At 41.5% G+C, this 288358-nt stretch overlaps 2 protein-coding genes and 1 long non-coding RNA gene across 9 annotated transcripts; 2 read left to right on the top strand and 1 right to left on the bottom strand.

Moving 5' to 3' along the window:
* Positions 1 to 131561: 131561 nt before the first annotated feature.
* Positions 131562 to 197510, top strand: FBXL4 (F-box and leucine rich repeat protein 4). 5 transcript variants are annotated; one of them, XM_054062766.1, is made up of 9 exons: positions 131562 to 131620; positions 137893 to 138118; positions 138869 to 139458; positions 148834 to 149179; positions 156676 to 156920; positions 166039 to 166252; positions 177648 to 177719; positions 178960 to 179272; positions 189444 to 197510. In XM_054062766.1, exons 3-9 carry the CDS (start codon positions 138950 to 138952, stop codon positions 189605 to 189607), a joined length of 1863 nt encoding a protein of 620 aa, XP_053918741.1. In that variant the 5' UTR covers positions 131562 to 131620; positions 137893 to 138118; positions 138869 to 138949; the 3' UTR covers positions 189608 to 197510. The 5 variants fall into 5 exon arrangements, with proteins under 5 accessions (XP_053918741.1, XP_053918742.1, XP_053918743.1 ...); XM_054062767.1 differs by lacking the exon at positions 131562 to 131620 and adding an exon at positions 132629 to 133132; XM_054062768.1 differs by lacking the exon at positions 131562 to 131620 and adding an exon at positions 134352 to 134368.
* Positions 197511 to 212927: 15417 nt separating this feature from the next.
* Positions 212928 to 214373, bottom strand: POU3F2 (POU class 3 homeobox 2). Its single transcript, XM_009564496.2, has one exon. The coding sequence runs from the start codon at positions 214312 to 214314 to the stop codon at positions 213040 to 213042; it is 1275 nt and encodes a 424-aa protein (XP_009562791.2). The 5' UTR covers positions 214315 to 214373; the 3' UTR covers positions 212928 to 213039.
* A 5645-nt stretch (positions 214374 to 220018) lies between these two features.
* LOC128851853 (uncharacterized) lies at positions 220019 to 259295 on the top strand. Of its 3 annotated transcripts, none has more exons than XR_008449382.1 (5): positions 220019 to 220655; positions 221043 to 221072; positions 227090 to 227213; positions 253135 to 253226; positions 255121 to 259295. It is a non-coding gene; the product is annotated as an uncharacterized LOC128851853 (long non-coding RNA). The 3 variants fall into 3 exon arrangements; XR_008449383.1 differs by lacking the exons at positions 253135 to 253226; positions 255121 to 259295 and adding exons at positions 235196 to 235263; positions 245098 to 246881 and having other exon boundaries at positions 220019 to 220410; XR_008449381.1 differs by lacking the exons at positions 253135 to 253226; positions 255121 to 259295 and adding exons at positions 235196 to 235263; positions 245098 to 246881.
* The last annotated feature ends 29063 nt before the right edge of the window (positions 259296 to 288358 follow it).

Raw genomic sequence — 288358 nt, 5'->3', positions numbered from 1 at the left:
AGACTGACCCATGAGAATATTTCTGGAGAGATGAACTTTATCTAATAATAAAAAGTCCGCTGACCTGCTCTCACGTCACAATTCCTATAGCATGAATAATTGCAACCTCTTGTATAATTGGCAACATTAAGAGTGCTAAGTGAAATAATGAGGAAAGAATCAGATTTCACAAGCACACCATGCTCTTACTTTGAGGATTTTATTCGTACCTCTTCCCCTATCCTGGATAGTCACCACTTGGCTGCGCTTCTGCTGGGAGGTGTGGGCAAGCATCTGCCTCAGCAGTTCCTGCCAGCCTGACTTTGGCAAAGTGTCAGCAGAGCCCCCAGGATAACGCATGGCATCTTCAGCGTATCTGGCCTTCGGCGTTCCAGCAAATGTGTAACGAGATGCAAGTCCATGGCACAGTTTTGCACCAGGGGCTTCTGGTGCCTGGGACCGGGGTTTTCCAGGGCTTGAGGTATCAGCGTGCTCCCAGGTGCTGAGGAAACAAATCGTCCAGTAATGGCAAAGTCCCTTTTTCACAAATTAATGAAGATTGATCCGCCATTTGAGAACTCCCAGATCTCTCAGAGAAGTGACAGTAGTACATTTAAGGCAGAGCAGTCGTTTAAGGCTGCTTGAGCATAAGGACAGAGTTTTGTGTTGGGTCACGTAATGTTGGTGGGAGTGTGCCATCTTTGCTGGGTCAGTCTAAAACTGAAAGAGAGAAATCCCTGACCATCTGGCAGGATGCAGCGGGCACCTGGGGTAGTTTAAGATCTTTTTGCCTGGTTGCATGGCAAGGAAGACCTCACCACAGAGCAGTGCACACAGTTCCCAGACAACCCCGGAGAAAAACTCCAGTGATGTGTTCCAACTTTGACTGGGATTGATCCATGCAGATAACATATTTAACAGCCACCGGGTGCCTTAAAAAAAAAAAAAAGAAGAAAAAGAGAAAAGGAGGAGAAAATCCACAGAAAGACAGGACATATGAACTGCTGAGATGTAACTTGGAATTAGGTGAATGTGAAATGTAGTATGACACTTCTTAGGTCACATGTTGGGATGGAAATCCAGCATATTGAATCATACAATGAATGCAGTTATGTGCACTGGATCGTGGAAGAGCTGTATTCCAAAATATGCTGGGTTGCAGGTCAGGGGAGCAAGACCTTGCAGGAGACACACTCCTCGTGTTCCATCATCCTGGCATCAGTGTGTGACTGGCGGTGAAGGGCATCATGCAGACCAGGGGCCAAGACGGGTGGTGGTATGTCACCTGCATGGCTGTCTGGAAGGTGTTGCAGCAAAGCAGGAGTAAGGGAGCATCAGGTTAATAGGTCTTAGGGGAGATACCAGGCATCCCCTCTACTATGAAAAATAATGTGAGAAAATGTTGAAATTAGTACAATTGGGAGACACATGGGGGGCAAATGGAAGAGCTGGGGAATTTCTGTAGAAATACCAGAACTAGTAGTCAAACCAGCCCCTTGTGAAAACAGAAGATGAGGAAATGTGGTGGCCAAAGAACAGGTGACCTCCTCAAGATCCTGCATTGCATGGGTTTGTGATCTTTGCTGCTCTACAACTGACCTCTGACTATCTGATGCAATTTGGGAGAGGCCAGGAAATGAAGGACAGTGGACAGTTGTCCTTGGGTCCTTGGGTGTAACTTGTGTAGCATATGGTCCCCATGACTTCTCTTTTGTGTGGGTCTCCAAGACACGTGTATACCTCTCACATGTAATATCCTTTTCTCCTGCACTTCTTCCCTGGTTCACTTGATAACTGCCACAGTCCCAATGTTATACTGGAGTTTATGTCCCCAACTCATTCAAACTTATGTACACCATTTTTTCTGCTGGTGCTCGCTGTGTCCCAGCATTAATCTGGGGTTTGCTTTCATAGGCCTTGGGGATCAGGTGTGAAGATAGGGTGGACAGTGAGAAAGCACAAACAAATGTGGCAGAACAGGTCTGAAACAGGGACTAACATTGCATTTCTTTGCAGACTGTTAAGCTGCAGCTATCACTAGTTTGTACCCCTGTTCAGAGCATCTGCTGGGAAAATACTGCAAACCAGGTCCCAGCCGCTCTTTGTTATGCCAGCTATTTATTTCAGTGATCCACTCTAAATACAGACGTCTTTTTGCCTTATGATCATGAATTCAAACATAAACATGAAAAATTATAAAGATTAAGGGGAAAAAAAGTTTCTAGTCAGCCAAAATATGAACAGAAAGGGAATTAATATAAAGAGGAGGTTCCAAGGCATGAAGACATCAGGCTACCTACTGGGAATGGGGGAAATAAACATGGCTGCGGATGAAGATTTGTTGGGACATTTCTAAATGTGCTCTGCTGAAGCAGTTTCAGAAAGAGAATGAATCTAGTCTCTTAAGCTAGGCTTTAAGCTGGATTCTCCCAACCTTAACACTCTTTTATTTTGGCAATTATAACATTTGTGTTTATCCGCACTTCTCAAACTTCATGTAATCTGAAGAGTTTGCAGTATCACGTAGTATGGCTGACTCAGATGCTAGAAACAGCTTATGTAGTGAGATTATGTAGAGAGATATTTAGCATTTTTGCTGCATTCTTTCCAAAATGTCACATAATCAAGTAGTTTCTGTGTTATTGTTGTTTCTACCAGCAGGAGTTGATACAATATCCTTGTCCTCTGCATCTTTTTTGATTTTGCCATTCTTATATGGAACAGAGAGACCAGAACGGCAGGAGTCACATGGTGACTTAACACATATTTAAACAAGTCCTCAGCTTTTTACACAGTAGTAATATAGATCAGTTGCTATTTCTAGCAGTAGCAAACAATGCCGATTAATACATATTAAACTGACCATCAATTGATTTTGATCCTCTTTAACTGATGATAAACTCATGAGTAACTCATAATGAAAAATTAGAGGTGTGCTGGACATTCAAAACATCATAATTTTGCCAGTATTTGGAGGGCTGGTGTTACCTTGCCTTAAGATCTAACAGAGGTGCATACCATTTCTACACAGCCTGCTTTGACCGTACAGAGAAATCCACTGTGCCTGGTACTACTAGGTAGGCTGGAGATGTTGAGCTCAATTGTACGTAAAGGACTCATAAAGTAGGACTGCAGCATGAAAAACCTGATGCCTGGTGGAAGAGACTGGTCAAAATCGTTCCTTCCAACCTGTTTTCTTCAATTGGGATATTGGTAATTTGATGGGAAAAAATAACTTCTGTTGAAATTGTTGTTTGTAAAGAGAAAGTGATAAACTGCTTTTCTTTTGGCAAACAATTGGGAAAAAAGTTTTCTAGATTCTTAGCGAAATTTCAAAATTCTGGAACAAAAGCTCCCACTGTCTGATCAGCTCCCCATGTGCCTGTCCCTCCTGACTCCTGGAACATCTCCACAGTAGGTCACGCAGGAGAGCTTAGGAAAGGTGATGTATTGCAGATGCTCTCTTTCATCTGGATGTAAGATGCAAAGTCTGACAAGTTGTGCTGTCTAAAATTCCATATCACCTTTTTTTGCCGTGTCACACTTATGCCTCGGTCAAATGCTGCCTGCTTAAGATATTAGCATTGTAAACTCTTATTATGTTTGCCATGCACTTCATATGTCATTGGCCTCCAGCTGCTGGTGCTAGCATAGAAGAAGATGACTTGACCGTAGGTGGAGAGGAAGAATGTTACGGGACACCCTTGGAATGAGACTGCCTGGGAAGCTGTCCAAGGGCATGCATGTCTAAAGAGCAGCTGTGAAAGGTACGAGTTGCGCACAGAGCTGTGCCCTATCACTCAGATTAGCAATTTCCTTATCGTTTCACACTTTTATAGAATATCAGCTGAGGCCACAGTTGACGTGGTAGTATAAGCTAGTCATTAATGCATTAGCTGCTGTATGATACCAGCATTTTCTGAGCAAAACCAGACAGCGTGACGGGTGAAGAGCTAATAGCCCGCCCAACCAGTGTGCCTCATGTTGATAATTCAAGGGAGGGATGCATTTCACTTTAGAAAAGTAGTAATGAGGACAGGGCATTTTTCTAAAGAGTGAGTTTGGCTGCCTCAGTGGTAGAGAAATGGCCAAGACTTTTCAATGTGGAATAGATGTTCCTTTGACTGAGCTGGAAGTCGTTACAGACTATGGAAAATGAAATTTTGGTGGAGAGAAATCTACAAGGAAATAGCAGGAAAACACAGCTCCAAAGGGTACCTTGACAGACCAAGAAAATGAATGCATCCCTGGAGGCAGAAAGTAATGAAAGAAGGAAGTTGGGAGCAGCAGAAGAGCCAGGAGATACTAAATGGCTTTGGGCAAGGTGGGGTAACAAATTTGTGATGGCAACAGAGGGGAAAAAAGGGTAGGGGAGGGAAATCAGGTAGGGCAATAGTAAGGTTATACAAGACCCTTTACCTTCAAATTTCCTCTCAGCACTGAGCTGGAGAAGCTGTTCTTTTCTGTTGTCATGAGCACATCTGCACAGTTTCCAGGAGCAAAATGACTGCTAGAGGTCTCCCTGGGGCTGGGCCTCTTTGCAGCAGAGATGGTCCTTTGTATGGTATTCAGCTGCTTGGTAAAGTGCTTTAGGGGATTTTCAGGAACACAGAATCTGTAAGGAGTGGAAGAGGGGACAATTTCTATCACTAGTAAGCCACTATGACTTTGCAGCTAGGAGACCTAAGGTAGCTGGGGAGGCAGGTCTTGTGTTCCTCCGAAGACCAAATCAGACCCAGAACTGACATGGTAAGCATACTTTGGGACTAGCTTCTTTTCCATCTCTTCCGGTTCAACAGAATGTAAGTTTCAGAGTATTTTTATAGTTTTAGTAGTAACAGCATAGTCATGACATAGTAACCAATAAGTGGCTATTATAGGGAAACTTTAAGATCATTCCTTTTCAAAGAAAACATTTTCGAAGTGGAAGAACAGAAAGCCAGTGAATATACGCTGTCTGTTACACAAATTTGAGTAAAAGGCTTGCACCTGAAAAACTCAGATAGTGTTTCCTACATTCCACATGTACACATATCCATGTCCAAGTGTTTATATGTATGTGCATATGTGACTTGTATGTACACGCTTAAGCACGTGGAATTTCTTTTTAGTATTATTTCTAGGAAAAAATCTAACCATGCTGGCAGCATCCTATAAAAAAATATATTAAGACCATATATGGATGGTGGTCTGAAATGCTCAAATGCCAGAACAGCTTGGGAATGTCACTGCTGCCTGCAGTCCACACTGGACTTTTCTAGGGGAGAGGCTGTTCCCAGTCTCCAGCAGAGGCTGAAGGAGGAGTGCACTGCTCCCAGGCTCTGGGGAAGCAGGGACAGGGCACGATCTCCCCTTTCATCACTAATTGTGTGAACTGCAGTCAGAGTTTTGAACCCAACTGAGCACCGCTGTGTTTCAGGTTACACAATACAGCAGAATGGGATGCAATTGAAAAGGCTACGGATAAAATCAAATGCGAGGGAAGGATGAGAACACATCCTTTCTTCTAGCCATGACTATTTTGTTGTGTCTGTTATCTAACCCTGTAATTAGGATGGCATTCAGAAAATGCGAACAAAGTTGGTATTCTTTTCATAACCCCCAAATCTTTGCATTGCTGCATGAAACTTTTGGCTTCAGCTTTTCCCTGTTCATTAACCATGCCAAAATTTTTAATCTAACACCACTGTTAAAGAGTGGCAGGCTTCCAGGGAAATATATCAGCCAGGCTTATTAATTTCATGCCAAGTGCTGGAGGCGTGAATGTAGAGAACGCTGTTTGACTTTGGATAATAGGAATCAGGCAGCTTAAAGGAAGGGGATAAAGATCAGGAGCCCCGTGTCTCAAGAGGAGGAGCAGGTGCAGGCTGCAAGCAAGGCCTTCAGGCCCAAAGGGGCAGCCAATGCTTAAAACAATCTGCGGTGCCTTTTTTTCTCTCTCTCTCTTTTTTTTTTTTTTAATTTGGCATGTGCCTCTCACAGCTTAACAGACCGCTGCTCCACAAAGAGTGGTAAACAGAGAAAGGGAAATTAAAAAGGGAAGTCCCATGATAGACAAAAACAAATTAGGGCAAACAAATTACACAGAGTCAACAAATAAACAAGGGAACATCTGTGAATATATTTCTTGGATTTTCTGATTCTGAAAGCGACCTGAGAAACAGTGGAGGGATGTATAAAATTTAATTGGGGAAACCAAGCCTCTCCTCCTCTCCTCTGGCCCCTCCTTCCCTGGGAAGGTTGACTTGTGGCAGGGGACACTTGCGGCATCACTGGGGACCCACCCGGCAGGGCACATGTCATAGCCTCCCTTGTGCCCATCCCAGGCCCAGTCCTACTCCTATTCTCTGTTCCCACCAGCACCTGCCTTGCAGGCTCCTCTGCAGGTACCAGTGGTGACCAAAGCACCCATCACCACCCGTGGGATGGGATGAGGCTGCAGCCACATCAGCACATGAGAGGTTTCCCTTTCCCTGCTGCTTCCTCAGATGTCAAGGCTGGGTCTGCATTGCACAACAACGCCAGTATTTTATTCTACATCTCTTTGATATATCACTTGTTACATTTGTATATATCTGTAGATATGTATATATGAATGTATTTAAATATAAGTATATAGATATAGTACGTACATACATGTTTTCATATACAGATATGTAGAGACATTCATGGATATAGAGATATAGACACGGATCCTAAACATTTTGTTTGGTTTTTTTTTTGAGAGGTTTTCCTGGGATGTCTCAGGATCTGAGATCATATAATTATAAACCTGAACTGGAGTAGAAATTCCGAGATAAGCTCTGCAGAAATGAAGCTGGTGAATTAAAAAAAGACCCCCAAAAAGCTGTATTTATTTTTTATGCATACACTATCAGAAAAAGACATTTACTTACAATTGATTTTGATGCTGTTTGAAAAGCAAAATGGAAGAAACTTGAATTTAGCCAACCAATTTTTCATCTTTAGCAAAGTTCACAGAAAGGGTCTGAAATCAGACAAATCCATGCAAGAAGCACTCATCTGACAGTCCATCCAAAAGCACAAAACAAGTATATAATTTCTCTCTGGACCTTCACGTGGCTCTGAATAATTTTGTTTCCCTCTCTTATACCTGTTACACCAAGAGATGCTTTCAAAGGAGATTATTATTTGGACAAGCACTCAGAAGAGATGTATCAATAGTGTTCAAGTTTTCTATGCAGCCCTTAATTTACCCCCTACATAACAAGCTTTAGTCATAGTGTTGCATAGTATTTTTCCCACGGGGCTGTGGCCTTATTCTGTACATGGAAGGGGCGATACTTACTTAACAGGCAACTATTCAGCACTTTGGGTTTTTTTCACTTATTCTGTGTGTGGTCTCTGCATACTGCTCAAACTCAGTCTTGCAAGCAAAAGTTGTTAATTTTCTTGGGATTTTTCTGTGCTCTCCACCTCTGGGGTTTCACGATGCTTCAGAAATCTCGTTTTGTTTTCATGGCTCCCCAGTGAGGGTGGTGATGGTGACAGTGTTGTTGCTGTCTTGCAGAAGTAGAGTGGAGACAAGCAGGAGATGCAACAGACTTCTTTCAGGTGTAAGTTTGAAATGCATGGAACTTGGCTTTATTTTCCCAAATCTCTTATATTTAAGTAAATCCCTATAATGTAATGCACAGTTATAACTACCATCTTTTCTTGCATCCTTCTCCCCACCACTCTGCTAGTTTCTGATATTAGGCTCCTTGCTCTGTTTGTCCCAGCTTTTGTTTCAGCTTGTTTTCTCACAAAAAAAAAGTCTTGTGTGCACAGTCTTGGCACACTGTGGTGTGTCTCTTGCTCTAGCCTTATTTTCTACCCTAACTCTTTTGTTTCCCTGACACGGTTTACTCTCTCCGTGGTTTTTGACAGTCACAGCTTTTTCTCCTTTGCTCTTGAAGTATTACACAAGGACATCACAGAATGCACAGGAAAAACAAATCTCATCTTGCTATAGACCCGAGTTACAGTACTGAAGGAAGATCCCACGTAGTCCCACATGGCATCATGTCCTACATAGGGAAAATTCATCCAAAAGCAGCAGTAATTTCAGCAGCAGCTTTGGGCAGTGACAGCTGGGTGGGCATCTCCCAATGACCAGTTTCACTTTTGATGTAACTAACTTCAATTAAAGTGGTCCAGCCAAATAAAAAGAAGTAACATTTGTGAAAATTAAGAACTTTCCTATTTCCAGTAATTTTAGGGATGGATCTGCGACAATAATAATTGATTATCAGTCCTCTGGGCATTTGAAAGCATCCCAAACTCTCATGATTAAAGCAGTAAAAACATAAGCACATTCAAGACTAGCCAAAAGCTGAAGCAGAAAGCATAGGGCATAGATAGAGGATAGCTCCTGCCTTGCAGACTGACACCGGAACTTTCCCCATAGATTTGGACGCTTAGCTGCTCAACTTTCAAGAGTAATTTTTAAATGCAAAATCTGGTAGAGAAGTTAAAATTCATCTTGCTCTTAGTATCACGCATTTATCTGAAAGGAAAATCACATTTTTGAAATGCACTTTCTGCCTCACAGCTTTCATGTGGCTCGGTATGCAGATCAAACTGAGTAGGTGCTGGATAAACATGATCAGTAAAGGTTCATATCAGACCGATGCACACCAGACTGGTGGCTTCCAGTTTTATCCAGCCTGGTTATACCATGCAGAGAGAGGAAAGGAGATGAGAGGATGCTGTCACTTTCTTTCTCTGTGATCAGACTGGCTTGGCCAGGTGCTGTAACAGAAATGTTGAGAAAGTTGAAGAAACTTTTCTTGTCTAAGACTTGCTAAGAGCTAAGGAAGGCAGCTGCGGCAGGAGGAGAAGTTATAAGGGAGTATAAGCATACTCCAGGCACTTACATTCCTTCACAGTCCTAAAGACAAGAATAAGAAGTTTCATTAGTAAAAATAAAAGGAATCTAGAAACTTGGTGTAGAATTTCAATTGGAATTTTTAAATGGGGGGGTTTTGTACTAAGAGTGCTAGTTATTAAAAAGCTTGTATAGGTTCCCTTTATTTTTCTTGCCATCCTTCCATCTAATTGCAGATAAACATAGCCTAGAAGCTTAACGGGTTTCTCTGGTTGACCTACCCAAGTCTAAGTGGAGGACAGGAATCCAGGGTGCATTTGCTTCTAAGTTTTGTACCTTGCCTAAATTGTGTTTGCCTTCTTGGCATATTTGCAAAATCCTTCTCTATCTCAGAAGGCCATGGTGAGATATTTGACATCATCATGCAGTTGTAAGGCCCTTTCTGTCACACCCGGACAAGGTGTGTTCTGAGTGCCTGGTGCACAGTTCATAAATTAATGTAAGCTTTGGTATGAAGAGCACATATCCAGTCTCTGCCAAGAAGGATCTTCATCAGAAAATGAAGAGATGTTTTGCAGTTTCCATTTGCTCCCAGTTACTGGAGGCAATGTCCATTTGTATCTGCTTATGTACAACTGCAGAATCATAGAATGGTTTGAGTAGGAAGGAACCTTAAAGATCATCGAGTTCTAATGCCCCTGCCATGGGCAGAGACACCTCCCACCAGATCAGGCTGTCCAAGGCCCCATCCAACCTGGCCTTGAACACTTCCAGTGAGGAGGCATCCACAACTTCTCTGGACAACTTGTTCCAGTGCCTCACCACACTCACCGTGAAGAATTTTTTCCTACTGTCTAATCTAAATCTTCCCCCTTCCAATTTAAATCCATTTCCCCTCATCCTATCACTCCATGCCCTTGTACAAAGTCCCTCCGCAGCTATCTTGTAGGCCCCCTTCAGGTACGGAAAGGCAGGTATAACGTCTCCCTGGATCCTTCTCCAGGCTGAACAACCCCAACTCTCTCAGCATGTCCTCATAGCAGAGGTGCTCCAGCCCTCTGATCATCTTTGTAGCCTCCTCTGGACCCATTCCAACAGCTCCATATCCTTGTTTAGGTATTCCAGAACTGGACACAGTACTTAGGCAGGGTCTCACAAGAGAGGAATACAGGGGGAGAATCACCTACCTTGATCTGCTGGTCACGCTTCTTTTGATGCAGCCCGTCTTTGCGCACTGTTTTAAGACATAAGTGATTAGACAGGAGGTACTCTGTCTTGGTTACAACTACAGGAGCCCAATAGAGTCTGAAAGTACCAGGCACAAATATTTGCCTTATTTCAGGAGATAACTAACAACTATATGTTTTCGGCTTCCAAAGAAATGGGCTAATTGCATTAAGCCGACATTTAGAGCACATTACGTAGCTTCTAAGACTGAGAAATTTGACCATAACCAGCTAACCTGAAGCTTCAAATGTTGAAATGTAAGTGCTTTAGTATTATTTACATTACACTGGTTTCAATATCTTTCTTTTCCCCTCACCCCCATAAGTACTTGAACACATTTTGTCCAAACTTCTTCTCTTTCTCCTAACTTCTTGGCAATTTCAGGAACTTCAAAAGCTAAATATCACCTGTAACAAACAAGTCCTGTATTCCCTAGGGGTGATATTAACTTGAGTCAGCTATGGCTTTAAAAGTCTGCCAAGCACTGTCATACTAGTTGCAGTGAAAGGAGGCTGAAGTATTGCCTACTCACAGGGAGCATAAAACTTCGAGTAGTGCTAAGGAAGATAGCAAAAAGTCACAAATCTTTCCCTCTGGATACTCACGAAAACTCTCCTGTTAGAACATAGAGGTGTGCTGGGAGACAGAAAAATAACTTCACACATCAGACTGCACCAAAATCATAGAATCATAGAATAATTTGGGTTGGAAGGGACCTAGAGGTCATCTAGTTCTAACCGCCCCTGCTATGGGCAGGGACGCCTTCCACTAGATTAGGTTGCTCAAAGCCCCATCCAACCTGGCTTTGGTGTTCATGGAGCTTCCATGGCTTCTCCAGGTAACCTGTTACAGTGCCTTTCCAATGCACAACTGTGGAATAAATGCCACCTGTATCAGTCCATGTCTTCTTATGGTCATACCTGAGCTGTCTACATGGCACTACTTAGCTCCTCAGGTTCTCATCTTTCCTGAGCATCAGTGGCAGAAGGCTGTGGGAGGGAATGGAGGGATAGCAACAAAGGTCCTGGGTGTGAGGCCTTTGAGTGGGATATAAGTTCCATTGTAGAAGAGGGACTCAGCCTTGGGACAGAGCTGAATGGCTGCCCAGTGGAGTGTTTTGTGTTGTAGTTACTGGGTTGTGGTTGACGTGAGGGTTAACTCCCTACATGTAAAGACAGCTGTAGCTCTCAATAGAGTGGTCTTGATGTATTTTAAGAAGACCTCAGAGTGAGGAAGAGAGTAATTTTTGTAGCAGATCATGACTTGTTCTGCCTATTTATTTTCTTGACCTCACTGCTGGTGCTGGATATATTTTGATGGCCAGTTGCAAAAATTCAGCATCCCATCCAATCAGTAGGATTTGTTAAGAGTGTAAGAGCCATATATATATTTTGTGCCACATATATATGTATTACACATAGAGTCTACCTGTATATGTAGGTAGACAGGCTTGTATGTCAGCTCAGGCATGTATACAGTGATTGTGATGGATTTATCACCTTGCTTAGTTATTAGAACCACAGGGGCTCACAAGATTCTATGTTGTTATACAGCCAGTTTTCCCATATTTTCTGACCTTTCTATCAGAAAGGTAACTTAGTGAGTAAGGAGTTGTTTTTGGTGACTAGAGGGATTGCATCTTTCTCTCAGCCACTCAGGTTGACAGCAAACACCACTTCAAAGTTTGATTCCCAGCGTGGGTCATGAAAGGAGACAAGGATTCAGTGTTCTCTGTACAACCTGGTATAATCGTAATCCCTCATTCATCTGCTTTCACTTTTATTTTCAGCGACGCGTGCTCACAAGGAGTAGCTCTTATGAGTTGAGTAGATTCCTCGTAAATGAGTGTTATTCTGATATATGTGCATGCACTTTAAATAACTTTTGTAAAAAGAGATCTTTTTCTGTTTAACAACAGTAGTTCTTGTTTATAGGACTGCAGCACCAATCTGAAGTGCACGAAGGGTGCTGATGGCATCTACCTCTCTGCATTGCAACAAATAACTTAGCTTCTTGCCTGTTCACAATGCAATGCAATTAAAACAGAACACCTGTTTTAGATGTTTTAGATACCTTGAAGAGAGCAGATGAGCTTTTGCTGGCATCCGAAAATCCCATTATTGACAAGTGTTGGTCAACCCAACACCATGCCTGGAAACCTTAAAGGCAGAAGGCCAATGAGAGATAACTGCTACTTCCCAGCTCAATAGTCAACCCACAGGTTGGAATTTCTCCATCTAACACATCTGCTGTTCAATTTCACAGGACGTCAAACCTTCTGCAAGATCCACAAAGAGCAGAAATGTACTTCTTTAAAGAAAACAAAAGCACTTTTTATGAGCTGCTTTCTGAAAGATTAGAAAGCATCTTGACAATTCATTAAAGAAAAAACTGTATCAGAGAGTGGCCTCTGTGGCAGTTCACCAGATTCTAGTGTTTTGAAAAAAATAACTGTGAAAAAAGATTATTCTTAAATTAAATGGGTGAGGAAAACAATTGTATGAGATGAAATGACACATAACTGGGGCTTATAAGACCTGAATCATTCTGGTTTGTTTCATTAAGCCCCTGACGTGAATGACAGTGTGCTTTTATGTATACTCAGTGTTAAATTCTACTGTGAAGTATGATCTTTGCAAGAAAGGTGTTTTACCTGGAAATTAATGTAGAAATCTACACTGTTAGGCAGATGTTTTTTATGAATCAGACCTTGAGTTAAATATCAGACTTTGGTAAAACTTAAGCCATACAGACACAGATATTTTCTTTGATTCATAATTTGATTAGTTTAAGGAGAAAGATTAAAGGATGGATGAATGGCTATGTTAATGAAAGCTGATAGGTCTTGGAATGGGCTCAGTTACAACATTGATCTCTGTGTCCCAAAAAGGTAATGTCACTATCCAAGATTAGAAATTATAAGTGAGAAAAAGTTTCTTCGTGTACCTAAATTTGTTCCGAAACTCTTCTGATTATTAGATTACACTAAAGACTTCAACATCACTATGTATAAATTAGTATGAGACAGACAGATGAAGAAAACAAACAAGCAAACATTTTTTTAATTAATTGTAATTTTTTTTCCCCCTTCCCCTTCCTCTTCCAGCTTATTCTCACCCTATAAATTGTGGGAAAATTTACAAAAAATTATCAGAAGTGATTCTGGGCTGTAAGTAAGGGTACATATTCTCCAGGTAATTTCTCTTTGACTGCAAGCTTCATAACTTGAAACTATTGTCTTGCTGACTCTGGCTGTTTCCACAGGACCACAGGGCCAGAGGAACCTCACTGACTGTCTTGTGTGACTTTCTTCAGGACACAAGACAGGCTCACTTTGATGTTGCTGCACTTAGGCAGCTCCTACATCTTTAGAAACCTATCCAGTCCTGAAATGTAAGCTTTAGGGGATCCACAAAACTTTACCCCATCATTCTTTTAGGCGTTAATAATGCTACTTTTTTAAAAAACCAAACAGTTTCTTTATTTCTCAAGCTTTTTTTCATCTCCTGAATGTCTTCTTCTGCTGAATCAAAAAGCCATACAGCATCAAAGATCAGTTCCTTGTGAAGGAGCCTGCTTGCAATACTCAATCACTTCTTAAGTCTTTCTCTGATTAAAAATGACATAACTAAGGTTCTGGAGTCTTATACTATGAGACCAATTTTCTGAACGTTTACTCAGACTTGAGGTTTTTCCCAGCTTTTCCAACTTCCACTTACTCAGAGCCTCAGCATTCACGCTTTCCCATCTTCCTAGATTTGCCGCTTGTGAGGCAGTGCTTCCAGGGCCTTTGTAGCTTAAGGCAGGTAAATGGCTAAAACCCGCTTGTCTAACTATAATTGATTTTCTTCTGAGAGCAGCTAGGCAACACACTAATGAGACAGAGAGACAAAAATCAGGATGCACTATGTGTCTCATTCACCGCATACGTATTCCAGCTGTTGAAGTGGAAATGGAAAACACTGCCAAACTGGCCATACCTGGTTTGCAACAGGCGTTGTTTAGAAAGCTCAAGCTGAGTTAAATAAAAAATGAGGAGAAACATCTAGAGGTATTTCAAATCTCTCATTAAGTTAGTCCTACGGCAATTTCTTTAGATGCATCACTACTCAAGAGTTTAATACCTGAAGTGGAATGCTGGCACATTTAAGGAAGTTTTATTTTGTATTATATTATCTGTTCCTGCAATGGTTATGCAACATGAGTGCCATTAAAACTTCAAAGACAGAGTCATCTTCCTTTTGAGAATATTCCACTTCTGTTTCTTCTGTTCTTCTTGTTGCTTCAAGGATGGCTCCAGTTAAAAAATAAAAGCCTGGATCTATTTTCATTACAGAAGAGTTTGTAAATTCCAGTTAGGCATTTCCCAATTTGCATTTGTCATCCTTTAAGCTAATTTTTAGTGCTGCAAAACAACTTTAAATATTGTTTGAAGCCCTCCATTGAACTCTTCTTAACATGACTAAAGTAGCCTTCCCATTCTATTTTACTTCAGTCTGACTACTGTTTGTTATCATCATAGAAGGCCAAAAAGGGGGTAAATTGTGACTTTGTTTCTGTTCACAAAAATATCATAAATCTTCTTAAATGATATGACTTGAAAATGTTTTCAAACCTCCAAAATTTTAGATTATTGAAAACAAAAAAAAAGGTGAGCTAAATAAACAGAAGTTGGAAGGACTGAGATGAAAGAGGGTAAATTCCATACTTCCGCAGCAATTAAACAGAAAACCCTTTAGCAACCAAGCTATATTTTCACTTTAAAAAATCTTCAGCAAAATATAACCTTGCAGCTGTAAACATATGTCTGAATAATTATTCTGGCTTTATATCAAAAAACCCACCTCTGCCAGAGCAGACAGATTTTAATTTAGCATTCCCCCCAGAGCTCTAGAGGGCAAGGTGGATGATTGAGAGGGCAAGGTGACTTGGCTTCAAGGGCTATCTTTATTTGCATGAATGAGTAACCGTAAAGCACAGAAAATATCTTTAAGTAAATTCCGCCTGTCACTGACAGTGATCTAAATGGAATTATAGTTGCATGAAAGTCTCTTTTGCTAATATATATGTATTTTTTTTCAAAGAAATATCTCCCCCCCATTTTAAAATAATGCAAAAAAAAAAAGATGTGAGAGCAAAGCAAACATTATCAGAGAACAATCAGGGAACACGATTAAAAACAGTGTCAAATCTTTCAAAGAAATGGCATTTTACCACTTCTAAACTGTGCTGGATGGAAGGCTTTGCACCCACAAGGCTCACATTTAACCTCCCAGTGGCTGCTGCAGGCTGCACGGCAGCGGCAGCCCTGTCCTCTCCATAGCGGTCTGCTGATATTGCTCAAAGGCATCCTGGAGAGGCTCCATCCCAGGTGAGCATCCACTTAAGCCTATTTTTAAGACTGGGATTTTAAGTTGATGAGCTTCCTATGCACAGGAATTACAGTTCGGACTATTCACCCTGAATAAGAAACAGAGTGCAAAGAAGGGAGGGTTTAAAGAAGCCAGGCTCTTTTCATTGGTTTGGACATCGGTTTTCATTGGCAACAGACACAAACTGAAACACATGTTCCCTCTGAACATCAGGAAACTCTTTTTTTTACCACAAGGGTGATAGCACTGGCTGCACAGAGAGGTTGTGGACTCTCTGTCCTAGGAGTAATCCAAAACCCAACTGGACATGACGCTGCCTGAGCAAAGGGATTGGACCAGATGACCTCCAGGGGTCCCTTCCAACCTCAACCAATCTGTGATTCTGTGAATAATCACTCAATCAGGCCATTTCTTTATTTTAATGGAGGTTGTAAGTATTTCTGATAAATGTACCCTACCAGACATGCAAATTAGGCATGGAAATGAATATTTCTGGGAAAAAAAAAGGATTTTATCAACCTTGCCTACTGAAAGACAGAGTGCAGGAGGGTGCTCATTACAGGAAACAAATCCAAATCCTACTGACTCAAGTGCTGTGTTTGGACTACTGAACTACCCCATGTCATACCTCCCATGCTATAAGGCTGGCTAAGATATTTTGAAAAACCCATTGAGCTACACTGTTCAGAAATAGATTGTTATACTGCTCTGAAACTTCTCATGAGCAGTTATCCTACTACAGCTCCAGAATCATTCTTGTAAATTTTCTCTGGGCTAGAAAAATACATGTGTAACAAGTACAGTAGTGCCTTCACACTTATTTATTAGTATTTCTTTATTGCCTACTATTATAGGCTTACAGATTCTGGGGCAGAAACACTGGCACTAGAAAGTTTACCAGGGAGTAGATCTTCAAGATGTGACATCCTTTGGTGGATAATTAATTTACAATTGAAATCTCCCTCTTAATATGCATCATTTGCTGAGTACTTATTGGATAGTGTGTGACAGTTTGGCCATTTTCTCTCTATGAGTTGCAAGAAGAGGTTTTGTTGTAATCCTGAATGTGACCTACATGTGGGAGCTAACACATTCTACCTCACCACAGCTGAGGGGGAACTACTGTAGGACACCTGACGAAAAGACATCTTCACTGTGACTTGATGCCTCCTCAGTGTAGTTTACTGGCTTTCTGCAATTGCTTTTGGAGGAGGAGGAAAGACCTGATCAGAGCCCTTCCCAGAGCCCTTCCCAGCTTCCCTGGCGAAGCTGCCAAGCACAGTTTGACATCCACAGTGCCACTGCTTTTTACAGGAAACACAGAAGCCAGCTAGAAGGATGAGAGGTTAGCAAGAGTGGAGAAACTACCTGGTATTCAGAGCCAGATATGATTATGATAACTATTAAAGGCCATACCCAGAAAAAAAAAAAAGCCTAGTTAGCATTTACCACCACATGGAATAGTAAGACTAGGGTCTACATTCACAAACAGCTGCAAGCTTAAAGATATTTTGCAGTGAGATTTGTTAGTCTGGTGGTCTCACTTTGACTGGGATAATTTTTTTGCATGACAGTTCCTGGCTTCTTTTTGTTTGGTCTGCTGTATTTAATAGCTACTTAATTCCACTAGATTAATACAAGAAAGATGTATTTAAAATCTAAAATAATTCGTATTCAAAGCCTCTGCATTTTCACAATTTTGCCATGCTCCATCACGGTTTAGGGTCATTTCAATGTTATTCTTCTCAGCTCTATGAAATGTCACTCACAATGGGAGAACACTGGGGAATACTGCTAAGGACTTGTCTACATGGGGAAATTTACTGGCAGAATGATGCTGGTATAATATGAAAGTGATATTTCATTGGCATTCACCATGTCACTACTGATCCAGGATATTTAAATGACATGGTAACTTTGAGAAATCTCTATTTGATTATGTTACAGAAAGCAATTGCATTTTTCTTTTGTGTGCATCTCTTAAAATAAGAAGGATTTTTACAGGGTATTTACTGAGTTAAGTGTAAGTGCAGCAAGCAGAGTTAATTCTAAAAGATACAAGATTCTGAAAATATACTGAGAGTAAGAGGAAGACCAGAAAATGCGTCAGTCCGGTGTTCAACAATGGGGAAAATCTAACAAAGAGAAAACTAAGAAGGGTAAAGTTTTCAGTATTTCCTTGTGTTTCATGAAGGATTAAATGAGACAGCCAAAACAACTACCACTAGTAAAAAACGCCTAAGGATTCTGGCTAGAATAGGAGTGAAATGTATATGAAAATTGAGACGTTGTGAATCAGTGGGACAAGTCAGGGCTGAATTTGGGTATCTCAGGAGCTGCCTGAAGGAGCTGGAGAATTATCAGGGCTTTGGTGAGGAGGTGTGCAGATTCAGAAGAACAGATGTTGACAGCTTGTGGGGTCTATCTTCTCTTAAAAAGAGAAGAAGGGGTGGTCTCAGGAATTAGACTCATTTTAACTTAATACTTGGACATATATGCCAGTGGATTGGCAATTTGTAACTATGTGGATAAAATAATAATAAAAAATGCTCAGGAGTCAGTAATGGTTTCATCAAGAATAAAATACACCAAGTCAAGCCAACTGACTTACGTATTATTCTTCTTTCGTCCATTAGGTCTGTTGCTCATAAGTCACTGCCAGACTGCAAGGCTGTACTGAGTGCTCCTCTGTGGTTTGGTCACTCTCAGACAGATCTAAAGAAATACCAAACTGGGAAACACTTCAAGTGCGTCCAGAATTATACTGAAATTTTCAGGAATTTGTCTACAAAACCAGGGTAGATTTTGATAAATGCAACCTGCTACACTTTGGTATCATAATTGACTGCAGAAATGAAAGAAAGGGAATAACTGCCTAGGGAGCAGTTTGGCGGTGGAAGAACTGGAGGTTGTAATGATGAATGTACATCCTCAGTGTTAGATAAGAATAATTAAAGCTACGTATTAGATGTTAGTAAGCAGATATTCAAATGGCATGGTGCTTGGCACTGGGGACCTGTGTTAGGTACCGTATATTTGACAGAGAGGAGCAGCCAGGAAGGGCAGCAGGAATGGTCACCAGCAAACACGCTTTGGAGGAAAAATTTCAGATTCAGCTTTGTTTCGTCTGAAGAAATAAAAAAAATAAGGACACAGGCCAGTTTTAACGCGCAGTAAGCGGGAAAGATATTCAAGTGATCTGGGTGTCCTTTGGAGGTCCGATGAGAAGTCATGAAGATGTAGGTTACATATTGGGAAGAAGAGTTTTCTGCCTCCAATAGCGGCTGAGCACTGGGAGAGGGTTCATGGCAAGGAATCAGAGGAGGGCTCTCAGACCTCCAGTGTCGTCCTTCTGTTCACAATATGATATATCACTATACTGTGAGTATCATATGTATACATGATACTCTCTTTACACTCTATTGCCTTCCTTGGAATCAAGCAAATAATTTCTAATTTGTCTATGAAACAGGAATTACCTCAATTTTCTTTTGCGAATTTTGTGCACGTCCAGTTTGAAAACTAAATTCCTGAATTTTACTTGTATTTTTAAATTTTTTACACACTTTACTTAAATAAGTAGCATACAAAAGTATGAACTGAGTGAAGTTGTGCAATTTTAGTAGATATTATTAGTTTTTGTTACTTAGTTGGTATTAAAATTACTTTTGCTATATAAACTATCTTCTGAGTGTGAGCATTTTAATAAACTGGTTTGTAACAGTTTATTACTCCCCAAACAGTTTAATTAAGTATTTCTAGGCCAACAGAAGAAAATTGAAAGTACCTGTTCGCAGTCATGCATCACGTTTACTGTATGAAGCTAGTGTCCTTAATTTGTGCTTTTATGTGAAATTTTAAAATGTCAATTTTCCATTAAGATAATATAATAATTAAAACTTCCATTCATGTTCTGACCATGTAAGTACGTAATATATGTATGTAAGTATGTGAGTAAATATTTACTTTTAAATGAAATTCAAATAAACACAAAGGAAAATTTTAATATTCCAATTTATATTCTTATATCAAAATGTTGGTTTGGTTTTTTTTTTCCAAGAAATTTCACTGAATTGGTTACTATTTCACCTGCGGTTATTTGCAGTGAAAACAACCTTTTCCCAAGCCATAATTTTTTTCTGACTGCTTCTGCTTCTAGTGGAGGTGAGTCACCTGTATCAAGTTAGCCTTTTGTACCTTTTAATAACAAAACCTGCATGTAAATCATATGCTTTGTATTCTTCCACTGATTAACTGGATATATACTTTACTTAATGAGCATTAAATGATGGTTTCCATTTATTTTTAACTTCCAGGAATTGCTGAAGAACCCATTTATACATACTGACTTTTTTATTTTAATGTTCATACTGTTTAAGAAGCTGATTTTTAAAATACAGACCGGGCACAGTTTCATAAAGGAAGAGCATGTATGCTATATTAAATTGGGCTGTTTGTATATTTTCCCCATCTCTGTGTCTATATATGTGTGTGTTTGTAGAGCCTTGGGAAAATATAGGTCTTTTCAGCAGTTATATCTGAAATAGCAAAAACTTGGAGCAGAAGGTGGACCCTGAATCCTGCAGTTAAATCTTACTCACTGAATAGTATCCCAGGACCTTGTCTGCGGTGGAAAAATCTTCCTCAAATATGGATATTCAGCATTCAGTAAGAATGTATTTTCTTGCTGTACCAGCTCTTGCTGCTTGGGTTTGCCAAGGAAATTAAGAACGGAGGTGATAGTAGGATCTGATGGGAAGAGAGAAGGTCTTCCTAGGTGCTTGCAAAAGTGTTAAGAAAAATACCTTTCATTTCTGCTAGGACAATCTGTTTGTCCCCACATCACCCATCCTGAATGGGAAAAGCAAATCGGAGCCAGAAACTCCATTTCATCGCAGCTCCTTTCTGAACTGATTTACAAGGAAAGTCAATTGCTTGCAAGAAATGTTAGTGCATTTAATACTGATTAATTCCACTAAGGACCTTTTGCTGGCGTCCTTACACAAGCTGCTTCCCTACCGACTTGATCTGCAGCATTGAGACCAGGGTGTGGACTGAGTAACACTGTTTTTCCTGTGGTCTTCTCAGTGAAATGTCAGTGAAGTTTAATAAAACTTTTGCAAGTAAGAAGTTAAATCTGCAGTTACAGTACCCAGAATAAATTGTTTCAAAATCAGAGCTGTCTGAGTAACTTCCAGAGGCCTGGTCTTCTGAAACAGGAAAAAAAATTCCAACATTCTGCTGCTTTTGCAGTTTAGGGCTCTGCTAAAAGGCATGGCAAACAATCCTTACCAGGAGACCTCTCAGGACCTCTGACTTTCTATTCCACTTAAGTCCTTCAGTAGAAACCCTCAGGACACACGTTTTGTGCTCTCTCCACCACCAGCTCCGAGGAACCACATTGTGTAGACGATGCCCTGAACTGTGTTAGCAGCAGTGTGCAAAAGTGATGTGATTCAGCTTGTTTGGGTGAGGAAAGATACTGCAAAGTTACTGAGCAGTGGTGTTATAGGGCGATAACCCAGTGAAATTGAAGCATTTAATCCATGAAGGATAATTAATAGCACCACTGGATACTGATTCTTGTTTTTCTTGTAGTTCCAGATGGATTAGACTGGGGGCAGCAGGCATATAAACAATGTGGATTAGCATTACACATCACTAAAATCTAAGCCTTACATATGATGGACTGGGAAAAACCTCCATAGTTAGCTTAATCACTGTTGTTGCTACTATTAATGCTGGGAGCTAGATCTGTATTTACTATCCCAAACTTTAATATGAATTTTGACTTAAGCCACTTATATTCTTACCTTATAGTCTCTCTCATATTTAACCAACTCAGGGAAATGATATCATGCATATCATATGTGTATCTTCTGGTTTAGCTTTTTTTTTATAAAGAACACTGCTTGTAACTATTTGCAAACTTTTTCTGAAGGTTTAGATAATGAATGAAGAATGAAAATTATTTCCCAGGGATACTTTTCTTGCTTCTAAAAGGGTTTATAAAATAATCCCATCTGGCCAAAATCACAGCTTTTCCTTTACGTGCTACTCCATATACCACAGAGGCAATTGCAGCGTTTCAGTGATAAGAGCTGCTGTCCCGCTGGGAACTCCAAAGTCTTCGAAGGGTGATGAACAGCAAAGCCTTGCAAGGTCTGGAGATGACTTGATTTTCACTTATTTATAAGATATCACTATAGAAACATGGAGTAATTCAGGTTGAAAGGGACCTTGGGAGGTCATTTAATCTGTCCCCCTGACTAAAGCATGGAAAGATCTGAGACAACAACCTATCTTCAAACAAAGTTAAGAGTGAAGCCCTATGCCGGGTACTTCACCACCCATGACACTGGATTTTAATCAGAAAACTAATCGAGGGTTTTGGCAAGTGGGTGATTCACCATCAAGATTTCCAGGCCTACTGTGAATACTAGCAGGGTGCTAAGCAGCCACTGTAACATTTTAATTGCTAGTGCCATGAGTCAGACTAAAGGCCGCTCCTCTGGTAGTAAAAGACTCCTTTAAACTGCACGTATCCTCTGGGCATGGGTGTTGTGGTTTACTCTCCCATCTTTGCCAGTTCAATAGCTAAAATTGGGCAGCTTTAAGTCCCAATTCCTTCCCCCACAGTAAAGGGAAAAGGGAAATAAGAGAGAGACTTGTGGGTTGGAAACAAACACCAAAACAGCTTTAATGCAACAATAATAATTAAAGGAAGATAATAGTATCAGTAAGAAAATCATAAAATATATACAAGGGTACAAAACCAAGTCAAACTTTCCCAATAACCATTCCCCAACAATCAGTTCTCACTGACTCTGCAGCGCAGGCATGGGGAAGGTCTTGGACTGGACTCAGTGGCAGGCAGGAGTTTGGGTCAGGAACTGGATCCAGAAACTGGACTCAGGAGTATGTGGATGGGTTCAGGGGCAGATAGACAGATGAAGTCCTCGCTGAACATTGGCTGTCAAAGAAAAGGCGGTGACCCTCGTGATGTCTAAGCTTTTATACAGAACATGATGCGTATGGCATGGAATATTTCGTTGGCCAGGGTAGGTCATCTGACCTGTTGTCTCCTCCCAGCAGGTGTAACCACACTTCACCATCAACTCTGGGATGGCCTCGATTTATGTAAGAGTAGGTGTGAACAGTGGCCTCTCTACTCTTTAATGACCATGGTGATAACTATCAGGCTGAAGTCAGAGAAATATGTTCTGCTTTAGCCCAGACCAACACAATGGGGCCACCCTTATGCTTCCTTCTCTTTGAAAAGTCTCCTGACATATAATGTACAGACTTGGGGTCCCAGCACTTTGCCTTGCTTCTTGCTCAGCACCTGTGTTTTGCTCACATAGGAGAAATTGAAAAGCTGTTCCCAGCCCTGCCTTGTATTTAGCTTGTGTGTATATAGAAATCTTCGCAGCCTTTTCCAGAGATGGACACTAGAATCTAGGACTGTGGAGACAAAGTAGTCTGTGATTTTGACCAGATAGCTCCCCTTCAGCATCCAAAGACCACACTGCTCTTTTCTCCAACACCACTATGAGCTTCTGTAGAGGCACCTCTGCCTTCAGCATCTCTAAATCCTTTTCTGAGGCTCTGTGGTCCCAGGCAAAACTTGTTTTCCAGTCAGCAATAAATTACCTGAATTAGGCAGCATTCAACTATCTTAAAATGCACGTTGCTGGCTTGTGACCAGCCAGCCAGGCAATTCCTGTCAGCCTGTAACAATAAGCTACTCTCCTTGTTTACCACTCCACCAATGTTTTGTCATTGCTGAATTTCACAAGATTTCATTTTATCATCTAAGTTGCTGATAAAGATTTAAATGGGCTCTTGCCTGCAAGCCCTATCTTGTGGCAGTGACCCTCCTTCATATTTCACTGCGAAGACTAGCGTTTAAGCCCTGTTATTAAGACCTGATACCTGCTCTGCTTGTCACAGATTCTTTGTAAAGAAATTCAAGGTGCAGCTTTAAAGCAAAGGCAAAGCAAAGCTGTTTAGATACTGAACCACAAACAGGAAGTAGCCCAAAGTTACAGAAACAAATATTTTTTAAGCTGCAGAACTGAAATGTCTCTCTCTTGTATTCACCTGTGCTTGCTGTTCTGCTTGGCTCCTTTTATGTCTGATAGTATCCCTAAAGCTGTACAGTAAATTCCTTTTAATGACGGTTTGAAGTGTTTGATATCATCTAATGTTTTATGAGAAATACCCAGACCAGAATACAAGTCTTGACAGGTTAAAAAAAAAAAAGGAAAGAGAAAGACAGAGCTTTTAAGTTCTTTTTTTTTTTTAGATTGCTTTGGAAAAATTTCTTTTAGAGATGTGTGTTGTGGCTTTAAGGTTTTGAAACCATGGCATCTAGCTTCAAGGGACTCTTGATGTTTGCCAGAGCATCTCCATCACTGTTTAAGCTATTTTGTTCTCCCTGTAATACTGAGGAGACAGTGTATTTTTATTGCTGTGGATAGATACATGCTTACTTGGTTTGGTGTCTGTGGTACAAGGGTGCCCTGTAGGGACTGGTTAGACTTCATCCACTGATGTGTATCCCCAGGGAGGCAATGTACACTTCCCAGGCTCTCCTCACTGGTGGGATGGGTGTAATCTGAATTTCAGTTAGGCATCAACTGTTGGATGAGTGAGACACCTCTCTGTTTAGAGATAGTCCAAAATTTGATTAAAATAAAAGCGTATATATTAAAGAGCACGTCCCTTGGGCAAGATGCTGGATCTCCCTACCTATAGCTTTTGTCACCCGAGTCACAGCATATCGGGGTAGGAGTCACACTCAGAGAAGCACCCGTCCTTACGACATCTGCTGCTGCCTTAGTCAGGAATGTCCCAGTCCCCGTGCATTCCTCCTTGCAGTCAGCTGCAGGAGGAGGCAGGGCCCTCCGGTTTTCCTAGCTGTGCCAGCAGGTATGCAGTTCTCCCAGTGTTTGGCATTCACCTGTGTGCCAAAAGGTCTTATCCCAGCTCCTGCCACACTCTGCTGACCAGGAGGCCCCATGTGCTGAAGGGATTCTGGCTTTTGGACATAGTGCTTTGCCCTGTCGCGGGTTAGCACAGCAGTATTACTTAAATTTGGTTGCCCAGGAATGTAGCTTTCCTTAATGATTATTTTCCCTGGGAAAATGTTTCTTTTTGTTCTTACTGTGTTATTTTGCTGCATTTTTGCGACCATTCTTGCCCCTTTTGGAGCACACCAGCTCATGAGGGTGGACTAAGCCTCCTTTTAAGCAACAATTTTTGCCTGACACTTCCAGCTGCCCTCTGCACTCCCTGCACTTGGCATCTGCACCCAAGAGAAAAGCTCAGCTGAAGCCATTTGCTCCTATGCCCCCCAAAATCATGGAGCCATGGCTTTGGCTGAGCAGGATCTGCTTTACTGAGAGAAAAAGACCAAAACCCAGCAAAACCCAACAGCTTTTCCTGTTTTCCTGCTTGTCAGAGGAGGGATGAAGGCACATGGGATGCTGGTGTGCTGACCGGGGTGTGCCTGCACTTCAAAGGAGCTGAGCCTTGTGCTTCTGCCCCGTGCAGAGGGATGTGTGTGCAGTCATCCTGTAAACCAAACAACATGTTCTCTGCTAATGCAGAGCTAACGCGATTTATGGGGTTTCAGCGATGAGCTGCGTTTGGTCTAAAATATAAATTCAGAAAACCAGGAGGGAAGAAATATATACATATATATGTGTGTGTTCATATGTATGCATTTTTTGGCTTGCACTCTTGCTTATCTCAAGCCAGTTAAAAAAAAATCCCCGAGTTTCCATTGGACTTTGGATGAAGCAGAGACAGCATATTTTCCCTGTCTCTCCTGAAGCATCACACCCCACTTTGGGAACTTCATTTATATGCACATCATATGCAATCTGACTGACTCCTACTGTACCTTTGAACAGATCCAATCAGATACCCATATGCATGTAAATGAGGCTCCCAGAGCTGCGCTCTCTGCGCCGAGGAAGAGGAGTTAAAGAGCAGCCTCTTCTTGAAACTTGTTACAGTGACAATCTCATCCTGCAAAACACAATAAAGCCTTCCCCATCCCCCCATCCCCACTCCCCAGCCCTTCGCTTTTCTCTCCACTGCGCACGTCAGGAGAATGCCCAGTAACTCACTTTTCCAGGTTGAGGTAATTTATTTAAACATGGATTATTTGAAAAAAAAAAATGGGAAGGGATACAGGGTTTGATTTTAATCCCTGCTAACACAGAGGAAAGAATGCTCGTGTCACAACTCAGTGAGTGTAAAAATTAAAAAAGGCTGAAACCATTGTTTGAAAACAGGCAAAATAATTAAAATTATTATGGAATAATCACATATCACACAACAACCTCCCACTCTTCTGAGAAACAATCCAAAACAGCTCCTCCAAAGCAGGCCCAGGGGCAGAGGTTCTGTATATCATTCAAAGACCATCTGTCATTCAATTCCTGTAGCCCCTTTCCACTATTCTAAGGGCAGGCTGAAATTTAGTCCTGGCATTTCTTTTTCCATTTGCTAACAAACAGCAGTGATGGCAGATAAATATGGCAAACAATAGGCGTTTGTAATGAACTGGAAAGGGATACGGATTTTTGGAACCAGCACCAAGAAGTTCCTGGTCCCGCGTGATGCTCTGGGGACCCCCAAAGCCTGGTTCTGCCATGTGGCTTCACAGACAGACATCTGCAGGCTGCGTTAGGCTTTCAAGAATTCAGCCAACCTGCTAAGGGGCTGATTTAAATAAGATCAAATTTTTTTTTTTTCTTTTTTTCTTCTTTTTTTTTTTTTAAAAAAAAAAAAAAGAAAAGGATTGAAAGCTAATTCCATTCCAGGGTAGGATAAAAAAGAACACAAAAGGATCATGGATATACAGCACAAGCAACGCAGAAAGCCCCCTGTTCTAACAGTATTTTTTTTTTTTTTAATTCTCTGCTTTTCTTAACTCATTCAACATTTTCTATTGATTTTCATAAGGAAAAGCAGCAATGGATTGGATCCTGCTTTCCTGCGACTCTTTGGGAACTTATGCCTGTTAAATGCTGTTTAAGCCAATGCTTATTTTATCTTTATTTATTGTTTGGACACTAAAAATGAAGTGTGATTGCATGGAGCTGAAGCTGAACGACAGAATTACTGCTGCACACCCCTTGAATCAATACCATTTCTTTTCACAAATTGACTCTCTGGGAAGTACTCAGTTGCCAGGATCAGAATGAATCTTTCCTCTGAAAGGAAGTGGGACATAGAGTGGTGGTGCCCAGTCCATGCCTGCTGGCGCTAGCCTCCCTTTACCTCTGTCCTGCCTCTGAGGAGCCACTTGGGCAACAGGAATGCCTGGGTAGACCCAATTCCTCCTTGTGTGCAACAAAAGAAGATGGAGGGAGAAATAAGGAAAGGGAGAATCTGAGATGTTTAAGGTCTATAAGATGTAAGGACATCCTTCAGCATCCAGCCTAGTAGCGAGGAGCCTTGGTTTTCCTAGGTTGGTTGGTTGGTTGGTTGTGAGGAAGGCTCACAAACCTTTGTAAACTCCTATTTGAGGACAGACTCTGAGATTCAGGTGGGCCACAGTCCAAAGGGGTTTTGGACTTTGCTAGCTGACCAATGCGCTGTTCTCTTCAAAAGGGATTACCAGAAAATCTTGAATACATCTTATCAGGCAGTGACAGGGACATGGTGGTTTCTGTCCCCATCAGCTTGACACATGGCTGTGGCATCATGCCCTGTCTAGGAACAAAATGGCACTTCTGTGGAAACACATCAGGCACAAAGTGCTGTAGCCTGCAGCAGGGTTTCCTGTCCCATGGACAAAGCTGAGCTGTGCTGGGTAGGTGGGTGGAGGAAGACAGGGCAGGGCTCTGCCCAGTTTGGGTTTTTCTTGCACCATTGTCCAGCCATGGAGAAATTAGCCATGGGAGACAAGGAGAGGGGAACCTGACCTGATTCCCTGTAAGCCCCAGTGCTATTTCTGCCCTCTGCACCACAGAAAGGAAAGGCTGAGTGAGGACCTGGTCATCAGCCGCCTCCACCAGCTGCCCTTTCTACCTGTGATCCATACCCATTAACCAATGTACCCACCAGCAGGTGCTCAGACACCTTCACTGGCTGTCTTAACCTCAGGTAGAAATCAAGAGTGAGGCATTTCAGCCGGCCCTAGCAATGGTGAAGAGAAAATGAAGGAGTTTTTGCAGTTATTGCCTTTTTGCAATGATTTTCTTGCATACATTCAGCCCCCCCCAAAGAACCAAGCTTTCTCCTGCATGCAAGGAAGGCACCACACAACTCCTATGTTGTTGCCTCTGTTTTTAGAAGAGGGGAAGTCTTGGATGCAATTTGAAAGGGTAGAGGGAGGACATATATTTACCCAGATAAAATTTGGGTCCTGTACAAAACTGGACTAGAGTTTCCAGTTTTAATAGACTCTAAGCAAGACTCTTAATAGCCCTCTTATTGTGTCTCTAGCTATAAAGTATGGTTAATCCATAACAACAGGTGTGCTATCGGGATTAATTAATGTATGTGATGTAATTAACGAGAACTTGAAAGCAAGGTGACATGAAATGCAAACTAGCACTATAGCAATCAGTCACTTTTTCCAAGTTGATTGTCTTCGCTCAAAATAAAATGCCCATCTAGAAGCACTTGTAGCTGCTTTTTTCGAAGTGGAAAATGATAAGCAGCATGTGTGAAAAAATATGCTCTTAATATTGCACTTCATTAAGAACTGATGATTTTGTTAGATGGTTTGCAGAGGACTAAGAGAAGACTCTGACCTCCAGAGCTTTCTATATTGCTTTTTTAAAGCTTTTACCCAGGCCAAGTAAAAGCCAACATTCATTCTTTCTCAGAGTTGAGACATGAGTGGGATGCAGCTGACTGGAAAATAACTTTTTAAAGCTGATTTTTTACTGAATACACCACTTTTTGTAGATGCCTTAGCCAGGAAAGCTCTTCTATACAAGTTAGACAATCATATTCTGAGAGAATTCCTCTCTCCAAAGCATAAGGCTTTGTATTTCTGTCAGGAAAAACAGCTATATGCTGGGGGAAAAGCTACTGGCACCATGAGAAAAGGTCACGTGAGATGTTTGGATTAGAAATCATGAGTGGAGCCATGGAGGCTATTGAAGGCAAAACTTACATGGTGGGGCTCCAGGTGAACCTAGGCTCAATGTGGAGCAACATGGAGCAATGTGCCAGTGGTGCTGTCAGATGGACTTTCAACCAATCCCCAAATGGCGTAGTTTCTTAACTGTCGTTTCACAAAATGAGGCTTTTCAGCAAAAGGAGGAGAGACTATCTACGAAGAAAGGAGAGGGCTGGTCTGCCTCTGTGGCTACCCACCAGTCAGTCCTGAGACCTGATGGCTTTCACAGGGAAAACCTTGTAGATACTTGGTTGTAGTCAGCAATGTATTTGACTACTGGGCTTGACATGAGCAGACCAATAAGCCAACTTGTTTTTCCTAAGCTCTTACATTACTTTAAGAGAATAACAATGAGTTATTGCTACTTACCTATGCTAAATGAGCCAGAGATGAAACTTCAGGCTTCCTCCCCTGTCCCCTGGGCCATCTAGATACCTCATGATCATTTTCAAAGGGTATAATTTACATGAGATTTTTTTCCTGCCTCGTGAGCCATAAATTTATAGGGAGCCCCTCTGAAAGACTTACTGCTTTTGTGAAGCCTCAGATGAAGTCAATCAAGCCAACTAGTATAAAAGACAAACTCCCAATTAATTCTGTCCCTGAGGACTGTGTTGTTTTCTGTTAGATTGCAAGGCCTATGGGGCAGGGGCTATTTCTTTCCAGGGCGGAGAGGGCCTGTGTTGGAGGGAGGGCATTTTTCAGTCCACGGCTTTAGTAGCATATGTGCCCTCTAAGGAGGTGAACATCACTCTTGGCAGTGTGAGGATACCATGCAAGCCCTTAGCAAAGTATAAATAAATAGCTGAGAGGCTAGATTCCTTTTCTCCTCACTTGCTATCCTTTCTACTTGCTACATTCAATTATTTTGGAAGCTGCATAATAAAGGAAAGTTGTACATTTCAGTGTTCCCAGACCAGATTAGAGAGGATTAAGCATCAAGGGGTGGCAGCTGGTCAGTTTACTGCACATTTTTAATGTGGAAATGTTTCTAAATGAAAAAAATGAAGGATAGGAGATGGTAGCAGGCTCAGACCCTTGCATCTGCTCCTCAGAAAGCTGGCATCTCTGTGGAGAAGGAGTGAAGGGCAGGGAGGAGGGAGGATGAGGAGGACGGGGCAAATTCCCATAGCTGGTGCAGGAAGAAGGTCAGGCTGAGACATTCACTGTAGAACTAAAACTGAGACAGTTTAAGTCAGTGGCCACGGGAGACCCTGGTGAGTGACAGGACTGTCAAAATTCTGGCGCTGAGTCTCATGCTTGCACATGGCAATGCAGTGGTGGCAGTGGCAGGGTGCCCTGCCCCAGCCCCTTGTTGCCAGGATGGGATGCTCAGCCTCCAAGCTCAACCGCTCCCTGACCTCTCTTTGGAGACTGGCCACAGGAGTGTCAATTAGTGCTAATTGTGAGGGGTTTTGTTTGTCATGTGGCCACCTGTCCACGAGGAGCCAGGCTGAGACCCCTGGCAAACCCTAATGAGCAGCTGTCAGCCCCCAGCCATGCTCACGCTCTCATGCCCAGGGCTGTGTTTGAACATGCCTCAAGGTGAAGGCATACGGACCTGGTTCCCAGGAAAAATCTATGTCATCCCTGTCATGTCTTAAGTGTAACCTATATTTTAAGGGGATATAAAGGTGTCATTTTTTTTGACTAATTAAATTACACCCACCTCTGTAATTCCAAGATGTGTATTAAAGAGTGTAATTAAATGAAAGCTCAAGTCACTAATTAGAACAATTCTTGGAGGGATACATTCTCCCAGTGACACCTCTGTAACCTCTATATGTGAATGATATGCATCTTGGCTTTGCAAAATATGCAGCAAACCTTATGCAAGATTTTTTTATAACAAAAGAAAAAAAAGGAAGAAGATTTCTAAGGTCAATTTAATTTCACTGCCATGCTCTTTGCTGAAAGGCTTCATTTGGCAGTGTATCTTCTGAACCATCCCAGCAGGGAGACAGCCATTGATGTGTGGATTGCGGGTTAATGTCAGTATGGGAAACCTTGACATAAAACCTTGTGATGTGCTGAGGAGGACTGAGGGGATGGATTTAGCTCTGCAGCTCCAGGTATAGTAATTCCCAGCCCTCCTTCTGCCTCCCAGTCCCCTGTGAGGCTCTGCTGCTTTGTATCTCCTCCTAGTTGCACGAACATCCTTTAAATTTTTTTTAAAAAACCTGTCCTATAACCAAAATGTCTCTGCATTTGAGTGTGAACATAAGCAAGGTTCCCTGATGCCTGTGTAAAACTCCTGTTTTGGAGAGGACCCACAGCAAAAGTCTGTAGTTGTGGCCCAGCTGAGTGGCTAGCAGTGGCATACTGAGGTTGTCTATACTTGCTACAGTAAAGGCATCCAAAACTCCTACCTAGTGCTCACAAGTCCTTCTTCACAGCTGTGTACGTGAGTGGACATGACCTCTTTTGCCCTGTTTTCATATGCACTGAAGAGCTGAATCATAGAATCATAGAATCACTAGTTTGGAAAGGACATACTGGATCATCGAGTCCAACCATTCCTAACAATCCCTAAATCATGCCCCTCAGGACCTCATCCACCCATCCTTTAAACACCTCCAGAGAAGGTGACTCAACCACCTCCCTGGGCAGCCTGTTCCAGTGCCTGATGACCCTTTCCGTGAAAAATTTTTTCCTGATGTCCAGCCTGAACCTCTCCTGGCAGAGCTTGAGGCCATTCCTTCTTGTCCTGTCCCCTGTCACTTGGGAGAAGAGGCCAGCTCCCTCCTCTCCACAACCTCCTTTCAGGTAGTTGTAGGGAGCAATAAGGTCTCCCCTCAGGGTCCTCTTCTCCAGGCTAAACAACCCCAGCTCTTTCAGCCGCTCCTCATAAGACTTGTTCTCCAGCCCCCTCATCAGCTTCGTTGCCCCTCTCTGAACTTACATGAAAGAGTAGGAAGGAGCTGGTCTGCAGTTCCCTCATGAAATTTCAGGGCATATCTGAAATTCCAGAAATGAGAAAGAAAATTTTGACAGTCAAACAAGGTAGAAATATTTGTGGATGGATATTGACCAAACACCAATCCAACAGTCCCCAACACCAGGAAGTGATCACCTTGGCAGAGGCGGCGATGACATACTGTGAAACTTGGCTTACAGACAGGTGATACTGGCTGCATTCATTATGTGGGGCAGTCATCTCACTGGGACCATGTTTGGATGGAAAAAAACCCTATCTCTCTGCCTTTGCTTTCTTCCAATAGCATGCTGAGAATAGCTCTGCAGGGACTGAGCAGAGGAAGCCGATTACACCTTTTGATTGATGGTACCTTACACATTTAGAGAGATTTTGTACAGAAGCATGATTTACTTGCACATTACTTCTAGAGACAAGCCCAGAGCAAAGCCCTGTCCTCAAACACATCAAGCTTTTAGGAAATTTGGAAGGGGATCTGGATTTTCACCTATAAGTTGCCTTGCATGAATTCTTTCTTTAACCATGGATCAGCTCTCTGCTTCTATTTCTTGCTCCCTAAGGCCCTTTCTTAATAAACCATCTCCAGAGTAATTCAGGATGCTGAAGTCATTGATCACTGTGAAAATCTTATAAGGCTGAGCACACTCCCACCCTGTGCAACCTGCACTGCTTGAGTTGTGACTGTGTTCTCCAGTTGGCAAAGAATTGCCCTAGACAGAGAAGCGAGCTTTGTCCATGGATGGTCTCTCTTACCTGCAACAGTGCACAGTGAAAATTAGTAAGCCCTGGGGCTGCAATTGTTTTCTGGATTTGTTATTTATAAAATTTTCCATGTCCTTGCCTTTTCTTTATAGTAACATGCCAGGTGGTGCCAAACGCTTCAAGGTAGACACAACAGCAGAGAGCTCATGAGAGTCCTTAAAATAGATGGGCAATTACATGCAAACAAAATATTTAATGTAGAATACATAGATTTAAAAAATGATGACAGTTGCATCACTTACATGTGTATTTTATCTCTAATTATTGAAATTAACTCTCTTATATGAAATGATTACTGAAATAGCCTGGCTGAAAATACCTTTTGTGTCCAACATGGGCATGAAACCAAGTATTGAAATGAGCATGGAAAATTATGTCTGAGAAATAATTGTAAAAAATGATTAAAAAAGGGTTAAAGTGGGCAGTGTTTGCAGTCTTCACTATCACAGTTGCTACCTTTGTCCAGCATAATAAATGCAAGTCTTAACAGTATTAAGAGTAACGCTTCTGCATGTGTGTAGCTGGATGCCAATTCTTTTACAAAATACTCCCCACATGAGTACAATGAGTCTAGATTGCAAACTCTTTATCTACAAATGCTGTAAAGGTGGTGAGATATCTACTCTCTGTACATTTTCTGTGCTGGCTTTTTCACTTTCCTTGCCAAACTTGTAAAAACATCAGTCCCCTACTGCCTTCCTTGTTCCAGCTATCTGCACTTTGTGGTGTTTGTTGGTAGCTGCAACTCTAAAATATAGGGGAAGAGACCATCCTTTTAAGTACACCTAGCCTTTTAGAAGCAAAAACTACTCGGAATTTTTAAAGAGAACAGTTATATATCAGTTTTTCAAATGAAATTTATTGAATTTAGTGACCTACTTTTCTATAAAGTTGCTGAGCATCCACATTTGAAGCTGATGGAAACCATGGTTGCTCAGGGACCTCAGATTAGCAGCCAAAACATAGTGTGGGCTGAAATTCTTCTAGTCTTATTATGGAGATGCTAACTTATTCCAAAATTCAAATCTCTGTGAATTAAAGCAAAGTCTGAGAAAGAAACTGTGTTTGATTCAGTTTAGTGAGAACTTGGAAGGCTGGTAGAAAAGCTACCTTCAGTAAAATGAGAGGTAATCGTAGGCTGGGTAGATTTCAATCTTGAAATGCTACTGACAGCCCACTGCTGAAGGAAAAAAAATATGAAAAGGAAAATATGTCCAGAAATCTAAACCCTTCATCTACAGTATGGCTCTGACCCAAGTGGCTGGGAAGTCCAGGCATGGACAGGGATGTGGCTGCTCCAGGGGCTACAAAAGCATGAAGGAACAGTGTTCCTGACCTGGACTGCAACATATAGAGAAACGGACAGAAGACACATAGGTACAGATAGACATAGGACTGCAGGACCAGCAATATTGGTCATCAAGAAAAACTGTGGTGCCAGGAAAGGTGAAGGAAATCAGGTTCTGTCATGCTGTGTTTGAAGTCGAGATGAAAGAATAAAAGTAAAACCATTTGTGCCAGACCATACTGAGCTCTCCCTTCACCTCCTGCATCAGCATCCTCAGAAACCAAGCAGATCTCGGCAGGACTGAGAAAGGATTACAGGTCACTTTTCTACTAACGTCACCTGCGAGGACACTTATGGATAATGCTGCCAAGGAACAAGCAGACAGTTATGGGCAAAGACTTTGGGAAATCTGTCCATTAGGTGGAGTGGTAGGAGGTTGGAGGAGGAAGACAAGCCACCCAACTCAGGGGATACTGACTGTAGCCATGAGAGTAAGGCACAGACTCTCTTAAGGTGTTGGGAGGAAAGAAATGGGGATTGATCAGTTGCATCAAAGGAACGGGATAGATCAAAGAGGATGAGAATAAAGAAGGAATCTTGTAAATGTAGCTGTTGCAAAAATATTTCAGATAAGTGAGGGGAGCAAGGCTTTATCACACTCCTCTACACTGCAAAATGCTCCTTTTCCAAATTTATATGCTTTCACATGACTTACACATCCTTTAGGTTCTCTTTTATGAGCAAAACGTTGCACAGCTTGATAGTTTTTTAAAGCAAGGTGGGCCCAGTTTCTCCTGTGCCCACTTTATGCAGATGTCACTGAAGTCGGTGAGAAGCGAAGGTATTGTCTGAAGGCAAACTGGAGCGTCCAGCTCCAGAATATGGAGGTCCTGGTTGGGCTTCTTTTTTTGAAAGCTGAGCTGAAGCAGCTTCATTTTGTCTCCTATTTTTTCCATTTTCCTTCCTTGGTTTCATGTACTGCTTTTAAAATTGAACTGAGGAAAATCTTTAAACATCTGATATGGCATCAAGGGAAGAATACCTCTGTTGTTGGAAAAAAAAACCAGCGAGAAAAAGAATGTTTTCTTTTTTTCTTTTTCTGGACTGAAAATATAATAAAAGCCCAGCCCTGGTGCGGTGCACTGTTATCCAGCATGTTTTCTGCTGTGAGATGACAAGTGTGGGGTGGGGGTTGAGGATGAAGTTTCAGCTAATTCCATGAAATTATGCTGATTATCTGAGGTGTCAGATGTATATGTGTCAAGGAGCATTTGAGTTTTTGCTTCTTGTCAGATCGTTCTTCAAATCAGGGTGCCTGGGGCCCTTCTCATCAGCAAAAACAGGATACAAGACTTCCCCCCCCTTGAAGATGATTATCAGTTTTAGAAGAAGCACATTTGTATACTTTCAGAAGTCTGCTTGAAATGTAACCAGGCAACTCATTTGGGGAAGGAAACAAATGTCAGCCCAAACTCAAGGCTGAACTGCAATGGAGGCTTTATAGATTCTGCCTTTAGAAGTAAAGACAGTGGGTCAGATTTTGGGGTCAGGAAAGCTGGTAAAAACTAGATTCGCTGCTTACATTTCCAGTTTCCTGGGTTCTGCTTGAGAAACTGGCTACCACTGGCCTGGGCAGGCGTACCCTCTGCTAGGTAAAAAACGTCTGTGTGGCCAGGCCTGAAGAATTGTTGTAGATGGAGTTAAATCCAGCTGGACACCAGTCACAAGTGGTGTTCCCCAGGGCCCAGTGTTTGGTCCAGTTCTGTTCAACATCTTTCTCAATGATCTGGATGAAGGGATTGAATGTACCCTTAGTTCAACATCTTTCTCAATGATCTGGATGAAGGGATTGAATGTACCCTTAGTGAGTTTGTGGTTGACACTAAGATGGGAGGAAGTGCTGAACTGCTTGAGGGTAGGGAGTCTCTATAGAGGGATCTGAACAGGCTGGATTGATGGGATGAGGCCATCGGGATGAGGTTTAAGAAGGCCAAGTGCTGAGTCCTGCACTTGAGACAAAACAACCCAGTGCAGCGCGGCAGGCTTGGCAAACAGCAGCTGGAAAGCTGCCTGGAAGAGAAGAACCTTGGGGCTGACAGTGGCTGAACATGAACCAGCAGTGTGCCCAGGTGGCCAAGGAGGCCAAGATATCCTGGCTTGTATCAGCAAGAGCGTGGCCAGGAGGACCAGGGAATTGATTGTGCCCATGTACTCAGCATTGGTGAGGCTGCATCTTGAATACTGTGTCCAGTTTTTGGCCCCTCACTACAAGAAAGACATTGAGGTCCTGGAGCATGTCCAGAGAAAGGCAACAAAGCTGGTGAAGGGGCTGGAGAACAAATCTTGTGAGGAGCAGCTAAGGGAATTGAGGTTGTTCAGCCTAGAGAAAAGAGGGCTGAGGGGAGACCTTATCACTGTCTGCAGCTACCTTAAGGAGGTTGTAGACAGGTGGGTATTGGTCCCTTCTCCCAAGTGACAGGCTGTAGGATGAGAAGGAATAGCCTCAAGCTGTGCTAGGGGATTGGACATTTGGAAAAATTTCTTCACCAAAAGGCTCATTGGGCATCAAAACAGGCTGCCGAGTGAGGTGGTTGAGTTACCATCCTTGGAGGTATTTAAAAGATGGGTAGATGAAGTGCTTAGGCATATGATTTAGTAGAAGACGGGTACAGTTGGACTTGATGATCTCAAAGGTCTTTTCCACCCTAGCTATTCTATGATTCTATGATACACACAAAGTAGTAGACATGACTCTATTTCCTGGAAAGGGTGGAAGATAAAGTATTAGGTGGTCTACTTTACCCAATATTTCCTTGCAGTTTTCTGTGAGCTGCATTTTGGTCAATTATACTTTTCCATCTCTTGTATGTATGACTTAGAGATTCTCAGAGTTTCAGATGGGCAAGTTATGGAGGGCATAAACTCCATGTGAGTTTAAAGGTCTGATGCTTAACTGCAATGAGGCCATGGAATATCTTTTTGACAGCCACATTAGGCATAGTTACAAGAACACTATTTGTTGTTATGCCTACTTTAAGACTCCTATTGCAGATGGGGTTCTCCATAACTGCCAGCTCAGGTAGGTCTGAGTCTGCTTTCCAAATCCTCAGCCCTGTGCAGAGGACAAAGTGTCCATGCTGAGGTTTGGAAACTTTATGCAGTGATTTCCCACACGCAAATGACAACACACAGGTCCAAGATGTTGCAGGCTACCATTTGGAGGCAGGGACCCATGTCTTGTGCTGTCTGCAAAGAGCATTTTATCCTTGCTTCTGTTCCCCTGTGAATTTGCCCAAAGGATACTCTTAAAAGTTCTTCTTTTCCTTCTTAAAAAAATTTTGCGTGATGAAGAATTTTTTTAGACTTTGTTTCAGCTGCCTGGGCCAATTTCTTCAAGTTAATAAAATCTATTCAGAAACAGGTAATTTTGAAACACCACAGCTGCAGCATCTCACTGCTAATACATTTATAGCAGGTGACATAAACAAGCCTGTGCCTCCCCCACGCATGTGCCCCTTCCCAGTTCAGCCCCCACAGGCCTGGGGGAGAGTGAGGCATTGCTGTGTTACCAATAAACCAAGGCACTGCCTTCAAGCCCTGTCTCAGTGCCGTTCTTAAAAACAGACAGTTGTCATTTTGGTTCTGTCCCTACCTTCCACCCTCAGTCTGGGAGTCCTTGGATGCAGCAGGGCTTCGGTCACAGCTGCCACTGTTCACCGTATCTTCGAGGAGGCCTGACCTTGGAGGAGGAATGTGTGGAGGAATTAGGAGGAATGTGTGAGAAGTCCCAAAGGCAAATTGTTCCCATGCCCTCTTAAGGGCCATCCTGCCCACACGTTGCCTGTGCAGGAAGGAGCAGGAGGTGAAGAATCTTCTCCTGCCATCTGGGTCCTCCCATGCTGCAGATGTTTGTCATAGCTTGTTTTATATGGCAGCTACCTTTCCTCTGACTTGTATTGCGTCGTCAGTATGTCTTTGTACACAAAACTGTCAGCTTGCCTTTCAAATGCTTTTGAGTATTGAAGATTATTCCCTATTTTAAGTTTTTTTGCTTGTTAGAGCAACTACACTTTCTTACTTACACTTTCTGCTCCCTCAAGGTCTCCTATTTACAGACAGCCTGTCTCTGGAATGATTCAGGATGCTGAAGCAGTTGATAGCTGTATAAATCTTCACAGTATATGTAGTAAACATGTATGAGTCTGAAACTGCATTGTCCTGGCACTGCAGATTATTCCTTATTAAAAAATCAGTGTTTAGAAAACATTAGATCTTTTCATTTGGGAAGTGGAGGAAAGCACCAAAACTCCTTATTCAGAATATGAAGTCTGTTGAATTTACTGTTCATGCTGCTTGCCACACTGATAGGTTTGGAGATGGTTATGTTTTGTATCTCCCCAGAACAGGCATTAAACTAGCAATGAAATTTTGTATTCGTCCACAGCAATACAGCCTTCAGATTGCTCCAGGAGGGTTGAACCAGACCAGGATGAAAGGTCACAGCACAAGGGCTGGCAGCAACTGCACCCTGTCCTGAAGTTTCAGAGCCAGGAAGAACAATAGAAGCAATACACATCCCCTCTCATACTCACTGAAATACGCAGCTTGCTTTTCTTTGTCACAAGGTTCAGTCACTACCTGCCTATTCTTCTCCCAGGCAGGAGGAACCAAAACACAGCACACTCTTATTCACTTCTTCATCACTCTCCTTATCTGGTGAGTTAGGCTTAATATTTTGAGCAAATTATAAGGGTACTACAATTACTGAGTAATTTTACAATTTCTGAAATGACACCTAAGCTACCTTTAAATCTGTGATCCAGAGGTAATGATCTCATCACTTCAGGTGATCACACAAAAATAATCTCATTAAATAATTGGTGAAATGGAGAAAACTAAAATCCTTCAGTATGGAAAAAATTGTGGAAATGTTTCACATGGCCACATACCCTCTAGCACTGATTTAACTCTTCCAGAGTCATTCAAAGAAGTGCCCCTATGTGACAACTCCCTTGGGTAATAAGCCCAGAGATGACTCCACAACTCTCCTAGAGAAGTGGAAGTAAAATCTCTGTTCACTAAAGGCAAAATATAGTGACCAGGAGTGGGCAAAAGAAACATGGATGACTTATGCTTTGTGTGCGTGCCCTAAGCATCATTTAAGTGGTGTAAAATAATCTGTGCTAGTTTGTTTGGCAGCAGGAAAGCGGAAGAAAACACTTACGCTCTTAACCATTTACAAGAACTAGCTGAAAATATATTATGCTGATGCTGAGAAATAATATGACTGCTTTAAAAGCAACATTTATCTATTTAGTAAACAGATCTGTTTAGTTGTCAGTTTGGGCTTCTCTAGTGAATTTATTAAAATTCAGACTATGGACTAATTATTAGTAACAAATTTGAATTGGTATTGATCACTTAATATTGTCCATCAAGTGTTAAAAAAGCATAGTTTTCTTCTTGAGACCCCGAATGCTTATGCTATATTAATATAGATGTCTCAGCTTTTATCAATTAAAAAGAAAGATAAAAGAAAAAAGGCCAGCATAAAGGGTTTTCAGATGTTATACCTTTCAGGAAAAGTGGAAAATAGGAATCTTAAAGACTCAAGTGAGATTAAACAAATGGGATCATAAAATCCTTATTTACAAAAATATTCCTGATTTTTTTAATATCCATCATATTGGCATAATTGGCCTTTTAAATACACATAATATTGGTAAAATTTGTGTTAACGTCCATTATATTGGCAACATGTTTTAGTAAGTGGCAATTTCTGACTCTGTTTGAAGGAGGAAATCCTACAGAACACATTGATACGCTGAGGGTGGCACTGTAGCAGCAGCTGCCATTGTTTGAGTCCCCTGTACTGCGCCTTGATGTAGTTGCCAGGCTACGCAGTGGCAAACCTTGGTGTCTTGGGGTGCAGCATGTCCCCCTGACACTCAATGCACTGGGATACCTGTCTGAGAGACCAGGTGGACGGGGCAGTTGATGGAGAGCAAGTGCACATCCTGTGTCCTTGCGTGGCATCCCTGGAAAGTGTTCCTGCGACCAGTGATGTTGACATAGTCATACTGACATAATCTTTCATCCCCATCCTGCATCATTCATTCCAATACAACAGCATCTTTATTTTGGACAAAAGCTTCTCCGTGCTCACTACTGTTACAAGAAAAATGAGGAAAACATCTTACTAAGTGGAAGGTGAAGCAGATAGGCAGAATATGAGTGAACTAGGTAGAAATATTGCAAGAGCTTCCAAGTGACATCCCATCTGAATCGCTGATGTTGGTGTAAAACTCTTAGTGAGGGCACTGAATTGAATTTCCCTTGGTGCTTTTCCTCCACCCAAAGGAGAAACCAGTGTGACAGCAGCACTGTGGGGTGACATGCTACCACAACAAATCGTAGCATGAGCTGATTTTGATATTGCAATACAGTTATAATTTAAATTATAAACTCTGGGGAAAAAGACTTCATACAGCATTCAATGTGTTTAACAGCTACGTTCACAGAAATAAATGCCTCCTTGTTTCAGTTACGCTTTGTCCTCAAGTTAGAGATTCATTATCAATATGATTTTTTCCTCTGTTTTTGAACAGTTTTTGAACTGTTTTTTACAGAGCAATAAAAACGCTACTGTGGAAGTCTTCCCTCCAATGCCTGAGACCTACATGTGTGTTGGGCACATGTCCTTCTGATCCATCTTCTTGGGTCCCTGCCCATCAGCCATTTTTTGTTTTTCTCGTCAGCGTCAGTGAATGTGTTTCTGCTTAGTTATCTCTCAGACATGATGAATACACTTGGATATAGAGGTGAGAAAAATCTCAATAGCAGTAAAGTAATGACAGAGAGACTTAAATTCCAAACTTCAGTCACCCAGATCTACTTAGCCACAGAAAATGTCTCAGGAAATCCTTGATAATCCAATACACAGACAAACTTTGAAAGCCTCCCAGAAAACTCAGATTTTCTGGGAAATTACAACTTCTTTATCTGTCCAGAAAATCAAGGAGTGTACGGAATGGAAAAATGTTCATACAACAGTGTGATGGTTTGAGACAAGCAACACTGCTAACCATAATGAAAAGTCAGTGTTACATTTATACCCATGGAAATTTGTGTGCGTGCATCTGGAGGGGGGTGAGAGGGAAAGAGAGAGTGAAATGCAAAAATACAGTTAGTTTCAGTAACCTCCACAGGTATGTCCCCAGGCGTCTGGTGTCCCAGACAATGAGGAATATGGTACAAATTGGAACACGACATAATTTCCTTTGCTTTTGCTCTGCCTTTGTGTATGCCCCCTGCCTCCTGCACAAGCACATAGAGCCTCAACTTCCCAAGAGCTGAGTCAGGCTCTGTTGCTCTCTCCTCAGTACATGCAGGCTCACAGCAAAGATACACATTTTCCATGTTACTTCATCCCTGGCTCTTGCTCTCTGTTTCCCTGCAAGACATCGTGCTATGCTTCCTTTTCTTGCCAGCTTCTTTCTCTTCTGTCCCTCTTGCAGCCAGTGCTCCGTCTCTAATTTCTCTCTCACTTCTCTATAGCTCTGCTTACATTAGCCAAAACTACCATTCCTCCTCAGTGGTGCAGAGGAACTGATGGCCCTGTGTATCAGGTAACCTAAAGCAGCTTTTCTTCCCACTCCTCCAAAGCATCCTTTATTGGGATACCTCACTGCTGCTAACTTCATCTACTCCTTTTGCACTAACCTACAGGGACACTGGATGAACCAGCTGTCTGTGTGCGAAGTGACGTCCTTGTTCAGCAGGAAAGTCTTCCTTCTCCCCCACCTTTCCACACTAGTGTCCATGGCTGTGTTATTCTCCAGTTTAAATTGCAAGCCCACTAGGGCAGGCAATCTTGCTCTTGCAGGTTTCTCTGGAGTATTGCAGCAGACCTCTGACTACTTAGAAATTATGAAATACAATATTTTTCTCCATCCTTCTAGACATTGCCTTAGCCCTGTAAAAATAGATGCTTACCAAACATATGAAATTAAAGCAGCCTCACAGGAAAGAAAGCCTGGAGCACCCCAGGCAGGGAGCCCCCCAGCTGACGCTCAAATTGTGCATTAGAAGGCGATAAGCGGGGAGATGTGGTGTGGAGCCACGTTGGTCTCCTGGTGGTTTTGTTGTTGTTGTCGCAACACGGTAGTGAATATCCAGACTTGTGAGTAAGTCAAGGAACAATCTCTTCCTATTATGCCAGCTTGAATACTAAACCGGCTTACAGTCACACATCTGCATGATCCTAACCTTCCCTCATTACAAACACAGTGGGGATTTACTTGCACCACACTAGCTTTGCATGGGGCCTGTATTTTTATCCAACAAAATCACATATTGTTACCTCCATATGTACAGTGGAAACAGCATGAGTAATGGAACCTTTAATCCTCATTTTTCAAAATTAGATTATAGTTTTATCTTCACTTTCTCGTAGTTTTAAATCCCTCCCAATGCTGAGTGTTGAAGACACTGCTCTCCTGCTAATCACATTCTGTGGTGACTCCAGTTGTGGCTGGCTAGAAGGGGCTGCCTATGCAGATCCAGACCCCAGGAGGCTGCCTGAATCACCTTCAGTCACCTTCCTTGTGTCCGCTGAAGAATTAGTTTAATCGGAACAGATAAAATAAATGCCATATAACGTAAAATTAAATTAAAATCTATATGCAACAACAAAGATAGCATTAAGATGTATCCATCATGCTTCTCTATCTCTGCACTTGCAGATAAACAGAGAGATTTATAAGGCAGGAATGATTTCACTGCTAAACCAGAGGCTGGCAATATTGAATTAAGCAGCACATATTTGTCAAAGGCTTTTCTGAAAGTTGTAAGGTCCGTATGATGCAGACTCTCTACCTCTTGCCAGACTATGAAGTGAAACAAGTTAAAACACTAAAACACAGCGAATCCTGCATTAAGGTACCAGGCAAAGTTGTCATGTCCTCTACTCAGCCGCCTCACTTATTACACAATTTTAGCTGGAATATGTGCTCAGCAGTACTGCTGTATAGGCTTCCTCAACAACACTTTGTAAATTCCATTTAATTGTAGTAAGGTAATCATTCTGCAAACTGTAGTCTGCAAGGAAAAATTAAATATCCTTGTATAATCATGGCAGCATAGTTAAAGTTGCAATTAATTACCATTATTAGATTCCCTGTAAGGATTGATAAGAGACTCCTTTTGGCCTGAAAATTACCACATTTACGCTGATAGGAATAGACAATATTGCTGAAATCTTCAAATATTCTGTGCCAAACTGGTCTTGAATTAAATGTCAAAAAAAGTCACCTGATTGAAGCACTCTCACTAATAGGAATGTTAAGTTTTCATGCATTAATTATTATTATTTAAACTGCAATATCTAAGCTGCAATATGGATCCACAGCAAAGACCTGTAGATCCCTTTCTGATAATCACTCTACAAATACCTAAGAAGTTGATCATCTTTGCCATGAGTTTCTTTCAGAAATAAATGTACGTATTTATAAGCTGAAACTATTTTCTAGAGGAAGATAAATATTGTATGTGTCAAACAGTCTTTACCTCATATTATTCTTATTGTTACATACATATGTATACAGTAGTACAGTGTGCTTTCTCTGAACTATTTTACCTTTGTCCTGTTCGTCTCCCGGAATCGGCAACAGAATGGTCTGGTGCTGCCTGAAAGGAGGTGGGCATCATGTGTGTCAGCAAGCCCCAGGGTAGAAGTGAGGTCACTGAGCAGTGCACCTTGTGCTTGACATAGATAAGGATCCCTGGCTTTGCTCATCCATTCTCAGCACAAATCAATGAGGACAGTGCCCAGCCTCGCTTGTCAGTGCTGCACTGGGACAACAAGACTACTTCCAGGTCAGAACTGCTTCTCCACCTGTAAAGGGTGACTTGTGCCAGACACTCTTTGTGCCGTACAGTTTCCTGCCTGTTTACGCCCAAATGACAGATGTGTCGCTCACTGCCACATTGATACATCAGGCCTTGCCTAGCAAAAGGTGCCAAAACCTGATGGGTTTGAATTCTGCAAACTGCATTTTGCATTCAAAGTCCAAGTGTGCAGCAGGGAAGCCAAGCACCTGTGCTTCCCACAGCCCTTCTCACCTGCTGGCATGGGACACAGCTGCCCAGGGGACTGCACTGCCGTCCACCGCAGGCACCAGCATCTCTGTGCTGGGGTCCTCCCATCTTTGGTTCCCTCAGGCGTTTTTTAGTGTTCAGCTCTGCCTGGTTTTCGGTGGCTGCCAGTGGGGTGGCTCAGACTACCCTTTTTTCCTTTTTTTCCCTTTTTACTCTTAGCCCCTTGTGCGATTTTCACCCCCTTCTGATATTCCTGCCCTACTTCAACCATGTCCACAGAGCTCATCCTTTCCTGAAACAGGCAGGGCAGTGAAGGCTGCCCTGTGGGCAGCAAGATCATGTTTTCCATTGCCTGTGAGCACAACTGAATGGTCAGGTCACAGTGAAGGCCCAGAGCATGCCTACAGCCCTAGTGTGCTCTGCACCCTCAGCCTCCCGCACAGACGGCTATAAAAAGCCCTTTTCTCCGTGAGTTGATGGGTTTTCACCAAGGATCACCCATGGATTCCATCTATGGGATTTATAAGACAAGCACTACTTAAAAAGTGAATGCAAAAAAAGTGGAAACTTGCAGGGTTTGAACCAGAAGGCCTCATGAAAGCAGATTGCGTATTTAATTTTGCTCTATAAGAAGACAATAAGAAGATCAAATGGCTTAAACAGTAGATGTGTTATGAAAACACATCCTGTCACAGCTGTGAGGGGGATGGAGTCCTAATCACTCATCTCCCCTCAGTGTTGTTCCTCCCTCTCTCTTTGCTGTGACAGCACAGAGTTAGGAGTTTAATGTGCTAGTAATTGAAAGATGCTTCTCTCAGATTTTTCAGAGAAAAGGTCCTGCTGTATTTTCAATAATAAATAAATGAGGTAATGCTACGAATTCCTTGTATTCTAGTTTTGATTTCTATGTTGTCCCCTATATCATCAGTAAATTTTGTTTATAGCTTCCATTTTTCACTCATATACTGCTTTTCTCCCCCTGCCTTTCTCTTTCCTCTCATTCTTTCTGCTTCTCCCCATCTTTTCTTTCTCCTTGGAATCCAGCACCCTGGGAAGTTCAGTAAGCATGTTCTATTTGGTATTATTCATGCAGGTGTCTTACAGGACTCTCTTAAACATGCTGTGAGGAAACGTGTTCACTTTTGGGCAAAGGTTTCTGAGGAAGGTGACTTTATTACACAGATGCATTCTGCAGAATACAGATAAACTTCATTGTTCCCCTCTGAGTCTCTATTCCTCTTCCAGCATTCCCAGCACAGAGAGTTATCCTCATCAACAAGTCCAAATCCCTACATACTTGCAGCATCTGTGGTCAACGAGTGCACATGTTACTCGTTGTGAGATGAGTTAAATGGATAAGTTACTTTCATTGGTCAAAAACATCCTCTTGCCTTGATGGAACAGCTTAATTATTCCTTCCTTCTCCTGGTCCTAGGGGACAAATTACTGAAGACAGATGGGCGCAGAAGTGTGCATACATTAGCGGGTGAGCCCGGATGCAGCTGTTCCATGGCTGGAAGGGCTGGCAGCTGACTGGCTGTGTCCAGATACCTGGGAAATTGTCTGAGCCTATTGATTGTATGCGCAGCACTGGTGACCACATGTCATTCTAAGGCCTTCAGCTGGGGGCCTACAATGTCACACACACATGCACGTGAAGTCCTGCACAGCTTTGTAGACTTGGCTGCATGGATCATACCTGTGCAAGTATGCAATCACACAGGTGTGACTTTTAAAGAAGTCATCTGATTACATAAATAAATGCTGCATTCTCTCTTCCCTACTGTTTTATGACAACCTTTAAAAATTGATGTTATTGTCTCTTTTGCTGCCACTATTTTCCCTTCTTCCTGCAAACTCTCTGAGACCACTTGTCCGGAAGGCAACATTGCCTGCTGGAGGAGAAATGATGTTAGGTTCAGCTTTTGCAGGTAAGTTTGGGGCTGTGCTGAGTGAAGAATTGCACATTTCACGTTTAATAGGAAATTCAGAGCGATGATAGCTATAAACACATCCCGGCCACAACAGGCAGAACCTCTGCCATTCTGGTCCCAACACCAATATGACATCTGTCCTTCAAGTCTGGCAGTTAATTAAGGTGGAGATTTTAAGGCATGCAGATGATTTAGAACAGTAATGACATTAATCCTATGGTTTATGATTCTTTGTCTGCTTGCTACTATTTAAAATTTGTAAAATTTTACAAATCACCTTCTTGGAGGCCTCACTTGAAAAACAGTGATAAACATCACTTGTGTGCAACTTGTACAAGACATGAGTGAGGTACATTACATGAACCACCCCCACGCTGTGTTTTTGACTACAGACACCCACTTCACAGTCTCACATATTCACCTGTCTTGAGGGGGACTCAGCTACCCAGATCTAACAGCTTGGTTATTGATGCTGTGAGATTGCTTCGGTTCAGCTCTATAAAACTGTGATTGTGCAGCATAAGTGTAATTGTTGTGTGTATAACTGGGATACTAAGTGCATAAATTGCATTGCTGAGGGGGTTCCAAAGTGATTTTGCAGGTTGTGTCTCAGCAGCCCACTGTCTCACGGCTGAGCAATTTTACTTAAGAGACATTCTTTGTGTCATCCTGCATGGTGTGACACAATGAATTCTTCAGTGGGAAATTCCTTGGGATGGAGAGGATGTGCTCCTTTTGCATCTCAATGCAGCCTCTAAAACCAGTTTCCCAAGCTATGAGGAGGACTGTGACAAATAACCACCAAAACAGCAGATACTCTTACAGTTTCCACAGTAGCTGTGCTCTTCAGGTAACAGCAAAGATAAATACAGGTTGCTAGCTCTCCTTTTTTTTTTTTTTTTCCTTTTTCTTAGAGAGGACCCTGTGATGAGCAGTTTCCTTAATCTTCCCACAGAGCTAGTTAGAAAACTTTGAAATAAAGTCAGCTGCTGGAAACCCTGTCTGGAGTCTGCATACCCTCATTTGCATTTTGATTTCTGTCATTTAACTGAAGGCACAGGTTGTCCCTGCCAAATACCCCTTGCCTACCGAGGGATATACAAGGTAGAACTGCCCAAAGCAGCCTGACTTATGAGGACTGCCACAGCAACACAACCAATGCATCCCTAAACATTTAGTAATAAAAAATCTGTTGTTCTTTAGTCGCCAGGATTTAACAAGCCTAATCCCTAGGAGAGGTGATAAAAATTCATTAATCTAATTAAATACTTCTTATTGCCAAAGTGACTTTGTAGAGTAGCTTTGCTGAAGGATAAGTGCAAAGTAAAATGGAGTCCCAGCAGAGAAACAAACGTTAGACTTCAGCAAGCTGGTACATGCTTCATTAAACTCATAATTATCCTTTGGTTCTAGGTAGCTGATAATATTTAATGAATATCCAAGATAATTTAAAGAAAATGTTTACTAATGAGGAACAAACAGTGCTACGAAAAACTGATATCTGGGGTACCATAGCCATGTATTATATCTTACCTGTATCTTGAGTACTCGCTTTGGTACAAGTAATTTAAGTGTTCTTTTTAAACTGTTTTACTACAGGCTGGTGTTGCTGGTTTTGCTGAGATCCCCTGTGAAGCACAAGGCATCCTAGAGAGAAAAGGATGTGCTGTGGAGCAGGTAGTGCTGCAAGGGGACCACAGGCCAAATAAACGAGTAGCCCGAGCACAGAGAAGGGAGCAGGACAACCCAGAATTGTGATACCTCAGTGATGCCAGCGGACCCATTTCAGCAAGGCCTTTCCCAAGCATTAACTTCTGACTTCTAAGTTGTGAATGGACCTAGTTTTTGTTTCCTTGTGCACCAGTTTTTGCAGTCAAGGTGAATGCACCACAGTCTGTGCAGTTTTTGTCATTAACTTTAACAGGAAAATAATTTGACTCCTGACAGCCTACGTATCATCTGTTGGCAAGTGAAGCGGGATAGCTGGCAAAGTACTGGCCGATTACTTTCCTCCAATATTCCTTTGCAGAGATTAGTTTCTTCTTCTGTAGGGATATGTGACTTCTAGCTCAGAATACTCTGTATTGGAGATATAACACGCATTTTCTTTGCTTGTGCATCACACTAAGTCAGCTCTACATATTTCTGGCGCAGATAAGTAAAAAGTTGTGATCCTTATTTAAAAGATGACAAGGAAGAAAATGTCACTGAAGCTAAGGTGATGAGATGTAGGGAATGAACAGGTGACAAGAAGGGGATCTGCACTGGAGAGCATGCTGTGCCCTGACCCTCCATCCACTTGTTGTGAGCGATTTACTTCTGCTCTCTGTGACTGCCTGCATCCTCCTTTGCAGAGCCAAGATGCTCAATAAAGCTCCCTCTCACCTGCTGGCCTCCACTCCTGTTTGGAAACATGCTGATTTGTGAGGTCCATTGCGTTTACACCCCTGAAAGCACAGTGCCCAGAATGAGCTACAGTGACTCAAATCAGCATCATCACAATACAGAATTATTTATTTTATGTGTAGCAGCCACATGCAGCATTCAGTGTAAAAAGAAACAACCTGTCTTGCCCATGTCTTGCAGTCTGACATTTGCCTTGTGATGTGAGCCAGCCACCCTTATTTATCACTGGTAGATCCATTTCTGGGAGCTGAGATTACTTTTCCTAACACTGCGTTTCTCTTCGATCATTTTTCTGAGGTTGCCCAGCTGAAGGGACAAACCCCTGCCTTAAGATAGGGATGGTTGTGCCCAGTCTGATCAGGACCAAACTTCTAAGCCTTAAAACTGGGGTTCTCAGATGCATATTGTCCACAGAGTTCTCTAAAATCATAGCATACTTTCCTGCAGTGTGTGGTGAACTCTGATAGAAGCCAACACTTTGAAATCAGATAGCAAACAGCAGAGCAGAAGCACACATAAATATAAAATTAATGTAGCTATTACTCACTTTCATCATAGTAAGAAAACATCCTCTGCTCCAAAATGCTTCCATACAGCCCTGTGTCCTGAAGGCATTCGTATATTATTGCAGATATTCTGGAGCTGGAATGAAAGGAAATGGGGTCTGTGTGGATTAGCAGACTACATGCATGTGCCTATTTTATGGCTATGATTATCTTTGTAAGGTGCTTAAAAGCTGCAAATGGAGCATCCTATAAATGTGTAGGCAGATTAGATTATATCTGTAGTTCTCAGCAAGGGACTTTATACCTGCTTGGCTCACTTGGAGGCTGATTTTCTCTTTAAATGAAGTATTGCTGGCTGTTTCTTATGCCCTTTATCAACTGGGTTTCTAACCGGCAGCCTCAAAGGGCTTGACGCTGTATCTTTGATCTCAGGTAGAATTTTATATATAAAATCGTATTTCATACCAGCTTTGCAAGCTGCTATGTTAATTCATTGTCTATCTACTATCCTGGCTACTATAACAGCTATAAATACAGAATAAGGAATGAGTAACACCTACCCATGCACTCAGTTCTGCCCCTAAAGTAAAATCCCAGGCAAACCTCTCATTTGGGGGAAGGGCAGGATTTTGTTCTAGATCTGTATGTATCAGATTTTCAATGTTTTCATAATGAAAACTTGATTCTGAGGGGTTGAAAAATATCTGGTACTGTAATGGCTGTGCTACTGCTACATCACAGTGCTTAGCTGAAGCTGGGCCTCTCATTCAGATGCATTGACAGACTGCCTGGAGATGGCTTTTTGTTGAGTTTGTTTGGTCTGGAAGCAGGAATGGGGTAAGACTACTCTTTAGCAATATTTGTAAGCCTTGCTGGCTTTAAAGCAGGAAAAGCGTCATTCTAACAGCTACCTTTCCTATATTTGGCAGCAGCATTGAAGATGTTCCCATTCTGCTGCACAAGAGGTGCCAACCTGGTGAGCAGTCATCAGTCTATTGAAAAGAGACCATCTGCTCATATTTGGAGAATTCAGGCAGAGGAAAAGAAGTTTATATACCTCCTCTTGGAGACAGAGGAAGAGTCACAAAACTGTCCTAGCCATTTAAAAGTTGGTTCCTTTCAAAATCCAAAGCACTCTTCCTATTTAGCATCTTACAGCTGAACAGACATGGTGATGTGTTTACAACTACCGTGAAGGGTAGAGTTAAGTATAACAGTGGTCTGAGCTTCAGAGCTCAGTGTAATATAAAGTCACCCTTGTGAAATGCAATTATTCCAGCTCTCGTTTTTAAATAGTTGTTTTCTCAGTGTGAAAGCTAAATCACACGACAGAACAATTTTATTCATAAAGATGCAAGCTTTCGGTTACCAGCAAATTGCCTTTGATCTTAAAGGGGAAATTTTATGTAATCAAAACTTTTCTTAAAATCTAAAAGGGCTGCACAGAGTCCAAAAATCCCCTCCAATGAGCCAGTCCAGACTAAGAGGAACAACTTTCCCCTTGCCTCACATAGACATGTGAGGTGAGCAGGGACATGATTTTAGAGCTTTCTCATACATATATTTTTCTTTTTGCATCAAAGGTGTCATGGGTTTTAGTGAGGGAATATTGTGTATGTATGTTGTAGTTTGAGCTAACTTAGAGTCAGTTTTGTGACTCAAACACAGTTGCTTTGAGTAACTTCATTCTCTGAAAGCTAACTGCATGTTTTCAAGACAGTGTTCCTCTCTAGAAGTGGTAATACCAGGCATTGGTATGCAAAAAGGCCAGTGCTTATACTTATCCCTATAGTAACCAAGGCCATCCTTGAGCTGGAGGAAGAAGGCTGTACCTTCAAAGAGGGGCAGACAGGACAGGTGACCATAAACCGACCAACAGAGTATTCCATTCCATATGCATCGTATTCAGTATAAAATGAGAGACCATAAGGGTCTCGGCCCTCTCCTGTGTTGCCTGACACCCAACCAAGACCTTGTCTGTCTGATTGCTCCTAATCCCAGATCTGCGTGTACACAAATCCAATTCCTGAGCTCAGCTCCCTTCTGGCTGTGAACCCATTCCCTCATGTCTGCTCTACAGTATTTGTGGTGATGTATAGTCATTGAGGTGTGGGGTGGGGACACGATCTCATGTATACTGTATATATTTTATTACCTTCTTCTTATCATTATCATCATCATCATCATTTCATTATCGCTGTAGTTCTAGTTTCCAATCCACAAGTCTTTTCCCTCTCATTTTCCTTTCCCCTTTCCCTGGGTGGTAGCGGGGGAGGGAGATGAGAGCCCAACTGCACGGTTTCTAGCTGCTGAAATTAGCTGGGTCTGGTCTAAACCATGACAACAGAACATTAAAATTAGGCCATGACTATAGACTTGGGGTCTCATCCTGACATAACTCAAGGTGTTTCAGTGAGGTTACTTTTGACCATCACGACTCTTGGCTTTCAGTATCTAAAAAGATGAGATTATTGCCCTGTCCTGTTGAAAGGTGAAGCCTGATGAAAGGCTGCTCCCGAGTTCAAGGGGAGGTGCAGTGCCTTGGCTCCTTGCCTGTCCTGCTGGCAATGGCCAGGCTGGTAGGGTGGGAGGGCTTTGTGAAGGCTCTGATGCCCACCTCTGTTCACATAGGAAAGCAGCAGTAAAGACAACTGAAGAAGGAAGTTTGGTGCAAATGCAAAAGGAGAAACAAAAGGATATGTGATTTTTATCCTACGTTGACGTAAAAAAAAAAAAAAAAACAAGACAGCAGGGTTTAACTCTTTCAGCCCAAAACATTACACCCAAAATACCAGCAAACAGGAATTTGTTTACAGTAATAATAACATAAGGAAAAAATATCAGAATATTAGGAAAAAGTAGAAACTTAACTGAGGAGATCCCTCTTTTTACCTTGTAAATTAATTCTCATGCATTCTTCATAGTTCCATATGTAACATTTGACTCCCACAATTGAGATTTAATTATAAAACTACCAAAGTTTCAAAGGTAACCTCTAAAAGCAGCTGTTCTTTCAGTAGGGCAGGTTGACTTTCTCTTCAATAATTTATCAACAGCACATATTAAGTATCCAATGTACACCAGGTAATTGTACTGAGATATTAGGTTTTCACATTAGGTAAACAAATAACTATAATGGAAACCCAACTGATTAATGGTTAGCTAAGAGCATCCATGAGCGGTGGGCTTTCATTCCAAACCCCAAGTTTTTTTATGGGCAGAAAAGAGCTGTTGTGTCTTATGAGTAGCCAGAAGGTTGCAAATTTTGCTGAGATGTGAACTAGAAGCCTGTAAAAAAGGACACCACGGAAGGGCAGAAGAAAACACAGAGGATGCTGATGCATGAGATGTTATCATGCTATCAAAGGATCAAGAAATAGAGTGGGAAATGGTTTGTGTGTTAAACAGTGCAGGCAGCTTGATTTCAGAGCCCCATCTATGAAAAGTTTGAGCATGAAGAAAAATGCACTGGTTATGGCCATGCCATGGAAAAAGGTAACAGTACAAAACATGCTGTGTTCACCCATTTGGTATAAAGACTGCCTGTGTAAAGTATTTGTGTAGCATAAGAACTAGGTTTACAGGTATGAAATCTATTTGAGTATCTGGTTTTCCCTCCTCTGTTTTCCCCAGCCCTTTAAGCATCTGTTTACATTTGAATGTTTATTCTGCTGGCCATGGGGATGAGGAGAGGGCACTGCACCAAATACTGGACAATGTCCAGGAGCCCAAATGCTCTTCTCAGCCCTGCTAACCAGCTCCCTGAGCAACCCTGGGCACATCAGATGGCAAATCAACCTCCCTACCCACGACCTGGGACCAGGGCTTCTGCACAGCATCTGAGGATCTGCTGGTGAGTGGCACCACATCAGCCCTGGATTTATTCCATCCCTTATTAATGACAACCCTAAAGGACTGAAAGGAAGCTGCCTCTGTTTCTCTTGTGGGTCACTGACACACTGGTGAACTCAGTTTGTTTTCCAGCTTTAGATGTCTGTAGCCAAAGCCCTGCTCAGTGTCCTCTCCTCAGCTGTGTTGCAGGACAGAGCGGGGCTGGAGGGACCAAGGTGGAAGCAGGGAGCCTCTGTGCCTTCGTCATAAGTGCCTGGTGCCTGGTGCATATGGAATGATATACCTGTCTGTAAGCACAGCGGTTACTACAAGAGCAGATCTGAAGGCTCTATAACGCTGCTTGTGTATTTCATATAGAAAGCATGTATGTATGGTTTAAAGAATTGAGTTGAACTAATCTACAGCAGGGATGCATTCATTTTTTGCATGTAAGACTTCACATCCATTATGTCATGGGTACAGCATAGCATTCTCTCAAATTGTTTGTAATTCACCACTTAAAATGATATGGTGCTGTAAGTTAAGCAATTATCAAGACCTCAATTCCAAGACACAGAGGTTCCAGGTTATAGATCTCATGAGTTTTATTTACTTTAATTCATGTCAGCTCATTATCAACCTCATCTGCCAGTGCAGACTTAAAAGTAAGCCCGGATCAGTCATTATTCTAGGTACACACGTGTGGATTAAGGGTCTTTTCATCTATACAGTTTGGGAAAAGGGGGTGGAAATCTATATTGTTTCACTTTCCATTATTCAAATTTGCAAAATAATTTTTAAATGAGTCAGGGAGGCCATGGAGATCACTAATAACATCTCTTGTATCAGAAGTAATTTGGTTTGTAACTCTCTATGATCAAATCAAATAATCCTTTTATACCTGACCAAAATTACTTCCTAGAGTTCATGAGCTATTGCTAATAATTATCATCACAGTGTGTCTTTGAACCATTAGGCATTATGTTATACACATTTTTATGATGAGGGTGTTAGGATAGAGATCTGATGTCTCTTTCTGATGGATTCCCTGAAATACGAGTACTTTTCAGCTGGCTTGCAAGGAAGATGGACACAAGCAGTCACCCACTATTGAAATCTCTTGCAAACTACAAGTCAGTCTTCATGTCCAGAAAGATATCATGGTACCTCTATGACTCTAAACTCTTCCTTTTGCTGCAGACGTTCACTTGGTCTGACTGAATCCTACTGACATCTCTCAATAAGGATAATAACCACCTTTAAAAATCAGATTAATTGGTATTTAGCTGGCCAATATAATTTTAATTTTATGGTTGTGGTCTCAAAGTAAGAATGCAGAGTTTCTTAAAGTGTGAACTCAATATTTAGGCCTTTTTTTTTTTTTTTGGTAAAATTGTGGTCAGACTTCTTAATCTTTACAAAGATATTTCTCTGTCCTTAGGGATTTCTTGCTGCACTAAATCTTGCAGCTGTGTTTCTCATTTCAGGCATCATCCTGCACAGCTAGTGAAATATGATTTTAGGTTCTTCTAGAAAGCTTTACTTTATTCAGATTTCAACATAAAACATAGTAAGTGTTGGTGTGCTAGTCAAAATTTCGTAATTTATTAGCCCTGTGCTAATGAATAACAAGGTGAAGAATCTTCACTTCTTCTTCCATTCACAGGTTGATCCAAATCCTATAAAATACAAACTATTTTGTAATTTTAACCACTGTATTCATTTCAGTGCAAGACTGATATCCCTATATAAGTTTAAGAGATGCATCTTCCACCATTATATTGCACCACACATGTTTTCAATAAGGTCCCTCTTCTGGGGACCCCCAGGATTTTGCAGCCCTCTGACCATGGCTGAGCACACCCTGCAGGCTGAATCCCTGAATTCTAGGTACCAGGTGCCAGCCACAAGGATATTTAAGCCTTATGCATGTTATAACAATGTGGAACAAACAAGAGAAGCCATTATATTATACTTCAAAAGAGGATTCAAACTTCTTCCCAGGAGCAGAGAACTGCAGAGTTTGAGGACCTACCAGAGTCTGGCTCCTGCCAGCTTTACCTTTGAGTTAAACAGGCAAAGTGCCCTGTTTAAAAGCAGATGTAAAAAATGAGGCGGATGGGGAGAGATCATTTCTCAGATAATCTGGAGTTGAGCCATTCAGGTCTTAGTAGATTGTAACTGATATCTTGATTTTCAACTCGAATTAAAATGCCAGCACAAAATAATGAAAGATTTTATTACCATATGATACCTTAGAAAGCTCCTCCATTGTACAGTGACAAAGAAGTAAAAATTGCTTAATCAGATCAGCCTAAAAAGGAGGGGGAAAAAAGCAAATCAAACTTTGCCAGGAGCCTTAAGACGCTAGGAAGAAAAGGCACAGGCTGGGGCATGAGGGGTGGTCCTCTTGCTCCCAGATCCTTTGCCATACAGGGGCTGTGGCTCTGAGGATCCAGCTGAGAGGGTATATCTCTGTTCTATGGCTCTATACTCATCCCAAAGTGCAGTTTTTGTCAGTGTTCTGCTGTATCACTGCTGGGTTTTATCCCATTTGCAGCAGAGCAATAGCAGGGAAGGCAAGCAGGGAATAACAGCTACTGTAAAGACTGCAGAGCCCTGTTACCTGAGAGAGCTTCAGCATCAGCTCCTGGTGCTTGTTTTCCCTCACTTTTGGTGGAAAAGTATGTCAACGGATGTCAAGGTAGATTCTTCTCTTCCTTGCTTTCCTCCCCGCCCCCACATCCCCTCCTTCAAGTCTGTCTTTGTGTCATCTCTTCAAAGTACACTACCTGTAAAATATTGATTCACAGCAGGCTGAGCTGCCAGGTTTAGATTTCTTATTCACTGGCAGCAATAATAAACTACTACAGACAGTGCAGTCTCAGTACCAGCCTCATCACTGCACCACAGGCACATCAGTCTGTCTTATGCGTGACTCGACATAATGAAACAAGGACCCAGAGGTATCTCAAAAGGAAGAGGGAACTGAGAAACAACCATGAGGGACATCAAAGCAGCATGAGGAGGCTGTGAGTTGACGATGTAGCAAGCGCCACCCTAAACAGCAGTAATAGTAGCTCTGTTTATTCAAAATAACTTGTCAGAAAAAAACAATACGATAAAACAACTGGTGCCACCTGAGACTAGAAATCTAGAATAAACAAACTCTTTCCTTTCTCTGTTCAGTTTAAAACCAGGAATACCACCTACTCTCAGCTACCTTCATAGTCTTTGCGGTGTTGAAAAAAGTGTCAGGAATGATTACAGGAAGGTAAAAAGACACTCAATAGCTTATGGCAGTGCTATGAAAATAGTGCCTGCTGGGAACGTACATGGTATATGAAATGTATTCCAGTTTGATCAGAAGCAAGGCTTTCTTGGCTTATGAACTATACAAAGAGTAAGGCAAAGGTCTTGGTGTAAACCAATGTCCCACACTAGCGTGTCCCCCTTTGGTGTGCACTCACAGGAGTGCTCAAAGACTCAAGTAATAAAGACAGACAAAGGATAGATGTAAAATGTTCTCTAAAAACAATGAGGGTTTAGGGATATGATGAGGAAAAAAAAGCCGGAGGAGGATATTGTTTTCCTTAGGCTAGTACACCTGCTGTATGATTACTTTGGAAAAAAAAAAAAAAAAAGTAAAAAAAAATTCCATTTGTTTGTATTTTCCCTCAACTATGACTACTTTTGTTCTAAATGTTTCTCAGATAGAAGCAAATGGGAAAATGTCATATGAACTCTTCTGTTTTTTTTACTGTCACTTGCCTCACATTGAACAGTTTAGAGGAGGGGAAAGGAAACAAGCAATACCAGTAAGTTGAGAGGGAGATGTGATGGCTCCAGCTTTGCATTCTTGCTCTGCTGAAGGTTTCAGAAAATGATGGAATCTGTCTTGGCATCCAGCAAAAATGCTATGAATGGTTATGATCCCCCACAGATTTCACCACTGGGATACTACACCTCTAGTGGGGCCAGGATGTATCTTTGAGTACAGAAATGACAGTCTGCAAGTTGCTATTTGCTCCCCTGAACTTCCCACTATCCTGAGAAGAGGCATTTCCAGGTTGCAATATTTAGCTGCCATCTGAGGGAGGTACCCAAAAGCTGTCACAGCACCGACATTCCTGTAAAAGACTGGTTGGGTATAAAGTACTCAGAAATTACAATTCGTGTGCCCAAAATAATGAAGTTGGCTTAAGAATATTGAATTTTTTAAAAAAGCACATTTAAACGGCTTATTTACTTTCAATTATTTTCCAATTTTGAAGTGGTCTGAGAACATCTTTCCAGCTTCTCTCCATGACCATAAGCTCTGGAAAAGCACTTAACACTAGCAAAGGTATGTTTGCTATTGACATCTTGAATTCCTCTGCCACTGCTGATGCAGTTGTGACTCCCTCACATCCCTCTTCTAGTGTCACTCAGTCATTTACCACCGCTCCTGCTCATGTCCTGCAGCCCCTGGCCCTGCTGCAGGCCCCTCAGTGCAGGTCAGCTGTGGGCCGCTGGGATTAGCGCCTGGCTGCGGTACAACTGGGGCCATGCAACCTCTGACTGCAGAAGCTACACTAAGTGTGGTGGCTATTTGTGTCCCTCTTCTTTATCCAACCATTAATTTTTGCAAAGCTTGTAGGAATACTGCGTCTTTGTGAAATCTCTCTTCTCTGGCCAATGGGATCAGAAGTTACAAAGAAACAATGGGTGTGCAAACATAGTTTTATGGCGTGAAGGCTTATTTCAAAGAAACCCCACTCAGGTCCTGGGGTAAACACTTTTGCCAAGATTTAGGCCCCAGTGATAAAAATAAAGTCAAGAGGTGGAGACACTGCAGTTACAATTTCTGCCTCACTTTGACTGGTACCGCTATGGATTTGGTGTTCAATGCAAATAATTTAGTACCAGATTTTGTCACTGTCATTGCTGCTGAGCAGTGCAATAAAGTCACTGCCCTGCCTGGCTGAATGGGTTTTTCTTGCTGCATCCACAGACCATTATTCACAGATGCAGCTTGTCTTTGGGATTAAGGATTGTTGCTGTGAGAAACAGCCCTCAGAGGGAGCGGAGATGCCTTTGTCAGCAGCAAGGGGAACTGCTCATAATTAGTGGGTGCCAGCATGGGTCCTGCTGTGACCCTGCTCAATGCTGCCGTCTGTGTGGTGGCATAGCAGGGCTCCCCTCTATGACGCCCCCCACTCAGGTCCACAGTGCCAGTAGCCACTGCCCTGTTGGGAGCAGAGGGACAGAAGCAGATCCTGCTGGGTTAGGACGCCCTTCACACAGGGATGCAGCAGCATGAGGAGACCATGGCTCTGTAAGACAACTACACTCATGAAGCCACAGCAGAGACAGTGAGGCTAGAGACCCTGTGTTTGTAGCTGTCTTATTTTGACAGCATTTTGGCTCAAACCTACCCCTGGGCTGGGGGCAGCCCAACACCTGGGTGTCCGTTCCTCTTTCTAACCATGGCCCCAAGTAAATAGTTGTCTTGCATCTACTCTGGGCACAGCTATTTCATCCAGCATGTTCTCAAAGGCACGGGCTAGGCAGAGTGAACACAACACATTCTTCTATCATCCCTCCTAATCTCTTTGTTACATGTTGTGCAGAAGACTAACAGCAGCTCAAGTGACTGCATGCAGATTTATTTGCTGGTATCACTTGAACAGAATATCAGGAAGGCAGTATCTGTCTTCCAAGAGATGCTCCACCTGTTTTCGGTGTACCCTCTTCTGTATCATGGGCTAGAAACTTGGGTCTTCTCTTTGTGTCTTGTTCAGCAGTGAGCATGCTGCTGTCAGACAGAAGGGATGACGACGCTGAGCGGCACACGATGGTGATGCTGACAGTCCTCTGTAAACTGAAGTGGAGAGTTTGATGCAGATGTTTTCCTCTCCTTCTCTCTCAGACACAATGCAATGCTTTGCCACCAGTGGGGTTTTGTAGAGACCTTTCTGGGGGTGATGTTATTCACATCAGCGCTCCCGGCTGTCTTCCTGTGAGGTAAGTGGGAAAGGGCAACACAAGCGCCGCTCCCCTCGCTTGGGCAGACAAGGCGAGGGTCAGGGAAACAGCGTTTAGCTCCTTCCTTGTGCGGTAAGGGAGGCAGTGGAGGAGGCAGGAGAGGTGTCTCTGGCTGGGCTTATAATGCTTGCTTGTGCCTCACCTCTCAAGGCTGCCCCTGAAGCAAGGATTTTTGTTCTGCCTGTGTCTCAGCCACCAGGAAGATCCTTGAGATTCAAGAGAAGTTGGTAAACAACTGAAGATCTGATAGCTTATTTTTAACCCTTTACCTATCACCATTCACTCCTCGTCAGTGTGCCTGGGCCCTACAGAGAGGGAATGAGGATTGGATGGATGGGGCAAATGAGTGGGAGGGCAGCAATGTGTTGCACCCCCTCCAGAGAGGCATAATTGCATGTGTGGCATTGAAGATTTGTTACATTTTTCTTTTGTCTTTATTACAGGATTGCAAGTTGCTCTAAAATGCAAGAAAATAAAAACTTGAAAAGCCTCACAAGATAAAACAGTGCAGAGCTGGACTTATACATTTAAAATGAAGACATTCACTGCCTAATTGCAAGCAACGTCAAAGGCATGGCAGTGTGCCTGTGGAGGATGGCTGCCACTTCCCTGCCTCCTTTTCAGGGAAAAACTTGTCCCCACCCCAGAGCCTACACAGCCTCACTTCTGCCCTTCATCTCTGCTTTTACATCTTCAGTTCCAAAAAACCAAAGCTTAATGGGTTTTGATTTTCTCTCACTAAAAACAAAACTCAAAACAAAAAGAAGAAAAAAACAGGTTGCAGCCTATTTATTCAAGGACGCCTGACCTTCTTCTTACTGCCCAGTCTTCATTGCCTCTGCCTTTCCATCAGACAGAGTAGAATCTTTGAGGGATGCACTTCAGCATGATATTTAGGGATCTCCTCTTACTTCTTTTTTTTGGCTCTGCATAGGGTTATCATCTGCATAGGGTTCTGGTGAGGATGCTGAACCTGATTTAGACATCCCATTTCTTTGATGCAGTGAGTGTGAACAGAAGAAGGAAAGGTAAATGCACACACATAAAGGTCAAATATAAAAGATGATAGGAGAAAAGGTTCAGGAAAACCACTACATACATAGGTTGCTCTCAAAACTGCATCTCTACAGCAGCATAAGATACTAAAAGAAGCTGTGAAGAAACAAACAGAAAATAATTTTGAACAGGTCTGAAATGTTGTTGTGCTGTTGCCATGGAGTCTGGGAGCAGGATTTGGCCCAAAGTACATTTCTGGCAGGAGTTTATCTTGTGTGAAAGGTCAGAACTGCAGAAGGAGGTGATGGGAGCATGAAGAATGTATGTGGTTCCTTTTTTCCTCTGAGTACCTGAGTACTCATACGGTTTCGTATGAAGCACATTTTTTTCAAGGTTTTTCCAGACTAAAAATTACTTACATCCATTTAAATGTGGTCCTTGTAATCCAGGTATCATCAAATATTGGTAGACAGGCGGCACTTTTTTTCTGTATGAGCCTCAAAAATGTTGTGATAAGAAAGTGTAACTCAATAAAATGCCCAAGAACAAGACCCTGTGAGCTGTGGTACTAATGCAAGACATGAGGGAGGCTTAAACTGTATTTTAATGTTGAGGGGGAAAAGGCCTTCTAAAGTGTAAAGTTGAATAATTCATAACACTCTTATCTGTTTCTCTTCATGGGATGTCTGCAGACCTATCAGGACTGTTAATTAAGCCATGAAGCACAGGAGACTGCTCTTCATGTCTTGACAACATGACATGGAACACATCTACAAAATGTTCATACTCCTGACATGTCAGGTGGGCCACTGGGGTCTGTAACCTGTTGCTGTGATTTCTTCCAGTTCCATTGATCGGGACTAGATGATATGTTTTGCCAAATATTCATTTGCACTCCTTTTCATTTATAATATGGGTTGATCAATGCTCACTTGTTTGCTGTTAGGCACAATATTAACGTGGCTCTGCTTCCATCTACCAACAGGACTTTTCATGCAATAAGGGTATCGCTGCAAACTCTTGCTGAAAGCAAATGTTAGAAAAAAAGTGTGTCTGCCTTAAATTATGGTGTTTTTGTCGTTGAGACTGGAATTATTTTCTTGAGAGCATTTAGCTCAGCACAGCTCAATGAATGAAGGAGAGTGGCAGGCCTGTAACCCACAAATTCACTCTGTAATCTGAGGTTTATCCAATTTTTTGTGCAACATTTTCCAGACTGTACTTGCAATGAAGAATAAAGAAAAACACTGCCTTGAGATCTGTGAACCTAGCTCCCAGGAATGCCCAGCCCTCCCTTGCTCCCGTGAGGATGCTGGTGAGCACCAAAGGCTGCAGAGACCCCAAATGCTCCATGCTAACAGCCGGGCCATCTGTTGGTGAGGCTCATGCGTGGGAACAGGAGATCAACTCCTGCAGTGCTGAATACTCTCTGAAGAAGTGAAATTGCTCCAAAGAAATGGAAATAGAGACCTTTGGTTTCCCGGTTGCAGCTAAAAGTCCTCAGTCTAACAACATAAAAACTAGTATCCAGGGCAAGAAGAATGAGATGGACTTAGTTTCACAACCGTGGGGAAAGTCCCAACCTGGCCATGGTAGTAGAAACACAGTAGAAATCTGCTTGACCTGCAATTACTGTTGCAGATAAAAAAATTATCTTTTTTTGTAAACTAGTTTTTGTACCTCGTTTTCTTTCATTAAGAATTCATAGTTTTGTCCTAGAAAGAATAATGTGTATAATCTTTCCCCCTTTATCACCAATTTATTGAAGACACTGAGCCTGTCTGATAAATTTAGACTTGATTCAACTCAATTCAACTTCATATTTTAAAATCTTTTGTGTTTTTCAGCAAGTCTTTTAAGTCCATTCTGAGTTTCATGCTATAGACTTCAAAATTTTACTTGTGATTTAACTCAGTCTCTGTTCCTTTTTCTACTCAGTTAATAAAATCTTAGCCATTCACCAGAGGTTTGTCTTTTGTGGATCTTTTTGGTTGCAGCTCTAAAGGGTCTAAATGAAGAGCTGTGATTTAAGAATTAATGTGTTGGCTCTCTGTAGAAAGCATTCCAGAAAGCTCTTTTGATTTCCTGATTCCATATGAGGGCTTTTAAGGGATTTTTTTGGTAGGAAATCCCCTATTTTTTGTTGAAATAGGATTGCCAACACACTTGGCGGTGCTGTCCTGATTATAGGGAAAAAATGCTAAAACTTAGAAACTGGACATTTTGTCACATGTATTTTTACTGTTATCCATTTCTTGTATGGCAATCATTCCTCATACTCTTTTCTTGCATAGTAACAAGAAAGAAACAGCATCTAAGCAGTTTCTTAAATTCTATACTTCACTTCTTTTTCCCCACTTGTTCACTCAGCTACAGCTGGTCCATAACTCTTTTAGAAACACAAAGGAGTTTGCAGAGGTGCAATAGATTTTTCCATAACTAATAAACATCCTTTTCCAGCCTTTTCCAAAGTGCTTTTCATACCATCGATGTTACAGGTGGAGGAAATCACTTTGCGTTACACCAGGAGCTTTGTATATAACTGTTGTCTTTAGTACTAACACAATGCTAATGGTCAAAGAGAAGTAAGTAAAAGCATGAACAAGTGCTAGGGAGGAGCATATGGGAGGAAGAAAGTTTGAACATCAAAAGCATGAAATGCTATTTTAGGGCAATAACTCTATGCAATAAGAAGTGGAAAGAAGTTACGTGTATTGTTATTTGAGCATATTAACTACCAAAAGCCAACAACTCCTTAGACGTTATTGCTCTCTACAAATACCTGAAAGGAGGCTGTAGAGGGGAGGGTGCTGGCCACTTCTCCCAAGTGACAGGTGATAGGACAAGAGGGAATGGCCTCAAGCTGCACCAGGGGAGGTTCAGTCTGGATATCAGGAAAAATTTTTTTACAGAAAGGGTCATCGGCACTGGCAGAGGCTGCCCAGGGAGGTGGTTGAGTCACCATCCCTGGAGGTATTTAAAAGACAGGTAGACAAGGTGCTCAGGGACACAGTTTAGTGGCAGATAGGAATGGTTGGATTCAATGATTCAAGAGGTCTTTTCCAACCTGGTGATTCTATGATTCTAACTCATAATTCTTGTCTTAACTTTGGCAAAGAAAATAGATGGTCAGTTTTATTTTTTGGTTTGTAGTAATTTCTCTTTTTATTTTCTTGACGGGCTATCTACACAGGAGTTTTTCCCCACAATAAGAAATTTTTATTGTTTTCATTAAGCAGACATAAACTAGACTGGATTAAAAAGGCATTCAAAGAGTGAGCTCTGAGCAAGCATCAGGAAAGTGACACTCATAGCAGTGTAAATCAGTCCTCACTCTGACTTCCCTGTGTGCTCCTACCCTTAGATTTAGACATCAAGTTATGGAGGTGAAATGCCTGTTTTTCAGACGTTGGAAGGGAAAGGGGTTTAGATCCTCTAGTCACTCCACTCAGTGAGATGCTTCATTCAGGAGGCTGGGCACTGGAGGATGATTTGCTGAAGACCAGAACTATCTACGGGGCCTCCTGTCGCCAACACTCAGCTCTGACTGTTGAACTTCCTAATAGTGGATATCCCAGTGGCTCGAATACTTTAAAGCGACACTTTCCATAATTTCATGGAAAATGTACTAAGAATCACTGTTTTAATAATCAGTTATAGAGCAGCCTAAGTCTTCCAAAATAATTCAAGGTAAATAAAACCTTATTGACAGGTATTAAGAATGCTTGGCTGCTGGGCAATTAAACTTCTTTTTGATGAAAATTAAGGAAAATAGGCTGCTTACAAACAGCAGTTGGACCAGAATCAAATCTTAGTGTTACTAAACACTGTTTCCTCAGGGAATTTTATGACTTGAGGTATCAGGAAAAACTGTAATCCACTGTAGTGCTTGCATTAACCTGACATCGTCATAGCTGATGAACACATTCAATGAATGCCAATAACCAGAATTAAGATTACCTCCACTGCCAAATGGAAATTATCTTTACACATATGAAAAATGGCATTGGACCATAAAAATATAGCCCACCTGGTTTGTAAGAGAGCATAAAGCGCGTGCACTTAAGACCTTGGGCCTGACTGGTTCCCACGTGGTGTCAGTGAAGGTTTTGTCAGAAAATGCTCAGAGAAACTAACGGCGGGGAGCTGGGCTGCCCAGCTTGCATTAGCGCAGCTGTCAGGGGAATACAATTCAACTTACTACTGGATCCTGTTTCTGTACATTTGTAACCTGATGGTAGTTTCAAGGGTTTCCAACCTTAAGTTTTTCACTTTGTAGGGAAGTGAGTGCTTATTTTGGTACTGGGAGGTTTCCTTACTCTGGCCTCAGTGATGGCAACTGTTGAGCTGCTCCTGGTCTCAGGGTGAGAGTGGGATAAGGTATTTTCAGTGGTGACACAGAGGGGAAGGGTGCATAGCATGGAAGCGAGATGCCATTGGGCAGCCAAGGCAGTGGCTGCTGCTCTATTTCCCTGCCATCCAGTGTGGGTGAATTTTCTCTCTTGCATGGGGCAAACTCCACTTTTGCCCTGGAGAAAAGAGGTTGAATCCTTGGTGATTTCCGCCTCCCATCTCATGCTGCCCTCACCACAGCCTGGAAGTTAGAATGGAGCTGGATCACCCCCTTCTTCTTCCCAAATTATTCCTGCTTTCATGGGCACAACCTGTCAGCAACATACAGTGCACACACTAAGTGCCTGGAGATCCTGCTGCAGTCAGATGAGGGTGCCCATCTCTGGCCAGTTCTCTCTCTGGAAATAAGCAGCACTCAGATTGTTTTATGGTGCAGAGGATGGTATGATTGGTGGCTCTCGACTGAGATGGCAGGAGCTGGGGACATGCCAGCCCACAGGCTGGAGGAGTTACTGCACTGCAGGAGCAGAGTCAAGAGCTGGCACCATCCCAGACTGATAGAGTGCTTGGAGTCTGTGCACAGTCTGTGCACTCACACCTTCGATCCTGCCTTTCAGAGGGAAGGACACAAATGCACAGGCTGTTCTGAGTGTTTCCAGCATTTAGGAGTTGATTGGCTGTCTTTCAATGGAACTAGTGAATGAGCAAGGGCAGTCAGTCAATGGGTTGTGCTAAAGTTTAGTTGGACTCCTTGCACCCCGTGGGTGCTCACAAGCCAAGGTCAACCGACTATTGGCTCAGATTTTTTTCCTGTTAAATGAAATTTGAGTGGTAACTGGTAACAGTCACAATTTTCTAATTATTAATGTTATTTCATGTGTAAGAAACACTTGGGAGGAGATGCAGGACCTGAATAGGTCCTAACCTCAAACAGAAGCAACAATATCTTTTAGGTTTAGTGTTTCCTTTGCCATTTAATAAATAGTTAGCCATATTCCCAAGAAGGCAGCAAGCCCATGGCTTGGTGTTAACATATTTTCCTGTAACTTGTTAACTCTAGCGTTGACCTGATAAGATTACTTCATAAACCCCATCATAGAAAATAACACAGCAAAACCGCTACTTGCTGGAAACACCGTAGACAAGGCTTTGTTCCCAGGTAGTGGGAATACTCTAGGCTACAACAGTAAGCCAAATTTGGCCACAACAGTAAGCCAAATTTGGCCAAAACATGCATAGGGAAAAGCCTATCTTTTGAACCTCTGCCAAATATTAAACAAAGCAGAAACATAGGTACTGTGCAACTGCAATGCTAAATACTCAACTGTTAAATGTCTTTTTACTCATTATGCAGTTATAAGACAACAGAAAGTGAGCTACTGAAGTCATTCCAAGCTGATGGAGGGTACCTGTCTCTGGGACCTCTCCCTCCCAATATATCTTCATGATAACAAAAGCCACATGTAATAGTTGAAAGAATCAAAATCAATCTCTTTATCATTTGGTGATTATTCAATATGTTCTAGGTATGTTCAGGATGGATGGATGGGTAAATCAGATTATTTTCTAGGACAATTATTTTTGTAACATGTTTCTGAATTTAGTGTAATATAGTGATGATCATTTGTCAGAGACAATGCTGGCCACCAGCATGACCAAGGCAGAGAAAAAGGTTACATTGCTGTGTGACAGGAACTATGCTTATCTATTGTTCTCCTGAAACAGCTGTTGGTGTAATCCCTCTGTAACACACGGACATTGCAACAACTGGAATAACAGACATAGTCAGAAAGTGTGATGCTAGGCCTGTCTCCAGAATGGAGACAAGTGTAGAACGTGTGGAATATGGGGTGGGAGGAATGGAAAATCATTGGTATAGGGCATCATACTAGTTCTTTTCCTAATCTTCCTGCCATGTATCTGTCCTGTCACTGCCTAGGGACAGTACAGAGGGACCAAGGGTCCTTTGGTCTGCAGCAGAAGAGTGGCTTCCACACTCTGTGTATGAAAAGTATGTACTTCAGCTACTGTGACATTTAGAGGCTATAAATTGTGCAGCCAATGAATGCACAGACTTCCACCCTCATCTGGTGCATGCCAGCTTGGTGAAATTATTAATACCTTTCCTTGGCAGGTGGAGTCTCCACTCGTTGTCCCAGAGCATCCTGCCCTCCTTCCTGAAGGCAGTATATACCTTATCACACATCGCACCTTGATAGGATTGTTCACATTCACAGTGTCTTCTGTTCCCAGAGTGTAATGCAAATGATTACCACTCAGACAGAATACCAGGAAAGTTATAACCAGGCAGATGAAATACATTTAAGGCAAGGATATGTCTTATTCCTTAGAGTAAAGGTAGATGGCACAGAAAACCTTTCAGTATTGTTAGTTCAGTTTCTGCTAGTGCTGAATATTGATTGCAAAAATGTATCCATCCACATAACACCTTCATCAAAGCATCCCACCTTCAGAAGTGAAAACGTCCAATAAACACATTGGCTGCATGTCAGCTGACTCCCAAGTAAACTGAGCATTTAAGTTACTATCCCCAACTCTATTTTCCTGTTTATATGTACCTGTTAAGTCAGTGCTGTGCAGGGACTAGTGTTTCATTGCTGTCAGGTTTGTGGATGGCAGGGAACAGCCGAGGTGTGTGTTTGGACATATTTTGACTGTAAAGAATGTGGCTGATTTGGGGGCCAGCTGCGAAACGGCTGCTAACAGGGTCTGGTCCTTGCCTGCTCCTGTGACTCCAGGTCCAACCTCTCACCTTTCAATATGATTGTGTCAACTTTATGGGTTTTCCAGGAGAGTTATAGAGCTGCAGCTGCAAATGTTAGCTACAGACCACAGGGGGCAAAAGGATTGCTCCTGAAGATTGTACTAGTAGCCATCACAGTTTAGGCCTCTGCTGATTTTGAGGATTTTCAGAAATGTCACAGTATAACCCAAGCACTTAACTTTGCTAATTCCTTGAAATTATTCTGTTGTTCCCATTCAAAGATGTTTTTTCTGTACTCTGTCTTCCCAGCAGGTCCTTAGTGGGTGCCTCTGTTTTTCTCTTCCTAAACTTTGCAGCATTTCCTTTGTTTTTAAGACCAGTGCTTTTCTACGCAAGCCTGTAAGCTACGGGCCAGATCCAAAGCTGTCAGCAGTGGCCTTGATCAGCTCCCAGCAGTGAGACTACAGCCCTGTGTCTGCAATGAAGAGCTGAGTACTGTGCATGTCTGTAGAGGTTTTCCAAAGAAGGCTCTTATTTCCATGAGCTACAGAGGCCAAGATGATTGGTTCCAACAGAGTGGTCACTAATACCCAACTGAGTATTCTGGCAATTTTATTAAAACTGTATCCACAGGAAAGTGATAAGTGGGGCTTGGTCCTTCCATTGTCCCAGTGCAGGGTTTTTTTTTTAAGGTGATTTAGCAACAAAGTGTTAAATTTCTAAAGCCCCTAAGCAATTACCTAAAAGGCTTTACCACAAGCTGCCGAACATATAATCCTTTTGTATGGATTATAATTAACTATTGTTTGTCTGGCGCTTTGGAGTTGTAAAATGCAAAATATGATTATAAAGCATTCATTTTCTAGTGGTACTCTGGAAGCCCCTCTCTGAAGGTAGCAGAGCTGCTGCCTGCAGGGCTTGCTGCCTGCTCTCATCCAGCACTGCTGCCACCAGGCTGCTTCAAGGCACTGATGGTGGGAGAGGACAAAAGCCATCTACACCTTCAGCTGATACAGGAGAGCACTTTAGAGTCTTCCACTTTCTTGCTGTTGTTTAAGCATGCCTTAAACATGCCTTCTGCCTCAGCCAAATGCAATGTCTTTACGATATGTTGGTATGACAGCCTGAAATTTTGGAGCTATTGACTGCAGATTTGAGAGAACTCTCAGAAAATGTTATTAATTATTTAAAAGGAAATCTCTAACAATCCTGGCACGCTATCTATGGCTAAAGTGATCAGTGGCAGCATAAGTATTTCTTTTTCAAATGCATTGAAGCAGAATGTCAACTCAGTGGATCTATGAAGACCATGAAAGTTGCCTGATGGAGCAGGTACGTGAAGAGCAGGTACATGAAGTGACTCAGCCGATGCCAAACTCTTCCGTTTGCCCTGTGCTTATTTGGAGGTTTTTTCGGGGTCTAGTGCCGTGGACTGAATGCTCATAGGGCTAGAGAACATGAAGTTTGTTCATCAAGTTTCCTCCCACAGAGCAAACCTGCTCTGGCCAAGTGTTGTGTTGAGAGCCAGAGCTCTGAGTGAGTGCAGAGGGCAGGTTCTCAATGAAACCACCTTCCATATCTGAATGGAGAGACTGATACAAGCTCATTCTTCTTGTGCCAGATATGATGCAAAATGCGCTTCTGTCTGTGATGATTATCTGTACATCCCTTTGTCTCAGTTCCCCCCAGAACCAGGAGTAGAATTTTCACTGGCCCTGCTCCAGGATGCCAACTCAGTGGCAAAAAGGCTATTTAGGGCTTAGTGCCATGTCTTCTGGAAACATAAATGACTAAACCCTTATTAATAAAGAGAAGCAGAATTTAACATCACACCACCAGGGTTATCACTAAGGGATTATTACCAGAAATAACGCAACGAATATGATTGGCAAAGGAGATAGGAGGTTTTTAATTTGAAAGTGTTGTGATTACTTGTCAGTCTTGAAAGAGTCTTTCAGAAGATTGACATACAGTAGCTTGAATTAATACTCCTTCTATTAATGTCTTCATCTTTTGTAACTTCAGATTTCCCCCAATTCACTGTTGCTTGTAAAACTGTAAGCACTACATCAAAAATTATCAGTGTGATTAGATTATTTGATTGAAAATCTGGCAAACAGACACTTGTATTAAACAGCTTAGAACAGCCTAATAATAATTAGCTGTGATTATATACTGCTGTAAGCGGAAGGGAAGTGACAGCCTTTTGCTCAGAGGTTCACAGTACAATATGAGAAAAATTGCCTTTAGACTTTGCATTTCTCAGTAGTGTGCACATTTGAAAACTTGAAGGCAGTGGCCTTGAAGAACCTTTATGCATTGCTTGTGAACATTAAGCCCCCTTTTATAATGTGCTGCTGGTAAGGGCAGCATGGCTTGGTCCCGCCTCAGTCTCTTGGGAATTGATGGCAGTTGTCTTCTAATGAGAAAGGCACTGAAACTCAGCACCAATGTCACAGTGGAGACCCTGCTGAGAAAATGACACCAACGGAGAAAAAAGTTTTGCTTTTGGTAAGGTGCAAGAATATAAAGAGATTTATAATTGGATTTCCTTAAAGACTTGGAGAACTAACACTCTTACAACTCTTCACATTGAAAAGAAGTTCTTTTAAATTCTATTAGTTCTCCGGCCTACATTTTTTAGATAAGTAAGATGTACGGCTTCTGAAGAAAACCAGGAACAATGAGGTGAGCAGTATTTGCATTCACAAGTTATTCTGTGGTGGCACGTTGTCATCTTTTGTTGAAATATCACAACTTTCAAAAAGACTCCTTTGAAGCTAAAGAATTACATTTCATCTTGTTTTCTGAAAAGTTACACTGAACACACACTTTGAAATGACAATGTGAGATATGACTGCCCTTTAGCATTGGTCTGTCACCTAAGGTGCCTGTGTTCAAATCAAGGTCATTGTGGTTTCTTTTATCTGTGGACCATAGTATACATCAGTCCATATCCACACCACTGGCATCCCAACATTTGATACGAAAGACTATGACATACTCCATTTGGAAGATGAACAAGAGTGAACTAATAAGGGCATTAGCTTTAAATACCAGTCTCTGCATTGAATGGTTCTTCAAGATCAAAGTTAAAATTGATACAGGGCTATGTGCCATATAGAATTAGTACTCCACAAGATTGAGAAGAAGATGTTTTAAATGCCTGAGGAATGTAGTGCAGAAAGACTTTTGAGCTCACTGAACAGTAGGAAGGCATAGTCCTAAACATTCAAGACAAAGCAACCACGGTAGAATTATGAACAAAGAGACTTGTCAGGTCTAGAAACAGTTCCTTCCTTTAGACAACAATAGTGTAGAACCAGGCCTAAAAAGAGCATTAAGAGTGTATCTGCATTAGGAGTGTACCCCAGCCACAAATGAGCATTCAGCTCATGAGGTCAGATTAAGGATAGTCTGAATTAAAGAAAAGTCTATGGGATTAACATCAGTCTCTCCAAACTACCTGTTCCTCTCTACTGTCTGTAGGTTTTCACCCTGGTCTGCACTTCTGAATAATGTAGGCACAATAAAAAAACATTGAATCTTTCAGTGAAGAAGCCTAGTAAACTACTTTGTGTGTACTAGATTTTAATGTTCTCAATGATGGCCTTACTGTGGTCTTATCTTTAACACTGTGCTTTTATTCAGACAGATACCATTCTGCAAATGTCTGGAGTCCAACATAAAGCCTGTTGCTGACTTCTCCTCCATGACCCAGGCAGAAAGCTCACCTCCTGTGCTGGTATTTCCCCATTAGCTAAAGGGAGAACGGTACATTTTGGAACACTTGTGAGGCCTGTTTTATTAATCAGGAGAAAATATTTTGTAGCATTCAAAACTGAGGTACATAGGGAAGTTGATTTTGTTTTTTATTACTTTTGGGCCAAATCCTGAATCCCTTACACAAGAAAAATCCCAGTCTGGAGTACTTGTGAAAAGAAATAGTGACTGAGCCAGCATTTCTTGCAATGACTTTGATGGCTCTCTGGTTGTGATGCCCAGTGAGCGCACCACTTTCCAAGAACGTGCCCAAGGTCTGGCAGAAATGTGTTGTTTCAGGACTGACTTGCTCTTAAAGAGGCATCAATTTTGCCCTAAGTGCTATTCCATTAAGAAAAGCTGCAACTGATGCTCTGACTTTATGCTAATCTGGAGTCTGGAAATTGAAAACATAGAATGCTCAGCCATTAGGAAACCACACATCGATCAGGAGATCTAAATCTGGTGCCTTGCCAGCTTTCCAGATTTCATGTATGACCCTGCATAATCAGAAAGACGAATCTGTAAATGGGTGTATTAACCCCAGCTGAAGTTCATCTCACTTTGCTGTGGCCCATCTAAGCGATGGCTTCTGGTCTATGCAAGGCGTTTCTGTCTCACAGAAAGAAAGATCCATCCAACCTGTTCTTCCAGGCAGGGAAAAATAATTCACCTTTTGCAAGTGCTGATCATTTTTGTTCAGGTACTGAGGGTGTCTGGCCTGTTGGGCCAAGGACATTTTCCTCAGCCTCCAGGAACCTTGAGCAAGGTCCCTTCTTTTATGCTACTAGGTCACTCTAGCCCTCCTTTGCACATGCATTGCAGACTTATGTGGTTGGAAAGACCACTGGGGTGCCAACCACTTCATTGCCCAAATCCCAAGGGGATCTGGCCCTTCTTTCCCATCTGGGAACCCTTCATCTCTCTGTCAGTTCCTTATTTGTACAGTGAAGATAATGGTGCTACCCCATCCCTATGGTATTTTGCAAAGAGAAATCTATTAATACAGTCCTTGGGATTAGCAGAAAGACTGTGATGATTGGGCCCATATAAATGCCTAGACGGATCTCTTAGGGAAACAGCTGGTAAAGATATTAATTCCCCTCTGAGCAATTAAAATGAGAAAAGGCCACGTTTCTAACTTACGAAGTAAGTAAGAGAAAGCAAAACTGAACTATATTGGATTTCACTCTGCTTAAAAGAGAAAAGCTGCAGATTTTATGATTAGGTAGTAGAAGTCTCTGATACATTCAGTTGCTTTTACTACTCTATGGTTTACAAAATAGAAGTCATCTCCAAGACCTATAATAATGGATTTAAATAAACTCAGTGCCAATTAATACCAATGGACAATTTGTACCCAAATAATCACAAGCCTGGAAGAGTGAGACCATTAGTGTTGCCATTTATGGAGAAATTGGTGCTGAAATATCTGCAGCAGAACTTGCTCAAAATTGAAGGAGGAATTACATAGCCCACCAGTGTTCCTGTCTCTCAAGGTTAACTGTGGAAACAGATGGCCAGGAGAAACTGGATAGAAATGTTATTGCAGATTGTATTAGAAATAGCGATACCTCTTAAATCAGCAGAGCAGAAGGTGCCAATATCATTGTATGTCATCACAGCCTGTGTTACCCCACTTCCACTCTTCTAAGCTCTTCTAGATGATATCATAAGTATGAGACAAGTGACCAGATGTACTTGTGCTGAGACACACTGAAATCTTGTAGCACCTCTTCTCCTACCATGGGAAAGGGAGAAGGGCAACTTGAGCACCTGGGCTTCCAGCTCAGTCATTGTGCACCTTTTCTCTTGGTAGCAACTTCTCAAGAGAGCAGAGAAGTCTTCGTAATTTTTACTTGTGATTTGTGCCAGGTCTCAGTGCATGCTGACTTTGTGGTAGTGAACTATATTGAGCACAGATGGCACTAGCTGCTGGGGCTCTCTGTGCATTCTACTTATTTGGAGTTCAAAAAGTGTATTTCTTTATGCATCCCTGTTTTTTATTCTTATGTTTCCATACACTTTAATTCTGAAGCCTACTATCTTGCATTTATTAGAATTGGATTTTTGTTTTGCATAATCAATCCTTTCTACAATACCACCAATGTGCTGGTATCAAATGGATCTTAATTCCTTTGCTGTCTATCTTCTTTGACCTATGGAGAATTACAGTGTGTGGCTAGTGCTCATTAAACCCTATCTGCAAGCATTTTAGCTTACTGCTTGTGTCAGTCCTAAGCTCAGTGAGAGCACAAAGGAGTAGAGAGGGCCACTTTCAGACGCTGTGAACAAACAGTGTAGCATATCCCACTGAGGGGTCTGAATCCAGACAGTACGAATGATTAACTAACCTACATGATGCTAGACACTGCACAGATGTACTGTACCTTTCTTTAAGCCCTCACAGCGAATGGCCTCTGTATGATGCCAAATCTTTCACGATATTTCAGTTACAGGTACTTCCAACTCCAGCTCTTTTCAATCAACAACACCCCTCTTGACAAGTGTTATTTAGCACTCATTTTCCTGCTACATATTATTTTACTGGCCTGTTACTGACCATGTTACTCCTCTTTACATACCTCCACTGGTTTCATATACTTTGTCACATCAAATATGACCTCCTCAGCTTGGTATTTAAAGTTTTTCTCACCTCTTCCCTTCTATGCACTAAGTGTACCATTTCCTCCTGTAAGCTCAGTTTCCAGATCTGCCTAAATTAGGTGACTTCATTGTTTAGTTGCTGTGTTTCTAACAAGGGTCTTCATGGTTTTCTTGAGCTGCCTCCACTCCTGGCAGGATCTATGTAAATACTGTGAAATTAAGCATTACCTTCTCTCTAAGCCAACAGAATCCCTACACAGATTTGGAGAGCGGTGAAAGCACCAGTGAGGCTGAGACTGCAGCTAGCGAGGCTGGCCAGCACTGTGTTGGTGCCTCTTCACCTGTGTGCATGAATCCACTGCCCCTTCTTTCTTACTTTAACAATTTGCAATCTCTTGCTGTTTTGCTTAGACAAATTGCTGTCTGGTCCATGCTGATAGCAAGCCCACTACACTCTGGACAGAGTGGTGGCTGGTGCTAGGAGGCAGTAGGATGCAATCTATGTATTTGTTATTTAACACATGTATGTTGTCTGATGGCTTTTATTCCAAGTGGTGGGTAGTTTTCACAGAATCACAGAATTGCTAGGTTGGAAAAGACCTCCAAGATCATCAAGTTCAACCATTCCTATTAACCACTAAACCATGCCCCTGAGCATCTCATCCACCTGTCTTTAAATACCTCCAGGGATGGTGACTCAACCCCCTCCTGGGCAGCCTCTGCCAGTGCCCAATGACCCTTTCTGTGAATTTTTTTTTTCTAATGTCCAGCCTGAACCTCCCTGGCGGAGCTTGAGATCATACCCCCTTTTCTTGTCCCCTGTCACTTGGGAGAAGAGGACAGCTCCCTCCTCTCCACAACCTCCTTTCATGTAGTTGTAGAGAGAAATAAGGTCTTCCCTCAGGCTCCTCTTCTGAAGGCTAAACAATCCCAGATCCCTCAGCCGCTCCTCATAAGACTTTTTCCATTTTACGGAAGAAGCAAATGATTTCAGGGGAATAAGAGGCTGATGGGAGGCTCTGTCTTTACCTACTCTGCCTTCAGAGCATTATTGATGATCTCAGATGTATTGACATCTAGGATTTATCTAACTAATACAGGTATCTGAAACTTTCCTTATCCTGAGGTAACTGTGCAGGTAACGCACCTGCTCTCTGGGGTTTCCACAGAGCCCAAAGGGACCAGCTTAAGCCCAAACCCCAAGATGTCATACCTGAGGGAGAGCCAGAAGCATGCTAACTGTATCCCACATCTTCTCTACAGCATCAGCCCAAAGATGACCAGGCAAATTTTGGACCCTTCCATGTTTCTTTTGCACTGGCACCGTCCCTTGAGTACTGGGACTGTGTGGAAAGGTCTGAGAGGGTTTTGGGCACAGAAAGCAGATGAGATAACTTTTGGAAGTGAAACAACTGGCAGGATTTTTCTCCCCTCTCCCAAGGCCCTTTGATTTCTTCTTTTTTTTTTTTTTTCAGAGTTGAGAAAATTCTATCAAATTAATTTTGTCCAAATTCCCATTAACAAGTTTTCTTAAGTCCTCATTAAATATTAGCTTTTCAATTAACTCACATTTTTAAAACGAAGCACAATGTTTACAAGGATATCTTTGCCTAATATGTTAAACTTACAGATTGCATTTAGTGTCAGCAATCATTTGAAAAACCCAAGTAGCTAGATTCAGCTATTTTTCTGCATATGTTATCTGTATGCATCAGTTTGCACCTCTGATCATTCATTCTGTCAAAGACACCAGAACAAAAAACCCCCGACTTAATTGATAATTTCTTCTCATAATCGTTTTCTTCATGTGTGATTTGTAACAAAAATTAAGGTTGAGTTGCAAATTCACCTCAAATATGATCCTCGTCTAGCTTCTACATGAGTTCCCCCCAGAAAGATTGATAATAAAGTGAACAGAACATGAAGTGGAAAGAGAAGAGTGTTGATACACGTGGCAGGTATCTGCAGAGAATTCAGGGAGAACTACAAACTGAGGCTCAGTGTACAGGTATGACAGCATCCTCAGTTTCCTGTTTGTGGTGGATTTCTTCATAACCCAACAAACTCTCACCACTAAGGATCAAGAGAGGCCCAAGTTCCAGATTCAAGACTACCAGCTCACAGATTGGCATGCATGTTAGTCCTTGAAATTGAAATGACATTTCTATTTTTTGCATTATTACATTATTATTTGAAATAACTTTTTGTTAGCCAGTGCCAGTTTAACAATCAGTCTTAATCTCATTTGGGTAATCAAAGAGTGAAGTCCAAGCTCAATGACTTTGGGGTGCAGGATTTCACCTTCGATATCAGTGTTCGAAGCAGCCTTTGAGTATCTGTTCCAGCTGCACCTACTGAACTACAAAGCTCCATGCCTCAAACCTCCTGTGAGACAGAGTTCTTGTCAATACTTTCACAAACAGAGAAGGCAGCTTGTCCTTTCAATCTTAAAAAAATGGGAAAAAGTATTGGTTTATGTTTTGAGCTAATGGAAAATATTGGGATGAGTATAGGTGGGAATACCATGTCAGAGAGAATAATCAACCTTTACTATAATTACAGTCCTGGCACGGTTGGCTACGTGTTGCATGAGGATCTGGAATGATATTACAATGCTTGATGTGGGAAGTATGTTTAGTAATTTTGACTCTCTCATTGTTGCAAATGACATCTGAGTGCATTTTAAAATGTCCTTTCCTTTGGGAAGAGTTTGCAATTTTTTCCATCAACAAACACAAATTCTCATCAAACCCTTGTATTTAAAAGCAGAACAGGCGTGAAGACTTAGTCACCCATTTCAATGGTGTCATCTCCTACACAAGCCAGAACATATAGTTTTGCAAATAGCAGCTAACATTTCATGTAAATAGCGTGATCAAAGGCAAGGTAAGCTTACTTAGACTCCAGAATTAGGCAAATCATGTTTCCAGAAGCCACCTTGTTCTGCCAGCAAGCAATGCTTGAGAAATAAAGAATTATTCTCTAGGGAAATGATGTGGAAGCAGAGGTCCCAAGAGCAAGGTGTACAATTAAGATCAACATTTTCACACCAGGCTTTGACATCCTGTTTTTACTGTGTATGTGATGACTGTTTATGCTGGAGGAGGTAGGTATTCGAGGAGATTGCTCCTTGAGGGGCAGCAGTGGTCATGAGCTGGTATCGGTCAGGAGTGTAGATGAGGCTAGTCTTTTGGAGAAGAGCTTTAACGTGTAGTGGAGAGGCCGTGCATACTGTGTCCAGAGGAAGGCAGGATGCAGTCCAGAGGAGGGGAGGACAGATGTTCTGGACAATCAGAAACTCCGCCTCCTTCCTCCCGTGGTGGTTCTTTAATGGTCGATTGCTCTGGTAGGGCATGCCTCATGCCTGAGCGACTAGCAGAGCACAGTTGCAGCATGCTATGGTTTCCTAAGGCTTCTAGTGAACTCTCCACGAGTTCATTTTCATCCAGCCCCCTGACATAGCAGCACAACCCAAAATCTGATTTAAAGTTTCTGTTCATTGCCCCAAAGACCGGGGTTCAATCTGACCTTGCATGCCACGCTGATTATTGCATTTGACAGTTCAGACTTGCATCTCTTGGACAAGAAGGGCCATGTCCTGTAGCCACTCTCATTATTTTACTCTAGTTAATAATGTCTGTCTCTGCCTGGGAGGCTTCTTTTTTTTCATAGAAAATTTAGGAAACACTTTGAGTAGCACGATTTTCAAACATATTATAGTCATTATTTTCTCATCACTGTAATAGACAGATTCTCCCATGATACAACAGGAGCGTTAACCAAGATTACATCTGAACAATCTTCTTTTACAAGAACAGACCCTTTATCACTGTCTCCTACCCCCTCCCGTGATATTCTGTAGTTATAACAGAAACTCGATTTCTGAAATGTTAAGAAACTGTATTAAATACCACTGTTGTGATTTCTTTTCAGTGAGCGTTTGTCTTCCTCTTCCTTATTCTGAAAAGAGAAGCTTCGATCCCCAGGGAGGATCTGCATAACATGCAAGAAGAGCAAAGGGAGAAGCAAATCAGGAGAGCCTTTCACAGGTTTTTCTCCTGTATCCTCCCCTCTTCCTCCTATTTTAGATTCTCCACATGTATGTCCACTTGCCATCGAATAAACAGGCCTAATGAATCTTGAAATCTGCTCAAAAAGCAAGGGCCTTTGGGGCAAATTAGTGTTAAATATGCTACTTCAGCCCTTCTTAACTTCACTCAGAGTTTATTGTATAGATCTAAAGATAAAATTTCTTTTCCAACCTATATGTATTTGACACAGCACTGAAATGCATTCTGAAAGGGGAAAAAAGGCTGAGATTTTCATGTTACAAGCAATTTTGGGGAGCATTAGCTGAGAAATTTACCATTTTGCTTTACATATATATACTATTTTATTAAGAAAATATTTTGTCACACATGTAGCATGTCTGGAAGTATGATACAAAAGAGAAGTCAGGCAGGTGCCATCTGTAATTATTTCAGTCATTTTAAATCTTTGGAACTACCTGAGTATATATATTTTTCACCTCTGCTATTTTGTCTTGTAAATAAGTCTGTTTAAAACACAGTAAAAATAGAACTGAAAGCATCCGAAAGAATGAAAAAAATTCCCACTCAACTTCCCTCACTCCCATTTCTCCCAGTTTCCACTTACATTTTAAAATCAAAACCTTCCTCTACTTCAGATTCCAAAGTTGGAGGCGCTAAATTTTGCATACTTTGATGCATTTTTCTTCTGTTTAAGAGGAAGAAGAAGAAAAAAATTCCATGTTCTTGGTAGAGAGGTACAGAGTGGATATTATCTAAACTTCCAGTGAATCACAGCTGACAGTGTTGCTATTTCTAGGCCAGAGAATCGCTCTTTGAACAAAATGCAATCGCTGTGTCTTTTCAACCTGTGCTTCAGCAGAGTGAAACAGCAGGATTCCCGTACTGTATAATAACTGTCAGAAACAATTTCTGCTCTGTAAGTGAGGTGAAGCAAAATGTCAAAATATTTGAATACATTTCATTGAGGATATCTTCTTTTAAATTAGTGGAGGCTAGAGGAAGAGAATCCTATTCTCTCACATAATAAATATGCATGGAACAGTGGGGCCAAGTGAATTCTAATAAAGCTGGCTCCTCACTTGTTAATGTGTTAGAGAACCACAACAATAAAACACAATAATTATTAGTTAAAGAAATGCCAGCATTGGCCTTTTGCCAACACTCCCGAACATATAAATTGCAATAAATTTAGACTGTCTGAAGGCTTTTCGTTAATTACTGTATTTTATAAAATGTCTTGGGTAGAGGGGAGCAATCACAGTGACCGAGAAGGATCCCAGCCTGAGTGTACATATCTCATTACTAGTACTACTGCATTCCTTGGAAATCATTAGCTGACCCATGTTATCTTCACTCATACCCAGAGAAGAATGGTAAGGAAATTTTACCAACAATGGCTTGTAGTTTTACAGGGATTTCCATTCCTGTAGATCAAGAAAATACACCAGATTTTTTCAAATGCCTAAACTCTGGGTTCTTTAAATAATATTGTCTTGAATTCGCAAACAATTCTTTTGTGCTCCCACATGGTGCTTACAAACACAGACTGGAGAAGACTGCTTGGGTGAACAAGTCTTGTGCTCAGTGATAAGCAGCCATGTCATGGATTTATGTCTAAGAGGATGGATGAAGAGAGCACATAATTCTAGTGTGCCAAGAGCTGCCAGTCACGAAACCCTTTCAGTCAATTCAATACCAGATTCAAGAAAGCTGCAAGTGCCACAAGAACAGAGCAGTGACAGTGAAAAGAACAGCCTGTTTCTGAAGTGAGAGAATTACATGGAAGCATCTCCACAACTCTACGATGTAGGTCACTCTTTTATGTCATCGACAAGTCAGCTGTCTGTTTTTCTAGAGTCCTTCCCAATCTGATGTGGTGCACCAAAGCACTAGGATCGTGGATACATCAAGCACAACATTTCATCCATAGCTATAGCCAATCCAAGGTGATTCAGAGTAAAGCACAGAAAAGCCTTCCAGAAGCCAAACTGTACGTTGAGGAAAAGAAAAAATAAACTCAGCCTCAGCAGGTTAGCTGTGGGAACCTAAACATCACATTAATGTTAAACAAGGGAAAGGGCAGTGAAATATGCATTTGTCCAGGTGTAATTTTGCCAAAAGGAATGTGAATGCTCATAAAAAAAGCCCTCTCTTCAGTTTCCTGAATGAGTGTTCTTGGTGACTGTATAGAAATGCTGAAGTGGGTCCATCATTAAGCGGCCAGCAGAAATAATGACCATGTTTTATATTGAGATAGGCACACGCACACACACATGCATATACAAAGGTAGGAATTCTCTGTATCAGTGAAAATAAGACTGGCCCCAAACTGATTCGGGATTCATTAGTTCACAGAGCTCGTTATGTCATATTATGAGATAAGAGTTCAGCCCTATTTGTTGTTTTACTCTTATAACCCACTAAAGTGTTTTGGGTTTTTTTAGCTGATGCTAAACTGTTCTCATCTGATGAAGTCCTTCTAAAATATTTTTTTTTAGCTATTGTTTTAAAAAATGTATAAATTCGGGTATCAAATACTAATGGACTGCTATCTAAAACACTGGTCTTTCCATAAATTCCTACTCTACTTGGTATTTTATCCTTTGCCTGTTTAGGACCCCTGGAAAAACCACCCAGGTGGTGATTAGGCTCTGCTAATGAATGGATTAATTCAAATCACCATAGTGTTTTTAATTAGAAACCACAAATATTTTTGTTAAATGTATACATTGATGGAAACATGAAAAATAACAATGTTGTGTGGTTTTCTGCTGCGACTACCATCAGTTGAAAGCCTTGTTCTGAAATGTTGATCAAATTGGTTGCATTCCCAGACTCTGCTAGTGAAGATTAAGTCTAGATGCCGAGCTTTTGGAACATGTTTCAACAACAGTCCAGTGCGTAATGACAGATTACAGTATAATGCCTGTGTTAAACACACTCCCAGTTACACCAGTTCTACCAAAAACTATCACTGTTAATATGTGGGGGTTGCATTTATCCAATGTGTTTCCTCTGTAGACAGAAACTGAATTGTGATTACAGTCATTGTCTACACCCTCAGCGGGCTGGTGTGATTTTATTTTGAAGGCAAGTGATAGCAAATAAACATTGGTGGTTTCTTCCACATAAAAACTCCTCATTTGTGAGGATTCTGCTTCTTGATGTGATTGCTGGGCTGTATTATTTAAGATAATGTAGCTGGAGATTACAGGTTTCTTTGGTAATACTGGGATGAAATTATGAACCATTTCGTCAGTGTTCAGAGGAAGATAATGGCAACCCTTGGTAATGTACAGCAGTCTGACAAGATTGCTGAAAAGAAAGAGGAAATTTCATCTAATCCACATAAATTGAGTGCAGGGAATATCAGGCATTCTAGAAAATCCTTGTTTTAGTTCTGGTGTGTGGCAGGTAGCTATCAAAGATGAAATATATACCTCAGCTCATCTAACCATTGTGAACGCAGGACTGGCCTCAACTGTATGTTGGCAAGCATTTTGAGTAAATTCAATAATCGTCACCATCTTGTTTTCCTCATAATTTCTTTCTGTTCACCACTCTGTCTAATCTTGCTCCTCTTGTGTTTTCTCACCCTGAGGATGAATGGTCTGTCACTAATATGTTTTAATACCTTCTTCATTGCCCATTTTTCATTCTCTTCTCCATCCCATTAAAACTCTGGCTAATTAAAACCCCTTCAGTATATAATTTCCCTTGCCATGGACTCCTTGGTAATTGTTCCTTTACCTGCTTAGACCACGCACACTCTGTAGCTGTGAACACACCCTGCTTTTAATTTGTAAAGATTTGTATTTATATGCTATTTTATTTGAAGAATACATAGGTGTTACTCGTTCTGTTACTCTCTTTTCTGGTCAATAGCAATTAAAAACTTCTAAAAAAATTGGCTTTTGGGTAAATTTTAAACTGGTTTCAGACATATATACACAAGGGTAACAATTAGCTTTTGGATGAATCAATATGGCATGTATTCAAGCGGCTTAAATTCATTGAATAGTATATTTTAAGTGAATGAAAGAACATGTTTTTTGGTAAGCATTAGGGAGCATACCATTTGTAAATCAGATGTCAGTATTTTTATTGTGTAACCAAAGAATAGGCAGTATTGCCACAAGCCTTCCGAAAGCTTAAAATATTTTGATTTTGGCTTATTTAAAACTGTTGTATGCCTTTTCCAGAAAATGCTCTACCAAGAAGGAAATCAACTGTATAAACATTTGGAAAAGTAAATATTTTGACAACGTCATAACCTTTCTTACAAGAAAAAAAGTATTACAGACTTGAATGTGGGAGTACAATACACAATGGAATAAAGATGATTTTGAACAAATATATAAAGGAGGAGGTACCGTAGGACTGCTGTTGCCTGTCATGTAGGCTCCCAGTACCTCATAAACTCCAAAGTCCCTCTCAGAAACCAAAGCAATTGCTGATGAATATAATGAATCTTATCACAATTTAAATTTCCTGGCCGATGTGATATAGAATGTTTGGATCAATCTATTGAAGCAAGATAGTAGGTTTGGATCAATGGTCTTTCATATTACTGTAACAGTTGAGCATCAAAATTCCTGTAATTATTTCTCATGCAGTTGCCCGTAATTAACCACGGAAAACAAAACGAACAGCTTTAAAAGAATTTAAATCATGAAATCATGTGCCCTCTGTATGTTTCTCACTCATCTTAATCTTTTATCTTTCATTCTTTCTTGCCACTGTCTGTTTCCTTCATCACTTTTTATCTAAACACGTTTGGTTTTGAATGTCAGTCATCCCTCAGGTCTGTGTTCTCTGTAGGGCCTTTCATTTAAGTGACAAATGGAGTGCAATACATGGAAATGGGGCTATAGCTACTGGATCTATAAACTAATTGGAAAACATGGCATGACACTTCTTGGAAGAAGGCTGGGATAAATACCAATAAGTGCTAAAATGAAGTCTTTGTTTTGGGGAAGATAATATTTTGCCAGCCTGAGAGAGCAAAATCTTAAACTGATCGTGCGATAAGGGGCAGCTGAGCTTTCCTTCAAAACTATCTCAGGTTCCTTTTTCAGCACCCATCCACACGGGCTGTGCATGAGAACATATGCACGTGAAGGACTGTGACTGCATGAGCACAAGAATTATAATGTGAGAACTTTCAGAAGGCAGTAAACATATACCAAAATTTGTGTCAGGTCCCCAGTAGACCTTCTGGTTTTGAAACTTACTTCCATGTGGAAGTAGCCTGTGCCTTTGTGCATTTGCTTCGTAGTTCAGCAGAACTAGCCACAATACATTACTTGCTCATTTTCACAAAGAAATATGTGATTTTTCTCTTTTTGCATGTCTTTCAAATAGTCAGAATACTCTAGTGGCCTGCAGAATGCCCAGAAAAACTGCTTTGGAGATAAAGTACTTAAGTGTTTTGGTTAGTGATAGGATTCTACAGCCACTTCTTTCCTATATTCCAGTATTTGCAGGCACCTAAAGACTACCAAAAAGGGCAGAAAGAAACAACCAACTTTCTGAAAAGTCATAAGTTCAAAATCTGGTTTACCATGGGAATGTCATATTTCTGATAATTCATATTTGTTACATATGACTTGTATCCAGCGAGTCAAATGTCATATTTGCAAGGACTGTGTTCTCTTAAAGGAGTCCTGGGGCTTCTTGTGATGCCCCAGAAGCATGAGCAAACCCTTTCCAAAACTTTGGCCCTAAGAGGGGCCCAAGGTTGAGCCAGGTACAAGAGTGATTCTTGTCACTTGTGTAAGTTTTAACTCACCAATATGCAAAAGACAGCAGAGAAGGCATACAAATTCCTCCTTCTAGGTGGAGCATTTTCTCTGTCTGACAGAGATACACAAAGAATTCCAATCCAAAAATCTGTCAACCGCACAAAAATATATTTCCCTGATTGTGATGCACATTCAACTTGTGGGAAAAAAAATTATTAATGAAAAATTATCCATAATACAGATATTCTGAAGAGTTGAAACAGTAGAGATAGGTGGTAACTTAACAGGACTAACAGGAATGGCATATGGCAAATTAGCTATGAAATTGAGAATAAAAATGTCTATAGAATCTGAAATTGAATATAGAGCAGAGCAGCACCTTAAAGAAAAACAAAGTCTCAGACCCTTACAGATGGATTTTGTTACAGACATAATTCAGGGAAGAATTAATTCATTTAAGGCACTTCCTTAATCATAAGGTTCTGTCTTACAGGAGAAACGAGACCTACAAAAATAATTAGGGGCATAGAGTGAATTCATTTACAAGAGGAAAGATAACTAGTTATCTTTGGTAGGTGATGATTAAGAATGGGAGACGGATGCATAATAAGAATTTACAAATATTAGAGGCATAAATATACAAAAAGCAGATTATGAATATGCAGAGAAGTATTTTTAAACCCAAGGACCAATGTTTGGGCTGTAGGTGACTTATTTGCTAAGGAAAAAAGCTCATAATAAAAAGCTTTTTTCTAGGTAGATTACCAGTTCAAATCTGTCCCTGGCAGGATGTGACTTTATAATGTAAAGACTATTTAGAATTCTTGAAATAAATTTACTCCTGCTTCAGGAGAAAGTGTCTTCACTACAAAGGCAGAAGCCTGGACCAACACTGCTGCTCGTTGTCCCAGCAGAGCTGTGCCTGGTGCACCCCGCCCTTCCCAACTCAACGAAAGTGCAGTTTGTTTGCATGGAAAGCAGAGCGAGCCTTGCACCATCCCCTCGTACTCGCATCTTTACCAGGCACAAAGAATTTTGTCCCCCAGGAGTGTCAGGATCTTATTTGTGATATACTGTGCAGGTAACTAGCGAAACAGAACTTGATTTTATGGATCCAGATTTCTGCAAAAATTGCACACATATTAAAGACAAAGGGAAAGGTTTGGCAGGAACAGATTTTCATTTATTGCACTGACATATAGAGTTATGGATATGAAACTTCAGACAGATGAAAAAATTTATTACGTTCCTCTCTAATATAATCCTAAAGTCTAAGAATAACAGGAGTTCTGCATTCCCTGCTGACACCCAAAGCAGCGCTAGGATTTACCAGAAGTGTCTCTGCTTAAAGACTGATCCATCTGCTGCACTGGCCAACACCAGCATGACAAAGCAGCACCACAGGCCAGGGCTCTCCTCGCTTGCCTCACTAGACACAAAACCAAGTCTCCAGACGTAGTAGGCTCTAATCCGTTTTGTTGTGTAATCACAACTGAATTACAGGATGTTTCCAAACACCTACATACTGTATGGTTTATAAAGATGTCCAGAAGAAAGGCTAAGAAAACAATTAAACCACAATAAACAACACTAGCAGGTCATCTAGACCTTTCCAGCAACATTGGTAAGTGAACTAAAATGCTCTCTCACAAAACACCAGTGAATGCTCCCTGTAGCAGAATTAAAAGCTGCTTGCTGAGCCACCTCATCTTTGCCAAAAAAAATCTGCTGTGTACCCCTATACTAATCTAAGTGACGCGAAATATCTTTCTCAGAAATGCTGCACATCAATTTTATTTAGAAGAGGGAGAACAAATAATAAGTAATTATTAATTTGCTAAACTGGAGAAAGGTTTGTAACATTTCCTTCCATTGCACAAGAAAACACATTGCGTTACAACTTGTTCAAATAGGTATTGTTTCACTGTGAAAGGTTATTGAAACTTAGGGTTTCCGAGAAAATGGATTTGATAATAATTAAATACAGTACAAGTAGGAATAAGATTATCTCCTCTAAGAAATATAGTAGCATATTTAATTTCCCAGTTCTCAAATTCCTTTCCAGACCATAAAATGTATGCTCCTTTTAAGAAGAAGTCTCTACTGGTTTGGGTTTTACCATCTTTAATCAAGCAAATCCACCTCTGTATCAATTAAGACCTGAAGAATTAGCACTTAGCATCATAAAACTATGTATTTTAATTTCTTCCACAATGCATAAATTTATTACATAAGGCAATCTGCTCCGCTCATCTTCTGCCCCTCTCTCATTCCCTCCATCCTCCCATCTGAGTAATATGATTCAGAGCAGGAAAGGTTAGGATTTCAATACCTGTGTGAATGAGGTCTTTTTCAGCGTGATTCAAGGTCCCCTTTTTTCGTGCTTTGAAAAATCAGGATAGATTTCATGTTTCGTCCTTCACCATAGTTGGATGTTCTCAGAGTGTGATCTGACCATATTTGAACTATCTTTATTATAGATAACAAAATCTTTTTAAAGGGAAGATGGTAGAATGCCAGAGATTCTTGACGGCTACTGATGCTCTAAGCACAGATTTTCTAGAATTTTCCCTGAAACATGAGATTTCCCCTAAATTCAGGGAATTGGGAGAGATTATCCTCTGTCTTGCCTGTAAATGAATGCCTGTGTCTGCTGGCCACGTGGGTTGAAGTAGAGTTGCTTCATGCTTCTTTTTTCCAATTAGTCATCATGGTTTGGAGATTCTCTTTTGTTGTTAGATGCAACTCTAATATCTATTTTACTAGTTGTTTTTCCTCTGCAAAGGTGGTAGTGAACATGCATAGGTGGTATGAAAGGACATGTCTGCCCTGACTTGAAAAAGAAGTTGCTTTATACCAGCTGAAGATTTACTGAAGAACGGCTCTGCTGGTTTGGGGGATGCTTGATGGCTGGTAACCACCTGAAAAATAAATTGTTGTTACTCATTTTGCTCACCATTTTATCAGCATAATAATACTTGTATTGTTCAAGGCTTCTTTTTTAGTCCTTTGCTGTCAATGCACTTCAAACCCAACATCCAGCAGTACAAGCCAATTAAATCCCAAATTTACTTGTCAGAACATTGCCTCTATGTGTCTGCCATGTTCTGGAGCCAAGTTCTTCAGTTTCTTGGGTTTAGTCCAAGAGGAAACATTAACAATAAATAACTACAAAGATGTGTATGGTGGGAATTAAATAATATCTATTAAAGGCACTCCACAAAAATGATCTTGAAATGCATGATGTGAAAATTAAATAAAACCTATAAAAATATTAAAGCTCCAAAGAAACAAATGGAATGACTGCTGAGAAAAACCGAAAATGAGGTGCTCGGTGTTTTTAAACTGTTGAGATTTTTGGCAACTTCCACAGTAAGTAAATGCTTTAAATCAGAAAAATACAAAACATTTTTCAATTGCCTTTAAGCATATTTTGGACTCCATTTTTGGTGTGGACAAATGTCACAGACAAAAAGAAATCTGGCTCAAAACTATGAAGCATGAGTATCGGGAAAGCTTAAATATGCACAATATGTGACTTTCTATTATATTTTTAACAACATTTCAAGGTTGGATACATAATTCATGGCATTTTGTATATCTTGAGAGAAAGCACAATGTTGTAAAATTTCTGGATCAGCATTTCTTGGCTTGGGAATGGACCCATACCTCTGAAACTTTTTCAATTCCCTTAAAAGTGTTTTGAATGTAAAACCACCAATGCTATGATCCAAAGCCTACTGAGAAAAGTCAAAATTATCCTTATTCCAAAATGAGCTCCTGATGTGCCTGCATTGGGGAAGGGATTGATTCTTTATGTGGAATGGGATATTTAGGACCATAAGGCAACAGAGCAGCATCATCTCAGTAATTTCCTCCTTCAGAAATAAGCAATCATCTCCTTGCAGAAGGGACCACACTCTTCCAGAGGGTTTATGTGTTGCTGTTGTCGGGTTTTTCATTACACCAGTAGTTATAACGATCTGTAGGGTGGCAGGCATCATGCTGGGTGGGCACTTTCAGTTTGGCATGGTGCTGAGACTATTTTTAAGATGAGCTGGGGACAACTGTTGTCTGGATTCTATGCTGAACTCATAGAAGGCTCTTGCACTGCCCTTGCATGTGGCCTGTGCTTGTACCTGCACTTGAGACTCCTTCTCGAAGCATCTAGAAGATAAAACTATGTGCTAGAAAATCCTGGTTTTCTTTCTCCTTGAGTAGTTTGAATCCATCCAGTTTTTGCTGTTGAAAATAAAAACTTAGCTGTATAATCACACACAGCTCACAGTTGCTGTGGTGCTAAGATCAAATCAAGCTAAACCACGAGTTACATCTCCAAGCTCATCCACCCAACAATCATTCTGGAGACAGCTGAAAAGGGAGCCCCTATGCAAACACTTGAGCTGCAGTCCCTTTCATTTGCACTGAAAAGCTTTCGGCACAATGTCAGCTGGCGTCTCCTGGTCCCGCTAGTGCCAGGTGGGTCTGCCATCGCGCTGGGGCTGGATGGCTCACCAGGGCACTTCACCCCTTCTCCCCCTCACCCTCTGGAACTGCAGCAACTCTGAGGCTGGGGCACCCACGGCTGGCCTCCCCCGCAGGGGCCACCAGGGTTGCTTTTCATCACGGGCTGCTCGACAGTTGTCTCTTGACTGGAGATACTCACGGAGGCTCTTCAGCGTGAGACTCAGCCACGGGATAAAAGCCACAATGTAAATAATAGCTGTTATTCTCAATCCTTTACACACAGAGTTTAGGGCAGAAAAGAAAAGAAGAAAGGGAGATTGAGTGCTGTGAAAATAAGTTGTGTGCTGTATGCTTAAGACTTTAAAAAAAAATCCTGCTAGAAATGAAAATAAGGACTAGGTGATGTCCTTAGCCTCAGGAATGAAATATTCCTTTAATAACTATTTTCCTTTTCTACTGTTACAGCAGTTTCAGAGCCTTGTAGTCTTGCTGATATCATATATTACTGGTAGACTAAGATGAAATGGGGCCAGTCGGGTCTACCCAAATCAATGATTTGCAGCTGGGCAGTATTATAAACATTTGCTCTAGAGATTCTGTCATCCAGACCTTGAGGACAACTGAACCCCCTGGACCTACAGCTCCTTGCAATATGCCTTCTTTCTTTCTTGTATCATGATGATGAGTAGCTGCAACATTCTCCAGTGCTCAGTTCTGCATGTTGTCCCTTTGCAAAGGTCACCAAGAGAACAAGCCTGTCTGGGACAAGAAGATCATCCATACCAAGATGGCTTGCATGACTCTCTTCTAAATAACCTTCTACCATAAGCAGTAGTGCCAAATTAAGAGCAATGTGAAATCTTTGCAGATGGTGACTAAATGATGGAGACAATAACAATGTAAATAACTTGGTAATTTAAATAGCTGGTTTATAAATAAACCAGAGTCAATATATATTCCTGCTGGTCTCTAAAGAAATTAGACCAGTAAATTCCTGTGAATCACAATAAGGAACATATTTTGTGCATTTAAAATAAATCTCAAAGCTGCATGATGAAGTACTTTTAATTATTGTAGAGTGGTACAGGCAGCAGCTTTATATATTATATCTCTCCAATCAATAACAAAAGAAGTGCTTTGCATGAACTGATGCTGTACTTTTGCAAGAAAATAAGTTGTACTTTAAAAGAAAGAGTCAAACCCTAACCTTAATTTGTCCTTGCTAGCAATTTTATTTGGCATGTATCATAAAATTCAGTTGGTTACCTCATGAAGGATCACATTGCTTACAAGAATGTAGTGCACCTTAAACTGGGAAAAAGTTTGGTGGGGTTTGCATTCTAGCTGTAGCTAATAAGGGGAAAAAATGCAGAAATACTTTAAACGCAATATGCATGAAAACAGAGATAATTTCTTTAAACATTCTTTTAATTTGTTTTTTTTTTAATAAAAAAAGAAAGGAACTCTGTAAGGTGGGCACTTGAGAACAGTATTTTATTTTAAAAAAAATGAAAAAATGCTCACAGTAGGCAAAATCCCCAAATGCAGCCCTCAGCCCATTGCATTCAGCAGGCAGCCTGGGTTGTTAGCATAATAGTAAAACTCCAACAGTGATACTTGAAGCAAAACTTCATGCATTTCTTAAGACAGCTAAAAAGCCCCTGAATTTTGATTCTTGCATTCATGTTTTCTGACATGCCACTGGAAAAACGATGTTAGGAGCTCTGACTTATCTCTGAACAATTCTGTGCAGCACAAGCACTTTAGAGATATTTGTCCCATCCAACGTTACTGTAGAACACTTTTTTTCAGAAAACCTGTCATGCTTCTAGGTGGCTTCACATTTAGGTAACCACATCTGTCTTTCTGTGGCCTTTTAGGACTATTCTTTAGCTGCGCAGTCATTCCTGAAGCAAGTTTCATACACCTCCTTACCCGAGCAAGTTGTGATTATACTAGAAAGGATTAGTATCTTCTGAAAATGGCTTGCTGGCTGGGATACTCACAGGAGCACATAGTTAATGTTACTGCTGACCATGCTCAGGAGAGCTGGATGTATGCTTGGGTCTGCCAGAAGAGCTGGACTCGGATATGTGACAGGGTAACTTATCTAGAGACCTGGAGCTACAGTGCTTAAACTGTGTTAGCTTTCTCTTAGTGTTACAGGGCTTTTTCTCAGGATAGCCTACAGCTACTTGAGGTCAGTAGCAGAACCCACAGCCACAAGTGGTTGCTTAGTTCCTGATATCGGTGTGCATTTTGTCCTGGAAATGGCCGCTATTATCTGTTCATGGCACCATTTTACATCTCTCAAGCTCCAGCTGCATTGTGGATTACTCCAAACCCATCAGAAATGGGCATCCAGTCAAGATAGCAACAAAGATATTTCCTCCATTTAACTACTGTATTATATTTTGGCACCTGCTTTCTCATTTTTGCCATGTTTAGCACACCTGGCAGAGTCATTGCCCCATAACAGCTGACACGGCAATGGCACCTCTGCACCAATGCATCCAGCAGACTTTGAGGAGACTGCCTGTCGGCTGCCAGGGCAGCAGGTATCAGTGGTTCCTCAATGGCACCAGGTAGCATCCAGTCTGCACTGCAGGCAGACGAGGGACAGGCAGCCTGAAATATGCAACTTTAAATTGACCTCAGGGATAACTTTATACTGGGAGGAAGTTCTTGATAATTTTAGTGACTGTAATTCAGGAAAATGCCTATCTGTTAGATCTCATCCCAGTGTAGCATCTTCTAAACACTATACTGCACTGCATAACAAACGGCTGCGAGCTGGTGTCCTCTGTCCCAGCTCTGTCACTGCTGCTCCTGTCCTCTCTCAGGGCTCTGTGTGCCTTAGCACAGTCCTCCCAGAGATGGAAGAGGGCTCATCCATGGAAAGAGGGTAATAGGTGACCCAAATTTTCTGATGCTTATTCTGAATTTCTCTCTGTTGCCTGCATCTATATTTCCTTGGCTGGGTAGCTCTGCAGTCAGGGGGTATGATTTCTCATTGGAGTGACAGCAGCAAGGCAGCACTTTCCCCAAGAACAATAAGGTTTTGACTGTGGGAGGGAAGGGCATTGATTTCAGAAGATATATGGGGATGTTCACAGGAGCACCTTCCCCACTTGGTGCATCAGTCCTCACTGTCTGATAGAGATGGATGCACTGCTTCCCGGTGAAAGAAAATTATCTCCTGAACAACAGTGCTTGATGTGGTTCTCTTCGTTTGCCTACACAGACTGCCAGCCAAACTCCTCACAGAATAACTCTGTCTGGTTGACAGGAGTCGCTATGATCACAGTCCAAGGAAACGTGTTCACCGTTCACAGGAAGCCATGGGTTAAAGTACAATTGACCTTCAAAAGCCACCAGCACAGGCAGTGCTCCACTGAAGTGAAATGCAAGGCTAATTTATGAATGGGACAACTCATCATCAGCATTTTAATGAATAAACGATGTACTCATTCATTATTTTTCCATTTCCAAGTGTTAATAAACAACCTGGTGATAATTAACTGAAATTCTACCTTTATAGAAAAGTGGCACTTCATAAATATCAAATTGTGCTATTATCGTACATATCTGCTGGGTTTCCATGAATATATAAATTTGGCAATTACCTCTGGAACTGTTTGCTAAAATGTAGAAGCAGGTTAGTGAAGACAAGGAAAGTCATACAGCAATTAAAATCTTAGAAACAAACAGAACGTCCTCCTGATTCAAAAATTCAATGACAGTAAACAGGGCAATGCAATCAGGAAGGAAAGCCCTGCCCTAATCAGCAAAGGTGATTTTTCACAGAACTGGAGATGTGGCTGAGTGAGTGGCAGTGAAACCTGCCTGCAATCAGCTGAGGGAGGATTTGAGGCACTGAGAACGTGAAACTCCTGCCCAAGGAAGGGAGCCTGGAGTTGCACGACTAGATCAGAAGGTCAGCTCTCCTTTAGGGAACAAACAGAAGCACCTAAATTTTCAAGCTTTTCCAGGAAATTACCCTGCACAAACAAAAAATAAAAAGAATTGACCTTTACCAGAGCTGGGCTTTGCACGTTGCTGGGAGAGGTGTGAGCTGCTTCTTTCATCTCAATGAGATGCTAATTCAAGTACTCTGTTTCCCTGCAGAGATGATGGGTCCCACTGGAGAGGGGGGCTGTGGGAGCAGGGTGGAACTGGGGAGCAGGACTTTCCTTTGACATGTGAGGCATCCCTGAGAGACTAGGAAAAAGAGAGGAGATGAATTTTCGTCTCAGTTTTGATGAGTTGCAAGACAGAAGGGAAAGAGTTTAGGTCTCATCATATTACGACTGCCGTCCTTGTCTGTAGTCTGTTGAAAACTAAGCAAGAGTAGATGCTTGAAACAAGATTTCAGAGCAAAATAGGAAATACAGAAAGTGGTGCTGGCTACCAGAGAGACAAGTACAGCTGCCTGTACCATTCAGCCCACACGGAAACAGTGCTGTGTTTGGGCTGGAGTACACCAGCAGTTTTGGAGTCAAAGCCCTCCTGCGGTGGCTTTGGCTACATCAGCGGAGGGTGCAGTGGCAATGACTTCATTCGGCTAACTGGTTGGATGTGACACTGAGGTGCCATGCCCAGGCCCTTTGCTTGGTTGGTTCAGTTTCCCCATCATCAAGTGGGGTGGGGGGGGGGCACATACAAAATGGGCTAGTGACACCGGGGAAGGGGCATGGCACAGACCTGTTAGACCAGAGGGTTAGGGGTGGAATTTAACACATTTGCTCCTTCACATTGCAAAGAGGTGCCATGCCTTCCCTAGGTACAATGCTCCTCTACTGAGGGGAAAATCTGGACTCTCCCACTCCCAGATAAGTGGAGGTGCCCACGAGATGAGGAGTAGTACTGAAACAGGAAAGGGAGGAAGAGGAATTTCTGGGCTTTGAGGTACACTGCGCAGTTCACATTGTTATTTGAGCTACAAACCCAAATTCTGACCATAGGTCGTGGGGCAGTGAGCAGAGGGTCTCCCTCACCCTTCGTACTTAGATGCAGAAACTGAGCAGCACCATGCTACGGTCAGACAGCTACTGCTGAGCCCTTCTGCAGCAGTTTTCCACTAGCCTGGGTGATGAGGAGATTATCTTGCCCACAGCAGGTGACAGTGTTGATTCATGGCTCAGACAGACGCGGTTGCTTAGCTATGCAGCTGCCATCCCCCGGCTTCCCACATCTCCATACAGTTCCTGAAGCCAAGACTACTCTAGCAAGGGAATGCACTGGGCCTAGAAAGGCAACTTCCTTTGATGAGGACCTTTCAAACCTCTTTGACCTGACCTCACTGACAAAAGAGCCCTTCAAAGAAGATGAACTATTTCATGTGGCAGCAATTTCTCATGTCAATCAAAAAGATTTTTTTTCTTACAGCAACAACTCTCCCTTCCCCACAAAATTATTCATTTTAATACAGCTATCCTCCTCTCTACAGTGAACACCCTTGGGTAGCATCTTCCAGTGTCTCACAGACACACTCTTCAATTTGAATTTCCATATTTTATTTTCTTTAAAATGGGGGGAAAGGGAATGAATTGAGCTTTCTTTGATTAAGATTCTTCTTTTGCAATTTTAAAATGCACATCTTCTAAAGAGCGAGTTCTTGCATGAGATCTGGTGGTCTTCTGAATAGCTTTTAAGGAATAGATGCCCAATTTCTTTTCTTTTTTTTAAATGATAGAATGTTTGACCTGTTGGCCTCAAATTTTTAACTCGGTTTTCTGCCTTAAAATATTGCTGCAGCAGTATTTGAACTTCAATGGCAGTGGGAGATACAAGTCAAACAAATATTTCTGATGTTGAAGTAACTATTAAACTTCAATGTGAATCCATAACCTTGAACCACATTTTAGCCAGGAAGGAAATAATACGGATGTACCACTCAGAGGAAGCCATAAAAAATACTTAAAATTGCTTACAATAGATTGTCAGCACATAAAATTGTCCTGCACTGCAAGTCCATTCTCTCACATTCCTCCCAGGCTCAGAGGGAGCCCTGGTCTCCTCTGTGACTCTGGTAACCTCTATATCTTTGGGAAGAGAAGTTAGCCTTCCCAGAGATATAAAGTATCTGTCCTGATCCTTGTGCAGGTAATACAGAAGGATTGCTCTAGTAGGTTAGTTTAGAAGAAAATCTCTAATATGTTTAGAGGTTTCGAACATCTCAAGAGCTTCAGCAGAGATATACGGATGGTCAGAGAGTCAATGAGGTGCTCAAATACACATGCATGATTTAGCTATATTGTCATTGCACCAGGACTTTCCTTGCACTTCCACGCTCCACCATATGGCCATCATTACTGCAAATGTGTGATATGTCTATGTGTTGAACATGTTCATAAACAAAACTAAACGTAATGTCTGCACTTAAGACTATACAGCCATTTCCACCTTTCCACTTGCTTTTAAATTTGTTACTCTTTACCTCCCCGTTTGAAACTGTCAGGGTTTTCTCAATTCTGTACTTAATTATTTATCTCTTTATTTGGAAAATTAGGTGGCTTAGCCATTTTTTTTAAACTTAAAAAAGCCAACACTTTTAAAATGAGACCAAACTTGTCAAAACAAACAGAAACTAGACATTTTTGAGAAAGAGGACATGTAGGAAAGCAAAATGTGCTTCCTGTTAGCTGGTGAAAATTAGCTGTGAATTGAAAGAACGGTAAGTCTTTTTTTAAAAATGTCCTTTTTTTTGTATTCTCTCTGCATTTAATAATGTGTTGTGATCACAGCCTAGCGGTTCTGTGGGAATGCCTAGTGTAGGAGTATGTAAATCATACCCTGCTTTTCTCAATGGTAGTTAGAGTTGCATGGAAAACTTTCCATTTATCTGCTGGAGAAATGCTTGTCACTGCCAATGTCCAAGTTTTATCCTAATAACTCAGGAAATTTATCCATATAACTCAGCAAATTTTACATGAGGCATGAAGTTCATTCTCAGGTTGTGTCTCCTGAACATCCCCACATGTCCTGGTGCTAACAGACTTAGGTATATGGCAAAGTAGGTTTATTCCCGTCATTTTAAAGAAATACAAAAGCTTTCATAATAGAAAACAATTTCATAATAATCTTAGAAGATTATTAACATATCAAAATTAAAGGTTCAAAGCCAGGGGAAAAGAGTAACAGTGGCAACTCAACTTTAATTCTGTTCTCTGAAATAGACTTTCAATTATGCCATCAAGCAGTCCCAGGTCACAGTGACTGCTGAAAGCTGTGGATTATTTATTGTACTGTATCTTCCCCAGCTATCCCCAGACACTGGAAGCCTCCCAACTCTGCAAGTCACAGTTAAAATGAGGAATACAGCCACGAACCAATGCTTGGACTGAGCTGTAAGCACAGCCGCAGTTTTTACAGAAGGCAGTATTCCTTTTTCCATGGCATACCAATGGCTGAGGGAAACCAAAGCTGAGTTTAGCTGTTAGTCTCTATTTATGTGTTCTTTATATAATGCCAGAAAGTAGCTAACCTGAATAGTTCATAGAATCATAGAATCACCAGGTTGGATAGGACCCACTGGATCATCGACTTCAACCATTCCTAACACTCCCTTAAACCATGTCCGTAAGCACTTCATCCACCCGTTCCTTAAACACCTCCAGGGAAGGCGACTCCACCCCCTCCTGGGCAGCCTGTTCCAGTGCCCAATGACTCTTTCCGTGAAGATTTTTTTTTCTGATATCCAACCTGAACCTCCCCTGGCGGAGCTTCAGGCCATTCCCCCTTATCCTGTCCTCAGTCACTTGGGAGAAGAGGCCAGCTCCCTCCTCTCCACAACCTCCTTTCAGGTAGTTGTAGAGAAAGAAAAAATGAATATTTGAAAGAGGCAGTAGCTGAGACCTTTTGTCAGAGCTGTTTGTTGTAGCTCTTCTTTGGAAAAGTAGATACAGGACAGAAATTCTGATCTGGTTTTCCGGTTTTGCAGGGTAAAAAAAAAAAAAGACGTGTTCTACCCGAGATTCCACCCGTTCCATCTCTCATAATTTTTTTAATCCTCTGGTGAATGATGTAAACAAGTTTTGCCTACTGCAGCTCTCAGATACTTGAGTTTATTAGAAACTGAGGAAAGCAGCATCTGAAGGAAGAAGGATCCAAGGAAATGCTGTGCTGGAGATTTCCTCAGGGAGGAGCTCAGGGGCAGGAGCCTGAGCCCAGCAGTTCTCTGCGGGGTTTAGTTGCCAGCTGGCCAAGGGAGGTGCGCACCCTCAGCCCTTGGGACCGGCCAGGGCACAGGCTGCTGCTTGGGCAGGAGAGACAGCAGGGAGATGGGAGGTGGAGGACAAGGAGGCAAAGGAAGGGTGCTGTCAGAGAGTATCAAGGCTGTGGGGAACATGATGCGGATTTGGGATGGTTGGTGGAAGGGAGGAGGGGAATAGGAATATAGGACACAGTTTCATTGTAAACTAGGCTTCGTTAATGATGTGGCTCTCAGAACTGCTTGTTTTCTAACTTGCAAAGAGTCTGTCAAGTGATGCCTTTTTTTCTGTCTTAGACTTTTCTCCTCATTACTGTGTTCTTTTTTCTATTGCCATCCCATGCTGTGACTTTGATTATCTGCTCTGAGTCACAAGATATCCACTCCTGCTTTATATTTTGAAATGCCTTCACATCAGCGTTAATATGAGAATGCATTTTGGCATAATAATTGCATCCAGTTATTGACCACATAATCGATAGTGTGGAGTTGGTAGAACCTTTGCTGACATTTAAGTCGAATCATTAACCAAAGCAATAAAAGCCTAAATGGATAGATCTGTAAATAGCACTAACAGTTTCTTTATATTAAAGAGAGAAAAGGGACTCTAGTTTGGGTTTGTTTTCCTCCCAGTTATATTTATATAGCTGCCAAATAAGGTGATTCCATTCTGTTGTTCATCTCACATGCAACCTCAGGATTAGGCACAAATTACTGCAAGTGTCAGTCTCCACTCCTGGGAAGTCGCGGGCAGCAGCAGAGGGGACTGAAGGCCATGTCACGCCTGGATTGCACTGCCAGAGTGATCCAGGAACTGCAGTCACACATTACACCCCACGGACATTTCTGTGAGCCTTGAGCTCACTCTTGAAGCAAAAATCAAGTTGTCAAAGGCTGTGTCTGTGCTGCTAAATAAAGCAGAGCTAGGGAGCAAGCTTGACTGCTGGCTATGCAGGCTACTTAGATATTAGCTGTTAGCTCACACCTTGGCGTGGTCTTGATACACGCTGGCTTCTCTCCCTCCGGGAGTGCCAGGATGCAGTTGGCCCATGCACTCAGCTGGCACTGTCAGCGAGGGTGCACCACGTTTGGCTCCCTCTGTCCTGTGAGCATCCAGGATGGTCACTCCAATACCCTGCCTGACCCCATGCTTGGAAAACATCATTGTCATGGGCTACAGGCCCTCATGATTCAGTGCCAAATACACCAACAACAAAATGGCCACATTGATATCCATGCCTGTAGGAGCATTCCAGAGGGCACAAGGGACAGCCAGAGCCTAGTGCCGTGCAGCTGGCAAGCTTGTGCCTTTCTAAGCCACAGAGTCAGAGGACTAGACTTTAGGACTGTTTTTTTACCTAGATAGCCTCTCAGTATTAAATTTTTATGTCTTAAGTGAACTTCATTTTCAGTGTCAATGATGAGCATTATGGAAACTAAGACCCTTTTATGCAATGTTATGCCGGCCATCTGGAAACTGAGGATCCTGAGTTCATTGGTTATTTTTCAAACTGCTGGCCTGTATTTCTGGCTAGCTTGCTCCCTTCCCTTCCTATTTGATACATCATTATGATATGTAAGAATTTCTCACTGCTCTTTTTTCTCCAAGAGCCCGACTCAGTTCTTGCTCATTCCAGTTGAAAGGACAATTATTTCCACTAATGGTAAATGAGTTTCATTGATGTAAATTTCAGTACTAACACACATGAAATTAGAAGCTGGCAGCCAGCATTTCAGAGGTGGAGAAGAAATCACACTGCTGTTGGTACTCACCTCTCGGTACTTGCTGTCAAACTGACAGCAAGAGGGTGCAATGCTTTTTTGCACTCTTTATGGGGTGTATTGCCTATGACGGATGTGTGTGCATCCTTAAAACACCTCTGTGCTTCTGAGTCTACTTGTTTGTGTGGAGTGCTTTAGGAATGCTGTGATTTTAAGAGGCTGATTAGAGTTATTTGAGAAAAGAGAAGATTTGTACTTCTTTGGTCCCCTTAAGTCTTTTTTTTTTATGTGACGGAGACAAAACTATTTCTGCTTACCAAAGCCAGACTTGCACTGTGAGCATCGCACCCACAGTTCAGGGTTTGTGGCTTCACCCCCTCAACAGAGATCTCCTCCTGATTACGGGTTCTCTCCCCTCCCCCCCTCCTCTCCCCACCTCTATAGTTAGCTGAGCAAAAGTCACATCACAGCCCAGAAGGAAGGAAAAGATGAGATGGAGTCCTCGAAGATCAGTTGAGTTGGGGCAGTCCACAGCCATATCCCAGGCAGGGCAGCTCCCAAATCCCCCTCTCAGGTGGCTCTCTCACCTCTTGTTTCTTGGCCTCTCACCCTGGGGTTTCATAAGTTTTTCATGAGTCAGCTGGGGCCTTTGTAGTCAAAGGGTCAAATCTATAACTCATATGTTAATTTAATGTACAATGTAATTGTGATCTGCAAGTATAACAGAGAAGCTCAAAGTTTGCATCCTGTTCCAAAACATTTTATATGGGTGATTTTAAAACAATAAGCAGACCATAACTGGTTCTCTCTTATCACAGATCATTTCGAAATCTGACTGCAGAGTCTGCTGGCAACATTGCCTACATATATGTAAGCTTTGTTTTTCATGCATATTCATGTGGTAGGTCATTTATACACAGCATAAACAATAACAGACCAAGGACTATGTCTGATGGGCCCCAACAAGACTAGGCTGAAAAGAAGATTTAGTGCTCCTAGTAACAATATTTTGTTGGCAATTTGACAGCTTTGACCTAAGCCAAGTGACAGCGTTAGGTGATACACAGTATGCTGACAACTTATTACATAAAGTATCATGGTTGGCTGTCAAAAGCTTTCTTGGAATCCAGAAATATAGCTCTGGCCAATTTTTATGGCAGTGAAAATGTGTTCAGTAATTTCTACCAAGGCAGTTGTTGAGTGGGGAAGCTGAAAGACAGGACTGATGGAGAGTTATTTGATAACAACAACAAGTTGTCCACCTGCAATTGAGCAGGTTTATCCACATGGTTTTGTAACCTTCTTGGCAGTGACTCAGACATTATGATACAGTCTGAATAATTCTCTGGAAAAACATAATCCCAGCAAAAATAACATGCTACTTATTTTCTTTTTTAATTTGAAAATTGATTGGGAAGGAGTAGCAATGCACAGGAAAAATAAAGTCACACCAGCTGGATTCTGTTTCCCTGAAATACAAGGCACCTTATTTTATACCTTGAAATTGTGAGGACTTTGAAGGCCAGTGGACATGCTCACCCTTGTGTGGCCCTGAGAAGCTTAAGGGCATTACCAGAGTCAAGGATTTGGCTTCACACATCTCCTGTTTCAGTAATGATTTGGAAATACAACCCCACAGTTCTTCATTTTCTTTATCCAAAGTTTTGCTTGTGATAAAAAAGGGATGATTATTAGACTATGTTGTGCAGTTTTGTGAAAAGGATCAATATGACAGAAATGGTCACTTTTGGGCAGCAAAGGACCTCAGTGGCTTTCCCAAGCATCCTTCCCTTTGCCCCTATTAAAGGAAGGGATCAGCCCACATCCAAGGATCTGGAAGGATAGGCAGTGTTTTGAGAGAAACAGATAGCTGCACTGCAGGAGAGTAAGTCAGCAGGTACATGACTCACATACTCATCAGCTGAGGTATCCTGCAAGGTCTGTTCAGATCTGGGCCGCTTCTTTTTGATGTGGCTTTTGCCACAGTAGTTGCATACTCTGAGTTACAGATGTTCCCATATACTTCTTAAATGTAATTCAAATAGAGCATAATAGGCACATGCTCTTATTTAGAAAACTTAATCTTTTTTCACCAACACAGCAACTGCCTTTGTGGGAATGTTAGCCTGGAGACTTAATTTAAATTAGTTCAGCTTAGGCTGGGGTAAAAAACCAGGAGGTTCCACTACTCAGGGATGCATCAATGGGCAGCTGGTCCTCAGCTTCGGCCCCTTGGGTTTTTTAACTCTGCTTCAGCCTGGCTTGTGGGATGCGGTGAGGAAGCAAAGTGACACGAGCTCTGACTGAAGGGAAGGCATCACAGTTATCAATGACCGCCTTTCCTTTTTGCTGTGTGGCTGACCCATACCAGTATAGCTTTATAAAATGAACTGGTGTGATGCATGAAGCAACCACAGGCAACCATTTTTAACCACCTGCACATGATCAGACACACAGATCCCTTCTTCTGGCATGTCTAGCACAGTCTTAATTAAGAAAGTCAGGAACTGCAGTTGAAAATATGGTATCACATTTCCCATAATGTGCGAATTGATGGTTTCCTACAGTCAGCACTGACAAAAATCTTCCCTTCCTCCAAGTTCAAAGTAACTGTTGAATATACAGATGGGCCATATCTACACCTTTCCCCTTGCAGCAAAAAGTGCTTTAGATGATTAAAAAATTAAACTGTATTGTGAGCAAGAATCTTGGCTGTTTTAAGGAATAAGGGTTTCCTTAGAAACGGAAAAGTAGTTTAGGAGCAGACGTTTATGAGGGCGAATATGTACACCATCAATTAACACCTTGTTTCTTTCACAAGTTCAGTTATATTTACAACACTGCTAGGAAGCAGTGAAGCAGACAGTTTTGTATGTGCATCAGGGCTGTGAAAGATAGACTCTGCGCTACCAGACAAACAGGGATTCACACCATATGGCTGGTTCAGGATTTTTGACCGATTTAGAGCAAATGCATAGTAATTGCCCACCAGGGCCGGGTTAGGATGAATATTAATACAGATCAGAAATGACAAACAGAAATGACAAATGGACAAAGTTTGTCCCCAGATTACACCCCTCTTCCCAAGACGATACTAGTTTTAAGAGCTGTTTTCTTGGCAAAGTCAGTGGTTTGTACATGATTTTATGGTATTTCACTAACATCAGGTCTCCATGAAATCCCATCAAATGTTTCCAACTTTGAGCAGCAGATCATTTGCTGCAATTTGATATCCAGAAGAGTTCATAAGCTGAGTATGTTTAAAAAGCAGCCAAACAAGCCAAGAACTCAACAGCTAACAATGTTGAGGAAGCTGTAGAGACCAAACTTGGCACTGACAAACACTGCTGTCAATCCTACCTTTAGTGCTGGTTTCATTCAGAACTGGTTCAAACATGGTGCTGGAATGCCAGCGCTTTGCACATACATATCTAGAGAGGCTGCCGTACTAATACATTACAAATAACATAGCAGTTCAGTTGAAAAGGAGAGGAGTAAACTATTGTGAACCCTGCTGGCATAAAATTAGCCTTGGTTTTATTACTTTCACTGAAGGAGATTTATTCCCCTTCTTTGCAAGAAGACAATTTAGATGATATTTTATAATTGCCTCCAAGACTCTCCTCAATTCAATTTCTGGTCAGCTTGGGTAGCAGAAATAATGAATAATTAGGTTTGAGTCAAAACTTGAGTTCCGTATTTGGTGCTGAAAATGGACTTGATGATCTTACAGTTTGAGTTGATGATCTCAAAAGTCTCTTCCAACCTAGCGATTCCATGAGTCTATGACAGTCTTCCACCTGTGTTGTTACAGAGGTGCAGCACTACATTCAGTTCTATGGAAAGAAAAGGTGCTATTATTTAAAGCACTATCCCTCAATTTCTGAAAGAAAACCCTTTTGGAAATGATGGCTGAACGGAGTGGTATCCCAGCAGATAAGTGGATCTGATCTGAGTATTTGCCACCTGCAGAAACGTAACAGTGTAAGCCTTAGCTATGCTTACGGTATGTTCATACTCCATATAGACAGATTCTGTTTTCAGCTGACAGACTAACCATGTGAGTGGAATTTTTTCATTCAATGGCTTACTTCAGGATGCCTGAGTTGAATGAATTCAATTAAAAAATGACTCAGCTGATTCTGAGGACAAGTTAGGAGAATGACTGTTTTCCTATGTTAAAAAATTCATTTATTTGAGGAACTGTCTCACACAAATGCTCTGGAGTAGTGCCTTCTAATTTGGCATCCCTGGAGGTGTTCAAGGCCAGGTTGGATGGGGCCTTGGGCAGCCTGATTTAGTGGGACATGTCCCTGCCCACAGTGGGCTGGTTGGAACTACATGATGTTTAAGGTCCCTTCCAACCCAAAATATTCTATGATTCTATACAATATTTGGGTTTTTTCAGTTATTCTGATTATTCTCATGCATAGGTCTTTTAAAAGCTGCAATTAATACATGCCCTTTAATATACAAGTCTGTTTTATTTAAAACTCAATTTTTAAGCACATTGACATGGTGATTTTCTTGTGACTTCTTAGTTTTCCTTTTTTATTCATTCTCTATTTGGATTTAGTGTACCATTGAGCTAAAGGATTCATGTTGTACATATTTTACTTCCAAAGAGAATATATGGAGGAGCATTAAGTTATTAATTCAAAACTTAGGCAGTACCACAAGTTAATTTTCTTCCCTTGTCCACCCAATGTACATAACAAATTGGGTGAAGATGACCAACTATCTCAGCAACTATGTGCAGCTTAATTTCTTCTTCCTTGTATGGCATGCTTTATTTTCTAGATGTCATTGTATTTTCAAAATGCTGTTCACATTCTGGTCCAAAGATAAATGTTCTGATACATGGCTGTATCTTCATGTTCCAAACACAAACTTAAATTTTTGCAACACTACTGGCAGCAAAGAGGACTGAAAAGACTACCACAGCCTGGAAACCATCTGTTTTCTTCTTGAGATCCTCTGTCTCACCATTACCTACCACTTCTACAGCAGAAGAGTCATTCAGAGACTATCCTTTTTTTTCTGGATACAAGCTTGTTTCAAAATCTGATTGCAGCATCAGCTTTACAGCAAAAAAATACAGTCATGTAAGTAACACCTAAAGCAGATAACGCTGAGGAGTTTAAATTCAGGATTTTTCAAACAAACTCAGCTGTTGCATAACCTATTTTTTTGGAGCTAGATTTTCCCATCTTCGAGATAGACTTATTCAATGTTTGTGCAAGAGGTAGACTGTGATCCACTAACAAAAGAAGAAGACATAACAGACCTAAAATCCACATCTTCAGAAAAAATGTCTGCATCAGCTTTAGATGTTAAAATGAAAGGCAATTCTGAGAAACTTATATTTACAATAACATATGAGAGAGAAGAAAAAAAAAAAAAAGACCAGGCTACAGTTTCTTTTGAGCTACTGTAAAATTCTTCCTTAAGAATATATGCCCGTCAGTGGCCTCATTCTGAATGGGAGCTACGAACTGTGTCTTCTGACCCTTTGCAAAAATGAGACCTCAGCTTGTGATAAATATAGTAGGCTTCAAAATCTGAGCAGCCTATCACAGTCTGGCTGAAGTAGACTTTGTGAACTGCAGGACTTGCTTTTCATCAGCGAGGCCGTTGTTCGCCTCCTGAATGTTTCAATCAGCCCGCTTGGCAGATGTGCTCGTGTAGATGACTGCATGCTCAGCCCCGCCGTGGCTTCTAGCGTTGTTTGGCAGCACCATGGCAGAAGCGAGACAAAGATAAATGGGACTGTGAAAGCTATATTTACAGAGCATTTAAACATACTGTATAGTGGAGATTGAAGGGCTTGCTGATAGGTGACACTGCACGTTTCAATAGGGAGCGTGTCTAGTCGGGTCCTTATGCCTCAGTCAGGTCATACAGCTCCCAGGACTTTACCTAAGGGTTGTTGTTTTGCCTGAAAAACAGTATTTTTCCGAGTAAATCCAGACAATAGTGAAGTTTGATCCCTGATCAAACAGAAAAGCAGCAACATTACTCTCCTGGAAATGTTCTTCAGCTATTCAAAGATCATCCAAATCTAAATAGGAGATAAACCTGAAAAGGAACATGCACAGGAAGCACAGATCCAGAAAAAAAAAAAAAAAGAAGTTACTTTAAAAATATGTTGATTTCGCTTCATAAGCCAAAAACATGAAGCAAGAATAGAAGTATTGCATTAATTTTTCATTACTTGCCATTCAAATAACATCTCGGTTTGCCATACCTTTAGACATTAGTCTTATGTTTATTAGAGTGTTAATATAAATGCTGGAAGAACATGAATCTGCTACAAATATTTGTAATAAATAAGATTTCCAGCAAGATTAACTTTTTTTTTTTTCAGATTCACCTAATGCTGACAAAGCTGGAGTAAACTTTTGATATTTTGAATATTGTCAATCCATTTTGATCATAGGAAGACTTTGGAACTTTATGTTGAATATTGGCATAAAGGATATATCAAGAGATATTACAAGATATGTCTTTAATGAGCAATATTTTACCACATAGAAATAAAGAAATCACTATACTTACCACTTGCTGCCTTTCAAGAAACCCTTTTGATTCTTTTGTAAGTCACTAATGGAGAATACAGAGTATGAATGGCAGTAAAATCAGTGGTATAAAATAATAAGTAAAGTTTCATTGTAAAATATTATTTTAACGGAGTCTTCTTGGCTGGAGAATAGAATATTTACAGCACCAAGACAGGCAAAATCTTGATGTCACTGCTCTGCGAGTGCAAGGGAAAAAGGACTGTTAATGTTACCAATATCTCTGTTAGACATTAAATGGAGAATGTTAGTCATACAAGTTGTGCCTAAGCACCCCTAAGAGGAGTATCTGTTGTTCCACCACAGCAAATGTGGTGGGATTCCGTTTTCAGACTGTTCCCTGCAGGCAGGTCTGTAGAGGTCGGTAGGAACTCTAGCCATAGTTATAAGGTGTTATTTATTCTCAAAAGAGAATGCAGTCCTGGTAAGCCTGCATCTCTGGAGAGATTGGGGGATGCCTGCAGAGAGGTATAGCTGCTCCTCCAGCATGTGCTGGGGATTACAGCCCCTTCAGCTCCTGCTATGCCTCCCTGCCCAAGAAATAGTGCCTGCCTTATTGTAGTGCAAAATAATTCAGCAGAAATAAAAGTAAAATACTTTAACCAGATGAAATTTAAATAATATAAAATTGTGATTTGTGAAGTAAAACTGCTGAATGAGTAAAAGAAAAAGAAGCATGAAAGATTTCATAGAAGTTTTTCCATTTCAAAAGGCTTGCCTGCAGAATGACCCATCCAGCATTCTTCAGGCTTTAATTAATTAAAAGCAGGGAGAAAGTTAGGATTTTGGTGCAGGATAAATATTCCAGACTTGAATAGAAGATGTTGCTTTAATGACCTGGACACTATCCAGGAAGTATGCAAAGGCTAGCAGGCACTTCTGACAGCTAATATATCTGATAAAAAAAGAGCATTCTGGCCAATTAAAGAACTCGGGTAGAAATAATGGTTTGTCACCAAGTGTGTAACTGAGGCCAATTGGACCAGATTAACCAATGGGTTATCCTTTGTAAGTGAATTTAAAGGTCATGATGAGCTGTCTTGGTGGGTAAAAGATAAAAATGTTAAATTAATATGGTGGCAAAAGATTTTCAAATGTGAGACGTGAACATAAAAATTAGGTTTGCAAATCATGCAAAATCACCTGCAGTGTACTAAGCAAATTGCTCTTATGGCAGAAGGTCATTAAGAAAAAAGTGAGACTAGAAGTATGAATTTTTATCCACCATAGAAAGCAGAAGCTTTCTTTAAGTATTCATAGGCAAATGGTCTCCTGAAGGACTTCATTATACACTAGCAGTTGGGCGGATATACCTCTGTACTCTTTGGGGAAATGAGATGGGGCTGTTTTAGGGCAATCCAGTTTCCACTTCTGCAATAAAACAACTAGTTACGTTATTGATAGCTGACCTATGTGATACTGCTTGATGATGAAGAGATTGTCCCTAACCTAGCTGTAAATACTATTGCTCCTGTAGTGCACATTGTGCTGTGGACAAACCTCATCAAGCAGGATTTTTACAGCATGTTTTTTTTCCTACAGTCTATGCTGAGTCTGGACAAAGATGGTCACAGACTTCAAGATCCCCACAAGACCTATGGGGACCTCTGGGCTGTCCATGGGGGTGGAGCTTTGGCGTCCCTGTTTTGGTTATGACAGCCTGTGACAGGGCAGTCACTAAGGTTATGTTGCTTAAGTACCTTGAGCTAAAACTAAAAACCTCAGGAGAGAAAACTAAGCCAAAACTTTGCACTTAGTTCAGGGGTTGGTATCTGTTCCACCCAACTTGCTTTTGACCTTCTCTGTCCTTGGTCTTGCTTTCTCCCCACAGATTGATGCAGGTGGACATGTGAGTGACCACTAATGGGATGAAAGGACATTTACACAGTAAATGAGTGTCTGGCTCCCCAGATGCAACGGAGCATATTTAGACATAGTGTGATGTCTAGATGAGAGCTGAAGCCTCTCCAAACTTGACCTGCCCTGTAGGGGTAAGGTAAGATGGCCTGTCCTCCTGTCTATCCTGTGCACAAGGGATGTGGAGGCAGCCTCATGGCTCTGGCTATTATCTGCTGGACCAGGGGCTTCCATCAGAGCACCAAGCTAGGTGGCTGCTGCTAGCTTAGGGCTAGCCAGTTGCTCCTCATGAGCACTTCTGCCTCATCCCTCTCTGGAACATTTTGTTGTGCTGTTAACATTAGAGAGAGCCTGCACACCAAACACTTCTGATTTTGTGTGCATCACAGCCAGCAAATGTAATCAAATGGTTCTCTTTGCTGCCACTTGAGAGATAAGATTCCCAAAATAGGGCAATAAATATCCACAGTAGCCATTGCTTATTTTACAAGAACCTGCGATACGAAGGCCCCACATCATCACTGCAATGCATAAAAATGTAGATGTTTATAACAGGGCAAGCCTAGGCAGCCCCATCGGGCCTTTTGGCGTTCACAGCCTCCTGACTGTGTTTGATGCTTCCTTCCTACATACAGGGAATAACTCCCAGCTTCCCAGACAAGAGGACTGCTGTTGCTGTCCCTTCTGGGTCCCTCTTTCAAGCAGACGAATAGCTAGGGAAGGAGCCTGCCTGCCACCCACCCTGCCTGGGGCTGAGCTGCAGGCAGGCACCTCCCTTGTCTTCCAGGGCTGCTGGTGAGAAGAGGAGGAATAGTGACAGCCTGAGTGCAGGCGCAAAGAGCAGAACCAAGCAGAAGCTGCAGCTGGCTGCCCCTTCCCTTCTGGCACTGTTTTCTGCAAATATTTGTATTTTAGCCCCCTTCCTACAGCCCCGGGTCTGCCTTTGTATGCAAACTGATGTTCTGGCAGGATGAGTGGATTTGAAGCCACAGAAAACAGCAAGGGCTCTGAGAGACCTCCAACACTATTAAAAAGCATCGAGCTCCATTCCTGTACATAGCATTGAGATACTGATGCCAGGCCTTGAGATTTCAGGACTTCAGAAATGGGTTATTACAAGTATATGACCAGTAATCATAAGCGGTATTTATTTTTCTTTATGTGAATACCTAAAATACCCCAAACATGCATAAAGCTGCTATTTATTTCTTTGAGAAGCATTTAAAACGCTTATTCTTCCATGCGAGTGAATGAACTTAAACCACTGAACAGCTGATTCTGAGCCAAATTTTCAATGGATATTATAAAAATGTCCACATACCTATGAAAGTCTGCATTGCCACACGAGGTAAATGCATGCAAATGAAGATATCCAAGTACAATGGTCATAAAGCGTTGATGAAAGATGTTTTATTGACACTGAAGTAACCTTTTTGAATTGCAAATTTTGGCTTAATTTCCTTTTCTGTAACCAGTACAAAAGCAAAGGAAGGATCTGATTTCCTGGAAGCAGGTTTGTCTTATCTGTTAATATAGTCCCACCTTTTACATTAGGTAATATATTTGTATGTCTTTGGTTGGCATAATTTGGGACAATAAGGAGGAGATATCTTTATTTTTCAGAGAGATGCAGGTATTTTGAGGACTAATTTGAGAGAAATATTCTGATATTTCTTTAAAGAAAATGTAGAAACAAATCATATCTAGTCAAAGCATTAACAAACTGCTCTTCTAGTAGAAGGAATTATAGTACTGAAACTTTTAGCACCTTGTTTCTTATGTTTAGACTACCTTACAGGGTTGTGTAGGAACCTAGGCACCCAAGTTGAAGTTAGCTTATATGTGAGACTCCTTATGATGAGAACTTCAGAAATATGAAGCATTGCATGAGCTTCATTTGCATTTTTTAAGGCAACTGATCTCAGAAACAGGAGAGCATGTGCCAGTGCATGCTGGCGGTGGCATGGAAAAGCATGATGGCTGTTCCGGCTCAGGCTGCGACAGCGTCTGCCTGCGTCTGGCTCTGCCTGGTGGTGTCTGCATGGCTGTGGTGGAGCTAGCAAGCTCTTCTGATACATGCTGGCAAGGTTGGTTTAAGGCTAAAGTTGGTTTCAAGTGGAGCCATTTCAGGGATTTCTACATCATACTTGGTTGCACTAAAATCCTGTTGATTCTCAATTTGCTGCAGACTCCTCAATCCCTTATTCACTTTTGAACAGTCACTTAGGAATCGTCCAAAACTTTTTCCTTAAATCTCTGCTGACACTCTGAGAAAGTGAAGGCGTGTATGCAAGTACCCGTGTAAAATAAAAATATACTCATCTAGTATTTGAAATTTCAATGGAACTGCTGTTCTGTTTAGAGATATCACTGTCCATTCAAGTGATAGAGTGAGAAGCATCTGATCTTAAACGCACAGAGCTGGCAAAATCTCATCATGAAATCACAAGATTTCTTTCATAAGGTGCAAAATATGGGGAAATAAAGCTTAGTTGAACTTTTCCTCCACTTTTGGAAAGTAACATGTAAAACAGAAAAAAATCATGAACCAAACAAACAGGGCATTCTTGACCCAGCTGACTTCACTATCTGGTGAAGTCCCTTTCCTTCCATTGTATCTTATCTCCCCTAAGCAGCTCAGTCTCATTAAAAGCAATGTGGTGAAACTAGCCACATCATTATACTCACTTAGACAGAGTTCTTGTAGCCAGCACTTACCATTCATAATAGCTGTCGTTTAGGACTGGTGAAACTCCCATTGGCACCTTCCTGGTGGTTTGTTCGGGTTTGTGTGTGTATGTGTATGTGTGTCTTACTTTGAAATTTACATGTCTTCAGAACAACTAAAATTCACAAGAACAAACTAATTAATGGATTCCAGTTTGGACAGCTACAAGAAGACAGATGAGAAAGTAACATGCTTCTGGCAGCGTGTTATCAATTGGGAGGCACTAGTGCATCGCCTCTATGTGGTACAGTGAGCTGGAACTGACACTGACAGATGACACAGCCCTTGACAGTGAAGCCTGTACGAGCTGACAGCTCGACTTGCGCTCAGGCAGGTCCACACTTGGTGCTGGAACTGAACCAGCTTGATGTGCAGAATATGCTTGCTTTTATCTTCCCCGTGGCCGTACAGTGGGCAGGCTGAACAGCACTGCCAGGTGGATCCCAGGACCTACCTTAGAAAGTTACAGCTGTAACGATTGCTAAGATTTTTCCAGTAAAAATAAACTAAAGCAATTAACAAGTATCACTATCTTCCAACGTTTTTTGAAGCAGAGTTGCTCCCTGGCCAGTGAGTCTAAGGCAACCTGGTTTCCTACGGATCAGTCGGTGTCTTCTGGTTGAATTCTCAAGGGGCTTGGTCCAAGGGGCTTGGTCTGCCACAGCTGGGCACCTGAGCCTCCCTCTGACACGTGGATTTGCCAGTGTCAAAGAAGGGCTGAACGCATATGCCTGCCTATTTCATTCAGGTGGATCTGTCTTCTCTGGGCAGCTGCCCGCTTTCACAGAACTGTAGGAGCTTGTATCTTTGGCCCTATTACTTCTCTGTCAAATTTCATTAAAACTGCCCAAAAGTTTAAGTTCAGGTGGTGCTGAAGGGTGGAGAGAGGGTGCAGATGCATATTAAAATACAAACTGTGACAACCTAGACCTAATTTCCTTTGAAAATAAGAGTCATGCAGCAATGTTAAAGTTTCTTTACACTATATATCAAGATATATATCTATAATCTTAACATTAAATTGAGCCTGAGTGTAGAGGCCATGGCAGTCTTATCTTACTCTTCCCTAAGGGGATAGGGATGCTAGAGGCACATGCATAACCGCTCCATGCCACGGTGAATTACAACCCTACAGCAAGTAACCCTTTATAGAATACTATGATAGATCTTTGTTCCAGTCCTCTTCTCTTCATGTAGATAGCTGAGCTCAGGAAGAGACCATACTATTTTAAAAGGAACAGAATACTGGAATCAATACTCCGTAACAGATTTAAGAGAATAACGTCTTAATGAAGAAACATTTTGGTCAAATTAGTTTGAATAACCCTAGATCTTCAAGAAGCTTTCTTTCTTCAACCCTAATGTTGTCTTTTTTTTTCAAATCACATTACAAAGGAACCAAGAGCCCTATTAAAGGGAAAATCCAAGTTTTATGGCTTCAGCAAGGAGATTTATTGCAACCAACACATCTCTTTCCCTTGCTCCTTACAGCTCCATGTGGCTTTTCTGCCTGCTTCCCTCCTGTTCATTACAGTCTCCTTTGGCCCTCCAGAGCAGCTGCCAGTGCTCCCTTGGCCTAACGCCGGGGTGACACAAACAATAATACTGGCAGCAGCCAGAATGGCATTGGGCATACTTGTCCACATTCAGCAGCTGTCAACAGGAGCTATTTGAAAGATAGATGGGGGGTTCTGTAGCTTTGTTTGTGCACATGTGTCTCAGAATAGGGCACTTAACTAGAAGGAACATGATTCCACTAGCTTCACTGGGACTATTTGTATCCTTAATATTAGGCTCATGTTTTAGGGATTTTGTTGAATTGGGACCTAAATTTCTGAAATTTGTGTTGGTGCACATTTGCTTGAATTTTTCTGTGCCGAGGCTACCCATGCATGCTGTTGTTTCAGCTACTCAGGATCTCGGTAGTCCTATGTAACAGGAGGTACATTTCACACAGTGTGTTTTCAACTGTTTTAAAGTGTAAGGGGAGAAAAAAAGTTCATTAAAAAATGGTCTATAAAAAGATGTCTGGGCAATTTTTTTTAAAGTGCTTTTCTCTATGAAGCTATATGAGGGAAAAAAAAAATTCCAGATATGGATAATTTTGCTTTCTGTTACACATCTATGTGATGTATAAATGATAGATCTCCCGCAATTCTTCAGAAAAAAATGTTTAATGATAATCAAGATTAACATGACTTCCATTTAAGTCAACAAGAAGGAATTTATGATCCTTCTTCCAGGTAGCCTTTGTGCATCACATTTCTTTTCCCTAGAAACAAACAAAATCCGTAGCTCACGTGGCTTCACCTTCTCAGGTGTATCATTTCATTGAGAAAAAAGAAAAACATGTAAGCATGATCATTATTTTTTATGCTAATGTCTAGATACTCTTATTCCAACTTCACAGTCAAGGAACAGCAAGGTAAATAGAAGCAATTGCCTAAAGCAATGTTATGCTCCGGTGCTGAGTCTTGCAGCCCGTATTTCCTCTGAATCAATGGAAAGCCCCATTCTCATCCCCACTTGATCCCTCCTTCTCCTGCTGAGGCAATCCGCCTCCATAACAACATGACAGCTCACAGGTGCTCACTTAGTCAACGTAGCGTGTTGGAGAGCAGTATTGCAGGCACTGCCAGTCTGAGTCAGGTTGGTCGTGGAGGGGTGAAAGGCTTTGTTTAAAGATTGCAGTAGCATAACAGTTACCACTAAGTTCTCGTTTTCAAGATTTCTTAAACAAGTTTGGAATTAATAGAACATAGAAAATCAATGATTTCCACTGTAAAATTCCTTTTATAGGCAAAAACATCATGTTTTCTGCATTCAGGTGTTTGAACATATATGTTACAACAGATAATTTTTTAAAGAAAAAGCTCATAGAAAAGATGAGCTAAGAATACATGGCCAGAATTCTTTCTCTCTTATTTCATACTGATGAAAACTAGTTTCATATTAGCAAATAGAAAAACATCACTGGTCTTCTTAATTTTCAGGTATTAAAAAAAACTCTCTGGGGATAAAAATATCTTATGGATACTGCTCTTGATTCAAGAAAAGTCTTCCAAAGCACAGAACAAACATGCTGTGGGAGGTGTTCAGTGGCATTATAACTAAGTGCATTGGACAGTCTTCTGCAAAGGTCAATAGAAAGAGCTATTTAGAAACCAGGCCCTCACTTCAATCCCTCTGATATGAAATTGAGCAGTGAATTGACTACCTTTTGTAATGCTCCTTGCAGCAAGAATCTAGGGTGTTTGTCTATTCAGAACCAAAGGTATTTTCCTTCATGTTTTTTTTTATTTCAGCTTTTTTCTTCTGTATTGCTTGTGGGAGTCACATGCTTACACACCCACAAAACAAGAAGATCACTGAACAGGCAATTTGTGAACTCTGCTTATCAAGGTTAGGTGCTGAATCCAAATTCAAACCAGATCCAGATGAAATATTTATGAGTATCCATACAGAGATATTTACACACAGAGACATCGATACAGACAAATTCACATTATCTGTTTTTCTCCTCTATGATCAGACTGTTCCTGGATTGCTCGCTTAGATATGTTTTAAATAGCTTGCATTTATATTCATGGTGTTGCACATATCTGTGTTTTTGCTGGTTTAGATAGATTTAAAAATATCATACTTAAATTTTATGGAATTTGATACAGTTGGATAGCAAAGGCCATCCAAAATATTTTTTAACTTTTTGAATACAACATTGAGCATGCAGTTCTTTTTATTTGACATTTTTTGAGCAAGTTCTTTTCAAAAACCTCTATCACTTATATCTGTAACCCATGAATACTTGCAATATGTCTTTAGAGCCTCATTTATCAAGAGAATCTGAAGTAGAGGAAGCTATGATGAGCTAAATTTTCTGGTGGTGCAAGAGGGGAAGCTCACTGACCTCACGAAGGCTGTGGCAAATTAGACTAGTAGAGTGTATCTGTATCTAGATTATGGAGACAAACAAAACATATACTTAAAAAGTCAGCTGAGTACATACAGTGATACATACGATGAAAAGTCAGCTGAGTACACACAGAAGAAAAAAAAAGCACATTCTACACAAGATAAAACCAGCTTAACTTTTTCTTAACATTTTCACTCCATTGACTCTATGCTGCATTCAGACAGGTAAATGCAATGTCTCTGACTGTCTCTTGTTTCTGTTTTGGAGCCATCCATGGAAGAGAAATTCACAAAGGGCTATTAAAAACAAAACACTCTCTCTGGCTCAGAGTAGTTGCTAGGAGAGTATTTTTTGTAAATATCACTATGTGCTTCCTCTATTCCCATAGTTTTTTGTAGCCACCTGCCCTTGGACACTGCTGAAAACAGGGTTTTGAGCTAGATGAACCTTATATCGGTTAGAGGTCAGGAGCAGACGTAAACACTCTCCAGTTTAAATTTTCAAAGTTGTTCTACAAGTAGAAATGTTTGCTTCTACTCAATGCATTAGATTCTGATAATGACATTTGCTATTTCCTAGATGGTGCTGGGTTCTTTTCCTTAGAGGACAAGTTTGTGTTTCTTTCTCAGAATTTACAATAAGTAATCAGAAAAAATCTGTTCAAAGTATCTTACCCAAAATATCCTCATAGTGTCCCTACCTCTTATATCTGGGAAGGACCAGTGCTTTGCTTTCTGTCACAAAACCACATATGGCATATGAGAACTGGGGTTCCATTCTGTGCATGGATTTTCTGATGTAACTCTGAAAGATGGAAACGAGGAGTGGACAACGCTGAAGGCAGCAAGAGGAAAATATTTTTACTTCTTTGAGAGCATTTTTGCTTTTTGGTTTTTTTTGTTGGGTTTTTTTGTGGTGCTTTTTTTTCACAGTTGATGAAATGAGTAAGAGATTATCTAGTGGTTGAGTAACAGAGCTGAGATTCAGGAGATGCAGCTTCAGTTTATGCCCAATTCCACCCTCACATCACCCTCCAGGACATGTTATGTGAAGCCCTCAGTTTTGTAAAAACACTGCTCCAGTAGGTTGCATTGTAGGTTTAATATTATTCCAGCAGCTGATTGATGAAATAGACGGATGGAGTAAAGATTTTATCTAAAATCTACAGAGGCACCACTTGGCCCAGAAGAAACCCAAGTGTTGTGTAGATGATGTGGAGAGAGCTGAAAGGAGTGTCTCCTGCTTTCTTTCCTGTCTGAGAAATCTGAGTCATCAGCTGCCTTTAACAATATTTTCTAAGCAGCCAGATTAACATCTGGAAACTCTACGCATTTGTGTAAGCTTAGTAAATAATAAAAGTGAAGCTAGCTTTTTGATAAAGCAGTTCTGCTAAGAAAGAGTAAGTTTTTCCATTACTCTCCTGAATGTAATGTCTTTTAAGGTTAGCTCATAGGAAATGTATGTAGCAATCTGTTTCAAGACATTCTCAAGGAATTCTCAAGACTTTCCTTAATTAGCCATCTATGTTTACTGTACTTGTCTCTTATAATACGTGCAGTGTTATATTTGCTATCTGTAACCCCTTTGTTGATTTTGATTCTTCTGAAATGCATTTTTCCCTCTAATAAAAAATACTAAAAGGGCTTTCATTCAAGAAAATATGCTTGGCATCTGAAAGTTTGGGATGTGTGGGAGTCACATCCTTTTTGTACAGTTTCGTTTAGTACAGTGGGTGTTTAACTCCTTATTGTCTTCTGCAAAATGAAGTCAAAATTATGAGTTTTGCAGTGCAGGTGCTCAGGGGGAAGGGAAGGTTTCAAGGGAAAGCCCAGCAGTTGCTGGTCTCCTGGAGAGGGGTCAGATGGGAGGGAAGAAGGAGCTTTATGTCTGCTCACAGCACTGCACGTTGTGAAGACAGAGCACTGCTCTCACCATGGCAGCAGTACAGCAGCTATAACTTTGGTGCTGGATAGGGAGGACTCCCTGGAAGAACTTACCTTTCTGATGCTGTAGATATCTGCAGGCTTAATAGGCTGCATTTTCAGTTGTCATAGATCAGGCTTTGTACTGTTACGGATCAGGGATAATATCTCCCCATTCAGATTTTTGCATAGGTCCTCTTGTATTTTCCAATACTGTTCTGACCCTGGAGTCAGGTTAAAAGCTCTAGAAGGTGATGAGAAAGTATTGGGTGCTGGCTGGAAAGAGAATAAACAACATTGTGATTTTGTCATCTTCTTAATTCTGGTTGATCTGTAGGTTCCAGGGGCTCTTCTGCTCCCTACTGTCTGTAGCTGTTCTGCTTTGACAACTTGCACACTTGTTATGGTCTGTGCCACTACACACACTTTGCACGTTAAATACATTTTCTCCCATCCATGAGCTACCATCTCCCTCTCTTGGCTGCATTTCTTCATTGGACACTACATAGCAGAGGCATAAGAGAATGCAGGAAATGTAGAGGCTGCAGCCTTAGAGAGTGCTTCCCAGCTCCTAGACTGGCTTAGCATCCAACCAAGATCTGGAGTGTGAAAGCAAGGGAGCTACGATGCTCTCCAGCAGGGCCCCTGAGGGCACCTGCCCTGTGGTAAAGGCATAGCCATGGGGCTGATTTACTTCTTTTGCACTTAATGATTTTCCAGAGATCATGGCAGGCTTTTTACTTGCAGGAGGAATATAAAAGAAGGCAGGAACCAGCATATGGCTCACTGACAAAAAGATTTCAGGCCAAATGACTCACCTCTGAAGGAGTCAGACAAAGCTTTTCAAAGGACATGACTTACAAGGGAATTCAGTAGCTGCAATTTATTTATTTTTTCAGGGTTTGTTGAGGGTTTTTTTTAACTCTTAAACAGTAAATCTGCATACACAAAGAACACAGACTGCAGACTCATGACGTTTGAGAACAAACTTCATAAATGTTCACTTGTATCTTAGTCACAGAGGAAGAGAGAGCAGGCATTTAATTTTATTGTTGTGCAGATCATAAGACCCTGATGCTTGTTTATGTGAAGATGGCAAGCTGAGCATTTGCCTCTGGTTATAAACACATCCATCCTGAAAAAGAGGAGTTTGATTCTTATGAGAACTGTCTCCTTTTTCCCTTGGTTCTTCAGTTGAAACTTGGCCAAAGAGGTCAAGTAGACAGCAGTCACAAAACTGAGAGTCACCTAATGTACTTTGTGTATTCATAACTGATGGTTTCTAAATATACTGTTAGAGAAGGACCAGAGTGTTCAAGAAAACATAACACTGATAAAAATATGAACATCCGGTGCAAATAGCCAGACACAGAATAAGATGTAATACAATGGTCTACTTGGAGCTCAACTCTAAAGCTGCACTACCTTGAAATTCACATTCTGTGCAACAGTTTATTCCTTAAGTCCTTCAACCATTTACTGCAGCACAAACTATGTATGTCAGAATAAATTCTCAATTTACTCTGGATATCAGTGAAAATTAATAGTGTGTTTGCCTGAAACTGGGGATATCATAATATGTGGTAATTCTAATGAAAAGTTTACTTCTGCCATAATAACTAGAAGTTATCATGCTATACAATTTTCAAGAAGAGCCTCCCCAGTGAATTATAAGGATAGGAAGTTGCTTAACATATATTGATATTTTTTTCCCTTTGAGAAGTTGTATAACAGATTCGTTAGGTAGTTTGTTCTGTAATGTTTGCATCTTCACATAATACCTTTTATACAGGAAAGAGAATGATTTGATATCTGTTTATGATAAAATTACAGGCTGCGTATCATTGCTGTTTCACTAAAATATGACTTGAAATAGTCTGAATTAAACTCTAAAAACAACAGTTCCAGATTGACAGATTTCATGTACTTTGCAAGTTCGTTTTAAATTAACCAATTTTGCTATGGATAATACAACTGCAAACAAAACAATTTTACAGAAAGCTTATGGGTTTAGAATTTTAAATTTACCAGTAAAAACCTTGTCAGAGCATTAGTTTAACAAAAAAAAAAGTTGCATTTTTCTGTTCTGTGAGTGTTAACTGGGGTTTTCTTGTCACAATGAAGGGCAATACAGAAGGCCAGGTAAAGAAATTTCTTATAATCCACTGTATCGGTACTTATAGATGGCACTTTCATTGCTGCTACTGGCCTGATTGACTCATTTCACTAGGTTTGCATAGTATTTCTATGTTTACCTGTTGCAGAAGTGAAGAACAGTCATAGATAATGTAGGAAGTCTCCCAATTACAAAGAAAAATATACCTCAGAAATTATAAAAATATTTTACCAATGAACTACAGCTGCAATTTACAATTGCGAGGAATTGTAATGACTTGATGAACTAAATCATGTAGCTTGTCTAAGCACAAGATGAGCTGGAAAAACACAACAAAACTACTTTCTGTAAATAGTTCTTGTACCAGACCACACATTCTACTACAAGGTAGAAATGGCAGCAGCAGAGGAGGATGAGTGGAGAGAAGCAAGGAAGGTGCTAGATGTCCAAGAAGCTGAGCTGTACACAGATGGTCAGTGTAGAGCATCAGGCAGATGCCTGTCTGCATCTAAGGCCAACTCTGCTCAAGGTGCTCCAGTTTTGTCACAACTGGAATTTTGATTACTGGTTTTGAAAATCTAAGGAAGGAAACTGATCAATATTAAGATACGTTTGCTTAGAGTTGCAGACACGGGATTTGCTGGGATCTTGCTTGCACTAAGCCTCTACCTGATAGTCCACAGGGGTGCAAGTTCCTCATGGCCATATGCAGATGCCTTAGATACCACAGAATATCTCAGATAACACCAGGTGCCTAGATTTAGATAACTGAACTAAGCCTTAGCAGTCTACATGGAGATATCTACAGGTGATCAAGGTATCTAATATTCTTTTGTAACCTGTGGAGATCTACTCTTTACAGTCAATGGAGTTTTTTCTCCATGGGCCATAGAAAGTTTTGAGAAGGTCTCTATTGAGACAAGAGCTTAAATACCTGCCTCCTACATAGACATCTAAACATGTGTCAACATCCAGAGCTGAATCCCACTCCGAATTCTGATTTAAATTCTGGTTTGGTTTGTTATCATTGGAACTGGGCAATTTTTATTGCTGTCTAAATGGTGGTGATGCCTAAGATGTATGCACTTTAAGATTAAATAACTCATTAATTAAGTCAACTTTAAAGTCTAGCTTAATGATGGCAGAAAATGCACATTCACCAGACGTGTGCTGCCAACACGGTAATGGTGTGATCTACTTACTGCAGAAGACTACAGACTATGAATTCATTGTGAATGTGCAGGTTCTCTTCCTGCTGACATGTAAAATGGACTGCTCTGGAAAGCAGTGTTGTTTTAATTGCTTTTACTGCTTTCATTACAAGCTAGCAAGCTCCTCTCGGTCTAACAGAACATGGGACTACTGGGAAGTGTAGAAAATGTTCTTTGCAGTTGGTCATCTGTATGTGGCTCCAGCCAATTCTATGTGTTCCTTAGCTCTGTCAACACCAAATTGGATTAGAAATTAAAAAAAACCAAACAACCAAACAAAAAAACTGTCAAAAGGGAATTGTTAGGGGATTTCTTAATTCCCTTCTGATGTTGTTCCTGAGAAGACAAAAAGGTAAATGAGAAATAGTCTATTCCATCTAGGTACTGACTACAGATTAGAGCAACAGCAGGAAGAAATGAAAAAATAACACTGGACTACACTGGACTTGCATGGTCTTGGCTGGATGAAGAAGAAATACCCATGGACAAACTTGGAAAGCTCAAAGACGGTGTAAAATTTATGTAAGTAACTTTATTCACTTGGACTCAGCTTGCAAAGCCTGGTGCTTAAATAGAATATATGATCCCAAATTTGAGTGCTATAATGGGCAATTATCCCTGGGTTAATAAAAATGAGGCAGAATTTGTGCCTCCTATTGCCAATACCTAAGTATGAAAAGTTGGGTTCTAAATATTTGCCTTCCTGGCTCAGAACAATTATCAGACATTATATTTTAAGGACCACACTTTATAGCTTGTAAGTAACAGTCATGTGTTTTAATGTATTTAATTTTACTGGCCTGACTTTCACATATTTTAAGAGCCCTTTACCTCTCCTTGGCAGCATAAGAAATCTGCTTGCTAGAGGGATATAAAGAGTCTGTAAATGAAAATCAGGGTCAGTTATTCTATTTCTGAACATTAAGGTCTCAGGTATTAGGCTGCTTGAGATTATTGTTAGTGACCCTACCTTAATGTGAAAGTGAAGTCATGCAATAAAGAATGTGCTTGGATAAGTGAAATATTTCCCTCTTCTGCTGTGTTTTGTTTCCTTGCAGTTAAGAGAAGCATAAAATGCGCAATTGAATCCCATTTGGTTGATATTAAGATAATAATTTCACAAACATACCCTTACAAACAATACTGCCTTGAAAACTGAATACATTCCTGTAGCCTACGAAAACGTGTAGTTAATAGCCTTACCCTAAATTAACTAATAAAACTTTTCTAATTATGCATCGTAGAAAGGGTAAAAGAGAGTGATAGCAGGAAATTCCTTTTGCCTCATGCTACGGGTCTGGAAATGCACTGACATCATTCCTATTGCCAGGCACTAGAGGAGATCATAATGGGATATAATTGTTGCTTGCTCATTTGATTGAACTCCAAAACTATATCAAATGACACTTAATTATACACATAGAATATCATTACAGAAGAGGACTCAGAACTGAGAGCTCAGTGTAAGCAGAATCATTTAATAATTATACAACTCCTGTAGATGCAAATAGATAACTTGCTGCTAATTAGTCTGGAATTTAACGCTCACAATATCCTAAGTAAATCTAGTGAAAATTAGTTGGGAGCCTGAACATACAGTTTTACTATAGCTCCAACTGGTACGTGCCCTCCAATCACCCAGCACGTTGGCTAGCTGTTTGAGGAACACATTTGATATCTGGCCAAGTTTAAAGGTCTACTGGAGGTAAAACAATGCCCACCCTTTTACAAGGGGATCATTGTTGTTCAACAATGGAATTCTCTGGCTTATTTGAATGTCAACAATTCAGAAAAGTTGATGTTTGGAGCCATCAAATAAAATGTTTTTGTGAAACAGTTTATTATTTCAGTGGTAATTATTTGAATCATTCATAGTAAAGGATGTTTGCTAATGAGAGCTTGGCTGCTGTAAATTCCAGGGAGACTGAATGCTCTTTGTGCTGACAAAAAGGCCCAAATCACTGGAGAGCGACTGACTGGACAAATCATTCATCTATGCAAATGCCAGCTGAAATGGTCAGATGCATTTATTACCCTCCTCATTATAGTAAACAAGGCAGAAATCGTGACTGGCAGTTATCAACTTGCCCTGAAGTGTGATTTGTTCTCCTACCACTATTTAAATGAGAAGAAGAAAGGCATGCCACCAGGGACTTCATTGGTTTATAAAAGAGTAAATGTCACATAGCCCAGTGCTTAAAGACTTTTGATTGACAAATGTTTTATTTGACATATCAAACAATAATGGTTTTCATATCAAATAGTCCATATTTGTTAGCAGAAATTTAACCCTTGGGAGAGTGAGAACTGATTTTTCAGAATGCTCTGAATCCAGATGGAAAGTTACAAGTAAAAAGAAACTCTCTGACTGGGTACACTGGAAAGACTCGCACAGTACTGTAGAAAGATAATAGAGGCTTCAAATGAACTGCTGTCTTAGCTGCTTCAAGAAAGCATCTCACATGGGGAGGGCTAACAGAATGTAACAGAAGGGAATAGAAGAGTGATTTATTTATACATATTTTTTAAAGAAAACACAATAGCAGTTAAAGAGATCTAGAAGGACCTGTCTCATCCTCAAACTATGTTTGGAAGATATTTATGCTTGTATTAGGAGAAAATATAGCCTGATTTGTTTGAGGAATGTTTGGGTCTGATAACTGGAAATACTACTGAAAAAAAAAAAAACCAAACAAAAAAGAAGCAAACAAGAAGACAAATGAGAACTCTTATTTGTATTAGGCATGTGTATTTGTTGGTACATTTCACTTTAACAAGCAAAGACTTTTCTGCTGGTGTTCTGTCATTACTGAATATGAACTGATTATTATAGAGGTGGCTCTAAGACCCTGGATATATATTTACAAAATTATATGTCCTCTGGTATCAAACAAGAAAGAAATTACATATGATTAAATGATGCTTCACATAATTTGCTGCTGATGTCTTTTCACTTGTTCGTTGCTGCACGGATCAGATGGAAAAAGCATGTGTGCTCTGACCAAATGTGAATGTATACTTTAATTGTTTAAGAATGACCTTTCATCTTTATAGAATCAGGAGGAGCTCTGAGTCAAATCCTTTAAACTTTTCCCATCCAGAACAGTAAACTGAGTCTCAAGAATGAGATCCTGAAGCTAAGGAAAAATGAGAGGTCATTAGGTATTGTAAGAGGAGAATGAAGCTCTTTGAGCATGATTTTCGGGGGTCAGGGAGGGACATGATCTGACCTGCCTATATCTTCTAACCTATACAGAGTGTTGAACTGAGACTCTGTCATCCAGGATGGAAGAGAAATATTAAGTGGAAAAGAAGCAAGAAAAAGCATATCAGAAAGATGCTTTGGGTTATCTGGGAAATACAATGTGATTTTGTTAATAGTATAGATATGAATAATGCTGCTTTTTAGCTAGCATAATAGAGAGAGGAATTTAAAACAAACAATGTCTATATAATGCTTTATGACTCTCGTGAATCAAACATTAACTGATTCACTTTCTCATTAGCTCTGTGAAGTAGCATCATTAATCCTCCTTTGTGATGGGAAAGCATCTGCATGCATAGATAGGTGACAGATATTTAAGGTCACTCAGCTGGCTGCAGCAGACCTAGGTGTTACTACCTAGAGCATCTGATTTCCACTTGTGTGCATAGCTAGGAATACATACAGAGACATTTCCTTCATGCTGAAAATAGATCACCACAGTATTAACTTGTACTGCATATTTCTGCCTTTTAACATCATAAAAAAGTACTACTCATCATGACTATTGCTACTGTCATTAGAAATACAGGATTTTCCATTCCAATCTGAAATAATGATTCTTAATTCCGGTATCCAGTGTGTGAAGGCAAGTCAGCCTGGTACTTCAGAGTAGTGTCCTTGGCAAGTCAGGCTGTTGTGCCTTGCATATGGAAGAAAAAATTCTCCACAGATATCCCAGAACCCCAAGGACATCTGGTGAGGTGTACCTTGCAGACAGAGGACTAAAACATTCTTGCTGATCACAAAATAATCCAACAGTAGTATTTGATTTTATGGCATCATGCAAATATGACTGTCAGAAGATAATTATAACAAATACAGGGAAGAAAATATTGCCATTCTTTTCTAACACAGCTTCTGTTATTAGCTCTAAGTTCCCCCTTACGTTCTGTTCGTATTGTAGTTTGAAAACACATATATATATTAAAAAAAAAAAAAAGTACTTTGTTACCAGCATCCTCTTTATAGGCATTTTTGAGATTACCCTCCTGTCTTGGGATCTGGCCAGCACTTATTTACAGAAGTCACTGATTCTCCTCCCTCTAATGCCCCCATATTCCCCTTTTGTCATCCTCATATCCTCATGTTCCTGATTTCATCCTCAGTCTCTCAGAAGCTGATGTGTTTAAATGCTTCCATCGGTCCATCATTCTAGCTGCCATTAGTCTCCTTCAGACGTGCCACTTCATTCCAGAGCTGTTGCTTCTGCAGGTCTTGAGGATGCTGTCACAAGGGGCTGATCTAACATGGTGGAAGAGGCAGACAAATGGTTAGCTGCAGGGACTGGACAGGCCAACAGAGCTTTGTAAATGCTATAAATAGCATTCTTGCTTTTGAGGATTTTGCAACTGAAGAAGTCAACGTGCTAATGAGGCAGGGAGAGGCACCTGCTCTTCAATGACATTGCTGGCCTTCACCTTCTCCACTAGAGAAAAATTTAAAGGAGTTGATTAATATAGTTCAGGAAGGTTTCAGGATTAATTTTCAGGAATGTGAAGTAATCAACATTTTCTCAAGCAGTTAGTATGTTCAGTCAATAACAATGCCACCTTCAGGACTAACTATGTGCCCAGAATAAGTGATCATCAGCAAGCCAGGGACAGGACAACTCTCAGTCTAAAGGGTTATAATCATAGAAAAGGGAAAAAAGTCTCACTAACAACACTGACTATCTTTCATTAATGCATACTAGAAGCTAACAGCAAGCAGCAAAAAAAAACCCTGTTTTATTTCACCCATTATTCTAACTTTATTTCCCCTGCATGGAGGTGAGTGGGTTGCACACACATAAGCAGTTTTCTGTGCATCCCAAGCCTCCTTAAACCATGCAGGAGCTGCAGATGTCACTGCAGCTTCAGGCTTGGACTGATGATCCCTTGCTATGTCCTCTAAACAGTCAGGAAAGCTTTTGGTGCCAGGAAGCAGAGAAATCAATCAATAAAAAAAACCAGATTCAAACAAACACTGCTATTCTGGTGAAACTGCTGTATTTTAAAGCTAAGAATGAAATCACTGTGCCATGAAAAATATATTCCAGTGTTTGTAGCAATTGCACCTTTTTACTTTGGCTTTGGATGAACAAATTAATAACAGTACCGATAACTCACCAGCAAATCTCAGGTGTGATGTTGGAGGAAAAAGCTCTAGGAAGAACTGACCTACCTACGATCTTCCTTAAATGGAGTAATTCCTGTCACTTTAAAGGAGTTACCTTCATTCAGAATTGTACACATCAGTACAGAAGTAGGCCAAATATTTTATATATATTTTTAGTAAAAAACCTACTTAACAGTAATAATTACGTGAAATCGTTGGCAAATATGGAAATATTTGAATTTGGAATATGGAAAAAATAAAACAAACTGTGAAGATATTCTCATATTAAAAAAAATGTTCCTTACCCAGTCTGATCTATATCCAATACAAAGATATTAATATCAATCTTTTAATTATTCAGAATTTCTTCAGTAACTGCATCCAAATTAACATAACCATCTATTTCCATGTGAGCAGGAATTCATGCTAATTGTACATTAATTCCCAGGATGAATAACTGAGGTATCAGATGCAACAGCTCAAAAACCTAAATCTTGTTTAGTGTTAAAGCAACAAATTATAAGCTTAAATTTAATCAAGAAAACCATACACAGATCTTTATTAACATACCGGGAATGAATCCACATTTGATAAAATCACAAACTGTGCATGCAGGTTTAAATGTGCAACTCTATCTTACTTTACTCAGTCTGAACATACCCGTGTCTTTAAAGTTTCACAGTACTGTTAATTTTATAGCTGGGAACCATCACATCCTATAAGCCCTCTTTCCATAGAGATAAAGATGTGTGATGCGGAAAAGGATTTACTTTAAAATTATGCCTAGTTTTTCTTAATTGAGATCAGCTAGCATTTACTCTTGTCTTCCTGTATTTCTGCCTGGCAATGCTGCACGGAGAACTTCTATGTAGATGTCCTGTGCATTTCAATTCCTCTCTGTACTTGTATTACGCTATGTTGCTTGATATTGCTGACTGTTCATCCTTTATAAATATTACCTAGATCACAAATCTGCTTCATCAACTCTGGAAACCAACAAAATTTCTGCAGGAAAGTATGATAATTTCAAAAGCTAAACCACGCAAAATAGAGGGGAGCTAGCTAAATAAACTACTCCAAGGCTTGGAGGACTACTTGTAACTAACAGCTCATTTGTTTCTGACTAGCTATAAGGCGGAAATAGAGCATTCAGTTCACTTAGGTAGAAAATTCCGGTATAATTAGTAGACAAGAATGAAAAAATCCCCACATTCTTGGCTGTGATTCTGATTGTTTGAATGCCAACATGGTATCCATTCAGACTTCAGAAGTGACTTAATCCAGTTGTTTCTATTGCTGTAGCAATTTCATTCCTAAACAGAGAATGCTTAGATCAGACCTCTGGCTGTGTTATTTTGCATTTGCACTATATCCATAATTAAGAGACTATCACAAATTAAGGAGAGCAAAAGTGTTTCCTGCAATGGGGGCAGAGTGGGAGTGTGTATATACGCATATTGCGAGCATGCATACACAGTGTAACTTTCAGCTGTTGGTATAGCAGGAAAAGAAAGGAAGGTGGCTACAAGCCTCTAGTTAGTAGCTGAAGCTCATTAAGTCTTTCGTGAAATTGGCTGCTAAAAGACTATATTTTTAGGGAAGTGACAGTCTCTTTTCTTATACATTATCTGCTAGGGAAAAAAAAAAACCCCACCCAAACTCCAAAGAACACAACTAGAGAATTCTTGCTAGTTCTGCACACCAGCACTAGCAATAAGAGCCCGATTTCTCAATCCATTCTCCTGCTTTGCTCTACATTCTGGAAAAATGCTTGAACGGCAAACTCAGCTGGATGACCTGAAGCCATTCATCCTCAATTCTGGGAGGACTGAACTTCTGGTGATGAATAGACCTTATCATTTTGAGAAGATAATTTCCTTTCTTGTGCCCTTGCTTGCTGAAGAGGACTCATTAGATTAACCAAGAGGTCATTAGGTCATTAACTGCCCAAGTTGTGGTAGATTTCCCATGACGTTTTAGGGCTTGCATACATTTAGAGCTCCCAGACTTTCCTTCACTGAAATTCAGGAATAATTTTGTTTTAGAAGAAGGTAACAAAATACAACACTGAATTCTAATACATATTCTGAACTGTTCAATCACAAAATAAGCTTTGTAATGTGCTTTATATACTTCCTCTCCAATTTTTTTTTAATAAAACACATTAAGCTCTAAAGCCTACTAAATTTTTTATGAGCAAAATTTCTTACATTGTCTTTTAATACATCACTTTTACTTTTTATACTTGCACGATACCTTCAGCAGTGCAGAAAGGTACTAAACAAGCATATAGTTTTACTGTTAGCATATTTACATGGCTGAAAATAGTTTTTATGCATGCAATGGATGCACATGCTATTCCTGAAAGAAAACTTTTGCGCATCTGATCCATTGTGTCAGAAGCCTAAGACATTAGTTGCAAAGCACCACCACCAATTTTTCCATTCGTTGCCATTGATAACAATGCTCACATTGTTCTGACTGGAACAGCAAAATGAACTTTACAGTACTTTTCCTAGTTTTCCAGGTTTCTAATCCTTGAGTGGAATCATCTTACTGTTTAGCATCTGTAACTCTTCAGCTCTGTTGAGCTTTGATTTGACTGATCATGCCATTGTGAAATGTGGCAGCAGTAGATGAGCCACAGGCAGCTTTGCAGCCATCGAACACAACTGACCTATAAAAGTATCTCTGGTCATATGAACATACTATAAAGGGTTTCAAATAGTTATGTGATACCTGATGAGAGGCTAACAATGTCTTTTTGTGAGTCTAAATGACATATCTCTATTGAAATCAATATGGCTCAGATCTGCAAACACTGAAGTACTGCACTGCAGCTGTACCTATTCCCTTGGTTTTCGTGCTAAAAAAAAAAAAGTGTGGACATTACACACATCTCTCTCAAAACTAACAGTCATCTGCTCCTTGCTGCCTGTCAGTTCATACAGCCATTATGCAAGAAAATATGGAATGGCTAGTAGATTTCTAAGGAAAAACTACTGGCATGATAAAAGAGACTTGAGCTGATTAACAGTTACTACCAATCAATATCATAAGTCTGATAAAACAGAGTCCCGCTAAAATTAGAACTTTCCTTTTGTCATGAAATTACAATAAGACCTTGTTCAAGTGTACCTTGCAGCTCTCTAGTTGTTATGAAGAAGGAATCAATTGTCCCTGTTCCTCGAGCATACATGCCTGTGATACCCTTCTGCACTCCTAGCAGGCTGCAAGGAAAGCCTAGAGACTAGAAGCAGGTGACAGCGCACCAGAAGCAGTTAGCTTTAGAAATCTAACATCCAGAAGGTTAACACAATGGGTCCGCTTGGAAGAAAGTAGGTGCTTTGCCAGAATTGCCTCTGGGAAAGTTTTCATGGCATAGACACCTAGAGCACTTACTTGTCTGCTGGAATAGAAAAATGGTGGTAGCCCAAGGGCTAAGGGAATTTCCTACTTACTCTTTCAATTGTTATTCAGGTTTCAATGTTACTTTATATCTTGCTAAAATGTTATACAGATTTTACATTCCCACTCTTAAATTTCAATTGAATGCAGTAACAAGCTGTGCAGTGTCAACACAAAAGCTTAATAAGATTGTATCTATTTCTGCCTCTTTAGATCCCTATATGAACCCTATTAATGGTTAAAATTAGCATATTATCCTTACTGGATCCTACTGCTGCTGACAAAGGATTCTGATTTAAAACGTGTCTGAAGATTCTTGCACAACAACCTCTTTGTATACAGTAGATTTTACTATCTCAGATTCCCTAATCCTCATTAAAAACCTCACAAAGGTTTCAGTTAGTGCATCCTTTCCAGGCTTTAGGATTATTGCTCATATTTCTGCAGAAAGACAAAAAGTTAAGAGGAAAGATTTTTAACCAAGTTATGTCCAGTTAATACTGTATTTTGATACACTGGGGTTTTCTTATTATTAGTTCTTTTTTTCTTAAAGCTTAATTACATTCCATGCAGAGTGCTTCCACAGTAAAGGCAGTGCTTAGCTATTCTGAAACTGTTATTGCTATATAGTTTGATAATGTATACTAGATACTTCACAGGCAACATAGCAAGACACTGCTCTTGTCCCAGTGAGTCTATAGTGTAAATTCTGTGTGATCTACTGAGATCCAGTGCCAAGCAGCAGAGACACAGATGAAATAATGCAGTAGTTTAACTGTGTATAAAATGTAAGCATATACTTGTACTGTGGCACATTCTTCTCTTTATCTTTCAATAAAAAATACAGGAAAGTAAAGACAAAATGCAGCAAATATGATTAACTATGCAACATGGCATTTTCATAGAGCACAGCAGAGAGAGGAGGCTATGTTAAATATTGTTACATGGAAAAAAAACAAAAACAAAAAAACACATGGAATAAAACATTTCCTATGGAAAAAACAGAGTTTCATCCAACACAGAAACCAATTACTTGTCAGGCCTGGCTCATGGAAACACCTACAAACATGTTTGAAATTACTCAGTGTGGAGTATCATTGACTTATTATACTTTCTCTTCCACTTCAAAGAAGATATGTAATTTCACATATCAAAAAGCAGTAATGCCGGTCTAGAGGCAGTGAGATGTTTCCCATGCTGGGTTAATATCCTAGGTTGCAGAGGAAGCCAGAGAGAACAATTCACACCAATGGCAACAGTGTTATGCATACACACTCAGTGCTGCTTTGCAGTTAATACTTGGCTAAGTTTGTTGTATTAAAAATAACTCACCGATTAAAACGATTTCATTATTTTTAGGGTTCAACTTAACACTTTAAAATACAGAGCTTTGCAAAGTGATAACAAAATTCAGATCAGTTTCCTGCTGGGAGCAGGAACCGGTGACTTACAAGCCAGGTAGTTTTTTGCATGATTTATGTATTTACAAAATGTTTTCTCAACTGACATGTTAGAAATAGCAACAGAGGCCTCTCCTTTTTTTTTTTTTGCAGACTTAACTAAAGTGTTAGTCTGTTTTCAGGAGGTGCTGTCACCTTACTCTTTACTGGAGGTTCAGGTCAGTTTCGTTGCTTAATCAGCAGATTCTTTATTCTCAGTAAAAATCCCTTTGCTACATGTGCTTTTTCAATGACTACCTTGCCTTGGAAAGTAGATCTGGGCATCTTCTGGAAATGCAGAGCATGAAAAAGCCTTGGAGCTCCAACCCCTAAACCAACAGCTGATGTGGTGGGATCTTTACCTCCTCCTGTGGAAAGCTTCCCCCTAGACATTTTTACCAGTCATCACAATGGTGCCTCAAGGTGACAAGTGAGTTAAAGTATCTGATGGAGGATCCAAGACCCAGACATATCTTGGGAGTCAAAAATAATTGAAATGTCACTAGTCGTATCATTCCGTTATGTGCCTTGGGTATAGACACAGGCATAGCTTAATCACATTTAACCATGCCAGTTACATGGCCTTTCCATTCTTTATACCTAATTTTGAAATAACAATAGTCCTACTGACTTCAGTTATATTTCCTACAATGAGCAAGCCATAGCATCACTTATCATAATGAGCAGAAGCTGAAGGAGAAGCAGAATGCTGTTAAGACATGAATTTTGTGATTATGAAATCTGATTAACACACAGATAGTAAGTCTCACTGTTATTTTACAAACAGAAGGCTTCCTATACCAGTGTATTTCCTTTCAACACAGAGGATCAGTTCTGGAACATATTCTATGCCTAGTTTTACTGCTGATGTGTCTATAGATATATGTATAAAGTGTTTATGTCGCATAGCTCACTGGAAATTAATCTGTTGGCCCGAGATGTAGATAGCTGTTGAATAAAAACAGATCATCAATTGATTTTTACAAAGGCTGTGGAATGACAATTTGACAGTGATTTGGAGCACATCTCAAAAGCACATAGCTTGAATTTTGAAACAGCAGCCTAGACAAAAAGGACACAGTCCTCTTCAGTAAATAATAGTGTCTTTGCAGTTTTAAAATCCTACCTGCTGCTGGACAACCTCTGTGAATAACACTGAAGTTGGTTCTGTAATTTGCCTAGATTGGTAAGGTTGAGTTGATACATAGCACATCCTATTTGCTGTCTGAAAGCTTGGGGATGGTTATGCTAAGTGGAGAGAGGTGCACCTCCAAACAGTGATATCATCTGCCTATCACCTGTCGTAGGAGTGAATGGGATAGGCTGGATCACCTGAGGTATCCATGTCTCCCCACAGAGTATAGAATAACCCTACTAGATAAGAAGATTAGATCAAACACATAACTTTTATAAAGCTAAATTTAAGTAAGGTGAACCTGTGGTAATTTTAGCCTCTGAGCTGACAGGAGATAAAAACTTTTTATATCTGTCTATCTTCTGCATTGATTCAGAACTCACTCTCAGTACAGTGTTAAAATAAACACAGAAAAGGAATGATTTGGCCAAACATAGATATCTGTACAGATATCTCAACTAGTTCCCTGATTTTTCTTTATATCCAATAGACAGAAGTAAAACTTTTAGCTTCCTATTCTTATATGAAACATTTAATGCTAAATTAGAAGTGTTAAATGGGTTAAATAAGTTGTGCCTTCCAGGTGTTCCCTTTCTCTTCATTTAATTTGGAAAGGGAGGATAGCATGATATGTACAAAAGCTAACATGGAAACAATACACATAAGCAAAATAAAACACAAAAATTCAACTTCATGCCTAACATTTTCTGACTCACCAAACTTATTCATATCTTTATTTCTGATTTTTCTTTTGTATTACGAATTCAAATTTTGAGGTTGCCACTGCCTGGGAAGGTGATTAATGAAAGCACCTTATAAGTACTCTGCAAAGAGCATCTAACTGCAGGATAGAAGTGAGGCTGAATGACACAGAAAGGCACAGTACACCACTGGCACTTGAACCTGAAGAGCCTACATTCCTCTTCCATAGTAATGCCTTAAAAGCTGTGGCTTAAATTGTCAGTTTAAAATGGAACAGTGGCATCTTACGCATACAAAAAACATACATATGTATGTGTATTTCTGTATGTGCACACACACATAAATGCAGGTATATGAGTTGCCTATAAACTGGTCACCCTGGCATGTCTGCTTGTGGAAGGCAGGGTTATGAAGTGGTCTGCCTGTCACCACAGTTAGCAACAGAAAAGCACTCTATCCTAAATGTATAGATTTCTATATTTGGAACTTATTATAAATGTATAGAACTGATATTAAAGGGCTACAAAAAAGTAGCTTAGATATCAAGTATTTTTTATCATTTCTGGATTTTTACAATTATTTTTCACCATTTAGTCAAAGTCAGCATCTCGATTTTCTACCGTAACTGAACAGCTCCAGGTGCTACCTAACACAGAACATTGCCAGGGACATGAGAAGATTAAATGGACCAACAGCAATTTTGGCGACCAACGCAGGAGCTGGAATGGGAAGCGGTGCTTGAGAGAGAAAGTGCAAGTGCTTGGGCACACATAGCAAATTAACGGATATGGAAGCAAAACATGACACTTCCCTTGCAATATGCCAGTTAGGGACCCAAGAGGCACAACAATTTGCTGGAGCAAGTACTCATTAAGATCAATTAAAATCAGGGCTGCCCTTATGACACGCCAGGGACTCCAGGGCACAATGTTAAAAAGCACAATCTGGTTGGGCTGGAGCTAGGGCGAGCCTTGTAAGCTGCCTGCTTTGCGATGGGTACAGGAGAAACTTTGGGAGAAAACAGGCTGAGGGTCGCTGCGGGCAGGGGGGCTTTGGGGGCGGCTTACAGTGCTCACCTCACCACAGCCCCCCGTGGCAGGAGGTGAACCCGCACAAGCCTGAGGTGGCCCGAGGCACTGACAACAGCTGAACAATTGCCCTCCGCGGCATTTAGCTGGGCTTTCAAGTTAAAATGGAGACAGAAAGCGTGCTGAGCCTAAGGCTTCCACTGCACCGCTCCCCAGGATCAGGATTCTGCCCCTCTGCTGTGGAGAACAAGTCTTACGAGGAGCGGCTGAAGGGACTGGGGTTGTTTAGCCTTGAGAACAGGAGGCTGAGGGGAGACCTTATTGCTCTCTACAACTACCTGAAAGGAGATTGTAGAGAGGAGGGAACTGGCCTCTTCTCCCAAGTGACAGGGCACAGGACAAGGGGGAATGGCCTCAAGCTCCGCCAGGGGAGGTTCAGGCTGGATATCAGAAAAAAAAATTTCACGGAAAGGGTCATCGGCACTGGCAGAGGCTGCCCAGGAGGGGGTGGAGTCACCGTCCCTGGAGGTATTTAGAAGACGTAGACAAGGTGCTCAGGGACACGGTTTAGCAGCAGATAGGAATGGTCGGCGGACTCGAGGTCTTTTCCAACCTGGTGATTCTATGATTAGAGGGCTGGAGCCCCTCCCATACGAGGACAGACTGGGAGAGGTGGGGTTGTTCAGCCTGGAGAAGGCTCCGAGGAGACCTTACAATGACCTTCCAGTACCTGAAGGGGCTACAGGGAAGCTGGGGAGGGATTTTATACAAGGGCATGGAGCAAAAGTTGTGGGAGGTGTCTCTGCCCATGGCAGGAGGATTGGAACTGGATGGGCTTTGAGGCACTTCCAACCCAAACTATTCTATGATTCTAAGACAGGACGAAGAGGAATAGCTATAAATTGGAACAGGAAAGATTTACATTAGACATAAGGAAGAATTTCTTCACATTGAGAGCGGTGAGACACTGGCACAGGTTGCCCAGGCAAGCTGTATCTGCCCCACCCCTGGAGGTGTTCAAGGCCAAGCTGGATGGGGCCTTGGGCAGCCTGATCAAATGGAAACAGTCCCTGCCCCTGGCAGGAGAGGTTTGGAACTGGATGATCCTGAAGCCCACTTGCAGCCCAACACCCCGGGCACGCGCAGCCCCGCCCCCGCCCCGCCCCCTCCGCCGTGCGGGGCTTCCGGCTGCCCCTGGCGCGGCGGCGCGCGCTGCTCCGCCCTCCGGACGGGGTAGGGGTGGCGGCTGCGCGCGTGGGGGGGGGGGGGGCGCGCGCTGCCCACCGGGGCCCCTCCCCCTCGGGACGCGGCCGGCGGGAAACGGAGGGGCGGGGGCGGCGGGAGCGCGAGCTCCGCAGCCGCGGCCTGGGCAGCGCCGAGCCTGGGATCAGCCCCGGCGGGAGCGGCGGAGGCGAGGGCGGCACGCGGCCCTGGGGGTGCAGGGACAGCGGGAGGAGGCGGAGCGGGCAGGGGGGGCGGAGGTGCAGGCAGGGCGAGTCGGGGCTGGGCAGGTGTGTGCGTAATCCCCCTGAATCCCTGGGAGCATCCTGCTCTCCGCAGGGACCAACCACCTCCTTCCGTAGATCACTGGCCGCTCTGGGAGCATCCTGCTCTCCGCAGGGACCAACCACCCCCCTGCATCCTTGACCTCACTGAGAGCATCCTGCGCTCCGCAGGGACCAACCATCCCCCCTGAATCCTGGGAGCATCCTGCTCTCCTCAGGGTCCAACCATCCCCCAAAAATCCGTGGGAGCATCCTGCTCTCCACAGGGACTAACCACACCCCCTGCGTCCCTGACTGCCCTGGGAGCATCCTGCTCTCCAGAGGGGGCAATTATACTCTGCTGTAGATCCCTGGCTGCTCTCCACAGGGACCAGCTATCCCCTCTGCAGATCCCTGACCACTCTGGGAGCATCGTACTCTCCACAGGGACCACCTGCTGCACGGTCACTGGCATGCTGCATGAGTTACACCTTATTGCCCCAGTTGCCTGACCATAACACGACCGAAGCAGGGTAGAAGCTTAACAGGCAGGTTTTAATATATATATATATATATATTAGCTGTGTTCTTTGAGGGGCTTCACTTTATGTGAGTTGTTATTTATTATCAGTTCAGGTTGATGAGGGGACAGTGGGAGACAACTGCATGGCCCGATAGCTGCAATCCATGCAATTAGGATGGTGAGCTGACCAGCAAGTAAATGCTATCCAGGGTGTGACAGTGAAAGTAGTATTGAATGGGTATAGATACTGGTTTTGGCCTGAGGAGAAAAGTTTCATCATAGGTAGAAGGGCAGTCGTTCAAAATGAGGTAGTATAATGCTGGTGACTTTAGGCTTTGTGTAGAATAAGTCATTTTTAAAGGGGCTACCTTGTGGTTTACACATGTCGAAAAAAATTTCTGTTATATGTGAAGACAGCCTCCAGAAGGCAGAGTAGTCACCTGGCCCATGCGATACCCAAAGAATATTTGTCTCTGTTATACTGTAATGCTAAAGCAGGCAATAAGTTCTAGTAGGAAGGAACAGTCAGTTGGTGAAGTAATCTGAAATTCTTGCATTTTGCATGTTTTGATGCTCATGATGGCAACACAAGCAATATTTTAACTAGATAGAGTTGTCATAATGTTCCTTTTTTTTCAAACTGTAAGTTTATAAGTTGCAAATATTTAAAATGGCTATGTTTTTATTGCCAGAACACTTCTTTCAGGAAGAAACACAGCAAGTCAGGCTGAGTTTAAAGTATGTTGAAAGAGCTTATTAATTTTTAATTAATATTAGCTTCTAGTTTCAACAAGTTGAGTGTAGATGTTGCTATAATCTAGGTAATTAACAGCAAGAGATGCTAACCTGTGGTAAAAATCCTCTGTTATACCCTGTAATGTAAGGTTTGAGTATTCCCTCTGTGCATTAACGTGCAAAGATAATTAAGAGATTTGCCATTTAACATCTTTTATCTAAGACGCGTATATTAAATTGCATTAATCTTTCTTCAGAGATAGTACAACCTATTGTTTTTGTCATTTATACGTTCTTTGTAATTTGTCAATGTTGCTGTTTCTTTTATAGTCAAATGAAAGAAAACTCTGCACAGTACTCCCATGTGTGAGATTAGCAAAGCTGGTGTAAAGAGGACTTATTACCTTTCTGGCTTTAAAAATCAAAGCTGGTATATACATGACTTGTGTACACAACATTTGCTTGTCTTTAAAGAGTATGAACTCTTGTGTAACAATTGTGTTGCCAGGAACAGCTTTTGCATGAAATATGCCATCCTTTAATTTTTTTCTGTGTTTCATATCTGTTACTTGTTATGTTTTTCCACACCTTTCACTTTGCAACCCCTCCAAACCCCCAGTATTTTTCTGTGCATTTCCCACCTTTGCTCAGCATTCTGATTTGGAAATAACTATGTAAGTCTGTCCTGTTTCTGTGCTCACGAGGTAAAATTGTTCATACCAGGGAGCTGAATTTGCAAAAACCAGCAAGATGATTAGGTACAATAATAATTACCAGGATGGGTTGCTTGGAAGCTGGAAAATATGTTTGTGTACCTCAGCTCCCTGTAAAAAGAGGCAAAATACACCAAACAGATCTAGTGCTTTTGAATCCTTTAGTTTAATTAGTACCTGTTTCCATGAAATCTGTAGAGAAACCATCAGGCATTTTCTTTTATCATGTTTTTTTGTGTTTGCGAGAAGGAAACAGTGAGTTAGTTTTTGAAGGCTTTCTGTGTGTATAGCATGAAGGGAAGAAGGATTAATAATATAGAAAAGTGAATTTGCTCATATTATTGAGATAGTTGTTAATTAGTGATGTGAATCTGAGAGATTTTAAATAATCTGATGTACTGTAATGTATTTTGAAAGAGAGTAGTGTCTCTCTTAAGAAAGTTATATTCCAGGTCTTGCCCAGTCTGGTTCTCTGGAGTCCCATCTGTCTTATGACACTAGAGGAAACGTCTCTGCAACCGTTTGAGTGAGTCTGACTTGGGGCTCTTGCAGTCTTACTGTGCCATTGAGCCAGCACTGACTTTGTGTTAGCTGGCAGCCAGTTGATTTGGGGAGATGGAACATGCTGAAAACCAGACTTGCTTGCAAGAGTGGCTGGTATCTGGCTGGACAAGTCCCGGGCCTCATTTGGCTCCAAGCACTGCCAGCTGGAGAGGCGGCAGTGAAGCAGAGAGGGGTGGGTCTGTGCAGGGCTGGAGATGGGAAGGGCAAACTCCGGTAGCCCGAGGAGAAATTGGGGATGGGATCCAGTCTGGAAGTGCAAATTGGGCATGTAGGCTTAGGAGAGCACCTCACAATGTCTCTGTATGTTCCTAGTGCATGCTTTCTATTTCCAATCAAACTGTTGTGCTGACTGCACTGGTCTGTGGTGGCTGCTGAATGTCCTGGTATTCAATAGCTTTGTTTCAGTCCATTGAATGGTATCTTGACAGAAAAAAAAAATATGTGAAAGAAACCAAATAAAAGAAAATAAGGTGGCTGCTGATTGCAAGGAAGATAGTAAGACATGTTTAAAAGAAACAGTTATTAAGCTTCAGTTTGGCATAATTATGCCTGTAACAAAAGAAATTGAATAATATACAACAGGACAATAATGCTGCCAGAGCTTGGAAGTTATAGTTGCATAGGCACAGGTGGATCTCTTAAAAATGATCAGGCGGTTTGAGGAGAGGGCAGTTTGCATGCACATGAGCATAGCTGCTTATCTCGATGCTTTGAACAGGCCTGAGTCTGCATTTTTAACTTTTTTTTTGCAAAGTTAGATCCTTTTAATTGGAAATCAGTTTGACCTGTGGTAGTTCCTGAAAAAAAAATCTCTATATATCATTGGCCCTACTGATCTGTATTTAGTGTAATTCTTTTGCTAGCTCATTATCCCTCAACCTCCCAAGCAATTTTTCGTTTCTTTTTTAACTACAAACAACTCTCAGTGCTTCTTTTAAAAGGCCAAAAGAAGGGTTTCTATTTCTCTTGTAATCCTGATGCTTATTTATCCTTCTATTATAATAGTTTTCTGTTTCCCTTTACTTATTATCATAGAGTTGCTTGGTTGGAAAAGACCTTGGATATCAAGTCCAACCGTAACTGTCCACTACTAAATCATATCCCTAAGCACTTCATCTACTCGTCTTTTAAATACCTCCAGAGATGGTGACTTAACCACCTCCCTGGGCAGCCTCTGCCAGTGTCCAATAATCATTTCAGTGAAGAAATTTTTTTCTAACATCTAATCTGAACCTCCCGTGGCACAACTTGAGGCATTCCTTCTCGTCCTGTTGCTTGTCACTGGGGAGAAGAGACCCAACTAAACTACTACTAATTCCTGTAAACTACTAAATCCTATGTTGTTTTTAACTCTTTAAAAGTAGTTTTCTCCACTTGTATTGCTCTTAGGTTTTTCTGAAAGCTGTCTGCTCTGCTTTGTTTCTTCCTGCTTAGTAACATTTAAGCTTGTTGACTGATGTCAGCCAAAATTGACAAAGTGACATACGGTGTGAAGGATATCAAATTAATGTTTCTGCTGATGGAAAGTCTGTAGCATGTTTTCAAGTTGTATGCTCTGTTAGACTTGACTTAAACTGTTTGGCTAGCTGATGTACAACTCCAAACCAGGCAGTGGTTACGCTGCTCATTGGCAAATTGATAGGGAGCTCAGCTGGGTTTTAGAGCAGTGCTGTAAGAGCTGTGGGCTGTGGCCAGGGCAAGCCTGGAGCTTGCAGCACAGACATGAAGTTGTGCAGGAAGCATATATGAGATAAGTGATTTGCACCTCATCTTGAAGTAGCCCAATTGAATGATTCTCTAAATTTAACTCTATAAAGCCATAATTTCTGTGAGCAGCCTTCAAACCATGTTAATCAGTGAAATTTTGAATTAGAAGCTGGTGTATATGCTGGTATACTCATGTTTCCAGGGCTTGACAGCAGTAAGTTTGTTGAGTGTAATGTCTCTTGGCATGTTCTGTAAATATATTTTTTTCTTTTCAAAAGGGAAGAATCCAGAAGGAGAATGTATTTGTAATCTTACAGCAGCTCCATGCTCAAAAAATAAAATAACAGTTTTCAGCCTGGAGTTGTGTTTTTGGGATTTTGGTGTTTTTTATGGAGGAGAAATGTGGGGTTGTGCTGCTTTTTTTTTTTTTTTTTTTTTTTTTTACCAATTCCTGTTCTAAAAGGTGGTTCAACAAGATCTTTAGGGGAAATGTGACATTATTGGGTTTTTGGCATTCCAGGAGAGCTTGAAGTGGATCCAGCATATCATCTTAGGCATTCCCTTCTGCACAGAATGTCAGGAGAAATTCATGTCGTTGACAGCTATGTCAACATGTGAAACTGAATGAAGGACAGGAACTAAACAAAAAGCTAATAATAGAAGAGGCAAGAAAGTGAGAAGTGAACACTTCGTTAGTAAATTCTTACTGTCACTAGTAAGGAGGTCAGATAGTGGAGCTTGTCCTTATCTGTTACTGCAAGTGTCTTCTTGTTGGCAGTGTTCAAGTTAGAGCGAGCTGTTTGTACATCTGTGTGCATTTTGTAAGTATAGGAAGCAAGCAATTTACCCAAAAACCTTGCACAGTGGATTTTTAAAGAGGCGTACAAAAGTTGCTTTGATTCATCTACATTTGCTTAATTATTTACCCTACTTTAAGTCTTCCAAAAACTCTGTAAAGCATTGTCTGACTTGTACCCATTGCAAACATTAAATGAGTAATTTGTTTCCCAGGCAGTGTGAGGCATCATCTTAATTGTTCGATGCTTCTTCTGCAGTAGAAGAGTCACCTCTGTTGGTTTAGTGATAACCGCAGTTATGTATACTGTGATAATCTCACTGGCAACTCTAGTACAAGCTGTTGAAGAAACGTTTATTCTATTTTGAGACATGCTTCGTCATCCCTGTTTTGGCCACTAACAGGTTATAGGCGCTTCTCCTTATTCTTTCCTAGTAAATCCCATGAACAAACTAATCCAAAAGTCAGTTTATGAGAAAGACTCTGTGGTACTGGAGGATGAGAGTTCTGGAGTGCTGTTTTTGCCCAAGTGTGTTTTGTGCTGCTAGCAGAAATCGGGAAGTACGTTCCACGTTACGTTGTGTGTTGGTGAAACTAACAGTTTACATCACACAGATATGGAGTAGCTGCTAAATATGGGACAAACATATGTAAGAGGATCTTTATTAGTAGGCAATACGAAACCGGCCTTCTGTGTCCTGAAGATAACATTCAGCTATAAATATTTCTTCACCGTTGTAAATAGAAATCTTTAGTGAAGAGACCTTTAATTTGGCTTTTTTTAGTAGTTAAACCTTTTTGCTTGTTTGGTTTTATGTGTGATTTGATGTAGGCTGTAGAAACCACATTGATATCCTTATTTATTAGTATGTTTCATGTTGATTTTTTTTTAGGTGGCCTTGTGTGCAGATTTTGCGTGCATTTTGTGTGCATTTTGCGTCTAACTGAATTGTTATGTAAATGAAAATGTTTTCTCTTATCAGATGTAAAATGCTTTCTGTGGAGGTTTCTGATGCCAGGATTCTTCTGGAGACTTACTTTGGTGCTTGGCTTAAAGGAAGATGATGTTGTTAATGAATTCTGAGCACCCATCAGGAGGCTGGTGACCCTTCTATCATTGGTGAATGCTGTCATGGACAACTTCAAAGGCTAAAGACAGTGTTTTTGTGACAATGTTTCAAGCTAGTGCTCCCTTACAGAAAAAATGGGGTAAGTTTTTGTTTCAATTAACTGCCCAAAACTCTTTTCACTCTTAAAACCATTCACAAGTTATGGGAACAATTTAGAGAAAACAATTTGTTGGAGTAGCTGTCCAGATTTCTATATGAGAGGTCTTTGAAGGGTATATTTACTCTGCAGATTATAGCATAGTCTAGATATACTTGAGCTAGCTTGAAATGAAATAATTCAGGTTCTAGGGGCAGTCTTACTACAAAATACAAGCTGTGAAGTAACTTATATTTTGTCAAGCTGTGTACTTCTGCAGCCTGACTAGGTATCTGAATGCTTTGTTTACAGTCGCTTTTAGTTTAAGTGTTTTAAAACTATACTACAGATAATTTTAGCTGTGCCTTCAGATACTCTTCTACAGTTGTTTACTGTAAAGGCCAGATTTCATGTCATACTTTATTTCATTTCCATAAATGAATGCAAGATTTTTTTTTTCTAATAAATTCCTGAAAATAATGCTTAATTTAACCATTTAACCACTATTTTTTTGTTGTTGTTGCTTGAGGGCCTGTTTTGGCTAATGTTTCTTTATAGTCTTCTCCTGTTCTAAACAAAGTAAATGGGAAGCTACATTTAATGGCTTCTAACTAAATAATTATCTTAAAATTATGTTTAATAGTTGATTAATATTTTAGTAGCAGTACTTTTAAGAGGATATTTGAAAGCATACAGTTTGCTTTCTAAGAATGTTTTATCTGTTCACTATGTTTATTCGTTCTGTTTTATCAGCTCTTTTCCAAAACACTACAAGCAGTTAACGCACTTTATAAAGGACTCCTGACCTTTTGCATCTTCCTGAGTCGTATCTAGATGTCACCAGTGTTTCCCATGTTAACAGTTCTGAGCATGTTTTACTATATGTGCCTTCGGCGCCGAGCTAGGACAGCGACGAGAGGAGAAATGAACAGCCGGAGAGCTATTGAATCAAATACTCGAGCCTTACCTATCAATGTTGAAATAGTTCAGTATGCCAAAGAAGTGTTGGATTTCAGCTCTCACTATGGCAGTGAAAATAGCATGTCATATACCATGTGGAATTTAGCAGGTATTCCAAATGTGTACCCTAGTTCTGGTGACTTTACTCAGACTGCTGTCTTTCGGACTTATGGGACCTGGTGGGATCATTGCCCTAGTGCTCGGCTGCCATTCAAGAGGACACCACCCACCTTCTGTAGCCAGGACTATGTGGAACTTGCTTTTGAGGAACCCGTTTATCCCACTGCAGTGCACATTCTGGAAACATATCATCCTGGAGCTGTGGTCAGAATTTTGGCATGCTCTGCAAATCCTTACTCACAAAATCCACCAGCTGAAGTAAGGTAATTTTTTTTTTCTCCATTATGCTTTCCTATAAAGTTAAATGCTACAAATAGTCCTGTTTAGCAAACTTTACTTCCTGTTACTTCCGTATTTGTTTCCAACCCACTAACATTTTCTTTATTTCTGCATGTTTTTAAGTGGTAACATGACAGTTGGACTAGATGACTTTCAAGGGTCCCTTCCAACCGAAACCGTTTTATGATTCAAGCTATTCTATGTTTTTAGAGCAACTTCAGAAATGTGATTTTTTTTCTGGTAGGAATTAATGCAGATCCCAATATCAGATTTAATGATAGTTTCAGTGTTGGAATTTTTATAAGCAGTGATTTATATATATCTATAAAAATCTCTTTTGAAATTGCAGTACCGAGTTCTCTTTCTCCAATAAGAAAAGCAAATTGTGTAGAAGAGGCCGAGGATTCGTGGTTGCGGTATCATCATACTTCAAGTAGTCATAATCTCTTCTCTCTGCATGCTTTAGGTTGTACATACACTATAATCAGGTACTATAATTATTCACATGGACATGAGGCCACATCCGGAAGGACAGAACAGTCAGACAAAAGTTGATGCCATTTGTCTGATCTTTGTTTTCGATCTGATTAAAGGTTGTGAGCTGCTCTTCATTTTTACACTTGCTTCATAGACTAAAAGAAACTCATTTGATCCTGTTAGTTTTCCTCATAGTAGGAAATCCTGATGAAATTGCAACTGGTGTGGGGAAAACAAGATAACAAAGAAAATTGTTGTGTACGAAGTGTGAAGCTCTTAGTTAGGAAGTGAGGAAATAGAAATGCAAGGAGAAGGAGAGCAGGTAAAAGCACGTAGTGGGGGAGAACATTGGAAAAGCTATCAGTATATGAAATCATAGTGCTCTGTATACATAAAAAAGAGATTAAATTATACCAAAACAATAAAGCAAAGAGAAATGATAGAAGAAAGACTTAACAAAATGCATCCTATAGAAAATAATGTGACAACAAATACTATATTTCTCTAAAATGCTTGCTTTGGCAGTCTAAGCAGTGTTAGCTTGGAATCTGGGTGGGTTTTCCCTGATTTGCCTTTTACAGATACAGCTAAAAAGCATAATTTTAGGTTTAACTTAGTATCCCATGCTTCCTACAGTTGGCCATTGATGTTTATGAATAAACCCTAGAAAATCGAGTGTCATGTTACATATTAAGAATTCCCAATTAATCTATTTTGTATGGTTCTATCATCTGTTGTTGTTTAGAGCCGTTGTTCATTTTACAGCTCTTTAATGAGTGTATACTGTATAGCTCTAAAGTAAACATCTGAATTCAAGGAACAGTCATAGGTCAATGTAATAATAATAGACCGTCTAGCTTCAGAAGTAGGAGTGCATTTGGCACTGTAATACAGAACTTATTTATGGGATGGTACGTGGCAAAGAGAGCTTTTAAGACTTTTGAACTTAGCATCTAATGTGAAATGACTTTTGGCCAATTACAGTGTGAACTTCCATTTTACTATTTATTTTATGATGTAGCACAGATTCATGTAGAGATGATTTCTGTAAGTGTTGATAATACTGCATTAGAGTAGTGGTAAGATAATGCACTGCAAGGCAATACAAGAATATAATTCTGAGTAATAACCTACTGCTGTTTAGGTTTTGGTTCATAAACAATACACATTTTTAGTTTTGTGTAAAGACCAAGAAGCATTGAAGGAAAGCTCAAGAAGTGTTAACCAAAGGAACTGTTTAGTAAGGTGCACCTAAATAAAAAAAAAGAGAAAATTATTTATAGAGGTAAAAGAAGATGGAAGTGAAAATACTAATATAAAACTTTCTGGGATGTGCTTTATGACTCCTTTTGTGATGTGGTCAGAGTAAGAGCTCAGACTTTCCCTTCTTCATAAAAAAGGATGAAGTTTCTTTAGGATGCTGCTAATTAATTTGTAGGTAGGAGCATCTTCTGTTCTGCCTGCCTAGGTGAACAACATTTTTGGTTCCAAGGAAGTTATCTCAGGGAGCCCCAGAACTAGTTGTCTGTGCTGCATCTTTAGTACTTCCTAGCCTTTATGCTAGAGAAGTGTTAGAGGAACTTTTTTCCTTACGTTTCCTCAGCCAAACATTTATTTGGTTTGTCTCCTTCTTTCTTCTGAAAGAGACAAACGTGTCTTACACACAGTGTCTTGAAGGGAAGATGAAGGAACCCTTTCTCCACATGAGGTATGCAGTATTTTTTCTCTGTCTGTTTGCTCACCTTTATGAAGGGAATGTGAAGACTTATGAGAACACAGTCTCTTTTCTGCTTCAGTTCTTGGTCCCTTGATTTCTCTTCCAAAAATTCCCTGACATGTCAACCAAGAATCATTGTTTTGAAGATGGGATACTGCCAATAGTCTCAGGTGATTCTGTGTTTAAATCATGTTTTGGACTTGAAGAGCCAACAGAAGACTATTTTCTCCTGTTAAAAATGCCATGTCCCAGTTACTCAAAGGGCACTTAGAACCTTGTTTTCCTTTACTGTCTGTTTTGATAATCAATTTAAATCACCTTCTTACTTAAAAATCTTCAGCTGCTGCTTTATTTTATCTGCTGTCTCTGGGTCTGTTTCTTTCTGAACGCCAATGTGGAAAGGACAGGTTATTAGAAAGGTTCCTTTTCACCAGTTCTTAGTTTGATTTAAAAAGAATGCCAAATTAATGGAGTCAAAACTGCTGAAAGCGAAAAGTCTGTTGAGACTTGTTTAAATGTTGTGCTTGGTGGATTATACTAGTCCAGCCAAGCAGTCCTTTTTTTCTCTTCGTTTCGCATTTAAAACACCAGCTCATCCAAGACTTTGCTGTGTGCAAAAGCTTCTAATGTACAAGAGGCTCTGTAAGGACTTGGCGTACTACAGTACTTTGTCAAGAGGACTTTCCATATTCTTCTAGGAAAGTGGCTATAGCCCACGTAGTTGGCCAGTGTATTGCTCTGTTGCTCATTTTATACTTCAGTCACATGAAAGAAGGACTTACGCAAGTGTTCAAAGAAAGGTCTTTAGTTGTGTTCTTCTCTTGTTGGTGCATTGAATACTGCTGTCAGTTAATGCTTTGTGTGACACTGTCTTAGATCCGCTTTATTTAGAGTCTTTTTAGAGGTGGGATCAGCTCTTCATGGAATATTAATAAGCATTTATTTTTCAGAATAGAATGTAACTGTTCCTAAATAATTCTCATGCTTAAAACGTGACAGTTAATTTGTAGCATTTTTGTTGTGGTTTAACCAACTTTCAGCAATTTGAAGATTCTCTGTCCTCACATATATTTTGCTGCTTTAAATGCAGAAGCCATTACATTGCTCTGCTCTGCATAAAACAATTTTTAAAAATCATGAGTGTCAGAGAAGCTGCTGTCTTTACACATGGAGATCTTTTGTGCTGTTCATGAGTGCCACTCACACCTTGACTGTTGAGAAGTCTTAGGTAATTTGTTAAACTTATACTAACATACGTTAGTGTCCACGTACAAGTTTCTTACATGAATTATCTGAGTGCAGAAAATCCAAGCAAAAATTAGTACTCTGAAATGAAGGGAATATTATAGCATATAGTCTCAACTTTTATATGGGGAGAAAATCCCTTCCTTTTTTGTATTGTGTTGGGCTATGACTATTATACTAGTGTAGCCTGGAGATTTTGTACTGTGGTGCAAATTCTGTGTAATTCAGGTTTGGCAGAGCTCCACACAGATGTGATGGGGACACTGCAGCTGACAGTGGTATGAGCTGAACCCAACCAAGAGAATTTTCTTTATTTCTCATACTGTGTCAGATTGATGGATAAGGTGTAGCTAGCTTCTACCATGAGGAAAATGTTTTCTTTCCTGTTTCTTTTTCCTTCTCATTTACCCAGAAGGCTTACCTTTGGTGATTCCCTGATTGCTTCTTTGGTGTTACCCCTTTTGAAATGTTCTAATACTCAGTTAGCTAACCTAACAGACAGGAAGAGTTTTTGTGTGTTTAAGCAGGAGCTTTCAAGTCAGAAATACTTTTTTAAGAAGTTTTTCAACTTTTTCCTTTTACAAGAATAACATTGATATATAAATTTGGAATATAAAAGAAAAAAATTAGTCCTTGTTCTTCTTCTCTTTTGGTCTTGCATTAAGTTAATTTGAGTTTCCCTTATCTCATCTGTGTTATAGTGACACCACCTTTCATCTACTTTTATAAAAGCTCAAAACCAGATTCCTGACCAGTTTGGAATGTGTGGCAGTGTTTGGGGTGGTGTTGAACAGCACATGTCCTTACTGCTATGTGATAATTACTTCTTTAGTAGATTGGAGATTGTTTTGTGCTTCTTTTTTGCTTGTTTTCCACAGATAAATTATAACACTGATTAGATTGTTTCTCACAAGTGAGATACCATGATCGTTTCACTGGCTGGGAGCAGTTCCAGAAGTACCAGTGACAGCATTTTGCCTTCTGTGTTCCCATTATATATTTCCATTTAATTTAATTTCTTTCATGTCATTCAGAATTTTGCTAGATGCTCTTCCGAGAGGAAATTCTGAGCTCAATTTGTAGATGAACAACTTGGCTTAATGTTACTTAGCTCGGCTGTGTTTGCTGCATGCGAGGTTCCTTTATCTTTCCGAAATTCTTGAAGCCTATAAATGCAGAAGCTGCTGCAACCAGAGGAGCAGACTAAGGAAGATGGACAAAGTAAAAAGCTCCCTTTGCTTGCATTAGGAAAGTCATTGTATTTAGGCAATAGGTTCTCTGGAAGTGTAATCCTGGTGGGAAAGTTGCAGATTTATTTACTGGCAGATGAGATTGGGATCAAACTATTGGATGGAAAAGTTAAATCCCTCCTTCTGATAAGCGGGGTGAAACCAGCAGGGCAGTGTACTGAATGTAAAATACCCCAAGTTCCTTATTTGTAGAGATGGTTCTTTGGCTCTGCCTTTTCTTCTCTACAAATCTCAGATGAAGGAACCCAAAACACTGCTGATACTATCAACACATTAGAATGTGATAAGGGACCTTCAGGGCTGTATCTCACTTATGTGTTACAGCTTAAGTTTTAGCTATTTGCATCTTTACTTATAATTTTTTCTGACATCTTCAGGGAAACAGCTTTTCCTTGTCCAGATAACTGTTATAGAAGAATGAATTTTGGGTTCATGGGACACAGTCATTTTTGAGAAACTCATAAAAAGCTCCTGTGGGCAGAGCAGTTACTTGAAATATCTTTTGCTATTGTGAATGCCCTGAGCGTTCTTGGAGTCTTGTCTGCTCTCTCTGGTATTTCAGAATTGAACTCTCAAATCAGAAGTGAAAATCTGCTGTGTATTCCCTCACAGTAATTAGGCTGTTATGAACTCTGCTTATCACATTGATCTGAGTGGTTCTATAATTGTTCTCATGATCAGTCTTCCTGGCCTTTTGTGTTTGCAAACTCACAGCTGTGGCCAGGGGTACGCTTTCCAGGTTATGTTGAACCCACTGTGCTGAAGCATCTGTGGCATCTTAGCAGGCAAGAGATGTTTTCTTGTCGGTAGTCCACAGATTGTTTACAGGGCACTTGCATGGGTAAGAGCAGATGGGATGTATTATAATCACATATCATGTTTGTAACTGTTGCAGAAGTTGCAGTTTCAGCAGAGGTGTGGTCATATTCTACTCTTAGTTTCTCCTTGTTAGTCTATCTGAAACTTTTCATTTTGGCTTTTAACACCACTCTAAGTTTCTTGGGACAGGGCGTTTGTTTTTCCTGTTTAAATCACACATAGTGCTTTATTCAATTTCTACACCAATCTCAATTTTATAATGCAAGAAATCTCAGCATATTGCAGGCAAAGTTTAATCTGTCTGGCTGGAGAGAAATCTGATTACTTCTCCTAGAAGCCACTTTTTAAAAAAATCTTTTTTATTATATATTTTCTTCTGAAGTAACCTGGTCTACTCAGGAATCAACTTAGCCATTAAAATGCTTTCCAACAACGTTGGGTCAACAAAAAATTAAACAAACATTAAATATGTGCTTTCATTTGACACAAACCTTGCAAATATATTTCTCGGTCTAGAAACCAGTAGACTATATTTTCCTTCACAGTGAGGGAAGGAAAATGGGAATTTGTTTTTTTACCACATAGATGTATAGAGTCTTTAGTATTAGCAATTTGAGCAGAGCGAGTTCCTGGCTATCTTCATGAACTAGAGAGAAATCTAATGGGAAAACTGAGTCCATTAAAGCTGAATGGAAAAACTTCACTTAAAGTCCTCATTTTCTTTAGTCCGTTGAGAGAATAATACAGATATTACTGCTTCTCATTCAGGCTTTGCCAGCAGTGTAAAGACTGAGGCTTTCTAGCACATTGCTGGTGAAACACTCTTATCAAAGCACTCTCATTGCAACATTTTTGATCACCTGTAACTGTATATCTGCAAGGACATATATTGAGGACAAGCAATGGCCTACCTTCAGGTATTTGATTCTGCTTGATTTTTTGAGAGCTACCTAATTAACTCAAAAATGGGCAAAGGGGAAATGAAAATTACTTTGACTTCTTTGCAGTTATTTGTTAGGGTTCTGTTTCATTTTGCTTTGGGTTAAATAGTTTATCTTAAGCTTGGAACAAATGCAGGCAATCTTATTAGGGAAGTTGAATTTGGTACACACCCTCAAACCAGGACTGACTGTCAAAATGCCTTTTTTTCTGAAGGATTTTGAAATGTATGGCCATGACAAAAAGTGCTGCAGAACAGAAGGAATGCAGCTTTTACTGAAGCCTCTCAGAAATTTAAACTTTTTTGATACAACTGTGGATTCTTCACTCCCACTTAGATTACATGTAGTCCATTTAAATGTTAAAGTGCTGATCCTCGATGGAGAGATTTCGCTCTCCATTTGCAGTTATGGCTATATTAAGAATATGCCTGCTCTTGGAAAGAATATACCAACCCTGACTCAGAGCAATTGCTATGGCCTGGTCTTGTGTGCGGTGCCACCAAGGGAGAGATGACCATCAAATCAACCTGATAGACTTGAGGTTTTCTTGTTAAACCAACAGTGAATTCCTTTGAAGTTATATTGGTGGGCTGCTGATGAAAAGAAAACAGTATGACAAGGAGAGTGGAAAATAGTCATGGTCTTGTTGTTCATCCGCACTTGGTATGTAGTGTAGAATTTCACAAGACTGTAAAAAGGTTTGCTATGTGTCATTCCTTTTCTCTAGTTTATTACATAGACTGGGAACTAGAGACACTACTTGCGGAAGGAGGCTGTTACTCTGCAGCTTGATGAACCTGGACCTCCAGATGCACTATTTTTTTCAGAGCTCTTCTACTGATTGATAATCCTCTCTCTAGGGCACCAAAGGAGAAGTCAGCAACTGAGACACATTCTGTTAAAAGTTGGTGGTCCAGTGTGCGCCAAATTAGTGAAAAAATAGGCTTGATTTTGCCTAGGGAAAGTTTTAGTAGATACATGAAAGCATTTAAGCAAAATGTCACATGGTGATCTGCATGTATTCAAGTAAGGTCATGTGCATTGCCAGTATAGATCTGTGCAGGAGGATGTGACAGTGGGACTAAATCTGTTAACTTTTTGCCATGAGTTGACATTCATTTACTAAATGCATGAAATCTTTTCTCACTACTAAGTCTGTTTTGCAAAAACGGTTGACCTTAGTGTAGAGTTGTCCACTCTTTTACGTTGGTACTTTTTGATATGCCATATATTCACCAGTCCTGCATGTTTGCTTTTAGTTCATGACTTCTTTTGTTTTTTCCCTTTGACAGAAGACTTCTGCAGGCCTCCAATTCTACTGTAAGGTATTTGTGGACAGCAGCATGATGGAAATAGGAAAATTTATCTGTGTATATCTGAAAATGTCCATTGTGGAAGTTTCAGCTGATACGGATTAATTTTTCTATCCTTGAAATAGTAGCACATGTCAAGCTTCTAAACCTTATTTATGCAGTATGCTATGTTTTAATGAAAGTCCTTACACATATTTTACTTTCTGTCATGGTGAACAAAGTTTAAACATTTGATTCTGGAAAACAAAGCATGTTTGACTTTATTTTTTATTTATTAATTTCCCCTTCTCCCTGGTCTGCAGTACCTGTCAGTGTTGAGCAATACTTGTAAGTTCGGAATAGTGGTATCGGGTAGGGAAAGCTAAGATGTTGAGGGACCAGGGAACAGATACAGCATTTCTCAGACCCATGTGAAAGGATAAGTAGTCTGAGAGAAATCCTTGAAGCTGGAACAAGGGTGATTGGAAAGAGATGGAGTAGATATGGAAGTGTCTGGGATGCAGGGATGTGCTGTCAAAGGTGGAGGCAGCAGTGTCTGCTGGAAGGTTTCTTGTTTAGCAATTAGCTACACTTGTGGGAGGAGAATATGGGTTTCAGTGACTGAAGAACCTCTAAAACTCATTCTCTGGACAAGGACCCATGCAGATACAAAAAACATGTTTCTGTTTTCAGGCCTTTTCACAAGTTTGGGAGCACTCAAGACCTAATGAATATAAGACTTGATTGTCCAGATTACTCAACTGCCAGCAGGTTTCACTGTCATTTGCTGGAGGAGATTTGAGGTCTGGGTCTGAAAGTAAGGATATATGTATGGAAGCCCTATGCATGCCCTGAGCCTCCTTCTTTCACTGTGCCAAAGAGGAGAAAAACTTTTCAGTTTAGCAGTTTTGAAATTGTAAGTGTTTCTGCAAAGGACCCTTTAAAAAATGACTTGAAGATCTAATTTTCTTTGGTAATGTTTTAACCATAACATTGTACTAATGGGATAATTTGACAGTGAATTACTTTTTTCAAAGGATGTTTTGCTTGCCTCAGGAGGTAAACAGAGTAAACTTTCAATTATTTTTTAAAAAATAATTTGTAATGCTGCAGTTTGAACTGATTTGTTGTTAAAGAGTCCAAGGTGTGGATTTTTTTCTTTTGTCATTTTTGTGATTTTTTTTTGTGGGAAATAAGAGAGGGCAGCTAACTGTATATTTGGGTCACATGGCAGGACTGTTCCCTGCATACTTAGACTAATGCGCCATCATTGTGAGGCCATCTGTAATCCATTTTTTGATTACCTTACCTGTGAAATGTTAGAATAACTTGTGCATGTATAACAGTACGCTAACAGAATTGCATTACTATGAGTATTAAGCTTGTTTTGTTAGTTAGCAGTGCAGAGGAAAATATACTAAGGTAATGAATTAGTGTGTCCTGTTATATTCATTCTTAGGATGTTTACCAAATCAAAATTTTCATTGTCTTTTCAACCATGTGCTTCACTTCTTGAATACTTATGGCAGAGAAGCATTCCTAACTGTGTTCAGAAATTACTTTAGTGATTTTGATCTTAATCCCTATACTGTCTGTGTGTGCAATTTTTCTTTTACAGATGGGAAATCCTTTGGTCTGAGGCACCTACAAAGGTGAATGGTCCCCAGGCTCGGCAGTTCACACCTTGTATCAAACAGATAAACTTTCCTACAAACTTAATCCGTCTGGAAGTCAACAGCTCTCTTCTGGACTACTACACTGAATTGGATGCAGTAGTGCTACATGGTGTGAAAGAAAGACCTGTGCTTTCACTTAAGCCTTCAATGATTGATATGAACGATATTGATGAAGATGATGATGAAGAGAAGTATGGCTGTGGAATGGACACTGTTAATAAACAGTTTAGCATTGTTACCCTCAGGGAATGGCCGACTAATGGATATTTTGATAAACTGCCTTACGAGGTAAGAAAAGCATGTTTGTACTCAATGTATTTGTCTCGATCATTAGGGGTGTAAAGGTGCTTTGTATAGGGTACTGGTCAAAATTGTTGTTTTTTCTAGTTAAAGTTCCTATTCTTTTGTTATTCTCTTCCAATTATTGTATAGTTATGCCTGAAGTCTGTCTACTTCCATGGATGGATATTAGCAAGCCACTTTGCTGGTATTGGCATAGCTATTGCCCTTTTATTTCTCAGGAGCCTGTCCACTCACACACAGTTCTTACACCAGTTATTCTAGCTTTGAATTCTACCTCTTGAACTTACAAGATTCTGGCAGTTGTCCAGTAGTTTCGATCCTCATGCGTGATGAAGGTGATGTATAAAACAGATATGAAAAGTCAAGATCTGTAAGTGGAAGTAATTTGTAGTAGGCTAAACGTTCTTTTCCTGTTATGTCTCTTACAAAACCTGAGAACTTTGTGCTTGAAAGTGCCATAATATTTTCATATTTCTATTACAAAATAAGCTTCTTCCATCCTGCTAAGCTTTGAAACATGGTGCAAGTAAGAAGTGTTGTAGTTGGACTGCACTATCTTGTTTAGATGCGTTTGCTCCTTTTTATGCTATCATTAGGGCAGAAAACAGTTGTGAAGAAACTACTCCTTTCAGATCCTCTGGCAGCTGGGCAGTTACAAGTATGCTCAGAGACAGTGTAGATAAATATTTTTTTCCTGCAATTTGCAGTATAATGAGGTTGTGGAGTATGGTTGCTGAATGTTGTGTGCTGACCAGAAAACTCTGTGCTTCATAGCCATTTATGGAGGCAGATACCTTAGTTAGGTCGAGAATTGAGAGACCAAGTAATTTTCTTCATCTCTCCTGAAATAAACTGTGTTTGCACATAGTGGAAAGGAGCCTTTACTTGCAGGTCAGAGCTCTGCACTTGGGCAGAGACATGATTGTTCCTGCTCTTCAGTTTACTCTGGTCTGGAAAAAGAAGTGAGTGCTCATTTGCTGCAGGAACTCATCAGGTGCTCAGAGTACTTGTGACTCACATCAGGCTTGCTTTTGAAAGCAGAGGGAGGACAGTGAAAAATGCTGTCACTGATTGCAGTGTGTTTTTAGAAATACCTGATCCAATGAAGTAGTATTTTGTCGCCTCTTTGTCACCTCTACAGTTTGGCACAGGAAAGGCCATGGTTGAGAGCCTGTGCGCTCAAGCAACCTGCAGAAGCTTGTTGTGCTTGTGAAGAGGAAAGAGAAGAGAATGTAACAACTCTCTCCATCTTTCTTCTGTGTATCTTTGTTCTTTTTTAAGTCTTTTTCAGTTTGTGAGTTTGCTTTTTTGTTGTTATTGCTGCAGTGATATATTAAATGAGGATACTAACTTCATCCTGAATTTGTTTTTTTTAGCGGAGTCCAAATAGATTTTAATATATTTCACTTACAATGCTTATATATCAGTACTGAAGTAAAGAAAGTGCTTCACGTTTGCAAAGGTGCAGTTGGTTCCAGACCATCTTAAAATGAATAAATGCATTTGAAAATTCATTTGGTTTAGTCATTCAATAAAATTACATGTAGGAAAAGCTTGATTTAAATCTAGGAAGTCTTGTTTGAAAAGGATAAATGGATAAATTGATTTCTACTGTGGTAGGCTACCAGTGAGACTGATTAGTCTCTTTTCTGTTCCACATGATTATACATATTAAGATCATAATTAAAAAATTATTTGTATAGTCTTACACTCTAATGAATGTCTGCCTTTGTGTACTCTGTTGTGCTTTTCTGCTTCCCTGTTTGTGTTCTAGCTTCCTCTTTTATCCATTTTTTACCATGTTTGGTTTCATGAATGCATTTATGTGGTCTGTCAATACCAAGCACATTTTTTTTTCTTCTGCTTTGATTTAAAGAAACTGAAAATATGGGTGGAATATTTATCAGAAGAACTACAAAGGACTATTTCTAGACTGGTTTTGTGACAGCAGAAATCCCAGCCTCCTACTTTCTTGGTCCAGCTGGAAGGTTTGGATATCAGAACAACAAAAATGTTGTGCTTAGTAGTGTGACAGTTTTTTATCGCCTCAGATATGGGAACAGTACTCTGCATGCTGTCTTTAGAACTGACAAGTGTCAGATTTTTCTGGGAAGTGTTCAAACCTTGTAATGGAGAAGTAAGGCAACCCCTGACTCCTTCTGGATTTGATTGCTACATTACATGAAAAAATATATCTTTTTATATATTCATGTTGGTTATTAACGTGTAACTGTCTTTAGTCTTCTTGCGCGAGCTTATACCCTATTTGAGATGTTTCAGATTTCTTCATACTACCCCCTGTAAATCACAAAATGCACAGGCAGAATGGTCTTATGTGCCAATCTTTAAGTAGGCAGCAGTTCCTCCAGCCTTTGTTTTGCCTCTGTTGTCTTTCTGAAGCTTCCATGGACTATCCCTTCATAGACTATGTTACTCAAAATGGCATTAGGAATGGGTTGCTGCAATGTGAGCTCTAAAAACACTGGAAGACTCTAGATTACTCCTGCCAGCAAGAGAAAAACACTTGACTCCTGGGACACAGACTGCCTCAGAAGACAGTGTGAAATCCTGGATGAACTAGGTGAGAGAATTTTCCTTCTGTGGACAGTGTTAACCAGCCCTTAGTAGCTGTGAAGCATTCGCACTGTCATCTGTTCTCCAGAGTTGCCTTAAAATTGAGCAAGGATTTTTCTAGGAGCTGCTTCATGTCCTTGTCTTTCTTCCCAGTTATCTTTCACTGAGTTGTCGTGCTTGTAAAGTGGAAGGAGTTAGGCCTTGGTCTTAGTTGGCTTTGCAGGAATGCCTGAGACCTGAAGGCCTGAACAAGTTAAAAGCCTTTGAGAAAGGGGAGGAATATCTGCCACAGCATACCTCATGTGCAGTTTGAGACTTAACCAAGATGTGCTAGGTACCAAGAACCTCACTTTCATTCTCCAGAGAGGAGAGTCAAGAGAAATCTTGCGTTCTGCAGTCCAAAAGATAGTTTTTAATATAAATTTTTATATAAAAAGATATAAATGACATCTTTGTCATTCCTTGAAGCCAAGTTTTCCTAAAGCTGCCTACAAAATTTATGAGCTGTTCACGTCTACTGGGAAAGTGAATTTCACCGCTAAATGTGGATTTGGCACCTACGCTCCAAGAAGACGGGTCTTGAATGTAAGATCTGCATCCCTTAAGTGATACTTAGCAGAGTCACAGCAATAAGAAGGAGCATTTTTAAGGGTTATACAATTTTTTACCTTAACAGTAAATTTCTTGCATCTTTCCAGAACAAATATTCATAAACTTTCAAGATAAAAGGCTCTTAAAAAGCTGTCTTAACAGCTCCTAACCATATGGCACAAGATTCCTTTCAGTTAATGGCCAATATACTGACAGTTGCTGTAGCAGACTAGGTGCTGAGCGGTGGCGCATGGAGATCTCTCCAGCTTTAGTCCTCCTGGAGTCTTGATTACTTGATTGTGCAATCTGTCAGTGAGATCCTTTTCTGTTCTTTGAATCAAGAAGGGGCATAAAACCTTTACAGCCTTTCGTTGCCGAAAAGATCAGAGCCTATACTCTGATGATGTAAAGCGCACTCAGCCAAAACATGTTATATGAGTAGAATAAAGAAAAGAGACACTTAAATGGTTATGTCTTGTGAAACAGTTGCATAAATTTCATGTGTTCACATGCACTATTAAATATGTATGCATTTGCTGGTGCAATCTATAGGATCGTGGAATTGGGGACTGTGTTTTCTTGAACTGTGCTGAGTAATGTCAAAAGCCCTAGAGTAGCATCTTCGCCTTCCTGCCTTCTCTCTTTGCCTTTTTGTGCACATACTATTTGTCTTTTATCTGAGCATGGTTTGATATCAATTTTAATGAATTAGTCTCAGTTGTGGCAGCTCTAGCTGAGAATGAAAAAATTGCAAGTTATTCATTTGCGTGTTTCTGAATAAGTAGTTTGCACAGGGCAGCGTATTTTCATATGGGAGGGACCCATGCTGAAGAACTGAAAGAGGAAATTTGTAGAAAGTGCAGTTAATTGTAAGTTTGACCAGCATCCAGGCATTGTTTTCTGACCAAATCAAGTTCTGTGTTATTGTGCTGTAGCCCCAGAAAATATTTTATTGTTTACCAATAGTTATTGCTTGCTATTATTCAGCAAAAAAAGCTTAAAAAAGCTGGACAAACTTTTGGGTAGCTAAATGCTATTAGAAGGTACACCACTGATAAAGTTTTACCCCAAGTATTGAGGAGTGTGATGGAGATCCTGTCTGAGCTCATAAGTGAACTTTGCAGTGGGCAAGATGTCAGTTTTTAAAAAGATGTTGTATTTTTAAGTGATAATTCAGAATATACGTGTTTATGTAAGGTGCTGCAATCAGAGTCTATGGTGATGATAAAAAACACGCAGATCAGGTAAGAGTCAGGATCCTTTTTGTGCGCAAACAGTGCACAATGAATTTGTATGCTGCTGTGTGTTGAATTGCTATGATTTGGAAACCTCCAGTTTTTGGAAGTTTTCAGTGTAGCGGATATTGATCTTGCCACATCTTTAAGCTGGCATGTGTCATGTTTGCCCTGGAAACGGGAGAGAAAGTACTGTTGTACTTTTGGTCCATCATAGCCTAAAAAGGTGTTGTATAAATTGTTTTGTTTTCCTCGTTATATTCCTTTCTATTGTTTTTCCAATAATTGTTGTTTCTACTGATTGATTTATAAGAAAGTGTGAAACAGTAATGGTTGCCATAATTTTTCATAAATGCAGAGTAAAACTAGTCATTTGCAAGAAACTGTTACAAAATTAATTTTCAAAGCAGATCCTCAGTTTTGTGGCATTCTTGAAATCACCATGAACATGGTGTAGCACAATACAGCACATTGTGTCACATACTTGTGGTATCAAATTGTACTTTGTGCTAGGATACACATACATAAAAAGTGAATTTCTGACAGACACCAGACTCCAGACTAGTGGTGATTAATGTTTATTAGTTGTAGGTTTGGAACCTGTTATCTTTGTTTAACCAAAAGGCAGAAAAAAGTACTTTGTATCTTAACGTTGTAGTAGTGACATTTCGTTATATTTTTTTCATTCTAGATATTATGAAGTAGCGTAATTTCAGTAAAAAATAAAGGATTTCTTTTTTCTCATTAAGACATTCATGTGGCAAGAGATTTCATCTCAGGTGTGGAAAGATTGCAACATCTTGTATGTTGTGAAATACTCAGTGAAGTCATCAGTTAGTGTAAATGGACATTGGTGAGGCATTTATAGTTTCATTCACCTTTATCTTTATTGCTCAGAAGTTGACAAATAACTCTTTTTCCTATTGAGCAAAATTTGTGTTACTTTGTTTTTATCAGACATTTTTATCCCAATTGTAGACGTAAATTTAGCTACCTGTGCAGCCTTAGTTGCTGAACTCTCTGCTCTAGAAAACTTGCTAAATAAGCATGGGAAAAATCTGAGGGGGGAGACAATCATAAAATAGATATTTAGGTGGCTTCAGAATAAGGAATGGCTGAAAGATTGCAAAATAGCTTAAAGCCATCTTTCCGAATATTGAAAATTGTTTGAAGTGAATTGATGGTCATACAAAAATAGGAATGTGTTTAGGTATCTAATATTGGAATGACAAACAAAACTGTGTTAAGCTGCTTTTAAGCTTAAGTATGGGTCTGAGCCAAGCAATAATCAATATATTCACTTGGGACTATATGTTAGCTCCTAGTTATTTTGCTCTCACTTAGATACAGATATCAAAATGTCAACAACCTAAATGTCAGTTGGGAGCAAGCTTTGTTGGTTATAATATATTAGCTGCATTTATTATGTATGCATACCTATATATATATACACACACACGTTGCCGACCCATTGAAATGTCTGTGAAGAGTCTCTGCGTCAAGCAGAGGTTCAGAGTTCCAGGTACCTGCAGAGATACAAAGCTTGGTCTGTTTTTAGGGGAAAGGAAGAGTGAGGAGAAGGAAAAAAGGAAGGCTGAAATCAAGCTTGAGAGAAACTGGAGTATATGCAAACACTGTATTTTGGCTTTAGAGTCAAAGTTAAATTTTTTGAAGAGTCGTAGATCATGTTTGAAATCCAGATACTAAATATGGAGCTGAGTAGGAAGTAACATTTTTCATTTTGCAGGAAGTTGGATTGTTTTCTTATTTCTTCTCTTCCAAAAACGAAGGGGGGAGGAGGGGAGGCGGAAGCTAGCTGCATAAACTGGTATGTTGGAAGTACAATCTGTTTGGATTTCACAAAAAGCTTCATTTTCATTTTCTGTCAAGTGTTTTATTCTGATTTTTGGCAGTTTTGTCTTATGAATCCTCATAAGACATTGAAATGAAACATTGTGGTATTTTGAAGGGGCCAGGGGACTCTCTTCAGTTTAAGCTGGCTTGTGGGTGTTTTTTTTTTTTTTTTTCATTTACACTAATTCATTTCAGTGATTTATTGTTTCCCAATCTGCCTGAAAGACCTTAGTCAATTTTAGTTACATAACTTGAATGTAGGTACTTATAGCTGTTCAAGGCAGCCCTGGTAAAGTAAACATCAATTTTTCAAGTCCATTTTCTCTCATGTTTCTAAGCTGAAGGAGATTTTTTTTTCATTGAGCTTTTTTATTATTTCATAAAGTGAGTATTTGCCTGTGTATGGTGATCTTTCTTTAGATAGTAAAATGAAACATGATAGGAGACGGAATAGTTCTTAATTTCTGAGTGTGAGATAAGTCATGATGAAAGCATTTGTAGTAATGGTCATCAAAAGAGCTGGTGATTATTCTGAAGCTGAGATCATTCAGTCTGGTAAAGCTAAAAAGAGGTTTTGCCTTTCAGATTTTGCTCTGGGATAGAACAAAAATGCTTTCAAAGTATTACAGCAAGAAAGAGATTACTTCATAACAGAGGATCTGAATACACTGAATTTTTTTGCCTAGTTGTGTAGTCCAGCATGGATGAGAGAGGATATAGGATAGAAGACAAACCAGTGATTTTTAAAGCAGATTAATAAATCTGAAATCAGTTCAAGATGTGGGGAAGCTGGGATATGGTATGGTTTTTCCATGTACTCTGCAAATGTGCTGCCATCTTAAAAAACAAATACAGAAAAGAAGGAAGATGCCAATTGAGTGTTCTGATCAATGGCAGTGCAGACACTGTGAAGGGAAATATGTAAACATAGTGTTTACATATAAATCACTGTTAAAATTAGCCTGGGTAAAGAAACTTCTAGTTTGAAAGCTTCTTGTCACTTTCATATGCTGATCTGCTTTTTCCTTTCTTGTTTAATACATTGTCAAATTGGAAAGCAGTGCAGTCTTATTTAATAATCAATAATTTATTCGAGAAGTTACTTTTAAGTAAAAGGATCTACTTTGCTTTGAAGTTAGAACATCTTTTCTTATTCCTTTGCAGTTTTCCCTTAACATTTCAAGTGTTATATGACCATCTGTGACTTTTTTTCTGTTTTCACTATAGCTCATCCAGTTGATTTTGAGTCACCTTACGGTACCAGACCTGTGTAGACTAGCGCAAACTTGTAAGCTACTATATCAACATTGCTGTGATCCTCTACAGTACATTCATCTCAGTTTACAACCTTACTGGGCAAGGATTAATGACACATCTCTGGAATACCTACAGTCTCGCTGCACTCTCGTCCAGTGGCTGAATTTATCTTGGACTGGAAACAGGGGAGCCATCTCTGTTTCTGGATTTAGCAGGTCAGTGCTAAATGTACAGAAATTTTTTTTTTACAGGCTCTCTTTGAAGAGCTGCTGCACAATAGTTTCACTACATATTTGAAACCTTACTAAAAGACAAGAAATGTCTTTGGTTTACTATAAAGGATGTGTTCGTTGGGATGTGTTAAAAAACAACAGCTAGAACAATAAGAGATAACAAGATATAGGAGCAGAAGTCTGTTTCAGTCAGTAGAGTCTGCATTATGCCAGACTGAGGGTGAGCAGCGTTTTGCTTTTTTCTGGGCTTCTTAATGACTCCACAGAACCAAGTTGTCAAAAGTTGGTGTCACAAAGAGAATGTTTGTGGTTGTTCGTTGTGCAGATGAGTCATCAGTACTACTGTGTTAGAATGGCTGCAGTAATAAACTGATTACAGTGCATGCTTACAAGGTATGGGCCTTAAGTAATCACAGAAGTGCAATGTAAATGCAAATATTTTCATAAAAGTGATTTAAAACGTTAGCCCTGTTGGGAAACAGGGAGTTTGCATGTGCATCTTCCACTGAGCTGAAAATATGACTGTGCTGTAGGTCATTAGAATAGCAAATTCATAGGGATTCTTCTCTGTATAACAGCCGTGTTCTCTGCTTTCTTAACATATCATTTCTTGCTTCTTTGCTTGTTTGCATTAGTTAAACAGCATCTATCAATGGATTTCATTTAAGCAAAAATTGCTGCTTCAACTAAGAGGTAATCAGCAATGGCAGGTGAAAGCAGAACATGACTGATAAGAAACAGAAATGCTTAATACATCTAAAAAAAATTGTCTTAACTCTCATTTGTTTTCTGAATTAAAAGGTTAAATCATCTATACAAACATGTTCTTTCCTTTGGTGTCTGGGTGCCTTCCTTGGGGAAGTAAAATAATTTGAAAAATGTTTTGTCAATATGAGAATGCTGCTTCCTTTTTTTCTGACCTTCCAGTATAATCCAGGAACCTTGTGCTCTTTTGTGCTTGTTGGTAAAAAAGGGAGATAGATATCAGCTGGTTGTTCAATGGGATATAAAGACTTCTTCTAAATTTGGATTTCATATTAGATACATTTTGTAGAGGATGAATATGCAAGATTTAATTGAGAAGTCAATTCTGAAGTCCTGAAGTGCTTGCTTTTTAATGGTTAGCTTTTAGATCTGTCTTTTGAAAATTTAAAGTATGTGCTTCTTCATGGTAATTTTTTTAATTTTAATGATTTTGGGTTTAATTTTAGTATTTTTAACATGCAGCACTGATGAAAATTTCTGTCATTTCTGAACTCCAGTTAGTTGAAAATAGCTTCATTGCTAATAACTTTTTTTTTAATTCTGTGCTGAGCTAATAGAAGCACTTCATGTACTCAGCCTTTCTGGAATTATAAATATTCATTGTTTGAGTATTAATCTGTGAATAAGTGTGGTCAGTTTATATTTGTTATAATGGATTATATTTGTAACAAGGGGGATAAGTGTTCTCAGACATTGATACAATTGTGAGTTATCTGTATTTCTGAGAAAAAGTATTCAATGGAGGAGATACATGCAGTCTGTGAATGGGAGACATAGCTCAGTCATAAATTTTTGAAACAAAGTTGTAGGTTATTTTCAGGTGTGACGACTTCTGCTCAGAATTCTCGCTTCTGAATCAAATATTCTCCACCGTAACCAAGTCTGATTTTGAAAGTTTTCTTTTTCCTAATACGGAAATAATTTTGCAACTCTCTATTCTATAGAAGTGTCTTTTTTAGTAGAATTTCCAAACTTAAATTTTCTTCTTGATGTTTTTCACCAGCATGTTTGTCAAATTTGCAGGCCTCCAGGAAAGGAAAACTTGCTGGTCATTTGCTGTGGAAGCAGGAGACTGACTTATTAGAACAACACTTGCTTTTCAAAAGCATTCACATAACTTTCATCAAAAAAAAAAAATAGTTTCCTGGTAAGAGATGCTGTTCCTCAAAGGAGAAATCGGTCAACTAATGTTTTAACTTTATTGTCCTAGTTGTCATCAAGAAACCACCATCATGTGAATATTGTAGCATCCAGGACATGTAGTCATGAGCTCTCACAATTTTTCCTTTTGGATTTCTAGATGTTCCTCACCCAGCCTGACTTTTGGGAGATATTATGCAAAAGAGTTTTCAAACAATGGTGGTATTTTGACTTTAAGGAACTCTGTTTCACACTTAAGTTTTCTTTCTAGTTTACTCTTCAGAATGTGAGTATTGCAGAGGAGGTTCCTCGTTGGCTGGCAAGAGTGCATTGCTGCTTTTATCAGTTACCTGCTGATTTTAACTCTTACTAAAAACTTAATCAGATTTTTCAGTCCTTTGCAGAAATTAAATACTTAGTTATTTCTGTCTATCTCTATATGTAACAGTAGAAGACATGTACCACTGTACTTATTAATGTGAAATCTTCTTTTTTGCTGCCTAGTGCGTGAATGTTTCTGAATCAGTTTGTTGTTTTCTCTTTATCCTGTTCTCTTTGGCTTGCTCTCTGGTCTTGCTATTCTCAATCTTTTTCTGCAAAGAAACTTTTAAATAAGGCAATGAAGTGTGCCTATAAAGTGCCAAGCTGCACCTTTTATTTTGGATTTAATAGGTGAAAAGGTCTTCTTGTAACTCGAAGATGATCTGGAACAAGCCTAAATTGCTTCTTCCAGTACTTGAGGCTTATAAATTTTGTGATAAGTTGCTGCATAAGCAACTGTGAGTGGCTCTTAAGCCAGCTCCTTGGAGGTATGGAGAATTCTGCCTAGAAGTTGTAACAGCTTGAAGGACTCCATTATAATGTTTTTAAAACACCAACCTATATTTGTCAATTTAAGGATTAAAACATTTTCTAAAGGAAATTTATAAATAACTTCAGAAACACTACAAATTGCTGCAGTATAAAACCAGCAAAATGCTAAACATAAGATGCTGTATCCTCACAGACAACTGCATTTTACCTTTTCAGGGCCTTTTTCTTTCTTTTTTTTCTTTATTTCTGCACTTTTCTCAGCATTTGTTGTTTGCATTGTTGAATTCAAAACAGGTAGAGTTTGTTTCATTCTTAAAACTACACAGTTTAGGTTATGATTTCTGCAAATCAGGGCATGTTTAAATGCTACTCTTGCTCCAATATTATTTTGGCAAATATCTTTAAAAAATGTTTTTATCGATGGTTTCTTATGACTTTATTAAAACAAACAGCTTATGTAAACGTCTGCGTTGCTTTTAAAGGCTCATAGAGACGTGACTGTAAGAAACAATTGGAAATATATATTTTCTTGCAAAAGTGTATTAAAGTAGAAATTTTATTTTAAAGAGTAATTTTAAGAAATGACTGAAGCAAATACTGTATTATCATGAGAAGACAGAATGCTTCAGGCATATGAACGTCCCGAGGCAAAGCTGAAGGTATTTTAACTTATTGATAACATCTACTCCTTAGGGCTAAAAATGACTACCATAAATTATTAATTTCAGCATATAATATAAATTGACTAAACTTTACTGTTAAGATTGAACTGAAAGTATACAGAAAAGTGAAAGACGAAATGGGAATCTGAGCAGTCTCAAGTGTCTGGGGTGCACAGTGACAGGGAATAAACAAAGATTTCACAGCAAGCATTACATAAGCATTTCTTTTAGCGGTGTTAGAGGTGTGGTGGATTTGTTCATGCTAGGGGAATATCAGTGTGGGAGGATAAGACCTACATAGGAAAAGTGAGGCAATTTGACTGGAGATATACTAAATATTGAGATGCTGAATAAATGCTCTGAGTTTAAAACAGCTCAGGGCTGATGACAGTTTGAAAACCCAAGTTCTGCCTGCATGTTTCATTGTATCACAGATAAATGTCATTTGCTTATTTAAACTCTTTGATTTAAGTACCTGTGGTATTAGGATTTTTAATCTAACCCTTTATACTGTGAAAATTAATAGCTTTTTGCTTTCAGATTAGTGATGCAGTGTTTACATGTCAGGCACATCCAGGAGTACTTCTTTAGAAATTTTGTTGTTGCTAAAATTTGAACACTTTAGTTACTGTTTCGTAAAGGTGTATCTTGAAAATGTTTAACTTGGTGAGGCCTTGCTAACAATCAAACTAGCAGGAAGGTCAGGGAAGTTACTGAAAGATACATCAAATACTCAGACACAGAAAATAGGAATAATGTGTGATTTGGCAGGGATTCTCAATTTAAAAATCATGTCTGTCTCACTTTAATTCCCGCAGCTTTTAGTAAAAACTAGAGTTGCTGTAACTGACACTGAGTTATAATGTTTGCTTTGCATGTTTTTATTGAAGTGGTTTAATCTGTGTTGAGGAAAGCACAAGATCAGATACTTAATATTCTCCTTACTTGCATGCAATGTTTTTAAGGTTTGTTGGCAAAAAAAGTGTGATACATGCTAGAGTAGAAAATAACATTGTAACAATTAGAAGAGGGTAGGGGGAGGGAAAGCAAGTTCAATTTAAAACCAAGATTATTTCACTCAGTCTCACTTTAATGCCTGAGTATGTGCATGCACCAGGATAAGACACATGTAACCAAAGCAATTTGTCCACTGAGTAGTCTCTCCATCTTGCACCGCTTCTGTCCTTAGTCTCCTAATCTGCGTGTACTAAGAAGCTGCATGTACATATGTTCAAGGATCTTGATGACCTGCTAATCTGGCTACCACCAAAGCGCACTGCTGTACCAGCCCTCCTATTGCCGTTTGTTATTTCTCATGCTTCTACACCTCTATGTACCCCTTTGTTTTCTCCAGTTTGTAGAATCATAGAATAGTTTGGGTTGGAAGGGACTTTAAAGATCATCTTGTTCCAACCCGCCTGCCATGGGCAGGGACACCTCCCACTAGATCAGGCTGCCCAAGGCCCCATCCAGCCTGGCCTTGAACGCCTCCAGGGATGTGGCAGCCGCAACTTCTCTGGGCAGCCTGTGCCAGTGCCTCACCACGCTCACACTGAAGAAATTCTTTGTTATGTCCAGTCTAAATCTGCCCCTTTCCAGTTTATACCCATTGCCCCTAGTCCTATCACTGCAACCTTTGTAAACAGTCCCTCTTCAGCTTTCTTGTAGCCCCCTCAGGTACTGGAAGGTCACTGTAAGGTCTCCTCGGAGCCTTCTCTTCTCCAGGCTGACCAACCCCAACTCTCTCAGCCTGTCCTTGTGCGGGAGGTGCTCCAGCCCTCTGATCGTTCTTGTATGGGAGGTGCTCCAGCCCTCTGATCATCCTTGTAGCCTCCTCTGGACCCATTCCAACAGCTCCATATCCTTCTTTTGTTGAGGATTCCAGAACTGGACACACTACTCCAGGTGGGGTCTCACAGGAGAGGAATAAAGGAGCAGAATCTCCTCCCTTGACCTACTGGCCAAGTTGTGCCAATCTTAACACTGTTGTTACAGTTATGTATATTTGGTGCTGTTGCTGTTGTGTAACACAGCAGTCCTGAAAGGCAAAATGTCGTTGAGAATATAAAAATATATGAACAGGGTTTTACGTGTATCAAAATGTAATTCCACAAGCCAAAGGGTTAAATGCAAGATTGTAATCGCAAGCTCGATTGTGATTATAAAGTCCTCTGCCAAGTTTGTGTAAGTGATAATATAGATAGAACTGCAGTAAGAAAGAGAAGACCTCAAGATCTTAGGAGTTAAATGAGGAAGAATAAAATCCAGTGGGTTTTTTTGACATTGTTCTTGTCTGGTGGCATGCTCTGGAAAGCAGGAGACCTGAGTAGCTGAAGGGAGCGTGTAGTCGGCTTGAAGCAAACTGAAATGATTGTTTTCATGACATACCTATTCTAGGAGGAAGACGCCAAGGAAGGCTAGGCGAATGGGGCAATGCTCTATTTGTCAAGTAATGGAGGTAACATTCCTGATTTGATTGCTAGCATAAGGTTGCACTACAAGGGAAAATGCTGAAGAAAAAAATCTCTTCAACTGTATGTTGTTCATAAATGGAATTTTGTGGGTCTTGTCCCCCCCTTTAACACCAAATGTAGTGATTTCTATGTCAATGACTATGAAATGATTACCTAAGATTTTCAGTGAAAATAGATTTGGTAAAATCAGCATGATTAAGACCTGTTGGGATAATTATACTAAAGGAATCTAAACTAGGTAGCTATTTATGTTTAGGAAGGCTGAATACATGAGAGAGAACTGGACTGATCCTTGCTTGTTGTAGAGTTTTCAGTAACTTCAAACTGTGGGATATCATGTAAGTGGGGGCCATTATGCTAACAGTTGAATGTAGGTTTTGGATCTAGTGCAGTTATGTTGGAAACCACTGGAGCAAATGTGATACGTTCAGTACCTTCTTAAAGCGTAAGTCTAAAGGTATTTTGAGGACTTTGTTTGAGAGGTCTTATGCAGCCAGTCCTGACATGAAGGGTGTTGTCTTTTGTGGTTTGATACTTTAATTTTGGATCTTCTTTGACTCATGATATCTTTATGATACAGACCTTAATTACAAGATTGGAAGTTGTTAATAGACTCTGACCTCATGAGCATGATTTAACATCAGCATGAGCAAACAGTCTCCTAAGTGTTAATAGAGATATTTGATGTTTCACAAGGATTTCACTATGACTAAGTCACCTTCCAAAAGTTGAAGAAGGGGAAAATGAGCAGCAGTTCTTAAAACAGGCAGGAAGTGATGGAAAGTGAGATTTCTTCTTTTTTAATTAAAAGCAAACAAAACACCACCACCTCCAATAAAAAAAACAAAACAAAACAAAAACAACCCTAAAATACTACCACTTAGAATGAGAATGAACTTAGAGGAAAAGGCCCAGTCCAGTGCCTAGCAAAGTAAACGTACGTGTTCACATACTTCTAGGTTTAGTCAATTATATTTCATAACAAATATGAAGAGATGAAGGGAAGTTACTTCAGAAATTGTATGTATAAAGCATTGAAAATAAAAGCAAAACTAAAAGGATGGGTGACTGTGCAGAAAGGAGTTGAGCCTAAAAACAGTCATCGGTCAGTCCTCAGTGATTAAAGGAGAAGTATGTGACAAAGCTTTGATTTAGGTAGAAGGTGCTCTTAGGGAACTCATTTGTTTACAAATGAGCTAAGTCAGAGCCAGGCATCTGTTGGGTGTCTGAAGTATGAAGGCAATGCCACATTTGCTCTGAAAGCATGAAAACCAGTGTTCTACCTTGCCATATGGCTTTGGAGGTCCGCTTAGAAAGATTTTTGCAAAAACCTCCGTCCTGAACAACCTTTTGAGAGCAAACAATGATTCAGGTGTCTTGGTCATTCATAGAACTCTATAGTTGTGCCTAATGTTCTGTGCCCTGTGCAGGCTGGTGACTTGCTCAAATTCCTCCTCCTGTTTCTATTTATCTATTTACTTTAAGCGTGTCAGCTCACTCTTTTATGCTGCTGCATGTCGCTTTATCCCCCTTGCTGTTCTGTTTAATATATCCTGAATAACCTATTCCAAAAAGGCAGCAAAGCCATGAAGCGCAGTGCTCGTTGCTGTTGCTGTGTTTGCTCTACCTGTGTGTTTCAAGTGTAATGAATTTAAATAAAACACTATGAGGATAATAACTCCTTGAGGTGGTGAGCCTGGAGTTCTCCAAGTCTAGAGGGTTCACAGTGTTTCCCTGACCTGATAATGTTAACTTTTAAGTAGTCCTAGAGGAGAAAAATGTTGATCTGCACCAACATTTATAACAGCCAAGCCCTATTAAATTATATGGCAGTTAACCTAACATCCATTATTGTAATGGAGTAATTCATAAAATATTTATCTGTTAGCAAATTAAAAGCTAGAGGTATAATAAGTGGCAATTGACAAGGTCTTATGGAAAATATCACCATTCAAACAAACCTGAAAATTTGTTGATGAAAGAAGCTGTGCAAATGTATTGTTAAAACACTCATTAAATAGAGGAATTGGCTAATTGGTAATCAGCAATGAATCCATATGCCTCTACTCTGATTTCCAGAGGATTTGCATCCTGCATTTCTCCATGGCAGTGTTGAACTCTACTGCTAGTCCTAAATAGCACTCTAATGTTTAAATACCTGTTGTTAATTGTTGTGAATTGTTGTGTCATTTCTGCTCTGATATTCCCATAGATAGCTTACCAGACTGGCTCAATTCACTGTATCTAGTATGAAAACAGTGAATAAGTACTTGGTGTTTGATAAACTCTGATTTCACAAGCTAAAATAGCTTCTAAAGAGAGACTGTAGAGTTGGAAATAGTGGAAGAGTAGATTTGAAGGCCACAGTTAGCAGAACGCCTGTGGCTCTGGGGCTGAGGTTGCGCCTTTCATGTCTCAGCCCCACTCTTCATTTCTGTTTGCATAGGCTTAGAAATGTTCGGTGTTAGGGACGTCTGAAGGTCATCTGCTCCAAGCACCCACTTGAAGTGCTGGTGTCCCCAGTGGTAGATCAGCTCAGTCAAAGTTTCAGATGACTTTTGGAAACATCCAGGCATGGGGATGCCACCCTGGAATCTCCTTTCCCCTCCATGTTGCATAGGATCTGTATACTCAAACTAGGGCCGCATAATGCGCAAGATGAAAGGAATAAAGAAAGGTAATGATGAATGGCAAGTATCACTTGAGTGAGTAATGAAAAGGTAAGGAAAGGAAATAATTAGAAAACTTAGATCTTGAAAGATGATCTCAAGTCCTGTGCTACTGTTGGTGTCATTGAGGAATGCCTCCTTGAATGCACCCACTTTTAAGGCCAGCCGCTATTTTGTCCTAAGTTTTGACAGGAGCAAAGTCTTGGGAAAGCTAATATCTGATGAGTTGCAGCAACAGGACTTTTTGTGCCAGGAAAAGCCTTGTAGCAATCTGGGATTTGTATTGTATCAGTTAAACCGAAGAAGTAATGCTAAATTTGTGGTGAAAGTGTCAGAACCTAAAGCTGCTTTGTCTGTGATTTGTGCTAATTTGATTCAGAAGTAACTTCTTCAGAGTAGTTACAATTAGTTTACTTTAACCTAATCATGTTTTCTCTTAGGTACTGGAGGTGACATAAGAGTGGTGGTGTGTAGGCTTTCAATAGTTCCAGGAAAGGAACCATTTCCTGGTTTATGTGCTTAAGATTTTCACAGTATTCAAATGTTTATTTTTCCACTTAAAATGTGTTTTTTGCAGGTTCTTGAAAGTGTGTGGCTCTGAATTAGTACGCCTTGAGTTGTCGTGTGGCCATTTCCTCAATGAAACATGTTTGGAGGTCATTACTGAAATGTGTCCAAATCTTCAGGAATTAAATCTCTCATCATGTGATAAAATACCACCTCAGGCTTTCAACCACATTGCCAAAGTGGGAAGCCTAAAGCGTCTTGTTCTGTACCGAACGAAAGTGGAGGTAAGAACAGATCTTTTCAGCTTTTGCAATCAATACTTTCTATTCTGGTAAAGTTGGATTTTTTTTTAATTAATGAAGAAGTGAATTAGAACTTTGCATGTGAATTCAAAGGTAAATTTAGAAAATGTAAAGGTAGTTTAAAAAAATGGGGTTTTTTTTTATTATTTTCAAATAGCTTCTGGATTTAACACAAATAAAAAGCCTGCATGTTTTAACTTGCGTGGAAGCTTGGTGATTTTTCACCAGCTGTTTTATCAATGTAGTGAAATCACAAATGTGAAAGCTTTTCTCTTGTTTTGGTGACAACTCCAGACGGACTGTATTTGGCAATGTAATTAGGAAATTATCCTATTTAGGAACTTACTGCTGTTATCAACATTTTATCTTTTAGAATGACTTACTAATTACTGGATTCCCCCTGTCTTTGTATATTAGTAGTATTTGAGACATGAAACAGAATTTTTAAAAAAACCCAACTTTTAATTTGTCATCTAAAAGTCACTTCTTTATACAGCCACTCACCTGCCTGAATCAGGTTATTATCATTTGCTGCACCATGCTTCGTGTCTAAGATGGAAAGGTTTACATGTTACAGTTGAGAAGACTGTTGTAGTTTACTGTTTTACAAATGTTGTATCCTAGAAAATTCAGCAGTTCAATTTAGAGACAATTCCATTCCTTCTTGCTAGCTGCATGACTCCTGTATTACAGCCTTACTTCTCTTGTTTTACATGGAAGCTGTCATACTTGTGCCTCACTTCTTGCAGAAGCTATTGCTTTAGTAGAGCTCCAAAATAGGGGAAAAAAACGTGTCTTTGCAATTCTGGTTCTAGTGTAAAGACTGTAAGAAGGGTTTGCTTCTGTTTGTTTCTTCTGCTTATGCTTTTGGCACACAGAAGGGAGGTTGTGACATTGGATTGTGAAGATAAGGACTGGAGCTGGAGCAGTAGGTTCTGTCTACTTAGATGTCTAAGGGGAAACTGAAGTTATAGTATCTTATTTATAAGCAGTTCACACCTAACATAAGTGCTGCAAAGTTAGTTGCATCTTATTGTCCTTTTTTTGGTAAGTCATGTGTACGTTTGTGTAACAGTGACTTGGGAATGCAAGGCAGTTAGATTAAAGAGCAGGCTGCCTAGAATGATTGGCATTTGCTGTGGGGTGTGCAGGCAGTCACCATGAAGCCAGTGCCCCTTGGTAACTTGTTACTTTGTGGTAGTTGCTCCATGTATTGAAGCAATTATTATTTTCTTCTTCTTCTAAAAAATAAATTGGTGTGCCCTGCTTTGAAGTGCCTTCTGTATAGAGCTCTGATTCAGTACCTTGGGGGTCTCTGTTATTTTTATATCTCACTAGACTTTCTGTAAATCTTGGGTGAATCTCCTTACCTCGCTTTGAGCCTGTGGTCTGTACTACACAAGGCTTTTTCTGATCCAAAAAAGATAGTTGTATCAGAGGTAAAGATTGTGTAACTTTCTTTTTTTCTGCTGTTAATTAACCATAGGAGTTGCCTCGGTAGAATCAAGAAGACTAAACTTTGAGACTCCATGTTGGTAATAATGCATCAGCTGAGGTGATTGACAGTCATTTCTCAGGCTATCACTTTGCTGAACAGAACTTGAAATTAAATTGAATGCAGGTAGTAAAGATTTAGCAACTTTGAAGCCCGTATTCATTTTTACCTTTTGTGTGCACAAGCTTGTAGCTGCCAAGATTAATTCATTGAGCTTGAGATTGTGCTTCAATTTTATATGTAAGTATAAATAAAAGGCACTGTTCCTAACAAATCATAGAAGAGATATTTATAGAAATTTAAATGGGTAAATAGAAGAGGATGGTTTTGTGTTACTTGGAAATATGAAGCCACTTAATATGCATTGTGCATCACAGGTGGAAAAGTAAACGGAAAAGAATGAAGATCGATTGAATTAGGATTTTAATTAAAAAGTCACTAATTTTTAGAAATAACATTACCTTCTTACCATTAGTGCCTCTTAGTGCAAATCTTTGGGTTTCTATACAAAGTTGGCTGCTCTTTCTTCTGTACTCTAGCTGGTACAGAGATACTAGATAGTAACTGGTGTCTAGATGAAAAAAAAGACAGAGTAGATTGATCAAGCATGCTCTGAAGTGATTTAGGCTTCTCTAAAATTTGTCAAAAGAACTATAATACAGTATTGTTCTCAAGTTTTGTGAAATTTCTGCTACTACTGCTGTTTCATTGGTGGAGATTCTAGGGAGCAAACAATGGAACAGTGCTATCATTTAATCAAGAGCTTGGCGCAGCATATTGTTGGCAGCTGAACCTGCTCAGAGAAAAGAATCTGAGGCCATGAATCAAATAAGAAAATTGCTATGTGATTATTAAGAGAAAGTAAATTAGAAGGTGAGAAAAACAGAGCTAATGTGTGTGTGTGTGTGTGTTCTGCTCTTCTGTAGAAGTTCTATCTCAAAATAAAAAAAAAAGCCAAAAGACTGTTCATTCCATTTTAGCCCACTGTTTTCCTAAATAAATCAGGGTTTGCTTTTTCTTAAAAATAAACCACAGAAGAAACAAAATAAAGCACCAAGTCTCTTGATCTAAATTTTCTTCTTGTGTTGTAATCTAGGATGGCAAAGGTACAGGTCCTACCATAATTATCAGTGTGTTGTCATTTTTTTTTTTTTGACAGAAGGATGGAATCTCTGTTCATCTTGTCTTAACCTCTTTAATATAAAATTGAGGTGATGTGCTTCTGATATTACTGGAGATTTTTAGGTAATTGCCAAAGTGTGAAGAGGGAATAAATAGGTATCTTACTACACAATTAGAGGCAGTCGCTGGAATTGGATAAAATGGGGAGGGAGGCTGCCTATTATGCGTATAAACAGTCTCGTGAGTTTATTGTTATGGCTGATCAAGGTAAACACTGAAGTTGAATTATTTTATAGAAGTGATAATATTTTTTTAAAAGAGCAACACTAAAGAGAGCAAGAAAAGCAAAATAGGACTTAATGCGCTGACTTCTAAAGGAAGGCTCCTCTCTTCATGTTATTTGTGATGCCCATGAAAAAGAGGTCATTTACCTACTCCACAGTTGTCAATCTGTGGAAAATGCAATGTTGTGTTAGAGCACATCTGGGTAAATGGTACAACTTGTACTTTTGGATGTAAAAGTGGGTGTGTGATTAGGTAACATAGGATATGGGATGAAGATTCTCCATCCTTTTTGTCAGTATGTAAGAAACCTGTTTCTGCATCTACATGATACTTTATGAAGTACAGTATTATTATTTTAGTAAAAGAAATAGTATTTTGGTTAAATGAAACCAGACTGATGTACCTGCCCAGGTGTGGGATCGCCTTACTTAGACTGTCTTGCAGTAGTCCTTCCTTTTTTTTTTTTTTTGGGGGGGGGGTTATGCTTAAAAAAGAGAGAAAAATTGCTTTTAACTTTTAAAGTATTTGTTGTACTTTTCTGTTTATATGGTTAGTATGACACTAGTGGATTGATTCTGACAAGGTACTCTGCGGAGACTACTGTTAACGATTTTTATGTTTTAAGTACAGAAAAAGAGATTTTGAGGAGAATGGAAATTTGATAAAATTGACAATATATCATGTAATCATCTAAGCAGCTGTTATGACAGTTTCTTTTTATTTTAGCTGTTTTCTTTGAATGAGTTTTGTGTTTAAAAATATTCCCATTGTCTCTGCAAATCAAACCACCAGTTTTACAGCATACGTTTTTGGTGAAGTGGGTAGTTTTGGTGTTCTGCTATTTACTGCACTGCATTGCTATTTTGGAAGATAGCTGTACTATCTGGAGGAGTTTATGGTCTTTGGTCCTAACCCTGCTGATTCTTAAGGCCATATGTAATATTATTTCCTTGACTTATTGAGTGTAAGTTTCTCTGAACAAAATAAGTTTCAAACCTCTGAAGTGAAGCTTCCAACACCCTTGAATTATTGCAACCTCTCTGTCACAAGAAGGAAAGTCCAATGATTTTCAGTAACTTATACCAAGACAAACAGAGAAAAAAATAAATTCTCCTGCATCACTATACTACTCCTCACTAAATACAGCTCAGTTTTCCACTGCTTTCAGTTCATTATTAAAGGTTTAATTCTTAAAGGTTGTTTGATTATGAATATGCTTGAAATTATTTATAACTTGCCTTGAGAAACTAATCCCAGCATTTTGTAAATGTAATTTCTACTAGCTCAAGACCACTAGTACATTTGTTGGATTTTTGTGCGGGTGGTGTTGGTATTTGCTGATACACGACTCCTTAATATTTATTCATTGTGAGCATATTCACAGCATACTTTAAACACTTGTAGTCATTGATACATTTAAAGAATACAATGAACAATGAAGATATTATTGTATACAGTAATTGGCAATGCACTTCTTTATGGTTTGAGTGTGAACATTGTCTTGCTTTAATGCTTATTGTGAAGTATTCCATCCATATAGATAATGCAACGAAAACTGTATTTTAAAAAAACCTGAAGCTATAATTAGAGTAGGATAACTTGACGGTCTCCATACTCCTGAGTCTAAATTTTAATGTAAGAATATGTATTTCATGTTGCATGATATTCCAGATTCTTTATAATGTATGAAGAAAAGAATTTATTACAATTATTGTCAAAAGACAAAATGAAGTGGAATTAAATCAAATTATAATGGGCAAAGGACTTTGTTTTGCACACATTTTAAAGCAAGTGTTGTATTTCTGATATCTTTGACCAAGAGCAAATTTGGAACTTGGGCAGCTGTGAGAGAGAACAGTGGAAATTTTAGATGCCAAGGAGAGGCATAGGAGTCTTAGCAGTAAATGTAACAGCTCTTACTTTCTTATGCCATGAGCAATGAGTTAATGCTGCCATAAAGTCATTCTACTGAGTTTTCTGAAGTAGCCTGTTACGGGTTAAGTTTTACTTCTCGGACCTGTTGTCTGAGTATTTTCGGCTTGAGTGAAACTTCATTGGCATAGGTACAAATATTTAGGATTAAGAATTCCAAGCAAATGGTGGGGGTTAAGGAAGTGAAGGCCTTTAGCTAGAACGTGGGTGCTTGGAAGGATGTTGAACTGTTGACAGATAATCACGCAATACTAAGCCTTAATGAGGCCTTCAGATCCCATGTCAGGCTCATAGGGCTGGATTTGGTCATTTGAGGCTCTGATGTGAAGAATGAAGATGTAAAACAGATTTGCAGACATGAGGGAGGGCATAATTTGACCAACTTAAGCAAAACCAAAATAAAGTAATTGAATTAACTACAGAGACAATTACATCCATTAAATTAATTCTGCAATTGCAGTGTTGCTGTGTCCCAGTCCCTGCTGTGTCCCTGGCACTGCCAAGTGACTGTAGAGAACAAAAAGGTGCCCCTGTATATCCTGAATCCTATCCTACAAATTGCACTGTGCCTGTTTGTGAGGAGGCGAGTGTTTTAACTCCTGAAAGGCAACATCTGCACTCAATAACAAGGTTCATTCCACCTTAATTTCAGTGTACTCTCATTCTTCTCTTACCTGTTTCTCGTGCAGTGTTTGTATTGTATTTGTTTTTAAACTTGTGATATAAAGTTTTGGAGGCAAAAGTTTCATGACTTTCCAGTTCTTCATCTTAAAAATGGTCCAGTAATCCAAGAATCTCGTGGAGTGGGAAGGAGAGGAGAGCTAATATTTAATAAATATATTCTGATTTTCACCCTTTTCATCATGTTTTTTTGTTCCATGTTGTATGTTCCAAGGTGATGGCTGATGGATGCTTGGGAGAGAATAGAATTCCTATTCTAATGCCAGCTTGCACTCTAGAAGAAAGTACTTTTGCTGCCGTATTTATTTTGAATCTATAAATGAAAACTGCCTGCATTAATGTCTCTGTACAGAAAACATAACTTCATTACCACAATCGCAAGTGTACTTAAGGGCAGGGATGCAAACATCAGTTGAAAAGGTGTGGAAAAGACTGGCTCCTACAGTTGTCAACAGCTTTTTTTCAAGTCTGATTGTCCCGGCTAGCTGACTTGGAGCCAGGTGGGCTGGTCTAGACAGTCTCCAGAAGTCCCTTCTAACACTCAGCTCTTCTGTGATTCTGTGACTTGGTGCTGATGGCTGTAATTGAGGAATTAACCCATGGGTTTTGTTCTCCTGATCTGTGACCAGGACAGGGAGCACTTGTGAGATTCACTGTTCCTGTGTGCCGCTCTTTTGCCATCAGTAAGATTTGTGTTATAGCAAGGTTCTTATTTTGTAGTTGTGGTATTAGGATAAATTTCAGAATGCTTTGAGATTCTCTGATATGTGTGGTGCTGTATAGGGTACTCTACATAAGAGTGTGTATAAGGACTTGAAATACTGTGTACCTTGATAACATGCTTTTCTATGTTGCAAGAGGTTCAGTTAGTTACAAAGCTCAGGCTTTTTCCTCTGGAAAACTGAGAAAAGTATTGGTAAAGAAACCTCACTTAAGAGTTATGAGCATTTCTATGAACTAAGCATTTGGAGACTTTCAGTGGTTATCTCTGTCTGGAACTACATGGGTATCTTGTTCTTCCTAAAGGCCACAAAAACAACCTTGTAAAATATTAGGTGACCTCTTGTATTTGCTTCCTTGTGAAATAGCACTAGTGAGCTCAAGGAACTGAAGGGCTTAAGCATAGAAAAAAATTGGCCACCATTTACTTCTAATTTGGCATATCGTTCCCTGCCATTTTTGGCTTTTAGGGATTTATTGTACACCACTGAAACACCAGAGACCACATATGCTTTAAAGACCCTTTAAAAGCCATCACATCTCTCAGCTGATGATCACATCATGTGTATGACCTGTTTGTATTAAACCAGCGTGTGTTTCTTAGGTCCCTGCATGCGTCCCCTCTGTTATATTAATTCTTACAGATGAAAACTACTTTGCTGCCCATGGAATCACTAACCATTGCACCCATCAGAAACACATCCTTGGTGAAGAGCAGGAAACGCCTATTGTTAAGTAGGATGGGTCTTACCAAAGGAGGTTTAAACTGTTGATGTGAAGCTGGGAATGAGCTAAACTTCTAGTTGCTAGTCTGCCCTTCTGAAAAGTTTGATCTCAATTCCAGTAGTCAGGTTGTTCTGTAAAAGCTTCCAGGTACGCTTTTGATTCAGATTACTTCACCCCAACAAATAACCTGTGTGAGATGATTATCTCAGTGTCAAATGATAAGTGCCACATGTATGATTTCTCTTCTTGATTTGCCAAGAGCTTGTTTGTAGTTTTCTTAAACCAAGTGGTAGTTTCCTTCTCTGCTTTCCAATTGACTTGATAGCCAGCTTTTTGATTCATCATGGGGTTCTTCATGCATGTATGTTCAACGTTAAGAGGTTTGAGTTTACCTGCAATAACTTGGCAGATCTTTTTTTACTAGTATTTTAAAGAAGGAGTTTTTAACCTGTTTGGTATGTTAACTTGCTAATTTCTCTATCAACTTTACTTTGTAACTACATCCAGAAAGACATGATTCAAACTTCTTATGTTTTTTTTCTGTCTGTGGTATGTCTTGCTCAGTTCTCCAACAGGAGAATTGTAGTCTGTGACATGCTGGGGGCCTTCCATTGCCTCTAAGGAGAATTCCCAAAGTCATTCTGGACACAGTAATATGTATGCAGTAATACTTGTGTGAAGGACAAGTAGTTGCACAGGAGGGAGGGGGTTGTCTGCAGCAGGAGAAGTAGCGCTCGTGTGTGCTGAAGTTTGAGATGTTTTGGTCCAATCTGTTCTCACAGTTGTGCATTTGTATGGCTGAGTCAGCTGGTCCCAATCTCCCTTCCTGTAAATTTAAACGTCTTGGGAACAGAAGGGGAGCTTCTGCCCAGATAATGAACACAGGAACCTTTCTGTGCAGTTCTGAGAATATTTTGATTTCTTTGCTGAGGGATCAGCTTCTGAGAATATGGATGTGATTGATGGGCTAAGGGAGACATGGAAGATTTCATTGGCCTAATCTAAGCAGGTTCTCCTTTCCGTCTGCTTCTCAGGTTTCAAGAATTTTAAGGAATTCATTAAAAAGGCATTGACTATGACTTTTATTAGGAAGACAGAATACTTATACTTCTCGGCAGAGTTACCATTTTATTTGCCCCCTTTGCACTCTTCCTATTGTCTGTGCCATTTTATAAAAATGATTATTTTAGTAGTTTTGTTTTGGCTTGGATGGCAGAAGAAATTTAGATCACTGAAGCCATGCTATACATTATTCCACAAAGGAAAAGAAATTCTTATCATAAGTTTCTTTCCTGGGGGTGTGTGTTTTAGTTTCGTTTGTTTGTTGGTTGTTCTTTTTTTTTAATCGTCCACTCTTTTATTTTCTCAGTCTACATAAAGAGGAGTAGGTGAGAAGCCAAACCTTACCTTTGGCTCAGGGAAAACTCAAAAAATCTCCCAACTATACATGTCTTGGCTACTACCCTCAAGAGTAGTATTACATGGGTAGTATTTGATTTGACTATCCCTGCTTGGCTGAGAAAGTAAAATTAGACTCTCTCCAGGTTAAAGCTTGCTGTTCCAGAATTTAGGTAGCCTCTTAGCTCCTCTTGCAGAGCACTCTAACATGGAGTCTGGCCTGTGTTACAGCTTCAGGGTCAGGTGATTGCCTTGCTCTCCTCTTTCACTTAAATAGGACTGTAATCACTCATCTTGTTTTGCAAGTCAGAGAGATGAATAGTATAGACAGATGGCTTGTAACAGGCAGGTTATTACAATGATAGTTCTCCTATATGTAGCACATATGGATTCTGTGAGCTACCATTCCCCCCTGCTATTTTCATGTCCTTTGCCACCTGGATTCTCAATTGACTGAGGCACAACCAGGCACGCACAAAGGATTTTTTCTTCTTTCTTGACATGTGCAAACCCCACCTCAGTTACAGAAGAACAGAAACTGCTTCTGGAAGAAATGTGCTTTGTTGTGTGTGGGCATGTATGCACCCCCAGAAGAGGAATTAATATAGCTGCTATAATTAATGTTGAATAAGTAGTTTACCCTTGGGCTTGACTTGGTGTGATTTGTGGTGGTACAGCATGGTGTTCTACTAAGCTCCCTTCTATTATCCTCATTCCTAGTAATTTTATTTAAAATTGTTTGGGTTTTATAAATAGTTGTTTAGGTTTTATGGGTTGTGGAAAGACCTCTGAAAATGTAGGCTTAGCAGAATCAATAGAGGAAGGACTGTCTCAAATTAGAAAGAGGACTAAAAAAGGTGTTCTGAGAGATGCATCAGACTCCTGTTCAAGGTAACAAAAGTAACCTAGTTATCTAATCAAGATAACTATGAATATTAGTCTTCCTATCTATTTCACCCCTCTCTGAGGAAGAGGAAACATGAATTGATCTCACTTCCTACAAGGTAGTCAGAATGACTGTTCACTTTTACGCTGTTCATGTCAATTGAAGAAATATATTGCTGCTTCCCATTCTTTCAGGCCAGTTTTAAAATTCCAGTCTGGGAACCATTAATAAAAACCATGGTAGAACCCATCAAGGTATTAGTCTTTCCTGTGTAGCCACCTGAATACCTGCAGAAACCCTGTTTAGAACTGTGTGTGCAGCGAGAGACTGATTTATTTAGTTCTGATTATTTAAGGTTTGTAGAGAGGGGTTTGGGGATTTTGCTTTTGATTTGTGCACCTGAGTAGGTTCTAAAGCTTTTATAGCATTTGCTGAGGTTAAATAGTAAAGACTGCGTCTCATTCTGTTGTAGTTATTTGTTTATTCAGGTTTAGTGATCCAGATGAAGCATTTGCTTATAAAGTACATTATTTAAAATGTATTGGATATTTACACTTTTACTAGCTTTAAAGGGTTCTTAAGTGTTATCTCTTCAATAATGACTTTTTAATACTTTTGTCTTTAATTCCCTAGCTACTTTTTTTCTTTAAAAACATGGGTGAAAATAAGGCGGGCAAGCAGACAGTGGCATTGTAAGACCTCTGCAAAGTTCTATGTGCTAAAGGCTTATTCATAGTGTCTACTTTTTGGCTGCCTTTGGGAAATCAAATTTTAAAAGGCCAAGTTGGAAGCTGAGGTTCTACACATGTCAAATGTTGGGTATTTCTAATTGCTACCTGGAAACACCTAGGTTAGATGTGTGAAATGGTCTCCATGAGTTCCCCATGCTATGTCTCTGTTCTGTGTCTGTCAGCCTTTCAGTGTGAGGAATCAGATATTTTTTTGTCGTGGTATGACAGAACATCATGTTCCTGCTAAGTTTCATTAAAATGTAACAAGCAGAGGAAACTAAGTAAAGCATTTTACCATAAACTTTCCAAAAACAAGTAAATTTTGTGTAAAAAGAGAAGTAATTATACTATCCCTGTGTACAAATATTGTTGACTAGTGTTCACTAGTGTTCTTGTAGGAATTCCACTTATTAGCAGATTATTTGGTCCCTTACCTATTGCTTGGGGGGGAGTTGTGAGAAACTGTTGTGGATCCTGCAGACATCCACAGACTTGTATTGTTAATATGTTGTGAAACTTATTCTTGTTTTCAAGCTCATACAGATTACAAAGTCCAAACAAAGTGGTGAATGACAGGTGTTTGTGATGTGAATCCCCGACTACGTTCTTTTTTCGCACTGTGTGCATTTCCAACTACAAAACAAAATATGGCTACAAACAATGCAGAAGAGTCTTTTCTGTATCTTAGAAACACAAATAAAAAAACGTGAAGTTTCCCTTGTGGAATAGAACAGCTGCATACTTTACATTTTGTAAGATGCATCTGATGCTCAAGTCCAATTTCAGGCTGAGCAATATGTAATACTTTCTGAAAAGAATAGCTATGTTAAATGGCAGGAACATGACTGTAAAATACACATTATATCTGTTTCAGTCTGCATGCAAGTAGTGACAGGTGCTCAATGGTTGTCAGCATCCTTGTCAGCACGGAGACTCCTTTGACATTAAAGTCATCGGCTCGGTCCTGTTGCTGTGTGGCTCTATTGGCAGTTCTATCAGGCTGCAGCCGATGAGTGAATGTCAGAACCTCTGCTGTTCTTCTGGTCTGTCACCAGCGGTCTGTGTTTTTGGGCTGGCCTTGCCTGTTGTTTGAACTTGCCACACTTCTTCAGCAGCTTTCCTGTGGGAAAAGAGTGGATAGGTCATGAGTGTGTAGGTATCTTCAGGGCAATGCAAAACCACATCCAAAGTGACTTGCATAAAGGTTTGTAACGATTACTGTTGCTTTAAACTAATCAATGATTAGAGTATCCAGGGACTCATTAAGTGGCATTTGTGGTGTCTGTAACGGAGTTTTGAGCTGTATTTCAGGAAATGCAGTGACAGCCTTTAATGTCTAATTGACCTCTTCTCTTTGTTTTCACTTTCCATATTTCCTTCTGATGTGTTCCCCTGTGGCAGCAAACAGCCCTGCTCAGTATTCTGAACTTCTGCTCGGAACTGCAGCACCTCAGCCTGGGCAGCTGTGTCATGGTGAGTGTTTACACCACAGCAGGGTTATGTGTGCACACATGCTTGCTTGGAGCTCAGGCTATGTTTATGTTTCACAAAGACATGTTAAATGCTAGGGTGACACTATACTATACTCTCCAGAAGGGTCCAAGATGAATGCAGCTTAGTCGTATTCTTAAGGGTTACATACTAGTTTAGTAGGCTTAAAGCCTAGCTTGTAGACTTTCTCATAGTTCTTTAGTGTCCTCTTAAATTTCGAAGCATTATTTATAAGCATAATCCCTTTTTCTTTCCAAAAGTAATACTTAAGACTGTCTTACTTTTTTTTATTCAGACCAAATTATCATTCCTAGTGGATTAACACTTGTGTCTGACCCTACAGGAATAAACCATGCGATGAATATTTTCAGCAAAAACTGCTGGAGTCATAGACTTGCTGGGCATCCTCCTTGACTTAAAGAAAGAGAATACAGGGATAGCAGCAATTCCTGTAGGTCGCTCCTCTGAGCTCTATTGCGTGTGTGTGCCGGAATTGTGTAGTGGGATTCTGGCTGGCTGCTTTCCCTGGTAGTAGACGCGCCAGATTACTCATCAGGGAGACTTAGTTGACCTTCCTCATAGTTCAAGAAGTGACAAAGTGGAATTGGCTCAGCCTTCTTTGCTTTGACTCATGGACAGAAGAGGAAGGCAAGGTGACTACATTTTTCCAGCAGTCCTTGTCTTCCTACAGCTTTTGATAGTGGATTTCATTCCCTCTGCCTGTGTAGTGGGACCTTGTTTCTAAGATAACTAATAAGACTAAGATAACTAATATTTCCATTAGGAGATGCAGCAACTGATCAACTTAGAGTGGAAATAAGCACATTTTTCGATCTGCCTATGCCTATAGTTACAGTGCTTGTGGTCATAAAAATAGTTTTAATCATCTTTTAAAGGAACAACAGCTGTACAAAAATAAAAGGGCTTTTCAAAGTAAAAAAACTTTACACTGTGTTTTCATTGAAGCAAGTGTGAAAATTTAAAATTCACTTAAGTGAATTTAAAAGTATCTATAAATATCTGGGAGTTGTTAGAAAATTTATTTTCGTTTTGTCTTTTGTAAAATTAGATGTCACTGTATTCTACAATTAATAATTTTCAGAGCTCTTTAGAAATGACAAATGCTTAAGACAGATATGTAGGTGTGTTAGCAGACAGGTCTTGAAACACCTGTGTATGTCTGGAAAGACGGTATACATGACAGTGTTTGCTTTCCTTGCAGATTGAAGACTATGATCTTATAGCAAGCATGATGGGAGCAAAATGCAAAAAGCTTCGTAGTCTGGATTTGTGGAGATGTAAAAACATAACTGAAAGTGGAATAGCAGAACTGGCTTCAGGCTGCCAGCTTTTGGAAGAACTTGATCTTGGCTGGTGCCCTACGTTACAGAGCAGTACAGGCTGTTTCACAAACCTTGCACGTAAACTCCCAAACTTGCAAAAGCTCTTTCTTACGGCAAACAGGTCTGTGTGTGACACAGACATCGAGGAGCTTGCTGCTAACTGTACGCACTTACGGCAGCTGGATATATTAGGTAAGAAAATGTAGGACTGTTGGTATATTTCTTACTCTGTCTCAAAAGCCTTGCAGTTAAAAAGGAGTCCTTAAGACAAAGCTATCTTCTACACATTTTTAAATAAACTATAATTTTATGAAATATTTAATGTACAAAAAAACAGAGGGAAGTTTTACTCACTGAGTTTATTACTTAGAATCCAGTGGATTTATACCAACTGTGTCTGCTTAGTATGAATTGCCTAAACTGAGATTTTAATGCAACATTTTTGCAATAACTTTAGTTTCAAGACCATTAGTTTTTTTAACAAATCTTTATCTTTAGACTATCAGAAGATCCTATTCCTTCTCCTTCTTTCTACTTCTGTTTGTTTTATTTCTGTGAAGTGTGGCAAAGTATATTTATAGTGCAAGTCTGTGATCAATAAACAGATTTGTGCTTTTATACAATACATATACCCCAAGAAATATTGAATTTCTTTGTCAATTCTACCAGGAAGCGAATTTGACTTGCTAAAGAGGAAAGGGTAATTAACAGCAAAACTTAAAATGGACTTTCTGCTAAGGTGGGAAGGAAGTTATGAAGGGAAGAAGCAGAGCAAATTTTACGTTTCTAATCCTCTACAGCTTCTATAGTTAAAAATATTTTTAGACATCTAAAGTAAATATACTTTGGATACTTGAGTAATGACTTCAAGAAATGTAGTTTTGCTTGATACTACATTTATTCTTTTTTATGGTGAAATACGAGGCTTTATTTTTAAAATAATGTAGGACAGCAGGGATATTTGTGACATCAAGGTGGGAGAAATGCCTTCATGCTTCTACTGACTTAATTTCACAGGGTTAGTTGAAAGAGGAAGATTCAAATTAAAAGGAAGAAAGCAGCTACACTGCACGTTTTTAATATTTAATAATTTTAATGAAAAAATTATGTTTAAGTTGAGAAAGATGCTGGAAAGAAACAGGAGCCCTCAACTTGAATAATGTTCCAAACAAGTTTAAGGCTATGACATAGCATTTGTCATTACAAAAGAAATTACCAATGTGGCTTCAGACTGTCACTCCAGTATAGCTAGTACATTCCTCTACCATGAAATATGGTCTTACTCATCTCTGACTTAGAAAGTTGCCTTCTGACCAACATGGGAAAGGAGAATGAACAGATAAAACCTTATCTCTCCCTAGTACAGACTGGAGAGGCTTTATGTATGTGTCCACAAGCGTGTTTCATGTATCCATAAGCAAATTTATTTTGTTGTGCGTTTCCCTATTCAGACATGAAAAACTTCCAGACAGCATATTGAATAAAGTTTTTCATAAACATGTATGTTCTCCTGACCACCTACTTCCATGCATTTCTATTACAATGGCATTGTGTCCACTCACGAAGTGGTCTGACCTTTTCACTGCACCAGAGGCTGCCCAATTAATAGGTTGGAAGTCTTAAGCCTGTGGACAGTCTCATGCTTCTGTTGCCTTTCTACTGGCAGTGTAGTTTTGTGGCCACACTTCTTTAGCATTTGAATTCATGTTTGAATTTGTTTTCATATCTTATTGATGTTTTTGTGAAACAATCATATGTGAACATGGAAAAGGAATTTATTCTGTTCCCTGGGTGCCTACCAGTATTCCTGGATTTGTAGTCAACCTTTCCCAGTGAGACTGCATGTTGGGTTTAGGTGCTTTCCAGAGGGTATCCAGTTGAATTATCTGCAAGATGTTACCAAAAACCTTAATATCCACCTTCTGGACCTTGCTTTCTTCCTTCAGAGAAATACTTAGTAGGGGGGAAAAAAATGTTGTCTTCTACTGTAAAAAAAAAAAAAAAAAAAAAAAAGTCAGTACAAGGTTATGTGATATACGTGAAGGAGTTACCCAGCTTTTCTTGGCAACAGCAAGGAAACTGTTCATTTCTTTGTTTGAATATGGCAACCATTACAGTCTGTGGTTAAAAGAAAGAGTTGTCAAGTAGAACCACATTGTGTCATCTGGAGGTAGAGTTGCCAGGTGTTCCCGTGTCATTGCGGAAGTCTCTTGTCAGAACTAAAGAGCTAATCTCTTACAGATCAGAAATACCAAGAAAGTCATAAATTTCTGTATGTAGTCTAGCTTTTGGCAACTGATGTAGGGACATTTTGTAACTATAAGCTACATGAATGTTTAATATTTTTTTGTCCTTTTGAAGAAGTGTGGCAACAGGTCTGAGGCTGTTAGAGGCCTGAGGTCAGTGCTCAGCATGGCAAGAGTAACCTTGAACAGTGTGTCTTCTCTGTGATGTGAATGAACGAGAGGTACTCTCATTACACCCTTTGTTATCTCCCAGATACAGAAATGTCTGGCTTGTACATGCATTGTGAGGGATGTGGAAATATTGCTGTTAGGTTAGCAGTGTGTGCTTTAAGGGAGCTTCTTTTGCTTCAGCAAAGCTGTGTAAAAGCTGGAGGTTTTTTGCTGTATACAGGCACTTACCTAAGTAGTAAGTCTTACCTTGCAGTGTAGTCACCAGCGTTGACAATACTATAGCAGTTTCTCTCTGCAGTTGTTAGAACTTATAAACCTGTCAGGGGAAGCTTCTTGTTTCAGTTATAGGTTATTTGTCACCACAGTAGCTTCAGGACTGGAGGAGTCAGACTCTGAAAGAAATCTTGTTGAACTGAGTGTCACTCATTTAAATATTACAAAATGGACGTTATATATACCTTGGATACTGTTTTGAAGGGGTAGATCTTGTGTCTTGCTACCCATCTGTCCTCTCTTTAGTTCTCGCCATTATTGTGTAGCAGTTCCCCTGGTTACAGAATCAGAAGTTTCTGCAGAAGGTTAAAATCACCAGTTTTCGAGGCGTCATTAAATTATTGTCCCATGTAAAGCATTGTTTGATGGGTAGCTCTTTGTGCTGTGTAAAATGTACTTCAGACAGTAGATTTCTGTTTAAAAGATAAATCATGAGCTGGATCCATATCTGCTGTATTATAATACAGTTTGGAAGAGGAAGCATGATGTGTGTTGCTGAGTACATGAGGGTGTTCTTGAAATTTTAGTTCCGAGCTTTCTTTTATGCATTACGTACAGAGCTGCCTGCTTACAAGTATCTTTTCTTTCTCTGTCCACGTCCTTTCGACTGACTGGCATGGTCTGTTTGCAGTTTGCACCAGAATGATTATCTGACAGTGTTTGTAATGATGGAGTACGTCATCCAGTGCTATCAAAAGTTCAGTGGACACTCCTAGACCTGTAGTTGAAATCTAGTCTTCAAACTGTGATCAGTATTGAGCAATGTGTCGAGTCAGATGGCGACCTGAATTGGCAGTGCCAAAAGCTTTTCTTGTACATCGTATGAGCTGCTTAGTTGTGCTGCTGTGGGGCTACCAGCTGCTGTCAAGGTTGAAGAGTAAGTCATCTTAACATTGCTCCCTGAAAGTCCTGACTGCCTCTGTCCTGCACAAAAGGAGTAATGAAAAGTAGGCACCCTTGTTAGTGCAAAATTCATATATTCCTACCTACATACCAACACCTCCCACACCTTCCTGAGCACCCGCAAACCCAACTGCCCCCTTGCCAGCTGTCAAAATTTTCAGCTTTATCTTGAGAGCATCAACACATAGTTAGTCAATTCAAACATGAGGATGTGTAGCACGTTAAAATTTAGAATTTGAGTTCTGTGCAATGTTTTATATTGAATAAAATGTAAAGAGTAAAAGGCCTGTCTGGCTGATCTACAAGAGGAAAGGAAAAGTAAGGATATTTGAGGAAATAGTACTAGTTATTTTAAGGGTCTCTAGTTGTCAATATTATTTGGTGTGTAGTAGTATCTCTTGCCCCAGAAATAGGGTCTCTGGTGGTTTTTATAGCCATCATACACAGGTCTCCTGAACAGCTCTAGAATTTGAAGACTATATGATAGTTACAAATGAAATCATTTACAGCTAATAAAAATAGTTGTTCTGGCAAAGAAATCATTACTCAGAAGTGCCTTTTACAAAGACAATTCCAGATAATTTTTCTAGGGAATAAACTGAACAACAAAATTAAATAGCTGATTTTAATATACAAGTTATGTATTTGTTCTGAGAAATGGATGATTAGTCCACATAGGAAAAGTTGTAGTAACAGAACCTCCAAACTCGGGAAAAATACTTTGTAGGTAACTAGCAGGATATGTTGTCAGTCTTTCAAAGGCGAAGGAAAATGTGCTGTGTTACACTTCCGAAGTGAATGAATATGCTTTTAGGAAATATATATCAATAATTGTACGTTGTTTAAATAAAAGTTAGGCTGTAGATGATGTTTGATCAGCTGGTGTGGATAAGGAAGCCCCAACTAGGTTGCTGGCTTTTTTAGCTTTTAGGAAAACATATTTCCTAACGTAAAATTTTAAGTTTGAGGAGGAAAAAAGAAACAGGTGCAGTAAAGTATGTAATTTAGGATGGCCTATTTAGTTACAAATCCATTAAAAATCTTAGTCTTAGATGAAACGGTAGGAGAACTGTTGAAGTTCAGGTAGGAAGGAATGAAGAACATCCTACACAAAAAATCTGTGGCTAGGCATCGAGATCTAGCATTTTTGTAGAAGCGCACATTTGGATCTTGAAGCTTAAAAGCTATGATGTGTAAAAGAGTCTGGTTTTAAATGAAGGTGCTGATGCAGTAGCAGTTTTAAGGCTTGGTAGAAAAAGATGAGTAGCATAATGTGATGTTCCTGAATTTTTGGTTGGAATGACGGAACAGATCCTGCTGGCAGGACAGTGGTACCATTGTAAAATTATGGACAAGTGAAGTAAATAACTGAAGCATATTGCAAAATTTCTTTCTATGGCCATAAGGACTGTTACATCAACCACCAGATGGTTGTGGTGACAGTGATCATATAATGAAAAGGGAGTTAAAAACTCTTGATAATAATGACGAGCTTTGCTTACCCTTGCATAAATGAGGTAAAATTTGGGGGCATGATAGGAAAGACTGTTTTCAAGTACAGGACTAACCTGATCGCCTTCTATGACAAAATGTCTAGACTACTGGATGGGGGAAAGGCTGTGGATGTAGTCTTCTTGGACTTCGGTAAAGCCTTTGACACAGTTTCTCACAGCATTCTGCTTCAGAAACTGTCAGCCTCTGGCCTGGACAGGCGCACACTCTCCTGGGTTGAAAACTGGTTGGATGGCTGCGGACAGAGAGTGATGGTCAATGGAGTTAACTCCAGCTGGAGGCCAGTCACAAGTGGAGTTCCTCAGGGCTCGGTACTGGGTCCAGCCCTGTTCAATGTCTTTATCAATGACCTGGATGAAGGCATTGAGTGCACCCTCAGCAAGTTTGCGGATGACACTAAGCTGGGAGGAAGTGTGGATCTGCTGGAGGGTAGGGAGGCTCTGCAAAGGGATCTGAACAGGCTGGACCGCTGGGCTGAGACCAATGGCATGAGGTTTAACAAGGCCAAATGCTGGGTCCTGCACTTGGGGCACAACAACCCTATGCAGTGCTACAGACTGGGGGAAGAGTGGCTGGAGAGCTGTACAGAGGAGAAGGACCTCGGGGTAATGGTTGACAGCTGACTGGACATGAGCCAGCAGTGTGTTCAGGCAGCCAAGAAGGCCAATGGCATCTTGGCTTGTATCAGAAACGGCGTGACCAGCAGGTCCGGGGAGGTGATTCTCCCTCTGTACTCGGCACTGGTGAGACCACACCTTGAGTACTGTGTTCAGTTCTGGGCCCCTCACCACAAGAAGGATGTTGAAGCTCTGGAGCGTGTTCAGAGAAGAGCAACAAAGCTGGTGAGGGGCCTGGAGAACAAATCTTATGACGGGCGGCTGCGAGAGCTGGGGTTGTTTAGCCTGGAGAAGAGGAGGCTGAGGGGAGACCTTATTACTCTCTACAACTACCTGAAAGGAGGTTGTAGAGAGGAGGGAGCTGGCCTCTTCTCCCAAGTGACAGGGGACAGGACAAGGGGGAATGGCCTGAAGCTGCGCCAGGGGAGGTTCAGGCTGGATATCAGAAAAAAATTTTTCACAGAAAGAGTCATCAGGCACTGGAACAGGCTGCCCAGGGAGGTGGTCGAGTCACCTTCCCTGGAGGTGTTTAAGGAACGGGTGGATGAAGCGCTTAGGGACATGGTTTAAGGGATTATTGGGAATGGTTGGACTCGATGATCCAGTGGGTCCTTTCCAACCTGGTGATTCTATGACTACAGGAGATTATTGAAAACAGAGGCATGTTCCTGGAAATTAATCCCATTCAGAGAAGAAAAATAGGAAGATGAACTCCAGAAAGTGCAACAAAATCACAGTAAAGCAAAATGAGATATTAAGGAACCACTGGCTAACAGTAAGTGCTAAAATTGTATTTCAAATACATTAGAACAAGTTTGCAAGAGAGTTACTGAGGTTAGTAGTAAAGAATCACTCAGATACCAGGAGGCCTTTGCAGGAGGACTGTTGTTTGTCCATTAGTTTTCATGGCAAGGGGGATCAAGTAGGCTGCTACGTCAGAGCCATTCTTTCCAGGAGATTAGCCCAGAAAGCTGCCTTAAATTGGAATGCCAATACAGAAAGCTTGTGAACAAATCAATACATCGAACAATGATAAATTGTTATGGCTAAATATCTATGTAGCAGTTCTAAATGAGTTCAAATACAGGACTGTGGAAATCTTATTGCTGCTGTGTGTCACTTAAAGCAGCACTTTATCCTCAGCGCTAGAGGAACAAAAGGTTACAAACAAGGCAAAATCTTCTGGAAGATGTGCAGGCAAGATGCTACAAGATAGTTAAGACTGTCTTTTGTTCAGTGTAAACCAGTTGCAACCCTAAGAAGGACATGAAGTCAGTGGACACAAAGGCCATTATGATACTTTGAAGGAGAGCTGTGTCTCCATGAGGATAGTTATGCCTCTCCAATCTTTTAGAATTCCTTGCACTTCTTGGTGGAGATGAGCACCAGTCCAGTCCATAGAGGATTGGATTTTCAAAAGCTTTAGCTGCAGTTGTTATGCTTTTGTTAATTCTCCTCCTGGATTGTAATGAGTGTTTCAAAAATAGATAACAAAAGACAAGAACGCTATCATCTCTTTTCACAATGAAGTTTCATCACTATGGTGGTCATCAAGAGTCTATACTGATCTGTTCATAAGTAATCCAGACAAAGGGGTGAATGTTGCTGTACCGGAGGGTGATGCACAGATATTCAGAGTAGAAAAATCTTAGGATGAAGAATTTAATGCCGAAAAATTGCAGAATGTTCTTATGATACTTAGTAAACTGATGATAAACAGGAAGAATACTGTTCCATCAAGTGTAAAGTAATCACAAGAATCAAAACATTAACTCAGCATATTGTAGGTGGCTTTATATTAGTTGCTGTTTTGTAGGAAAGTGATCATGTGGACAATTTTTGGAAAACATCAGCTTGTTGCTCAGCATCGTTCTAACAGACAAATAGAAGTTTAGTATTTCTTAGGAAAAAGAGGAGAAAACACCATAAGACCTCATTATATGGTTACTGACATTGTGCTCAGTGCACTGTATAGTTCCAGTTATCCAATTTGACACTGTCTGCCACAGCATTCTCCTGGAGAAGCTGGTGGCTTATGACTGAGACAGGTGCACTCTTTGCTGGGTGAAAAAAAATGTCTGGATGTCCAAGCCCAGAGAACTGTGGTGAATGGAGCTAAATCCAATTGGTGGCTGGTCACACAGTGCTCCCCAGGGCTCAGTTTTGGGACCAGTTCTGTTTGATTTCTTTATCAATGATCTGGACGAGGGGATGAAGTAGGTTTGTAGACAACACCAAATTGGGTGGGAGTGTTGATCTGCTCAAGAGTAGGAAGGCTCTGCAGAAGGATCTGGATGGGCTAGGTCAGTGGGCTGAGGTAAACTGTATGAGGTTTAAGAAGGCCAAATGCTGAGTCCTGCACTTAGGTCACAACAACCCTGTGCAGCACTACAGGCTTGGAGATGAATGGCTGGAAAGCTGCCTGGCAGAAAAGGATCTGGCGATGTTGGTTGACAGACAGCTGAATATGAGCCAACTGTGTGCCCAGGTGGCCCAGAAGGCCAACGGCATCCTGGCTCGTATCAGAAATGGTGTGGCCAGCAGGACTAGGGAAGTGATCGTGCCTCTCTGCTCAGCACTGGTGAGGACACATCTTGAATGCTGTGTTCAGTTTTGAGCCTGTCAGTACAAGAAGGACATCAAGTTGCTGGAGCACATCCAGAGAATGGCAGTGAAGCTGAAGAAGGGTTTAAAGCACAAGTGTTATGGGGAGTGGCTGAAGGAACTGTTCTTTTCTAGTGTAGAGGAAAGGAGGCTGAAGGGACACCTTATTGCTTTTTACAACTATCTGAAACAAGGTTGTAGTGAAGCAGGTGTTGGACTCTTCTCCCAAGTGACTAGCGATAGGATGGGAGGAAAGGGCCTCAGGTTGCATTGAGGGAGGTTTAGATTGGATACTAGGGAAAATTTATTTACTGAAAGGGTAGTCGAGCATTGGAGCAAGCTGCCCAGGGAAGTGGTGGAGTCTCCATCCCTGGAGGTGTTCAGAAAACGTGTAGATGTGACGCTTTGGGACATGGTTTAGTAGTTACAGTGGTGTTGAGCTGTTGTACTTGTTGATCTTAGAGGTCTTTTCTAACTATAATGATTCTATGAACTTCAGAAGTACTGTATTAGTGTAGAAATAAGGCTGCAGGGATCATTGAGATACAGGAGAATCTGGAAAATAGGCAGCCTTGAAGGAACAGAAGAGATGCCCATAGGATTATGAATAATGTGGAAATGGTGAACTGGAAATGATCTATCACTGCTTCTTAATGATTTGTTGCCCCTTGATAATTTCAATTTATAGGCAGTAGGTTTAAAGCTGATATTTTTTCTTCGTTTTTAATATTTAAACTGTAGAAGTCATATGAAGGGGCTGTAAGTATAAAGAAGTTCAGAAAATTATTAGCATTAATGGAAGTTAGCTTCAGAAACCCCTGAACTGATAATTTTTGGCAGCTGGGAGGATCTACTAGTGTAAAGCTGCTTTAAAAATCTGCTCTTGCTTTTAATTTTTGCTTTTGCTGTCTTCCATCTTTGTTATTTTGCAAGCATTGTTGGTCCTGATCATAGACAAGATCCTGGACTAGAAGGCTTTTTGGGGTGCAGTTCAGTTCAAGAAGGAGCTGTGTGAGTTTGAAGTGTCTACCAGCAGATGTCTGCAGCCATGTTGGATATATAAACTCTTTTTAGAGCCAGGAGAGCTTGATGAGCAGTTTAGCCCACTGTAGACATCTGGGCTTGGTTCACTTGCCCAGAGTAACCTGCCTGACTTCTAGATATTCCAGTAAGGTGTGTCTCCCCTCCTTTGGGTCAGTGTCCTGCCTGCCAGCTCAGCGTGAATGTCCTACCTGGTGTAAGGAACCTCAAGGCGCTTCAGGCAACCAGCTCGTGCTTCAGTGCCCAGTCAGCTGAGTCATGTGCTAAGCACCATTGGCTGTAGTGACTAGATCTCCATCAGCTGTAATGGGTGTATGGATGCATGCTTACAAACACCTATTTATTTTATTTCTAGCCTAATCCCATCCTTGATCTGACCCTGTATGACACTTAGGAGTTCATTCAGTGTGGTTGTGCTTTCAGCAAGGGTTAACGATGTGGTTTGTGTTACACTTAGTGTGTATATATAGGTATGACTGGTAGCTTCTTGAACAACTGCCCTTGTGTGTGTGTTATACCCCACTCTAGAGCCCTGGAAGCATTGTTGATACATCTTGGATTGGAGTGGCTCACAACAGCCCGTGTGCTGTGCTGGTCAGTGCAGTCACCAGGAGAGGCATGAGAGCCTCAGTGTAGTGTACCGTACCGTGTTGCTTGCTGCCAAAGCCCTGCATCTGGTCACTGGGAGATCTTGAGGCTTTGGGTACTCGGCTTCTGTAGTTAGGAATTCCCCTTGAAGTGGTAAAGTTGCCTCTTCACTAGAAAATGATGGACTCAACTCAGCAGTTGAGTTAAGAAAATACGATAGGCTACTTAAAGGTAGAAATCCTACACAGTGTCTAAGAAGCTTTTAGTTTGAAATCTAATTGAAATAATCTAAATAAAAAATGTGTTACGGTTGCATTTCTTGTGACACAGTATTAACAGCTTTTTAAAAAAAATACTATTTTCAGTAACTTTACAATTTGTTTTGTTTCTTTTTTTGTTTTTGAACAGGGACGAGGATGGTAAGCCCTGCATCTTTAAGAAAATTGCTGGAGTCTTGTAAAGATCTTTCTTTACTCGATGTGTCCTTCTGTTCACAGATTGATAACAGAGTTGTCCTAGAATTAAATGCCAACTTCCCTAATGTGTTCATAAAAAAGAGTTTCACCCAGTGACTCACTGCATACACCGCTGTGGAATTCATTTAACAGAGTTGTTGCCGGTGAATTTGTTCTGACTTTTTTAAGATGACTATAAATCCCCTATGAAATAGTGGAAAGGATTGATTATATGCGCAAATGGGTAAAATACATTTAAATATATTATACGTTTCTTAAAGAGTTTATATTGTACCTAAGAATTGTTTTACTTTGTGTTAATTGGTGGCACTGCATGTTTTTAAATACCAGCCATATGTGTGGCTTTAATGAGCAGAAAGTGCATAACTTCTTCGTAAATGTCCCTTTGCCGGGTATTACCCACAATAAACAATATTAATATCCAGGTGAGAGCAGAAGTTCAATATTTAGCAGTAAGGAAAAGATAGGTGCTTCCTTTTTATGTGTATGTTTGTGTATGTGTATATAAATGTATACAGGTGTATTTATATATACATACACAGATACTGTAGCATTCTAGTTTAGCCTGCAGCATAAGATGTTATGATCTGGCCTATAATTAGTTGTTTGAAAACCTGTTTAAGCTTATATAAAAACGGATTGAAAAGGCACTTTTCATCTTCATTTTTTTGGCGATTAGTTGTATCCAATACATTTTTTTCTCCCTTCTTCCACCTGAAATAGATGTAGTGATATTTTACAAGTATTTTAAGTGACACAACAGATAAATGCAAGAACCTTCCACATAAACTTGGAGCAGAAATGAAAGAGAGAATTACCAGCTGCTTCTGGTATTGGATATGAAGTTTGAGTCAGTTACTTAGTGTCATAACTGGTGATATGTAGGAAACTCCAAAGCAGTTTTCTTTTCAAACCTCTGTCATGATGAAGACTTGATTTATGATACATCTGGTTATCATGCAGAGTAGTCCAAAGAACAAAACTTAGAGTACTGCGTTAGTGACTGTCTCATACACTGGCATCAAATCTACTCTTAAGTGTAAAACCAAGCATTTTTGTTCAGCAAAACAGCAATGAAAATGTTGTGGGTTTAAAACAAGGGCAATACGATTTGGTGATTTAATAATCTCTAAATATTAGCGTTGGATTTGTTTTTCTAAGAGGTGATCACTCAAAGTACTATTGCACTCTCTGTCTCTTTAATAATTTTTAGCCTCTGGAGAAGGAAAACAGTGCAGATGGTTAAATTCTAGAGGTTTCTTCCTTTTGCACTTCCTTGGGTGAAGATTTTATTTTATTTTTTTCCCTTTATCCCCCCCCATATTACTGCTAGAGTATGTTGCTGTGTACAGCTTGAGTTTAGAATTTTGCCTTTTTAGCCATTGTTCTTGAATATAGACCATGAAATATAGCCTATCATTTTATATTGTTTCCACTATTCTTGTATTGATGGCACTTATTTTACCTGCTGGAATAAGAGGAAGAATATTTTGTCTGGCAGAAGCATGTTATTGCACCGAAGATCACAAGCAACTAATTCTTCAGTTTATGCAGTAAATAACCGACCGCTACTAGAGGACTGCTACGAATCATTAAAGATTTGATGATCTCTGTGACTCCTGAATGAACGCTTTGAACTCTTTCTGCTGGTGCCAATACTTTATAAACCATGTCATGAAAACAGCTACAGAACATTTATCTGATGTTACAAAAGGACATTTTTCTTCAGATTTTTCAATTTTAGATAATCTTTTGGGAATTCCAGATCCAAAGAGGGCAAGCACAGTTGGCTTTTGATTTTTACTCCATACGGATGACACTATGGGATTTCCAACTAGATTATGGCATTCCATTTTTATTTTCCCCAGAAAACTGGGCATTGTCAGATCTTTAGATTGATTTAATATTTTTTTTTTTCCATGCTGACAGATGTCAGCTTTGGTGTGATTCTGTGTGAGAGACCTCATTTCTTTCAATCAGGTTTGGGTTGATTTGTTTTTCTGAGAACTTCTAACATTTTTTATCTACAAGTAATATTTTTCATTGTAATTGAGTATTAAAAATTATTGTTCTGGTTATAGGAGAGCACAGGTTCAGATAATAGGAGTTTACAAAGAAAAGTGTTTCAAAACAAATGTCTTTGTTGTGAAATTTCACTTCTCAGGGTGCATCTGTGTTTATCTCCTTTTTTCTTCAAGATCCTTCTTGTTTGTTTTTCACTGTACATAGAAAGGGATATGGGTGAAGTGATAGCCATTGTGCCTTCTAACTGGTAAACTTGGTAAATATACAGTTTCACTTCAACAGTGTCAGTGAATAAGTGGTTTTGTATTCACGTATGTATAGAGGATTTGATTCTCCGTTGCTCTTTAGGTAGTACAAAGGAGGTTTAAATTGACATTTTGTTCATACTAGAGGATTGTTTTTCTTATGTTGTGCCTTTTATTAGAGATTGTTTTTGTCAGGAATTCTCCATTGTCACTTGAAAGATGAATTGAAATCTGCTTTTTATTTAGACTATTTAAAACTTGGCTGTTGCTTACATATAATCAATAAAAATAGCTGAGAAATAATTGGGAAAGACTTCCATCTGTAGTTGTAGACTTTAACCTTCAATCAGTGGGTAAGAAGCTTTTTTAGCTATGATTTTGTACCTCCAAGAAGTCTTCCAGCAAGGAAAGAATAGACTGAATGACATTTGTAATATTTCCATGTTAAACACCATGCTTTTAGACCTTCCTTATACGTCACAAATAAGCAAGAATAGATCACTATCTTTTTAGTTCTGTTATTTTCTTCTTGTGTGTGTATCTATTTTTGCATATGTGTTCATAAATTATATGTGTACACACATGCATGTAGGTATATGTAAACATTTATATATGTGTGTACATACTTATATCTATAACTCTCACAGTTTTTCATGTAGGAATTACTTTTGTGAAAATGTAATAGCAAAAGGTGTTTCATAGCACTTCTGTTTTCAGCTGTTTTACTGTACCTGGAGACCGAGTTCCTCTCCACCCATGCAGCAGGAAAAGCCTGGGCAGTATGTGTGCTAGATTTCCTGTGTTGCTTTTCCAAAGTGCCTTTTGGGTTGCCTACATGTGAAAGGTGTTACAGGGTATGTTAGAGTGTGAATGCAAAGTCCGACAACTACTGTGGACTGTCTCTTTGTGAAGCAAGTCATATAGAGGGAAATTTATTCTCATTTAATTTAATCCAAAATGAGTGATGACAATTCCTTAGTTGGAGGAATTGGATTATTTGGGAATTGGGTCATCATCTCCAACGCTAGATCATCCCTCACTTGTGTAATCTAAATTCTGCTTTTAAGGATATTCCATTTTTTTTATCTTGTCCTTTGATCGTGTCTTTCTGAAGCATTGTAAAAGGTGAGTGTTGGCAACAGATGTTAAAAAAAGATTGCTAACGTGTCCAAAAAAAGAGGCTTGCTCTGAAGTGCTCTTGTTCTTAAGTTAAAGGGGGACTTCCATAGTATCTGTATGAAATTGATGTCGGATGGTGTGTAGGTAGATATGTCATTCTTTTGGTGATTTTAAGAATGAATACGATAGTTTTACCATTTAAAGCATCTTCCTAGCTCTTGAAGTCTTCAATTCAATAGTGCACTTGTATTCCTGAGCTATCTGGCTTGGTAGCTCTATGGAAATGTGTGGACTTTCTTTTGTTTAAATTATACATGTGATTAAGTACACGAGTGACCAGGAGTTATATATGGAAGAATAGTTTTGCATACAAGTTTGCTCTTTATAATTCCCCTGTACTGGGAGGTCCAAATTTTGGCGGGGGGAAGACCTTGTTTTTCCTGCCTGAATCTTTCCTTGGGGCTTTCATGACAACTTTTCCAGATGCAAGATGTCCAGTAGTAACGACACTCAGGGAGTGGAATTCATCTGACTGAATATAGCTCTCTGAAAGTTAGACATCTAGTTTAAGGAATCTGGGTACCTCTAGAGAGCTATTAATCTCCTAAGATAGATATTTAAGGAAAGTAGAATGAATCATTTTCTGGAGAGCCTCTCTGGAGACTGTGGAAGCTGTGATTAATCTTATGTTAGATATTTTGCTTTAGAATACTAAACTGAGATTAATTCCATCCACTGCTGTACTACCTGTCTTGGAATAACAAAAGACAAGACTGGAACAACATCCATACTCAAACTTCAAACCCCTCCAAAAAATCCATCCAGATAGAAGCAAATTAAAAAGATCCTGACAACTTGGAAACAGTATTTTAAATGCCAGGATCTATTTTTGCCCCTGAGTCCCGTGCCAGTACCAGTAGTATGTCTCTTTTTTTGGTGGAAATGAATCTTTCCTTTTTCTAAAATCATTTCATGTACCTAACTGGCTATATGTATGGTTCTGTAAATGCATGAAATTAATGGGAAAACATAATTAATGTTTTGCAGCTGTTTTGTTAATCTTTCATATTTCTATGATCAAGACTATGACTGGCTTAACTGCCCTCCTGTCCTCAGAAACATTGCCAACTGTGTGTTCGGCCCTCGTTCTTCTGTGTGTACTTACTGCATCATACTGAGTGTTTCCCACATCACACCTGCAGGACTACTAAATTTGCAAAAACTAGATAAAATGTAGCATTTTATTATATGGAGTATGGGGGTGACTTTATATATTGATGTACATGTTCATTATTACTCTTTTGCAATGATTCCATAAGCTGTAGCTTTTGAAATAACTAGGCTAGAAATTCTTCATTTAATGCATTTGTACATGCTGTGTGAGACACAGTCAACATTTTTTTTTCTCCAAATGAGGGCATTTGTCCTTCACTGAGATGATGATTTCTATGTTTTTAGATTTCTGACTTGACAATGAAATTGAAGAAGGGCTCTTCATTAAATACTACCAGGCATGGGGCAAGTTGTGATAACTGACATCAGGATGGCTGAGGCATAAGTCTGGTGCGTTTCAGATCATCAGGATTTTCAGAGAAGTGCCCTGACAAGCAGTGACTCTTTTTAAGAATACTTAGCTGCAGTAATAGCAGACAGAGTGAGATTTTCCTTTGTAGCTAATGGACTAAGTACTATTATTTTAGTCTGAGTTGTACAGCTCTACTTTCTCCCTGTCCTGTTCTCATTTAAGAATGATAAGTGGCACAGTTAGGAAGGATGTCCTAAACTGGAGGATAAAGTTCCTTTGTGAGGAATTAAGTTTTTCTCTTTTCTCCCTCAGCTATTTGAAAGCTCTCTCTTTTTCCTTGGATACCAAAGAAATGTAAATGTCAAGAAAGCTGAGAAAATAAACGAAGAGAACTTGTCCAGATTTGTCTGGAAACTGATGAAAGGATGGCCAGAGCTATTTATAGACTTGAGGGAAGTAAGTGCATTGTTCTAGGTCAGCTGTTGTCTTTCCCAGAAATTACGTTTCCCATATAATTTCACATGCTCGTACTTCTAAGCCAAGGTTTAACATTTAGATGCTCTTAATATTGACCTTTCATATGCGTGCAGGTGCAGTAATTCATCTTTGTTTCATTTTTTACACAGAAGTATTTTTTCTTCACCTACCACTGCCCAGCTGCATTTTTTTTGTTAAACTCTGAGATGATTTTGTGCACGCACACGCGGATGCCTGTAAGACCTAATTGCTTGGGGTTTTTGTAATTGGTCCTTTTTTGAGGACAAATAAACTGCTGTTTGGGGGTAAAAATGGTAAAGAGAAGGATCTGGAGAAGAACAAGCTCAGGGGAAATCTCAGGAGAATGCCTGATGAGGACGGGGAGTGAAGAAGAGGGAGCCAGATCATTTTCAGTAGTGCCCACAGACGAGAGCTAGTGGGCACAAACAGAAACATGAGTGACTCCATCTGAACCGAGATGACACATTTTATGGTAAGGGTGCCCAAGTACTGGCACAAGTAGTTTACAGAGGCCATGGAGTCTCCATTCTTGGAGATATTCAGATGCCATCTGGACATGATCCTGGGCAGTCAGCCCTTGGTGGCCCTGCTTTAGTTGGACCAGATGACCTCAAAGGACCTCAGCCATGCTGTGGTTCTGTGATCTAAGACTTGCCCTTTGGTTGTTCTGCTTGCTTCAGCGTACTGATTGCTGAAGATGGGAGGGGAGTAAAAAGAAATAATACCTATCTTAAGAAACTTGCAATGCTGAGAACAGTCACAAGAATCTTGTTCGTTTGCTTTGTTCTTAATCTTGAGAGAGATAATTGTCTTAACTTAGGTTAGTCAGAAAATCTAAATTTACTTATTAAAGTAAAATTTTGCTAATGTTTTCAACTTACAGTTCTGTAACGTGCAAGACACGTAATTAGTTTACAGGGGTATTCTTGTCACCAAAGTCTGAAAGTTAGACCAGGGACTGAGTTGAATATCCGTATTCTTGAGTATTGCCTATAGTTTCTGTTTGGAAATAGAGTTGTCTATAATACATTAGGAACAGTTTTGTTTGCATATTTTTTAGTATTTGTTTATATAGATCTTACAATAAATTGAGTTTACTGTGGCTTAGGTGTCAGTTGGTTCTACTTTGTTGGAGACTGAGCACAGCGGCTAACTCATAGTGTCAAACCATGAAAATTCGAATTCAGGTGACAAAGAAGGACAAAGTTTATGAAATAATGAACTATCTGACCATTTTAGGGAGAAAATATGTATAATTGTGTGAATTCCCATGCTTTGTTTATTTATTTACTGTTACATCACAGTCAAGAGCCGTTGGGTAGTACAGTCCACTGCTCACCATCAGGAGATGGGTTCTCTCTATCAGACCTTGGAATTTTCCTCAGGACAGTGCCATGGATTTCTGCACATACGCACTGTTCTGAAACTAATAGAGGCAAATTAAAAATAGCTGGTTTAGTTATGATTTGGAAACTAATGGCTAGTTTGTGCTTCGACTTATTTTGGAATAAGTACTGAAAATAAAATAACCAGGAATCGGTGTGTTCACTTTCTGATTATAACTTTCACATACAGGTAAGTCCTAGTTACCAGCTGTCCCTCGAGCCATCTTAGTGAAACTGATGTAATGGTCTCGTTCTGGTTCTTCCTAGTGAGCATAAAGCCAATGCAGCTCCTTAGCATCTTGTGGCATTTTGCATTTCTCTCCTTGCCAGGCAGGTAGTGGAGCTGGGCTGTGTCAGGACTTGGCCTGATCTCTGCAGGGGCAATGTGGGAATCATCTGGAGAAATTTCCTGCTCATGTTTTTTCCTATGTGCATATGAGAAGGAATGGCATCTCCAGGCCTTCAAATTTAAATACCTGAACCCTGCACCTGGCTTCATTTAAAAATTAATCTCCTTGGCATGCCCCCTCCCCCCCCCAATAACCAGCAACAAAATACTTGCACTATATTTGTGATTTAATACTATGCTCCTTTTTCTGCCACAAGAATAGGAGTTTGAGTAATGTTACAACAAACTCCAAATATATTACCTTTTTAAAGGACTAATTTCTGTAAAAGGTGAAAGAGCAGCAGTGGAGGGAATGGTTCCGGACACTATCTAAATAGCTTTGCTATGTGTGCTATGCCAGTAAGCAGCAGAAGCAAGTTATGCCTTTTTTTTTTCATAACAAGTCAAGAAGGACAAAGGGGATAATTGCCTCTAAGCTTTCTGTAGCTAGAAGACATTTGTATCATCTAATTTTAAATATCTAGAAAGTTAGAAAACCAGTCTCCTAGGGCCCCTTCACCCTGGGCAGATAGGTTCTTCCACAGGGTAATTCAGATCAAGAGATCAGTCTTAAATTGAGGTCTTGAAGTGATCTCTGGAGAAGCTGAGGTCCATGTAGACCACATAAAACTTATATTAGAAACTAGCTTCCTGGCCGGCGTGTGCTATCTAGCATGTGTGGGTTTGGAAGAAGAGGTTGCTTTCCCCTTGGTGTTTCCTTTTAGCCCTCTAAATTCTCTTGCTGCTGCTTTCTTTGCTCTATTGGTTGAACTGCATCTGATTGCTCCCTACAAAATATCTTGACTAAAACTAGAAAACCTTTTGTTTGCTAGCAGTTGAGTGTTTAAAGTTGGTCAGTTGATTTTTTTTTTTTTTCTTTTTTTCCCCCCCCCCACCATCCCAAGCTGAGTATTAAAACCAGCAGAAGGGAAGAGGATATTATCTGGTAAAAAGAGCAGACGGTTATGCAAATGTTTTAATTCCAAGTAGCATAAGTGAGGATAGCCACTCTTAATTGTGTTCCAAGGCTCCTAAGCTTTTTAATAGTTCATCTCAGTGCTGTTTCACAAAGGTGTCCAAACTGAGGTTGGTTATTTTTACCTCATAATGGTGGTTCAGGCCCTAAAGTATAAAATGCTGCTGTGAACATAATAAGAACCTGGAAGTCCTAACTGGCTTCAATAAATTCCCTAACTAAGGCCTTTTGAGAAACAGGTGTTGGAAGGTTTAGATTAGAAAGGCTAATAAGAGCATATTTAAAGCATGATGAAGGCAGTGGTTCGTAGGTTCGTAAAACCAGAAGCGGGAGCTGAGGGCAGCAGTTCATGGATGTGTTTTTCAGGACTGTTTCCTGATGTTAAGCTACATGGGCCCACAGAGCTAACATGCACTCTTTTGCACCATTGCAGTCCTATGTATAGGCAGTATTCCAAGAACTGTGTCTGTACATGCAATCTATGATCCCACATCTCTTCTCTGTGCTGTGATTCAATAAGCTGCACACATGCAGCATTAACCTCATTTTTTGATTTGTGCTCCTCTTAGTAGACTATGAGTGTTTACCTTAGCGTCTTCTATATATTTGTTTTTAATATTCCCCTCTGAGGCTTGTGCATTTTTTTTTATCCTTCTGCGAGTACTTGATTACATTTTGAAATTATGGGGTTTTTTTCCCCCCGCTCAGTATTCTGTTTGACCAATAGTAAATGGAAGGTACATTATTAGTGTACTAATTCTTCTCAGATTTGGCTACTGCATATTCTCTCTCTGTGTGTATATGCAAACACAGCTCAGGCACGGATACCTGGCTCCTCCTCGTTCCAATACCTTTGCCTTGTACCACTTAATACATTTTTGTGGTGTAAGGTAAAGGTTTACTTGAACATGCACAAAACAGAGCTGTTAGCCCTATATTTATAAACAGTTGAATTTATTATGGAGAAATCATCTAATGCCTTATATTGCTAACTCAAAGATAGCTTCTCTTTATCTTAGAAAGTTAATTACATATTTACACCAATTATTTTTAGTTAGTGAATTACTTTTTAACCTGTTTTATTCTGACAGGTTGGATCATTTAAAATGTGATAATACTGTGTTGTACAGTTTTATTCTGTTACTGCCAGTATAAAGAAGTTGAAATTAATGACCTCACTGAGTTGTCAGTGTCTGCTAATTCAGAGATGGCAGAAATGTGTTACAATATATTCAACCTATAATCTTTATCTTGCTTTGCACTTAATTTGTTTCCCTTTGACTGTTGTAAAATACTAAGTGTACATAAAATAATGAATAAATAAAACAAAAATAAATTATTTGCCTACATTTGTTGACTGTCTGTGCGTTCATTTAAAAAAAGGTGAAATAAAACAAAATATGCTGCATTCAGAGGAAGAGTTTGATCATATTTTTATCACAGTTCATTTTGAAATAAGCTGCACTGGATGGCTTTAGATACAAATTTGTAAGCTAAATTTTTTTTAAGAGTAGCGTATTATTGTTTAAGATTTAGCTTACTGTAGCCCTATGAAAGCACATGGAACCAGGTGCATTACGCAAAACAGATGCTTTGCTGCCTGAAACAGTTTGTGATGTAGGCTCAGAGCAAGACAACAGATGTATATAGACAGGCAGGATATAAGCAGAATGTGGAGATTACAGTGTTCCAAGAGAGACCTCCAAGAAAAAAGATAATCGCCGAGTTTCTTTCAAGAATAATTTCCTGCTCTAGCACAAATATGTTATCAGTATGTATTTCTTACCCACTTTAATTATATAGGTAGTGATGTAGTTTGGTTTAAATGCTATGGAACTTGAGAAATACCGTAAACTCTGAATTTAGCAAAGATGTTACAGAGTTCTGCAGCTTTGAAAGTGGGAACCAGACGGAGACAGGTAATCGGTTGGACTCAGCTTTCCCAGAACAACACAAGTATTGAACTGGAGGCAAACGACTGCTTTGCTAGACTTTGTCCTTTTTTTTGGTGAATTACCTAAAAAGTTTGTTTATTGTTTCAGAAATTTGTGTTGGTCTGATCGGTGCCCATTCTCTTCTAGACAAGTTTGTTAAGGGTTGGATGCACCTGATACTGTTAGCTGTTCCAGACAACGCTCCTACTTAAAACAAATAAAATTATTTGAGTTGTTTTCTTACATCTGTAAGGAAACTTTTATAAAGACTTTTAATCTCTGGCAGCTATGGAAGTGCTCAGCTTTTGTATCACAACTTTGCCTCGGGCCGATATCATTTGAAACCTGCTAAAACTATCTTCTAACACCAGCTTACAGCTGCTGATGCTTTTGACTGTGGAGAGGCATAAGAGCAAGACTGGACTTGGCTTCTGTGCATCCTGGATGAAACACCGCTGACTTTTGACACGTGCTAAGCACAGTTTCAGCTGTAATTTCTGACAGACACCTGTTTTGCAGTGCTGCTCTTGCAGTACTGAAAATTCACACGTAAAACTGAGAATTGTCAGGTGTCTCTGTTGCTCTGTGTGGCACTTCTGATTGTGCAAATGGTTCAAAAAACACACAGATAAAGACAGATTTCAAAATATTTCAGGATTTCCAGACTTTAATGCCCGAGAGCCCATAATATACTTAATCACATTATTATTTGGCAGGAGTGCATTATTATTTGGGGAAGTGAAAGCAGTTACTTGTTCTCCATACTCACATAGTTTTATGTGTTATGTATCCAAAGGGAGGGAGGAAAGTCCAGTGTTTTGTGAAAACATTAAAAAACGTGAATTTGTCTCTGTTATTTAAGATGCAGTTGGTAATCTTCCTTGAATTTAAACAAAATGCTACAGATCTGATACCATGCGTGCTGCAATTGTTTATTCACTGGTAAAATCAAATGTCATCATGTACAATTCAGGCAACAAACATATTTTTAAGTAACATTTTCCCTCACTGTTTTGAAGAGCCAGAGATAAAAATGCCCTGATGCAGTGATGGTGCAGTTTTGAACTGCCAAATATCTTTAGGACTCAAATGAAGTGCAGCAGTGTTTTTGTACCAAGGCCATGTCCATCTGTCTGGATGCAAAGGCATAAACAATTTCAGTTCAAACTTCGGGCCAATAGGTCTCTGAGTACTTTTGGAGCCCAGTGATACTTAGTTCCTTTTTTAAAAAGAATAAATGATGTTTAGAACTCAGCCTTGTAAGCTGGCTATAAGCTCAGAACTTGAAATAAATAGTCCATATTTAAAAACTACACTAAGTGTCACAGGAAGATGTGATTTGCGATTCCACTCAGGTTATTTTTTTCTAGTACCTGTATCTAACAGTAAACGTATCTATGGGAGCAGATGTTAGGTTAGCACAGGAGGCTTCTCATAGAAGGATCAAGAGCACCTTGTCTAAATTAGTCATTTTAACAGTTGCTTAAAAATACCAAAAGCAGCTCAGAGTTAACGAAAACTGGAATGGGAATTAAAATAAAAGTTGTGTTACATCTAAGAAAGTGTGGTTGATGCAAGTGATTCTCATTCTTGCTTCGAGATGCTGCTGAAGGTGGTCGAGTCTGGTGTCTGCTATCACTTTCCACCGCCTGTTACGGGGATGTTGCTGCTGGGAGCAGCTGTTTCCTTGCAGTGGCTAGAGCAAAATGTCAAAGTGCTAAATTGCTTAATTGGGCATTTTGAAAATATGTAAAATAGGGATGAACTTTAGAGATGTTACTATAACGTATGTCTGTTTAGAGAAATCGTTACTGTGTTTTTGCAGTCACTTCTGTTTAGTAATTGCAAAGGGTTTGTGTGCATGTTATCTGACCCATATGGGGAGTTCACTGAAGGTGACGGCATGCTATTTTCAGCATTTGTTTATATGGGTTGGTTTTTTTTCCCCATACAATGCATTAATAGACTTGATAGGATGGTTTGGAGTAACTTTCGTTCCTCCAGCAGTCATCTTTTCTTTAAGGTCTGCAATCACTACCTGGTGTTAAGCATGAGATACTCATCTTTTTTAAGTGATTGGGGAAGGGAAAAAAGCTGTAGGTAGGTACAGAATCCTCAGGTGGGTGCCCTGGACTGTGGTGGTGCCAGTGCTGGGCCTGCTGATTGACCTGGGGGCGACTTACTAAGCTTTCCAACTCCGTATGATCAGGTAATACTTACGGTATCTCATTTTAACGAGATTCACATAGAACTTAAATGTTATGTGACGTATTACCACTATCTTTGAATTGGCTAAGAGGAAGGATTTGTAAGGGCAAAATATAGTGGGTACTGATCAAACCTAGAGATTTACAAGGCCGCTCTGATTTTTTTTGTATATACTTTAAATAATTCAGTCTCTTTGGAGAATATAAGCAGCTTTCAAGCTAAGGTATTGATCCATGGGTGTTCTGCTGCTCCAAAAGGTGCAGAGGCTTTTGCATCTGTGCCTCCACTGCTCAAGGTGGCAGATCTTAGTCCTTCAATGTTTTCAGTCGGCAGAGACTGAACCTCTGTTGGTTGGAGCTGCCATACTCCACTGTGGCTCTGGACTGGAGGAGTTTAGTGCCACTCATCAGTAGATGAAAGGAAGAAAGCATGCTACCTTGCTCCCTAGCATATGTGTTTTCTCAGAACAACACTGGCTCCTTATGAAAACTATTTTTCCCAGAAGTGTCCTACAGATTATAAGTTTTGAAAGATGGAGGAAACTCCAGCTCCTATTTGCATCTTTCCGTCTGCTGGAGGTTAGTGCCTTCGCTGGCCTCGCTTTCACAGGACAGCAGGACCTGCCCAGGGAAGGCAGAGAGGCCGTTCCCTCTGTTCTAGAAATAGCAGTACTATATTTTGTCTCAAAACTAACAGAAATGAGTAAAGGGGGGTATGCTTTTCTGTAGTAGGTAAGAGGTTGTGTTTGCGACATTCTGATGAGACTGTTACTTGTGTTTGACAGCACTGCCCGCTGCCACAGCCGCTGCCTCTAAGGACTCCTGCAAACTTCATGTACAAGACAGCATGTACTTCTTGCCCCAGATTCCCTGGACACTGCTGAATTTGATCTTAAATAAAAAGCATTTGGGACATCTAAATTATGTGGCTTTGCACTGTGTGTAACAGCTTGTTGCCATATGTTCAGACCGTGTGTTTAGGACTAGTAGGTGCTGAACGCCTACTGCAGCTAACCTTATCTGACCTTGCATGTGTTAGGTCCAAGCCTGGTGGTAGAGCAGCACCAGGGTATGGAAGCCTTGGATTCAGACCAGTGGGAATTGAAAGTGCAGCTGAGGCTTAGCTGCTGTGTTACACAGCGATACTCTGGGTGACCTCCCTTCTGCCCTTTCACTGGTGATGCTGAGGCAGGACTGCAAAGAGCTACGGTGCTGGGACAGGCAGGGAAAAGGGAGGTTGATTTCAGCCCTGTGGATAGGGCCCATGGGCAGGAGAGAAGTGTAGTCTAACCTGCCTCTATAGATTTGTAGCCCTATATAGGTAGGCAGGGGCCTGTCCCGTGCCATGGGTGTGCCTGTGTTTCTGAATGGTCAGCAGGAGAGGTGGCAGCACCAAAGCCAAATGGCCTCACTGCCCCTCTGCAGGTCCTCTGAGACCAGGTATCCATTGTTTCAGTATGGCACTGCTTAAGTTAAAGGCCTAGATTCCACCCAAAATGAAACCTCGTTTGGGATATGATTTATACACTGGAGGTCTTCAGCAAAATTAGTACACAAAATAACAGTGTTGTCCAGTTCCCCAAACAAATTCCCAAATAAATCAGTTCTTCTTTTTCTGCTAGTTTAAGGAGAGCCCCTGAAACAAAGCCAGCTTTTTGCTTTAAAGGCTGAACCATTGTTGTGGCTTTCTACCTACTGCAAAACAAACTATCTCCACAGCTAGGACTGGCACAGGCTTGGTCTGCAGTGGAAGATGTGGCCACTTTCTACCTTTCCTCTTCCAGCTATGTGCATAGAATCTTATTTCTGTTACTGGAACAGGTCTAGAGTGGATGTTCAGCTAGAAAACAGGTTATTTTTGCCCATATCTACTCAGTGCTACAATACTGGCTGTCTGTAGCGTGATTAGCTCTGTGCAGAACACTCATTTCTTTCTAAAACTTAATCATTCTTGATGTTTTGTTTTGTTTTGTTTCAGCCTCAATTTGCTTGTTGAGTTAGCAAAAGACTCTGAGATCGTGATATGTCACTTAGCTGTTTTCAGTGCACGACAGTCTGCTGTAGCAGAATGTCTGGATGGCTTAGGTTCTTGATATTCACAGTACTTTAACATTTTCAGCACCTACTTACACTGCGTGGCAAGTGGTAGTTATGAAACCAATAACACTGAAATAAACACAAGGTGTAAACTCGTTGGGTCTTAGCAGCCGGTGCTGCTGGGGTCTGGGTCTCATAAAGAGCCAAACCCTGGACAGCTGGGGAGGGTGTTGTGGTGTTGGGTGAAAAGGGAGAGCACCCGGACAGCACCGAACGGCGTTGTGCAGGTCTAGGGGCTTTGTCCCTTGGAAATGGGGATTTCACCCAAAGGGGCAGGAGGTGGTTTTGTGGTCTTTGAAGGCCATTAGTGATGGTCTGGCATCTGGGCTGATTGGACTTCAGCAAAGAACAGAGGCCGTTTAGTGAAATGGTGAGATTTCAGCTCCTTCCCACAGAACTGGGTCTGGAGGGCTCTAGCAGAGGCGTGTGGCTCTCGGGGTGGGATGGGGGTGCTGCAGCCAGTGGGGCTGAGCGCGGGGGATGCGCAGAGGGAGGAGAGGGGCTCCACGGGCATTGAGCGGGGCTGCTGCCATGCAATAGAGCAGAGGAACATGGATTTGTGGAGCTACCCAGCGCAGCGTTCGGGAGCTGGGACAGGCTTTGGCGCTCGGAGGGAGGGACAGGACATCTCCCCAGCTCTGAGCCTGCATCCTCTCCCCGAGCCTTGGGAGGCTGGCAAACGAGCCAGGGCCCTGCTGCTTTGCTTTTTCTTTTTCTCCCAGCGAGATAGCGGGAGAAGCAGCACGTGTAACGTGGGATTTTGATGCTACTATGTGTATTTATTATTATTTTTTTTTAGAAAACAACAACAAGGAAAAACTTCGAGGAAGACCACAAGGGTACTCAGGGCTTTCCTCCGCCGCAGAGGCACCGGCGGGTCCCCCTGAGCCCGTGCTGCCCTTCGAGGAGGCACTGAGGTGCGGGAGGGACCGGGGGCTGCTCGGGGCCCTCCCGAGGGAGCCCGCTGGGGGGCGCCCGCGCTCCACTCGCGGCCGCGGTCCCGGCTGCGGGGCTGGCACCGGGCAGCGGGGCGCGACGGGCCCCGCGGGGAGGAGGAGCAGGAGCCTCTCCCCTCGGAACAGAGCCGCCCCCGAGCCCCGCGCCTGCCCCCGTCCCCGCTGGAGGGGCTCCGTCCCAGCTCCGCTCCGAGGCGGTGGGAAACCGCGTCCCCCCTTTGTGCGGGGTCTTGCGGGATTTCTCCTCGCGCAGGCAATTGGCAAAGGTTAGGGAGGCGTCCTTAGATCCACTATAATCCCAGTTTAAATATTAAAAGTATGAGCGGCCTAGGCGAGTATTTACCTATGTAACTCCATAGATTTCCCTCCAGACCTGGACTTCTAAGAATTTACGGGACGGTTTGCGCTTCTCTTTTCCTTTTTTTTTTTCCCCCCTTTTTCTTTTTTTTCCTTCTTTTTCTTTTTCTTTTTCTTTTTCTTTTTCTTTTTCTTTTTCTTTTTCTTTTTCTTTTTCTTTTTCTTTTTCTTTTCCTTTTTCTTTTTCTTTTTCTTTTTCTTTTTCTTTTTCTTTTTCTTCCTTTTTCTTTTCCTTTTATTTTTCTTTCTTTTTCATATTTTTCTTCCTATTTTTTTCCCACCTCTTCGTATTTATTTAACAAACTAGGGTGAGGGAGAGGGGGGTGGGAGACACCGACAATAAAAGCAGTGTTTTTATGAGTGAGAAGTAGCCAGTCTCCCTGTCTGTAACGTGAGAGGAAGGCGAGATTCCGTCCCCGCCGCCTGCTTTGTCACCGGCTGGGTTTAAGTGGCCGGCACATCAACACAAAAGGCAAACACACACACACACACACACACATATCCTAAAACTCTACACAAAACCTCTATTGGCTCAATAGTGAAGATCGGGCTTTTGATAACGAAAAAAGCCTCCCTGCTCCGGTGGGGTCCGAGCTTCGCTTCTACCTCGCTGTCCTCCCAGCGACCACCGCCACGGAAAAGGGAAAGAAAATCCCTGAAGAAAGCGTTTAATAATAATAAAAAAAATAACTCTCAAACGGGATTAAGGTTTTAATTACTATTCCCTGTCGAAGAAACATGTTTAACGAATTGATCTTATCAATTAATAGTAACTTTAATCTAAAACTTATGAAATAGGTTCGCATAAAATATACCTCAGACTCTCTTTTTCTGGAGAAAAAAAAAAAAAGGCAAATACTACAACCATAAAGTATCAAAGCACTGGCACAAGAATTGTAAAGAAGAAACGTGCTGCTTTGGCTAGAAATAATGATTTGCGATCGCTTGGGGGGGGGGCGGGTGTCTGTCTGGTGGGGACATCTATAAAAAATGGAAGCTCTTTTAAAAAGAGAGAACAGATCAAAGCTTCCACCCGCCAACGGTATTATTTCATCATATTTTTGGCCCGCGCTATATTAAAGAGAAAAACAAGGTAATTGGAACATGCATCAACAGTTTTCCATGAAATAAGAGTTAAAAGAAGTAATAGAACTAATCACTGTCTCCTCAAATCAAGTAGAAAACATTTCAATGCACTAATTAGAGTAATTAGAATAATAAGACTGCCTATATGTGGTAAGACAATGTGTACAAACAACTTTATTTAATGTATACTGGTAATCAGCGATGCGTGCGTGCTTGAATGCTTAGTGCAATAAAATTCACCCCCGTCCGCCCAAACAATCAAATACAAATTAGTTTAATGATTGTGCCTGCTTGAACGTCTTAGAAACCCACAGGCAGAGGGAAATAAATAGCACCATCCTTGTTTGTACGTCTCCCCTACTGACCAAGGAGCTGATGCCTCCATGGACTTGGCAATGAATGACTGTAGAGATGAATGAATCAAGGAGGGAAAGGGAATTAATGAATGAGTCAGGCTGGTTAAAAACAAGTCCTAACTTTTAGGCGAGCGCCTCTCACGAGTCCCGGGACGGGGAAGAGGAGGGGGGGAGCGGTCTCGCCGTCACTTTGACGATCTGCCTCTGCCCGGGCTTTCCTGCCAGGACTTACCGCCCTGCGAGTAGGAGGGGAAGAAGCACCGGCCGCCAACTTCCTACCGGCCTACTCCCCCTCTAATCCTTAGAAACGACACCCGTGCGGACACGGCCCGGGGTTCGGGGCGGCGGGAGAGCCGCAGCTCCCCGGGACGGCCCGGAGCTCTGCCCTGGGGGGGTGGGGACGCGCAAACACCGCCCGAACTTGCCCCTTCCCGGGCGGAGGGACCCGCGGCCGCCCCGTCGCTGCCCCCGACAGGCAGGAGGGCGAGGGAAGGGGCTCCGCGGCGCTGCCGGAACCCCGGGACCACGGCGCCCCGAGTTGCGGGGGGTGTACGCGGACACCCCGGGGAGGGCTCGGGCTCGGGCCGGGGACTTGCGGCGCGGGTCGGACCGCGGGCTGGGCCGGGGTGCCGCGGGGGTCCGCGGGCTTCAGCCCGGGCTCGCCCGCCCAGAAGCCCGCTTGTTTGGTTCGTAATTCGAGGAGAAGTCGGGACCGAGGAAGAATTCTTGCTTTTTATTCCGACGTTTCTCCCCGAACACTCTTTGGTTTCGCTCTAGGTAACTTGCCCAGGAAAAACACCCGCTTCTCCAAGCACCGCCTGGTGAAACTCGCCTCGTTCGGAGCTTCCCGCAACATCCCCGACGACAAACCTGACCGTGCCCCGAGCACAAAGTACCAACTTAGCACCTGCAACTCTGGAAAAAATGGGTTTCTTTCTTTCTTTTCCACCCCGAGATTAAATCCAGAGCGGCAGCCCAGGCCCCTGCCGCTTCCCAAAAGCCAAAGAAATCCCTGAAGGAGCAGATGATGCGAGAGAGCCACGTTTTCCAAGACAGACCACGACGCTCGGCCTCCGTTTTCGAGGCAGCCGAAGGCCGGCGCTGCCCCATCCACCCCCCGAGGAGCCGCGGGCACCTCCGCGTCCCTCTCCCTCTCCGCGTCCCTCGGCCCCGCGTGCGCCGCCCTCCCCGTCGCTTTATCGAACCCAGAGGTTTAAAAGGGCCCCAGCCCAGCGCCGGGCGGGTCACCGGCCCCGCAGAGGCCCCGCACCGACGGCAGCGGAACAAAGAGCCATCGAACATCCAGCGACGCCGCTTGGGAGCAGCGGGGAGCCCGGGGTCGCCAGGAGGAGAGGGTCGGTGCCGAGACCGGAGGCGGGAGGCAAGGAGAGCGTCGAACCGTCGGGTGTCGGGGGACCGAGCACCGGAGAAGGGGCAACGGCGAGGGAATCCCGAGCTCCCACCAACAAAATCCGAGGGAGAGCGAGAGACAGGGCGGACCTAGGGGGGTCCGGGGCCCGTCGGGGCTCTCGCGTGTTGCCCGGCCCGACAGCATCACCTGGGGACTAACCGCCCCGGCCTGCTCCGCAACCTGCGGGATTTGCCGGATTGTTTCCTCGTCCCTCGCTTCTCTTTCCACCCGGCCCTCCTTGCCTGCCCTCGGGGAGCTGGCGGGGCCGGGGGCAGCGGGAGCTCCCCCGTGGGCAGCCTCCCAGCCCGCGGGGACAAGGTGGGAGGCAATCACAGCTCCAGGGCTTCGGGATACACCATCTCCCTCCATCCTCCAGTTTCGTCCTCCATCAAGGGGAGCGAACGGAGGAAACAAGGCTTTTGTTGTTCACATCTCATCTACGACAGAGTCCCTGCTGGGAATGAGGGTGGGAAAGCCCAGGGACCCACCGCGCACCCTGACATCCATCCGCAGAAGGTGCATCCTGCGGCTGCTCCGTTTTCCCCTCTTCTTTCTCTTAGAAGAGAGAGAAGGGAACAGGGAAAACGACCCCTTAACCGGCCGGCCTTCCCGCAACCCGCCGGCAAGGACGAGACAAGTGTATCCCATCTGGCCAGCCTCTGGCTGAGCAAAGCTCCCAGAGGAGCAGCCCGGGGGCCTCCGCAGCGGCGGGAGCGCAGCCCCGCCCCGGGCGCCCATCCTCGCGTCGCCGGGCCTGCCCCGCACCAGCCAGCCAAGTCACCTCCTGTCCACCCGACACGGGAGCACTCGCCGACAGCACGACCCTATCCTCAAAGGCGAAATATTCCCCCGGAGCCCACCCGAGCGTCCTGCAGAGGGCAGAGGCTGCTCGCTTTCCGCAGCCCATTCCGCGGGCTATTGACCAAGGACTTTTAAATCCATACCCGGCTTCAACATTTTACCCGTCAGCACGTCTGCGGTCACAAAACACTTCTTCTTTCTGTCACTTCTCTTCGAAACTATTGATAAGATCATTTAACTGAATCTGTTCGGGATGAGTGTAATATTGACTAGGAGTTAGAAAAGATGATTAAATCTAATAAGCCTGGAAACTACGGTGAAGGCGGGGTGGGAGGAGAAGGGCGGGGTGTTGCACTTAAGGAACCGAGTCAGTCAAAAAAAAAAGACTCGATGTCCCCCGCAGCGCCGCCGGTCCCCAGCCCGCACCCAGGGCGGGACAGACCCACGCGGAGCCGCCGATCCACCGGGAGAGCCCGGCCGGGAGCTGGCCCTGGGCCCGCAGCCCGCCGGGCAGCCACGTCCTTCCTCGACTTTCCAACGGTGCCCCCCAGAATTAAGCCCCACGCTTTTTGGTTCTTTCTTTCTTTCTTTCTTTCTTTCTTTCAGGAGTCAGACATTAAATTATCAAATGGAAGAGAGGAAGAGAGTCTCTTCCCCTCCATGTCTTCCGCCAGAACACGCCACCAACTCGAGGAGCACATCTCCCCGCCAGCATCAAAGGCAGGACACCCCTGCCCGCACCGAAACCAGCGCTCCGCACCGCACCGCTGCCCTGCCTCTGAGGAGAGACACAATGAACACAGCTCCTGAGCCTCTCCTTCGACATCCTGGAAGTTATGAACGTGGAACCTCTCGGTACAGGCATCAAATTTATTCCAAAAATTCCATGAGATATAAAGGAATGGCGGTGCTTTTACACAGAACTCGACTCAGTATAAGTACTGGGGTGTTCTCCCTCCAAATATTGAGAACTGTGCAAATCTGTGCTATCTTTAAAAATAAAATAAAGATATTTCAATAATTAGAACAAACTATGAAGGTATTGTGCATTTCTGTTTTATGTAGATAATAAAATATTACTTTAACATAAATATATAAGGATCTCTGCGTTTTTATTTTTCCCCACAAGCACATCCAAATGTACCAAAACAAAGTATTTTTAAAGAGATTGAACCAAAAAAAAAAATTACATCCCATATAGATTTTGTTCACCTACTCATTTAAAGCTACAGAAAAACAGTTTCCAGAACCTGTTTGCTTTAAAAGAAATAAATATACATTGAGGCAGGCCACTTAAAAATGATATGAAAATATTTCCCTGGGTAGCATTAAAAAAAAAAAAAGGAAAAATAGACAAAGAAAACATTGAAACTATTTCTGCATTTCAAAGGACAAATATTAAACATATATACATAGTGGTAAGGTTTGCGTGGTAACTTTTTTTTTTTTAAGTAAACCTATTTGGAGTTTGAGGTTTTTCTCAAACATCCTCTCGACTCCTTTTTCTGACCTTACACACGTATTAATAAGTGTCTGAAAGTTCATTTCCTCCCTTTACCACTGGATCTGCCCTGATCTGATTCACTTCACCAGGCGCTAGCCCTCAACACTTTAAATAACAAGCAGCTCAATACAGTCAAAAAAAAAAAAAAAAAAAAAAAAAGAAAAGAAAAAAAGAAAACAGAGAAAAGCTCGGAGCTCGTTTTGTAACAATTGTTGGAAAACTAGGAAAAAGGCTAATGCGTGTGCCTCCTAGAAATCATCATCTGTCTTACCAAGAAGAAAGAAATAAAGAGAGAAAGAAAGGAAGGGAGAGGGAAAGAAAGAAGGAAAGAAAACCCAATGTCGCAGGCGCTTTAAAAGACAATGAGAAACATACTCTAAAGCCTTAGCTACTGAATGCAATATTTATAGGAGAGTTCTGCGAGAGAATGCTGCACTGTTTTTTCTCCATAATTGTCCAACAGTCAACTAAGTAAACTTTTAGATTATAAAAATGCTTTGTCTCTATAGCACCTGTTTGTGCTGACTAAATGATCCCTTTATGAATTTATAACTATCATAGTTTAAAGTTGCTCTAATGTATATGCATAGCTGTGTGTGTGCATAAGTACACAAACACACGCACGCAGACACACGCACATACATGCGCTGCTCCGAGGTCCCGCTCCTCTGCCTCCCTTTAGAGCTTTTTGTTTCGCTTTTTTGTTTTCCTTTTTTTTTTGTTCCCACAGGTTTTTGTCTTTTTTTTTTTTTTTGAAAGTTAACAGTTTCCCTTCAAGATAATGTCACGAAATGCACTTTAAAACTATTAACGAAGGGGAGGGGGCAAAGACGGACTGAAAAATGGCAATTTTTTTTTCCACTTCATTTCATTCCCCAGTGAAAGACACAAGGCTGCCCAAGTTAAAACTAGTCCTTTCCTTCAATAAATTATACCGCAATCTGACCGAGGGACGCGAGGGCGGGAGGTACAAATAGAAAAAAAAAAATAAATACAAAAAAAAAGAAAAGCGAAAAAGAAACAGACACGGTCTCGGCGGAGGGGAGGAGCAGCGTGTGTTTACACGCAGGTGTAAGCACCCGGCACCCCCCGCACCCCTCGGGCCCAGCAGCTCCCCGGGCTTTCCCTGGCTCTGCCTTGCTGCCAAAATGCTCAATGAAAGAAAGTTTGGGGGCTGCCACGGCAGGGGCTGCCCGGGCAGCGGGGCTGCCAAAGGTACCACGGGGAGCCTCGGGGGGGAGGAGGGAAAGGGAAGGGGGTTAGGGGTGGGAAACTAAATAATCCGCTTTCCCTCTCAAGGAAGTGCCACTTTCTCCTGGAAACGTGTTGTTTCGTCTCCGCCTTTCCCACATCGGGCCTTGCTCGCCTGCACTGAGCAAATCTGGAAAGGGCTGCCTATATTTTTTCCTTCTCCCTCTGGCTGCTCCTCGCCCCCCGGACACACTGCCTGAAAATGAAGTTTACTTTGTCGATTTGCATTATTCGCCCTTCTCCAAACTCCACTCTTGCCGTTGAAGGCGTATATTAAGCAATTACGAGAGTCACGTCTCTGGAGAATGGAAGCTGGCGGTGCATATATATGTGTATAGAGAGAGATTATATATATGTGTATATATGTACATCTATGCACGCGTGCATATGTACACATACATACAGATATACGCATTCTTTTTGCTACGGTAAAAGGAGAAAATAAGCGTTACACATATTTAAGAAGACTTGTTTATAACAAAAGTTCACATATACACATAAAGCAAAAGCTAAAACACAGTAACACATTGTTGACCGGTCACTGTTGACTAACGCTCACCGTGGAAAATGCAAGTCATTTGCAAAATTAAGGTCGGAAAGGAAGGGGGGAAAAAAAGAAAAGAAAAAAAAAGAAAAAAAAAGAATTTCTTTATGTAAACTTCGATTTTCTTGCAGTGCAAATTGGTACGGTTAAATACTGTCTACATCAAAAGGGATAGCTTTTCCTTTCTCTTCTTCTTTTTTTTTTCTTTTTCTTTTTTTTTTTTTTTCTCATATATTCCTACAGGGGATCCACAGAAAATAAACACAGCAGCATGTGCCAACACCGAGCGACATTCCACAATGCGATCTGCCTTTGTGTGGCGGGAGGGGGCTGCGGAGGGGACCCGAGGTGGCTGCGCGCCCCCCTCCTCCCCTCTTTCCCTTCCCTCCCGCCCCCTCCCCGGCCGGGCAGCGCCGTATTTTTTGTTTTTCGCCAGCAAGCAAAGGGAGTTTTATGCGAACCGCTTCGCCCTGCGCCTGCCCTGCCGATGCCTGCCTGCCTGTGCGCGGTACTCACTGCACTCCGGTGCACGGGCACTCGCCTGGAAAGGTCAAAACACAGCATCGCACCTGCTACCGTCTAAGGGACAGTCCGGTGCAGGTGCTTTGTCTGTCTGTCTGTCTGCTGTGATTCGCGCTCTCTCTCTCTTTCTCTCGCTTTTTGTTTTGTTTTCTTTTTTTTTTTTTCTTTTCGCGGTCGTTTTTTTTTTGTTCGTTTTTTGGTTTTTTTTTTTTGTCTTTTTTTTAAAGATAGGAGAAAATAAAAAAAAAAAAAAAGAAAAAACACACACAAAAAAAAAAAAGAGAAAAAGGAGGACAATCAAAAGTTGGGGTGAGGAGGGGCCGGGCGCCCCCGCCGCGAGTTCACTGCACGGGGGTCTGCACCCCGTGGTGTGGCGGCGTGTCCCTGCTGGCCCCGTACACGTCCTCGGCGCCCGGCAGCGTCCCTCCCGGGGGAGTCATGCGCTTCTCTTTCTGTCTCCTGTTACAAAACCACACTCTCACCACCTCCTTCTCCAGCTGTAGGCTGTCCGCGAGCGAGGTGATCTCCTGGGCGGAGGGCTTGGGGCACTTGAGGAAGTGGCTCTCCAGCGCGCCCTTGACGCTCACCTCGATGGAGGTGCGCTTTTTCCTCTTGCGGCCCTGCGCCGCGATCTTGTCTATGCTGGTGGGGCTGCCCGAGGAGGAGTCCGCCTCCTCCAACCACTTGTTCAACAAAGGCTTCAGCTTGCACATGTTCTTGAAGCTGAGCTGCAGGGCCTCGAAGCGGCAGATGGTGGTCTGCGAGAAGACGTTGCCGTAGAGGGTGCCCAGCGCCAGCCCCACGTCCGCTTGGGTAAATCCCAGTTTGATGCGCCGCTGCTTGAACTGCTTGGCGAACTGCTCCAGGTCGTCCGAGGTCGGCGTGTCCTCGTCCGAGTGCGGGTCGTGGTGCGGCGGCCCCGCGGCGGGGGCGGCGGCGGCGGGGGCCGGTCCGGCCGCGCCGGGGTGGGGGCCGTGGGGCGGCGGGGGGTGCTCGGCGCCGTTGTGCGGCGGCCCCGGCGGCGGCGGGGGCGGCTCGTCGTGGGCGTCGCGAAGGCCGTGGTGGTGCAGCGCGGGCTGCGCGGCGCCCAGCATCCCGTTGACGGTGAAGCCGGGCGGCTGCGAGTAGAGCAGCCCCGCCTGCGCGCCGTTCGCCATGCCGGGCGGCAGGTGCGCCGCGCCGCCCGCTCGCCACGCCGCCGCCGCCGCCGCCGCCGCGTGGTGCCCGCCGCCGCCGCCGTGGTGCACCAGGTGCGGCGCCCGCCCCGGCGGCAGCTCGTCGCCTCGCCCGCCCGCCTGCACCACCGCCGGCTTGATGTCCGGCTGCCCCAGCGCGCCCGCCGACCAGGGCGCCTCGCCGCCACCGCCGCCGCCGCCGCCGCCCCCGCCGCCTCCTCCGCCGCCGCCGCCGCCGGGGCCGCCGTGGGACAGCGCCGCGATCCACTGGTGAGCGTGGCTCAGCGGATGCCCGTTGCTCTGCAGCGCGTAGTCCGCCTGCACCAAGGCGCCGGCGTCGCGGTAGCCGCCGCCGGGCTGCATGCCGCCGGGCGGCTCGGCGTGCACCATGGGGGAGCCGGAGGCGAGCAGGCTGTAGTGGTTGGAGGCTGCGGTCGCCATGACTCGCCGAGCCGCACTGATCGCGCCGGTTAAAGGCGCCGCGCATTTGACAGCTACTTTTTCGCCTCGGGCGCCGCGCGGCGCCCGCGCGCCCCCCCCCCCCCCCCCGGCCCGCGCGGCGGCGGGGCCCACTGCGAAGGCACGCGCGGCCGCCCCGCCCCGCCGCCGCGCGCCATTGGCTCCCCGCGCCCTGACGGACGCGGCCGCTCCCGGCAACCCTGCCCGCCGCCGCCCGCCATTGGCGCGCCCCGACGGCGCGGCCACGCCCCCGCCACGCCCCCCGCCCCCCGGCTCGGAGGGGCGCGGGGGAGCGGCGGCCGCGGGGCTGGGGGTGGATAGATAGATAGATGGATGGATGGATGGATGGATGGATGGATGGATGAGGATTGGGGGGGGGGGGGCTCCGCCGCCGGCCCCGCACCGCCGCTCCGCCCGCCGCCTCCTGTTGCTCCGCGCGGAGACCGGGGAGCGGGAACACCCGCAACTTTCTCAGCCGGGCGGAGAGCACCCAGCGCCGCCGTGGGAAGCGGGCAGCGAGCGGTCCCCTCTTGGGCAGCCCCCTCTTGGCCAGCCCGCTCCGGCTCCCCGGAGCGCAGAGCGCCGGCGCTTCGCACCTCGGCGGGGCCGTTGCGCTTGTGCGGTCCCGGGGGGACGGGGCGGCCGCGGGGCTGGCGGCTCTGACAGCGATATGGAATATTTGAGGTTGAGAGGAAGGGAAAAAAAACCCCAAAAGTAGGGAAAAAAAGGAGGCATGGGGAAAAAAGAAAGAAAAGAAAAAGAAAGGGGGAAAAAAAAAAAAAAGGAAAAAAGAAGTTGCGGGCCGGACAGGAAGGAAGGAGACCTGGAACTGGATCCGGATTTCCTAGGAATGAGCAGCGCCCGGGCTGGTCGCCGCGAAGAGTTCATTGCCCGTTTTTTGAGCTGGAAGCCATAGCTTTGTTTCGAAAATAAACTGCTGGTGGGGGTAGGTGCGCGTCGCAGGCTCCCGCTATCTTCGTCGAAATAATACAATAGGGCGGAGCGGGGAATTTATTACTACTAACAAGAACCAGCTTTCTTCTGCGAGTTGTTTATAAATCATCGTATTTAACGTGAGCGCTGGAAAGGCTCCTTGCCTGGAAGTATTCCTCTGTGTGCGGGGTGTAGAGGAGCTGGGGGATGGGCTCCTGCACATAAACATGTACACAGCGGCGGCGTAAACAGGATATCCAGCGCCCTGAGACAAGGGGCGCAGCAGGAGTTACCTCGTTTCGTTAGTTTAGCGGCGTATCAAGAGCTCCTTCTGCCGGGGGGTGGGGAGGGAGGGAGGGAGGAGGAGGAGGAGAAGGTGGAGGCAACAAACTTCGTCCGTGAAAGAGTGGGGATTCTTCCTAAGGGTTCCCCCCTTCCCCGGGTTTTCGACGTGCAGAAGGGAAGAACAATACTCCCTGTTCTGCGAGTGTCGCTGGGAGGGAAGTCAGTGCCTCTGAAGTGAAGCTCTGCCTTTTGTTTCCCATGTGGAAACAACCGGGCACCAAGGAATTTTATAAGTCGATGATCATTTTTATCGTGTCTCTCATCCCAATTAGGCATAGACCAGCGAGCTGAAAGAAAACAACAGGGCAAGCCAGCAGCGGGCTTCGGCCAGAGCATCGCGGGAACCGTCCAGGGAGAGTGTCCCCGCTCCCCGGCCAGAGCTCCCGCTCTGCTCCGGGGCCGCCGAGGCTCTGCCCCCCAGCCCTGCTCCCTCCGCTGACGGAGGGTCGTGCTCGGACGCGACACGAGTGGAGGCGCCACGCTTCATTATCGGGGCTAGGATTTTCAGGCGGGTGCCTGCAGCGTGCGGTGCTCGGCCAGCACGGACCTGCCCCGGTCACCATCTAGAGCAACTCTCTTGTGTGCGCGCCCCACGGACGGACAGACGGTGCCCGTGGGGTCCGGGCAGCTCCGCACTCGCTGCGGCTGCCGGAGACGGGACGCGGGGGTCAGCGAGCTTCAGACATCACTTTCTCTTTCTATGATACCCCCTCCAGGCCTGCTCTGCTCTTGCATCTTCCCCCCGCCCCCCCGCCCAGTCCTGCCCGGCCTCCTGGCAGGTGATGCTAGCGGTCTCTGTCCTGCGTGCTTCCTGCCGCCCCAGCGGCGGATCTCAAAAGCTAACGGTAATCGCACAATTACCGAAGCAGCAACACAGCGTTAGGAGGCGGACAAAACCCGAGCCCCGCAGCAAAGCCCCTCGCCGCCCCTCCTGCCCCCTCCCCGGCTGAGCGCACGCCTATGGAGTCGCAGCTGGGAGCAGCGAGGAGCGCGGCCGGTGCATTCAGAGCCGCCGCAGACTCCACCTCCTCGTCCTCCCCATCATTGTTAGCCCTGTCATTAATACCGCTCCTTAAGCATCCTTCCCTCCCGTCTCCCCCCGCGGAGGGAAGCGGGGAGCGAGCGCCAGCTCCGGCTCCGGCCGCCGCTCGGGTCCGAGGCGCTCGGGATGTGAAAGAGACAGTCATGTGGCCCCTTTCTGGCGGAGCTGACCCCGCGGGATTAGAGGTCTCACCAGCCTTTCTTTCCTTTTCTCTGCTCGTATAAAAGCAGGTTGAAGGTGATGCGGTGTCTTGGGCAGACACTGCAGTGTTTTGATTCAGCTCAGCCCTTTTCACTGTTCAAAGCAGCTGTTCAAATACTAGGGCTGCTTACTTTGACGTGAAGAAGATTTTCAAACAACCCCAAAAGCTTTGAACTGACAGGCCTCCTTGATATCTCCTTCATTGCGGTGCAGCTACTCGAGAATATTCGCTATAAAATACATAGAGCGCCACTTAACTGGAGCTCTCTCCTAGCTGGGAGGCGAGGTGCTGCATACACATCAGGTGCAGGCGGAGGGACGCTGCCGGCCCCGGGAGACCTCCGGACACCCCACGTCCGGGGGTCCCCTGCCTGCCACCCGCCTCGGGATGCAGCGACGGGCTCCGGCTTGAGAGAAGTTGGGGCTCCCTGGGTGACTCGACTCCTTGCGTGCCGGAAAGAAACCTGCGTTTCCAGCAGCAAAACGCGAGTACGGCTCGTTCCTGGCGAGCCTCGACTCCCAGTCACTGCTCACGGGGCTCTGGGGGCCGGGGGAGCGCCCCTCAAAAACACGCGCTCGCTCCTGCGTTTGGGTGCGTTGCTTTTGTAGGGTGGATAACACGCGTTGCGTATTTCTCTTCCGTTTAGAGGTGAAAAGCTTATGTTAAACTCTGGTCTCAAAGCCTCTAGATAGACACACGCAGCTAAAAGGAAAGGGGGCTGTGTGCGTGTGAAAAAAAAAAAAAAAAATGCCCGCGCCTCCTTTCTGCGTCTCTATTATCTTCCCATTAGATGTTGTTTTAGGAGGAAATGCGCCAGGAGTGCAAAGACGCGGCGAGTTGCTCAGAGAATTGCTGGGTGCAATAAACGTGAGGCTCCTGGTGCTCCCTTTAAAGGCCAACTTGGAAGATTTGTGCTTATTGCTGGGGCGCATTTAATGCACCTTTTGTGAGATGGGATTGTTTTGATCTCTGCTTCCTTTTTAACCTTTCTCTATGAGGTATTCAAGCCTGCACTTTCGTGTGGCTCTTTCCAGTGTTGCTCCAAGGAGACTGATTCGGTGGAGAGACCTAAGACATGAATGAAACTTCAACTTTAAGGGCCTGCGGAGAGACAAAACTGAGGCCGGGGCTTCACAAGTGATTGCTTTAAAAAATCCAATCTACACAAAGAGGCAGCTGGCTGCTTTAATGAAAACTGCTTAAAGCTGCAAGAACAGCAGCCTCGGGGATGTATTTATAAGATGGCTCAAAAGCTACACTTTCAAGTTGCTTCTCCTCAGGGTAGATATAACAAACACATTTAACTAAGAAATCTAAACAAAAAGGACAGAAATTGATAACTTTGATTGCTCAAGCTCACATACCCAATGAAGTTAAAATCCGCTGCCTAAATAGATTTCTTCACCTATCTCCAGAGGAAAGAAAACCTCTCTCCCTGCACATACAGACATGTACACACATATGTGTAATATCATATACATTTTTGCCCCTCTAGAATACTGATTAACCCAGAAGATAGAAAGGTGTAGAATTTAAAAAAAGTTCCTGTAAAGTTTGTATTAATGTTCATTTCCAATATTCCCTGGAACTCTATTCTTCTGGCCACTTCATTCATCTGAGACTCTGCTATTTTATCTGCATCACTGTTTAAACTAGTAGGATATAATATTCTAAGTTCGGTATTTGAAATTAAATTATTTGAATTCACGGATATTAATCTTTTCCCTTCATCCTCCAGTTCTGAATCTTGTCATTAAAAATGATCCACCCTTTGTAGTCCACAAGTGAATATTTTATAGACAGATACTGCTATGAAGGCTTCTAACACAACGTCAAACAGTCAGACTTAGCTGTTGCAGGGATTACTTTGAGTAATTTATCAAAGGCAGGCTGCTAAATTTTGAGTGGTGAATATGAGGCCTTGGGGGGAAAAGAAGCAGAAGAAAAAAGACAAATTCCATCAGTCTACGAGATAAATTCTTGTTGGAGTTAATACAGCTTGTTTATTGAATTCTTGGAGACAGACCCAGACGCGATTGGTGCTGCGCAGTTAGTAATTTAGTGTTCAAAAGCCTGTCTGGGAAATGACCGCCCCGCGATGGAGCTGGAAGGGCGTTTCTTCTGGCGTGAAAAGCAGGTGAATTGGTAGGAAAGGGGAGGCGATCCAGCCTCCCCGGCATGGGAAAAACGTTTCACCCGGTACTTTCCAAAGGCTGTGCTGGCCGGAGAATTGTGCAGGACAAAACACAGCAACAGATGAAAAAGAAAAAGAAAAAGAAAAAGAAAAAGAAAAAGAAAAAGAAAAAGAAAAAGAAAAAGAAAAAGAAAAAGAGAAAAAGAAAAAGAAAAAGAAAAAGAAAAAGAAAAAGAAAAAGAAAAAGAAAAAGAAAAAGAAAAAGAAAAAAAAGAAAAAGAAAAAGAAAAAGAAAAAGAAAAAGAAAAAGAAGAAAAAGAAAAAGAAAAAGAAAAAGGAAAGGAAAGGAAAGGAAAGGAAAGGAAAGGAAAGGAAAGGAAAGGAAAGGAAAGGAAAGGAAAGGAAAGGAAAGGAAAGGAAAAAGAAAAGAAAAGAAAAGAAAAGAAAAGAAAAGAAAAGAAAAGAAAAGAAAAGAAAAGAAAAGAAAAGAAAAGAAAAGAAAAGAAAAGAAAAGAATGCTCAGCCTTTTCTGACAAATCTCACAGTTCCTTTTTCTTAGTTTCGTTCGGTGCTCACGTCTGGTGGAAGCAAGCAGACACCCCAGGAAGAGCTCAGATAAATCGTGTCCCAGCTTTACTAGGGGACACGATCTTCCCTCCCCTATTCCAGCTTTCGGGGCACTTCCCTCTCCTCTCCCGAAGTGCCTTCTCAGAGGGCCCTGGCTCACCCCTGCCCCGCTCGGCCCCTCGCGGTGCAAAGCAGAAGCCCCTCCAGGCCGGGGATGCCGCTTTTCGCCACCGCAGAGGCGATCCCGGGAGCCGGGACACGGCCGGGGCTGCGGGAGCCACCGCTCCGGCCGCACACGGGGCTGGGGGCGGCCAGGGGCGTCCTGACAGCATCACCTCCCCCATCACCCCCTCTCCAAACGCTTCCAGCCCAACTCAAGGGGAGGCAGCCCCCTTCCCCCCTGCCCTGGATGGCAGGGCAGCATCGGCGGGGTCAGGGATGCTGGGGAGACAGGGCACTCCTTCCCTCCGCCGGGTCCTACATGGGGGTCAGTCCTGGCGGGGCTGAGCGGGGAGAGGCGAGAAGGGAGGGGGGCTGGAAACTTTCTTTCTCTCTGCGAGGAAGAAGAAGAGGAACGAGGCGAGCAGGAAGGCTGGGCCATTGTCCACAGAGGGTGCATTTTTGTCAAGCTGGCGTTGGTTGCTATAGTGAGGAGGAAAGGGGGGAGAGAGAGGAGGGAAAGGGAAAGAAAAAAAAGCACCCGACCCTAAACCAAACAGAGGAGCACAGTTCGCCTTCCTCCGCTCTCCCGGCTCCAGCCCGCAGCTCTGCCCGCTTCCAACCAAAATAAAAGCGCTCCGTGGGCCGCCCCGGGCTCCCGGCGGGGCGAGGCCCCTCGGCACCCTCGGCCCCACCGTGAGCCTCGCCTCGTCCCGCGCCGCCCCGCACCCGCGCATCCCCCGCCGCGGGCAGCGGGTGCGATCCGAGCGCTCCGGGCTGCGGAGCGGCCAACGCGCAGCGCCGCGGGGAGTCCCGAGTCACCCGGCCCCGCACCGCACCTGATCCCGCGCCTCCTCGCTCGGGCACAGCTTCGCACCCTGCGGAGCATCCGTGACACGGATGCTGACACGAGCTGCGTGGGCTTTCGGGGGGTGTTTTGTGTGCGGTTTGGTTTTTTTTTTGTGGTTTCTTTTGGTGCCCAAATAATTTAAAGGAGGTGGGAAAGAAATAACTTCTTCCCATGCAAATGAACAGCTCCTTAATTTTAAGAGACTCTTATTTTGCAGCAGTGTTTTTTGTTGCCATGCTATTGAACTTTGAAAATAGTGTGGCAGGGGAAGGCAGTAATGAAGGGTCTCGAAGGCTTAAGATTTAGTTGAGTAACTCAAGATGACAAGAAGAAAGTTAGTTACTTAGTTAATTGAGAATTATTCACCTTCTGAGCTCGGCACGGCAGTTTGTTGGGATGACAGTGCGAATTTGGGGCGGGGGTAAGCAGGAGGCAGGCAGGGGAGGAGGTAGTTTTCACTTTTTTTTTTTTTTTTCAGGACAAGTTAAATTGCAGCTGAAGGAGAGAGGTCAGTATCTTTTCAAATCAATCTCTCTGTCTGTCTGCCTATGTCCCCATCTATTCCCTGTAAAGGGAAAAGCTCCAACTTTGTTCCTCCATCTGTTCTGTATCGTCTGCAATCGACAGTTCTTTAGATTGCATGCACTTTTGCTCCCGATGAAGTGAAACTTTAAAGGTGCACAGTCACTTATCTGAAATAGGGAAAAAGGCGAGTCGTCTTTTCCCATCTTATAGAAGAATTGTTCTCTTCCCGTTGAACTGTTAATTTTCTCTTACTCTTTTTTGGGGGTGGGGTGGGGTGTGTGTCTCATTTTCGAATTGCAGTTGACAAGTTTTATTCAGAAAACACTTTACAAGCCACCACTTAATGCATTATTCACATTTTAAAAAAACGCTTGAAAGAAATCACGTTAATGAAGAGAACATTTGTAGTAATTCGGTGATAATTATCAGAATCACCAAATATTCGCAAAGGCTTTAACATTACGTGTTGGAAGAAGAGCAAAACACATTATTTTAATAGTCTGATATGCAAACTATGGACCATTCAATTACATGGCTTAATAATGCATACATGATGTGATCTTGTTATTGGGATAGGAAGGGCTGCAGTAATTCACTCCAAAGACCAAGTGTGCTCTTACATCCAGTAAAATCCATTGCCATGGATCAGGGGGCCCTGCCAAACTACATTTAAGAGAATAAAAATTAATGACTGAGAATTTGAGCGTTAAATTAACATTAATTATATGACCTGCCTGCTGGAAAGATTAAATTTCTTACGCCCTAATTAGATAACGTCTCCTCATACATCAAACAATTTCCATTTCCAGATTTCAGGATTAAAATGCAGAGCGGGGACACGGGGCTCGTTCGGTGGCAGCCCCGTCCCTCTGCTCCCCCCCACCCCGGGGCCGCCGGGGACCGGGAGCCGCTCCGGGGCAGCGTCGCCCTTTCCCGGGCATCCCGGGAGGCAGCGATGGGGATGCGGGAGCTGCCCCGAGGCGGGGCCGGGCACCCGCGCTGACCCACGGGGCAGGGACGGAGACACGGGGCTGCCTGCCCTCCGCGGGAGAGCCGCTATTTGTGTTTAATCGCTTTCTCTTCGCAATAAAACCTCAGCGGTTGCTCCTCCTCTCCCCCACGCGGGTTTCTGCCTTTTCCTGCCCGTGGGGGAGATGCGAATAGCGGAGGAACCCCCTCTCCCCTGCTCCTCCAGCTCCGCCGTCCCCCACGCGTGACCCGCGGGGCACGGGCACCCCAGGCAGCCCCTCGCCCGTGGTCTCCTGACCTTCCACCCTGCCACCCTCCGTCCCGACAGCAGACACGGGTGTGGGTGGCGAGGCCGTGCCACCGGCGGGGCCAAGCAGCTCGGTTTCAGGGCTTCGGGTTTCAGGGTTTTAACCTCGACTTCTGCAAGGGAAAAAAGAAAAAGAGGAGAGGAGGGAGCGTGGGAGGGAGGATACGTGGGTGCCCACCCGTGGGGCGGAAGATGCAGGAGCTACCAGCCGGTGGGATGATGAAGGGGTGACAATCTCACTTGAGGTGGCTTTGTTTGCCCCATTGTCCTGGCAGCATCCCTGACCTGGTGCAGGGATGCTGGCAGCACCTCCATGGTCTCTTCTCGGGTTTACATTTGTGCTGTGCTTTCAGGAAAACTCCCAAAGGAAAATATGAAGAAGCCAGGGATAAACAGTGTTACTATCCACAGGCTTGTTTTGGGAGAGAAGGAGCACAGCAGAGAAAGGATGACCTTTGGTGGCCTCACAGTTATGTGCAAAGGTCATGGCAACCTCCTCCCCACCTTGAGAAAGCTGTGAAAAAGAAGGATCATAACATCATAAAATGTTACCTTGTTCTCACTTCATTCCATAGTACCAGATAATTGCTTTTTCAACTCAATTGAAACTCAGTTTCAGTTATTGCCATGTTACTGCTCCTCCATAAGCTTCAGCATTTGTTTAAAACATCCATGTCTTGTCTATTAGCCTCTCTTGCTCGCTTTCTGGACTGGATTGATAACCAATTACATTTAATGCTATGTTAAGTAACAGCTTCCAGAAACGGAATAGGTGAGGAGGCTGTGAAGGAGATAAGAGGAAATTGCCTTGTTCTTGGGCTGCCTCCCTGGGCTCCTGAAGCACCTCTCCTTCAGGTACGAAGCCTGGGCCACGCAGCTAAACCTATGCAAAAGCAAGTCACTATTACCAGGGAGCTAGTCTTTCTGATAAATAACAGGTATCTTTTATCTTCAATAAGAGCTCCCTTTTATTTAAAATTCAATGGAAAATAAAGTCTGGTTGTCAAGGGGCAAGAGCTCCAAGGGCAGTGGAAGCTAGCAACACTCCAGAAGTCTGTGGACTTGAATAGCATCTCCAGCAACATATCCATGCTCCAGTAACAACAACCTCTGTCCGGAAACAGTTGAAAAACATACATAATGGAAGTAGATCCACAAAAACCACAAAAGAACATTGTGGCAAGCAGCAAAAAATGTAGCAGACTGCAGAGATCGCACTGTTTGTCACTCCTTCAAGCTTTACAACAACTGTGCCTGTAGAAGGATACGTTTTCCTCTGTTCAAATCAATGTCTGTCCCTCCATTTCCTCCCATCGGCTTTAATGGTAGAACTGAAGGGCCTGAAAAATATTTTGAAGAGGGCAGAAGTGAGTGCGTGACATTGTGAAGTTGTGGTCTTCAACTAAAACACACCGGCGCTCATCTGGTTACTCGGTTATCACACTGGGAGTGTGATATCCTATTTGTTATGATAATCTAATAATTAGAAGTTTTATACTGAAAGAAGGCTATAGCTGACATAACTGGTTCTTCCCTGAAAATACAGATGTGGATGCAGCGAGTGATAGCTTGAAGTTAAATTTCAAGTATTTATAGTCCAGCACATTTTTTCATATTCATGTAAATCTGGTGGTTTGAAATAAGTTAAATCGCTCTCTTGTTTGGAGAGCAAGGTGGGCAGAGACCTTGGCTTAGAGCATTACTGCAGATGAAATGATGGTCGTGCTTCTGCAGCTACGCTTGTCTGTCCGGGGGTGCTGACACCAGTTAGAACAGTGGAGATTTCTCTGCTGCTCCCACACACAGCCCTCGAAAGGCAATCAGTCTTTGTAGGGAACAGCTCAAATAATTCATGTACCATAATAATTGTATATTCTCACTAAAGTGATGCTGAACAGTCAATTCATCAAGAAAAAAGATTTGCCTATTACCCTAGATAATTGCTGAAGTGTTAGATTTCTAAAAATTCCCTAAAACTCCATGATGGCACATAAGTATGGACAAATTAGTGATGATTCCTGAACTTAGAGCTCGGTGACTGCAATGGGAGACTGCACATGAACTGGGTGGCAGAAATGAGCCTGATCCCCTCTCCTTTGCCCAGTAGACCCCTCACATTGTGAGGACTGGGCTGTACAGTCCCCCTAGTCGTCCCCCCGTCATCCCCCCCCGCCCGTTGTCTGCTGCGCAAACATATGGCTGGTATTTCCTCAATAGGGAGCCCCCAGCTGAGATAGCACCTGTGATACAGTCAACAGTAAACAGGACTAAACAGTTAGCTTACTTATGTGCATTGAGAGGTGAGTTTACTCCCTTTTATTTACTGCTACACCACTGGACTGTGCTTCAGCATAAATTGGTTCAAGGTGCCTCATTTCGGTAGTCGTACAGAGAACTGGCTTCTTAGCGATTCTGTAACTCAAAGGTGTGCAAAATTGCTGCCTAACTGGGAATAAAATTATCATAAGCGCAATTACGCCTGTGCTGAAAGGACAAGGTCAGAACAGAGAATCCAAAATGTCAACAAGTCTAGTTCATGATGGATTGTCCCAGACAAAGCTGTCCAATGTTATATATCACAAAAAGTTAAAAGATGATGTAATTTATATGTTAGACTCATTGTCAATTCACACCAGAACCCGAGGAACGGCAAAATCAGTTGTAGTACTTTTGGCCATATGGCACGTTTTAGGATGTGTGGTGAGGGTGGTTGGCAATACACAATTTTTATCTTCGGTGTGTCAGTAAAGCATTTTCTGAGCTGACAGTAGCTTTTACATTTGGCACTGAAAATCCTGGGGGACCCTGTGTCAGTCTGCCTTCCTTGTTATGGCTTCACAACAACTCACTCTCCTCTCAAAAGAGAAGGTCTTTATGCAGCCAAAAAGGTATCTGAGTTAGTCCTTTTACTCCAGAGTTTTGGCATTTCTGGTTCAAACCTTTTGGACTGGTGCATCATGGTTGAACTGGACTACTCAGGGGCAATTTGATGGCCTTAGTGTCTTCTACAAGCCCACAAATGTTTCTTGCTGGGCTTCTTGTGCTCCTTCCCTGCTATTTCCTTTCTTCCCTTTTCTTACAGCCACCTTCTACACTAAATTAACATATTTATCCAGTAGGCATCCCACAAAATCTCATCAACATCCAATGTTCATACATTGTTTGGGAGAGGTCCTGGCTCACTGCTGCTAAAAAAAAAAAAAAAAAAGAAAATTTGAACTCTGCATGGTTTGGTTTTAGGGCTGGGAGGCTAAGACCTCATTTCTTGCCTCCTCTCCGAATGCATCCTGGTCATTATGGGTGGGAACAAGAGAGCTCCCTCTTGCTGTAGTTGCCTGATACTTTCAGTTAAAAAATTGGATTATAATGTTGCTAGATGGTATCAACCATGCTAAATTTTTCTGTTGTGGTCCAGAGGTTTGGCAATGAGAACTGAAGTTCCAGGCTATAAGGAAAACCTATTATGCTAATTTGGTCAAATTAAAAAATTATTAGAAAAAACCTCCAACCAAATAGGTTGTATGTGTGCAGCAAAGCAGCAGCAGGCATCTTTGAAGGTTCTCTTCGCCCTTAAAAACTTCATTCTCTCACTCCTCTGAACGCATGCACTCACTCTTAGTAACTGAGTGCAACTTTGCCAGAGGTGAACACAGGATGCATCTTCTCCTCCCGGCTGCTCTGTGCTGCTTCCTGAGAGACTTGTTATGGTCAGGCACACGGAGATGGAAGGGAAAAAATAGGGTGAAAAAGGAAGGAGAAGATTTAGGTTCACCTCTGGAATTGAAAGTGAGGGAGAAATTATGACTTGGCCTTCAGACTGAGAGTTGAAAAGTGGGGTAGGAATGGTTTTGGGAAGAAATTAGTGCTGAGTGAAGAAGGCACCTGGGTCTGAGGATTGGGAAGAGTATCCTTCTTGTAGGATCCTGTTTGTAAGACAAAAGGAAAGCTTACTGAGGGTACTCTGAGTAAATAAGAAGCTGCATAGAGAGCTGGAGGGCCTAGGGCTGAGTGAGTAAGAGTTTAGGACTTCTTGAACTGTGCAGAGAGGATTGGGACATAGTGAAAAGGCACACGTAGACAGAATTTTCCTTTACGGTGGAGCAAAGAGAAAGATCTAAGGAGTGGGGAGTGGGCTGAGAGGGACTGGCTTCATACGGAATAAGTACCATAGCAGAACTAGCTCTTCCAGACATAGCTGAGGTCTTTCAGCATGATGCTGTATGTCCTGCAGACACGCTGAGAGTGGAAATTTGGGCCATTTGGAAACTGCATACCTTCAGATTGTAAGCACAATTTCAACACAATACATAGGTATCATTCTTCCTCTTTTCTGGAAATGTAACTTACCCGGGCCTTACATTGGAGCGTACTTATTGTCTTAGATTAGACTGCAAAAGACAAAACCATAGATAGTCCTTTTTGATTTAAGTGTAACTTTCTATCATGTCCATAAAGAAAAAGGCACATGTTATTTAGATATATGTGTGTGTCTATGTGCATATGTATATATATTTTTTTTTTTCCAGAGACACAGAAAGATCATAACTGCATGCCAAGTGTTAAGTCTGGTGTGGTAAAGATACTAGTTAAACTACTTAGAATAGCCACAAGTCCATTTCCCTCCCTTGTGTTTGTTCAAGGTACAGAAAAGAGTTTGGAAATGCAGTTTAGACTAGATATCTAGAATGGGGCTGAAGCTCAGTGTTGCAATATCTAATTTTTAGGTGCCCTGCTTTCCAAGGGGTTCCTCAGCCTAGAATTGGACTCCAAGTTATAATAATTACAATCCTGATACATGGACACCTCAGAAGGAGTGCGTGACCAGCCTCAACCTGCTGACAGAAAATGGTAAGCAGAGACAATTACTCTTCTTTTACCAAGAGTCATCCTCTCCTCTCCTCTCCTCTCCTCTCCTCTCCTCTCCTCTCCTCTCCTCTCCTCTCCTCTCCTCTCCTCTCCTCTCCTCTCCTCTCCTCTCCTCTCCTCTCCTCTCCTCTCCTCTCCTCTCCTCTCCTCTCCTCTCCTCTCCTCTCCTCTCCTCTCCTCTCCTCTCCCCTCCTCTCCCCTCCCCTCCTCAACTCCAGATGTCTGCAATGCACGGACCATTTGCAGTCAATGGGAGGCACAGTTCATCTGCCGTGTTTAAATGTTTGCTCTGGGATGAAATGCGGTGCCTGGGGTAACTCACTAAGGTACAGCTAACTACGCTGTGGTTGCTAAAGTCAAGCAAAATTAATGTGACACCCCAGTTAAAAAGCTAGGCATTTCCAGTGATAAATACCAAGCATTGAGGATATAAATTTTGAATGTGGTCATCTCCAGGGACTTCTCAGTGCTCAGCCACGTGTATCTAAAAAGTTGAGGCAGTGTAGTTTTCCTTCATATGTGATTCCATTGATGTAAAATATCAGAGTTCCTATTCGTGTTTTTGTTGTGTTTCTGTGTTTTCCTTGATGTTGATAACAAACTGTAAGTTGCTCTTTCAAAAAACTTGAAGCAGAAAGTGAGTCCAGTTATTTTTGGATAATAATTTTTTTAATTCAAGCACCAAAGTAAAGTTGCAGTTTACTGTGAGTTCGTCTTTGATGACGTAGGAGGTAACTACCTTTCTAAACATCAACTTATTTGAATGCAATCTTGCAAAATGTCTACTGAAAGGCAATGTTCACATCATTGGGATAGTTAAAGTGGATTTCGATGGGACGTAAGTGAAGGAATATGTATGCATATGCATAGGAATACGTCTCTCCCACACCTGAGATATTTTTCTCTATTAGTTATGGGTAAGATGTCTTTTCTTCTTGACATTGCTGTCACTTCAGAACATTTTTGGGCAACGGGTCTGTGAGGCATGTGGATAAAAAGAAAGCCTTTTACAGCTAAATTAAGTGTTGGCATCTCTCACAGGACTTTATCACAATTTTTTTTCCTCCTTAAATCTCCCACTCCTGGATTTATGTAATTAAATGACAATCGCAGCTCTTGTGAGAAATAAAAAATACAGTTTCTATACATCACGATACTTGAGGAATGCTCTAAAAAATGATTTGAAAGCACCCCGAATGTGCAGCACCCAACAGAGAAATAAAATGAAAACTATGTTTATTATTAGGAAAAATCTTGAAACTTTTAACCATACTTGTGATTTTTAAAGTTGACTTATGATTTAGATTAGACATTAAGAACAGCTTTCTAACTTCCAGTTGGAAAGCACAAGAATAGACTGCCTAGAGTGGCAGTGGGAGGATTTTGAAAATAGATTGGACAAGTGTCTGCCAGCAATGGTTCAGCTACACTCGATCCAGCCCAGTGCAAAAGAATGCACAAGTGACCTCTAATTCTTCTGATCTGCAGCAAGTTATGCTCTCTGAAAGCTGGCAGCGGTGCCCTCCGTCAGTGCCAGGGCAGGAGCCTGGCTGGGTTACGCCGAGGCGCAGTGGTCGGCGGGCGCAGGCGGACAGGCTGCCGTCCTTCCCAGGACATGAGTGGCTGTGGGGAGTGCCAGCGCTGATGGGAGGGCTGTCATGGCTGGGTTTTGACCCCCCTGCCCTGCCTGCCCTTTCCGCTTGACTTCTCTGAGCATATTTTTGGTTATAAGCGGTTCCTCTGGGCAGCCAGGAGTGAGGTACGGAGTCACCTTCTCTGTGAATGTTATACATGAATAAACACCTTCCTGGGCTTACTTAACCCAAGTCTGCTATGTGTCTGTTTCCCTGCTGACACACCATTAGCATCTGAAGCATCTATATTTTCTGAATCGCAACAGAGATAACTTATCATTCCAGCTGCTTATCTCAGACCTGCCCTGTGGATCCAGTGGAAAGATTTCCCCTTCAGCACGTAACAACAGGTGCCTGATACTCATTTTGAAATGTTCTTTTTTTAAAAAAGAAGATTTGGGATTCTTGTCCTGTGCATTTTGCATCTCTCTCTCCATCTCTATGCCCACATAGCTCAGTTTATTGTTATCAGATCACTAGCCCATGTCTTGCTGACAGTCATATCAGCTCCATGCAGTACATGCCCTGGGAATTTTTGATGTGTTAGGAGCATCCTCACACTGCAGTTGCCAAAGTTTATACACCATTCAGAAAGCGGGCTGGAAGTGGATTAAGACCATCTTCATGAAACTTTTCTGGAAGCTGCAGGAAAATCAAGCGTCCATCAAATTGTCCTTTGGTATTTCTTTTCTCTCTTAACAACTCCCCTGATATCAAATTGGCACAAATTATCTTGTGCATAGGATCTGGGAAAAGAGTCAGGAGAGGCCAAAGTGCCCGTAGCAGCTAGTGGTCCAGGAGAGCAGGAGAATGGGACTGGAGAGAAGCCCATCCCGGAGACAGCCCTTTGCAGTCCCTCTTCCAGGGAGTGTCACTCCGCTCTCCTGGGCAGCCAGCTGTGGCATTGCTGGAAGCAGCTTGTCTGTTGAGCTCTTTAGTGCCCTTTCTTGTAGACATGGTAGACAGGAGCATGCTTCTTGTCTCCACTGCAGCCTGGAGCTGCCAGCAAGCCTCTGGCATGCTGGCTTGCTGCGGGCTGCGCATAGGTGCACTTGCTGCTCTGCAGAGCAGAGCATCTCTGCGGAGCCTGTCCCCAAGAAGTGTGAGCCCTCTCAGGGGTTGCTCATGTAAACTGCTGGCTCAGCCTCGATGCCTGGGTTTATACGCACCCCTATAGATTTCACCGGGGAGGTGCCTGTTTACGAATGTTACAGCATTTAAATGGTAGCTTTAGGTAAGGAAACAGACATGCAGCAAGGTAGGGAGAAGATTGGGACAAGAAGCTGAAGTCTACTCTCGCTGTACTGTGTACGGCTACCCCTAAATCACATGCCTTGTCATGCTGTGAAATCTTATCTGAAGTGGTGGAACGGAGCACGTAACTAACTACAGAGTTGAGATTCATTGGCTGGAATTTTATTGTAAGAGGTATGAGGCGCATGATAGACACACTGGTGCTATCACCTATAGATACATTCTTTGATGCTTTTCATCATAAGATTCCGCTTCCTCTTGCTTGTATAGTTTTGCCATCTGTCTTGATTGGAGTGTTTCAGTGCTTGATGTTTTCATCCAGATCAAGATCCAGGAGACAAGTGAAAATATAAGCAGCCCATCTTTCACTTCAAATGAAAAGATTCACAAGTTTGCAAAGTTGCAAAGTTTGCTAGGGAAGCTTTGCAAATGCAATGAGAAAACTGAACTACCTCAATTGCAGGTGCCTGCTTTTACTGCTATTTGAAAAAAAGTCATGGTTTTACAGCTAATCTATGAGGCTTTTTGTGCATGGCCTGATTTGTGGCTTCCTAATGCTCAGGGCTGGCAGTATTGTTTATAGCTTTGCCAAACTTTTAACAATGAAAGAGCTTTTTCTCCTGCTAGTCTCTGTCTCAAGGAAAACTATGCTGGAAGCAGTCAGTTTTGTCATTCAATCATTTCAGTAAATGAAATTAAGGGGAAATGATACATCTGAACATCCTAAAAAAATTACTGCAATTATTTCATTGAGAACACCTCGCACAACATGCTTTGGTACAGAAATTTAGAATTTTGTAGGGTAGAGAAAATGTCAGTTTAGAACTGCTTGTTTAGCCTGGGCTGGATACAGTCCCTGCAGGCAGACTGTGTGCAGGCAGACTGGATGCATATGCTTTTAACGTACTCCAGCCTCTCCCCCGACCAGATTGTGGATGGAGAAAGAGACCCCAAGTGAGTTTGTTGGAGGAGGATTTCCTCTCTTTGTGGTGACTTTATGTTTCTGTTTAACTATCAATAACGGTCACTCTCGTGTGATCTCATGTGTTTAATCTTGCAGGATGAGGATGGAGTATGGAGAGGGGTAAACTACAAGTGTGGCAAGATGGAAGGAAGTTGAGGCTTGAGACAGGGGAAAAGAGGAGAAAGGAGAAAATAGAGCAGTAATAAGGTGAAATTAAGAGTATGAGGAAAGAACCAGGGCCTGAGGTAAGAGCCCAAGGCTGAAGGGAGGTAGGGGGAGAGAGGGCAAAGGGCTCGTAGCTCCATAAGGAACCAGGGACAGGACCCAAGGTGCCACCTCTTAGTATTTGTACTCTGACTTGCAAGTAACAGTGGACATGCTAGCCTTGCACGTGCTTCTGTACCCCTCTGGTAAGCACCACTTAAAAGATAACAGCCTGTTACTGGCATTATTTCAAGCAAGGAATGCTGCTACAGACCTAATTGTGATTGGAGGACTTACTGCTCCTACCCAGAGATACATTTATTTTAAAACAAGTAATAAAGCTTTCCTCCTCCTGAATTCCATCTGTCTGAGGGGTACGAAGGTTGAATAATTGAGCCTTCCAAAGTTACAGTATGCCAGAATTAAGTTTCTTCTTTTGTGTATACAAATTGAAATGTACTTGTGTGTTAACATATCTGGCCTTAGCTGACTAAGATCGGACATCCAAAGTTGAGTGATCTGTTATGAAAAGTTCGATCAAATGACCAAATGCCTTTAAAAAGGTTTTAATTGCATATGGCAATGATAGATAATAAGCACGCATCATGCTTGCATTATTTTAATCCCAAAGCCTCCCTCATAATGTGGGTGGAACACTTCATTCATCGTTGAAAATCAGCCCTCACTAGGGTAGGACATCTGACCTCTTATTTCCTGGAGCACAAGCTCATTTCATGCAGTCTTCTGGTTGGAAGTGAGAGAAACCATCACCTCTATATTTCGTAGGGGAGAATAGAGAACAGCATTGTGCAATGTAATGTTGAGTCTTCCTCATTGGGTGCCCCAAACCTTCTTAGTGTAGATGACCCACAGATGTCAATTAATGTTACGTAGTTCCTTTTCATGACAGGTGCTCTCCCTGACCTTCCCGGCTCTCTGAGACATGAGGTTGCTGGAATAGGCTGGAGAAGTTGCTGATGGCCCAATCTGTCTGTGCTAATGGGCACAGAGCAGCTTCAGCGACCCTATAGCCAGAACCCTGATTTAACTGCTATTTTTCTTCTTCTCAATCACTTTTCAGTCAAGTTCCAAGATGACAGTTTGAGGTGGGTAGAGTGAGTGCAACTCTTGGGAACATAGATTTATTATTTTTCTGTCTTTATATGCTTCATAATTTTTAGTGAGGGCAGAGCAAAGGCAGAAGTCTTGGTTGCACACTGAATATTCAACAGACCGTTTTGCATCCACTAATTCTTGAGTAGAGACAAACCCTTCCTGCAAAGATGAAAATTACTTTTGTTGTTTCATTCACATTTTAAAAGTAATATTATAAATCTGCATTCTCTCCATCCTACCTATAGCTTCTCTATCTCCGTATTTGCACAGCATAAGCCCCGAGTTACCTGGGTTCCCGCAGTACAGGCAGAATGCACAGTGATTTGTTAAATTTCAATGAAGATTATTTCCAAAATTAATTACCTAGGAAAAAATATTAAATGACTGGTCTCTATAACATAGGAAGAAGGAGGAATTGCGGAGGAATGAAAGCTGTTATGAATGTGGCTGTTGTGCTCTGGAATGCAGCCCCCACATCCTCTCCCAGCCCCCTGCCCCAGCGGAAATGTAATAGCAATGAAAGCTCTGCTCTTCTTAAGAATTAGACGTGTGCCTAATGTTCAGCAGGTGGGTGATGCTGGTGATCTGATGTGCCCTGAATTAAGCACATCTGTGAGCTTTTTTGTTTTTTTCTGAATTGAGACCTCCAGTTGTGTTAGACTGAGGCTGGCGGTGGCTTCGATTAGCTCTGGATGTGACTGCAGGGCGTGTGCCCGCCCAGCTCTCCGGGCCCACGCTCCCTGGCAGGATCTGCAGCACTGCTGCCTGAATCTGATTGCTCTTGTGCTGGACGAGTTCTTGTTCCTCTCCAGTAACTCTTCAGCATGCTGTTTAGGATTTGAAGCTATAAAAAACTAAATAGTAAGTCAATGTTAAACATAACAATTTAGCTGTTTCCGTTTTTTTCTTCTTCTAGTAAAAAGATGACCCCATAAAATAAAAACCAGTTCACTTTAAAATGCTTATGCAGGCAAAACAAGTTTATTATCCTTTACCTTGATGTTTTATACATCAGTTAGGGTGGGGATGTTATGTGTGAATCTGAGAAAGAAAGAAAGAAAGGAAGAAAGAAAGAAAGAAAGAAAGAAAGAAAGAAAGAAAGAAAGAAAGAAAGAAAGAAAGAAAGAAAGAAAGAAAGAAAGAAAGAAAAAAGAAAGAAAAAAGAAAGAAAGAAAGAAAGAAAGAAAGAAAGAAAGAAAGAAAAAAGAAAGAAAGAAAGAAAGAAAGAAAGAAAGAAAGAAAGAAAGAAAGAAAGAAAGAAAGAAAAAGAAAGAAAGAAAGAAAGAAAGAAAGAAAGAAAGAAAGAAAGAAAGAAAGAAAGAAAGGAAGGAAGGAAGGAAGGAAGGAAGGAAGGAAGGAAGGAAGGAAGGAAGGAAGGAAGGAAGGAAGGACAAGAAAAGAAAAATCGAAAGCTGTACACAGAAAGTTGTAGATGGGCTTACATAAGTGTTATATTCCAAAATCTATTATGAAGATATATATCCAGCCCTTGCCAAAATTAAAAAAAGGAAATCTGATCAGCATGGTAGGCAGGTGAGTTTGACCCAAAGACTTATAGAATAAAGTGCCATTTGTATTCTTTTTCTTTTCTGCAGTCTCAAAGCAGTAATAAATAGTGCAATAGAAAAGAAGTAGCTGTGGAGTGCCTCATTTTAAAACTTTTTTACATTAATCTCTTTTCAAAAAGAATAAAATAAGAAGCTGAAGGTAAACAGCTCTGTTTAATATATAAAAAGCATATAAAATGAGCTTTAAGATTTATGTTTTTATGTATATGTGTTTATACTTCTTTGATGACAGTAAAATACATGAGAATGAAAAAGACATCATTTTTTCCCTACAGATTTTATATGCATATTTTTTTCTGAGGTATCCTGGTGTCAGAAATCACTTGCAATATACATGATACAGGGGTTTACCGTGACACAATTTTACCAAATAACAGAGTAAATAAGAGATGGTAAGTACAGTAAATGGAACCTAAATATTATATTATGTAGTGAAGGAAAAGATTAGACAGTTTGTCTCCTTCCGGCTGCAGTGTTTGTCTTCCACGAGAAAATGCATCATTACCTTTCTGTCTGCCACAAAGACCTCAGTGAAGTGGTGAGTGTCTGAGCTGACCGTGCTGTGCTGGCTCCCCCTGTCCCAGCATCCAGCGTGGTCACCAAGGACAGAGGTTCTGAAGGGTTTGGCCAATCTCTTGGGATGGATATTTTAAAAGAATTTGACTTCTATACTTATACATCACACCCAGCACCTGGGTTTTCAGAAGAGATTAGGTGTCAGACGCTGGGCTGCTTGGAGGGACAGGCCTACAGAGAGCTGAAGTGCATGAAGTAATCTCTCTCTGGAGGTTCTTTCCAAAGCAGCAGTCCAAAGAGGGTGGTAGCCTTGCATGGATGGGGTTGTGTGTCCTGCTGGCTGAGCCTCCTTTGGGCACTGCTCAGGATTACCAGAAATTTTCAGAGAGAAGCGAAGCACTAAAAATATATGAAAGACCCACCCATAGTGAAGGCCATGTCTTTTTGCTGTTAATTTGTAGAAAGGAGAGACTTCTGACCACGTGTGACTGAAACTTTTGAATAAATCTTTTAATAAAACCTATCATGTCCACAGGTACAAGGTAGCACATCTGTCTACTTGCCATACTTCTGTTTATATGTAAAATGAAGAAAAAAGTGTGTTCTTAAGGGTACTCACGGACTGTACAATGCTGTACTGAAACATTTATTACATTGATCCAACTACTTTCCACAGGTTATGTAAAGTAATCTTTCTGTATCTCACAGAATTTGCATCCTGGGAGTGATTGATACTCTAAGTGGGATGAAGATGAATTCCATTTCCTACCACACAGGTGTGTGATGAATTCCAGTTTGAGGTGTGCTATTATTTGCTGCGAAGGTTACTTAATAAATCCAGTTTCATACTTCTAATTCAGACCCGCATGCTTTCTGCGAGGAAGGCTCTTATTAAGTCATCATTTCTTGAGAAAAGTAAGCCAAACTAAAAGGCACCAATAATAGATTAGTTTTATTCTGCTCCATAAATGTGTGAAGTATTCTTTTATTATACATCAAAAGTGTGATTATATATGATGGTGTCTTTGGATCATGTCAATGGATGAGTGCTACTTTTCATTGCAAGGTTTAATCTGGTTGTAGATAACTTTTAGTTTTCTAGGAGATTTGTTATGGGATGAAAACTAACACAAAAACTGGAAAGGGGGAAAAAAAATCTCTAAAACTGCCCAAGAGGTTAGCACTAATTTTTAGATTGTCTGAATACTGGTGTATGTATAACACTGCCATTAAAAAGCCAGTTATCCAATGCAGCAATTGTTTTCCATTCTAGGGGCAGGGAAATGATGAAGTTTCTTGGAGGACACATACTATTAGTGCTGGCTATTCAATGGCTGGGTCCCCCGCATTTGCTTTACAACAGAAAAAGTATGCGCAGTTGGTTGGGTAGTTGCAGAATTCAGCCTTCCTAACCTCCATGAAAATAGGGCAGAACTTCCAGAAGCAGGAAGCATGTCTGGTCTTTTTTTAGCCTAGAAGCAGGTTAGAAAGGAGGAGAACATGCTTGTTGGGTAGAGTCAGTCATGAAACAACTCTTTTTGCACATTACCCTTCAAGCTTAGCTTGGAATAGGCTGCCTGCTTATTTGTTCTTGATTGATTTGGAGTCTTTCAGACATCTGAAGAACAGAATCATCCCCATCTTTTTGTTCTCTGAGGTATAAATTATACAGTACAGTAATTTTTTCTTTTCAACCTTTATTTAGAGCACTCAGTATGGTTTGTGCTCTGAATTTGTGCTCTGCAACAGTTTTGTTCCTGTGTTCTTGTTCCTCATGCTGCTGCCTCTGTCTACATGGGAGACAGCTAGGCAGCTGCATGGCTACAGCTGGGCCTTGTGGGCTGAGCGGACACTGTATTGGCCGGATGCTCAACACAGGAATGGACATGAAGCTCATAGGAGCTCTTGTCCTTCTGCTAAGTCTGGTATGATCCAGCATGTTTTATCCCTTGCGATGCTTACATGTACCGACTCTGCTGTATATCTTCCACACAGTTTATTTGGACACTTAAAGCACTTAAGACTTTGTCCCGCAATTCTCCATGAAAAAAATATTCCAGTGCTTTAGAAGATAAGACTAATTAAAACTTCAATTGATCTTCTCTCTCTGCCTCTCTTCCTACACACTGCTTCAGGTATATCTCCTTTTGAATGTCTTGCCTGTTTTCCACACCACAGTCACACTGGTTCCTTCTGTACAAAACCAGGTAATAAGTATTTCCAGTAGCTATGGCTCACTGGGCATGTCTTCTTCAGAGTCAGTGTGTGAGTAACTGTTGTCAGGAGCTTCTTTCTTTCAGCCTTAGTTTTGCCCTTGCCCACATCAGTCTGGCTTTTGTTTTCTCTTTTTCAATGAACGAGGTTGGCCGTTTGTTCCCTGCGCTACCTCCCCTTCCTTCTCATGAAGGTAACAGCTGGATGAAGCACCTCTATGCTCTTTTTGATACTCTTCTTGATGTGAACCTCTGTGTCCCATTCCTGTTGTTATGCTTGTCTGCTTTGGAAAATGCTACCCATGGAGCCTGGAGCCTGGACTGCATCACCCCACATGGAGAACATGTGTAACACACACAATCGTTCTTCATGGATGAAGAAGAAGCTGTAACAAAATGCGGATGAGACAGGCCAAGCAAGGAATTTCTGGGGAGCAAAAGAGTATCATGACCGCGTAGGTGGGATAACACTGTTACTTCTCCAGTTTCCTTCTTTATAGCCTTGCACGCATGTTTGCTTTTGCCCTTTCTATGAAACGATGCTGTTCTGTAGTCTCCCCTGCCTGCCACCTTCTTCTGTAGAGAGGTAACCCAGAAAGAGAAATGGCCAGAGATACAAAGGCACACTTTAACTGGAACTGATAATGGGCCATCTGAAATGTACTACGGCTGCCTCTGCTGCTTCACTAGCAACACAAGAAGTTTGGTTTTTTTTCTTAAACTTGGTTTGGAGAAGTAGTAGTGGTAGAGCAGGCAAAGTAAGAACACGGCTGATGCCAGGAGTGTAATCTTCTGGCCCCTGCTGCACATAATTGGTGGTGAGGTGTGAGAAGCAAAGAAATCACTGAGAAGGGAAAGACCGAAGCAGGAACTAATCAGCTCACCTTTGCCACTGTTTCTTTCCACTGAGGGAAACAAAATGACACAACTAAAACGACTTTGCCATGGTCCTTTAAGACCTGTATAATTAACTTTTCAGCTGATGTGTGAACCGTATTTTCTTCTTTTGGCCTTTACTTTTGTAGGTTATTATCTCATGATGTGCACATCTTGCTTTAGTTTATGCCTTCTTGAGAAGAAATCTACCATTGTCCAGATGTCCATTTCCCCTGATGACAGGGGCGTTCAGTGCAGCTCTCTAAACTAACCTGTTCGCAGCACAGAAGCCTGAAGTGTGGAGGTGTTTGTGGTGTGAATCCAAACCAGTTTCTGTTACAACAAAGTATAATGTTCTATGTAAATAAGAAGTAGTTTGTTATTCTCCTGGTTTGATGGAGATCTTGAACAGTTCCTCCACATCTGTCTTCAGAAAGGGTAATTCGTATGGGTAATGAAGGAAGAAGTGGGGTCAGATGCAGATATGCATTTTCTGTACAGATATTGGGAAACCACAAAGAAAAATCAATGCAAAGACCACTCATTCTTAAATGTGAATACAGCTAATTTGCTGTGTATTTTACCCAGTTTAAAAAAAGAATATGTGTGGCACTTGCTTAGAATGAATGCTTGGCTTTGCTGTCAGAGTAAATCCGTATACTTCCTTTATATTAGATCACTGTTTTATTTCAAGAGTTACATGCATACAGGATGACAGCAAGCTGATTTTCCAAATTGCTCTGCTTTGTCACTGTTAGCTTCTGGCATTAGGCCATCTAAATACTCCGGTTTTGAGATGTGCTCTGCCAATTCCAAAGATGTCCCTTCAACTATATCACCTTTGTGAAGGTCAGTTATGCTCCTACAGTAAGTGGCACATTACAATTTTTTTTCCTATTTTTCTTTTTCATAAATAATAATTCTGTAGCAGTATAAAGAAATAAAACCAGCCTCTCTCCCAACATAGTGCTCTATTGAGAAGCCATTGGAAACAACCTATAAAGGACATGACGCTTATCATTTCTCTCCCATTTCTCGACTTCAGTGAACATTCTTTACCACAAGGATCTTATTAAATAAAAGGTATTTTTGAATAAAATGCTTCTCAGAATCTTTTGCTTGTCAGTGTGAGCTGCCTGGCATACCAGCTAAGTATTTTCCAGGGTAAGTGGAAGGGCTGGAAGTGCTGAGGAGGCAGAAGTGCCAGGGAGGGTTAAAACTGGCTTCAGGTTTTGCCAGTACTTTCCCTGCTGCCAATTTCCACACAGAGCTGCAGACACTCCATGGGAGCGGAAACTTTCAGATAGTGTCGCACAACTCATGAGCTTCACTGCCACTGAAAATATATTATAATTAGAGATCTGGTTATCCAGCTAGAGGTCAGGAAGCTGGAGTTAATTGCTAACTTGTTTATCCTACTCAAGGGATAAAGACATAAATACAGTTAGAAACTGCTTAAAGCCTAAGAAGACTTTTGATGAAAGCCTACTGCAGGCTTAAGGTAACGGTGTTGAAAGTGCCTGTGGGAATGAAAGATGTGGGATAGTGTGTGGTCCCAGTACACCACCCACAATGGCACAGCCAGCTTCATGCCAGCAGTCTGCAAAGGTCCTGCTTTGACCACACCCCTGTTAGCAGATCTCCCTCATTCCTCCCCCTGTCAGCCCAGGCAAACTCCTTCTATTAACCAAGGATCTGCTGGAAGGGGTAGATAAATCCTAAGTGACTTAAAAGGGGAAGGTCCTTTAGAAAAACAGACTTAGGTACTCTTGAGAAAGGTGCCCCAGACTTTTGTTTAAGTGGCTACAGTTTACAAGCCCAGTTCTCCAAAGCTTTACTTGTTTGAATAGTCCTTACCCTTCAGCCCAGTGTGGCTGAAATCAATGACTCTTCATGCGTCCTTTTCATGCTTAAATGGCAGGAACCACAAGTCATTTGTTTCCTATCCTCTCGCCATCTGATTTCCTACATTAAAACCCCCACATCTATCTGTTCTGAGTAGGTAATGAAAACTTTTATGCTTGTACAAAGCAGCCCACTTTACACTCAAAGATTTTATATTTCCTCTTGTTCTTATTAAAATAACTCCTGTGTATATAAAGACTTTGATCATCAAACCCACATAATTCAGCCAAATCTGAACAGGACTTGCAGAGGGCTGGAGAAAGTTACTCCACCACTCCGCAGAGTCAATCTTCTTCCCAAGTCTCCCCTCCTCTGGAATATTTCTGGGCTACAGCACTTGAAAGAAGCCAGAAGAATTATTTTTATCTCAGGGAAATGTAATGTTATTTTTACTCTTCTTACACTGGAAAACCCATTCTTTTTTAATCAAAGTTTTCAGGAACATTTTCCTCCAGTGAAGGCTGAGCACAGTATTTCTCTCCCCTTAATTTCCCCATGGAAAACCCAGCAGCCTAGTTGAAGCCACCCACCCGGGCTCCCTCAGCAGCTATAAGGTAACCTTGAAGGGAACGGTACTCACTTCTGGGAGAGTTGTTGGAGAGAGGGGATGCTGAGGGCTCCCAGCGGTCTGCTGCACAGTGGATGACAGGTGAGCTGGTGACATGAGTCTTGCCCAAACAGGGAGTATTAGGAGCAACTGCAATGTGAATTGTTTTGATGTCTTCAATGGTGACTTTCAGCTGGGGCAATGCTTCTGCCCCTGCATTCAGGGTGATACTTATGTATAGGTCAAATTTTTAAGTATGTGCTCACTGACTCCAAAGAAAATTAAGAATGCGCTTTGGCTTTGCCCTCTTCTTGGCACGCTTGCCCTAATACACTATCAGGGAGCGTATTATTGCCTGTTGCTTAATACAAACACGATGGAGTCGTTGATTCATATTATTTAATAAGAAGATGACTGACTGTTCTGCATTGTCTGTTTGCATCTTAGGAGCAGTAAAAAGAATCCATTAACTTATTAACTCTTATTTTGAAATCTTTCATGGAACTGTCATGTTATTTTGATTTGAGAAAGCGATTCATCTTTTTTAACAACTATTTTTTGGGTCCAGGGAGACTCATGTACTTCTGTTAATAGGTCAGAATTATGAGACGTATCACTCATGTTCAGAATCTTTTTGTAGTGTATAGCTTATTAATAATAGATTTGAATATCAAAAATAATGATATGCTGTTTCAGCATTTAATTTTGGGAAAACATTCAGAAGATTTCCCCCTTGTGCTGGCACAGTCAGTGATGAAGATAGAGGGAGACGAATTGTACTGTAGGTGGGAGCAGAGACACTGCAGCAGCTAATGTGAGTTGAGCTTTAAATTTTTATGACAATTCATAAACTATTTTTCTAGCACAGACCCTGGCTAATCGCAGCCTCTCCCTGACAATTTCCTTGTTCTGATTCTTATGGATTTAATAGTGTTCATGGGGGGTGAGCTCAGTGAGATATCTTGCTCTTGTAAGCTGCTTATGCTTGTGTACATTTTTCTTCGGGAATGTCATGTCTTCAGCAAGCTGTTTGCAGGCGAGTGATTTCTTTCCTTTTAGTTCTTGCCTGTCTAATGGTTTTACTCATGGAGAGTGGACATGTGGATTCAAAGTGTTGGCTCAGAAGCCTTTATTCTTGGTAAAATTGTACTGGGTTGTTATCTTTTGCATCTGGTATTTCACTGTGCCTTTTCCTACATCTCCTTTCCACGCCCCTGGCCCCACTGCCTTCAGGCTTTCTTCAATGCTTTTCAGTTTTACTCTGTAGGCACTGCTAAAATTCTTCTCATCTCCCACCTTGATTAATGCCATCTTTTCCTGTGTACATCCACACAGCAACTCTCCACACCTGCCACCTCCTCACCTTGCCCTCAATCTACCTTTTCCACCAAACAAGGAGGAAGATAAGACACAAAAAATATGGTTTAACTAGTATGAAACTTTAACTTCCTCATCTGTAACCTTGTGAAAAATACCTTTTACACTGCAGGTATGGACTCCTTACCTAATCCCTTTAACTGCTGGGGTGCTACTGGCAGCCTGCTAAGTCACTGCTTTTTTCTTCGGAGGGCTGAAGGGACCTTGCTCATCACCACTGGAGCAGGACTAGTTGACTCCAGGGCTTGTATCTTCCAGCATTAAATAGTTTTTTTTGGTCATTTTTGGCTCAGTTTCTCGAATTCCAGCTCTGCTTTATCCTGGAACTGGTGCCCTGAGTGAGAAGGTTTGATGTTGCTTTCTGTACTATCTACTGGGAAGATGGAGAAAAACATAATTTTATAATGATCATAGCTTTTTCTCCTTGTGTGGTGATGGTGACCTCTGCCTTTGGCAATGTGTCACAGATACTCCTGCTAGAATCATCTTTCTAGCTGGTTGTTCACTTCATGTTTTTCCCTTTTAGCTTGCACCTTGAATGTCTCTGTCAAAACCCCACTCTCCACCAAATCGAACACAACTTTCCTCTCCTCCTCAGTGAGATGCAAAGCAGCTCCAACCTCTTCCTGGCTGCTGTTGCACCATACTGCATTGAGTCCTACTTTGCCAGCATCAGCAGTCTGACAGTCCTATCCCTGTGCATGGGCTGTCCTTCCTGAACCAGCTGGTTCAGGCACTATCACCTCACTCCTGCAATTCCCCCTCAATGCCATTGCCGTTGAAGAGCTTGCAAAAATTGCCACCCACTCATTGCTAGGTACAGGACCAATAAATTCTTTAAAAACCTCTTTTCTCTGGATGTACTTTCCAAAGATTTTTTGATTTATCCCCCACTCAGTACCATAGAGTGGAGTGTCTCCAGCTGTTCTTCCCTGCATCCCTCTCATTTAGGCTGCTTTGTTTCACCCATTGTCTGCAACATGCTAGAAAGTGGTGCTTTTCCTCTCCGTATCGGTGACCTCCAATTAGTTTATTCCAGTGGATATGGACAACCTCTGGTGGTTCATACCACTGCACAGGAAGGGAGCATACTCCTGCTGTCTCTTCCCAGTCCCTGGCTTGCCCAAGGTTAGGACACGCTTTCTCTTCAGACAGCTCTGTTGTAGCGGCATTCAACAGTGGGAAATGGACTGGAAGATATCTGTCTTAAAATGCCACAGATTGGCATTGCCAGAGCATATCTACCAGCCCCCTCACCTTCTGCCATGCCAAGGTAAGCAGCCTTGTGGAGGGAGTGCACATTCACTCCAGAGCACTGGCACAAGTCTCCGTTGAACTTGTGTAGCCAAATAATTGTGTCTCCAGTGAACGTCGGTGGTCCTGGGACTCCAGTAAGACCATTTTGGAGGGCGTCATCTGCAATTTAAAATGCCTCTTCCTTGGAGAAAAAGATTTTGCCGTGGACAGGAGTTTTGTTAGGAGCAAATCCTTTAGTACAGGGACTCATCTTTTAGTGAATTTATGCTCTGCATCCACCATGGAGCTTCAGATTTAATCACTGTGTTGCCTACATAATATAAAACACAGAAGAACAAAAACTTGACATATGTATAAAGCCCATATAATAAATGTTGCTGGCCCTGAAGTAGCAAAGTAAATTTAAAAGCAGAGCAGACCTTGTCCTTGCAGCTTTTCCCCCACCCACTACTGCTTTTTGCCCACTGCAGTTCTGCCCTGTGCAGGCACTGTGCCCAATACTCCCAATGCTTTCCCTCCCTGTGTTTTACATATATTAAATAGATGCCTTATATTAGTGAGCAGCTTTAAAATTTTTGTGTGGCTTACCTCACTCTCTCAACCAGGAATTTCATAAATAAATCACTGTCTTTCAAACCTTTTTTTTTGCAGGTTACATCTGTCTAAAGTATGTGCGCTCCAATAAGTGTGCCTGACAGAGAAATTAAAAAGAAAAATCATCTCCCAAACAGAAACTATAAGAGGCACGTTGAGCTAAACACTTGCTGCACATTATTACAGGGGGAATATAATTTGAGAGTGTTTAGAAAGTAAAGGTGACATTTTGTTTCCCTGAGCTCAGTGGGCCAGAACTTCATCTGGAGTAAATTGACGTAGATTCATTGAAATCAATAGCTGATTTGCACTCACTGAGACCAATTCTGCTAGATTTTAGCCATAGGTTACTGAAGGGCTTATTTTTTTTTTCCCAAGGAACTAAATATTTCTTCATAAGATGTCTTCCTGTTGGTATTTATTCAGTTTTCTGTGAGTAATTAAAAAAGATTGTCCATTGAGCCTGTTTATCAGTAGAAATGTAGATTCTTAACTAAAAGGATATTTGGAAGCAAAACATATATACTTTCCCTGGAAAAAACTTGTCACATGAATAGGTGCTTATGAAAAAAAAAGGTTTTTTGCTTAAAATTGAAAAATTTCATCTGAAAATGACTCCACGTCTGATCTGGAAATGCTGTGACAATGCCTGATGGGAAGTGTCAGTTGGGGATGTAAAGTGTCTGTTTTTCTCTGTACACCCTATTTCCCTGGTTTGCGGCTGTACTGTGACCAGGACAGGACCCTGTGAAACTTGTTCCCCTGAGGCTTTGCTGTGATATGCTTACCTTGAAGTTCTTGGCCATTATCCCTTTAGCTGAAGAGTCACTGGCTTGAGAAATCCCAGACAAAGTGTCCTACCTCACCCTACCCTCTTCTTCATCAACAGTTTTTAGGCATGCGGAGTGATGGGAGGAAGAAAGCAATCCCTTCCCCATCTCTCAGCCATTCTTAGGAGGACCCCCTTCACTCTTCTGTTGAGTGCTCTCTTCCTGACAGCATTTGGGCAAAGATTAAAGGTTGTGGTGGAGAACTTGCTTCTTTACAGCCTCCAAATACCTCTTTTGGGGGAACAGGAGGCCCACCACATCCAGTGGGAATAGCTGAGAATCTTCTGGGAGGAAGTCGTGACTGTGGAAGATGTGGAGTGGTGGAGGTGGTGGTGGTGCTAAGGCACTGGCAGGGGCTCTGTGACTGCACATCTCTTGGAGAGCCAGAACTGCTCCCTCCCATCGTGACACCTGCATGCCTGCCCTACTTGCTAGCAGCTTCCGTGCCTGGGGGAGGGAGGAGCAGAACCTGAGTACAGCAACATTCAGCCTGCACCTCTTCCTTAGAAGCTCTGCGCTTTTAGGGTGAGGCATTACCAGGGTGCTCACCATCAGCCTTCGCATAAGGGGTGATGGACAGGACATCTCACTTTGAAGTTGCCACCTTTGGTTCATACAGCTGAGCAGCGTACACGAGCCAAAGGGCAGTTTTGTGTATCTTTTAATGAACAATAAGCCTTTACGCCATTCCTGTTTCCATTTGAAAACAACTGTGCATAATCTGAGTGATGCTTATTTGCAGTAAGGCCATTTTACACCAGGACCTTAAAATGGCAAACACTAAATTTCTCCCTCTGTTTAAGACCTATGTTTATTTTCAGAAGAGGTTAAAGTCACCCTTGTGAAAATGAAAGGAGAGTTTATTTATTCCAAAAGCAGTTTTACTTAAATCCTGCATGAAGGTTGATTTTTCTATATACGGTTTTATGTTTGGATTGTGCTCAGAAATAGAAGTATGAATACTAAATGCGTTCCTAAAATGTATGTACAGCCTTCTCTTTGTTTTTCCAGTACATGGGATGTCTCTGCCTGCTTCCTGCTGGACTCAGCATCTCTCTCTGCCTCTCACCTTGCTTCAGCTGCGTGTGAAAATCTATTCACTGCAATGGCCTCGGGAACAGTAGAATAACAGTGTTGTTAAAAGAGGGCATGTTCATACTTAGCTGGAGCTTTATTGCATTTTAATCTCTATGTCCTTAAACCTATAAATATGCTCTAACACTAAAATCGATTTTGAACTTTTAAACTTGATTTTAAGGCCATTTTTTTTCTCCTTCCCTTTCCTTAACTGAATTGGGAAAAAATACTCAAACAGAATCTGCGTAGTGATTGTGCACTGCAAGTTGCTGTGCCATTTTGCATAAAAGATTTTCCATATTACAGCAGGGGGCCTTCCCCGGGTATGTCAGTAAGAAGAAGAAAAGTCCTTTCTTACACCTGCCTGTCATTTGTCCTTTTATGATTGAAATATACATCGCCAGACAACCACAAAAACGACAAAAGCTTTTGCAACTGAATACATCTGATAATTGCTATGTTTAGCTAAATTTAAGACTACAGTGGTTGATATTGCAAAGTCTGATAGAGGGGAAAAAAAGGAAAAATGTTAATCTTATTTTACAGTCAGAGAAACTTTAGTGACTACCTTACATGGCCCATCACCTTAAAGAGTGTTTCTATTTTATAAGTCTTCCAGATTGTGTGGATATTTTAATGCAAAGTTTATTTTTTTACATACGAAGCAAGCTTCTAAACGCTTCAAAGAAGCAGGTACATGTGAGGTTGCCTGTTCAGTTAATGAATTTTGAGGTTAAAGTGATTCACCTTTGCAGGGCACCTGCAAAGCCTGTACAGCCCTGGGGTTCCTCTGTGCTTTGGGGCATGAGGGCTACAAGACATTCCAGAGAGTAATTTTGCTGTAGTGGTACTGTAGAAAGTTCTGGGAAAATCAGGGAGGCTTTGCAAATGGAAACCTTCAACAACATTTTTCCTTTATACAAGGGAGAAAATGATTATGTGCTGCCTTTGGAAACGTCCTATGCAAGTGGGTGCCTGGTGTTTGCGTTAAGCAAGAATATTGTATTTATTCAAAGAAACCAGACCTGGCAATTGATGAGTTTTAAAATCTAAGTGAGAGCCATATGGTCTAGATGACCTTGAAAAGTCCCTTCCAACCCAAACAGTTCTATGATTCTGTGATTGAATGGTCTGTTCCAAAGGATGTTGGTTTCAATGTGAACATTTGACCAAGATTCTTTTTTAAAGGGTACCAATTAAAAGCAGGTTCTGATTTTTACTTTGGCCAAATGGTGTTGAAATTTGCCTTCGTAGAATAGTATGAGAAATAGAATTATAGAACAATTCAAGGAAACATGCTCAAGATTATGATGCATTGGCAAAACTGTTTCAACTGATCAAGACAATTTAAAGCAAAATGAACACTCTCCGTTAATCTATAGTAATCATTACACAACCTGTTTAAACATAATTGGGCAAAATATATACCACCTGGGGGTCCCTGCTCTGCACCATGCCCAGGCAAAAGCTCCAGCGAGAGGCTTTCATTAGCTGTGCAATGCAAGGGCTTTGAAATCTTCACCAGACTATATTCTAACATGAATCAATATAACTAATAGTATTAGACTGATATTACAAACAAATCATTTTCTTCCAGAGCAGAAAAATCTTTCCATCAGATCATAAGAGGACACTGAAGTGAAAAATGATTTTATATGAAGTTCTTTCCAATGGTTATAATTCATATATGTAGCTATTTAGGATTTTCTGAGAGTAGTTTGAAGTTCTTGTTATTGATTTGATGTCTTTTAATGTATCTTCATGACCTTTCAAAACACATTATTAAAAATTTTATATTTACTTTGTTGCTGTGTAAATACATTGAAATAATTAATATTTAACCCATGTACCTCCAGGATGAATTCTCTCTTCCTCATCCACATAGTATACGTAACACTCATGTTCCTTTCTCTTTCTACCGACCTGGAGAGAAACAGCACAATCAAAGAGGGGTACAGTGAATAAAGAAAGGGATGACGGAGGTGGCAGCCACTGGTAACATTGGAGGAAGGTGCTTAAAAATTGTTTTTCAAGTTCCAGATGTATCTTGGTCTCATAGTTATTAGTGTATTAGGCAACTTGGGTCTGGGCAACAGTGAAAATATGTGTGTATTTCTGTAGGGTGAGGGAAAAGAAAATCAATCCAGAGCCCAGTGGGTAAGTGGTGGGATTTCTCTGGGCCAAATTCATTGGTAAAAAGAAGGGACCAAGGATGTCTTCAGGCACCTGGTGGTGTTAAGGTTTTCACCACCTCCAGAAATTTCAGTTTCCAGTTCCCCGTGAAAAGAAATGATGAAGTGAACCAAAATATTAACTGAAGAAAATAGAGATCTTCTGAGCATTTGTCAGGGTAAAGCTATTAATGAGACTGTAATTGTGATGAAAATTCAAGTCTTTGACTTTAATAACGGCCGATAATAATATTATTAATATGGACATTTCACACTTCATTTTTATTTCAGATTGTATTTTTAAATATTTAAAATGGACTTTAAAATATGGTTATTAATAGGACTTCTCTGGTGTCCTTTCCAACCTAGTGATTCTATGATTCTATGATTGTCATGTCCTTTGGATATAGTACATACATACAGGAGCTGTGACATGCACTCTATTAAATATCCTCTCTGCAATTCAATATGCAAGTGATGGGACACTAGGATTTGGAGTATGATGTTTTCAATGTAGAGTATGTAAAAATTATTGTTTGGGCTGATACAGAGCTTTAGTGAAGGATGGATGATATTTACATTTTTGCTGCTTGCTACTGGAAGGCTGGGGTGCCTCTAGTTAGCAGCGGGTCTTAGTCCTCCTCTGCTCACTGAGAGCTCTCCTACCCAGTGTGCTATTGAGCAAAGTTCTGTGGCACCGGATGAGTCCCCACGACCAAACGCACAAGGGCTTCGCTGAACTGAAGTTTTAACCTTGCCAGAGGTGGCAGACGTTACAGAGTGGATTGATTCGCTTCCTTGGTTGTACTTGCTTGAAAACTTGTATAAAGGAGCTATAGACGAGGACTGAGCTTGCTGTCCCAGCAGCTGGGATGAGACTGTGGCGCTGCAGGACCTGGAGAACTGGGCTATAGATCTGGGGGAAGAGGTGCAACCTGGCCTGGGAGATCCCGGCTCACCATTGCAGCAGTTGCACTACGGTTTCTCATTCGTTATGTTCGTGGGCTTGGGAACCTACTGAGAGCCTCACGGACAGTTTGTATTCGTGGGAGGAGAAGGCCAAGCTATTATTAGTTGGCTGAAATGAGCCTTCAGCATCAAAGGGGTGACCAGCTGCTGTGACTTCGACAAGTTAAACTCAAATTCAGCATCTCTGCAGCAGAGTCACTTCTGCTTGTCTCATAGCCAGCCTGAGAGAGGCAGATGGAGGGCATGTGTCTGGCTGGAGGTCAGAGAGTAAGTCAATAGCTTTATCAAGCTGAGATACCAGGACCTTTTATTTTCTCAGAACCATATGGTCCTCTCTTTTATGTCTTCTGGGGCCAGCAGATGGGTAGAAGCCACCTCTTTTCAGAGAAAAGGAGGTTGGTGACAGGGTAAATGCCACTACACCTTCCAAGAGGATGCTGTGCTGTCTGTGCCACTTACAGGTTAGAGAGGGGTCTGCAGAAGATGAGAGTCATTGGGAACATCAATTTTGCTTCTCTTCTGGACATGATCGTGCTGCTTACCCTAACACAACACACTTGTGTTTTACATGGTGAACTTTACTGGAGGGCTGGTTTAAGTTCACATGTCAGTAAAACTAGTGGACACCAGCCATATTTCTGGAGATCCAGGGGAATGCGTGTCAAGTAACCAGAAGATCTATCAGATCATACCCACAAATGTCCTAAATTTCTATATCAGCATAGTCTCCGCCCTTCTCTGACTGACGCTTAGTCTCATTTCTGCAGCCATGGGATGAGGTAGTGCTGGCAGATAGTTACCTGAAAGTTCTGCCTCATGGGAGAAAAGTTTTCCCTTTGAACTAGAACTTTGTGCCTCTATACAGGCCCAGCTCTCCCTTCTCTCAATCTCCTTTAAGATCCTGCCAGCTGCCCTGCTCCCATTCCTTTCCCTAACCTCAGTTTTGTTGTTATCACTCCTGTGCTCTTTTCAAGCTTCTTTGGTGCTGTCACCAGCCCCGGGCTTGGAAAGCCACTGGAGCCCTGTGAGCTGATGGAGTTGGTATAGTGACTGTTCCCAGCACAGCGTTTGCAGACATCTGAGATGGCTGAAGCAGGGCCTGGAGGAGGCCCTGGGTTTGCTCAGAAATCCTCTGCTAACGCATATCCTCCCAGCGTATCCTGGCTCAGGCAGCAGGCATGAATCATTTGCAGAGATAGCAGCAAGTGGGACTTCACATTGTGGCACAATGGGGTGTCGCACCTCTGAAGAAGCATGAACCCTCTTGCCTAAGGAAAACTAACAGTAACTTTTCCTGAGAGGTTTGTATTTTACAGGAGGCATGTCAACTTGCTGTCCTGATTATACAGCTGCTAGCCTAGTTCTGGGAAATGAGTGCATGAAAATGAGTGCAGAAAATGAGCCTTCTAATAAGGCTCAAAGACTTTGAACTTCCCCTATTGTCACCATAGGTCTTCCCCTACATGCTTAGTAGAGGGAGAACTATTCAGCTACAATCAAATAATGCAAATGACCTGAAGGAAATTCATCCTAGAGACACTTGCTGGATACACTACTAATACGGTTTCCTCTCTTTCACTATTCAACCAGAATCTAGGATGACCTTTCCAATGAAACATAGAACCCACAATGTGCACCCTTACTAATGTATTCTAATGCAATTAGTTCATACAAAAGGCTTGTTAAATTTGCAGTATCTGCTTTCACCTTTACAATAATTGCTAGTGATCCCAAACCATAAGTGTGTGTCATTATGCAGGGCTTCTGAACTGTAAATAAAATTGAAAGTTTATTTAATAGCTGTCCTGCATTTCTCCTCTATAGTCCTGCTTTTCTTACAGAGATGTTTGCATGAAGCCTACTAGAGGCTTAAATCTGGCTAAGGAAAGAGAGTCAAAAGAAAATATATAAACTGTAGCAAGGTATTACAGCAGTATTGATACTGCTAGTCCACATCATTGTGCTTTTCAGGGTTCAAGAGAGGAAATGCTAAGGTTAGTGGGAGTTATAGAAGCTTACACTATTGCTGGGTAACAGCTTCATGTTGCTGGGCGAGTAAAGGGGAACGCTTCTCCCTTGATAGTGTTAGCGCAGTGCAACCCCGCTGTGGTTTAACCTAGCAGGCGGCTAAACACACAGCTTATTCAACCTGCAGTGGAATGGGGGAGAATTGGGAAAAAGATAAGACTCGTGGGTTGAGATAAAGGCAGTTCAATAGGACAGAAAAGAAAGGGATGATGATGACAATGATAATGATAATAATAATGACAATGACAACAACAACAATAATAAAATAAGTAGTGCACAATGCAATTTCTTACCACCTGTTGACCAATGCCTGTTCTGCCCTTGAGCAGCTGCTCCTTCCCCCAGTAAACTCCCCTTGGTTTTTGTTAAGCATGATGTCGTATGGTATGCAATATCCCTCTGGCCAATTTGGGTCAGCTGTCCTGGATGTGTCCGCTTCCAGCTATTGTACACTGCCAGTACTCTCGCTGACTGAGTGGTATGAGAAGCTGAAAAGTTTGTGACTTATTGTAAGCACTGCTCAGCAAAACTAATGTTATCAACATTCTCATCCGGAATCCAAAGCACAGTGTTATACCTGCTACCAGGAAAAAAATAAATCTATCCCAGCCAAAACAAAGACAAATATATTCTAAATAATTTTGTTACACAGAGAAACCCATGAATAATTACCTCTTTATATCTCTTGAATCATGTGAGAAAATTGCCATCCCAAATAAACATCCACTGTGCCATTAAGCTTCTGTGTGACCAAGCGCTATGGACTTCTAGAGGAATGTGACACCTGAGTGGGTGGGATGGTGCCACAAGCAAGTCTGGTCCATTAACCAAAATCAACTCATCAAGCTCACTAGGGCAAAACCAGCATGACTGGCTGGGGAAGCCCTGGCCAGCTTTTCCCTGGTGGCCAAAAAAACCCTACCCAGATTGGGATGACAGTAGTGCAAGGTATCCTGAACATCTGGGTGCTTCAGAAAGGTTTGAGACAATAATTTTAGCCCATAAAAATGAGTGTAAGCTATGTTAGGTTAGTGATTCTGCTCCACAATTTCTCTTGTTGGTGAATGTTCCCCAAATAATCGGAGACAGAAAACAGATATGATCTTTCACTTTTGCTCTGCGTTGTTACTATTATATGAATTGTTGCTATTATTTTGGTAAACCTTACTTTCCCGAAAGGCTTTTTTCCTCCTCAAAATAACTTTGCTACAAGCAGAGAGTTACTGTGATACACTGAAACAATGCTGCATTTCCATTCTCCCATTCTGGCAAATAAAGTCACAGGAAATTAGCTTTTCTAAGGGACTGAGATGAGGTCAGGGAGAAATCTTTTTTCAGTCTAGTAAGTTTATGTGCTCAGGCAGAGTGGAACCAGGATCTCCCACCACTCTTCTGTGAGACCATACTACAGCATCTACAAACCTGGCTGGGAAGTTCTCTGGCACTTTTTGGCCCTAGGAAACCTGAGAGGAGGTACCTAATTCCAGGAGAGGACTCCCACAAATGAAGTAAGGCCACACAAGGGTGGTTACTCTGTGGTTGGTTCTCTTCCCCTGCTTAGAAAATTTCTTAAGGAGGAATTTGGAGATTTTCTACATTGGCCTAGGATTTTCAGACGCCTGACAGCCCTATCACTGGTAGGGCTGCAAGCAGGCTATGGGTATATGTGAGTGTACATAAGCATCCTCTGTGGCACAGGCTCAGGGAGTCCAACACCAGACTGAGTGACAGGGCAGGTAGTTTTGTCATTGTTAGTCTTGTACTACTGCAGCTACAATGCTGGAGCTGAGGGGCAGTTTTGTTGAGACAAGAGCTGACTCATTGTGTCTGTTATGTAAATCTTGCCCCTTTCCTTTGCGTTCCAGTAGGCTTGGTCGAAGAACCGGCAGATCACAGCTGATATTCAGGTGTAGGTTGGCTTTTTATCTCATTTATTTGTACAGATTTTCAGTTACGGAGAAATAAATGAATCTATTAAGCACACAAAGAAGAGTTTATATCTCTTTGTTATGAGGTTTTTACTCTTCACATTCTCATGTGTCCTGTGTTTTTCGATGCAAAATCTTCTCCTTACTATCTAAACAGGGAAGTACTGATATTTATTTATTTATTTATTACATCAGTATTTAATTGTGGGAAGTTCATAATTATCTACTACTAATTTAAAGTGGGAAGATGAAGTCCTTGATTTGACAAACTGCCTTCCGAAGCCAAGGGGAAATGCTGCTGTGCAAGAACTGTGACCTGCGCATGATAAGCAAAGGATTTCTTTGCATTTTTCTTAAGCATGGTATCTGCAATGGCTGGCTTGGAAATCCCTCCTCAAATATATTATCAAACAGCAGTGACATCAAAGTATTTGACTCAGTTTTCGTTGGTTGTTGTTCTAAAAAGGAGGGAGAAGCAGTTTTTTTTGGCAGGTATAAATGGGTGAAATCAATGCAGCTACACCGATGGGGATCTGGTCCTTTGGCGTCTGATGTGAAAGAAACTAACTGTTTTAGTCCCTGAAGCAGGTCAAGAGCTGCCTATTGCTGCAACCTACACTGATTTGACTAGTTGTGCTGTTATTTCAGCTTCTACTTTCCTAAACTGTGTGTGCTCGTGCCAGTGGTGGGAACTGTGGGCACACCGTGACCAACCCTGTGCCTGAATTTCTCCACTTGGCACTTTGGTCAGATTGTCCTAAACAAGAGCTAAGACATTAGCCAAAACGCAGTAACACAGGAATTCAAGCTTGAATACAAATCAGAACTTGCAAGACTCTGTTGATTGTGAAAGCGTCTTTATTCTTGATCTGCAGGAAAGATCTCCTTGTGCTGTTTTCTCTGCAGAACTGATTGGATGGGGATTGCTGTCTATCAGGTGACAAGGGAACCCTCCAGCTTGCAGAAGGTATGTCATTAGAGAGGACCCTAGGGTAAGGCGATTCCCAGTGGGGCTTATAAAGGCACATATACTGCTGAAGCAGCACACACTACTGGCTTCCACTGCCAGGAAGCTGGGGCTGGCATCACTGCAGACACTCCCCACCAGTGGATGTTGCTGCAGGCACATCAGAATTTCTTAATGCAGTGAAGAAGAAAGGGGGAAGAGGACAGCAGGGAAGAGAAATCAGGGGAAAAATGTATAAAAAATTCACTACATAAATTAACTGCGCCTCTTGCAGCAAAACTAACAGTTTCTTTTGAATGTGAATTCTGTTGCTTCTCTTAACTAAATGCCTAAAGGAATTGTATCACATAATATACAAGGGTAATTATTAAAAATGCATAAATAGTCTTGTAGGTACAAAAAGTTGCAACTTGTCTCCAGTAAAACATTAAAAGGTTTGCATATGTCAATGAATTACAGGCTGTTTGCTTTTAATCGCTGCTATTTTGGGAGTTCCTGTAAGGATGTTTTTAGAAGAAACACATTTGATAATTGGAGGAGGCTGCCCTATTGTAATGGGCAGTTGAAACCCAAAGGAGGCCTAGTGAGGATTATCCAGGGTGTCTAACGGTTTTGGCTCTGGCTTTGGGTGTTAAGTATCGGCTAACATGTTTATGCCTGGCCTTCAGATGTCCAAACACAAAGGCTCTTTTCTTCTGCTCCTGGCGAGAATCCAGGCCAATCTTAGAATATTTGCCCATCCTCCTCTTCTGTATCCGACCCATCATTGAGGACAGTGTTTCTCTTGGAGTTTCATCTGAAAAACACTACAGCAAAGGAATGCTCACTGACCCAGAAGCCCAGTGACAAGAAGAGGGAATTATATGTGTATGAATGTCTGCCTTTGGGAAAAATAGCGCATGGAAAGAGAACTACAACAAATCCAAAGTTTCTTTCCAAATTAAGCCACACGGATTTTTTTTTTTTTTCTTTTTAGAAATCAGATCTGGTAGGACATGCTTGGATAATTTTTTTTAAGGCAAAGTAGTATGTTAAGGCAGCCTGCTTACTATTACAGCTCTGAAATTCAAGAAATAGAAAATGTACGTTTGTGTTCAAGAGCAAAGGCATCAGTTCAGTTGATACTTGGAGATTATCCTGAGCTAGAATAACGTATTTATGACTAGGGTCAAAGAGATTACCCACATGAATAAGGCCTAGCAGGATCAGGCTCTGCTGCTTACAGTCAGCCAGGAATGGATAATGTGAAATGAAAACAGACCTTTTGGGTTGTTTTCTTCAAGCTTATACATCTAATTCATGTTTCTAGGTTTGAAGCGATTAAAAACATTTGATGCAGTGCTTAATATTGGTCAATATTTTCTTTTCATTCTATATTTTTTACCCCAGTCCTATAGCTCCAGCCGATGGAAAAAGAGATGATTGCTTCTTGCAAACAGCTAGAAATTTGTTTCTAAGGACATGGGTTATTTGTAAGAGAAAGGATTATCAATGTGAATGTTGTGGGATCAGTCCCAGGGTTTGTTATTCAACCATTCCAATGTTTGTGTTAGAAAAGATCAGGCAGAGAAAATCTGTATTCAGCTAAATCCTTGCGTTTCTCCATTTCTGCAGATATGCGTGGTATCTGTAACATATCTTCTCAGTCTAAAGTCTGATGAGCTATAATGAATGGTGATGACAGAATACAATAAATGCATTTTACTGGCTAACAAAACGGGAGAGAAAATGGAAGTATTCTCAAGTCTTAATCATTGGCTTCTGTATTCAGGCTTTATTTCAATAAGTGCAATTCATCAACTGCTTACAAGTAGTACTTAGTTATTGAGAGTATTTGCATGCTGTGTTGATGTCCTTCTAGTGTAGTTAATGTGTTTGTTTTTACAACTCTCAGAAGAACCCTGAGGCTTTTGATGTTCATACAACTCTGTGCTGAGAGTCTCTTTTCCTGAGTCCAGATCGCCAGTCAACAGACCCACCTCCAGAGTTTCAGCAAGGAAGAGCAATGGAAATGAAGTTAACTGACTGAAAAGAGCTGAAGGCAGGTTGCTCTAATTATGCAGGTAGTGTTTCCAACACTGTTGTGTCTGCCTTCTCCCAAAGAGTGGTTTGGATGGAAAGACTGAAGGACCACCCATCATTAATGCCCTTACAAAAGTTGTTCCCTCTCCCTCTGCTGCTGAAGCAAAGGCAAAAACTCCAACTGATTTCAAGAGGAACAGGATTGGGCCCTTAGGCTGTACATAAGTGTCTGTGTTGGAAAAGAGAATGTACAATGTTGGATGCTTCTTGTAATATAAGATTAGATCAAATCCTTTCAGTGCCCTGAAGCTTTATACCTTACTGCTGGGCTACCTGTGGCAGATAGCGAGTGAATGCCTGTCAGTATGGATCATCCTCTCAGCACTCACTAAAAATGTACAATTCTCATTTTGTAGCACTTGAGACTTTTTAAAAGTAGTCTAGTGGGAATAGACTGTTGCATCAAGACAAGTAGCTTCAATTTGTACCTGATTGTTGGTGTATTCAAGGTATTTTATACATAGCGACAAGCAATCAATGGACATCCAGAAAATCACTTAGTTGTTAGTCTTCCTATCAAGGTGCATGAAAATTATATGTAGCTAGTTTAAGAGAATGGTTCACCAGACAAGTAAACTCGTATTTTCAACAAAGGCAAAAATATGCTGATGTTAAAGTTATTTCCCCCATCCCATCTCTAATCTACCTGTGAAGGAAACGTTCTCAATGGAGTGTGACCTTGTTTTGTGAGCATTCAGTAGCCACAGCTGTGCGGAGCTCTATAAACTGTTCCCTTGCTGTTGGACTTGGTGATCGACTCTAGTGTCTCCTGCACACCTTGTCTCCTGGTGGCAGTGAGAACCCATGAGCTCTACCAGCCCCAGAGACTGCATAGCCATGGTGGGAGATTGGGAAATACTGTGATTAGACCTAATGAGAGCAAAAGAGAACACACAGAAAAATAATTACACCTTAACATGTGTTGTAGGAGCCTCCCTGGAGTGTTTGGAATCCCAAATCCTACTGACTTTGGGCAGTTGACTGGATCTTTCCCAGGTGCACTTCTGTGTTTTAGCACAGAGCTTTGCCTTTTTGTTTTCACACACCATCTTACCCGAATAGTCACACTGTAGGGATCTGAGAATTCCTAGAAAGCAGGCATGACTTCATACCAAGCCAAAAGTAGTGAGTGTGACAGACCTGGGCAGGTGGCACAGGGTGGCTTAAGAGAGCTGCACTCTCTTCTCCCCTAAAATAGTGAGCCTTCAGGTATCTTGCCTTCATATCTCAGGCTGTCCCCACACGCTGGGTGGAGAGAGTGCTGCTACGTGCAGAACTGGCATGTGGTCTTGGGCATGGTCATGCCAACAAAGAACACTGCAGAGAGCTGCTCAGCAGCACTTGGGCTTTGCCTCCACCTAATTTGCAAGCACAGACACTTCACCGAATGATGCCCAGATACCTTCCAACAGAGGACAAATCTGTGCCGGGCTCACAGGCTGAGGTTGCAGAGGCGAACTCTGAAGACTTCTGGCTTTCTCTCTGCCCTGCATTTCACGTAAGAGTCAGACAGAGCTGAAATGGGGCAAAGCATTTCCACGTCACACTTTCATGACTGGAATTTTGAGCCACTCATTTTTTTTGGAATTAAAAGCTGCTTTTTACATAAGTAATATACAATAAGTTGGTGAATACCAATTAAAAGCATATTTCACAAAATTAGACTTTCTGTTGCCTGTTCTATTGAATATCAGTTGGTAATAAGCCTTCCTCATTTCCCTGAGCATGTAATTTTTCCCTTGAATTCTTGAGTCACTGCTTTGATCACTTTTTGATTGCTTAAAGGCTGTGAGTCAGTAATATTTCCCAGTTTTGTTGTCACATCAAAGATTTTTGAGGGGCTTTCTCCAATAGAAGGCAGCCAAGGTTCCTGGTTGACATAGTTCATCACCATGCTGAAGCTATGCTGCGCAAATGAAAATAGGGAATAATGCATCACCTTTAGCCATTTGTACATCATTTGAATAATATGCATCACCTCCTTAAATGGGCCAGTTGCTGTGCAGCATTTTTATTCCTCCAATTTTTACACTTAAAAATATGGAGGGCAAATGTTAAACAGAAAAGGCGATTTTTATCCAGACATACTGATGAATGGAAGGAAGAGCAGTTGCTTTCCTCTGTTTTCAGACTTTTGCTGTTGCTTTATTTGTGCATATATGATGAAAAATTCTGGCACTGAAAATCCTCACATTTTACAGAAACAGCATTTAATGTAATAAATGCAAAGCATGACAAAGGCCCTGAACAATATAAATCATTTGCACAGGATTCAGACTTTCAGTTTGGTACAGCAGCTCATATCCCATGGCAGTTTTGATCAGCCTAGATGGTTGATGTACCTCACCGGAGCACACCAGATCCTGACATGATTGCTCTGCTTTTGTTTAGGATCCTCTTTGGCAAAACTCGGGCAGAATTCCAAAGGCTCTGGGTCTGAGCAAGATACGGGCCAAATTACCATTGAGGCCGACAGCCAGACAGGGCTTTCCTTGGTTTGTAGCAAGGGGGAAAGTCTATTTCCTGATCAGCTGCTGTGACCCAGGTGGTCTGTGGGGGTTGATCAATGAAGCCTCTGGACTTTCATCTTTGGATGCAAAACTTTGCAACACTGAAAGAAGGGCATCACATCCATCTCACCTGAGCTGTGTGAATCTTCATTTTCTTTCCTTGGTGGGAGAGTCAGGGTGTGCCCAAGCACCCCTTTGTGATATGTTTGGAGTCCCATCTTCCACAGAGGGAGAAGTGGGTGGGGAAAGAGACTTGTTTTGGTATTACCTGAAGGCAAAAGATGTCTCTGAAGAAGGATATGAAGTTTGTGGGAAATTCAAATTCTTCAAGAGCTGCAAGTAGTTCCAGTATGAACTTTGCTGCCGTCATTCCTGGAGCAAACGAATTACAATGGGAAAGTATTTAAAGGGATACTATCATCTTACAGCTCCTGTGTTGCAAACTAACAAATGCCTTTATCTGTGTTACAAACCCCACCTTAAGGTTATTAAAAGCGAAGGAATTTTTAAAAATCCAATTTACTTGTCACTCTTTCTGCTTTGTTTACTGGTTGTGTTTTCTCACTGTAGACAATAGAAATCAATGAAGTCAGGTTTGCTTGCATTTGAGTCACTTTCACTTTTGGGTTTTCAGGTTTAGGGCAGAAAGTTCAGGGGAATGGTTATTTCATCAAATACAACTGTTTTCACATGTAATTAAAAAAATCAATGGCAATGTTTCTATTCAGACATATGTTTTGTAAAAGTCTGCTTCTTTGAGATTTAAACTTTGGACCAACCTCGGCAGTGTCTTTTGAAAGATGTAACTAAGTAAGATCTAGTGGCAATAAAAATAATACTTTTCATTATTATTGCAGATATGAGACAAGTTATACAGCAGAACCCTATTTTTATAGGTATTGTATAAATAAGGGATAAATACGGTCATAGCCTCTGAAACAAGGGCTAGGTATGTTCCTAACAAGAGCGAGGGTAATGAGATAGTAATATTCAGCATGAGCCATGATATCAGCAGCCTGAGAAAACACAGTTCTTGTTGATAACATGGCAAAGGCTGTTCTGCAAAGGGATATGGAAGCACATAAAGGAGTAACTTTGCAGATATTTACATGAGATTCTCATAAGCACAAGGGGCAGCTTTTGATCAAAGGATTTAAATCTGGGTGAATCTAAATGTGTTTTTTTTCCTGTGCTGGAGTTCTCTATTCTGTGCTACAGCAAAAGTGCTCAATTTAGATCCTCATAATAGTATGCAAAACTTGCAAAATATATCCCAGCTGGGGCATGCTCTCTAGGTAAGGCTTCCTTCATTCTCCAGCAAGACTTCGATTCAGGGATTTCCTGAGAGCGTGAAACACAGAATAACAAGTGCCGATTGCCTTCTGAAAAGGAGCCCTAACCTTCTGCTGCCACCCATGTCAGAAAGGATTTCAGGATTGGGCTTAGAGCTTCTATTTTCTATTTATTTCAGCCTTGTGTTCTCCAAAATCTAAATTTTAGTAAAAGTACATAATTTGAAAAATTAAGTATCAGCTTATTAATTAAAAAATTTAAAGTCAACTCAAAGAATTTGTAATCTAAGTATTTTTTTGTTCATAACATTTTAGTGGAAACGCCATTGATTCCAAGGAATAGGTTTTGTGGTTTACTATTGACTGAGATGACCAGCCAAAGTGCCCCTGATGACCTAAAAGACTTGCCCTTCTTCCTTGCTGAAGTGTGAGAAGTAATTGGACACAGAAGTCTCTACTCAGCATGACTAGGCATCATTAACAGCCTGGCTACTCATTTATGTATATGGACTACTCATTTAAAATGTGTTTGGAGTATACTGCATGATTCTGCAAAAGGCAAAACACCAGATGTTGTTGATCAGGGACAGATTGCTTCCTTTTCTACTTAAATAAGTGATGAAACTCCCAAATCCACACTTGAAACAATAGAAAATGGCAGCTCAAGGTTTCAAGTATCACGCATTGGAAGAAGCCTGAGTCAGAGTCCTGTGCTCCTTCTGGACTAAGTGCTAAAGGTCTCACCTGAAAGGAGCAGTTTGTTTTCTTAAAAATGTTGAGAATACAGATATCATCACGTGATCACCACTTCTTCAAGTAGCTGTCTGCATGCCATTCAGTCACTGCTCCTCCTGACAAGCTCATGTTCTTACAGGCAGCGTCTAATTGCTATAAATACCTGCAACGTATCATTCACTTCTCCTCCTTGAAATAAAACTTTGGCTTTAGAGGAAAATGGCATCTGTTATTCCTGCCATTTCTAAATCTCTGACTGTTGCTAGATGACACCAGGTCGGCTGGCGGGAGGAGGAGATCAGATTGCTTCCAGGTAAACTGGCAAATTGCACCGCGAACCTGGTGGGGCCACCAGGTCCCCTCTAAGGCTATAGGTATCATGGACAGGAAACTCCTAGACAGTGAATCCTCTTGTACTGGCAGACTGGGAGTTTTTTTTAAAGGGGGGAGAAATGGGGGATAAGAAAAGAAGACCTTGTAGAAAATTCCAGTCTCTATTCATAAGAATTGTGATAAAAATGACCTCATGTATTTTATAGTGCAGCAAACAGAGCTGAAGAATGCAGTCTTGTGGCCAAGAGGAGGGTGTTTTTGTGACCGCTTAGGAATATTGGAATCACAGAGTGGCTTATTTCTCCTTTCTTTATTTTGCCCAACATGATAAGGTTTAGAGAGGCTCTCTGAGTGGGATGGAGACAGTGAGGTCTTAGTAAGGGTAACTATGCCACACTCTTTCATTTGTACACAGCTTTGCAGAAGGAGAGACCAGATTTTTTGCCTTACAAGTTGTTTCATAATCTGTGTCTGTCTGTCATAAATTTAATCCTTTGAGTTATGATACTAAAAGCTCTCAGGGACCAAACTTTACTGGGAATGGATACAAACTCAGTCTTCCGCAATCGATATCAGAAATGCTTTCAAAATTCTTTTATTTCCTTAAAAGAACCTGTAGAGATCAAGCCTACTCACCCCAACATTGTTGCTGTTATATGCAGTTTCTACAAAGCTTAGAGTGACAAATGACACTTTGCTCTTTGGCCAACACACTCAGAAAATTTCCCATTCTCCATTTTCAACATACAGCACCAGCTGATTTGTCTTTCCAACACATCCTAAAAGTGAATGAGTATGTGACTACCATCTGGATTGCCCACTTTCTCAGCCCAGGTCCCATCCAAGCCACTTCCAGGTTCTTACAGCCAGTTGCAGGCTCTGAGGCATGAGATGGCCATTTCCTTGGCTTCTTAAAATCTGAGGATTCAGAACCTCTGCCAACAGTGGTATTTTCAGGATGGCCCTGACACATCAGGCTCAGTCCTCAGGGTTGTTTCAAACTCCTGTATTTTTAACTTCATCTCCACTTGCAGCTTTGCAGAGATATGCATTGGGATGGAAGGAAGAATTGCAAAGTTCCTCTTCCATAATGAAAGCTCTCATAACTGTCTACTTCTGGCTCTCTGTCTGCTTTTTGGAGAGGCCCTACCCTGCTGTGTAGACACAAGAGATTCCAGCTGAAGCACAGGTCTCCTCTTCACTGTCTCCCCCCTCTTCCTGAGACTTAGGAGGAAATCAAATGCTGCAATATAAGCATGCGGGTTACACTTGTATTTAGTTCAATGGCCTCTTCTTTCTAACAGTTTACTTTGTCTCTTCTAATTCAAGCATGTCAGTAGCAAGTATCATATCTGTGACATGGATAATAAAAATCCCATTGTAAATGCCGGGGTGTCATTTTGCATTCCGTCTAAACAATCCAGAGCTTTGTACTTTCTGGAGTGGCCTCTGTCTTTCACAGGTGACATTTGCAAATGGGAATCCGCATGTGTAAACCACACAGCTAACCGTCTCATTTCCATACATACAGGCTGGCATAAGCGCACTTTGTGTCAATGAAGAGGCCAGTCTGCGTCAGGCGGAAATTTGGCTATATCAGATTTACTGTGAAGGAACAGGTCCTTCTCCCATTGCAGGGTTGTCAGCCTGGTGGAGGCAGTGGTAGAGGCATGCTGTGTGGTACCTGAAGAATCCAAATGCAACGCCATGCTCTTTGTTTAGAAGAAACCATCCACAAGCTTGCGTGCTATGACTCTAAAACACTTTTCTTGATGTGTTTTGGCCCAGGGTGCCAAGGAAAGTTGTTGTGTGACTTGTGTGGAAAGCAGCCAGACAGCACTTGGGAGCAGCTGAACTTCTCTGCAGGCTCTCACGGATGTGGAAGATACAGGTTCCAGTTGGACAGGGCTGGTTTTGAGCCCATGAGGACTGTTTCTGCATCACTACTATGGCTCCTCCTGCAGCTCTGCCAGCACTGCAGTGGTAACATGGAGGGACTGTGCTCCCTTCTCGGGAGAAAAAAAGATTAATTTTCGAAAAATGTGGCTCTTGGGAAGGCTTAGTTTACTAACTAAGGGTGTAAAAATTGTGTATTTTTGTGATCTTATCCTTCTTAGAATTACACTATCATTTATATACTCTCATAAAGCGATTCCAATTACTCTAAATATGTACCGACATATACCAGAGTAGCTAAAAGGAACAATTATGAGACTATTTGGCATGGTTACAGCATCTGTGAAAAAGACATCTTTTATGTGTAACACAATTTGTCCAGAATTAATGAAAATATCCAGGGCTGTTTTTATGAAGTAATTTGTCACATTAGACTAAAAAAACCTAAGGTTATGTTGGACATGAAAAGAAACTCCCTGAAGGTCAAAGCAATTAAACATTGGAACTACCCATCAACCCAGAGGTCACCGAGGCCTCATCTAATGAGAACGTTCAAACGGGAGGAAATCCTGCAATCGTCTCTACTCATTTCTTCGCCAGGTTAAATACCCATTTGAAGTCCTGGCATAGCGCAGCCAATGGAAACATTCCCATGGATTTGATTGGAACTGCTTTTTCCCCCCTGGAATTTAATAAAACTTTTGTATTTCAATCAGATCTGGAACAGTTGTGAATTTACGTCTTCTATGAATTCCTATAAACCAAAAGACCTGTGAACAGATTCACGTTTAATTTTTTCTGAGGGAACGTGTGTATTCACAATCAAAAAGAACTGCTGCAGAAAGCAACTTTAGAAGAGGATGGTCCAACAAGAGAGGAGTGATTACACAAATCTGTCAAGACTATAGCACGCTTTTAGCATTCAGTCATATCTTTTCATAATTTGAAAAACTCAGTAATAAAAAAGACTTCTCACTAACAATCTGAGAATTTGTGTGTTGCCCTAGCCTTCTGGACATAGATATAATAAGATTTATAAATATCTGTACTTCAAAACTGATTTAGAAAAATGCCGGGTAAGCTCACACAGATTAGTGGAAAGAACTATGTGGGTCAAGTGCTACAAATTTTTTGTGAGCGTCGAGTGGATAAACTGTTTTAGAGCCAGTAATGACAGCACAGCAAAGAGCAGCTTCTTGCCATTTCTTCCCTTCTGTGCTTTGCTGCCTTAAAGTTTTTACTAACATTACTCCCTCTTGTTTTCTGTTCCTCCCTTCTCCTTTTTTTTCTGGGTGTACGGATATCTGATAGTTTTCATACAATACTGAGTTGTCAGGAAATTATGTTCTACAGGTCATAATTTCCATAGGCTTTTCCCTACTTCCAAGCAGAAGGTTTCTTTGTGAAAGATTGGTGCATTCAGTATGTTTTTATATGAGAAAGAAGGACACAAGACAAAATAAGTACTTGGGACTATGTACCATGTATCTGTCTATGTACTGAGGTCCACATGATCCTGTGTAGGGCCTGGGGTAAACTCAGTGAATTGGAACAGGTTGAACTTCAGTGTGTAGTGATGAAACAGTGACAGCTTTTCATTTGGAGCATCTTAAGTCTTGCTGCAGTTAGATTAGGAACATGCATGGGTTGTAAGACAAAATTTGGTATTGTGTGTTTTTTGGCCAAGTGGGTTATAATGCATTCCTGTTTTCTACACTCGACTGCTCATCAACTTTTAATTCATATTGAACAGTAATAGTGTTCTGTAGTGTGGAGATGGTGTTGTAAGTAAAGATTGCAGTAATCACTGATGCTGATGTTTTATCAGCAATCACCACATACAAATGGGCACTGACTCGAAACACACACTTCATAATGATTCATCTATAATCTCACTGGTAAATAATGATATCGTTGCTCTAACCATGTCAGGCATCATTCCCGTCTTGCTTTCCTTCAGCAGTTGTTGGGATTGAGCTTTCATTTTAATGTACTTTCTCTAGCAGAACAGCAGACACGTGGAGCTGGCAGTGATGATAGTGCTGAGATGGAAGTTTTCCTTTTCTTCCCTTGCAAAAATGCACCTTGAAATTGTATTCATACTTACCACAAAGAGGAGAAAAAACATTTTGTGTTCAAAAATGTAGTGGTAATAGGACATAGAATAACATTAAGGAGAAGGAAAATTAAAAATCTACATTCAGTGTTTTCCTCACAGTTAGAAACTCCACAGAAAATTAGCTTGAGACACCGATTTTCTTAGAGGAATCAGGATTTAGACATGACACACATTAAACATCTCAGTAGCATTTTATGTCTGAGAAGTTTTTTTTATGCCCTGCCAGTGGTTTTACATGATACGAATATATGGTGCAACCAGGCAGTGTCTGCAGGGAAAAGGAGAAGTTGGGGCAGGTCTGGACAGTTCAGGTATTTGGATTTAAAAAGGGCACTTTTTAGGGCTAAATGGGTGTCTTTCAAAAAGGAATAAATTTGAAGGATCTACCAGATTAAACCGAGCATTTTAAACATTACTTTTAAAATTATTTTAAAAGCTGCTAATCAACAGTTTGCAGAACATGAGGAAAGGTTGAATTAATACGTATTCTCCCAGGCAAGTTTAGACCTCTGTAGAACAGGACAGTGCAGAGCCAATATATCCACTACCTGGTGTTAACTTCACTGTGGCAGGGTGAATTTGACAATGTCGATGGCAAAAGGACTCCTGGCCAAGAAGAGGAAAAGACAAGGAATCAAGGAATGTTTCTTTCCACCAAGAGCTGTTTTCTGCTCCAGATATTTCTTCTTGGAAATATGCGTCAAGAGCCAGCATTGACACTTTGTATCGTCCCACCATTCCATGTCTGCAAGTTATGCATTTTCCCCTGAGCTGGTTTTCATAGTCGGCTTCTCCTGGCAGAAAAAATATCCCCTTTTTGGGTGTGATTCCTCTTACCTACTACTACTTGAGGAGAAGCATTGCTTTTTGATTAGATATGTCCCACCCCAAAGGCTTTATGGAGATCTATGTTTTTTTCCTTCTGTGTATTGATCCATAAGGCCACCTTCTTCTCATCTCTCAAATCAGCCCTTCAGACTTTCTTTCCTAAGATTTCAAAGCCATGCAAACTGAAAGGACAAGTTTTAAATGAACACAGAGAAACAGCTGATTGAAACCTGGTCCAGGTTCTGTGACCTGGTGGTAGTTCTGTGTGAACCAGGGAAGAGGAGTTGCTTCATGAGCTCAGCCACACAGTCCCAGAGGGAAGCATCATGTTCAGTAGCTGGCTGTGGAAATGGGAAAGATTTTTAACGGCTTGTTCTACCCCACCAGCCCAGTCCAGTTTCTTCCAGCTGCTGTCTTCTTTTTTTCCTCTGGGTTGATAAAGTCTCGTGTAAAGTGTATTGAATTTTATTGGTATTTGTAGAGAGAGCTAATAGCAATCTTGGAACCAGGCAAACCAAAAGTTCAACCTGCACCTCAGATAATGACAGACAACAGGGATTGGTGGGCACTGGGGTCTCAGAGGTTTCCAGGAGTAACTGCGAAATCTGTCTCCTTTCAAAACACTTCCCCTCCAGTCAGAAAATTGAGGAAAGATAGTGAGCAAGGAATGCTAATAAAGGCTTGGTTTGCTGGCATCCCTTTATTCAAATGATTATGTGTTACTTTTCATGTTGAAGCAGATTAAAAAAAAATACTATTTTATTTGAGTCAGGAACCTACATAGTGCCAGGAGAAAGACAAAAATCTACCCCAAATTGGAGGTGAGGACTAAATTATCTTTTCCAACAGAGACTATCAAATTAAAGTCATCTTTTAAGAAGAAGCTGACTTTCTGTTGACAGAGATGGACACAGACATTGAATGATCTCAGGGCCAAAACTAAAAGAAGAATGTAGCTGGATCAGCAAAATGTCATGGTTAATAGTATCAAAAGCAACCAAAATAATTAAAAAGCAATAGGTCAGTCACATTGCCACACTCTGATGACTGTAATAAATAATTAAAAATTCAAAACAATGCAGCCTCAGTATTATGGAAATGAAATGGGACTTTAGGGAAATTTTTTGTGACTAGATGGTCAGACACATGATCATCTTTCTTTTATTGCCCCCCGCAATACTTTTGCAAGGTCTTAGGGACTGGAGGTGTAAGAGAAGTTGATAATGCAAGATGATTAGGAGACAATGGTAACTTACTTATGCTAACTGAATAATAGCAGCACAATTCAGAACAGATAAAACATAATCACAAACAAGCTGTAGGATTACCCATGTTGAAGTAAAAGGATCAAACACTTACAGAAGCATAGGTTACACTTGGGAGTATTTTGAATCTGCATCAGGTGAAGCCTTTGCATGGACTTAATTTACTTCCATTAGGTCTGACAATGTCAATGGAGAGACTCTAGTGCATTAAATCATATGTCTGTCTAGATTGTTGCAGTATCAGACTGTAGGGTGAATCTGACCAAGACATGTCAAAATAATCAGACAAGAGAGATGGGATATACAAATAATTACAAGGTGACAGAAAAAGGCAGCAGAAATTTCTGCAGAAGCTTCAAGATGGTGTTCTACTGTGTAACGAGAAGGCCCCCAAAGCCAGGTGAGCATTCCTGGCCATTTTGCTGTCCATGGTTAATTTTACATGACCAGGCAAAAGAGCAAACCAAAACACAGAGAGAGGAAAAAAAAGTCCTTACTCCAGTTAGGAGATTGCACTTTATAACTAGCTTTATCAATAATTATCAAGTATGAAAGAAAGCAAAAGATGCATTTTGACATGTGCCTGAACTTCTGCCACTAAGATTGTCAAAGGAAAATATATTAAAATCCTTTCAGATCTAGACAACACATTAATCAGTATTTTTCTTGACAAATCAACCATTAAACGAAACGATTCATTTCATGATTGGTGCATAAATTCAATTTAACAATTTGTCAGTAGACTGGAGAAGTTAAAAAATCTTTTAACTGAAATCATGAGTTATACCACTATTAGTTTTGAATTAAAGTTTAAATATGGTTGAATACAGAAACACATAGGACCAGACCTCATGTTTGTTGTGACAAAATCCATTCCAGTTATTCCACTGAATTCAATTGAGTCCCTGAAAATTCATGCTTCCCACTGAAGCTGAATTTGGTTAATAACCTGATTGCTGGCAGAAAACACAACATATTATTCTTACTGATATCTTGCACGTTGCTTTTCATCTGCAAATGCCTACTTGATGCTGAAGACCCTGGTCATGACTTTTATGTCAGCAAAAATGTAAGAATATCGAAACTCGAACAAAGATTTTGAGATATTAATAGAAGTACTTATGTCTCAAAGCCATAAGCGACAGAAGCCATAATAAACACAGTGGGTCAAGGTCACTGCTGATATCGAGGATGGTATAAGTGGCAGCACAGGTAAGATCTCATACCGTTATATGTGGTTAAAAGATGACATACTGATTCTGAGTTGAAGAATCCTGTGAAGCTGAAACTAACAACTATCAGTGGAACATGCCAATGCACAGATATCAAATAACAAAAACATTCCCTTCACCAACACTACTTGCCTGGGAAGCCTCTTCCAGAGTTTCACCACTCTTTTGGTAAAGAAATTTTTCCTAATATCCAACCTAAACCTTCCTTGGCAATGGAGTTCAGGCTATAACACTGAAGACTGGGGCAGAGGCATTCAGACCTGCCTTAGGGCTGCTGGCTCCACGTCACTGTGGAACGTGGAGGGTCCGTTTGGTTTGGCAGCAACTCTGCACCCAGTCTTCCCTGTAAATGATCAGAGAGAACTGTGTTGCCTTCATCTTGCTGCTGAGCTTTGTATCCCTGAGGATATTTGTATCTGGAGGAGGTCTATGAAGATGATCCGAGGGCTGGATCACTTCCCGTAAGAGAAAAAAAGTCCAGGGCAGTGATGGAGTCTCCATCCCTGAAGGGGTTCAAAAACTGTATATATGTTACACTTTAGGACATGGTTTAGTAGAGACAGTGGTGTTGGGCCAATGGTTGGACTGGATGATCTTAGAGGTCTTTTCCAACCTTAATGAGTCTATGATTCTATCTTTTTATTTTGCAACCTTTAAAAGCCACCGCTGGTGCAGGAAGACACCTATTAATATCAAATGCAAAAAGTTGTTGCTGGATTTTCTGTTGTAAAACAGAAAAAAAACAGTGGAGAAGCAGGATGTTGTTAGCATTAAAACATCTGGAAAGGTCCTGATTCTTCTCTTCTGCAGGCATCCCTTGGTCCGTCAGTCAGAGTTAATTACATATAAGTTACTTTGGCAGCTTATTACTTATGTTTATCTAGCCAGTTTATAGCTGCTGTAGAAAATTATGCTGGACATTACATTTTGTTCCACTGCTATTCTTTTTTTTTTTTTTTAATTTTTTTTTTCCCAAGAAATTGATTAATAGGAAAATATCTCCACATCTTTCCATCAGTCTAGCAATCTTATCCACAAATCAATTCTTCTAACCTATGGTTGCATTTTATTTAAAGTAAAATGATTGGTTGGAGTTTTGTATCAGGGAAAAGTAGCAAGATAGAGGAAAATCTGATGTCTTGCCAATAAACATCAAATGATGTTGCAATGATACAAATAGGATCAGAAAAGAGTGGTACCACTGCTCCCGTTTGTCCTGAAACAGATGTAGCAAGATACAATCGCTCCCAAAAAAATTTGGTTTACAACTTTTTTTTTTTCCAAAAAGAAGCACTTGCTGCACTGTGTCTTCTGGAAGGATCCCCTAATGTCTAGTAGGGCTCAAGCAGTGAGCAGAGTGTATGTGGGGATTGGGATGTTTTGGCCTCTCAGGTAACTTCTCTGTGTGTGGGCAGCCTGTAAACACTTTCTCAGCTAGGACGGCAGAACGATCTTTCTCCTCTGCCATTTGCCTCCCTTCATGAAACATGAAACAATCAGGATGGCTTTGAACGTTGTGCACTTCTGTTGAGTTAAGCTGAAAGTGCCAATGAATTCAGAAGGAAGGCACATGCAAATACATACACATGTACACAAATACATGTGCAAAACTAGAATGACCATGCAAAGTTTATTTTCTTAAGAAAGCATGATTCAGAAATTCCCACTGCCTTTACAGAGCTCTAAGCCAGGAGAGTTGCTAGATGTCACTGATGGGTCAGCCGGGTTGATACTAGAATTATGCTGAGAGTTATGCTATGCGTGTTGAAGCCCATCTTACATAGGGTATTATCCATGTGAATTCTAACAAGTATTTCTTCGCTATGCAGGACAAACCTGCAGAATGCTGCAGGAACACAAGTGATAGTGGGGTCAGGGGAGGTGGGATGACTGAGACTCGTGTAGAGGAGAGCATCCTGGTCATAGTTTTGTTGTCACATTACTTCCAGTTGACACCAGGGCTGGGGAGCAAAGAATCTAGCTAGGTCAGCAGGCAGAGAAAGAGTGTGTGGCTCAACGGGTTAAAGTAATGGGCAAGTGCTACCCTGCCCAGAGGGTGGTGAATGAAAGAGCCTTGTCCCCCTCTTGGTTCCCGCAGTGACCAAGATTCCTTTCCCAGCCCGCCCCCGGGATTCCTCCGGCAGGAGGAAGAGGGAGAAAAGCAAATCCTTTCTCTCCACTGGGTGCAGCCGGGGCATGGAGCAGTGATCTTCCGCCTGCGCTTCCCCTCCTCACTCCCGTGTTGGCATCTGGCTGCTGCTGAATATGTGAGCTCGTATTATGAAGTGCAAATATGTTTGCAAGACTTGCTTTCATTGAGGAGAAACACAGAATCCAGGTGAGGAAAGGGCACACGAATGAGATTTACTGCTGAAACCCCTTTGAAAATGTGGTCCTCCTTGTTCTTTGAGCAGAATACATAAAAAGGTGACTCCAGTTAATAATACTTTTCTAATCCTGTCATCTGAGTATTTCAGTACATTTTGTGAACTTTCCTTACTTACCTCTCTTAAAATCCATCTCAGCAGGTGGCAAGTCCTACTTTCTTCATTTTGGTGGGGGAAACACTAACTGCTGGTGACCAGTTTTGCCCAAATCCTTAAGGAAAACTGTAGCAGAGAGCGGAAGTAGAATAATTTTATCAATTAATCTACCCTTTCAGTTTCATATCATTATTTCTCTTACTCCTAATAATTTCAAAAATTTGCATTGTAACCGACAGTTTCTAAGACAGTTTCTAGTATCCCAAGCCCTCAGAAGCATACCATATCTACTGAAGTCAAAAGAACGTCCCCAGACAAAGGTACTCTGTGAAGCTGTCCTCGTTCAGCTTATGATCAATAGCCCACAATAATGTTTGGGCCAAGAGATTATAGACATTAATCTTGCCTCAGAACAATTTAGGATCATTAACCAACCCAACAGAAAGTCAAGGTATGCCTTTGCAAACGTAAATCAACTTAAAAAAAAAATCTCTTGACATCTTTTAAAATGTGTTTTACCCTTTCCTGTTGAAGGAGATCGCTTAGCACAGAAGATGTGGTTGAAAATGTCTTTTACTCTGGTGTAGTCTGTCTTCTTTGTCAGTAAATCTTGCTGTTGCACACAATTCCTGCAAAACCAGACCTTGCTTTGCTTTTTTTTTTTTCCCATATGGAGGACCTTAGTAGACTCTGGTGATTAACAGAGTATCAAGTCAGCTAACAGCCAGTCATATGGAATAAACTTCATTGCTTGCAGAGTTGTTTCATGATTGCCCACCGGTACACAGTTTTGGCACAGATTAGAGTGGTAAGTATGAGCAGTCCCAGCTTTGGTCTTTGTGGAAGCACAGCTGTATGTGAGTGTTTGAGATTTTCTTATGAATTTTCTGTGCTATTTTATACACTTTCAATTTAAACCTAGGTCATAAGCTATATATTCTCAGAAGCATACCCTGGTCTTCTCTGGAGATGGAGTTGTGTCCCTCAGCTGGGATCAGGCACATAGGTTTAAAAAAGATCATTTTGAGTCAAAATGTTCCAAAAGACCACCTTGGACTTGCCTATGCCTGTCAGTTGGGAAACAATCTTCTTCCTTCCCCTTCCCATAGTGTACTCTGGATAAAATTGGTGCTGAAACTTATGGGGGGAAAAAGAAAGAAAAAAAGTAAAAAGAGAAATCTGGGTAATAACAGAGTAGTAGCTCCTCCTCCTGCTGGAATCCCAATGTTGGTCAGGCTTGATATCACATTTTGTTCAACTGGTTCTGCTTGACAGACAGCTGTTATCAGACTTGCAGAACCTCTGAGATGCCGTCTTCCCCCCATGTGGTACATTGACATGACAGAACTGATCAACATAAACTGTGCAGGAGGTGAGGGACCCAAGTGTTTGGGCATGGTGTCATGGCTCAGTTTCTGGACTGCTCCTTGCACCAGCAAACAAGATCACTGCAGGGAGTGGGGGAGAAATGACCCTGGCACTGACCTGCAGATGTGGAAGGAAGTAGGTAACTGTAGGGAATGCACTCCGAAAAGGTCTGGCTTGGCACATCTGGCTGTATAGGAGCAGCTTTATGGAAAATGGGAAAGCTGCACCTACTTACCCCAAAGATGGATTTGGACTAAAAGACATGAAGTAAATCTCAGAGAGGCAGAAATTTAGATGGAATTATAGATATTACTGAATCCCCAATGCATTTTTAAACTTCATTTTAAAGGGAAAACAATGAGAAAAAAAGCCTCAAAGGCACATATTTAAGTGTTAGTTTCACAGTAATACCTCCTCAGAGATCTGACTTTATCACCACTGAAAGGAGAAAGCAGAAAATGGAATTGTTTTTGTTGTTCTATCATGCTTGTGACATGATGAAAACGTGGAGTTCTTCTGCCTTTTGCTTTTCACCCTGTTGAACCGCTGTCAGAGTGCTGTAAATCGTTTGCACCATAAACAAGCTTTGTAAGTGAAAGGGCAAGTGCTGAGAAAAGCCAAAGGCAAAGATTTTATATTGAATCTTTTCTTACAGAGGTAACTGACTTCTGAGTGGACCAGCTTTACCTAGATCTGGGAAGCAAAGCCAAGCGTCACTGAAGACAATAGTATAATGAAACTGAAACCACAGCAAATGGACTAAGACTCTACATGTTTTGGTTTTAGGCAAAGAGTAAGAGAATTGGGCTGAGGGAATTTGGTTTCAAGCAAGAGCTACTGCTCTGTTTGCCTATAGCATTTCAGCCACAGATACGTGGCAGAGAAGTTCCTGGAAGGTCAGATGTTTGTTACACAGAAGTACTACCTGTAAACTGTCTGCTGTTGTGAAGCTGAAACTGTTGCTGATCACAGTGTAAAGTCTGCAAGACTGTCTGCCCCTGCACACCAGTGATGAGATATCAAAACAGGAATAGAAGAGGATGCTTTTTGCTTGCACGTGTGACTATTACGGTGTCAGTACCCAGCACAGCAGGCAGTTCTGCTTCTTTGGCAGGGAGCCAGCATTCAAGAAAAAGGCATCGGCATGGTGTAGAGTATGGCAATGACAGACTGGGACAACTCAGTACTCATAGGGAACACTGGTTGTATCAGTGCAAGGTGAGGGACCTAACAAGAGAGCCTACTCCTGTTTTATCTTGGTAAGTGTTGCTGTAAAAGCACAGGAAGAACACGAGAGAGGTGGAGCCACACAAATAAATGCATCTTTAGCCCACTGAAGATTGCATAAGCTCAGGTGCACCCACTTTGTGCCCTTTGTGTTCTCTTTGAAAATGGGATACACCTGACAGATGGGGAATAGTATTGAAGTAGGTTGAGAGCCATTACTGATTTTATCTATTTGTGTAAACTCAAAATTTGTGTAAACTTACTGGAGCCCAGTAAGTCCAGGGAACCTGACATATCTCATGGGAATACCTACAGACTGAGCTAAACTTGTGACTCTAAGGGAGAAATTTGTGTGACTGGTCTCTTCTGTAGCTCACGGTGCAAAAGCCATTCTGTCTTACACACTCAACTCTGCTTTAGTGGCTACACCTGGGACCTTTCAGAATGTCATGTGACACAGGCCAGTGCTAATTACTTTTCTTTAAACATAATTTTTTTTCTCATTTTAGTATTACCCATCTACCTTTGCTTCTGTATCTCTATGTGACTTATGCAACATTGAACTCTAAAAATGTTACAGCTTTAAAAATAAGCAATAAAACCACAAATCCATATCTCAGAAAGAGTAAAAAAGTCACAGAGGCTATAGGTATTATAAACGCTTTCTAGAACTTGCCTTGGTACCCTGACATGCTTTCAACCACACTTGGTATACAACCAGCAGTGACTTGTGAAAAACACAGAACCCTGTTGAGCCTTATCCATAGTGAATGGACACAGAGTCATTCAGAGCAGGTGACTCTGTAATTGTGATGTGCTGAAAAAAGGGAAGTGATCGGGAGCTATTGAACTTCATGCTTCATGTGTGGTTGTGGCATAGAGTGAGGAAGGAGAAGACCAATATGAAGGAGAGGTGCATGACTCCTTACCTGCAAAGAAGTTCCCACACAATACTTCTTGGGGAAAATTCTGGTGTACATATATTAATTAATAAATGTTGGCATGTTGTACAAAGAGATAATTTACATTATGTTTTGAATTATCCCAATTAAAGGCATTATTTTGCCATATAGCTTGGCAGGTGTTTGAAACCAGTAATATTGAACCTTTGTGTCCCGTGAGGAAGGTGGGAAGTAAAGCTGTCTGTAATATCCCATGGCTTAAGTTAAATATTTCAGAATCCTTTAATAAGGCTGTTTGGAAATGGCTTAATCTACTGCTTGGTTTTCCTTGTAATATCCAAGAAAGTGTTTCAGCAAGTATCTTGGTCATTCACTTTGGTGCCCAAGCATGAAGAAGAGGTGCATATGGGGAGCTATTTGGAGAAGCCTGAACTGAACTAGTGCTGTGAAGCCCCAGAGTGTCACACACTGCTGGGTGCCCTTGACTGGGAATTCTTCTTATGGAGGGCTTAACATTTTTGACACTCTGGATTCTTCATATTAACCCATTTTGAATGAAGAACGTGGACAAATTATCCTTGTGCTTTTTCCTTCCTTACTGAGGAATACGCTGAGAAAGGGCCAAGAGAGATTCTTTCACCTGTGACAGGCTAATGATAGGAACACATTGGCTTCTGTTAATGGGGCATTAAAATGTAGCCCACTTGGGCAAAAAGATGGATTCTGCCCAGAACAAACCTGTTTTTCTATCTAGTCCAGAAAGAGAAGATAAATAGTAGAGATCAGCTGTGTCTGATGAAGCTAATCAGGTCACACAATTAAAGAACATGCAGGTAGCAGGAAAAGGGATTTTTTTCGAGCTATTGGGGAACCATAGGTGAAAGAGTGACCAAGCATTTGTCATCTCCCCATAAACCAGCCAAGGCACCAGGGTCTGAAAACTGTCATGTGCAGGAACAGAGAGAAGGGCCAAAAGAATCTGTTTAGTAGCACAATGTCTCTTCAAACCAATGGACACTTTGAGGAAGAAAGAAACCAAAAGAAAAGTAAAAAGTCATCACAAAGATTTATTTTCTTCAGATCTGTGCATTTCTGGTTTACTGCAGATGAGACAGTATGATTTTGAAACTCCTGATTATTTCACCCTAGGTGGCTATCTAAGGTAAGTGACATGAATTCCTCTCCAGAGATGTCTGGTTCCTGCCATGGAGTATATGCACAGTCTAGACAATTAAAGCTTGGCAGAAGGAACCTCTCCTTTAGTATTTCAAATTTTCCCCTGTGACTAAGAAATCTGTAGTTTTCCCAATGAAACTTGCAGTTTGAATCTTGTCCTCAATGTGTTTCTTAATTACACTATTGCTGTTAAGCTGTGGTAATGTTATGGAAGGATGGTCTGAAATTAAAGATAAGAATAGACTCAGGTGCCTTGCTGAACTAGAGCATAAGTGCTACTTTAAAGGCAAAACCCCAAGCACCTTTATCTGAGGTTCTAACTGGTTATGAAAACTGTAATAATGATGAAAAAGAAATAATATGCATGTATAGGGTACGAAGTAAAATTATCATTTGCAATAGGTATGTTTGTATCCCGTGTGGTTTGAGGATGCTCTGATGCAGTGCTCTGCTGTCTACTCTGTTCAAACAGGCATCTAACGTCCAGTTATGTCTTGTTTCCGAAAGTTGCAACTAACCCAAAAGGATAATTCAGCTCAAGCCAGAGGTCAATTGTGCAGCTACTCTTGATGCTAAGGAGGGGCTGGCAGGGAACTGTACAGAAATGTACATTCAATAAAATAAAAAAAGTTTTGTCTCCCTAAAGGTTTGGAAGAAATGAGTTTATAGATAACATGACAAATATCTGCCCTGTGGACATCGTTCTTTAACTTCCACTGAGGCAGTGCATGACGCTGTGCTGTAGATGTCTGGCTAAGCAGACGTGAAGGAATAGATAATTTTTCTGGCCAGCTCTGTAGCATATTTAGTACTTTTTTTAAGATAGAACTTCTATGAAAATCATATCAAATTCAAGGTTATTTATAATGGCAGTTTTACAGTTTGCCAGCTACTAATGGTATTTCTTTGGAAGCCTCCAAAACCATCCCAAAATGTCACTTGCAGCCGTTCATTTAATTGTCTGTCTAAGAGATTGTAGCTTTGAAGACATACTCAAATCTTCTTGATCCTTCCTTGACTCAACTTGACATTTGGATTTTTTTGTCTCAACCTTAGGCAACTGAATTACATGCATTTTCTTTTAGAATCAATATCTTTGATAATTTCCTGCTGGCTTGAGACTCAGAAGTAAATTGATTGCATACTATTTTTTAAAGCCAAATTAAAGCTAAAGATTAAAAGTTAGAAAGATTCTTAGTGAGGAACGGAGTAAAATGCTTTTCCTTGCCTAGCATTGCCTTGCCTTCTTCCCTTGCCTCTCCTTCTAGACAAGGTGTACTGAAGCCTTTCCCTTAACAGGATACTATCATACCAGCAACTAAGTGTTTTCCATTAATTATTTCTCACAGAGATTTTCCAGCACTTGGGTTTGAAAGTTCATCTGCAAATAGTATTTTCAGTTAGAAATGTTGAACAGGCTTTCTGAAAATCCCCATTTATCATTACTGAGGAATTTTAGGTAACCATCTTTGAACAGACACTTCTTGCCCCAGAACTCTGACTCTGCATTATTTTCAGGAATAGATTTCATGCACCCTTCACTGTCTGAGTATCATCTTCATTGCAGGACGGATGGAATAAAAGACCTGCAATGAACAGTGTTATTGGGGAATTTAGATTTTTTTTTTCTAGTAGGACTACCTACAAAAAAAGTGATCAGAAACAATAAAGAACTCCAGCTTATTACTAGTTACCAGCGATACATGACACCACATCTCATGGGGCCACCAGCACAAACCAGCTACTACTTTACAGTGAGTTTCTAATGGGAAGAGTGGGCAGTTATCCTAAGTCAATCTATTTTTCATGGGGCTGAGGGGTATTTTGAGGCTGCTGAGAGTGCCTGTCTCCGAGTGTGTTTGGCTTGAAGGGATCATGCAACTCTGCTCCAAGTGTCCTCATCACAGGTCTGTATGTACGCTGAACTTTGTGAACTTGTCTTCTTACTGCTGCTCACAGTTATGACTGGGCAGATTGTGAAAAATTTGTTTGAGCTACTTCTTTAAGGACAAGATGGTGACATAGTGAAGCAGCACTTATACAGTGGCACATCTTACTGGATGGCCCTTGGCGAGCATTTTCTGAGACACTGATGGCAACAGGACACAGGTGATTGGTTTGTGACAGTCTTGGACTGACATGCTGAAATACTGTAGCTGGTGCTTCTTGGTGGAGGCAGAGAAAATAATAGGGTGAGTTTAACTCATACCAACCCACAGAAGCAAAGAAAATTTGTGTGACAGTTCACAAGGAAGGGTGCACAGACAGACTGTCCCTTTTATCAGGGCATTCCACTGGATGAGTGGGAAACCTGAGGTACTCAAACCCAGCACTCGACTACATTCTGTTACTGTCTGCACAGGTGAAGGGCACTTATCCTATCTGATCCTCAAGGCAGAATGGTGGCCCCTCATCTCAGAGGAAAGGCTGCTGCTCTGGCTGGATGGTCTGCACCATCTACCCTGGCAGTGCCTGATGCCTCCATGCAGACGGAGCTGCTGAGGGGAGAGGTTGCGATGCAGACCTCAGACTGCTGGAAGTGCCTGGACCTTTCTCCTGGGGCAGAGGCAGGCAGCAGACCTGCCTGCAAAAGGTTTGGTCAGGTGGAGGAACTCCTGCAGTGGGTGGCTGAGGTGCAGGAGGTGGTGAGAAGGCTATGTAGCATCAGAAAGGCTGAGAAGGAGCTGGATAAGTGGTTCCAAGTGTAGTCTGCAGAGGACCCACAGCCAAACAGCCAGAAACTCCATACTAGTACCCACAGAAGGGGGGGGGGGGGGAAACAATAATGAAGAAGGGAAGCTTGCAAGGGCAAGATCCGGAAGGAGGAAGAGGCTACATCTGAAAACTGAGATCTCCTTGCAGAACCACTCTGCAGACTGAAGAGGAAACACCCATCACATGAGGTGAGATGCTGGAGCCAGGCAGTGGGTGATAGTAGTAGGAGACCTTCTTCTGGGAGGTATGCAGGCACTCGTTTGCCAGCCCTACCCACTGTCCAAAGAGGTGTGCTGCCTACCAGAGGCTCATATCAGTGATTTAACCAAGAGGCTACCAAGCCTTGTACATCCCATTGACTACTATCCACTGCTGTTGTTTCACATGGGCACAGGTGATATAGCCAGGAGCAGTCTGAGGTGTATCAAGAGAGATTACAGAGCCCTGGGAGCAATGTAAGTGACTGTGGAGCTCAGGTGCTTTTTTTTTTGTCAGTCCTCCTGGTCAAAGGGATGCGGGTTGAAAGATGGAGTCAAGTCTGGCAAATCAACAAATGGCTACAGGACTGGTACTGCAGGCATGGATTTGGCTGCTTAGACCATGGGACTTGCTTTGAGAAATTTAGTCTACTGGGGGTGATGGGGTCCATCTGTTGGTCATAGCCTTGCCAAGCTGGTGAAAACAGCTTTAAACTAAATTTTGCTGAGGCAGGGGCAAATCCATCCCACTCCTACTAGTTTGATACCAGTGCCAGCAATAGATACCCAGAACCTGGAGAAGGAACACAAGTCAGTGGGAGAGCACCTGAGGAGCATCACAAAGGATTTCTAGCCAGTAAGTCAGCTTTGTTGGAAGCCCAACTTAGGTGCCACTATGCAAACACATGTATTGTGGGTAATAAACAAGAGGAGTTTGAGACAAGTACATGTTTGCAGGGCTATGATCTCATTGACACCATGGAGACATGGTGAGTTAGATCCTATGATTGGACTGTTGAGTTGGAGGGATTCAGACTCTTTAGGTAGGACAGGCAAAGGAGACAAAGGAGAGAATGTCACCCTCTTTGTGAATGATCCGCTAGAGTATACGGAGTTCCATCTGGAAATGGATGACGACCCAACTGAGACACTATAGATCAGGATTAAAGGAAAGACAGGGACAAGTGACCTTATAGTGAGGGTCTGCTGCAGGCCACCGGACCAGGTAGAGCAAGTGGATGAGGCCCTATATAGATAGGTGCAGCCTTGCATTCACAAAGCCTGGTCTTCATGGAGAACTTCGACCACCTCAATATGTATTGGAGGGACAACACTGCAGGGCATGAGCAATTCAGGAGGTTCTTGGAATGCGTTTATGATAACTTCCTCCTCCAAGTGACAGAAGAGCCGGCGAAGAGAGGTGCTATGCTGGACCTTCCCTGTTCTTACTGACAGGGAAGGGCTGGTGAGGAACATGAAGCTCAAGGAAAGCCTGGTCAGCAGTGGCCACAAAATGATGAAGATCCTTAGGGTAGAGAGGAGGGTGCACAGCAAGCTCACTACCCTGGACTTCTGGGGATCACGCTTTGACCTCTTCAGGGATCTACTTTGTAGAGTACCATGTGATAAAGGTCTGGAGGGGAGAGGGGCCCAAGAAATCTGGTTAACATTCAAGTATCACCTCCTCCAAACTCAGGAGTGATACATCCCAACAAAGAGGAAGTCAGGCAAGATGCCAGTTGGCCTGCATGGATGAACAAGGAACTCCTGGACAAACTTAAACACAAAAAGGAATCCACAGAGGATGGAAGCAAGGACAGGTAGCCCAGGAATAATACAGCGAAGTTGTTCGAGCAGCTAGGGACCAAGTTAGGAAAGCTAAAGCCCTGATAGAATTAAATATGGCCAACTATGTCAAAGACAACAGGAAAAGCTTCCGTATCTTCTGTAGACTAGGGAGAAAGTAGGCCCTCTCTGGAAGAACACTCGTTCACCCAGGATCTGGAAAATGCTGAGATACTCAATAATGTTTTTGCCTCAGTCTTCACCATCAAGGTCTCAAGCCACACCACCCAAGTTGCAGAAGTCAAAGGCAGGGAATGGGAAATGGAAGACCTTTCCACTGTAGAAGAACAAGTCCGAGACCTTCTAAGGAATCTGAAGGTGCACAAGTCTATTGGACCTGATGAGATGCATCCGTGGGTCCTGAGGGAACTGGTGAATGAAGATGCTGAATCACTATTCTTCATATTTGAGAAGTCATGGCAGTCGTTGAAGTTCCCACTGGCTGGAAAAGGGGAAACATAACTCTCATTTTTAAAACCCAGGGAACTACAGCCCACTCTTTGCTGAGGCATTTGGAAAATAAGGATATGATTGGTGACAGCCAACGTAGCTTCACTAAGGGCAAATCATACCTGAAAAATTTGGTGGCCTTCTATGATTGTGCTACAGCATTGGTAGATAAAGGAAGAGTAACCGACATCATCTACTCGGACTTACGCAAAGCACTTGATGTTGTCTGGCTAGACATTTTTGTCTCTAAGTTGGAGAGGCATGGATTTGATGGATGGACCACTCGGTGGATAAGGAATTAGCTGGGTGGTCACACTCGAACAGTTGCGGTTAATGGCTTGATCTCCAAGTGGAGAAAGTTGATGAGTGGTGTTTCGCAGTGGTAGTTACTGGGACCAGTGTTTAACACCTTTGTCAGAGATCTGGACAGTGGGATTGAGGGCACTGTCAGCAAGCTTTCTGATGATGCTAAGCTGAGTGGCATGGTCAACACACTGGAGGGAAGGAATGCCAGCCAGGGAGACATTCACTGGCTTGAGGGGTGGGCCTGTGCAAACCTCATGAAGCTCAACAAGGCCAAGTGCAACGTCTTGCATTTGGATTTGGGCAATTCCAAGTCCAAATACAGGCTGGGTGGAGAATGGATTGAGAGTAGCCCTGAGGAGAATTACTTGGGGGTGTTGGTGGATAAGAAGCTCAACATGAGCCAGCAATGTGCACTTGCAGCCCAGAAAGCCAGCCATACCCTAGGCTGCATCAAAATAAGTGCAACTAGCAGGTTGAGGGAGGTTTGGAATTAGATGATTTTTAATGTCCCTTACAACCCAAACCATTCTATGCTACAACAGTTGGCTGCAGAAGTGAATGCAGCAAGATATCGGTACTTGCTGTCATATTTGAGATCCTGAAATTGCTCTTTACTTGTACTTTAAGTGCCACTCTGCCACCAGGAAGAAGGTTGGGCTATATGCACTAGCAGTTATTGAGGAGGAGATAGTACTGAAGGTGAGATAGTGATGTTGGCAGCCATCTAACATGACCAGTGGCATATCTGTGCTTTTAGTGACTTGCCCTGCATGTTTTTTAGGTTCAAGCAGAGTATTTTTATTTGGCATGGTCTCTGCACACTGTGTTATTGATTTGCAGGTCTGCTACAGGTAAGCAGAAGTCATCTTGCCCTGTCACTGTGGATGTGTATGGAGAGGAAAAGAAAAGGAAGGACTCCTTGCAAGTCAGGGTAGTGTAAACACCATGTGATGCATTAAGGTGAGACCTACATAATTTGATCTGTTTTGATCAATTTTTAATCAGCTTTTACTACACAACAGCAATTTATTATAGGTTTTGTGTGATCATAGGCTTATTGTGATTTTACTTGATCACTTACCATAGTTTTATAGGCTTATGGTGATTTTAGGTTTTATGTGCTAATGACATTTTGCAACTTTGCTAAAAGCTTATCTGTGCAACTTCTTAATTTCTCCTGCATTGGCAGAGGAGAATGTTGCTAGAGCCTTGCTCATGTATTAACTAACCTGTTCAAATCAGAGAAAAAATAATGTAAATGACCCATTACAGAATTTTATAAATGCAGAATAAGTGGTGTAGGCTACAAACTGTGTGAATGCGTGCACAGTGCTTGCATAAAATGGTGGATACTATGAAAGGATGTGACACAGACAGAACCAGTAGGCCCAGAGCGTCGAAGTGCTCCATCTCCAAAGTGCTCTTGTTCCTGGCAAAGTTGCCAGGCCAAGGAGGCTTGTAAACTGATGCAGTGGTCCCTAAGCACAGGGGTTGTCTCCAGCCATTACTATGGTTTCCATTTCTGCCACTGAATAGGAGATTCTCCAGAAAAAGAGGGAAGGAGAAGAGGATCTCTCTTGCTCAGGAACAATTTCTGAGGTTTTGGAGACTAGACAGCCTATCAAGGTCTTGACAACACTTGGGATGTTACCAGTGTGATTGTGGCATGAGGGAACTGCCCAGTAGCTTCACTAACATCCTGCAGAGACCATCAGGCATGGAGATTTGCAAGCTTTAACCCAGCAGCAGAGAAAACTAAAGGAAAAGCGGGATTGTTTCAAAGATGTTAGCATTTCTGGAGATCTTACAATAATTGCAGGACCATTAATATTCACATCACAGTACCTTGAATCCTGGCATGCTCCTATAGCATGGTAATGGCAGCTAAATGACAGTCATCTTCCATTCTGGCTGGAGTTGATCAGGGTCTGGCACCGACAAGGGTAGGGTGGAGGTGATACAAGGCAGCAGGTAATATGTGAGACATAATAGAGCACAAAGAACTGCAAGATTTTATAGACCAGACTCTAATCACCCCTAATGACTTTCTCTGCACTGCAGAGGCTTGTTCATATTTTAGCGTGTGGACACTTCCTCACCAACAAAGTAAACTTACTGGTTTGGGTACAAAGTTCTTCTCCCTGTGCCAACCAGAGTGGGCTTAAAACTTTTGAAGGGTGTTTGAGTGCCTTCTGCATGCCACAACACATGGAGAACTGACACTTTCATTTAAAAATAAATTTTACAATGGGAACAATCTAATCTACATAAAGCCCTCCACTGCCTAAGGAGAGTGTCAGTAGGAGGATGGCACAGTACGTCTGAGGACACTTTGGAGTGATCCTGCAATTCAGAACCTTATCTATTTCAGGCTTCCCTTGTGCTAGCCTAGATACAGGCAAAAGATGCCATGGGCTGTTGTGAGCAGCAAGGTTATCCTGGCTTTGCTGCTTGCTTTGCCTGTCTCGCAGCCTGAGAGAAGCCAGCAGGCTGCTACTGAGTGTGAGATCAAATAGCGATGGCCACGGCAGGGGACAGTAGCAGCCAGACCAGCTTGGCAGATCTTCCCTGAGGCTCCTTGTCCCAGCTCCATCCCTTCTTCCTTCCCTCCCTGTCCTGGGGCAAGAGCTGCCCCAGATGTCCTCTGCCTGGTTGGGAAGCCACTCTGCCAGGGGCGCCGAAATCCTTTGGGCTGGCTTTGGCTCTGTGTTTCTCTACACTTTGCTGGGTGGAAGTCTCCAAAAAAGCAGTTCAAAGACCCTGCGAATAACCTTTAAACAAACAAATCTGCTTTACTGGTTAGCACTGTGTTTTTGTCTTCTGTTTCTCCATTCAGTGTTGTAAGGAAACAAAATGTGAGCTAATCTTGTAAGACAGCGTTAATATAAACTCTATTATTTGTTTCAGTTAGTCAGACTACTAAGGTTGGCTTTTAGGCTGATTCTAATGTTGGAGATGAGAAAGTTGCACAATAGACATTAGAGAATCACTTTAAAAAAGCTCCACAATTCTGCATTGAAATCCCATCCAGCAAGAGAGAGAATCAGCCCTCGCCTGGCTGAGATGCAGTCACATGAGTGTCCAAAACAATGAACACACAGTGCTGAAAGCTGAGGCCATTGAACTTTATGTCACTTCCCAACTGCAGCATTACTCATAATTTATGGCTATACTCGCCTTTCAACCTTTAAAACCTTTTCCCAAGTATTTGCAGCATTCTCACATAAATATTGCTACAATAAGTAACATCAACATTTAGTAGCTGTTTTTCAAGAATAACCGTGTGACACTATTATGGCATTCCATTAAACCAGCTGCAATGTGGGAAGGTCTAAATCAAATCATGCCAGCTAAAGGTAACGTTTACACATATACAAGAGAACAATGGATGGGAAAAGTTTATTCTGTGTTTCAAGACTTAAATGACAGTTTTGTCTCCTTTCATAGCTATGCAAGACATCTCTTGCTGGTGAAATGACCCAGAGTGGACACAGACTGCACCTTATGCTCCACTGTTATTTGTTACCATTTTGTTACCTTCTCAAAAAAAATTCAGTTGTAAGATCCATGGTTTGTTTTATTTATTTTTTTTTTTTAGAGAGAAAACCTTATTTCAAAGGAACAGGGAATGTTGTCTTTTCATTAAAGCTATCAAATGTTGTGAAATGATTTGAAAAAAATTCCTTGCCAGAACCGTTCACTGTCCAAAACGCATTACAATGACTAAATGTAAATGACAGATAATTAGCTTGCATATAGATACGTGCTTAATTGCCCTCATCCCTCGTGTCTGAAGAATGCACTTAAACATATGCTCATTTAAACACATATGCTTCATTTCTGTTTAGGTCAACAGGATTTGAGCATGTGCTTAAACATAAGCAAATGCTTAAGTGCTCTTCTTGAACAGGGATGCTTTTCTGAAGCAGAGCCAAAAAAATATTCTCTGGGAATGTTTCTTCTTATTCTGGCCTGCCTCTTGCTCCAGCTGCATTAATGGAACACTTCTCCTCCCTGAAAACCAGTCTACCTCCTCTCTTCATCTTTTCTGGGGCTGTCAGAAGTGTACCCCATTGCCCTGCCAGCTAACCTTATATCACCATACAATGAGATTTGCAAAACTTCCTGGAAGGAAGAGAGATGGAGGGGAGGGAGGAAGAGAAGAGGAGATAACAGAGAGGAATTTGCAGCCAGCCCTGAACAGGGCAAATATCAGTGTGTGAGTGTGCTGGGAGGGAGAGAGAAGCCGGCAGCACCTGGCATGCACCCAGCCTGCTGGCCCACGGGCCTGGGAAAAGGCTGTCTTGCCCATCTGCCTCCCCAGTGACCCTGAGCAGAGTGCTGTGCTGCAGCCCATCCCTTCTCATTCAGCAGAGCTGATTAATTTTGAAAGTTTTGCTGTAACTTTTGCTTACATCCTGCTCCAATTCCTCCCCAGGAGAGTCTCTGGGCTGTGGCAGTGCCTGGTTTTCCTAGAGTGCCTGTTTGGAGGTGTAGGTGGGTACCCTCCTGCCGACACTCAAGGCTTGGCTGCACGGCTGTGTGAGCTCCCTGTGGGGGAAACATCAAACCACACGGCAGTGTTGGAACCTTCCCAGCAAATGGCAGAGAAATACAGGGCTTGATTTCTGCTCTCCGGTCAGACTGCAGAGCCTGCCCATCTGACCAACTCTGCTGCGGGTGACATCCAGCTGTGCAGTAAAAACCCTGTACAAATGTGTGCTTGCAAGAGAGCTGCCGGTGTTCTGTGAGGTTTCCAGATGCACTTGGGAGCTGTATCTGTTGTGCACTATCAGTTTAATTAAGATAAGGATATGGAGTTTATGCTATATTGCCATAAATGACAGGGTAGGGTAATGAATGATTTATATGGTATTAATAGTACTTGCGAAGCACAAATCTGTCAATATGCATAAATAAAACCATCATTTGAATCCAAGTAAGAGAATGAAAGCACAAGATTTTTTTCCTTAACAACTTTCCAAAATTCCTACTGTTTGCAAAATAACAAGATGTGCTGGGCAAAAAGAGACAGAGGTTGGATTACCCGGGTAATAAATACATGTCCAAAGCCAACTTTGGAGAGTGAATTTGATTCAGTGAAAGAAGACTGTCTCTTCTCCGTGCCCTGCAGGTAATACGTTTGCCTATGACGGCCACAGATTATTGGCTTTTTTTTTTTCCCTGACACCGAACTAAAGGATGCATTGTGGGAAAACCATCCTGACACATGACACTGTGCAAAGGAGGATCACAGCGTGAGGCAGCATCAAGGGGCTTACTTGGCCTTGATGCACTCTTGCACAGCATGGGGCTCCAGAGATGACTGTCTCTTCCAACTGAAGCACTGGTGCAATTTGCACAACTCTCATGAGAGCGCACAGTGAAGCTGCTCTCAAAGCCCTCATGTAAACAGGACTGGGGAAAGAAAAGGGAGAGTAAAAGAGCCTGCACCATGCACAGAAAAAGCACAAAAGGAGATGGTTCAAAAGAGGCTGAGCTAAGGAGGAGGGGAGTTGAGAGGGAAGAGAGGTGGAAAAGGGCAGAATATTAAATCCAAATATTAGAAGCAGAAGGGAAAGTTCTAGCAATGTAATCAGATAGTTAACACCACTGCAACAGGAGTGGTCAGAAGAAATGAAGTATGGGAAGACACTGGATGGCAATGCACAACTAGAGATTTATCTTTCAAGGCAAAACTGCAGCTGAGATGCGCTCTGAATACTTGGTGCCTCAGATATGCAGCCCTTAAACTTCTTCAAAACCTCCTAAGTTCAGATAATAAGTTTGCATAAAGAGAGAGAGGGAGGGAAAGAGAAAAAATAAAGCCATAAGTAAGTGTTCCTCGCTAGCCTGTCTCTCAGCAACAGGCCCTCCTGTACTCACTCTCCCTTGTTGCTCCTGCTTATCATAATATGCCACTTTTGCGCATCAAATTTACATTTCAAAAAATGCTGTATCGCTGCTCTAAAATTAATTATTAATCTTTCATCAGTCCCTTCCATAGATACATTTTTAACTTTGATTTTGCTACCCGTTCGGGGGAGAGTTGGGAGAGGGGGTGGGGGAGAGAAGATCCTTTAATCTTGTCACTTTTCTGTGGGGTTCTCCTTTCGTGTGCTGCTACTTCCAGCCCTGCGCATCCCCTAAGCACTCTGGAGGTACAATCTTCAACTTTTCTGCTCACTTGGAAAAGAAGTTTCCCACACTTCTGAGAGCAGGAAATTTTCAGCCTGCAGGATGCGATGCAGAGAACCAATTGCTCCTCTCGTTTGACCTGACATTTCAGTTTCAGTAAAGTCAAGCTGTATTGATAAATCAAGCCCCAGGCTAAATAGCTAGGTGGATGATATGCCTGTGTGGGGGGAAAGAAATCCAGGTGAGATTTATATGGCCTACTCAGGGTGCAGCATGGGCTTATTCATCAATCAGCTCATCACAGTGACTTATAGAGAATGGGCTGAATGTTGGCTATTTACTGTAAGCAAACCCTGGAAATGCAGACACATTATTAGTCCATCAAAGAATCTCTTGCCTGCAGTGGAAAAAAAAAGAGGAGACTGTGCAGCAGATGGATACTGGAGAGATAGGAGTTGCTGGCAAACTCCATACCTGTCCCTGGTCTGGGGTTGTGCCAGATCCTGTAATCCAACTGAAGGAGGGGGAAAAGGCTCATACAATATGCAGTTATGATAACAGACACTTTTATGGATTACAGGATAAACATTCCTTTTTACCTCTATGCTGCAAACTTACTGATCACTGCCTTCATAGCCAAATGAATTTGTGTGTAGGTGTCGAAGCAGACACAAGCACGCACAAGTGTGTACACTCACCTTCTTCCCCCAGAAATGTACAGTCTGGATGTTCATGAAACTGAATTGCTGTGCATATGCTGATTCCTTGAACTGAGGTAGAAAAACTTGCCAGACTCCATCATATTCACTGTATTCTGCTCAAAAGGGTCAAAAAATTTTCTCCTTGGAATACAGTTGTCAACACAACATGGAATCTAGTTAAAGGCCAAAGTCTTCCAGTTATAAGGAACCATAATTTACATTAAACTTTTAATCTTTCTATCTACATGTACAGTCTAAGAAATATGTATTCTCTTCAGCAGCTCCTTTGCTGTTATTTGCTAGGTGTATATGTGGTGGGTGAATGGACTTAATCAGAGGTGAATTTGGATCAATAGACTATCACTCACTAGAAAATCAGATAAAGTACAATGGAAAAAAAGGCTGAAAATGCAGAGTAAAATACATCATCCTTGTTTTCCAAATCCATTCTGTCTACATGTTTCTTCCACAAATGGTACTTGCCCAGGTATAAATTTCTCCCTGTAGTCATCCCCTCTGGACTATGCCTAAGCTGTGCAGCTCCCCCTTTTATCTGTAATGAAAGTCAGCAGATGCACTGCAAAGGAAGCATGCTGTAGCACCTTCATCTAGGCTGTACTGCACCACCAATAAATTAGCATTTGCATGGACGCAGCCAATAGCTCTCACAGCACACCTATACATAAACATCATATTTGCCTTTCACAGCTGGAGAAACGGAGCCAGTGAAGTAGCTGGAGGTGAGAGGGAGTCAGTATCAGCACTGGATCAAAACTGAAGCCTTGCCTCATCAGAGCTTTCTTCTCCATCTTCCAGACAGCAAACAGAATACAGCTACACATCCACTCTTTGTGATTTATTCTGTATAAAAAACACTGATTTTTTTTTTTAAAGCAGACTTTGATTTCAGTTTGCCAACACTAGTTCTGCATGTATTTGTAATTAGGTAGGATCATCAATATGCCAGAGAAGGCCCACTTGGTATATTATACCTCCACAAACCACTAGAAATGAAGTGTTGTGGTTCTCCTTGCACATTTTCATTTGGACCGTATAAAGCAAAAGCGAGTAACTGTAAGTGTAGGTCTTGTTTTGCAAAAATAAACAATGCTTATGTGGATGTGTTGCAGACATTACACCCTGTCGTGTGCATTGAATTCCTTATAGCCAAATAAAAACATATAGAGAATGTAGGCTTCAGAAAAGTGTAGTTTCAACAGCAGTGCAGTTCATGCAAAAATCCAATATTGGCCTTGGGAAATGTCCTTTTTTGTCCATGTAAGAGCTGAATAATATTTGCAGCTGAAAATGTTATGGATTCTTAATCATGTACAGACTCTCCTTAATCAAAATACAGGCTCCACTTTCCAATGAGTTACAGTCTCTGCCTGCCCGGCTCACTAACCTAGCTGAGGAGCCGCATGTGTCAGAAGAAGGGAGTAGAAAGACTTTTCTTGTCTCTCAGAGCATTTTCCTTCCTTTTGCAATGCTACAGCAGTTGTTTGCTTTGGGTATTTTTTCCCTCCACCCCAGAACCTTTCTAAAGATTAT

Source organism: Cuculus canorus, chromosome 3 (genome assembly GCF_017976375.1).
Source record: "Cuculus canorus isolate bCucCan1 chromosome 3, bCucCan1.pri, whole genome shotgun sequence".
NCBI classification, from domain to species: Eukaryota; Metazoa; Chordata; class Aves; order Cuculiformes; family Cuculidae; genus Cuculus; species Cuculus canorus.
The sequence above is the reverse complement of the archived record's forward strand: the minus strand, read 5'-3'. Positions and strand labels throughout refer to the sequence as shown.

Bases quoted from the DNA above. Each gene is read 5' to 3' on its own strand.
- FBXL4 (XM_054062766.1), top strand. From the start codon at position 138,950: ATGTCACCAGTGTTTCCCATGTTAACAGTTCTGAGCATGTTTTACTAT. The intron at 139,459-148,833 runs GTAATTTTTTTT...TTTCTTTTACAG, and splicing joins AATCCACCAGCTGAAGTAAG to ATGGGAAATCCTTTGGTCTG. The intron at 156,921-166,038 runs GTCAGTGCTAAA...TGTTTTTTGCAG, and splicing joins TCTGTTTCTGGATTTAGCAG to GTTCTTGAAAGTGTGTGGCT.
- POU3F2 (XM_009564496.2), bottom strand. From the start codon at position 214,314: ATGGCGACCGCAGCCTCCAACCACTACAGCCTGCTCGCCTCCGGCTCC.